Source organism: Leuresthes tenuis, unplaced genomic scaffold, assembly GCF_036924035.1.
Source record: "Leuresthes tenuis unplaced genomic scaffold, fLeuTen1.0.hap1 SCAF_4, whole genome shotgun sequence".
NCBI classification, from domain to species: domain Eukaryota; kingdom Metazoa; phylum Chordata; class Actinopteri; order Atheriniformes; family Atherinopsidae; genus Leuresthes; species Leuresthes tenuis.
This window is the reverse complement of record NW_027325358.1, coordinates 24539086-24827403: the sequence shown is the minus strand read 5'-3', so window position 1 is coordinate 24827403 and position 288318 is coordinate 24539086. Positions and strand designations below refer to the sequence as shown.

The following is a 288318-nucleotide window of genomic DNA, read 5'->3' as shown; positions in this document are numbered from 1 at the left end:
CTCATAGATGGAGCTCGATCTGAGTGGAACTGAGAGGTGTGGACGCCGGGTCAAAGCGTTGGGCTCTTCAGGCAGTTCCTGTGCAGTTTTTGTGCGTTGTCCTCATAGTTTGTTAGAACTGTTTACGGTTTCACGCATAATGACATAGTTTAAAATAAAAAATCATCTGGTCCTGAGCCAGTCTTAAAATGAGGTAAATACAACCGTAGGTGAATTGTCATTCTACACCATGTCATTATTCATTTGACACAACCTAAAGCAAAATGCAGAAGCAGTGTGTGAAAAACTAATTAAAACCTTACTGCTTCCATCGGGATTAAAAAGATAAGTTGAATACAGCTGCTGCCAATTAAATGCTCTGGGTTCATTGATCATCAGCAGGTGTTTTGGCAGTTTGCTGGTCTGGAGCGTTCATGCGTGTATTGACACAATGCCAAGGAAGAAAGAGTAGCAATGATCGTTGAAAAGCGACTGTTGCTGCCTATCAGTGTGTGAAGAGTATGAAGACCATTTCCAAACTATTCCAAACTATTATTCTATAAACTGGAAAACATTCAAGACACTTACCAGACTTTTCAAGAGTGGACATCTCAGCAAGTTCACCCTAAGGTCTATGGAACGGTTAGAGAAATTGCTTATAACTGAAGAGCGACATCTCACTGTCAGAATGTTAAAGTTCATGACAGTGCATTTAGAAAAAGAGGTAGTATGGCTTGTTTGGAAGGGCTGCCAGGTAGAAATCCTCTTATATCTAAAAAAAAACATGGCAGCGCAGCTGAGGTTTGAAAAGTTGTATCTGAACACAGCACAAGACTTTTGGACAGACAGAATTATACTGGAGATGTTTGGTTATATTTGGCTGTGGAGGGTCCTTAGGAGAACTGTGCACATACAAATGCCAGAAAACCACAAACGTCATGTTGTAAAGAAGGCTATCGGCCTAATAAGGTACTTTAGAGAAGGAGAAGGCAGGAGAATAAATAGGATGTTCTTCACTGAACAATCCAAAGTGTACCCTCAGAAGTAGGATAATAAGATGAGAATTGACTCACCCAGGACCAAGACTGAACAATACTGCAAAAGCAAATGGAGGAAAGAGGCATCATATAACACCAATACTCCATGGCAAGTGGATCTGAGAGCTGACTATAGTATCCCCCAGAAGCAGAACCAGTGGCCATCACTGTGACAGACATCAAATAAATAGTCTCTAGCTTTAAGAGTTAGACTGCACCAGCCACTGATATGTTTTAAAACCACTGGCAAAAGAAACTAACGTCACTCTATGAATGTCTAGCAGCACAAATTATCCTGTCAGTGGATGAGACCCACCCAAAGTGTGGGTGGGTGGGTCTCATCCCAAAGTGTGATATCTCTCAAGGCTGGAGAGACCAAATAATGAATTCCATTCAATTACCTGCCTCTACACAATATGAAAGCCACTGGCAGGGAGCATATAGAATAGAAATAGAATAGAAAAATACTTTATTCATCCCCCAGTGGGGGAAATTCAAATGTGTCAAGTAGCTCAAAAAATTCTAAAATAAATTATAAATATTTACAATGATTGTATATTAAAATGTATCATAAAGATATATGTCTGATACCCCTCTGTCAGATTGTCAAAAAAGTGGTTACTGATACTGGTTCCAAAGTGAAAAAACCTTAAGCCACCTCCTCTACCTGGATGACATTGTGCTATATGCCAGGTCTCAGTGAGATATTGTCTCAATAAATATGGTCTAAGGATATCAAACAGAAGCTAAATTATGACTATCTCGCGGTCCCTCGTGCAAATGGAAACCACGAAGAGGCTGCAAGGAAGTCAGACACGACCAAGTATCCAGAAAATGGGAGGCAGAGCTTGAAGAGCCAGTTGAATAGGAAGTTAACAGTCTAACTTGTCAATCATCAGATCACTGATATTATAATCTCACCAAAGGAAGAGATATAAGCTTTTGATATCAAGACAAGAAAGCTACCCTCACTAGATGGAGGGAACAGGTCAGGGACAAGTGAGCTTCAGAAGAAGAAAAGGAAAAAAGAAAACATAGATCAAGAAATACATCAGGAAGAAAGCTCCCTGTGATGAACAAGTACTCGAATGCCTTAGGGGATAAGAGGGATAAGCCTCTGCATGGCATGTTGCACACATATATTTAAAAAATGTCTGTGATCAAGAAGTCCTACTAAGGGGTTAGAAAAGGCCTTAAAGGCAGCACGGAGGCACTAATCATGGCAGTACAAAAACAGGAGCTGAGTACAAGACCAAATGAGGCCAGTGTCTACCAAACCTGACGGGATCCCAGGTGCAGGCTGAGGGAAGCACCTTTAAATGTGGTTGTAAATGAAAGATCTGAGATTGTGTGGGACTTCCAGGTGCAAACCAGTTACACTCATGATAGATAACCAACCCAACATTGTGGTGGCTAACAAACTACAGAAGAAGGTAGTAGTGATAGCTGTAGCAGACCCAAGCGACAACAACGTCCAGAAGAAGGAACAAAAGAGGCTTTAAAAAACCAAGCACTGAAAAAAGGAATGGAAAAGGGAAGTGAAAGAAACAGTTTTGCCAGTGGAAATCAGAGCACTGAGGGCTTTGACTTTCCAACTGGGAGAATGCCGACAGGAGATGAGAGGAAGAATAATGAAGATTTTGCACTTCCATTTGGATAAACAAGAACCACAACCAACAGCAATAGAATAGGACCATACATGGACCCAGTTAGACTGAATATCAATCAGATCAGGCCTGAATGAGGTCCCTGTTGGTTCCCAATTACATTAAACTAGAGATCATTGAATTACTCTTGTTTTAGTTATAAAAAGGAAAGAAAAATAACTGAGGTCATAATGGCCTTTAGTTTTGGCTGTAGTTCATTTCCTGTTTCCTTGTTCAAGAAGTTGTTTGTTTTATTTTTCGATTCTGTGAATCAGTTATTTTTTTCCTTTTTGTCTGTTTTTTTCAGATCTTTGGCTTTCTGTTGTGTGTTTTGCATTTAAATTGGCATTTTCTTTTTATGTTGCTTTTGATCCAAGCAACGTAATATGCTCTTTCACCAATCTACCTCCACTGCACGAGTGTGCATGCAGTACAAAAATTAATCAAGTCGATTTTGTACTATTGGTCAGGGCTGTGGCCCACAACCCCTGGAATAAGAATGATTTTTTCAGGGGTACACTCTTGTCACGAGTACCCCTCCCTCAAAAAAGCTTGGCTCCCACAGATTTTCATCCAAGGTACACCACTCCTCGCCCCCAGCATTCTCCACTATCAGGTCCCTACACCAAGTGCCCAACCACTGCTGTTGTTTCTGGGTGAGTCAGTGGCCTCTCTGCTATCTGGGTGGATTGATGGTCTCTCTGTCTCTGAAGTAGTTGCTGCTTCTTTGTATGTCTCAAAGCTCATTCCTTCAGCTCATCCACAAATAGTTGCATTTGGTCTTGTAGGACCTCTTGAGCTTCTGTGAAAATGCCACGGTTGAATGACGTCTCTTCAGTCTGTATGCTAGCTCTTCAGTTGACTAGTGCCTCTCTGGTTCCACATATTGTTCTCAGGTCAGTCGCACAACAGCTGTTCCTATGATGGCCAACATAAAGACTGCTTTAAATTGTTAAATAGATCATCTGTCTTTTTCCCAGCTCCAGAGACTCAGCTGACCTGCCTATCGCTCCAGTCTTTGAGTTAGCTTACGCTGGCATTTCTCAAAACCCAAAGGTTGTCTGTTCTGTTCAATACCCAGCTGGCTTGAGTCTTCATTAATCTCCGTGGAGCATCAGTCTGACCTCTGCTATGTTGCAGGTAAGATGTGTAGCCTTCTGTCAGGACTGCCTTCTGCCCTGTGCACTGAGAAACAGCTCACCCAACTCTGATGTTCTGCCTTGGTCATCTTCCTCCTGCCCACCTTCCTGAGAGGTTCTAGCTCCATTGTCAACCCCCAGAGCATCTTTTGCTACCAGCCTCTTGTGTAGGGGTTTCTGGTGAAGGCCAGCCTACCGCCTTCCCCTTCATCACTGGCTACCATGCGGTTTAGTAGAAATAGTAGTGGGCATTCCAGTAAAATTTTGACTCGTTGCTGTTACACTAGTCAGGTGCTTTAATATCAATTGCAGTAGTTAGTAACGTGGACTGAACAAGTAAACAAAATGCCAGCATTACTGCCTTTAGTAGTAGTCGTAATAGCAGGGGCAGTAGAAGAACTTGAATGAAAAGCAATGTCATTTATATTAAAATAACAGGAATCACAGGGCTGAAACTAAAATGTGAGGGATTTTTTTTTTTATGAAGGGTATGGAGCCCATTTGATACTGAAACAGCCCATCGGAATAATTTGTCACATAGCGATTTTGTTGGGGAAGTGCCCTCACCTCTCCCCAACTCTTTTAATGGATCGTTCCATGATAATGTCTGGGGTCAACACGAAATAATCCATGTGAGACAGACAGTGGTTACAAAATACCAAACAAATGGATAAAAGTCTGACAGAGAGAAAAGGTGGAGTGGAAAAAGTCAAAGATTGAAAGAAAATAATCTGGTGAAGGAAACCTAAAGCCTAAAGCATGTAACCCCTGAGCTCTCTGCTTTGATGTCCATATTACTTGTTTTAGGAAAAAGATGATATTCTCTGTTGATTTACCAGTGAGAACTGCGCCAGTCCATGTGAAAATTGCCAGGGCTGAATTTTGTAATTGTTAAATACGCCAATTCCTGCTTAGACATCAAAAGAAACTGCAGACTCATGGTCAATCTTTTCTTTCTTCTTTTTTTTTTTTAAATTAAAGATCCCTTGAATCAACCTTGTTTAAAATGAATCAACCAAACAAACAAACACTGTTATGCAAGTTGAAAATCTCATACATTACTCGACCTTTTATTCATGGTCGACATCTTGACTTGTCATAGCATTAAAAGATCAGTTGAAAGGAATGACATTAAGCTGAGTTCCTTTTAGAGCCCCTAAAAACCTTGATTGATCAGGATGTAAAACAGCTGTGCCAATCATTAATGCACCTGTGCATATCCTGCAGGACATACTAAAATGTCTGCTGTGAAAAACATATTTTGCTCCCCAGTTGAAGAACCCTGCTATTTATCAAAGGGAGTTAAGAATATTTAGTAAACGCTCTTGAGATGTAAAAATGCAATTAGCGATGCCTAAAAAAAGTTTATATTGATAATTAAATTCAACAATTAAAAATGTAAGACCGATGTATGTTTATCGGTCAATAAACTTGATAAAATTAGCCATTACAGACTGCAAACAATTTCACTCTTTCAAGAAATACTTTTGAATTACTTCGACATTTAATTAGCATTTTCTCTGAACCATGGAGAAAGGCTGAGATGTATTGTGGAGCTGATGACTGGAGGTGATTATAACTTAAGAAGGGGTAAGTGCACATTCATTTGTTTCTGTACAGGCATGAGTCTGTGCTACTGTGTGTCGAGAGAACTTTAACTGAGACTGCTGATCTGAGGATGACATGGCTATCGTTGGAGCATGTAACCTGCTTGTGCTTTTTACAAGCTAAAAAATGTTGGTTCCTAGAACGTCCTAGGAATGTTTTTTTTTTTTTTTTTTTTTGGTTGTTGTTGTGGAAATTACAATTTTGTTTTAGTTGTCTGATTGAGTTCTGCCTCAGATATGTTAGCTTTTAATTCCATTATTTGGTTTCCCTAATGCTGTGATGGACCGGCGACCTATCCGGGGTGTACCCTGCCTCCCGCCTACTGACAGCTGGGATAGGCTCCAGCCCCCCACGACCCTGAGTGGCAGGAGTATAGAAAATGGATGATTGGGGGAGCAGTTTCCCTAATGCTCCCCCAATATCTGTAATGTGAGAATATTTTGGCTACTTTTGCAGAATGTTTGCATTTGGTTCCATTAATGTTCCCCAAAAACTAGTTTTTGAGGGTTAGCACTTGGTTTTAGGGTTAAAATTCTGTTATGGTAAAGGTTAGGGTTCTGTTGTGTTGTTGTGGTATTTTGCTGTGGTGGTTAGGGTTAGGATAAGGTGCTGGATGCTCTGTGACAATCCCAAATGTCAATATAAACCAGACGTGTGTGTTTGTGTGTGTGTTAGTAGCAGCATTTAGGAGGCCTCCACGCCTTCATCCTCCATCCGACTGTTCGTTAGCTTAGTTAATTTGCAACAAAGACAAACAATTAATTAAGCTTAATGAATTATGCATAAAGGCCCTTGGGAATAATAAACAAAAAAAACATTCCTTAAGTGACTAATAGGTTTACAAAGCAACCACCACTCTTTGTTTAAAGGGAAATGCTTGGATTTTTCTCTCTATAATATCATATTGTGGGGATCTGTGTCTTGTGTTCAGAGATTACATGTGTTGTTATCAGGCTTAACATAGATTAAACTAAATAGAATTGTTGCCAACATTGATCACAGATAAACAACACGTTCAAATAGCAGCTGCTCAAATACATGGATGCACAGATTGAACCACAGTAACTGTATCCATCCGCGGCTACACCCACTGTAGCAGGAAGAGTGACGCAGTGCACACAACCAGCAGCTGGATACCATCAAATCAGCTTTGAAAGGAAGCAATCAACATGAGTCCTTTGTCACATCCTTTTTAGTTTAGTGTAGAGTTTTTCACTTTATTGTAAATGTACTTTAACTGGATTGGGCCAGCGAACCAGATGCTCGTGGATTAGAAGCAGTATAAGCATATTGGAAGGGAATCCAAATTTATGCTCCAATTTATTTTGATGTAAAACATTTTGCATAATCACGAATAATATCATGAAGTAATAAAAAATTCATCCTGGAACACAGCTCTTTACCTTAGAAGGGATTCATATGTTCAGAGGATTTTAACGAATTTAATAGACGAAACTCAAACCTCACCTGTAATTACACTTACTCATCAGAGTGTGGCACTATGACGAGCCAGTTTTATTTGGTTGAAAGTGTTATGTAACACTCTTATTTTGTCCAAATTTTTTCCAGCATTTTAAAAGGAAAAACGATCTTTGAACAAAGTTAAGCTGAATGTTCTGGAGACTACTTCAATTCCTATTACACGGGCGCTCTTGCAGGAGATTGGTGAGATTGGTTAATCAGGCAGTTCATCTGTCTAACACTTTAGTTCAAAGTAACATCAATGACCACAGACCAGACTTTAACAGACCTGTTGGTGACATTCATGGTACCTAAACAATGATTTTTACAACATTCGCTCTTGCACACTGTATCACTGAGACATCCAAATCCTACCACAAGATTTTTCTGAGAAGTAACAGGCAGAATAACAATTTCCACTGGATAAATGTGTTCTTCAAAGGATGAATTTCCCATTTGGTGACCCTCTAGAGTTTTTGTTGTATAGGGCCACCATTATGCATTTGTAATTTAAAGACATTAGGAAATTGCCATGATATTAGCAACTCCTTAAAAGAAGAACTCATTTAATTTTACAAACCTTTTTTTTTTTTTTCTAAATCCAGTCCCTTGAGTTAAAGAACAGAAGCAAACATTTTATATTTTGAGAAGTACAGGGTTGGACTCAGAAACTCTGGTCCCTTGGCAAACAGTCATACGTAGAACTTCAATTGCCAAAACCTCCATCCTCCGTGGACTTTTTCAACTGTTTAAAACAGTTACACACGGTTTCACAAACTTGAATCTTCCCAAAGCTGAGCATATAACCATGGCAAAGCTGTTTTTTTTTTTTATATATATATTTTTTTAAAACCCAATTCAACATAAAACTGTCTGTGAACATTTTTCGAGGTAAGTCTTGCTAAAATGCCCATCCTGCCTCAAGGTGACACTGGTCCAACAACATTTCTTCAAAGCTTTATATTCTGTCATTGTCAAATTCAATTTGAAAAAAATGTACAATCAACAGTCACTATAGAAAATGATGATATTACTGGAGATGTTTTACTCATGATGGAAACTACATTTAACAAAACTCTTAAAGCTACATCGAAGACATCATAACATGGAACAGGTGGGATGCATAGGCAACAGGTTATATTTATTTGATCCCTTAGAACAACCAATCTATTTTCTTACTTAGATATTTTTATCAGGCATTTGACAGGGTCACCTTTCAAAGGGTAGCATTTGAAAGTAATGATCTTACTGAGCTGTAATTCACTCACAGAACTTGTAAGGATAATTCTTGTCAGGTCGAGATTTTACATTCAAACCTTGTGCGAGCCAAGCTGTTAGTAACTGATTGTGGGTCTTATGTCTCACTTACTGATTTCCCCCAAAGCAGGGGAAGGCAACAATATGATAGAAATGTCCGCAGGTGTAACGTCACGATGTTTGAGACTGAAAATGAGCAGAAAGGAAGAAATTCTTTATAGCAAAAGACCTTTAGGATGTTTATAGGTGACACAGCATGGTTCCGATGGAGCGCTCCTGAATAAACGGCAGCGTGAGAGAGTCATTATAAGAGAGACGTTACCAATGACTTCTGAGTCTTAAAAGCAGCACATAGGTAGGCCTAATTTCTTTTTGAAATGAGGCCTTGATGTAAATGGATTGAATTCAAAGTGAACTTAATTTCTTTGATGAAGATCATCAAAGACATACTTGGAGAAGAATAGGGAGACATGAACCACCTGAAAACTGTAAAGCGTGAGCTGGAAATATTCTGCTTTTGAGTTGTGTTGTGGCCAGGTGTAAAGGAAGCCTTAAATTAGATCATTGATCTTCAACAAATATAAAAAATAAGACAACAGGATTTTACGAAGACCAGGAATAAGTTGAACTTCTTTTCCCCATTCTGGAAGGTGGTGGACTACGGATACCTGGGTGTTCACCTGGACCAGTGTTTCTCAATCTTTGTCCTCAAGGCACTCCGCCCTGAGGACCAGGACTGAGAAACACTGACCTGGACAACATATTGGACTGGACACGCAACACTGAAACTGTTTACGGGGAGGGACAGAACAGACTCTACCTCTTAGGAACCTTAGGTCTTTCAATGTTTGCAACAAGATGATGCATATCTTCAGTAAGTCTGTGGAGGATGATGCAATCGGCTTTGTGGCCATATGTTGGGGATGCATCATAAGAACAGATGACTCAAAGAAGCTAAGCAAACTGATGAAGAAAGCTGGCTGTGTGCTGGGGACTAATCTGAAAGCCCTAAAGCTGATTGTGCAAGGAAGAATGCTGCACAACATGCTAATAATGGACAACACTCTACACCCTCTACACATCTTGATTAGACAGCGGGACTGGTACAGATCATTCCTGCCCACAACAAAAGCCTTACAGCGACTTCTTATAAGGACAAGTTGTTCTTAATTGTATCCATGTCCATCATGATCTATTTCTTCTTCTTATTGCAACAATATAATAATCTTTGGCGATTACTGAAGTATTATTGAATTAAACTGAATTTAAAGATCCAATGTAGACTTCCAAATTCTGCCTTGAATTATAAGGCAGCATTTGACTAAACCTGCCTTGAGGAGACTGAGGGAATCTGTTGGAAAGGCCTTCACGGTACCCTAACCTGGACATCACTCAAAATCAGTGAAGAGTCTTAAAAGATCACACTCAGAATGCTAAATGGCTTTTGGCTGGCTAGCACAAGACGGAACATCTATTACATGGGACATTTGCTAACAGCTGACACAGTGAGGTGCCTAAATTTGTGCACAAAACAGACGATATTCATTTTCACGAAACAAAATGTAACAATGTGTTTCTAATGGAAGAGGAGTTCAGTCATAATGTCTGCTTACTGCAGTTTTTTCCTATTTTTTTTTTTTCTTCAAAAAATCAATAAAGTATGTGTTTGCTCCAGGGTGCCCAAACTTTTGCAGCTATAGGTCACTTTTAACGTTAATCATGTGCAGAAGGCCACCACGTGCACACTGATGGTTTCTGTGGGTTCCACCTGCAAGACATCCTTCAGATGGAAAAGTTTATTAACTGGTTCTTCATGACTGAGCTGTTCAAAGAACAGCTTGTGCTCTGCAGTCCCTGCTGAATGGAAAGGTAAGGACCATTGTAGATTTTTTATTTTTTATTAAATGTTTTACTGACTGACTGAGGGGGTGACAACCTGTTACAAGACAAACCTTAACCATAGCGAAATTATTCATCCATCTAAAAGATTTAATCAGCCTGGTGACAACCAGTTTTGAAAAACAGGATGCATCCTGTGAATTCGATATTAATAACACCGTGGCACATCACCCACGTTTTCCAAGTCAGTCTCTTATTTTAACTGTCATTTAATGTCTGGAATGCAAATAAATTAACTTTTTTTTTTTTTTTATCAATTTTTAAAAAATGTTGGCTCCTTGCCAAATGATATACAGACATGAAATGACCAAACACACACAGGATAGTTTTATTATTATTTTGGTGTTATCATCTATGATCTGGCCGTTTATGAGCAGTCTTGGTTTATGTGCTGGCTAACGGAGCCTGTGATCCTCATAGTCTTTCCTCAACATCAGAGCAGTGTTGCACTAGCAACTGAAAATGCTTTTCCCTGCCTCTTACTCATTTACTACCACGCTTTCATCGCAGAAGCACTGTGCTGCAGTTAAGCCCAGCTGGATTTATAAATGCATGCAGGTGACAAAAGTCACTTCTTCCTATTGAACAGCACTGCAGATCTTGTGTGGTCTGGTGTGCGTGTAGGAGAGAGGAGAGAGGCACCATGGAAGAGGAGAGCACAGCTACACGCTCCCACTTCTGATCACAGGGGTTTTGTTGTATGAGCTTGCAAGGAGACTAACCATGACATAGATTACAGTAGGTGCAAAGGTTTAAAGTACAATAGTTCTTGTGCAAATGGACAAACATCTTAACGCCTATCATCAGAATATCCCCATTGTTCTCCCTCTAGTGGCCTTCTATTGAACTACAGGTTCTTCATGCAGAAGTGAGTCAACAAAATGGCTGACCTGTGTAATGTCAGAGGACAGCAACAAACACCTGCAATTCATGAATGTGATTGATCTGAGTTTCTGAAGAATACATGTAATGAAGAACTTGTTCTTGTCTTCTTCTCAGCAATCAACAAATCCTGGTGTGAACAATCGGTATGGTCAGTGACTTGTGCTTTAAAAAGAATCCCTGTGCAGTTTACCTCATTTGCTGAGTAAGTATTATCCCTACATGTGAGTTTTGTTTTCTAATGTCCTCTGTACCACTGTTCTGTAAAACAAAACAAAAAAACTCAATTCAACAAAGCGCAACCCTCTCAACGGTCACACCAAAGTTGGGTACTTGACCACATGTGGGACCACTCAGACACACCAACATGAACACAATGCAGGAACAAATAACCCCTTAATATCACAAATGTTTTCTTCAGTTTACAGGCAGTTTGGGGGCTGTTGCTCACTTGACTCCTCCTCCTCGGTATAACCCCTCCCCCTCAGACCGGGTTTTTGTCTGTCGCGCACAAATCACACGCACCCCTCCCTCTTCAACCTAATGTGCAGCTCCACTGTTGTCTGTACTTGCCGCCGTCGGCTGTCTCAACCGTACCGCAGCGGGTTGCTCCAAGCTGAGGTGCTGCTGCTGCTGCTCTGAAAACGCTCATGTGAGTCCTGCCAGACCCTCCATACAAACAGACGTTCTGGAGCTGTGCATACGTACCTTGCCGGCTTTAGGTACCGACTTCAGCGCCGCCACCAGTGGAGAGACTTAAATACTGAGGGAAAGTAACATTGAGGTCGCGACTGCTGATCGGCGCGAGCGAGTTTTTTTGGCGTCTGCCTACCAACCCCCGCCGCCACTGACGGCTGACGTCACTGTAGCCGTTTTTTTTCGCCTTTTTTTTGTGTGTGTGTGTGTGTGTGCGCGAAAAGAGGAGGAGTCTATATTCGATCGAAGTCAACAATCGGTTGAATCCAACACCACAATACACATTTGTGGTACAACTCTCTGGTTTACCAGTGCATGTTAGAACCGGTGAGCTGCTGCTCACACACACTGAATCCTAAGTGCAAGAATACAACAGTGACCGGAAGAATTGGACAGTGGCAGGAGGAGGAGAGTCTGTAACGATCGGGGACTACAAATTGCGGGAGCATCGCTGGACAACGCAAACAGTCGGTGAGTTGAGGTACTGCATGTAGCATGCTAGCCAAGCAGTTACTACATTTTCTCTCTTAAAACAGATAGAATGCTAGTTCTTCTTCAGTCTACGCTGATCGTGAATGAATAGTGAATGTTGCCATGAACTGTACTGTTTTGTTTTTTTTCGATTTTGACTCTACAGTTGGGCTTGTAGCAGGCATAAGAAAATGCTGTTTGCTACCACTTGCAACACTAGCATAGAAAATAAAAGTAAAAATTCTGGCCAAATAATGACATATCTACTTTTTTGTTGTTGTTTTTACTATAATTTAGTTTTGTTTTTGTTTGTTTTTTTTCAAGCAGCATGCATAATGTCCACCGCTGTTTAGAATGTCTCTTTCATGGATTTGGTGAGAATTACTTGCGAATGCTGGAGACATTCTTGAAATTTAAAAAAAAAAAAATAAATAAAAAGTTCTACAAAAAACTATTAAAAATGTTAGCGCCTCTTTCTGAACTTTGAGGCGTGTTCTAAACAGGTTCTCATGTTTTGAACTTAAGCCCAGCTGGTGTCAAATTTGGGGCGGATCCTGAGATTGCAGCTACCAAATCTAGGCGTTTTTATGAAGCCGCGATTTGGCAGCGACAGTAGCTAGCTCTCTCCAGATTCTGTTACTTACGGGAACTTTGAGGTAGTACCATGCTTGCTGTGTGATGGGAACTATGATCTTATTTTGTATGCTGCAATATGGCTAGGCTGTTATTGACAGTTTTATGGTAATTTGGCAAAGTCTTTGAATATTTGTTATATTTGGCTGTACTTTCTGTTCCTTTTCTCTAATTTTAGATAAAGGACAGTTATTGCGGTGAAACTAGTTTATGTTTTTAAGCGTCAACCTTTAACCTTTTTCTAATGTTTTCTCGCCAATGGAAAATGCTTGTTGATATTCTTTATCAAATTTATTTGGTGTTTCAAGCGTTACACCAAGGAAACTTTGTCTTATGGCAGAAGCTATGTGTCTTTTTTTCTTTTTTTCTTTTCTTTCCCATAACTCAAAAAAATGCATACGGCTACTCTTCAAGTGTGTTGTTTTTTTGTGTCTCCAAGTCTTGGTAACCTCATTCACCATATATATTCATATCAACCAAAGGAAAAAAACCCATCACCCATGTTGATTCAAGAATGAAGTGTCCTTACATTGCTAATTGTATCCCCTCACACTGTGTCTTTCACATGTCATTTAATTACTCAACCGTTCAACATCTGAAAATACTCATTCCTGTGGGATGTATTTTCTGCCTCGTTTGAATGTTTAAATGTCTAATCTTTACAAGTCGGTACAGCGAGTGTCTTGTGATGGTGCTAAAACAAGCAGCTAGCTCAACCAGCACATTGCAGAGCTGAGAGTATGGGGGAGGGGCACGTGGGAGTACAGACTGTTGGGCTGTTGTCTGTCCTAGGGAAGGACATAGGTAGTAGAAGGATAAAAAGAAATTAACTGGATGTATATAAATTATCTTTGTCTCTTTCCTTATGTACACTTTGAAAGCTTTTATGAAGAATTTTTTTAATCTTTTTTTTCTTTTCATGTTTATAGACTTTATTGCTGCTTATTGGATAATGTCTCTAAACTGAAAATTCTATGTGCAGGCATAGATGAAGCAGAAAGGAGCTAAATTAAAGAGAAAACAACTGGATTCTTTACATTGTGCAGCTAAACCCCCTTCTTGGTCAGAAGTGGTACAGTCCAGTAATTTTCCATGAACCAGACTGTCCTAGAATGTGGGTGTGGCCTAATGACAGTGGCAAGGCAAGAGTTGAGCTGCTTTTCTAAATGTTATTTTGTTTGGTTATATGGTAGGACAAATACAAAAAGTAAGCCTTTATTGATTTACTTGAACAGATGTTCAAGATTAGTGACCAGGTGAGGAGTTGGTGAGCAACAGAGCCATAAACTATATGTCAGTCTTCAGACTTGAACTACATCATAATCGTGGTGTTTAAAAAAATAAATAAATAAATAAAATATTTGCTTTTAATTTCACACATACAAAGTCTGCTGTTTCAGGTTTGCTTCTACCTTTTTGGTAGATGGTACATCCCTGTTTCTGCTTTCACCTCCCCCACATCTCTCAGTTGCAGTGCTCACATGGTGCACTTGTAATTCATTGCACAGCCTTTTTTTTTTTTTCCCTGCAGAGGAGGAAGCAGCCTTTTAAGGCACCGCCCACATTTTCAATGGTCTTCGTGTAGATGTTAGGAGTAGGGATTTTTTAAAATTTTTTACTCTTCCTGAATTAGTTAATTTCTCATGAAATGTTATACAGCTGAATTCACTAACAACTGAACAACATGCTTTAGGAGGTAGCTGCTTTAAAATAAATACTAAATGAAAACATAATAAAGTTCTTCTTAGTTACGAGTTAACAGACACATACAGATGTTCTTCATGTGGGGAAAAGAGGAGTTTGTGTGGCTAGCTGTGGCATGTCTCTCAGTGCTGGATTGTACAGCTTTATTGTCAAATGCAAGTCAGTGCTGTGCAGCTGTTGGTCCATCACAGCCATTTGTCTGCGGCCACAGTCTTTTCCTTGGCTTTACTTTGAAGAAAGTGAATCATGCCACATGGTGAGATGCATCTGACTATTAAAATGTTGTATAATTACGACAAAAACGGGGTATTGAACATTTGATTTCAGCCAGGGTGCCTTTCTGTCATAGTAAGTTACGTGTATTATTAGACATTGTATTATTACCTTGCAGGATGTTCTGCAAACTCAAACATTTGACATTTAAGAAGCAACAACAACAAAAATAACTCCCAACATTATACTAAAAGATCACACAACATGTAATGTACTAGGCATAGTGACAAAGGGCATCTGGAACCTGAATGCTACATATTAAGTACTAATTTGCTTTAAGCTGAAATTGAGATGGATAAGAAAAACTATGATCTTTTCAGACTTGTAATGCTTATTGTAAACTTGATGTTAATTATCTTGCCCCATACCTGGCCTGTCCATGTCACGATGGTAGTTTTGAGAGGTTGTATCCAGTAACCTTTACAGATCACTTTAAGTACAACTCACTTTTAGCGAGACTCATGTTTGAAATGAAGTTGGCTTAAAGTAAAAGCCAGAGAGAAAATAAGCATGTTTTGCTATTTTGTTACTTGTTGAAAGCTCCATATAATTTCTATTCAACAGGTTAGGACTTACTAAGCAAAAAAAAAACATACCAAACTGGAAAACATTTTTATTGATTATTATTATTGTATATAAATAGAATATTATGTTAAACATATTCTTGAAGTCATATTAATGGCTTAATTGAATACAATTTTACCCTTAATTACCCTTACCCTTAATAATGATCTGCAATGAATGAAAGTGTAAAGTTGGCCTCATCTCTCGTCAATAGCACTGCGTCTGTCTGTAAACATCCTTCACCTTTTTACTTTTGTTTAATTAGATCAATAAATCATCAAATAAGAGCTTTTCAAGACAAACAAAAATTATTTGGAAAGTTTGGCTTCCATTTAAGACATCCAGAACCCCTCTACAGATTTCAGTTATGCTATACCAGTGGGAAAAAAAAAATTTTTTTTTGTAATCCACTGCTGTTCCTCTGTGATTCGCAAATGTGAGCAGAGGTCAGTTCCACATCAATGTGTGCTTTAATGCTAGTGTCACGCAATCAACAGTGTGGCTGGTTAGAGCGCAATGATAATGGCTTACCCTTACCCACTTCCTTTTTAAAATCTGTGAATACCTCGCTTGCTGGTGCAGTACTGGATCAACTTCAATGCTGCTTTTATACTTTCACACATGACGCCAATGTACGACAAAGCACATAAGTCCTGGCTTGAAAGCCCTTTGTAAAAAAGCCTAAAAAAGATACTTTCAAAAAAGGAACAGACTATTTCAAGAAACAAGACCATGACAAGGATAGGCCTATAGAGTTATTACAAAAAAAGGCAAATGCACCTATTATTGGGTGCAGTCCATAAGGTTTTCTCACAGCATTGCCTTGGGGGCACACTCTTTAGATGTCTAAAGGCCAAGGATAACTTAATCTTGAGCAGACAATTTTTGACACTTAACCCTGTCTCAACGTATAGCTAAATGTAATCGCACACATACAGCCAAGGTGTCTGTATCAACTGACCAGAGATGTCTCCAAGTGGCAGGCTTCCATGGCAGACTTTCTACAAAGAAACAAATTTTACACCCCCAGAACAAGAATAAAGCGGGCCAAAGGCTATCTACATTGAATGTAGATGGTTGCTTTTACCTTTTTGCATATAGTTAGACAAGTCAAAGTTGGGTACAAACTGCCTAATTTATGTTCTTCATCAAATAAATCGTTTGGGTATATTTGTAATAGGTGAGTGTACCATTTAGACTTTTATAATGACAGTTTCTCATGCTGAGCAATCACTGGCCGTACTTTCCATTGGTAGTGTTGACTTGAAAAGTTGTATAAAGTTCTTTTAACAAATGTAGCCAACTTTTGTATCCTTTTAGTTCCTCTTCTATACACTTCACACATTCCACCCTTGTGTTGTCCAAATAAATGATAGATCAGACTGTTCACCTTCTTTTATTGCTATATGGTCCAGTTGTGGTGCTCAAGTGCCCATTTACACCTTTGTCAGTTGACGGGTCACCTTTAGCACAATTAATGTGCTCAAGTAGCTCTTCCAAGGGCATTGCTCCAGACTTTGCTCTACATGCCCATTAGTAAACCTTAACTTCCTTAGACCTTCTCAACATTTTGCTTGTTATCTTGCTTTGACCCACTTTTGTTTGATACCAAGAACTACACACTGAAAGACCTGCAAATTTTTTTTGGGTTCACTCTGACCCACTTGGGTATCCGTCACAATTTGATTGGTGTCATAGTTGCTCTTGTCCTCACACCTTACAAAGCCATATTTTACACATTCAAATGAAGCAACTTTCTGAAACTATTTACCCGCTGTCCAATATATCCCACTCTGCCATTGTAATGCAGTGGTTTGAATTATGTGGCCATACATCTTTCTCTAATATTGCTTTCAATACTTCATAATTTGCACAACTGTGGTATACCTTTAGTCATCCTTGCTTGTCTACAAGGGTACACAGGGTTCCTGAATGGCCAACCACATGCAGGCAAAGTACTTGTGACTACACTAACTGAATGTGGTAATTATGTATGTGCCTGAATTAATATTCCCTCCAAAAAGATCAAACACAGAAAATGAGAAGCAGAAGAACAACTTGGACTCCTGTTTTGAAGTTAGAAGAATTGCCATTAGCCACATCTCTGTTATGTGTTTTACATCAATTACTTGAGCAAGTGTCTGAATAGCTGACCCAGATGGTAGTATGTGTAAAACTGTTTGCGACTCTGCGCAATCCCAACTGGTATGCACTGACAGAGATGGGAACCTTGACTTCTTATTGTTTGGAGTTGTCTGCCAGCTTGAGCCATCTAAATAAATTATTTTCTAAGATATCTTACTTTGTATTGATGCTAGTGGTACAAGAATTACAGAAACCTTTGAGAAAGTGGTTGCATTCTTGTAAAGATTCTTTAGTGGTCGTTGCTCGTCTTGCTTCCTGTAGAAAACAGAGAATCAAAGATTTGACGATTAAGCACAGCAGTTCTATAATTGATTTATGTAATGTACGGTTCAATCAGTCGGCAAATATTCGTGTTTGAAGAACAATGATTTAAATTATTTGTTGTTGGTTGCTAGTGAAGACTTGGCAGTTCATGTGTTCAAAGCCCAACAAGATCTCAAGGTAATCGCTAGCTGTGAAAAGGGCTAAGACTTTTCTAGGGAGCATTTTAAGCATGGTAGGCTTTTAAGGGGATAATGACCAAAGTTGAATTACTTAGGTATTTACTTTTCAAAGGCGCAGTCTCCTAAAGCGTAGTTTATGCTTCTCCCTCGCATCGACGGTGTAGACGAGACGCCGTCTTTGAGCATTCGAAGTTCTGCGTCGAGGGAACGCGTTGCTCTGTAATCCATGTCGCTAGGGGAGTGTTGCTGTGTTTTTGTGGTTTCAGGGGTTGTAGCCGACTCCTTGCTTTTTCTTCCGGTCACACTTAACAACAGTAAACGATGGCAACCGAGGTGGAGCAGCTGTATTTGCAGTTGGAGCTGATCAATATTAAAGAATGAATGCTTATTTTGTAAATGTTGAAGCGCAGGCGACAGAGAAGACATTTGCGGAGGTGATCTGTATGACCGGTCGAGGCTGGGAACGGGTGAATTTACAACACTGTTTCACCCTCTAAGGGACCTGGATGAACAAATGCACTTTGTACATTTTCAAATGTCGATGCCGATTTGACGAGCTTCTTCGCTGTGTACAGCCATTAAGACCAGAAAAAGCAACTGCCGGAAATTACGTTCTGAGCGGACCGCCCTTGCGCAACGTGTAGTTAAAATTTTTTGGAAGTACACGTCAGGCTACAGCGTAGGGCTCCACGTCAACGTAGCTACGCCATCAAAATGACTGAGAAGCATAAACTACGCTTAAGTTATGGATGGCATTTCATACATTGAGAATGAGTTTGATCAGCACTACCTCTTAAAGGCCGCCTTCTTAGATAACATTACATGTTTATCAAATGCTGATTAGCCAAAAATTAACTTGACCCTAGAGGGGCTGACATCAACAAATTTCATAATAAAGAAGAAGATGAATGAAAAAATAAATAATTTGCAAAGATGAAAACCACAGACAACTGGACAGTTGTTATTATTTAATACTTAAGTTCACTCCACCACAAAGCCCTTTTTGCACTTTGACTTCTGTCTCCCACAGCGGAGAAAAGCTAATGAACCAAAACAACGCAAACACAACCAAAAGTAGCCCTCAGCTCAGATTGCTCCACAGATTTCTTATACTGCCCCCATGTGGTAGCAAAACACTATAACATGTAGACGTGCATTTGCAAAACCCCAATGCAGATAGCCCACTGGGGTATGTTCAGACCCTAAAGGACTATTTATACCCCTATGTCAGCGCCATATCAGCTGCCGCCGTCATGAGCATTTATACATCTACGTTGTGTCCTGACGTCAGTCCACAGTTGCACTGTCATAACGCTATGTGGCAGTAAAGCTAATATGTCTGATCGCAGGTTTTAAAAAGAATGAATTTGCATCCTCTTGGCATTTACTGTTTACAACACCAATGGCTACCTGTGAGTGCATTGAGTTGAAAAAAAAATCGACACTGACAAGAAAAAGGTTCTGTTGCAATATCTGAAATATAATTAATAACACGAGTAGCTGGCGTCAGAAGGTTGAATGTTGGAATGTTTGACGTGTCTACAGTTGAAGAGAAATAAACAACGTCAACCGCTGTGGTCTATCGACAATTTGAGGAAGTGGACATCAGGCTAGGGGTGAGAGTGGTGCGTATTTGACGCAGAATTAGTTATCACAAGAAAGCAAGTTTGTGTATATGCAAACAATAAGTGCCAAAAAGAGGTAACAGCAGACTATCATCAGCATATTAGTGATTGTAGGTATGAGTGTTTCAAATGGGAAGTCACAGTGGTCAAATGAAACTGCTGGTTAACGTTAAGTGTTCTGTGACACTGGAACAAACCATTACCACAAAAACTTTGGTGAAATGTCACCCATATTTAGAGAAGTTTTTAACGTTAACCTGTAAACGAAAACCTTAACAAAAAAAGACTCCACCACAAAGCAACATCGAAGCTCAGGATTATAAAACCTGTGTTCCACTGAGGAACTGTGACTTGGTACCGGTTCAGGTTGTTGTTGTGCTGTTTTATGAGTAGTGTAAAAGATAACAAATTGGTGACATTGTGACAAAATTCTGTGGATAACTCAAGATGTACAAAGAGTTTGATATTGTAAATGATGTCATCAAACCTTCACCAAATATTGTGCTTAGAATAAATCTTCGAAAATATGTTATTTCTTCATATGAAACTGCTGAGTCCTCAAAAAAATTGGAAGAATATCAGCAATTTTAATAAACGGCTGGCTATTACATTAGAGGAACAAGGAAAAGGCATAATTGGGCATGGGCTTTTGTAGTTGCCATAAGATGGATTGTTTCAGCTGCTGCAGCAGCCATTTTGTGCTGTTTTCACTACAAGCAGTCTATCAAAGCGAGAAGTGGGGGATGGGGGAAGTGTCCAGTAGGCTAGCCTGTTAACTGTGTCTAGTCAGGAAGTGTTAGCTGTGTGTTGGCTTTTCTTTTGTGTTTTTTTTTTTTTTTTTTTTTCCCCAGAAAATAACCTGTACATTTTTCATGGCTTCTCTCTGTCGATGCTTCAATGTGTGTTTTAAGCAGAGTGGCAGAAAGCAGCTTGTTCAGATCATTTCATCCTTCCATAAAGATATTTTTCCATCTAACAAACCTCAGAGAAATGTAATGTTTAGACACAAAAATAGACAAGTTATTGCTACAGCGGCAGGTTAAGATTTGTTCTAACAGCTCAAGGAGAATGAGCTGCCATTTTGAGACCTGGAATGGAATGTCTACCGATTTAGGACAACTAGAATTTACTCGAAATATTTTACAATTTTACATGGGCATGTTCATTCTTATTCTTAATAAATAATGAACAAGGGTCAGAAGCATTTATAAAACTTCAGATTTGTCATTCGATACAGCTTATTGGTCAGAACACCCTTCTGCTGCAATGGTTTAGTCCATGCTTGGCTGTAAAACTCCAGTGGGGAACAGACTGCAGGTGTGGGGGAGGGGTGTTGACGCTCTGTGTCTGGCTCTGGACTTAGGCCCTGACTGTGTAGTGCTAGCTTTAGGTAGATCAAGCTGTCTTTTTTTTTTTTTTTTTTTTTTTTTTTACTGTTGACTCCCTAGTGATTGCCTAGGGTTAAGGTTCTACCAGAGAAAGAAGAGAAGCTGCATGAGGACATTAGTTAAGCGATTAACCAAATGTCTCTGTCACAATGCCCTTAGGGAACCAAGGTTAATTTTGCATTCAGATTATTTATTCTCTATTGTGTAGGTCAACATTTATGGTCTTTTCCTGTGGCTATGATTCAAGCTTTTTCTTCAGCAGCGCATGGCGAAAGAATGATCACCATGTGCTTGCTTGATTCACATCGAAACTCCTGGTTCTGCCCACCCCGACCCCCTCCTATTTTTCTTCCCTTTTTTCCTTCTAGCCTGCTCTTGCTGGTCTCCACTTTTGTGAAACCTAAGAAAAGCAAATCCCACGTACGATACTTGGGTAATGCTTGGCTACAAGGCAGTGCTTTTGAACTGTTGCTGAACAGTAGAATCACGTTTGGAGAACAGATTTCTTTTCTTTTACTAAATCATTGAAATGCTGCAATTGGTCAAGCGTGGGATCTTTATTTCTTTCCAACAGTCTAAAATCTATTCATGATCATCACATGAAACAGTGATCTGAGGTGTAGTCTACAGGTGAACATGTATATGTGTTGTATTGTAGACTGCCGTTAATTGGAGGTACATTTTTCTAATTCAAAGCAGACAATCTTTCAGCTGTTTTGGGTTTGAAAACTCCCCTCCTGACTGGATGGAAAATGTGACACAAGTAAGATATACATACAGGAATGTTGCAGGAAGGATAAAAAAAAATCTGCTGCTCCTTGGAGTAAGTCAGTTTTAGCTCCAGCAAGCATCCAGCTATTCAGGTAGGAGCAAACCTAAAATGTCTGGTCATATGGGAAAGCATAAGAAAAGAACGGTGGTCAGTTTATTGCATGCTGTGGCTGAGCTCAAACTAGACATTTACTACAATGTCACACAAGTCAGAGCACATTTCTAATGTCCTGTTTTTAAAACTTCTGTGGTACACACCGGAAGATTACCTACATTTTGAAGACATTTTTCCTTGCATATGAGTTGTACCTTCAATGCAAAATCCTTAATAACTGTAGTAGTATTTAGATAGTATAGCTTGCTTATGTTTTTCTGAACTGTTTTAAAGCAGAAGTAATGATTATGGGTGTCCCATGTGGTACATCCAACAAGTGTTTCCCAAACCTTTCATACAGTTCAGGTTCTTGAGAGTGTTGAGTCTGTAGTGGGCTAAGATTAACCCCCACCCCCCACCCTACTTGGACAGGTTGTCAGTCTTTGACAAAGCTAATATCCAGACAACCGCAGCTTCACTCACCTTCACAGCCCTGCGCTATAGAGATTATCTGGTTGTTTTAACTTGCATTTTCTTGCATTGCGATTGGGGAAGAGCTTCAAGATTAAACCCATAAACAGGAAGAACGTGCAAACTCTGCAGAGAAGGCCACAGTTTGATTAATTTAGGTGTTGATCATCCAGTGACGGCTTGGAACGAGGAGGTTTTTGGTGACATCCGCTTGCAAGGGAATGTCAGTCGAGACTAACCATAATGTTTTTCATTATGCTCTTAGAAATCCTTTGTATATTTAAGTGAAATTAGTTGGTTGAATTACAGGTATTTGGGGTTTAAAAAAATGAATTCAGCTAAATGTTTTAGTACAGCTATATAGCAGGCAAATCTTCTGATAAGTGCTTCAGCTGTTTGCAAACATAGAAATATCTGTGGGCCTGACACGTTACAGTCACAGAAACAACCTGCTTTATGGTTATTGTGCGCATAAAAATTCATTTTTACATTGCTAAATATTCTTGTTGTTCCATTCATCTGAAATGAAACATCTCTGTAAGAGTTATTATACACATGGGAATTGTTTTTCAGGGGTGCTGAAAGGGAATACCTTTTGCAAGATGTAGCTGTTAAGATTTCAGTGTGGCTGCGCAAGCAGACCAGGTGGCCATTTTGAGTTTCAGTGAATCCAGATGCAGGCAGCCGGGGTGGGGGAAGGGAAGAGTGCGCACTGTGCGCAGTATTGTTGGAATGCAGGGTCTGCCCTCACTAGCTGACATATTTTTTTCCCACTCGGCATTTAGCCTCCACAGAAAATGTTTTGGGTGACCATTTCACTTTTACAGTTTGGTTAATCAGAAATTTAGACCAACAACAACCAGCCTCTTCTCTGTGTCTGACAGTCCCGAACAGTTGAGTGTCAGGTTTACTGTTTGGCACACAGGTTTAAGCACTTGCAGCTACCTGAATGAGAAACGCGCATTAGATCTGTGCCCAGTTATGTAGTCCCAGGTTCCAGAGGGACTTAGCACAGCTCTAAATCAATTGAGGTGAAAAAATGAAAGGGCTCATTTTCTTCAGTTGTGACTGACTGTGTTGCTGAACAGAGAGCTCTCTCCTTGTAACAATAAATGGCAAACAAGGATTTGGAGTTGATTTCTACAACGTGCAGAGATAACATTTTGTTTTTTGTGGGCGGAGCTTGCAACATGATCTGCTCCTGCCTGAGCTCAGCATGCCGTTCACAGCAACACTGGTGGCCATTTTGTGTTTCTGCAGGGGCAGAAAGGTAGGGGGGGTTGTGCAAGGACTGCACAGTAAGTTGCAACAGGGATTTTGCTGAAGACCTGAAGGTTGCTAACTAATAACAATTTTTTATTTTAAAAAAAATTAATTAAATGACCAGGCTGCTCATTTCTCATCTGTATATTTGTGTGTTAAGTTTGAGATGTCGCATCAGGACATGAGTGGAAAATCCAGGTTCACAAGTTAGACTGCACCAGTTATATTTTTCAGTAAAAATTTACTTTAAGTGGCTGTTCTTTTTTCCCTCATTGAGCAAAAGAACCCCCCACGTGTTGGAATGGTTCAGTCGGTGTGACGGCAGCCCTCCCTCGGGGAGAGGCTGGGCGCTTTGAGGCTGCTTAGTGTGTCAAGCTGTGCTCTCATTTTTTTAATTGATTTATTTTTGCTTTAAGCAGCTAGCTTGAGACTGTGGCACAAAAAGTCATGTCTTGCTTGTAAAAATAAAATAAAAAAACGGCTAAGAAAAGTGTTGCATTGAGAAATATTGCCTAAATAAAGTTGGTGGCGATATTTTCCATCCAGTGTGAAACCAGAAGAAAATAAGTTTCTGTTGTCCTGAAGCAATTCTATGAGCACAGTTTGTTTTTTGGGTGTTTTTTTTTTAACCTCATGTCCTTTTATGCCTTTTGTTTTTGACGCCCCACCCCCACTCTTCCCCCCCAAGAGTGGTTCAGTCCATGTTTGAGCAGGAGAGGCTGTTCCAGAGGCAGATAGAAAGAGTGTGTGTGTGTGTGTGAGAGACAGGGAGGGAGAGAGAGAAAGACAGACGGTGGGGGCAGCTATCTCTAGGTTCAGGGTTTTGTGGGTGTGCAATCTAGCGCTGGCTGTGCGCCGCTAGCTAGGCTCTGACTAAAGTGCATGTTGCGTTGCTTTGCCTTGTTGAAAGTGACTTCTTTTTTTTTTTTTCTCTCTGCTGTTGGAGGGTTTTTTCCTTTTTTTTCCATTGGCACATTTAATAAAAAATTAAATCCTCAAGGTTTGTTTTAAGTTTGATTAAACTATCTGAACCAAGCTCTTCTTTTTGTTTACCTATGACCTTTTGTCAGGCTTTTTGGTTTTGATAAGCTCAACCAATATATTATATATATTGGCGCAGTACAGACTTCTCAAGTCCCCTTGTTAAAGACGTTTATCATTTTAAACATTGAGAGATTTCTTTTTCCCTAATTATTTGTTCCCATTGAAACCTGCTGGACAAGGTTTGGAAAGGGAGCTTCAACTCTTAACACTGTGGAGGTGAAGCGGAAGATATTTGAGCAGAAACTGGGGTGTGTTTTTGGAATTGGCTTGAAATGTTTTTCAGTTCGGATGTAAAACCATCAGCGTCGATGTTCCTCGTGACATAGCCAAGTGAAACTTAAGTTGCTACAGCAACATTTTCACAACTTTTGAGGGTGGTAGACATATTCAACACGCAAAGGTGGATACATTTTCACACCTTTTCTTCAAAGAACTATTGCTTTATGTGTGAAAAACATACCTTTTAAGTTTAAATGTACTGTCAGAGGATACTTCTGTCACATAAAGCATTTGGACCCCCCTTGCCCTCTTTGATTTGTATTTTAATTAATCTTTGCATTCCACCTAACAGCCCATTCACTTTTGCATGATCTGTAAGAGACCCATGAGATCAAATTACAATCTGACTGAGGTCCTCCATAGTCCACTTTAGCCAAGTCATTAAGGTGATACAATAAGGCTGAGGCTAACGTGGTCGGAGCTCAGCTCAGCTCAGATAATGCTCAGTTCATAGCACATAATACCCCAAGTGATCTTAGTGTAATCAAGCAGCTCAGATCTGTCAGTGAGTCCATAGAGAGGCTAAACAATTTTCACTGAAAAGGGTTCCTTTACATTTTTAATTGCATGGAACAAAATAGAGTGGAACACAGCATAATATCTTCAGCTCATTAGAGGGGACTCCTGAACATATAAAGAACTACAGCAATGATCAGGCATGTACTAACAGTATATATTTGTGCTATCATGGAACCTCTTTAGCCTGCAATGTTTATTGAAAAAGAAAAGAAAGAACAGACCCCTCCTGCCCTTTGTCAGAATGGTATGGTCCATGCTGGCTGTAGTTTTCCATACTGTGGACTAGATTGTGCTAGAGTTGGGGGATGGGTGTTGCTTAGCAACAGTCTGCAGTGTACTTCCCCTCTGTCTGTGCGCTACTAGCTAGAGTTTTAAGTTGTCTTCACCACTCTGCACTTAAAACTGCAGCTGACAAAAGGTTTGACTAGTGAGCATTTAAGATAACTGCCAACACATGATTTGCTTTACTAGAAAGGAAAAAGTGGAATTTAATTTTCAAAGCATTTGGTTCCGCAACATGGCACTGAAGCTTTGACCTGGCTTCTGTTTTAAAGGCTTTAAGTAATACCTAATATATATCCACTTTGGTTACACACCTTTTTTTTTTTTAGAGCACACCTCTGTAAGAAAACAGCATGGACTCTTCCTAACTGAGCTCCTCCTCCTTTCTTTTATATTATGGAGCCAGCCTCTTAGCTGTTCCCTGCTCCCACAAACAACAATATGGAAGGCCCAGTCCCACACATCCTGCTAAAGGTTGACATTCCTTTTTCCAAGCATGCTTCATGTTTATGTCCCTGAAATTGAGCTGTTGTACATGTTGTTGCTTCTCATTCAAGCTCTGCTACTTATGTTTTCCTCTATTAGCGATGCCAGTTGAAGAGGATAGGGCTCTGGGTAATTGCTAAGGTTTGTTGTTTGTTTGAATTAAATTTAGGCATTCAGGGACTTTACTGTAAACTGTTGCTAACTAGCTTGTCATCATAGTTCTTTTATTACCTGAAAGACTGCATGTTGTCAGTGTTATGCAAGCTTTAAAATGATTGTTTGTTCCTGGTGACGCGCAACCTTTGGTGCAGTAAATTAAGGTACATGGACTGACTAGACCTGACCTGGAACATGTCTGCTTGTGTCATTTTTTACACATTTTCGTTGGCTGGTCTGAATATCACACAGACATATAGTATATGGCTCATTTTTTCCTCCCTTTTTATTAGTAACCTTCCCAGCACTGTCTGGCTGCAAATGAAACGCATGGTGTTGCATATGGTGCCGTGTAAAGGTGAGATCCTTGGAGTGGGGAGTGTCAGATGAAAACTTTTCATGTTACAGAATATTTTACGCAGTTTGCAAGCGAACACATGTAGCCACTAGTAAACGCTAATCGTTAGCGTTTGAATTGTCGAGTTAGTTGATGTACGTCCCGAAGAGGAGCCGTCCCCATTTTCATCCTGTGGATTTCCATCGCAGTTGTTGTTGACGTTTGTTTCCAGTGAATACAGCTACTTCCTCTACTTAATTACCACCACAGCAACATAACCTATGCCCCGCAGTCTGGTGACTCTTCGCAGCCTCGTTCATTTGTTTAAAACCAATTCTTGGAAACGTGCCATGCTGAAAGTCTTTGCTGCTTTTCAAAGATTGCTTCTGATTTGGTTTGCTAGTGAACTGAAATCCAGTAAACTGTCCAGGGTCCTTTTGTTAAAAATAAGGCGCATAGGATCCACGCCAAGTACATTCTTTCCGTCCCAGCATTGAAACCTGAATACGTCGGATTGTTCTCTTTACTTTTTGACTAAATGAAAGATTTGACTATGAAAACGCAAGAATAATGATTCTTTTAATGCATTTCTCTGAGTCAAGTCCCACAGACAGCTAATTGATCTGACTGCAGATATCTATGAAGACTGCCATTCAGACTGAGTTTTCATTTCTATCACGTTATTGTTACAGTCAGTGTTTCTCTCATTGAATTACAATTGAATTAGGACTTCTAATTAGCCGACCATAGAAGAGTTGACAAGTCAGACAAATGGTTTTAAAATCAAATTCTAAACTGTTGTCTGAGTTTTAATTTGGCTCGGTTGAGGTCTTTCTGATATATTCTACCTTTTTGCTTACTGTACCAGCTTGCTGAAGCCTCAAGCTAAACAGAGAATCCCCATTGTGCAGGGTGGTGCTGCAACCTGATACATCTGACAGGGAGTCCTTTTCAGCTAGCTACAGAGGTCTCAGCCTGGCAGCGAACAGCAGAGCTGACCGCCATTTTGAGTTTCTGCACTAAACCCAGGCGCAGTAATTGAGGCCGTAGGATGGGGGAGGGGATATTATGCTCTGCGCAGTGTGCAATAACATTGGAATGTGAAGTGGAGCAGTGATCGTGCTTGCCATTCACACTGCTCCACTTCTTTGTGGTGACTTCTTATGGTGCTGCTTTTTTTTTGGGGTGAGGTTTATCTTACCCCTTTTTACAGCAAGAGGTATGCTTGCTGATGAGAGAACGGAGCAGGAATGGCTTACAGAGCAGAGCGTGTGCGCCAGCATCTCAGTGTGGTGCTTTACAGTGTAAAGTATGCGCTCTGTCTCGATCAGTCTTTGTATTTTTCCACATATAAATGGCAACTTGCTAAGTAGCAAAAAAAAAAAAGAATCAAGACTAAATGAAACATTGTTTGGCCGAAGCGGTTTCACGTGGCTCCATCTGCTGCAGTCCTACAGGGCAGCAATGCAGTAGCTAACCGACTTAAAACTGAAGCAGCTCGGCCTTTTAAGGGTTCCTTAAATGATGACTGGCCTTGTTCCCTCTGTGAAACCAACACACAAATTTAACTACGTTATTCCATGTGAATGTATCTCTTGACTGCATCTGTTTGAATGCCTGTTAACATAAAAGAAGACAGATTGGTCTCACAAATGAAACCTCCATGTTAGCAGCTGCACATTTTTAAACTCGCATTCACAAAAATATGGGTCTGTTAACTGATTTGTATGAAATCTTTTTTTCCTTCAGTTTGACACTCCCCTCTAATCTCCATTGTTCTGGCAGGCAACTTCCCCTTTAAACGGGTCTTTTTCTTCACACGTCGTGTGTTCTTTGGTTTTTGTTTCTCGTTTTTTTTCATTGGGTCATCTTAGGTCACTCTTAACTTAAAACATCTGACGAGTAAGTCGATATCTTAAATCCCATTGTATTGTTTCGATTTTAAATCAAGATTTGTCCTCATAAGAAAGGACGTCGGTGTAAAACGTCGTGTCTCAAAGTCCAAAATATGTCAGAGAAAGGCACTGTCACATTTTCTCACAAAATGAAGAGAAAGGCGGGTCAATACTCCAATAATTTTACAGAGCAGAAAGAGACAAAAAAAGAAAAGCATCATAATGGAAAACTTCCCAATGATTCTGTGGTAGTATTTAAATGGGGCTGTTTGGAAGCGCTTCAAACAGTTTGATGCTACTAGCGTTTCCAGCTTGTATCCCCACCAACCCCGAGGAGAAAGAAAAGATCTCACTCTGAGGCCCATTAGAGATGGAGATGGACTTCTTAATTCACTTTAGATAAATTTGGGGTTACTCTACAATTTGCATGATCTTTTTATTATTATCTAATCCACTAAAAATGTCTCTTTCTTCGCTTGCAGATTGCCGACAGGTTGTTGTAACTCCATGAACAGGAACCCTCTGACTTAAAAGGTGAGTTACACTTAAATGGTCGACACACTAATTGTTACATGATATAATTGCATCTTCTTTGTTTGTTACTGATTGAATGGCGAGAATTTTTCTGCAGCATAACAGTCTCCAGCAACACAGCTTTAATGCATTTCCAATAAGGTGTGATTCCCATAAATGCAAATTGAAATCACCACATAGATGTATGTACACAAGAGAGGACTATTTATATTTTTAAAAAGTAACAACTAGCCTCAACACTACAATGTTCTAACCGTGTACGGAAAGTCCTTTATGTTTTGCATAACCTCTTTGCTGCTGCCAGCACTGCCTCAGTTAGTCCGTTCTGATTCGCTGAGGACCCAACCAATGGTTAAGTGGGGGGATGGGAGGAAGGTTAGGTTACTGCTGTTGTTAACTCAGTGTCCTTTCCTCTGTTCTCTGGATTGTAGCTAAGGTTACCAGGGAATCCATAGGTTTATCACAAAATGAAGGTAAAAGGAGAACACCAGAGCATTTTTAGACTTTTCTGACACCATGAAAGAGAGGTTTACTGAGGTGCTCCTTGTCTATTGTCAGTGTGGGACAGTCGGAGCAGTGTGGAATCAGATAGTAAGGCTCTGACTGATTTATCTTGATTACTGAGACACATGGAGCAAAGAAGTGGGCAGTTGAGGAACCGATCGGCTTGGTATGAAATCATCTGTGAAAGAACCTTCTAGAGGAGAACAAACAAAGCAGAAGAGCTCTACGGTGACCTCTAGTGTTTTATGTGAGGCTGTGCAGCCAATATTTCCCCATGCAGTGCGTAATGATCATGAAAGGCTCATAGGCGGAACATTGTGCTGTTTATTTTTGCAGCTCTAGAGCTCGTCGACACTCGTCCTGCCCGTTCCACCTAATCAGTCCTTGTCACCCAACAGGAAGCAATGGAAGTTGTTGTGACAGAGGAGAAGAAGAAAATTTTCCGTGCAAGGAAAACCATGAAGATCAGTGATCGACTGCAACTGGAGAGCCTTCACAGCACTTTGCTGACAGCGACTCCGGATTTGTCCAACCCATCTCCACCACCTCTAGTGAATGGCACGCATAAAGAGGATGGACAAAAGGTGGGTGACAAAGAGCAAAACAACATCTCTGACTCAAACTCCCCTCACGCGGCGTCACCTGCCTCGGCGACCTCTCTGAGTTCTCCTGCACCTTTCCTGTCCCTTAATTTGTCACCGTCCCCTGCCTCCTCACAAAGTCCCAAAGCACAGGAAGAAACCTCTTCTCCCACTTCACCTTTCCAGTCTGTGTTCTTTGATCTGAAAAAGATGGAGGACGACGAAAAGAAAGGTTCTTCACCATCCTCGTCGAATGAGACTGTTCCGCCGGCATCAGCTGAATGTAAGGACCAGTCGAATAAAGACAATGATGCGACATCAGTAGCGGAAAAGAAGGAGGTAAATGCTTAGAAACATTGCGGATACTTGCACATATTTTAGTCATTGTAGAAAGTATCATCGGTTTACTCTGGATTGTACAACATTGACCTAAACTTTATGGTAATGTTGAAAAAAAGTACAAAATATGTATCTTTAATCGTGTGTAATCTCTTCATCAGGAGAAACCGACCGCAACAGAGGACCCGGCGGTGGATTTGACAAAAGACTCTGTGAAGGGTCTGGTTTCATGTTCGCCTGTGCCACCCGTGGCATCTGAATCTGAATCTGAGCGCACAGAACCAATGGATGCAGACAGTAACACTAAACAGACCATCGACCCGGAGGCCTCCACATCTAAAACGAAAGGTAGAAAGCCTTCTTTGCCCAAGGATGCTGCTTCCGATTCTTCTGCAAGCCCTTCAACGTCTCATTCGACTATGACTGAAAAGCAAACGATGGAAATCAAAGAGGATGACATTAAAGCGGATGAGGATGACAAGGTCGACGTGGGGAAAGCCTCAACAAAAGAGGATAAGATGGAAGTGGACTCAGGAAAAGTGGGAAGTGGACTCAAAAAGGAGAAAAGTGAACGTGGACAAACAACTAAGCTAACCCGACCATCGTCCACGCCACCTGCTAATACAGGTATGACATAGAGGATCAAAGGCGACAGGATGGTTGCTAGTAAAAAAAAACAACTGAGGTTAAATACAAAAATTAAAAAAAGTTGTTATGGGCTATATTAACTCGTAATACGATAAATGAACATACAGCTTTTTATTAATCATGAAAACAGACAGTTTAAAACATATGAACAAAAACCAAAACGTCAAAACTGGCTTCTGCTCCCGTGCGTGTTGGCAGTTTCACGGTTGGAAGGTTACACAGTTGGCAGCTGAATAACTCGGTCGAGCTGTGACTCGTTTAACTCAGCCGTGCATGTAACCGTGCCGAGTGTTTTGTTTTTCTTTGATTCACGTGCAGCTCAAGCCGACAAGAGCTCGACCTCGGGACTGAAGCGCACTTTATCAGAGGGAGAGAAAGATGGACTGACTGTGAAAAGGGAAGGAAAGAGGCCCAAGGTGGAACACGAGGAGCTGGAGGCCCAACTGGAACTTAAAATCACTGCAAAAGCTGGCAGTCACCATAAACTTGAAAAGGTTTGCACAGCAAAGCTACAGTTTTTCTTACTTTTTTTGCTCCAGGTTTTCTTACATCTGTGCCAACTGAACTTAAATACTGAATATTTCTTCAGTAAGTTACTTAACTTTTTGTCCCTTTACTTGATGGCCTTCCTCAGATTGTGCAGCAGCTTGTGGATGAACGGTTGAAGAGCTTGGAGTTGTCCATTTTTGACAAACATTTCCAAGAGTTGAAGGACAGAGTAGACAAAATCAACTGTGCCACTAAACACCAAACTGCCATTACCACACTCCAAGTAAGTACAGTTTTCCACATATTCATCATTTTAAGGTGCTCTCCCCACAGTTAGCAAAGCCACATTAAATCCGCCGCCTGTTTATTTTAGAGCAAGATATCCCGACTAGCCAAAAAGTTTGGAGAGGCGAATCAGGCGTCCGAAAACAAAAGGAAACAGGAGGTAATGCATGGGCTTATTTGTCTTAAACTCGTACTATTTAAAAGCTTTGCTCTCAGCATGCTAATGAGATTGCCAGACGACGCTCTGAAAGCCTGCTGTTTGATTTCCGCAGGCACTCGCTGCTGTTGCCGCCGCCGCCGCCACCAAGACTGTGACTGTTACAAGCAACCCTCAAACTCAGCGGTGAGTGTGTCCACGCAGACGAAAATTTCCTGTCCAGATCGTTGCCACTGTTCTTTACATGTGAATGAGTTTTCCAAGATTTAGCGAGGTGATTGTTTTTAAAAAAAAAATATCATTTTAACTGCAGGCTCACATTTTTCTTTTGTATGAACGTGACAATACCGGACTGATGCTAGAACTACACACGAGACCGTTCACAGCGTCAAGTGATGACATTGTCCCGGGTTGCTAACTGTAATTACTAGAAACTTGAATTTAAAACTAATGGACAGAATAAAGAATCTGTGCATCCTCCAAATCCAAACTCTTGTTCTATGTCCCTTGTTCGGTTTGTCAGCATCAGCTTTTTGAAACTTTGAATTTCAGTCCAAATATTCCTAAAGACTTGTTTGGAATAAACAAACACATGCCCCAGGGTTTTGTACCTGCAAAGTAACCCCCGCGTGGGTCCTTGTCCTGAGTCTTGTGACGTTCTACAATATGAAGCCTGAGCGTTTCCTCAGGCAGTGCAGAGTGTAGTTAAAACTGCACCTCTCCTCCCAACAGCGTGCTCCGTCGGCAGACAGTAGAGCCGGAGCCTGAGGTGCCCAGAGAGGAGGTGGCGCCCTCTCTTTGTAAGACTCCTGCACTGCCTGTCAAGAAGGAGAAGGAAGAGGAGGAAATGGGGGAGGACAAGGAGACAGATATGTCACGCCATATTGCTATGGCAACAAAGCTGGCAGAATACAGTGAAGGAAAATGCAGAGCTGATGTTAAACTACGCTCAATTTCTTCCCACTTGGAGAGCGTGCTGTTCCACAACTGCAAGCGAAGCTCTGGGAATCCCAGGCCTGACCGCTATGCATCTTACATATTCCGCTACTTAGTCCCATATGACGTCTACTGTGACTGGGTGGCAAAGGTCAATTATGTCGGATTAATGGGGAAGGAGGCACTCCCCACAAACTTGAGGAAGACAATGAGGATGTACATCGAGCGTCGATTTCCTCTGCTGTCCACTGACAAGTGGAGAGAGATTCGTGATGTTATAAATGAAATACTCCGAGTAAAAAGACGGCCGGAATTTTTCAGAGAATACAATGGAAGGAACACGGTGTCATTTTAACAGTGTGATGTTGCAGGAGGAGAAGCATTCTGGGACAATTGTCATTAATCCTGATAGAGGACAGCAGAATATTTAGACAAAATCTCACTCTTCAATCATAACCATTAATAACACGTTGAAAAGGACACTGATTATTGACTGGACACCATGCTTGAAAACAATAAACAATTTAAATTGGATGCTATAATGTAACCTTGGACTTGCATTTTGATTGTGGGTTGGAATCTTCCTGCAAGATGTTAAACGATGACTGTATGAAATGGAATAAAATCTAATGTCTGCACCTTACCCGTACTCAGTCGTCATCCTGTCATGGACATGAACAGCTTCTCATGTCAACAACTCTAAGTATAAGCAATCTTTCTGAACAGGCCGAGCCGGACTTCTATTGAAGTAAAGCAGACTCCAGTTGTTTCTTCGTCCAGCACAACTGGTGAGTAACAGGACCTTTTTTTTCCCCAAACTGGTTGTGTTGGCTGATCATAATTAATGGAATAACCATCGGCACAATAGCTGGCTAAATCACTTCCCAACAACAAAGTTGGGGGTTTGAATCTTTGTCCTGGTCCTTTCTGTGTTTGGGAGCTCCTTTCACAGTGCTAAGAAGTGTTTTAAAACCAGCTTAACTGCTCCTTAATGTTGGAGTAGTTGGTTTATGAAAAAATTAAAATGAAAAAAAGACAGCCCTGCTGCTGTTTAGATGATTAAAGAGTTTTTAAAAAGGTATGCTTTCACTTTGGATGGATAAGTTTTGGAAGGAGTGCCTGATGAAATCAGAAGGAGCGCAAATGTAGACGTTGTTGCATTGTCGAGTTTGGTCTTGTTGGTGTACGGAAGTCTGAAATAGCATTTCTCTGTACACACAAGAAGCTCAATGTGTTTACATGTCTTTGGACCCATTGCATGCTGGGATAGGTGTTTAGCAGAGAGTGCACAAAACTTCAAGTTATCACAGCGACGCCTACTGTTCCAGGCTGAATCAAGTTTTTTTTTGTTTTTCACAGTAGTTCCAGTCCCGGTCTCTCTGTCAGCTTCTGTTGCAGCGGCAGCGCCAACTTCCACCTCCACTGCCATGGTTACGCAGGGCTCTATCCTCCAGCTCATCACGTCCACCTCTAATGCTGCCTCCTCGCTGGCCACCGGCATCACCACTCAGAGTCAGCCGGGCACTCTGGTGCTGAAAACGGCTCCTGGGAGCAGCATGATGGCGACAGGCCAGCCGCTCGTCATTCAGCTGCCTCTGTCAGTGAATGGCCAGACAGGGACGCTGGTCAACTTCCCTGTCTCCTCTTTGTCTGCAGCCAGCTCACTGAACAAGGCCAAAACTACACCCACCACCACCACATTTATACTCAAGTCTCCTCCTGCAACTAACACAGCAACAGCCTCCACCGCAGCTGCTGCCACTCTCCCAGCTCTTCAGGCCTCCACTGGTCAGATGCCCTCCACCCAGATCTCTCTGGCCCGCGCTGTGTACCAAGGAGGTGCTGGAGGAATAACCACCCCCAATGCCGGTGTTTCTATGACCACAGCAAGGACGCCGGCTCAGTCTGTCTCAGTTGTTGGCGCTTTGTCTTCTGTCTCCACACCTGCAACCTCTGGGCCAGCAGCAACAGGTTCCACTGCTCCCGGACCCCCACAAGGGACGTCTTTAACATCAAAGACAGGTGAGAAAGAAGTAACACCACTGAGATGCCACTAGCTTGTTCTTCCCTTCAATGCATCTCTTAAACAACATCTGTGTTTCTTAGACAACCAAGCTTCTGGAAATACTCCATCCAAAGCAGCTGTGCCCGTCGCACGACCCAAAGGCTCCGTTATTGATCTCACTGAGGATGACGATGATGTACAAGGTAGGATTGAGCTGCAAATCTTTTCTTTTCCCCATGCATAAAAAGAGATTTTCCTTCTCTTTATTTGTTATTGAATCGTGCAGCATTGAAATGGAACCTTTTAGGCTAATTATGTTGGACTTTGTTCTTCAGTGACAGGAGTGAAGAATGCCACAGCTGCAACTCCCTCACCTGCCCCACGCATTAACCCAGTCATCAGCATTCCTAACAGTAAGAACACCAAGTTACACTTGGGGCATGAATGGGTTTTGTTTTGTAACAAATGAATGAACCGATGCTTTACACTTGCTGGTGACAACACTCACCAAAATGTATAATTAACACTGGAACGGCCAAGGCGGTCATCGATTTACTTTGGCAAATAAAAACGTAAAGCCTCGCTGGTCCTTTACCTTTCCCAAAACAGTGTAAAATTTGATTCAAATGAGTTTTTATATTTTTCGTATGTAAAGCACAGAGGAAATGAGATATTTCGGCCACAGGCAGCCATTTTCACCGCACGGGATTTTGCGCTAGTCTCGTTTGAGTTTCCCGCTAAAGGTAGAAATAGAACACCATAGCTCACACCTGTTGATTACCATTTATTACAAACATTTAAGCTATACGCAAATTGGTGTTTAGATTTTGTTTCTGTGATAAATGAGGCTACAATTGTTGTTTTATAGTATATAAGTAGTAAGATTTCTAAGATGAATGAATTGACAAAAATTGCTCTCGTGAATATGTTAAACTAGTTTGTTTTCAAGATGTTCGTTATGCAAAATAGTCTGATTTGCTTTTTATTTTGTTTTGTTAAACATTATTTAGCTAATTAAATCTAATAGTATCTTAGCTGTATACTTATAAGGGGAATTAATTGAGGTTTAAATGTAGCAAAAATGACCACTCAAGGCAGTTCCAGCAGTGACAGAATAGTGGCCGTTCGTGTGTTAAAGAATATATATAATATGGAAGTGTGTACATATTGCATGTTGAAATTACACTCTAATTTACACTTGTAATGTAATACCCGTGTCTGTAGGTGTGTCTGCAGGTGTAGGAGCAAGATCATCTCCAAAAATCAATCAGAACTCCCCCAGCAATCCTCAGATAACGGTGCATCATCGCCCCCCACTGGTAAGGATTTAAAAATGCAGTTACAGATATTACTCACATGTACTGCACCTCTGCAGCTCCACAACTTCTTTAAGTTTGAGGTAAATGTTTGCCTATGATGTGAAATCTGTGGATTCATTTGTGGAGCTTCAGCTCCTGGAATGTGGAAGAATTGATTTGCAGCATGAAAAATAATTTTGGACTGTTGGGGTGCTATTTTTAAAAAAAAAAAAAAAAAGAAAGAAAAAAAAAGAAAAAAAGACCAATAAATGACACAAATGTTCTCTTTTGTAGGACTCTCCACTGAAATCCCGCACTGTAACCACTACAACACCCGCTCGGGGCTCCGGCGTGGCACTCCCCCCTCTCCCTGCTGCACCTGCACCGCCGCGCTTACCCCCAGAGGCTGAGCGAACCTCTCCTCCTCAGCAACTTCAGCTGAAGCTGGTGCCAGGTCAGACTGGAATAGTGTTGTCCTGGAGTGTGGCAGAAACGGATCGGACCTGTGCTGCTGTAGATAGCTATCACCTTTATGCCTTCCATCAAGACAACTCGAGCAGCAATGCAGCTCAGCAGCACTGGAAGAAGATTGGGGAGGTGAATGCCCTCCCCTTACCTATGGCCTGTACGCTGACCCAATTCCAGTCCGGCTCCACGTACCATTTTGCTGTCCGAGCCAAAGACATTTATGGGCGCTTTGGCTCCTTCTGTGAACCTCAGTGCACAAATGTTATCAGTTCCAGCTCTAGCTAAAGTATTAAGGAACAAAGACTTTTTTCTTTTTTTTTTGCCTTAAAAAGTTTATGACTCCTTTTTACTTTTTTCCTGTTAGGAACTCAAATATTGTATGCTGAACACATGCAGTACCTGTAAATATATCTACACATGAAAACTGGACTACTGTCTGACTTGGATAACTGAAGCAGCAAACAGCTGGTTTTGTCTGGTTCATTGTTTGTGATGTACTCTTTTGTGACTTAAACTGTTGTGTATATCACTGAATTATTTTGCCCCTCTGCCAAGTCAGATATTTATGTTCACTCTTGCTAGTCAGACTCGGATCGGTTTCCTTTTTTTTTGTGTTAGTTTTTTGTTTTTTTGAGGACAAGTGATGGGATTATTCATGTAAACTCAATTGCACAAAAATGTATACTTGTGTGGTAGAAACAGAATAACTTTTGTAAGTTCTGTCTGGCAACCAGACTTTGACAAGCATAATAAAATGTTTTACTAAAGTCTAGGCTTAACTTAAGTTTTAATACTCTTCTCACGTAGAGCATAACTCGTCACTGCAATTACAAATGCCACCAGTCTACTGCCAAAATCAACAGTGATGCCCTACAGATGACGGCACTCTAGTAATAGGATGCACACCCATCTGTGACGGCCAAGTTCCAAGTTTTACCAGGACAAATGGATATGGATTACTGTACCCAACGCACTGAATGTTTGTGGTGCAAGAGCAACAACGCTGTGACCAGATTTCAGTATTTCGATGTCCTCCTGAACTAAACAAAGAAAACTTTGTTGCATTGGTCAATATCTTAAAAAATATCAACATTTCAAATTTGATGCTAGCAGTGCTGAGTTAATAGAATAGACATAGCAGCGTTCTGGAAGATTCTATTAACAGACTCGTTGGCAATGTGTGAGGGTGTCAGGATTGGATATTAAAGGAATATTTGCCAAAGGCTTGTGCTGGCTTCACACTAAGAGCAAGGTGTGTGCGGGTTATTTTAACTTAAGTGATCAGAACGCTGCAACAGAGACCTCAGTGGAGTTGATACACTATGCAGCTGGGATGCTCACACTGTTCCTGGTGAAAAGCTGGCCTTAGTTTATCCAACTTACAACTTGTGCCAAACTCAATCAGTGAATCATAAATTACTTGCAAAAAAACCCAACAACTGGTCTTTCAATATATAGAGAGCATTATATTGTGAAAACATTGCATCGGGGATGGAAACTGCTGTTGGAAACGCATGACCTTCAAACGTGATTTCATGAAAAACCATCATGCCACCAAGATAAATAAGGCCTTATGGGCTCAGGATTAATTTGGGAAGCTTAAATTCAACAGAGTCTGTTGTTTCATTCAGAAATGTCACCTGAGACTGTATTACAAAAGGAAGAAGCCGTATACAAACTTTGCTCATCTCACATAGAGAGAAAGATAATGGACATGTATTCTATGAGATGAGTCCACATGGTTTTAGTGGGGGAAAAAATGTCGTATTGGTCAATAAAAAGGAAAAAATTTGTTCGAAGCAAAAAGTTGCAAAAGCCAAAATTTTTTATGTTATCTTGCACTGATCCGAGGTTGAGTTGCAGAAGCAACATGAGGAAACTTTGCATGTCCTTCTCCCTGCTGACACTCACCAGTTCCTTCTGGGGGATCCCCAACTGTGCCCAGGCCAAAAGGGATATATAGTCCCTCCGGTGTGTTCCGGGAGGGCTTTTTCTTCTCTATCGGATTGTGTCCAAAAATTATTTTTTTAAATCATCACAGCAAAGCAATTTTGGGGCATCCTAATCGGATGCCCGAGCCACCTCAGCTGACTCATTTAACTGGACTCTGAACTCCCTCCCATTGGTCGAGCTCCTTTCTTATGAAGAGCCCAGCGGCTGTAGCTCAGGAGGAAGACCACCAATCGGAAGGTCGGTGGTTCAACTCTGGGCTACATGTCGAAGCATCCTTGGGCAAGACACTGAACCCCACGTTGCCTCCCAATGTATCATTGGGGTATGAATGTGTGTATGAATGATTAGAAAAGCACGTAGTTATGAATCTTAAGACGTGCTGTATGAGTGTGAGTGGGGTGAATGCAGCATGTAGTGAAGCGCTTTGAGTGGTCAGTTAGACTAGAAAAGCACTATACAAGTACAAGTCCATTTACCCTATGAAGGCTTCCTATGAAGCTGCTTGTATTCACAGCGTTGGATATTATTGGAACAAAGATGGACAGTAAATCAAATCCCTCTTCACAACAAAAGACCAGCATGGCACCCTCATTACTGCAAAGAAAGCCCCAATCCATTTGTTGACCTCACTCCAAATTGCCATTACTCATAAGTAATTTACTCAAGATGCTTAAATTCCTCCGCTTGAGGCAGAAACTCAAAAAACTCCCCCTCCCCAAACCCGGAGGGAGCACCCCAATTTTTTCCAGTTGAGAATCATGGCCTCAGATGTGGGTTTACTTTAATCTCATCCACTTCACAGCCAGCTGCAAACTGCTCCAGTGCATGCTAAAAGTCATGGCTTGAATAGGCCAACAGAACTAGTATCATATACAAACCCACCCTGAGGTTCTCAATTCAAACACCCTGCTCTCCCTAACTACTCGTCAAGATCTTGTCCATGAAAACCACAAACAGGATATGTGAGAAGGGCAACCCTGGCAGAGTCCAACAAGCACAATAAACAAGCTCAACTTTGTGCCAAGAATGTGGACACAACTCTTACGTTGGCTATACAGGGACAGAGCAGCCGACAAAGGTGTCTCCGATACTCCCAACACAATCCCTCTAGGGCCATGGTCTTAAGTCTTCTATAAGTCAACAAAACATATGTCGACTGGAAGGTCAATTTAATAACTCTGTGAGGGTGACAATCTGGTCCACTGTTCCATTCCCTGAGCAAAAACTGCTCCTTGGATCCGAGGTTTCAACAATAGAGCAGAGCCTTCTTTCCAACACTCTGGAGTTAACTTTCCCAGTGAGGTTGAGTAGCGTGATCTCCTATAGCTGGAACATACTCTCTGGTCCCCCTACTTAAAAATGGGAACCACCACCCTGTCTGCCACCCCACAGGTGTTGTCCCAGACCTCTGTACAACATTGAGGAAGTGTGTCAGCCAAGACAGCCCAACAATGTCCAGAGACTTCAGCATCTCAGGATGAGTCTCGTCCATCCCTGGCACCCTGTCAGTGGGAAGCTTTTTAACTACTTCTGCCACATTATCTAAAGTAATGGGTGCTTGTCCTCAGACTCACCCTCCTTAATGGAAAAGAAGTGGGTCAGATCAAGGACATCCTCAAAGTGCTCCTTCCACTGCTTGATGATATCCCCAGTTCAGGTGAGTACATCTCTACCCAGGCCAAGCAAAACCTCAGATGGGCCCTGCTTTTCCCTTTCTGAGTCACAAAATGGTTTGCCAGGGCATCCTTGAGGCCAACTGAAAGGCCTTCTCCGTGGCCTTGTGTAATTCCTTCCACACCAGAGTTGCAGTGATCTTTTCCCTTGGTCTCTTTCACACCTGTCTCTACTCAATCAATCAAAGCTGCAGTCACTTAAGGGCCCAGTATGGTCGCCGCGATGGCTCCCGCGAGCGGTGTTGATGATGTCATGGTGTTGTGCCGGCCATATATAGCAGCGCGAGTCGATGCACCAGTAGTTGCAATCTTTGCTGTCACAGAGGTGTTGCTGCTACGTGAAGGTTACCGCTAACTACAATGACGAAAGTGGAGAAGAAAACAATGCCCCCGTCAAGAGCAGGAGGAGTAGCACTGCCATCAATGATCAGCATTCTCACCTCTGCTTACATAATAGCTGATGAGCCTAAAGAAGTTCAAATTTCAATTGGCATGATGATGCTCATCTCACCTCCAAATTCCTGAGCATTCTCACCCATTACTTACATAACAGCTGATGAGCCCGCAGAAGCTGAAATTTTAATAGGTGTGTTATCACCATTATAGTCTGATATAGTACTTGGAATATTGTTATAGGACTGTTTGTTTGTTATGAAATTGTGTGTTTCAATGGACACACTTGGGAATCATTATTGAATTTCAGGCTTTTACGTATCTGTCCTGTAGCTTCTTCCACGCACTCTTACAGAACTCTCTCTCTTTCCCCAAAGTTCTATCAATCTCCGGCCACAAGTTATGGGAGTTGACGTGGTCCTTATGCTGTGTCGTACAGGTGCCGGTACAGACGCACTTCCTCACTGAGCCTGTTTTCGAATTGGTCCATCCGGTTTGTCATTCTCGCGCCAAGTTACAAATTTTGACTGGTGCACAACTACGCGCCAGATGGAAATATGTCATTTTGACGTCACACGCCGCTAGTGACACGTCAACTATAAAACAAACTTTAATCTTTATTTCCCCTCAGTATGCTTCTATGTGAAACTCTGTCTTTGTCAGAATCTCACCATTACTCTCACCAATTGGTCTCCGTGTTTATTTTCCTCTCTCGTCTGGTTATCTCCCTGTCAGGTTGTTTCTTTATTTAGTCATTTGTTTTCAAAGTTTAGTTTTACCAGCTTAGCCGCATTTTTTTGGTTTCTTTGAATAAAGTCTTTAGTAACCATCTGTTCGCCCCGAAACTGCTGTTTCCCGTATTTGGGTCCTTCATAACTTTTCTGCACCGACAACACAATACCAACAATCCTCTGGCCACAGCTCCACTTGGACTTATCAGGTATGTCTGACAGTCTTCTCCGCCAACGGTCAGGTGACAGCTCTGCCCATCTCTTCACCCAAGTATCTAAGACATATGGCTGAAGGTCTGATTGTAAGACTACAAAGTTGACCTAAGGTGGCCTGGTACCAAGTAGATTTATAAACCACCTTATGCTCGACCATGGTGTTTGTAATTGACAATGGATGACAAGCACAGCTCGGGTTCAGATCAGGGAGGCCTCCCAGTCATGCCCCTCCAGGTGACTCCATTATTGCCGACATGGGCATTTAAGTCCCATAGGAGAACAATGGAATCCCTAATTGGCACCCCCTCTAGAACACCACAAAAATACTCCAAGAGGGCCGGATAATCTGAGTTGCTGTTTAGTGCATATGTACAAACCACAGTCAGATTCTTCCCTCCTGCAACTAGCAACTGAAATAAGGCAACCCTCTCACTCACTGGGCAAAACTCCAATACTGAGGCGCTCAGCCAGGGAGTTCTTCTGGGTTCAGAGCCCAGTCTAAGTGTGGCAATAAGCCAAAATATAACTAGTTGGTACCACTATACTTCACACTCCAGCTTAGTGTTTTCCTATGTTCTGGTTTTCCTTTTTGTTCTTGTCTCGTTATTTTTTATTTATTTATTTTTTGTTAGCTTCTGTTAGTTTTACAGTTTCCTTGTCACACTTGCTCTCCGTAACTGACTGCCTTACCTGCCATTGATATTGATATCACTCCCTCAGTATATCTCCTCCTGATTATCCTTTCCTCTTCACCAGTTCATCAATGTCTTCCAACTTCATTGCCAACATCTTAATTTCCTGTCCTGGGTTGGCTGCGCCTTTTGTTTGATTAGAATAAAGTCTTTGTCATTTTATTGTATGTCTTTACCACTTATCTCTGTAAGTCCTGCAGTTTTGGACCTCAGTAAAAACTCAAATCCTGACAGAAAGAACTGGCCCAGCGGACTATCTGCTCCTCCTGCAGGACTTAGTGGAGTACAGGTTTGTTTTAGGCTGAATTGCCTCAGCCATCTCAGGTTCTGCAGGCATTAAGCACTGTCTCTTTGCCTATTCCCTTCTGGAAATCATCTTACGGTCCAGACTAAGACTTTTGCGGCTGCCTGAGATGGCAAGGAATTTAGAGCTAATTTCTGCCCTGAGAGAGGCTTACAATCCAACCCAGAGCAAGTGCCACCACCAGTGCCAGCATCCACACCCAACCCAAAGCCAGTGTCCACACCTTAGCCACAGTCTTCGCCAGAGACAGTTTTTGGCAGAAGTCTCTCCAGTGCCACCGTTGAAGGCTGACACGGTGGGGAGATGGATAACCATTTTGTGTTTAGTGTTTTTCTGTGGCTGGCAGCCAAGACAGAAGAACCAGCTTCTCAGATCTCAGCAGGAACTGGTCCCAGCACAGCCAGAGGGGAGACATTCCAGAAGGATTGGACTGGATAGTGTAGTGGTACGATTGCCACCTTCCACGTGGGAGACCTGAGTTCAAATCCCCTCCTACTGGAGGTAGTACCTTACCCTACATGCCTACCTGTAAGTCGCTTTGGATAAAAGATTTTTTGCTAAATGCATAAGGAGGTGAGGTTACGCCAGAGTCTTCACCAGAGCCTGCATCAGAGCCCCAACCTCCACAGCTTCAGTCTTCAGTGGTCCAGTCTCCAGTGCTCCAACCTTCAGAGCCTCTATCCCAGCCCTGGTCCACACTGCCTGCATCCCATCCCCGCTGTAACTGGGTTACCCGCAGAACGAAGGGGGTCCGTGGGTGGGGCTCTCACCTGTCTGCTCCTGTATCCGAGGGGGCCTGGGTGGGCTTTCCTCAGTTCCTGCTCCTGTATCCGAGGGGGTCCTGCTCCACCTGATATCTGGTCACCCTCCTTACTGTCTGCCAGGTCATCCACCACAAAGAATCCTGCCCCTTCATTGCTGGATATGTGGTTGTCTGCATGGCCATTGGCCAGAGAGGTCCCTTTTCCTTTGTTGCTGAATCTCCGCCTGGCCGTCCGCCTATGTTCTGGTTTTCTTTTTGGTTCATGCCTTGTTTCTTTGTTGTTGTTTTTTAGTAGGTCCTGTTTTTTTTTGTTAATTTCTGTTAGTTTTATAGCTTCCTTGTCTAACCTGGTATCAATTGCTGATTGTCTCACCAGCCATTCATTTACAGTATATATCAACCTTATTTTTCTTTTTCCCCTCACTAGTTCATTGATGTTTTCGGCCTTCGTATCTGTCAGTTAGTATGGTCCGTCCATCTTTTAGTCACCAGTTCGCTTTGTTGGTGAGTTCTTTTGCTTTAATTTTTTGGTTTTCTGTCCTGCCTTATTAGTGCCTTTTGTTTGTTAAAATAAAGCCTTGGTCATTTTACTGCCATTTTACTCGTCTCCTCCCTTTAGAAGTCTTGCACTTTGGGTCAAAAACCTCAGTAAAAACTGTAATCGTGACACTTTTCGTGGCTCTTTTCTCACTACCAAGGATATGTTCTACATCCGTAGGGCTAGTTTGCAACACAAGGAATCTGTTCATTGAGGCCCCCACGTCCGCCTGCTGCTTACACTGCACCCAATCTAGAATTTTCTCCCTACAGTTGGTGAGCCCACTTGAAGATGGCATCCCATGGTGTCTTCGTACTTAGCCTGACTGAGCCCCTGGAGCCAAGGCTTTGCCACTTTGCACTCGCCAGAAAGGTTTCCAGGCAGGCCTGGCTCCAGGGGGGTGCCCCTGTTTTCCTACTCCAGGCAAGTTGACTTTATACGTTTGGTGCTACTCCGAGATTTTTGAATGATTCCTGATCTTACTTCCACTCTGAGGACAATTTGCCCTGGGACACCCTACGCCTCTGACATCAAAGCTGTCAAGATAATGGGAATACTCAAACCCCTTTACCACGTGATGGTGGTAATTTTAAAGAGCTGCCAAATAATTAAACAGTGTAATTAACAGGAAGGGTGATGTAACACAATGGTCAACATGTCACTATCACAACTTTTTTTTAATACGTTGATTAAATCAAACTCTAGATCTGCCCCACAAGAAACAACAGTGTGATTGACTTACTGTATACCAATGTAAAGGAAGCATACAGAGTCACCACCCTTCCCCCACAGGGCAAGTCTGACCACAACCTGGTTTACATACAGCTGTAGTACATACTCCTGGTCCAAAGGCAGTCTGTCACCACATACTCCATCAGGAGATAGACTCCTTAAGTGAAAGAGACCCTAAGAGACTGCTACGACACCACGGACAGGGATGCATGGTCTACATGGTGAGGACATAGAGGGGCTAACTCACTGTTTAACAGATTATCTCAATTTCTGTGTGGACGTGGTCACCCCCGCTGAGACTGTACGGTGTTACCCTAATAATAAACTGTGGTGCTGTCCTCAACAGGAGGAATGTGGCCTTCGGGATCAAAGACAAGGAGGAGATAAAATCACAGTGGTAGGTGAACCCTCATTGCAGCACCATCCCCCCAGCCAGACCCAACCCCACTTCCACCATTCCACAAAAGCTGAATAGCCCCTACTGCCTCCCCCCTTCTAGCACTTCTCCACCAGACAAACGAGCACAAGCTCTAATAAAAAGCTTAGCAACTACAAGGGCTGCACTGTATTAGTAAAACATGCAACATCATCAATACTCAGATGAGAATATGACTGGCAATATATAAATTTATAGAATAGCTTGTCGCACTATTTCAAGTCAAAATGTCTGCTATCTTTTATTGCAGTTTGTGCAGTCTTTTGTTGTATTGACACCGTGTGTATATTGAGATGACCACAAACATTTTAGATATCGTTCAGCCCAAGTTAATACTAACAAAACTATATTACAAACATATAAACACATCCACTTAGATAATATGAGAAAGGACTGTACATTTAGTCAACTCAAGAAAGTCTCTTGGGACTATTTTGAAATAATAACACATTGCAGATAGTTCTTCATGTAGACTGGAGTAAGACCCTAACAATGGAAGAAGACATCAGCAAAGGCCTTTCAGGTTTGGTTGGACAGTGTTCACCTAAAGAGACAACTATTATAAGCCAGGATTAAATAAACTGTTGTGGGAGTTAAACTGAAATTCAGTCTGGCATTAGCAAATTGTCAGATAACTTCTAATGGATAAATATGGATTTTGACTTCGCCTTTTTAAATCTGGAATTGCTGATATTCAAAGAATATCAGATAAAGAAGCTTGATGATTCTGTGTTTATGGTAAGATATAAAAATATATAAATCTGTGTCATAAGACGCTAATTTCTTTGCAGTCAACTGTTAGGACAGTGGTATTAGAACCATTATCCAAAATAATCTGAACCAGATGATACAGAAGGTTGGCTCTGTGCAGGTAACTGCTCTGGAGCCACTTGAGTTAATTGTATACATATATATATATGGCTTTCTTTTACTCGTATAATCATACGTTGGTTTGTTGGTTCAGCTTTGTGTATGCTGTCGCCTAGTGGCTGTTTGTGGTAACTGTCGGTATAGACTCGTTTTCGTTCGGTTTTCGTTAGACAATAACGGCAGTTGAGCACATGTCTGAAACCCCCAGTGGTTACGTATGCCTTTAACACTATTACAAGTACATTTGTTGCAGATAGTTTTCACTGAAGGGTTTAGGTCTATTGTTGAATTTGGTTGCCACATATTATGATTTATGTACCGTGTTATAAAATTATAATAAAAGATGACCTACTGAGTAAGTTCAAAATAATAATCAAGCGTTGTGGATTTTTTGAGACAGCATCGTCGCTGATTTTTCACATCTGTTCAGTGTATAAGAGCTCTATGCCATAAAAGGGGACTCCTCCTTTTCTTAAACGATAATACTGCAACAAAATAATCACCCTTTGTGGATTATTCTTTACTCACAGTAGATCATGTTGGCGCGTGGAATAAATTTCAGAACCAAGCTTACACGCCTTCAATAGGGGGCTCGAACTTGGAAGACTCATGGGATTTACGCAGGTAAGAATCCTTAGGTACCGCGGACACGCCACCCTCACTCCATCCTGTCGCTTTTGTACTATCATCACTTGAAAATCTATACTATTTTATATGTATGAAAGTATGAAAGCGGTGCTAATGACTTTGTGGCGCAATCGAGAAATCGTTATGAACTCAATAATCCATACTGATAGAGCCGCTAAAGAATATAATGTTGAGGGTTATTAGCAAACTTTACCGGAAATAGGGAAGCTAAGACTACTAGTATTTAAGTAGATATGGATTCTGAGTGTCTGCATATTTATAGTATATAATGCGCTTCTATCATAGCTTGCATATAGTTCATTTCTGGATATGCTGCTGTCCGTGTTACTGCAGCCAGCCACATTGTTATGCATTTAATTCCAAAATGCTGCAGTAGAATTGTAAGACCTGTGGCTGGGGAATGTCTCCTCATAACAATCTGATTGAATTATTTTATAACATTTTGAAAATCAATTAATATAGGAGAGGTTCCTAGTTTGAATCCCGGCTGGGACCTTTCCTGCTTCCTCCCACCGCACATGCATTCTAGGTTAAATGGGAAAGCCAAATTCATGGTTGTTTGTTGGCCCTGTGATGGACTGGAAACTTTTCCAAGGTGTGCCCTGCCTCTCGCTAGATGATGGCTGGGCTAGGCTTTAGAAAATATAAATTTTCAAGTGGCAGCCTAGAATGTGGACAGCCTGACTGTGGGCTTTAGATCGAAGTCACTATGGTTGTCAGGACACTACGACAGCAATGTTTGCCTTCAGCTATTGAGGGATCTTTAAGCTTAAGTACTGTTTTCATACTTCAGAGTCTCATTGAAACTCGAGGTCTTTCAAATAGGATAAAGTAACATAGAAAATAGGGAAATGTCGTGTACGGTCGATGTGAACTGTTTACTGGAGTTTGCTATCAAGGAGAGCTAGATAACACATTCAAAAATGTCATCTTATTTATTGGAAATAATGTTACAAAGAAACATTTGTGGTTACACACAAACTGTTGTGAAAAACAAAAGTTACATGCTTGTTGCACCAACTTCGATCCTGTTTCCACTTGCGACTTGCGCAAAGGATTGTGGGTGTTTTGTGATCATCTAAGTTACACCGAAGTTTGCCCTGAAAGTTCACTGAACTAAGTACTTGAAACATCCATGACATCAGAACAGTCCTTAACAGAGAGGTGGTAACAGTCCAGATTTTAAATTGTTATTACTTTTTTGTTTTTTGTCATATCGTGTCCTAGAATTGTAGCTTTTAGGAGTCCCTCCTTGACTTTGAGAGGCATCTATGGGGCATGGACTCAGAGACAGAGGTTGAACGTCATTAACTTTGTGCCCCCACCCCATAGCTTGTGATTTTCTTCCTTCTCCTCACTCTCCGTATCTTTCCACAGGTAGCATGTACCTTGCTCTAAAACAGCTAATTTCCCATCTGTGGTTTCTAATAAGACAAAACTGCCCAGAGTTTGTGGTTATACTTCTAGCTCTATGCTGGTCCTCTCTTCTCACACACCAAAGGCAGGAATCTTTCTTTAGACCAAAATTAACTTTGAAAGACAATCAGGAAGTTAGGAGAACCATTGCTGTGGACCACTTTAAAAGACCAGAGGAAAGTCTGGCTCTTTGGCAGCAGAATGTAAAGAAATGAGGGTTGGCCCTAGACTTTTGTCACAGTAATGTAATATTTTATGACTATCCTAACAACCTGCAGAAGCAGTTATGCCTTTTAATGTATTTTTGCCAGTAATTCTGATGTGGGTGTTTTACTTGCAATGTGGTATTGTTTCACTACTTTCTTCTTGGCACCACTGCCAAGTAATAAATCTCCAATTAAACCCCACAGCTGCCCACTTTTTTAATCTCTAAGCATTCTGCATCAACAGAGGGAGCCATTGCTTTCTTTGAAAATAATTTTAAAAAATCAATTTTTTTGTTTTGCTCGTTTTGTTTCAGCAAACTCTCTTTACTGTAGCCTCTCTCTGAATGTCTATCCTACAGAGGGACCCACCTCCATATCTCTTTCTCCCACCCTCTGTGTGTCTCTTGCTCTCTCTCCCTCTCTAGAGGAGAAGGAGGAGAGCAAGAGAGTGCAGTTTGAGCTGTGCTCTGCACGCCACACCAGCCAGAAGTGTGTTTCGGTTCCACACTCTGTATCTCTGCATAGCAGCACCCAGCCATGCAGCCAGCCTGAGTGCCATGTCTAACAGCTGTGTTGGCAAAGGGTTACGGCTCATCTGAGGGGAAGGTAGCATCTTGCTTTAAGGAGGACAGAAGATAAAAGAAGACCAGTTGCAGAGAGAGAGAGAGAGGGAGAGAGAGGGGGATATAATTGAAACTCCCCCCTCGCCTCACTTAACAGAGCAAAAACGGAAGGCTTTGGAGTATTCAATTTTTTCTTTCGTTTTATATTTTTCTTATTCCTCATCGCGGTGCTGGGAGGTGCTTCATCATTTCATATAGTTTCTCTCTCTGTCATTTGCCTCCTCATCTACTTCTCCATCTATGTGGTTTATAATTTCTTATATTTATGACTGAGAGAAAGGAGAAAGAAGAGAGGAGTTTTTTTGTTTTAATTTTTGTCCTTTTGCTTTCCCTCTTCACTCTTCCCTCCCTTTCACCAACCCATATCATTCCTGTCGGTCCCTTCTTGCCATTTCATGTCTAACTGCCACTTATCAGTTCATTATCTCCATCTTACACCTCTGTCTCTAAAGTCTGATGATATATGAACTTGGATGAATTTTCTTCAAAGACAACTCAAAAACTCCTCCTGAATGACATTTTTTTTCCCTTTTCCTTCTCTTTTCGTCCCTCCACACCCATTTTCTTTGCATTATACTCTTGCGGGACTCTTAAATGTTACTCTAGGTAGGTTAATTATTGTTTAGTGTCTGTCTATCTGTCTGTCTGTGTGTATTTGTGTGTGCTTTACGTATACATAAAACACACATTAACACACACATGCACTCGCACACTAAACTATGCCTAAAAAAAGAGTAATCAGTGTGTTGATTATGCTCTGGTCTCGCACCATGTTCACATACTTCTCACCTGCCCTCATCATGGTAAAGTTCACACATTTTTGATTGTTGTCTTTGAATATTTTTCTTTGTCCATAAGTCATGCCACCTTTTACATTTAATTAATATATTTTTGCAACGTGTTGTTTAAAAAAAGAGCTCTGAATTACAGTTTTTAGTTTCTAGATTTTTTGGAGACTTCTACATTTTTTTGGGCAAAAATGTATTTAGTCTGAAGTAAATATTAGTTATTTACTGAGCTGCATTCAGAGTGTTGAATTAATGACTATCTCAGTCATTAAAAGTTTATCCCATTTTAAGCTTCATTTGTGCTTATTTTCGTTCATCAGCAGCCATTGGTTCTGTTGCTGCTTCTGCCCCTTCCCATCCTACACACCTCATAATCCTAAATATTTTTTCAAGAACTGAATTGTTCTGCTTCTGCATCTTTACCCCCACTTTTACTCACATCCAAACCCCATTTTCCTTTAAATTCCTGAGGTTTTTCTCCATTTTCATGTTTTCACTCTCAACCTCTATCGTGTAAAAGAGAGACCGGGTGCCTATAGGTGGTTGTTGATCTGTGGATTTAGCAGGTAAAGCCTTGCTGTGGATTTGAGGTGTAATAGAAAGCATGTGCAGGTTCTAGATAGACAGACTGATAGACACATAGAAATAGATAGAACTTGACATCCCATTTCATCACTACCTTTCTCTTCTCCTCTGGTATTTTCCTCCTCTTTATATTTTGTTTGATGCTTCTCACTGCCACACCTTTTTGTGAGAGCTATTTTAAAGCTTTACCACTGCCGGCCTGTTATCTGTTGGCTTATATTTATGTGAAATTGCCTGTTCAATCAACCTGAAGGTAGACCAGTAGCTTAGGCCCACACCAGCTACTTTAGTCTCCACGCCCACCCCCTTCTTATGGACTGCTAAAGGGGCTTAATAAATCCATCTTTCTTGATTGTTCTAAGAGGAGGGATGTCGTCATGAAGGAACATGAAGGACCACTCGTTTTGCTCTGTCTTTGCTTTTGTGTCTCAACTCTGCTCCTCTGTAAACCATCTCCACAACAGTCTATAAATTATGTGTTACAGAAAAGAGTTAATTAGGTGAGTAGTGAATTGATACAGCACCCACTACTTTTTCGCAAGTGAGTGTATGCACATGCATGAGCAGAGAGTGTGCGCGCCCTGAATGCACGCATTTATGCAAGAGTACAGCTGATCTCGGAGAGGCGTGCATGCGTCTGCATGACGGGAATGTATTCTGCATGGACCTCCATCAGCAGGTCTTCTGTGAGGGTTATTTTTATATTTTCCACCACATTTGCTTGCACGGTTAAATCTGTCTTCACTCTACTGTGACTAACTGTTTATCGGACCGTGCCTCTGATCTCTATCCATTCTTTGAATATATTTACCATTGTAACTCTATGAATTTCACACCTCTTTCAGTTATCACTTTGCTCAATGGTGTTTGTGAGTGAGAGAGACTTCTCACTGAGCCACTATTTATAATTCATGGCAGAAACCAGCTTCAGCTACTCTGAATTTGGTAAAATCTCTCCCCATCAGCTTATATCAATTGACTCACACAGTTAGTATAGTGCTGTGTGCAGGTGCATGCTTTTACAACATTTCATTTTAGTCCTTCTCCCCTCCTTATTGTGCATATGAGCAGGGTTTTTTTTTTTTTGACCAATGCCACATTGATTTCTTTCTCAGCCTCCATCACATTTCTTCTTATTATTTTTGGCACTTGGATCTGCAGCAAATCTCTGAAAAAAGTATGAAACTTTCTGTAAATAAACCACAGATCTGATGTGACTCATACCCAGCTTTGCTGTACTTAACTCTCCTGCATGACCTTAATGAGTACACTGTGAACATAATAGGCTGTGTCTCAGAGGGCATCGTATTATTGCCAGAGTAATCCAATGCTATGTTCACCTGTCTGCAGTCAGAGGTGGAACTTTGAAGTACCATTTTGAATTAAGTAGCTAAAATGAATGACTAACAGTGGCATAATTATGCTAAGGAGGATTCCAAGGCACCATGAGACAGAATGAGAGGATAGCTATCACCCATCATGTTTTACCTTAAAAGACATATATATATATTTTTTTTTCTAGGCATTGGTGCAATTTATGTCATGACAGTGGTCTTACTGTAGATTCCTCATTTAAAAAAAAAAAAGAAAGAAAAGTTCCATTAGCAGAGTGAAAGAAGTGCAGTCCTTCCTTAAAAGTTTCAAGTTGATTTTCACTGAACATCTCCAAGCTCAAACTGTCAAAATGATTTAGGACATCTTTCAAAAGAATAGTGAGAAGTTGCCATGCTGTGAGCCCAGAGTTGTTTTAAAAGGGCATGAGACCTCTTGAGTTTCAGTATAATGAAGGATTTATGCTCAAAAGAGAAATCATTTAAGACTTCAGTAAAAGAAAAATAGAATGAAATGCCGTTTGTATTAAAAAAAAATAAAAAAAAACACTGCTGCCATGAAGAAAAAGCCATTCTTTTACCCCCTCTTCTAAAGAAAGGAAGTGACGCGTTTGTATTTTCAACGTGTCCATGAAATATCTTTCTGTAGTTGCATCAGGAAACGATAAACAGCTGTTGGTTCATAGTCGTGGAACTAAACAAACCTTATTGTTGTTTTTATGCAAAGATACTCTGTATTTCTGCACGATTCAAGCCACCGGTATCATGCTAATACTGGTTTGAAATTTAGAGATAATTAGACTATGAAGGAGTCGGAGCAACAGATGGATTTTTATAAATAAATTTTGTTGAATGAATAATTAATTTCAATGCCAGATAGAATTAAAATTCTACACATGCCAGGGCTTAGCTGTGCATACCTGCATATGCGACCTGAAATTCCCTGTACAGAGGTACGTGTGGATATGACACCTTCTTTCTCGTGTTAAAGACTTCACAGATAAAAATTGGATGACACATGGACACATTTTCATTGCTGTCATCATTGGTTAGTCTGCTGTTTATTAGTTGTTGCTAATATTTATTAGTCGGCCCTGTAAACCAGATTACAAAGTGACCCTGTTAAATGTATTGTTTCCTCCATCCAACAGTCCAAAATCAGCAGATATTCTAAAGCTTTCTGAACGATAGTATTTTTGGGTAATTTTTAACCTGTTTATACTAACTACATTCATTAAACTGAGCAATGATACTTGGGAAAAATCAGATCATAAGTAAACCAACTCAAATTCTCCTTTTTTAAAATTTTTATTTTTTAAATTTTTCACTGGCAAAATTTGCTGGTGAGAAAACGAAAGCTAAGCTAAAGCTAATTAGGTTTCTAGGTAGGAATGTACAAATTTGACCACTATCACGAACATTCTCGCTGCCTTCTAATTAAGGCTAAATTCAAACGCTGTATTCTTTAATTTATGCAGTTGATTGGGTATGTGGCATTTAGGCTTTTTGTTTATTCACACTTAAAATGACAAATAGCTAAAAAGATTTCCAGTGCTCTGAAAATAAATTATTCACAATTCTCCAATAATGTGTATGTTTTCAGTGATATATGTCAAATCCACGTTGTAAGGTCCATTCACGAAGACTGCCAAGAGGCACTTGAACCTCCTGCATCTACACAGTGCTCAGATGGGTTTCACTTTTTCAGATAAATGTTTCATGTCTCTAACAGCCTACTTTTACCTGTCCCCAGTATTTTCAGAAGTAAGCAGGGAAAGCAAAACAATGCATCTGCATGACTGCATCCAACTGTAGCCTTTGTAACGTACGACTTAGAAGCTCTGCATATACAGTATGTTTTAGCTTTTATACCATATGCTGTCTGAATATGATGGCCAGATGTTCTGGGCCAAGCTGTCTTACTTGTAGTTTCTCCACAAAAGATTTGATAGAATTCTGAGGACTCTTTGGTCTCCACGTTCGTCTTTGCAATTATGACGAATGTCAGTGTACTACTTCTCACCGATCTTGCACGTAGCAGTGGAATAAATACCCTTGTGGGTACTGATGCTTTAAATGTATGTGGCCACATGCATACATTTATTTTCTAATTGGCTCCTCTGCTGTACTGACAGAGCTGTTTAGAGACATGGAACAATAATGGATAGATATTGCATATGTTACCTGTTATTTGGGATTTTGCACAGTAGAAGCAAAAACAGTTTACTTTAAAAAGGCTTATTTAAAATAATTAAAGATTTTCTGCTTTTACAGCTACTGTTTTATGTATGGCACATGGCAGCACTTTCAGCCCAGCGAGCGTTAAACATCAGTATGGGTTATGATCAGTTATTACACCTTTCTTATCTTCCTGATTGGGTTGAAGTAATGACATCAGGGTGTTTGAAAACGTCATTATGGTTAATGCTGAAATGCATTCATTCACTACCCTCATGGAAGCGTTTTTTTCAATTTACATTGTTTTTGGGTAAAATCAAAAGAGGTAAACTGACTAGACAAGAATTCTCATTGTTAGCATTTTAACTCTCAGAAACATCACAGTATCACATATAATCAGCAACTTGAAAAAAGACAATCAGGCGAATAAATCATAAAGCAGTGCTGCTTGTTGAACTTCAACAAGTGCCTGAGACATGTTAAATTAGATGCCTTGATGCTACAGCAAAATCTCGTTTGACTAATGTGTATATTCTCAAATCCTGTCCTTTGGATTTACATATCAGTTTGGGTTTGGACTCATAGCCTGAGAAACCATAGACCAAAACAAGTAAAAACAAGAGCACTGGTTGCATCTCCTCTGAAAATAAAAAAACTGTACCAATATTCATGTTCAGATTGCAGTGAAAGAGACGTGTAGACACAGCAGCACAAGTGAGTTAAGCCTTGACCTCAGAGGCAATTGACTTGTGTACACCGGGGCATTCAGCCTTCACCAAAAGTACTTTCATCCGCAGCCGCACTCTGCCAACTGACTCTGTCCTTTTTTCTCCCGTTCAGACTGAGAGGAGCAGAGCGTAGAGCGGGTCGGCAAGCTGACGATCATGACTGGCTAAATTAAGCAAAGGCACACAGTGACAGAAAGCCAAAGAAGGAGAGAAGAAGAGGAGTACATATACGCACATTGCTGCTCATCTGCTCATCTCCACGGCAACAGTGCTCACACACTTCCAGATTTCTGGAGGAAGGCCTCTGCGAGCTGTTTCACCAGCTTTGGAGGGAGGGGAAAGACAATTGGATGGAAAGAGGCAAATGAAAGGACTTCCACTGACCCTCTCCATCTGTCAAGTTCCAGTTTCATTAAGTTTACGCACATTGCTGACATTTTGAGTTTATGGTCAGTTTTTTGATTCTCTAAAATCCTAGTCAAAAGCATATTTCAACCAGCTGTGATTCGGTTCTTGGCAGCGCCACCTCCCTTCACTTATAAAGTTCCCCCAACCCTCCCCGCCCCCCTTCTCTGCCTTCATTCAACCCAAATCTGCTCCTCCCGCAACCCTCTAGACCTCTCTTCAGTCTTCTCTGCGCGCCTTCATCTGTCTCCATCCCTTCATCCGAGGCTATGAGAGGAGGAGTCGAATCCCAGACCGCTCCATCATGCCAGTTCTGAAGAGCAGAGAGGAGATCCGGGCTGGCAATGTTCAAGGTAGGCCATGGATTTCTGTGACTGGGCTTGATTTCCTCACGCTACCCTAATCAACCACTCACTGTTCATTTGCTAACGTCAATTAGAGCTTGACGTTTGAGGCAAACTTTCTGTGTGAAAACTGTCCCTAACTTGGTCTGAAACTTCTAAATTTGATCCATGAGTCTATCGTTTAGTCAGCTAATTTCTCTGAAAATGGCGAGGAATGCCAGCCCAGCATCACCACAGACATCAACAATGCCATTATTAGATTAAGACTAATATTCATTCTCACAATTGACATAATTGAATTGACTTATCACCTCAATTTGAGTCCCAAATATAAAATAATCTTTTTTGTACTCATCGCCAGTTCATCAAAGGTGGATATTCAACAACCATGAGTGTTTCCTGTGTTCATTTGTCCAAGTTCCATGAATCGTGCTCATTCATTCATCATTTCACATGGTGAAAAGTATGAGTTGAGGTGGTAATTATAGCTCTGATCATAGTAATGGCAATAATATTGTTTTTGTTTGTGATGAAGCATCGTGTCATCAACTATCTGCTTTTTGGTTTGTTGTGGTCAAATCATTGGGCTTTCTATTTTCTGTAAAGTAGCGAAGCAGTTCACTGGAATTTGCTGTTTTTTGTGACCGAAATCACTTGATTAGAATATATCCTAGAAATTGGCTCAGAACAAAAAGAGGCTGCAATCCATGTAGACCAAATGCTTTTTAAGTATGGTTTAAATGGCAAGTAAAATTTGGGTTTAAATGTATGCTGTCATGCTTGACAAATAAGGCCCATTATATGCTCATAACCACTGTTTGAGAGGCTGTGGCCATGCTAGTATGAAGAGGACAGAGAAGGATGAGGGAACAACAGAAAAGCATTCATTTAGCAAAAGAATAAAGGACAAACTGGCGCTTCTCTCCTGGTGCCATGTGAGGCAGCCTGGTGTTGAGATAAGGGATAACGAGGCACTGGCTTCAATAAGCCCATCAAAACGAAGAGTTGCACTGCTCCACAAGGGAAAACAGGTCTAGACAATATTAACAGTGCAAAGAAACAGCATGTGGAAGCTGCAGCCTGTTTTATTGCTGAGCTTGAGCTCTTTTTGGCAGCTGCTAAGGAGTTTGACTGATAAAATGCAACATATTTAAAAGTTAGAGGAGCGTGTAAAAAGATAAGAAAAATAATTTTCTTAGAGGCATTGTGAAAAAAACTATGAGAGAGGAGATGTAGGTAAAATCAGCTCCAAAAGAGACTTGTCTTGACATCTATGAGTCCAATTGAAAGTGTCTGATTTATCCTCGTGTGAGTGAACAGTTTTGAAACAGAAAATGAGCAAAATCCTTCATTCTGTCACAGTGTCCAGCTCTTGCCAGTGGAGCAGCTCCAGGATTTGTCTCTTGGTGGCATCACGGATTTAGATTGTTGGCTGAACTATTTGTAGCCTTAGAGTAAGACTAGTTTATGCTCGCAAATCTAAACCGAGCTTTTCCCCACACGTCGAATCACAAGATCTGACGTAACCGTCTAATTGTGGTTTGGTCTTTGTCAAAGCGTGACTGAGAGGAGGTGTGACAGCTGCCGCGTCCCTCCCGCACAACATAACAGCCTCAACAATGAACAGGCTTACTTTATTAACATATGCAGCTCAGAGACTGCGCTCTGCAGATCCCAGATTCTACACTAAATTTTACAGTCTCTGTAGTTGGGCAAGTTTAAAAGAACTGCGGGTGAGTTGTTTGTGGGGCAGGTTTACCGTCTAAAGATGAAAAGTGAGAGATGATGACAGAGAGAGCGAGCAAGGGGTTAAGGTGTGGCAGAAAGAAAGACGATAAAGAGACACAGGCAAAGACCCAGGCACAGGCGGTAAATCCTGAGGGAGCTTCACTGTCAGTGGATGAAGGAGTCAGCTTTGTAGACAGATGTAGCTGTGAGTGAATAAGCAACAAGACCTAGAAGGGGTGTGCTGTTGCTGCGTCGTGATGCTGCATGGTTTTAGAGAGTGGGCTGGGTGGAGGGGATTACTGGATCTGACTCTCTTGACAGGCAGGAAGCATGGCCTCCTTTTTGATCGGTAGACCATGAACAGCGTGGCAGCAGTGAATTGCCATGAATATAAGGGCGTCGAGATGATGATGCTGGAACTCACAGACAGCCGGCTGAGTCAGTTTTGGATACATGCCTTGTGTGGCCAGCTTTACAAATGTTGATTGAGTCGTCAGAGGATTACAGGTGCTGAGCAGCCTGGTGTTTATTGTTTACTCAGAGTCAGAGACGGAGGGAGAAGTAAGTTACAGAATGCCTCCGAAATTCCTCTGACATCCATGACTTTTTGAGTTTTTCAAAAGATCACGAGCCTTGCACAGTGGGGAAAAAAAACTGTAATTTCTTTACTGAAACTAAACTAGCAGTTTAAAAAAAAAAGCCCTTGGGGGTGTTGTTGGTCTCTTTTTCATGACTAAGTGCGATGCTTTTTCATTTCCCTGACAGTTTTGATACTGCTTCCTGACAGGCGGAAAGTGTTAGCAACGAGCTTCTTATTTATCCCCTATTCTAAAAAAGTTGGGACACTGTGTAAAATGTAAATAGAAACAGAATGCAATCATTTGCAGGTCATATAAACCAATGTTTTATTCACTGTTCAATGTGAGACATTTTACTATTTCATGAAAAATTTGTCTCAAAAAGTTGGGACAGGACAACAAAAGGCTGGAAAAGTAAGTGGTGCTGAAACTACAGGAACATGTTGCAACTAATTAGTTTATTGACAACAGCCAACTAAGATTATTGAGCATAAAAAGAGCACCTTAGAGAGTCTCCCAGAAGTAAAGATAAAGCCATATAATACTGGTTCATGAAATTTGCAGAAATGTGCAGATTATGATGATTGTCTGTTTTATCCACATTTTACACAGGGTCCCAGTTTTTTTTTATTTTAAATTTTTTTGCCCATCCAATTTACTTTATTCATCCCATCTAGAAAGGAAGATTCATAGTTGAATTGTTGTATTACTCGACAAGTCTGTCAAGTTTGAACGATTTATTAAAGGAAAGTAAATTAAAAACATGAATACATGAGTGGAAAACACCAACAAATGCACAAAATGGTGCAGCTAAGCAGTAGGTATCCAATTATCCTCTGCAGCATGAATAAACACACAGGGCAGGCCCATTTGATTCTGATTTTCATCAAGATTTCAAAAGTTCAGAGTAGGGATGACAGGAGCCTCAGTCAAAAAGAGACCTCAACTGGCAAGTGTTTAAGCTAGAACAACGACTGAAATAACATCACTGTACACTTTCAGATGTTGTGGTCAATGGTGTTCCTTTGATTACCTCGATGCTCATGCATCGGTGTGATATGCTCAGACTAACAGGAGTAACTCTTTCTCGTGTGACTGAAAATGGTGATGAAGGATGTGATCAGAGCATTTTGGGAGGAGAAATCCACCAACAATTACATCAAGTTTTTACAGTAGGGTTGCAGTCCATAAATCCTTAATTTCAAAGATGAATACACACTTTTAGTTGTCAGTGGTGTCCCAACCATTAACACTTTAACCATTACATTGCTGTGGAAATATGAAAATAAGAGATATGATCAGACTGGCCAGTCCAAGTTCAGTGCAAGGGTGCAGGCATGGCTTAACTCTACAGAATGTTGAAGGCCTGAACCTTGGACCTATACAGTGAGAACATCCAGTGGGTCTGGTAAATTATGGGAGCATTTTGATGGCCAGGTTTGAGCCCATGTAGCCCCTCAAATGGAAAGCTTTCTGCAAATGAATACAAAGTTGTTATAAGGGATCACCTTTATCCTATGATAAAGGATTTCTACCCTGGTGACGGTGGTCTCTGCCAGGATGACCCCATCTTTGGGCATTGGGGCTCACTGAGTGGTTTGATGAATATGAAAATGATGTGAATCATATGCCAGGGCCTTTCCAACTTGGAGCCAAATTGCGCCAGTGACATTCTCAAAATCACAGTTTCAAACAGATTTCAAAACTAGTCGACGTACAAAAACAACCCTGTCAACTTGTAGGAGGGAGCTTAATTTTTAGAGTCTGTGACTGGGGATTGAGGGTATCTGCCTGTAGCATTCAGCAACATATTTTGTGCTAATGTAGAGAAGAAAGCTCATATATTGTATGTGTATATTTGTCTCCCTTTGACTTGGTGCGAGAGTCCAGGCAACTGCTTTGTTCCTCTCATAAATGGTCTTCTCTCCTTTATTTGTGCGTATGTGGCACTGAGCTCATAAACTGCAGGTTCAGGGGGTGACTCAATGCCAGAGGTGTGTGCCAGCATCTTATCAGTTTGAATTAGTCTGAATGTAGCCCACATGTCCAATGACTGTGACATCAGCAGCTTAACGTTCACAGTGAGTCCACAGAGAGACTGATGAGCGTTTTTTTTTTTTTGGTTACACATTTGTTACACAACTGTTGCATATGTGAACACTATGGCGCAACACAAGAAATGTCTTCCAAGAAATACTGTCCCATTGCATATACTGTTGTTCCTGCCTCCCTCTCTCAGCCATAGTCAGATTTTCACTTACATATGAGGCCCTGACATGGTTTTACGTGGTTGTTTTGTGGCCCAGTTTAGGTTGCACTCATTATGTTTCTCTTTCTTTTTTCTCACCTCATTGTGGATATTTTACTTTCTTCTTTCTTCTTCTTTGTAGACATTCTGTATCCCTTTGTAATAGACTCGCATCTAGTTTAGCTTGTTTTGTGTCATTTTTGTCCTGCATCTCTTTGTATTCATTCTATGTAGCACTCATGTGTCTCTTTGTGTTTGTTATTCTGCTCATTTCACTAATGATCAAAAATGCCCCCGTGTCTTTGGGATTAGTTTGAGTGTATTTGTGTTTGCAGTTCTCCCAATTCTGTATTTTTTTTTTTTATTTTGATCATAGTACATCAGTTAGGCCAGGTCATTTTAGTTTAATTTGATATGTTTAGTGTCCTTGCTATTTTTCAAAAATCAGACTTTGTCTCATTTTCATACATTTGTGTCTCTTTGTGGTAATATTTGCATCCCTTTTGTCCTTTGCCTGTAATTTAGGTAATTCTGCATCCTGCATTTGTCCTTTCATTTTACATTTCTTCATTTAATGTTGCTGTGCTTACGTATCCTCTGCGTCTCATTCTGGTTGCTTTTATCTGGGATATAAATTGTATTTCTTGTTGAAGACAAGGGCTTCTCTGACTTCTATGTGACTACTGACAGATGTTATTTAGTTAAACTAGCAAATGAATATACAAAGACTCAAACTCAAGAAGCCTCTTCTACCTCTCCTCTTCAATACCTAGTCATGTGTAACTGTGAAAGCAGGAGGAAGAGCTAAGAATAGAGAAAATGGGGGCCAGCTTTGTGATGCCGCCTCTACCCACGATGCTCATCGTCTTGGTGTGCTGTTCAGCACTCTACCAGTTTTAGCAGATTTCTTTAGGAAGGTTCTACTACAACTGGTTACAGTACAAACTTCTAATATTGCTACATTAATGTTTTCTATCTTTCATTGAGGTATCAGATGCAGAAATGCCGCTACAGATGGTTATTTTATCCTGCATGTATTCAGTAATAACATAAGTAGAAAGTCACATGCAGGGATTTCATCAGAAACTGTCACTTTTCATTTCATGCCAAAGGGAGACCGTTTGAAGCTCTTTCTCTGACAGTCAGGGAACAGACTGAGAGGATTTTTTAAGTATAATTGTGTCACAGATAGAAGAGACTGATGGGACAAAAGGCAAGATCTGTGATCTGAGAAGGGGGTCAAGGTTTGGAGATGAAAAGGACTTATGGAGGGCTTGGTAGCTGAATAAGTAGCATTTGATGATACTGTTCTCAAAAGGTCCACAAGGAATGGGCACTTGCTCTTGCAAGAAATCTTGTCATGCGTTGACTTTGCGAAGAGTGGACGACAAGCTGACAATTTTCATAGAGGGAGATGAAACTTATGTAAGGAAAGAACAAAGTCAGAAAGAAAAAAATAGTTTCTTTGATTTACATCCACATATCAGAAAATTTACTTTCACTTTTATTGAATTGCAGACGGGTCGAACCCAAGACATTCTTTGTTTCATCTAATCAGCTGCCTTTCATTTTAAACCTGCGACACTTCATAAAAAATAGTTTTTACAATTTTAGGGATATTAGAAAAAAGACATTAGTAAGATATTAGTAACATAATGTTGACAGTGAGCAGTATCCACAAATATCTGAGTCTTTGAGAAGCAAAGATTGGTTTTGTGTCAGCTAATGTATGTGAAAATGACTGAAATGGTTAAAAACAATATTCCTCAAAGAAAGACTGGAAGGGACAAACTTCTCCCTCTGCAGTGCATAATGTTTTAACAATTCAAGGAATCTAGAGGAATTTTAGTGTGTAAAGAGCACAAGCCGAAGCTTGACACAGGCGATCTCTGATCTTTAGACATCACTGTATCAACAAGGTTACTAGCAGACGATATAAATATGTGTGCTGAGGATTATTACAAGAAAGGTTTGTAAAGCACTACAATACTGAGTTACTTTCACATACGTTAAATGTCACTAAAAGCTGTACATCCAATACAGAAGCCTCATGTTAACGTTATCCAGAGGCAGCGTCAACTTCTTTGGACTCGGAGGCATCTGGGACTGACCATCTCACAGTGGAAACAGACCAATCAGTATTTTAGGACTTTTTTTGGAGGAAATGGTTGTCAAATGCTCAGATCTGAAAATGTAAAGGTCCATCCAGACCGTTATCAGCAACAAGTCCGCAAGAAAGTCTTTGTGATGGTATTAAGCTGTGTCAGTGCTCTTGGTAAAAGTCTATTATATTTTTGTGATGGCAGCATTAAAGCAGAATATTACACTGAGTAATGTGAACATCATATACTGCTTTTTAAAACATCTTCTCCAGCGATGTCCATCCAACAAGACACCACCTTCTGCACACATTACAAAGACATGGCTGTGGAAAAAGAAGGAATGGGTAATGGACTGGCTCACCTGCAGTTCCACATAGAGTTCCACCTATCTTCCACATAGAGACGGTTCGGAGAATTTACATACTGTCATTTCTTCTTAATTTTCATAGATTATTAGCAGTTCTATTGGCAAGTGGTTTCTATTGGACACCTTCGGGGCCTATTTTTGCTAAATCGGTTTAAAGTGTCAGTAAATACGTCTCCATTTGATCCTCAGTCTGGGAAACTTGTCAATTAATTAGCTGTGACTTAAGACTGAGAGTGGGTTTGCAGAGCAGACAGCTGTAGAGTGATAAGAAGGAAATCGCCTCTCGTAGTGTACAAATCAAGGGATAACAGAAGCTCAGTTGGGAAGAGAAGCAGTTGACAGTAATTTTGATCAAGGACACCAAAGCAAGGCTGAGAGAAACTGCAAACCTTTCGGTGAGGTTAAATTGGAGGAAAGAGAAAAGAGAAGATGTAGCCAAGTGTCTGTTGGCCGATTTCTGCATTTAGACCAATAAATGAAGAGAATGAATGAATCGAGTAAGAAATTACTGCAGGGTGCAGAACTTTACATCGCCTCAGTGTATTAAAAAAAAAAATACAGATTAGCCCCCTTCCCCTGATATTCAGTAAAAGAAAAAGTAAAAGGTTGGCAAAAAAAGTTTATTGAACTCCTTCGGTTTCATATCAGAATACAACAGCAATTCTTTATGTGGCTTTGATACACTCACAGATGAACACAGCTAAAGCATATTTCTGTGACATCACCAGTCTCTTTCGCACAGGGTTCTGCCTTACAGGTGAAAAAAAGACACCTTTGTCAACCCTCTGTTCCTCCTCATAATTCACACTTGCCAAACAGAGGCAGCTCAGCCCCAAATTGCTGTGTCCTTCCACACATCAAGCCGGAATTGCTTTATCAGCTAAGTGAGGACAGCACCATTCGTTAGAGTGGGGAGTTCTGTGTTGCTGGTTTGATGTGTGTTTGCACATAAGACAAGATCATTTCACCTTTATTACTACGTCCCTTGCCGATGTATCAGTGGCCAATCGACTTCCAATCCCCTTACGTCTCCGTACTTTCACACAAAAATAAGGTGCAACAAAGGCACATCAGTCCTGGCTCGAAGAGGCATATGTGAAAGAGGCTACTGACCAGTACAATAACTATTTTTTTTACTTAGTCAGTTATAATTTTAAAGTAGCATCTGTAGTTATCACAGTATTATTATTAATATGAACTGGTAGTTTGAACAAAGAAACAATATGAATTAAAGAAATGAAAATGATTATTGCCCTTTTGTTGGGTGAACCCATCTAACCCACTTATGAGTACTTCAAAGCGTGCCTTGTTATTGTAAAATGTCAACTTTGGACATAAATGGGGCACGATATAGCTCAACTGGTTAAGCGTGCGCCCTATGGACAGAGGCTATTGTTCTTTGATGCAGCTGGCCTGGGTTCAAGTGCTGGCCTGGGGCCCTTTGCTGCATGTGTTCCCCTCCTCTCTCTGCTCCCCCTTCCTGTCTACTCACTGTCAAATAAAGGCCACAAGTGCCCAAAAAAAACTTTTTTTTTTGTTGACATAAATAAAACAAGTTAGACTGACTTGTTTTTGAATTATAGGTGTGGGATATTTTATAGTAAATACACTACACATTAAGGAACCCACAATTTGCATTTATTACAGAAAAATAATTGCTGTCCACTGACAACAGGCTAAGTCTGTCTGTATTGGATCCAATTATAATAGTGTCCTTTACATAATGACATATGGTTTTCCTGACAGTTAAACTTTGGGGCAGTATAGTATTTATTCTTCACATGCTTTCACACTTCAGTTCATGAAATTTTCATATGAAATTTATGACGTTGCAATCTATTAGCTAAGGGGCCGGATTTACTAAACTGGGCAAACGTGAATGTGGTTGCAAATTCTAAACATCACCATTGGGTGTGACCAATGCAGTCTACCATGAGCATCACAATGTAGCTCATAGATGCAAACAATCAGATCTGTTGATACTCAGGAACCAGAAACTTAACACAGATGTAGCTTATATTTTGTTTTAAGACAGGTTATGACCACAAACCTGATCACCTGCACTGTTGAAATATTTAGATGGCTTAGATAAAAAATCCCTGTTTATCGGGTCTACTCTGGTTAGTAAACTCCTCCATGAGTGCTGAGGTGTGCCATCGTCATTTGGTAACGTTATTCCTGTTCACTTGGGGACATTGCAGTTGAAAAAGTGGAAGATGAGGAAGAGAGACGAAGATGGAGATGAGAGTGTGGTGTAATCTTTGTAACGAAACAAATCACCAAACTCCAATTAGCTTAAAAATAAAACCTGAAAAGCTACTTTCAGTGAAGCAGGAACTGCAAGGCTCTTTACAGATTGACGTTCATCTTAGATTTCCCACAGTCAGTTAAAAAAAACGTGGCTTGACAGTTGTTCTGATAATGTCTTCTTCTGTCATTCTTGATGAATTTACATACATTCTCTCCTTCCACCACTGTTCAGCAGCATCTGTGCCTCCTTGCAGGAACTATCAGCGACATCAAGCTTAAGACATGCTTTTTTTTGCGGTAACAGCACAGTTGGTAGGGAGCTCCAAAGCTTTGTAAATTACGCGGTATGATTCTTATAACTGCCCATTTCACTGAATTTTGCAATCTAAAAGATCCCCGTGTCCAGGTGCTAAACTATCATTGGTCTCCTCAGTTAGATATTTCAACACCAAAACTGGGTTTTCACCAGGAGCAAAACAATAGTAAATCTGGACCCAAGTCTAGTTGCCATTGTTCATTTATTACCACAGATGTCTGGAACACTCCCAGTGTTGCCAGAGAAGTAGTGGACAGCAAAATTGCTTGGACTGTTGATGGATAACTCCCCAATCTTCAGACAATTTTCAGACTGAAAGGAACCCAGAAGGGAAATACATATTCAACTGTGGCTGAAAAGAGGGTCAGACTGGCTATTTATGGAGTGGGCTGAGGGTGAAGCACAACGCCAGAGTGATACTATTCCAATACTGCATTTACATTCAGGACACTGATGTGCAATGACACCACATTAGTCCTGCTATGTTCAGTTTTTTTCTCATTCAGTGTTAAGATCATATTTTGGATAGAAATAAACTTATTCTCAACCCTGCATGTTTTCCCCTGTCCAGCCTTTGGTCCATATGCATTCGGTCACAACAGTGTTGGTCCAGACCCTGTAAAGCGCTTTCGCCGCCAGAATTGCTCAAGAGAGGGACATGTCAGATTGTTGCAGAATATTAGATTGAATTCCGAATGGTTTCATTGAGGTAACAAAGTCCCCAAGGAGCAGATGGCTCCGGCTTCAACCCTGTGCTATTCACTGTGTATATTTTGTTGTGCATATGTGTGTCTATGTGTTGCATTGGTGTGCTCGTGAACTTGCGTGTTCATGCAGGCTCAGTTTATTTCTGTCTAATGAAGAAACCATATAATGTTGAGGAAGTCTCATGGTGACATCAATTAGCAGAGAGAGGATTCTTGACCAGACAAAACTGCACTTAATGAAACATCAAAGACCCACTCGAGTATTGATTTTTTTTCTTTTTTTTCCCCCCAACCTGCTAGCCTTTACAGCTCCCACCAATAAAATATGTATTTCTATCTAGAAATATTTAGAAAAACTGTTGAATCCTATTGCTTCAGGAAATTGTTTTGCCCTTTAAAAAAAAATAAAGAAAATGTATGTTTGTGACCCAGTTTGACAGTTTTTACATTAATTTTAGTTGACAGTGACGGTAGATCGGTCGTATATTTAGAAGAAAACATTTCCCCCATGTGCATAGATAGCTCTGTGAGAGTGAATTGAAAAATTAGAGAGATTAGATTTGTTGGCTTCAAGCACTCATTATAACTGCAGTCATTAGAGCTGCAGGATGTCTGATTACCTTACTGAGCTCAGCAGTGATACACACCTGTCACTGATGGATCAAAAGTCTTTTTTTTTGTACTTTGTCTTTCAACCACATTTTAGTGTTTAGTTTGGAAGATATATGCTTCTGACAAACATTTATATTATTTTCTCATTAAGAGTAACAGAGTATGTGTGGAGAAGATACACTGGCCTTGCCGTGTTTGAAAATGATGCTGCCGAGAGCAAGAGAGTTACAGCAAACTGAGAGACACAAAAACGTCCTAACTGGCTTCATATTACTCACTTAAACCTATACAAGATAAACATACCTTTGCACTATGGTATCTGCAGCAATCTCCAAGCTGAGTAAAAATAACTGATTTGTTATTAGGAGGTTCGGAAGTGTGAGCAATGGAGCTAAGTCAAGCTCAATTACAGTTATGTGAAAAGTTCTGTCAAAATACAGAAGCATCATGTAAAACACAGAGTCCTCCCTTACTGCGTCTAAAAGAATTAAGAGTGTCAGTAGCAGGTGCTGCTGATCAAATGCACTTGATTAACTGCTCATCAGTAGGTATGAGCTCCTCTATGAAAGCAGAACCTTCGGACCAGAAAACTGGCATGGAGCATTCAGGTGTTTGTTAAAATGTTAGAAGAAAAGATGATTGTTCATCATGCACAGCAGCATGTTTGGAGAAAATCAAAGATAGCATGTCAGCACAAACACCTCATACCAATTATCAAGCATGGTGGTGGAGGTTTCCTCTGTATACCAAAGTATTCTAGAGTCAAAAGTGAGACCATCTGTTGGATTGATAAAGCTGCAATTTGGTCATGAAAAAGGACACTGATCCCAAACACAGCTGCAAATCTACAACAGAAGTCTGAAAAAGAAAATCAAGGTGTTGTAATGGTCCAGTCAAACGCTAGGCTGTGATGGGACCTGAAGAGAGCTGCGCCTAAACAAATGCTGCAAAATCTCAATGAACTGATGCAAAGTTGTAAAGACAATTGGGCCAAAATTCCTCCAAAATTGTGCGAAAGTCTGATAATATGCAATAGAATATTTTTTAAAGTTATTGCTGCTAAAGGTGGTTCTACAAGCTAGACATTGGCATTTGGCCTTAGTTTTTGTTAAATAAATAATGACCAAATACAAAAACATTTAACTGAAAGAGGCTGTACCTTATTTTTCAGCTGACTGTGTGTATGAAATGTGAGACACTGCTCTGTCAAAAGGTTGGTTCTGTTGTGAAAAGTGACCAACTCAGTGGTGCTGCTTCTACCATGTGACAAGGGCTTCTTCTGAACTGTGACAAAGCTGAGCCGAATTGTGGCTTGAGGACTTATCAGTCCAAAACTACAAAGGCAAAAGTGGTTATCGCACTTCTTTTCCACGCTTTACCCATGTTCCACATTAATATCCCAGTAAGTGCAGGCAAGATAGTGCAATGTTCTGCATGCTGTCACACACTATGTGCTTCAGGAAACACCACACATAAAGCTGTCTGTTGCCTTCTTTTTAAAAAAACTAAATTTATGCTTGTCATAATGCCACCCCAGATAATATTCTTGGATTTACTCGTCAAAACTGAAAACACTGTAATAATCCACTTGTCATTCAGAAAGAAATCATAAATCTCTAAAGAAAACTATAAATGGATTTCACTGACTAATTCTAGATTCATTCTGAGCAACTGTGCAATGATTTTACTGTGGAAACCATGAATCTGTGCAAAGCTCAGCTGTTTGCTGTGCTGGACGGCATTTTGCTTTGCTGTACATGATTACAATGACATGTCAGAAGATGTGAATAATTAATAAAATTACCGTGGCTCTGCCACCTGCGTAAAGAGTGCATATTCCCTCTCCCAGTTTGGGGACAGCTGCTGCTGCGGTGCTACAGCTGTTTAATATAGTCGAAAAAAAGAAGGCAACTTTCTACAATGGTTTGTTCAGAGAGGCACAGAGTCTAAAAGCAGGTTTCATTATCTCCAAGCAGATCTTACTGTACATCTGGTTTCACAGCAGAGAGCAGGCTAAATAAATTTCAGAACAACTTGCTTAAGGCCAGCAGATGAATATCAGCTCAAACAAAGAAAAGTCTTGTGAGAAGAAATATAGAAAAACATGGATATCTCATATTATGTCTGATGTTTAAAGCAAAGTTACTGTAGCATGGAAAGTAACAGGAAAGAATGCTTCTGTGTTTTATTACCCACTGAATAGGTAAGTGAAAATGGGGACAGTACCACTCTGCCATTGCAACCCACCCTGGATATACTGAACACTAGAAGATGCAACATTGATTGATGCCGTTCATTAGGGGGACGCATTAACATGGTTGACATTTCAGGGGTAAGCCCTGCCCCCTCATGCATGAATGTAATGTAATGTATGGTAATTTCCTGAATTTAAAGTCGTCTTTTTTTTTTTTTTAATTCAAATGCCAGACATGTTAGCAACATATAACAGGACTTTTCACAGCTTATGTTAAAGCATTGCTTGAAAAGTTTGTGACTCTTAAAGTTATGTGCGTCTGACTCATTTTGAAGTACCCCAACCTTTGTTATGCACATTTAATATGTGATCTCTGAAACTGCCCTGGAGCACCTGGAAGCTGAGGTATCACAGTTTGCGTTGGTTGCGGCATCACAAAATTTTGCTTTACAGTAGGATGTCACACACAAGCAATTAGATAACACACTTCCACCTTGATATCTAGTTAAATAATTACTGTCTGGTCGGGGGTGGGGGGATGTACTGTCATTACGTCGCATTTCAGATAAAGTCTGGAAAACAATTAAACACGACAAGGATAAACATCTGATTGGATATTACTCCTGAAGAGAGCTAAGAGAAAAAAACAGGTTGACAGACAGATGTAGAGTTAGCTTCATTTTTGCTATCAGCAAGTTTGAACTGATTGGCTCTCTTGTTCTGTCATGTTTGCTTTACTTGGCTCTGTTGCTAAAGTTAGTGATGTGGGGGCTTTATAGCCATTATGCGATCATCATGCGATCGTTTCTCCCTTCACTCTGTGCAGGTTGTAAATTCAAAGAAAACTGAAGCTGTGGTTGATTCCTATAATTAAATTCAATTAGGTTTTTTTTTTTAATATAGCCCCAAATCACAACAAATGTCATCTCAAGACACTAGTCCTATACTATAGTCCAATTCAAGCCAATTACAAATTAATTTCATTGTAATCTAATCATAATCCAATCAAATCCAATTCATTCAATTTCAAATTAGTCCAATTCATTTAGAGAGAATAAAAATGTTTTTCTTTTTGAAGTTCCCTCGCTAAGGAAAACACAAGTTGCACCTCTTTGATCCAATCCTCCATCCTGAGCATGCACAAGGCAATGGTGGAAAGAAAAAACTCCATTTTAACAAGAAGTAACCTCTGACAGAACCAGACTCAGGAAAAACACCATAACAGCAGGCCAGATATACCTGCTGAGAAAGAGAAACAAGTCAACGACAACCATAATTGAGAGTTAAGAGAGCAGAATGAGGAGAGTTGCATCGTGGGAGCTCCTCCAGCAGCGTAGGTCTATAGCAGCATAACTGGGAAGTTTCAGGGCCACCTGAACCATCCCGAACTATAAGCTTTATCAAAAAGGAAAGTTAAGACTAATCTTGAAATTAGAGAGGGTGTCTGCTGTCTGGACATATACTGGCAGCTGGTTCCACAACAGAGGGGCCTGATAACTGAAGGCTCTGCCTCCCATTCTACTTTTAGAAACTCAAGGAACCACAATTAAATCGTAGACTGAGAAGAAGTACTCTGTTGGCAAAATATTGCACAATGAGATCTTTAAGATATGATGGAGCTTGGAAGAGCTTTATATGTGAGGAGCAGAATTTTAAAATATATTATGGATTTAACAGGGAGCCAATGAAGAGAAGCTAAAACTGAAGAGATATGAGCTCTCCTGTTATATCTCATCAGAACTCTGGCTGCAGCATTTTGGATCAGCTGGAGGCTTTTTAGAGTATTTTTGGTACAGCCCAATAATGAAGAATTACAGTAGTCCAATTATGACGTAAAAAGTGCATGGAGCAGTTTTTTTACATCCCTCTGAGACAGGATGTTCTTGATTTTGGCAATATCACAAAGGTGAAAGAAAGCTGTCCTAGAAACCTGTTTTACATGTGAGTCAAAGGACAGATACTGTCTCCAAGGTTCCTCACTGTAGTACTAGAAACTAAGGAGGTGCCATCTAGAGTAACTATATAGCTAGACAGTTTCTTTCTATAGTGCTCAGGTTCAAAGTTTGGACTAAATTTAGAAGCAGAAAATTCAAAGATATCCAGCTCTTTATGTCTTTAAGACATGATTGTAGTCTAACCAACTGATTGGTTTCATCTGGTTTTGCAGATAAATGTAGCTGAGTCTCATCAGCGTTGCAATGGAAATTTATTATGAAATTAATATTACCAAATGGAAGTATGTTTAAAATGAAAAGAATTGGTCCAAGCACAGAACCATGCGGAACTCAACGATTTACTCTGGTGTGTGAGGAAGGTGAAAAAACTGGAATCTATCAGATGATTATGACTTAAACCAACCACTGAATGCAGATCCTTTAATTCCAATAACATGTTCAAGCATCTGTAGTGTTGATACAATACATCAAATACATCACTGAGATCCAACAGTGATTATCTTCTTTAATTAAATCTAACACTTAATCTAAATTAAGTGTTGCTTTGGTGTAGGTATATGAGCCAATAAACTTCACAAGTTAATAAAGTTTGATTGAGAATTGTTGATGACATTTTAAAATTTTGACAATAAACAGAAATGTCAGACATCAGTCATTTCACCACCTGCTCGCCATTTTTATACCCTCCCCTTCCTTTTACCCTTACCCTAAGGTCACAGGACCTCGCTGTTCCTCCTCTGCAGGAGCTATCTAGACATTTAAATGAAAGAAAAACACAGAACTCTAAAAAGACACTTTACTCATTTTAGGGGGTTGATGGGTTATACTGACTGAAGCTATATGATTAATTAAAACACTTAATTTAGTATGATTTATTATTTTTCATAATTTATGTCTTGTGCAGTGTGCACTTCAGTGGAGCTGACAACAGCACCACTCACCACTAAATGGACTCCTTAACAGACATGCCTGTCTCTAGGGATGTAGTAGAGCCTGATAATGATGGCATACATATGTTTTCCTGTGATTCAGTTTTTAATCTCAGGCTATTGCTTGCAGTCTCTGTACTATGTGCACTTTTCTCTCATCTACCATTTTTGTCCAAATGTGTTTGTTAGCGTGAGAACAAGTTGATTTAGGCGTATGTTTCATGGCTTGACTGCTCACTTGGGACCCATTTTGGCATACTGATGTGATTCTGTCTGTTGTCTGTGCCATTAAAAGAGTTCTATGATCAATGCTCTATGCAAATGCTCTATGCACGATCAGGCTTAAACCAGATGGGGCTGTATATTTATTTTCATGGGTTATTATTATGTGTTTACTGTTGTTGCTGCTACATGTGATGGTTTCTACAGTAAGGAAATGTTGGTTCGAAGATGTTGGTTGAGAGAGTGTTTACCTGTTTTCTTAGTTGTTGGACTTTGTCTCTTATTGAGGCATGGGGTAGTAGTACAACTTCTACTTCACATGCTTCTTAATCAGCTGATTGCTCTAAAGCTGTCTGCCCATCAGCCAGAGCAATCGATATCCCAGAAAGCATGCAAAGATGGAATGAACAAAGAAGAATAGGGCTGAATTGAGACAAGAGAGGCTTATGGAGAGAAGAAGATGCAAGCCGTGTCTCCCTTCACTCATCATTCATCATGAGGAACGTGAAGTCCCTGGCAAACAAGATGGATGAACAAACAGTGCTCGCCTGAAGTCAGAGGGAGTAATGCCAATGTAGTTAAAGATGCTTTAAAGAGACATGGCTGAACTGGGATATTGGATGATAATACTTCCACCAAAGGCTACAAGCCTATTTGTGGTGACAGAGACTACACCACAGGTGGTGAGTGGAAAGGAGGCGGGGGGTATTTCCATACCAAATAAAAAACAATGGTCTAAACCTGCTTATATTAACATCAAATAGTGTATTTCTTACCTGGACATTAAACTGTGGATATTTTTTTTTCATATTTCCTATTATATTTCTATCTTTCTATCTGTATATTTCAAGAGGGCTCAGGTGTCTGATTGCATGGAAAACAGTTTCCGACTTGCAGCGCACACATTTGAACTGCTACCTCTGTGTGCATGCATATGTGTCATTATCTGTTAGATGGCTTGTTATACCTGCAGTAAATCACCGGATGTAAGAAATACACACTTGGGTGTGTATTATGTTGCCACTTACTGCCACTCATCCAGGTTCTCTTTCTGCTGCATATGTTGTTGTAATTGCTGTTTAAGTGCAGTAATGGCCACACAAGAGCACAGACATTCATACGGTAACTTGGATTAATTTAATTCTATTATGTTGTGAGTAAATAATCCACTCTTGACACTTATAATTTAAATGTTATTAAGTGGGGGCTGTCAATAACAGTGGAGATGCTGTGTGAAGGTCTCCTGCTCAGTTCGCTGACTGGCTGCTTTCTCCATTGTGTTACTTCTCTTTGTTTGCCTGTGGCTGTTTTGGAGATTCATTTTTAATGTGAGGCATGCTAAAAGGCAACACACTGCATCTCTATCCACAGAAGTGCATCAGCTTATCTCACATGTGTGTACATGGGTGTGCATACCCATATCTGTGCGAAGGCCCCATGCTTTTTGTTTTAAGTTACAAGCCGGTGCCACATTATGCAGCAGCAGATAAAAGTAAATTGTGTATCATGAGGAGAGGGCACGTAGTGAACTGCATGAACTGATGTGAATTGTGTGTATCTTCCTGTCCATCAGGGTGTTATGTAGAGTCATATTTGAAGTGTTACTATGGAAACCGAGCACTGCTGTTTTACAGAAAAAAAACAAGAAAAAAAATAAGTCTTTCTCTGCTCCCTCTACTACTGTCACACTTTTTGCGTGATTTTAAAAGATTTTTTTTTCTGATAGTTTCCCTCTGCTGCCCTCTCTGAGTGTATTCATCAGCCCTTCCTTAATCAACAACACTGAGGATTAGGCCCTTTTTCTTTTCTTGGTATTCCTCTTCCTTTTTAACCCCCTCCCCACTCTTTGCTCTTCTTTTATCCTTTTGCGCTAATCATGTCTTCTTTCATCTTTTCAACTTCAGCTGCGTTTCCACTCCACACCTCCTTCCTTCATTCTCTCCCTCCCTCCTCTGGGTTTCTTATTGCCATTCCTTCCTCCACCTCCAACTCTTTTGTGTATGTCTCTATTTATTCTTCCCTCTCCCCACTCTTCTCTCTCCTCTTCTCTTCTCTCTGCTGCCTTCCTCCCACTCGCTTCCTCCTCCTTCACTCTTTTTCTCGGCTTTGCCATCTTCATGGAGAATCTAGCTCATTTACAATTAGCATGTGCACCTGCAATTAAGCCTGACAAACCACTAGTAATTAGACCTTTCAGACCTCTTTTTTTTATGTATGTGGAGATTGAGTTTCGTTCACACTGCTCAGCCTCTTGCCTCTCTGCTTGCCCCATTTCCTAGATTGCCTTGCTTTATCCATTTTCCACACAACTTTCAGTTTTGTTTTTCTTAGGATTTTGTATTTTGGTGACTGGCTCACTGGATTAGCTCCACAACCCACAGGCTACTGATAATGTAAATAAAAGATTAGAATAGAAAGTATTGTGTGAGGGATGAAGAAAAACAATAGTTTTATTCTGCCCTTTATTTATCCATCTATCAAAGTGTTCCTCTGTGCTTCATTTATAATATGAGCATGAACGTATTCTCATTTAGATTCTTCAGCTACATCGTTGCAGGAAATATGCCCAAATTTGCACTCTGTTAACTTTTCACAGCGGGCGATGACTAATTGCCTTTTTCCCAGCCTGTCACCTCCCTCTGCTTGCATCTTTCCCTCTCATGTTCTTTCTCTATCATTTCCCCTTCACACTCTTCTTCACTACTCTTTGTATGTTTTGTATAGAACAGCTGTTCGTACCTGCAAACACAGGTCAGGAATTGACTACAAGGAACAGCAAAGGGATCTCAGAGGGTTGAAGGGAGCTACTAGAGTCATGTGATAAATAAGAAGAACCCAAAGGAAGAACCAGTTTTTAGAGATGAACATGTAATCCTCTTTGAAGTTATACTTATACTTACCTCCCACCAGGAAAGTTATTTTCAGTCATTTATTGAATGAAAATATCAATATATATTAAGTTTTACATTTGTTTGTTTAAAATGGAGGAAACAAGCACACTTTTAACCTCAGACACCACTATTAAACCCCCTTTAACAGAAATAACTTATTGTAGGTATTTTGCAAAAAGTCTAATGTGCTGGTTGAATAGCACACAGAAAACCTCCTATTTTATTTAAATTATTGAGGGATTCTACAGTCTGTTCTACTGTGCTGTGGACCATCTATGTACTATCTTCAAGCACTCATCGATATGATGCAGAAGTTGCGGTTAAATCAGTGACTGCCAGCTGCACAGTCCCGAGGACACAGAATCAGCCCCAAACAGTTTCCCCACCACGCTGTCCAGTTTCACATTGGAAAAGCAGTTATTTTTTTTATTCAACTGTCCACAGCTCCTTCTCAGACAACAGTGGATTTTTCCTGGAATGTCTTCCAATGTGCAAATGAAATGCATGTGTTGTCCTTACAGTTTTAGACATCTACACTTTGACAAATACAGTTGTAAGAGTTACAGTACCTGTAAGTGTTGGGGTTCTTGGAGACTTTTTGAAATAGATGTTTGAAATGTAATCTTTTGTACTTTGTTATTATTCAGTTTAAATTCATTTTAGATACTTTTAAACCTCTTGTTTAAAAAGCTCACATGTATCAACATTTTTTTTTACCTGAGCTCTTTAGATCTTAGCATGTTGACACCACAGCTTTCAGAAAAGAAGACCAGGTCTTACATATCACAGGTATCACCTTTCTATAGACATTGAAATCTTTGGCACTTGCAACCCGGAACCCCTCATTCTAATCTTAAAGGATCCTTTGTTCTAACAAGCTGAAACAATTTCCTGAGGTCCTAATGAAATGTTTGACACGGTTTGCTCAAAATGATACAGGGACAGTACAATTCAGTAGAGATAATACAGGAGCTCCTTTTTCATTTACACCTCTATTTCATTGGATCATTTAGGGGGCGTGGAATGACCCACTCTACTCTACTCCACACCTCTTTTCCTCAGGGTCTGCCTCTTTTGAGATTTGTAGTACCCGATTACCCTTTGAGGACATTATCATGGTATTGGAGAGCATACAGTAAAAGAGCTCAGATCACACACAAAGCTAAAAATAACTTCACTGGCAATTTTATTCTCAAATATTCACATTTCCCTCCTCTGTAATTTAACCAAGGGCAGCTGGTAGGGTCCCTCCAGCCGATCCCTCTTTTAGGTATAGTCTTGTTGCAAGTCATGCAGTGAATTGGCCCAAGTTGTCAAAACAGGCACCACACAACGTAACGGCTTGCTGAACAGTAGATAACACCATTGAGAACTAATGTTGTAATTCCTCTGACACGTATCAGCTCCAAAAACTCTGGATTTTTCTGTCACTCTATTCCTTTGTGTTTCTTAAGTTTTAAAGCTCTGACATTAATAACTGTTTCTTATATAGTTAGTGTTTCACTCCTTACTGTGTTGATGGCGCATTCAAAAAGGACAAATAGGAAAGTGGAATTTCCTACTTCCAATTGGTAAAAAAATGAAAGAATCTAATAATCTAAAGTGAGCTATATAACTAATGATGAGATGTAAGGTTAACAGCAAAACAAAAAGCAAGAGCAAAAGAGTTTTAACTTTCCACTCCTGAGGTGCAGCGAATGATACATCAAGCAGAGGAGGCTGGACAACGTTAAAGAGGGATGCAAGCTGATCCTGCAAATCTGAGCAGCTAACAGAATGCTCATCCAGAACAGACACACTTTCAGTATTAGTGAGCACATAATAGTATTCAGGGGGTTGTTGTTTTCTTTTTCTAGTGTTTGAGTTGTTAGTGACTTCAGACAGCCAAATATATGCTGTTCAGGATATATTTCATATAAAGTATGTACATTTTAATATAATGTATTTTTATTGTATTAATGTATCTTGTATACATTTGACATAATATTTCACCTTAAATTCATTTTTGAAAAAGTGAGGAGTGTGTTATATTTATTTATCTATGAAATCATTAAATCTAAATGACAGAAATTACTACATAATTCCACTTTTTTTCCGGAAGTGTGTCCCCTTTATTAGTACGGCTTTTTCAAATATCTTAAAATCATCTTACATGGGGTGAACAGTTTTGTCTTTTCTTAACTGTAAAAAAGCTGGCTTGGAGGATAGAATGAAAAGCAGCGAAAGTGGTGTGTAAGTCAGAGAGAGAGGGGGAAACAAAAAGGGGAGAGAAACTCAGTGCAGCTCTGTTGGAGTGTCTAATGGTCACTTAGCCTGGCAGTGAGTCGATGACGCTCTGAGGTTGTCAATCTGTCAAAATACACCCAGTGTTATCCTGACTCCCTCAAAACCCACACAGATGTCCACATACACACAAAACTCACTATATAGTGGCTGCTCTGTCTCTGATGTTTGCCACCGGGTTCCTCTCAGGGAGTCAACACACAGCATAATGGATTTGGTGTTGTCACTTGATGCTCTATGAGAAAAGATCTCTCTCAGTGTGTGTTTCATACCCTATATGAGTAATGAATTTTCTTTCACAATTAAAGGGTTGGCTTATCTGAGTCATTAAATCCTAATCAATACTGGATTTTATTGCTATTATTCATTATATCAAGCCAAGAGAAAACGCATAATTACACATGCATATATATATATATATATATATATATATATATATATATATATATATATCTTTTTTTACTTTTGACTGTAATTTCCAAATGATCATATCCTAACATACTCATATACCATGTTTCAGTATTGCTTTAAGGTACTACTTTACTCCTACTACTACTACTTTTTTTATTAAAAACTTCCATTACCCTCTGATGTCCTAAAAAAACAATATGTGCTTGGGTCTCATTTCAGGTGTTTACGCCTCACGAGAAATTATTGTTTTTGTCTTCTTTCTTTAATATTCACAGAGCCTAATCTCTGCAGAAAATGTTTAATAGATATCTTTGTCTGCATGTCCAAAAATTAGTATTGTCACAATTCATGTATGTATATTATGAGATGGCATTGTATATTTAAGGACTTTCAAGAATTTTATAAATGTCTAACCAAGACTGGTCTCCTCTCAAACATGACCCAAGAGGCATTTGCTCATTCTGGCCAATATAACCTATTAATACATTTGTAGAACTGCAAGTGAAGAGTAAAAATCATGTATTTTAGCTCCACTCGTGATTGTTTTTAAACCTAATCAAACAGTTTTGATTTCTGACTACAAGTGATGCTACTACTTAAACACATCCAGGAAGTGATGAAAGCGTTTTAGTGAAATGTTGTCCTTTTATCCAATAAACATAACTCAGAAGTAAATAGTAAATGGACTGTACTTGTACTTGTGTGGTGCTTTTCTAGTCTAGCTGACCACTCGCTTTCACACCAGATGCAACATTCAACCATTCACTCATACAGCAAGTTCATATAGGCCCACACACTTCTTCTAAGCATTCAAACACATTCATACACCAATGGACGCATCGGTAGTTAACGAAGGCTTCAGTGTCTTGCTAACCACCGACCTTCCGATTGGCAGGCGACTTCTCTTCCTCCTGAGCTACATGTGCTTTCATTCGCCAACCATTTGCAACTGAGCGCAGTAGAATATAACGAAATAGTGAGTGGAAGTTGAAAAATGCAAAAAAAAAAAAAGTGTTGTTCAGGACTTATTCTAAGTTTAAAACTAGAAGTCTCTTACATGAAGGTCTCTGGATTTTCTATTTCTGCAATCTCCTCCTTCCTGCATAGAGGTTTAATTTAATTGTATCCCAGGAAGACATGAAAATTAGAGGCTGCAACTTAGAAACATTTATGAAGACAGAGCTTGTTGACATGCTGACAGCTTAAAATTCTGTTTACACTGGTACATACTGAAGAAAATGTAAGATCATTTTTAGTTTCCCCCTGATTCTTAAGTTGGATAAGTTGGAGTTTGCTTGCAGGACCTTTAAGACCCAATCCCTGTCCTACCTTCAATTGTCTTTTATGGATCAAGGAGTGGAGGTAATCTGGTTGTTCAAGGAGCATTTGGATGCCTAGATGACAACTGCTCCTTGATCCCCAATAGAAAAGGGAACCATATCCCAGTCGGGCCAATTTGTATGGCCAGTTGGTTGAATTGGGATTGGATCCAACTTGTAAAGGAGTAGTTTTATTTTTCTGTATTTGTTCATTTACTAAATTAGTGTATGTGGATCACTGTTATCCACTCTGCCAAATAAAGTATGGATTCAACGCTTCTCAAAGTGTGCCATGGTATATGGCAATAGTCCAATATATTTTTCTTTGTTGTCAGTACCCTCTGATCATGTCTTCAGCTGTCTTCAAATGATGGTTTTTACCATTAACAGCTGCCAACATGGAACACCCTGCAATCCTCGCTGTCTTTGAGATTTTCTGTTGCAGTCAGCTGTCAAAGTTGCTCAGGTCTTTAAACTGCTCAGTTCCTCCTCATCCACAGCGGTGACTATGAGATCTGACCGTTATCTGATTGATATTTCCCAGACCTTCCCAAGTGCAATTGTTATTCAGTTCACCTGAGAGTCGTCATAATGTTTTGCTTTATCACTGTAGTATATTCGTTTTAAAATTAATTAGTCTACTTCATTTTGTAGGTGTGTTGCACTTATTGTCCCTCTGTGTCTCTCCTCTCTTCCTCTTCAGGGTTGGCATTTACACTCCTCCACAATGCTTGTCAGCCTCCACCCTTCTCCCTCCCATCTTCAGGACAAGTGCTTGGTGGCCCCCTCCTCCTCCTCTCACCCTCCTCCTTCAGACCAGTCCTCCCATCATCCTCATCCTCGGCTGAATCTGCCCTTCCTCTCCTATTCCTTTTCTCTGCTCCTCCTCTCCATACTCCTCTTGCCTGCCTGCGAGTCCCGGAGGGGGGGAGGTCCAGGAACAGGGCCTGGAGGTGCCCCAGGAGGACAAGGTGGCCAGAGGGGAGGTGGCAATCAGAGGGGCGTTGTCATCCCTCCACAGTACTCTCCCGGTTCACCGGCGCTACCCCCTATCAGTCCTAAATTGATAAGCTCACTCAGCATTGCTGTCATTCTGGTGGGCAACTCAAGTGAAGTAACTTTGGGGGCCGGACTTGAGAAAGAGGACTTCCTCCACATCCCTTATCCTCCCAAAGTTGAGGTGGTCACTATGAACGAGACCGACCCGAAGAGCATTATTAATCGGATCTGCACGCAGATGACCAGGAACTCGCTGCAAGGTGTAGTGTTTGGTGATGACACGGATCAGGAGGCCATCGCCCAGATCCTGGACTTCATCTCTGCTCAGACACATATTCCTATCCTGGGCATTAGAGGAGGGTCCTCCATGGTCATGGCTGCCAAGGTAGGAAACTGAACAGTCTTTAGCTTCTTGAATAAAAATAATGTATTTTTTTCTGAATTATTTCAAATGGGAATAGAAGTCTTGATCGTATTAATAAATTTATCACCCTCAAGCAATTGTGAAGTCAAATTACATTTTGAAAATACAACATTTAAAAACTATCAATATTAAACCTAGAGTCTCGCAAAAGCAAATAAAACAAAAATGCAACAGCAAGTCAGCCAGCACAAGAACATTTCATGAAACAATATTTCATAAAACATACTATTTTTTTGAATGGCATATTGTAGGAAGTCTCTAATCTCATTTAAGAAGAATGTGCATAGATTTACTACATTTGACTCAAATAACGACAGAAAAGCACGATGTCACAAGCAAGTTAGGTTGTTCTGCTTCATACGTTCACACATGCGATGATGTGTGAGTTTGGGAAAAACACTACATTAAAGATAATTTGATGCTTAGGTTTTAAGTGAATTTTAGAGATGAAATCTCCTTCCCAGAGATTACTTGGCTTTTTCTACTGAAGCCTTTATTCTGCTTCTGCTGCACATGTTCGTCAGTCATACACTCACACATAGAGAATGAGGGGGTGAATGCAATGAGTAGTGTTGGCATGGCAACCACTCACTTGCTTATATATTTCTCTCTACATACAGCATGAAACCAGCTACAGAGGGACAGAGGGAGAATAAATCATTATTTTTTATTTAGAAAGAAGCAATGGCAGAAGAGAAAAGGTCATGGTTGTGGAGGGGCGAGGTTTTCAGTAGATGAATGAACAGATTTAAGCTCAATAACAGGGACAGACACAGGAAAAAGCGATTACAAATAGGAAGGGGAAAAAGTGAGGAGGCTATTGATGGGTGAATTGCTCCTCACTGCAGCAAATGAGTGAATTTTTTTATAGCCATTGGAGCTGTTGCTTGGTTATTTATAGCATTTGAGTCACACAACCCGATGAATTCCTAAGAAAAAAAACATTGTGCAACACTAGAAAAGAAAACAGTTTTACTTCAGTTTCAAAACTGTATCCACAAATAAACAGCATGCTGCTCAGATCAGTTAAGTCAGGATACACGATGTGCTAAACATTGATTCTTTATCCCTTTATTTTTGCTGTTGTGTTTTCCTTACAAAGAAAAGATTGCTTAAAAAAGATCTGTTAGGATCTCTTAATTTTTTTTAACTGAAACATTTTCACACAAAAAACATGTACAAATGGTTTGGCATCAAGCTAATTTTTTAATAGACACAAATAACCAAATCATTTGTTCTTTGATGTTCACTTTAAATTGGGGTTAGCACACATGATTTATTGTTTTGGCAGGCCGTACACTATTTGTAGCAGTTCAGGTCATACGATCCGATTTCCCACAAAACTGCTGTCAAACAATCCATGTTTTGCTGTTTTTGTTTTATTAAAGTTATATTGTAGATGTGAATATTGTATTATCAACACAATAAAGGAGACACCGGTGTAAAAAAAAAAAAAGGTGACGCCAACTGAGGTAGAGCTGCGTGGGTGAGGTGGGACATGAGACCGATTGACCCTACACGTCTCAGCGTGCCTCCTGTGTACACCACAGGTGGTTTGTGTTACATGTAACAACTGACTGCTGCTGCTTTGTTTTAACACAATTCTGACTAGTTTATGATAGAATGTGTAAAGGATGAGCAGAGTTAAAGTTTTAAACTAGAAGAATTAATGATGAGGTTTTTTTCAGCTAAAAGGGATATTTTTTTAATAGTTTTTTTGTTTTTATTTAGTGCTGAAGTTTTGTTAAATTCAGACAGTAGACTGTCTTACTCCCAGCAGACAGCAGTCAGAGCTCTTCTCAGTTTAGATAGTCAGAAATTAATCTTGGCCAGAGAGCCAAGCTAAAAGCTGTACAAAACACAGCTATAAAGGAGCACATTTTTAGCCATCTCAAACAGCTCAAACTTAAAAAGAAATTCCATTTCGGTTCAAATGAGAGTTATATTGTGTATTTTTACACTTTACATTTGTTTACTTTGTCAAGCGACAGTTAGAGTTCCACTGGGCCATTTAATTGTTTACTGGGTCCATCTATATCCCAGTATACATGCAAGGAAGCTAAATTAAAATCATTGTGACGCTTTGGACTGTGTGAAAAAATGCTTTTCTGTTGCTTCCAACTTTCTCTTTGGGAGATCATCACACATGTAAGTATAGCTGATGTCACAGCACAGAGATTTTTAAGTTGCTTGAATGATGACTGTGTCAGATGATGATATGGTTGATGTGGATAATTGCTCATTGCCACAATCAGGATTTCATTTGAGCAACACAGCAGTCTGGGAATGCCTTTAACGTGTAAATTCAACAGTGAGTTTAAGGCATTGATGGGCTGTCTTCATGGGTCCTAATGGACTGATTTCTAATCACAATTTTTGTTGAGATTAGCTGTCTGCAAAAAGAAATAGAGAAATATGTGAATAAGAGCAGCTTTATTGGGAACTTGGCTATATTGATATACAATTATGCTTTATTGCTTTTTACAAAAAGATGGAAATTTTGAGCATAAGCTTAGCTCCTAGACCCATTGAGTTGAGTGTATACATGCAGCAATAGTTTGATTCTCTACCACAGTATTATTTATACAGTTTTGGTTGGACTATGATATTTACATGCATTTTTAAAGTCAGATTTTTGTTAGACTGACTTAATGAATATTTTTCCAGTGTCATGTAAATACACTCACTGACAACCTATATGTGACACAACCCCAGTACAAAAAATGTTAATCCAATTCCCTTAATGTAATCAGTCCACTCGTTCTCTTTTCACTTCTATTTTGTTGTTCCTCCTGAGGTCTTTATTTCTGATGCAATTTCATGACGTCTGGCCAATGAATATTAAAATCCATTTCTATTCCACACGCAACATTGAACATGCATGAACTTTTGATAGCACTTGATCATTTAAACCACATTGTTCCATGTGCTCAGTGGAGATGATGTGGCCAAATTGACCTGATTCGTAGCTTTTTTCACTCTCCAGCACCTCTTTGTATTAAGTGTGACACATGAGGTTGGTCCATTATGCACCAAGCAATTTGCACGGTTCCATTTAGCCATTAATTCACATCGTACCATGTGTTGGTATTGGCATAATAGGACGACAGAGTTGGCCCTGGCCCGCACTAAACTATGGCTCTGGAGACTAATGAGGTCTTTCAGATCTATTGTTGAGACTTAAGCTGTGTGTGTCTGTGCATGTGTGCAGACCAGAGCAGCATGCTGGTGTACAATGATAATCACCTCTTTGCCTGTGTTTGGGGAGATTACAGCAGTTGTTTTCACCACAAACAAGGTACCTAGAGGCACACAGCACCCTGATATCATTTTTCATAAATGGTTCACTCTCCTTAAATGGGACTTTTTTTGCTCAGGATTTTGTTGCTTTATTCAATACTGCCTACTAGCTTGCACGCACCGGGCTACCAGCTTACAGCTTTTACTTCTTTAATATAGGTCTGTCTTATGTGAAAAACTGTCTATCAGGTGGTCAGTAATAAAACTTAGGGATGAATGAGCTGCTGTGTTGTGGCTCCCTCGTGGTATGATTTTTCATGGATAAAAAGAAAAAAAATCCTTTTCTGTGCACAAATAGCTCTCCCTGTCACCAAAAACTGATTCACTGCTCTTTGATTGATCACCACAATTATACACCCTCTCTATCTTAAAATAGGCATCCTTTCAGAGAGGTGTGTGTGGACCTCTTGTCAGACATGATCTGGGAAGTAAATTATCTCACAGACCTGTTTAGCCACTTGGATCTGACATGTGTCGGGTGATAAGTAGGTTCTTACCAATCTATTGCTACCAATGATTATTTTAGCCAAGGGGTGCTCTCTCTTTTTTCACTCTATTGTTCTCATTTCCAATTGGTGATTTTATGAGTCCCTTCCTTTCATTATCCAAACGCTGTGTACTCAATTGTGCAAGTTTGTTGTACATGAAGGGATAATGGATGAAGTGTGTACTGCCCTCTTTTGCAATTAGTTACAATCCCAAAAGACAAGGGTATTAGGAAACAAATTACAATGATTAGCTCAACATAGTTTTGCAACCCTTTCTTAAATGCAATAAAAACTTGTATGTGTGATCTGTTAATTGGCTCAAACATTTATTAAACAGATGCAAGTATAGAGAAATACATTTTTAGTTTCTTCTTTGACCAAATTCATTGTATTTTCAAAATATAAACACATTTCAAATTTGAGCCCAGCAGCACACACAAAAAGGCTGTCAGAGATTCAAAGAAAAACAGAAAACATTTTAGAATATACCGGTAACACCATTCTGGAATATTCTTCAACCAGCAGACTGGTGACAGATGAGGATGTCAGGATTAGGTATAAAAGGAGCATCCACCAAAAGCTGCACATGAACACCACAAGAGTCTCTGGACATGTGATCTCTGGTCCATGTTTCAGCTGTTTTTGGGAAAAAAATATTTTTGGTTCCGCATGCCAATGATTAGAGAGACCATCCAGGCTGTTCTATGCAAAAGGTGCAAAAAGCTGCATCTGGGATTTTATGAGGCTCCATCAGCGTCCAGGGCATGGATGACAGCATATGTGTGAGGGTACCATTGATGGAGAAGCATGTAGTGTAATTTTAGAAAGACATATGCAACAATCAAAGTGACATCTTTTTCCAGAGGCTGCGAGTCGTGCAGATCTTGTTTTGCACAACTTACAACAGCGTGGTGTTATTAGATTCCTCCTGCAAAAAGGAATGGTGATGTTACACAGTTGTAAACATGCCTCTTTCTCAACTTGTTTTGAGTGTTGTTGGCATGAAATTGAAATATCTGGAAAAAGATATTTCTAATTGCAATGATTTTGGTCAGTGTGCATGCTAAAAATGAGTTCTTTGGACTTCTGTTTGTTCAATAAAAGTTTTCAATAAAATCAGCAAATTACAGATTTAAGTTGAGTTTTAATTGCATTCATATACATTTCCTGTCGTTTGGGGTCTGTACATTTTTTTTTAACTTTTTAACTTAAAGCACCTGCACATCAGACATGATTTCTTTACAGGACAATGTACAGCATGCAGTTGTTTACACAGGCCATCTGTAATATGGCTACACAGTTTGCACTGGAGATGTCAGTGATCAGTTTCAGACCTGAGTTTCTGCTCCCTTTGGGTGGTGACACTGCAACAAAAATGCTCCATTGTCAAATGTAACTTCCACAGTTGTTGCTGATTGTTTTAGCAATAATAGAATTTGTTTACGAGAGCAAATAAAAGTTTGAACTGGTGCTCCACTCCCGGTATAGACATCAGATTTGATGTATGAAGGGCTACTTTTTAAAATATACGTATTGTGCATGTAAGGATTACTTTGCAGGCGTGTGCAATGAAGAACGTCTGACTGACTAGGTTTGAATGAGGTAATAACAACAGAGATGCTCTAGCAATGATTGCTGTACCTATCCCCTCTCTGTAAATCTAATTCTATGCTACTAGAGCTTTAAACAAACTTTCTTTCTCTTGCACTCACTCTGTCCTCACGGGATGCCGTGGCAGTCTTCATTTGATTGATGTTCTCTTTTTCCTGGCTTTTAACCCTTTAACAGTCCAACAGATGGAGCCTGTGATAGGAAATAAATCTGCTCAGAGGTAATCCTGTTTGCCATCCCTGCTGTCTTTGACAGCCAGCTGTAGGAAGTGAAAGAGGGCACGAATGTTTGACTCTCACAGCTAAAATCAAAAGAGCTCAGTCTAATCTGAGATGTCATCAAACAACAAAGCCTGAAGCTGCTTGGTAGAGAAAAAAAAAAGTGACAGGTGAAGTCAGTGGTATGGTTCAGGTAGTTAAAAAGCCCATGACCGAACCTCAATTTTCACACTTTTCTCATTTAAAGTCTTTAAAGTTCCAGGAGATAACATGTTTTAAGTGAAACGTCGCTCATCTTCTGCAAATGTTTCTAGTTGTGAGGCAGATAATGAATCATCTGTAAAATGTTCACTGTCAATTTATTTTAGACGTTTTCAGTAAAATATCCATCTTCCGAATATCCGAGGTTGCGTTGCGGAGAAAACAAGTCCAACAGAGAAACCCAGAAATTTCTCTCTTCAGTGACAGTCTCCAACTCTTCCTGGTGTTCCCAGGCCAGAAGGGATATATGATCCCTCCGGTGACTTCTGGGTCTACCTTGGCGTTTCTTCCCTGTTGGTTAAAAAAACTACTAAATGGAGGCGACCTGGAGGTGTCCTACTCAGATTCCTGAACCAGCTCAGGTGACTTCTTTTGATGCAGCGGCTCTACTCCAAGCTCCACCAGACTCTCCTTGAAACTCTTTGCATTATCTCTCAGACTGAGCCAAGCCACCCTCTGAAGGAAACTTGTTTTAGCCGCTTGTATACACAATCTTATCCATTTGGTACAAACCAAAGGTTTGAATGTAAATGGACCACTAAATCGAAGGCTTCCTCCTACACCGCCATTCCTTCACCACCGTTTTTAAAGTTCTTGTGGACTGGAAGGTAAACAATGGACCACCATCACAAACGTACAGACCACCTCTGCAAATGTCTTCTCTGTCGTCTGCGCTTCAACATTTGCAATATAAGCATTTGTTCTTCAATATTGATGAGCTCCAACTGCAAATACAGCTGCTCCACCTCAGTTGCCCTTGTTTACTGTTAACTGTGACCGGTAGAAAAAGCAAGGATTCGGCTATAACCTCTGAAACCACACAAACACACAGCCACACACCACTAGCGGCATGGTGATTTGCAGAAAACTTCGAATGCTCAATGACGGCGTCATGGTATGCCGTCGACGTGACGCAGAAGCATAAACTAGGCTTAACACCTTCATTACTGCTGACGAAGCTCTAATCTGCTTGTCCATCTCTTGCTCCATTCTACCATCACTTTTGAACAAGATCCCAAGATACTTAAACTCTCATTCTTGCGGCACATGGTTACTGCTAGAGAGAGATGGTAGTCTTGATGAAGCATTTTGAAGTTGTTCTTTAGCAGGTACATAGTGTTCACAATTTAGTTTTACATGCTAGCTTGCTAATTGCCACAGTATAGCTGATGGGAAGGAAGTTAGCGTTACAGGCATTTGATCATCAAGCAAACTACACTGCATGCACAGTTATTTGGAAAATAAAATGCTCTTGTCAATTGTGAGTATTTGAACATCAACCTGGAAAAATTAGGCAACTCTCAGTCCAAAGAATATTGAGGCAACTATAATTAAAAAAATGTTTCCTCCCAATTACTTATTCTCAATTTTGAGAGAAAGAGTAATTTTCAGTGTAGGAGTAAATAAATAACATAAAATGGCAATCCTATAATGGTTTTACACTTTCGGGTATATTTAGTGACTAATCCAGCCGCCCATTTTGTCATTAGCTGCAATAAGCCTTCTATTCGTGGCGTCTGTCAGATTTCTTGCTCTGTTTAGAATTGACTTTCACTGAAGCAGCAACGACAGTATCCCAAATGTTTTTCAAAGATATGTACTGTTTTGTCTCATATAGTATGTTTGAGAAGGGCCTACTGTCCCTCAGAAGGATTTATGTCTACTGGCCTTTGCTGGCTAGCTAAGCAGTGACGTTTTAGACGGACGTGACTTCTTCCTGCATCACTGCTTGTAAAAAGTATCTCCCAGAAACAGGCAATAATTGCATTGCATTGAATTCAGTGATACTTTATCACTTTCCAAAGGGAAAATAGATTGTATAGTATACATTATTAAGGAAAGAAAAATGCAGTTCTACGCATCCTAAGTTTTTAGCAGTTGACAAACTGTTGGTAAATTGGAAGTGCAGTGATTAAAATCTCTAGATATCCCCATGAATTCTTTGAGACCATTATGAAACTTCCATTTGCCTCTGATCCTGTATATTTTTTCCCGCTTTATGAAGAATTGCTTTGGTTCAGTCTGGTTCAAGATGTATGGCCAAATATATTCATTTTTTCTTCACTGAGCTTTGTTGAACACATAGTCAAACATTGTGTGTATAAAGTTGTAGCAGAATCTTACCAATATTGGTCATCGCTTAGCAGAGATGGGGAAGGCTGGTGTCAGCTGCTGATGCGTGGCTATGTAGGTGGGGACAGATTTACGTATTCATAGATCCCAGTGCTTCAGTTTTGTTGCGTTTGAACTTGGTTGTGGCTTTAAAGGTTTGCATGGCTGAGAACAGTGTTGCAATTGAATAAATATTTGGCAACCATGAAGGTTCTGTGAGAAACAATGAGAGTCAGTGTGTGGGGATATACTTGTGGCCAGCTTTCTGATTTACTGTAGAACACAAAGATTTGAGTTAAAGCAAGAATAATGTTGCTGCATATTGTGACTGAAAGCAGCTTTTAGTTTATGTAAATTCTATTACTGTAAAAGTAAATTTACCTACAGTGGCATGTGGAAAGGAAGTTAGATATACTAATATCGTGAGTTTTAGTTATAATCTAGTTACATCAAGCTCATGGATTGTATTGTATGTAATGAAAACAATATATAACATTTTAAAGGCTTGTTGTTTATATTAAAGCAGTTTTAAACCATATCCATAGATCAATTAATTGTTATTATATGTATAATCATCCTCTAGAGAATATTAAAAAGCTTCATAATAAACAACATCATATGTCAAATTAAAGCTAAAAACTGTATTTCAGTTACAAAAAATTACTCTTTTTAGTCTTTTTCTGTCAACCCAGCAGCTGGAATATGATCTTGTCTTTAATTTTTTCTTTTCAGAAATTGACATATTTGTTGACATATTCAGTAAGCCATTTGTTCTCTGTCATCAATGCTGCCTCCCTTCTTGTGTACTCATTTGCTACACTGACCTGTGCTCCCAGGATTAGACACACTCTTTTCTTGTTCTCTTTTCTCTAGTGTGTACACACACACACACACACACACACACACGCACACACACACACACACACACACACACACACACACACACACACACACACACACACACACACCAAGCAATCAAAGAAGTCAGGAACAGTTGAGGTCAAAGACTCAGAACAGTGTATTTTCTCTATTCCGTTATGTCCTTTTCTCATCCTTCTTCTATAATCTTTTACTGTGTTAGTTTCTCAAATGATACTCTCACCAGTTTATGTATGTGGACCCACTCTCCCTGTCTCTCCCTGTCTCATGAATTCAGGCTGAACTCACACAGTGAGCTTTTTCTCTCCTGTAATTTTTTTTCTGAACAGATCCTAAATTTTAATTGTGTCCATTAAATGAGCCGCAGAGCCTCTTCTTAGCCTTTTTCTTGCATTTTCTTTCACTTCCTCCTTGTCTTTCTCTCCTTATAATGAGTTCTTTTTATCAGCCGCTGTACAGTTCGTGGACGGGATGAATAATTTTGGAGATCACAGGAGACTTCCCCGCATTGCACTCAGTTACAACAGGTTGTCAGAAGGCTTTGGGAGCCTCACTTGGCTTTCTCATTTGCCAGCAGTAACTATCTTGGTTTTTAACATTCCAATTTATGAGGCTTAATTACCCAGCTAATCTTATTAAGTAAGACAAAGATGGAATATGATTTAAATGGAAGTGGATTAGCCTTTCATGACACCATATCATACTCAGCTAGTGCACTTCCGATTCCTCATCATCTTATTAATCTCAACTTTGACATGAAGATGATGTCACCTAAACTTGCTTTCAACAATTTATTTTCATTGACCCAAGAAACAATTTTTGTATGTTGTTTTGAACTACAAACATCAATTGATTCCTAACCATAAAAACCGTGGGCTTTCTTAACAAAAATCATAATATATCTCTAGTTTCTACCAAGTTATTGCTTTGCAATGCAAAAAAGAATCATACACCAGTGTGAATAGACGTTTTTACCCTTTTTCCCTTTTTTTTCACCAAGTTACTCTATTAACATAAGACAAACCTTTCATCACTTCTTAAGCTTAAGTGCTGAAAAAATATCTGCACTAATTTTTGTTTGTGTCAACCAGGTGAATTTATGTCCAGTATTTACCCACTTGTTGGCACTGTTTTAATCTCCACCAACACCAGAGAACATATTCAGCTCTTTAGCTTATAGATATTTCAACAGATTGACCAAATAGATGCCAACTTTGTGTATTTTCTGTTGCTTTGTTGTTATTATGCACAGTTTTGTAATTAAAAAAATATTGCTGCTGCAGATGTATTGATTAAGTTATGACCTGTAAAACGTCACTACAAGCAACATTTTTGGCACTGTACATACCATTATCGTTTGGTAAACAGTCATTCATTCCTTAGTGACTATAGAAACTTAAGTTTGACTAAGGAATCGTCAGATGATTACTGCTTTGTTCATGAGTACACAATAACTCTCATCAACGACTAAATGATAGATGGTTATATACGCAAGAACGAAGTGAGATAGTATATTAAGTGGATCATTAGTTAATAAATAATCAGACTGTGGGGTAATATGTCACTGGACTGTATATGCATGGCCTTGCACACTGTGGATCAATTTTGTGAAGAGCCAGGTGCACAGCACAGAGGTTCAATGACTATACACCTACTCAGAGAACAGAAGTGTCAAGAGTAACTAAGGTCAGTGGACACTCAGTGGATCGATTTCGTGTACAGCCACGGTGATAGAGTTAAGGATAACTACTAACACAAGCTTCACTTTTCACCTGGTAGTTGCATTTACTCAAACAAACTTTTACTCGAGACAGCTGGGATTAACGGACACACTGATACACTGCTGTGACTGCCCGGCTGAGTCCTTTCCTCCCCGGCTGGCATACTCATGCTGTGCTGGTTCATGAACCGGCTCAAATGAATCAGCATGTTCAGCGGATATGCCCCGAGCCTCTGAGCATAGAGAGCACCGACCATGTGATGAAATCAGAATGTAAAATTGTTTTATGCTTTACTTGGACTTCAAAGCATTAAGTTTGGTAGTAAATCCTCCCGACTATGTTTTGTTTTAACATGCTATTGCTGCAGCAAATTCCTAAGCTTGAGATCAGAATTTTTACCTGTTTTGTTGCATTTTGTGGATGTTTTCTAATAGTTTGAGGATATTCTTATCTTATAAAACAGAAAAATGCATTAAAGGAGGACACAAAGGAAGTTTATGGAGAAAACCTTCAAGAAACAAGCCAGGATTCACAGCATTATCAGCCTGACTCGACTACCGGTTTCAGGTAAAAAAATTAAAAATCTCATGGTACATGAGAGACTATAATGTGGATTAATTGAAAGTCATGGCTCCCCTCTCTGGTTCCAGACCAAAGGGGTTTGTTTCATTACTAAATACAGCTGGTGAGAAAACTTTATTCTCTTTTCACCTGAAACTCTTAAAATTTCTTTACTTCGGCCAGTAAGTATCTTCTTAATATTCTACCACCCTCACACGCAGACACCACCACACTGTCAGCTTTACACGTTCTGACCATCAAGCACCTCATAAACATCAACATAAAGTGACTGCTGGCAAAGTCCTGCAAGTCCTCTCTAATATAGAAAAAACCTTGACTGAGGTGAATGATTTTGCTTGTTTCTTGTGGGTTTTTTTTCTGCTCAATGCCCACTTCATCTTACACCCTGTTTATTCAAGCCATGTATAATGTAGCCTATATTGCTACCTCAGACTGCACTACACAGCCTAATGAAAGTGCTTCAAATCAAGTAATGTTTTTTTTTTTCAAGTAAAACTCCGATTGTAATATGGTGTGCTGAGCCAATCATTAAGACTGCACTGCCAAGCCTCAAGGATATCTAACTCTATACATGATGCTGACGGTTCAATGCAAAATGGATCATTGCAGACACATTTCAACCAAGCCGGAGTCTTCCAGATTCTGCATTCAGGCAGATGCATCGACTACCACATGGTCAGAACTGACAGGCTTGGAGGAGGAGTAAACATAAGTTTTCCCACTTATACATTCTGAGCTCTGATTAACAGTGGTCGCCTGTCATTGCCGCTCTCTTCTGTTTGGAATTATTCAACCATAAAGACTTCAGCTTCCACTATTCTATGGCACATTATTACATTTGCTGTCTTTCTACTTTACTGCATTTGCTTTCTATGTCCATTTATTCTGGTTACTGCAGCTGCATTACATATTTTGATTAATTATTCCTACTTCTAATATTTTAATCCATCGTGAAGTGTATATATATATACATATATATATATATATATATATATATACATATACGATATATGCATAACATTTTCCTCTCTTCTAAGCAGCTGTTTTCCACCAAACCAACATGACACTATTAATCCAAACAATTGTCGACATGACAAATAAAGATAGAATACTAAAGAAGACGTTTGAATCTAACAAATCAGAAGGTTACTTCTTTTGTAAATCAGTGCTGGGAGATGCATCAGATAATGAAGTACAGAGATATGTTGTTTTTGGGAAGGCAAGGACGTGCAGCATATTTTGTCAAGTTTAGAGGACTTGCTGTGATCACTAAGTGACAAGGAATGTGTTTCCATGACCTTTAAGAAAAAACAAGCATTGATAAAACTGACTGTTGTTCTGCATTCCGTGAAATTCTGTCTATGTGCCAATCACAGCAGGTGACTGCTTGGTTTAAAATAACAGCATAAAGTGGTTGCCGGTGGGACACAAAGATAGAATAAATGTTAATAAATTCAAACAAATGCCTCAGTTCTGGCATGTAATCACTGAAACCTGAGCACACCACATCAATACAGTGGTATACTAAAGTGTTATTAAAACGCTGAATACTGTGTCTGACACATAATATACTACATGCATTTGTAAAAAAAGAAAGTACGTCTGTCTTTCAGTTCTAAGGTTTTATCTATCAGGACCATAAAAAGAAAAAGAAAAAAGATCTTTATCTGGTCTTAAGATTAGATAAATACAACCTCATAAGGAACAACAATGCAATACATATGGCAGTGTCATTATTTATTTAGCAAAAACTACACTAATACACTCCATGATTCAACAGCTTGTTGCATTTAGCTGCAATAACTTTTGTTATTATCAGTCTCTCATATTGTTGTGGAAGAATTTTGACCCATTCTTCTTTATGTTGCTTCAGTTAATGTATGTTTATGTTTATGCATTTAGCAGACGCTTTTATCCAAAGCGACTTACAAATGAAGATATAACAAGCTATATAAAAAAAGCTAACAATAAACTACATAGAAGGAACCCACTAGTCAGACTCTGTCAGAGGTGACAGAGTAGAAATAGAGTGCAGGCATAGAGGAAAGTACAGAAAGATAAAGTGCAGAGATAGAGGGGGTAGGGAAGTACAAGGTAAGTGCTAGGATAGGAGATGCTCTCTGAAGAGCTGGGTTTTGGAGAGTTTCTTGAAGATAGACAGGGACGCCCCTGTTTTGGTAGCGCTCGGTGGGTCATTCCACCATCGTGGAACAACACATGAAAAGAGTTTGGATTGTCTTAAGCGTGGTGTAGGCAGTGCTAGACGACAATCCTGCGACGAACGGAGGGACTGAGTTGTGACATAAGCCTTTGCAAGAGCATTCAAATAGATGGGAGCCGTTCCATTAAGCACTTTGTAGGCTAACATCAGTGACTTGAATTTGATGCGGGCGGCTAAGGGTAGCCACTGGAGTTCAATGAACAGAGGGGTGACGTGAGTGCTTTTAGGCTGATCTAAGACCAGAGGCACTGCCGCATTCTGGACCATCTGGTCTGGTTTCACAGCACAGGCTGGGCGACCAGTTAGGACAACATTGCAGTTGTCAAGGTGGGAGATGACCATGGCCTGCACCAGGAGCTGGGTGTCATGTTGGGTTAGGTATGGTCTGATCTTTCTTATGTTTAGCAATGCAAAGGGGCATGAATGAGCAACAGAGGTAATGTGATCTTTAAAGGTTAGTTGGTCATCAATCATGACACCCAAGTTTCTAGCTAGAGATAGGGATTCGGTTTGGATACAGATGCTGTGGTGTATGGTTGGTTTGTCTTGGAAGACAAGCAGTTCAATTTTTGGGAGGTTAAGTTGGAGGTGATGGGCTTTCATCCATGTTGATATGTCAGAGAGACAGTCTGAGATTTGTGCTGAGACCGTGTGGTCATCAGGTGGGAATGACAGATAGAGCTGGGTATCATCAGCATAACATTGGCATGAGAATGCAGGTTTACATATTCATCTATACACAGCTCTCTTAAGGTCCCACCACAGCATTTCAATCAGGTCAAGTTCTGAACTTTGAATGGGTCATTGCAACACCTTGATTCTTTTCTTTTTTAAAACATTCTTTTGTAGATTTGCTGCTGTGTTTGACACCACCGTCCTGTTGTTTGAGCCAAGCTTTAGCTGTTGGACAGATGGCCTCATATTTGACTATGGAATACTTTGGTATATAGAGGAGTTTTTTGTTTGTTTTTTTTACCTTGAGGCAGTGCTTATGTCTGCTGCCTGAAAATATCTCAGATGTCCTATATATTTTTCTGGAACTGCACTTATTTTTTAAAAAGATTATTAGAAGGAGCTCCACTGCGAGTGTTCATCAAACTGACCTTCATTGTGATTGTGTTTGTTATGGTTAGAGAAACACACACAGGGGAAAAAAAGTCAGTGAGAGATGAAAGATAGACAGAGCTAGCACTGAATCTCACATAATGTGGTGGTTTTCTTGGTGTGGCATCAGGGTGAGGTAAGGCTCTTAAATACATATATAACTGGCTGATTTGTGGTATTTAATCCTAAACAGACAGAAAGGTTTATTTTGCTTAAATTGCATGGAGCAGGTGACTGCAGTCATTTACATTCATCAGTGAGCCTTCACTTGTTGGGACTGAGACAAAGAAAGAGGGAGCACAGTACTGGAAGTGGCAGAGGAAAGAGAAAATTTGGTGCAGATTGAAGTTTTGTTCTGTTTTCAACCAAATCCCACAACATCTGCTCTCCAAAATCAACTGTATCCTGCCACCACTCATTATTTGCCAATTTTTCTATGAATTTTGTTTGATATAATAGTGAGTAATTGGACATTATGCTGTTCATTATGTAAGAATATGTTCATTTACTGTGGGTGGATCAACAGTAACAGACTTTCTCAACAGCCATAGCTTTATATGGGCTTAGCGCTTTTGATGATATATTTCTATCATAAAATCATTATGATTCAGCCTTTGTAGAACAGGGGCATTTTGGTAAACTAAATTTACATAAGCCCACTCTTACTGTCCTATTTTGATTAGGGTCCTTACTGAATGCCACTCATCAAGGTATCACAATAGAAGCTGATAGCCTAGAGGGTACATGTATTGTACATTTGGTTTGCTGTTTAACCTTTTTCAAGAGCAATTTTAGGTTGAGTGCCTTCCTCGGGAATACTCGAATATGTAGATGCAAACAATTTTTGATCAAATAACCAATCCGGCATTAAATGGCGGATCCATTCTTTCACCTAATCAACTAATAATTATATAACAAGTTCAAGTTCAAGTACACTGCTCAAAAAAATAAAGTGAACACCTAAACAACACAATGTAACTCCAAGTCAGTCACACTTCTGTGAAATCAACCTGTCCAGTTAGGAAGCAACACTGATTGTGAATCAATTTCCCCTGCTGTTGTGCAAATGGAACAAACAACAGGTGGAAATGAGAGGCAATTAGCAAGACAACACTTATAAAGGAGATGTTCTGCAGGTGGTGACCACAGACATTTCTCTGTTTTCATCCTTTCTGGCTGATGTTTTGGTCACTTTTTGCATTTTGTCAGCGCTCTCATCCATAGAGGTAGCATGAGGCGGTGTCTACAACCCACAGAAGTTGCTCATGTAGTGCTGCTCATCCAGGATGGCACTGCAATGCGAGCTGTGTCTCTCAGCACAGTGTCCAGAGCATGGAGGAGATACCAGGAGACGTGGAGCGGGCCGTAGGAGGGCGACAACCCAGCAGCAGGACCGCTACCACCTCCTTTGTACAGGGAGGAACAGGAGGAGCACTGCCAGAACCCTGCAAAACAACCTCCAGCAGGCCACTAATATGCATGTTTCTGCTCAAACTGTCAGAAACAGACTCCATGAGGGTGATATCATGAGGGTGATATCATGAGGGTGATATCATGAGGGTGATGTCATGAGGGTGATATCAGGGGCTTGTGCTTACAGCCCAACACCGTACAGGATGATTGGCATTTGCCAGAGAACACCAAGATTGGATTCACCATTGGTGCCCTGTGCTCTTCACGGATGAGAGCAGGTTCACACTGAGCACATGTGACAGAGTCTGGAGACGCTGTGGAGAACGTTCTGCTGACTGCAACATCCTCCAGCATAACCAGTTTAGCGGTGGGTCATTTGGGGAGGCATTTTTTCAGAGGGCCGCACAGCCCTCCATGTGCTAGCCAGAGGTACCCTGACTGGCATTAGATACAGGGATGAGATAATCTGACCCATTGTGAGCCCATATGCTGGTGCAGTGAGCCCTGGGTTCCTTCTGCTGCATGGCAATGCTTGGCCTCTTGCTGCTGAAGTGTGTCATCAGTTCCTGCATGATGATGCTATGGACTTGTTTTGTTCCATCCACCAACGCCACGTTGCACCACAGACTGTCCAGGAGATGGTTTAATCCAGGTCTGGGAGGAGGTCCCTCAGGAAAACATCCACCGCCTCCTCAGGAGCATGCCCAGGTGTTGTAGGGAAGTCATACAGGCACGTGGAGGCCACACACACTACTGAGCCTCATTTTGACTTGTCTTGAGGAATTTCCACCGAAGTTGGATCAGCCTGTAATGTGGTTTTCCACTTTTATTTTGAGTATGATTCAAAATCCAGATCATTTTAATTTTACATTGATCATTTTTATGTTATTTTGTTCCCAATGCAATCCACTATGTAATGAATAACTGAATAAGAATTTTCAACTGGAATATTTCATTCATTGAGATCTAAGAAGTGTTATTTTAGTGTTCCCTTTATTTTATTTTTTTTTGAGCAGTCTCATTCAAGCAAGTTGGTGACACCAATTCTCATTTAATGCTGCTGAAATTTTACTGTGAGCTTGTTCTGTTTTATCATAATTTGTGTGTGAATGTGTATAGGAGCATGTCACGTGCACTGCATATGTGTTTTGTTTGAATGGCCCGGTCTGAGTGTGTCAGTGAAGGAGAACAGATGGAAATATGTATTGGTGACAGCTGGCTAGTCTCTCCAATAGCAGGCACTGACTCATCCGCCCCTGTGGTCTTTAACTATCGTGAGAAGGACTCTCAGTGAGTGGCACCATCTCTGGCACTTGTTCATTCACCCCCAGCTCTTCCCTAATCAGTCCGGCCTGATTCTTAACATTTCCATTACGCTGCATTCGGGCCACCTGCTCTGGTTTACAGCGCCTGCAATGAGTGGGCACTTGAAGCTTCCCTTGACTAAATTCCTCTTGGGTAGAAAACAAATGTGTTTGTTATGTAGTTGCTTTCCATAGTGTCATCAAACTGTCACTGTGCAGATAATCAGGTCTATTGCTGAGACAGCACTCTACCTCTACCTCGTAAAACTCAAAAATACTAAATAGCTGCAGTTCTCAGCGCTAGCAGCTAGTTACTATATTTAGTTCAAGGGATTTGAGAGACAACAACACAGAGAACCTGAATTACAGTGTCAGCAATGCTAGAGGTTTTAGGAGAGAATGTTTGGATGTAATGAGGAAGGAACCTGATGTGTTTTTTCAGGCCTAAGATATATCGTATCACACCACTTTTTAGAGGGAGCTGTAGTTGTCAAGTCAGGTTTGCTTGTTGAGTGTGTGTTTCTTGCTGAGGTTGATGATAAGGGGGTGAAGGCAAGAAGTGGCTCTGCTGCTGTTAAACCCTGCAGTGTTATCACACACGGGCGCGGAGTGCCAAACCCCCAAAATATTCAGCATTATGAGCTGCCTCCTTCTGAGTTTCTCTTTCTTCCCGTCTTTCTCTTGTCTCTGTCTTCCTCCTTCACCCTCTTTTTTTCGTATCTTTATTCCACATCTTCCTTTCTCGTTTCTTCCCTCTAATCTTCCTCTCTCCCTTTTTTTTTCTCCCTTTTTCTGTTCTGCATCAAAGTAAGCCAGCGCTCTCTGGCAAGCACCAGCTCAAAGCTTACATTCTCACCCTTCAAAGCCACTGCTTGGGTATAACTGAAGGAAATTCAACATGTTTTGCATTTTTGACATGCAGAGGAAAAATGCAAGTGTGAATGGTAATATAAAACATAATTTATCATTCACACACTATTTGTCAGCTCAGAGAGATAACTACTTACATTTTTATTGTTTCTTTGTGAACAATGACAGGTAAGTGTTCAATCTGTGCTTGAGGCACAGGGTAAAACAAAACTAAATAACTTAAAATCTCAAAAATTAGACCCAATTTTCTCTTATTTTTAAAGTAAATGTGATAATTGTCATTGTTTTTCAAATGTCAGGATTTAACGTTGTTCCTTCTCTTACTTGATAAATTCATAGAATTTAAAAACAATCCTCTCGTATTCATGAGGATAATTGAAAAGGCAAAGCAAGGCAAGATAATGTAAAACATTTCATACACAATGGCAGCTTAGAGTGCTTTGCATAATGAATTAAGATGTAAAGGTTCATTTTGATTTCGGGAAAACTCAGTAAACTTGTCCCTGAGGGTTCTGAATGGTTCATATCAAGAAAATCTGAGATTCTTTTTTTGATCCAAGACCATTTAATGTGTTAACTTTGCAAGATTTTAAAATGATCCATTGTGCTGGTAACACAATAAGGTTGTGCCATTTCTTACAAGAATTAACATCTGTTCGAATGTTGGAAAATAAATGTTGAATCTCAGCAGATATGTTCAAATACAATTATAAAACTGCTTTTTAATTTTAAACAAGTCTGTACATCATTTATGGAAAAAGTGAGCCCCAGAGCACAAGACCATTGTACAGTCAGCATAGCCTGACCAAAGACCACAGTACTTCCTGTTCTTCTAGGTAAAAGTCTATTGTACCTTTCCCAGAATGTCACTGAACTCGGTTTTGCATGTGGACAAGCGGTTGTCACATTCTGGTAAATTGCCTGGCAATATTTAGGCCAGCCTCAAGCAGACCAGTAATTCTGTGGACCTCTTGGTTTTGTCCATTACATGGTATGGTATAGTCCTTTTTTTTTTTTTTTTAAACAGAAAATACTCCTTAAATGTGTGGGGGATCAGCGGCTTATCATCAATTATCAATTATCATCATTATTCATGCATGCAATATGGGATCTGTGCACCCAAATTTGATATCTGTGATTTATGTTAAATTTGAAGCTGGACTTTCAAAAAACAAGAAAGCATGTCAGAGTGTGCCCTGCTTCAGAGATGTTGTCTGCACCCGCAAGTGATGATCCTCTGGTCTGCAGTGTTTGCACCTCACCATATTGACTTGGCTTGCTTGGAACCTCAAAAGTAGCAGTATCAGTTATGTGGTACTATCTACAATAGAAAAAACAAAAAACATACCCACATACACACATTCCCGTGTCATAACCATGTATCGGAAAAGTGCCATCTGTGTTAGTTTCTTCTATTGCACTTGACCACACAATCTTCAGGAGTGGTTTGTCAGCTGGCTCATGGAGTGACCACTACGGTAAAGTCTGTGATAAAATCATGACTGTTTTCTGTTGAAAGTGTTATCCTGGAGAAATTACCTTTCTATTTCTCTACTGGCAGTGTAATCAGGTAAACACGGTGAGGTGAACCATTATTCTATCAATTAGAAAGAGTGCTGCATCACAAATATGTATAAATATTTGACAAACAGGTTGATAATAAAAAAGAAAAAGATCATGTGCAGCCCATCATAGAAGAGTATTGAGCCTCAGGGGACAGTGTTGTGGCATTTTATGATATCTCGCTGTGCAGACATCAACATTAACTACTTCTACTATTGAGTATGCAGTTCATTAAAGGCACCCACCCTCCCCCAAGTACAGGATACTTGTATGTATAGATGAGTGAGTGGCCCTCGTCTCGGCAGACTGTTATGATCAATGAAACAGTTAAAAAAGAAATTAGGCCCTTGCAGTCTCTTCTAAAGGGAAGTAATATTTAGGAGAGAGCCCCAATAAAACGCAGCACTAACACCACAAGTACAACTAATAATATTAGCTGGACAATTAGTCTCTTCTTCCGCTTTCCAAAGGGTCAAGCCTATAATTTACCTAGAAACCTAAGTGGTGTTTAATTCAGCTATTGCTACTGAGTTGACCTCAGGTGTGTATGCAAGAAGACTTAACACATGAGTACTGATATGTTCCTATGGTTATGTGCATACAGTGCAGCTGAGTGTAAGTGGATATTTTTTCACATTAATGGCATCTTTAGCAAGGCCGTTTCTATGGAAACCGAGTTGCCAGGGAAACACTGCATGTCTCTTTGAATTAGAAATGTCTTTTTCTATCCCTAACGCCTCCTTTCTGCGTGTCTCTTCTTCATTTTTCGCTTCCTGGTCCTCTTCTTCTCCATCTTTGACAGGCCAGCTGCTGCCAGTCAAAAAGTCTTGCACTGTTGTAGGAGACGTGCAACAGAGAGAATGCAAGGAAGATGGTTTGACGTCTGTGCTTTCCACTAAAAGAAAAAAAACCCTGGGATGTGAGGCATCTTTTTTGGGGGTGAGGGAAATAGTAGCATATTGAAATCGGAAGGAAATGATGAACGACATAGAAGCGATAATGATGATGAGGAACGGAAGGACTGAAAGAGGAAGGGAGGGCTATAGAGACAAAGAGAGAGAGAGATAGCTGATGAAGGTGAAGTGATTGAGCTTTTGCTCTCTGATGCCTCTGTGTAACAATGTTGCTTTACTTAACCGGCCTATCTGATTTAACTGTGTGTGTGATCAAGGGAATAGAGAGATATGTGGACACAGAAAAAGAGGAAAAAGTGCAACAGGTCAAGAGAAGCACAGTGACAGGGGAGCTCTTGGGATAATTGCCCAAATAAAAAAAAGTAGATAAGATCTCCAGGTGCTGATTAATGTTTAAAAGTGAAGGAGAAATAAGAGGAGGGTTGAGAGAGTGAGGAGACACAGCGAGAGAAATGGAGTCAAGACATGCTACGGAAAAGCATGTCATGACAAGGTTCTGAACTGCATGTCTCTCATTGCACGCTGTGCTTGACTCCAGCCTGCACTCTCACCCTGTGTGCTTGTTAGAGAGGAAAGGAGAATTGAAAAGGCACAGCGCATGGATGTAGGGAAGATAGATGGACATGGGAGGGAGAAGCAGAGGGAAGAGAGCAAACTTGACATAGTTAAAGGCTCAAATAAAAGCTTACCAACTGTAGATCAGCTGAGAAACATCTACTAATGTTCTGCAGTGTAGCAGGTGGTCACAGTGTGAACTGTTTGACCCTATTTCAGTTTTACTCTCCAAACATGCACTTAATTCTGATGGTCCTCATCGCATCAATGATGGCATCTTTGGCCACAACACTCTTTCTAATATATTTTAAGATTAATTAATATTCTTCACTGCACAGAGAACCAGACCATTGTTAAAAAAGATAAAGCTTCTACAGATTTTTCTGTTTTCAATATGTTTCATCTCTCAACTCATTTCTAATTTATGTTGTCCCCAGTACACACTTAAGAATTTGTCTACGTTTACCTGAGTTTTATTAATCCTGCAGGGTAAGAAAAACTGCAAAATCTTTGTGTTGAAATCTATGAAATCTATCTTGTGAGCTAAACAATCATGGCAGTTAATAATCATTTAAAGTGCGGATGGAGTTTTTTTTTTTACTTAGCAAGGCATTTAGCCTCTTGTGAGATTAATATGTATGTATTTGTGGCTAAGGTGCAGTTTTTCAGCCCAATCTGTAAACTATAATAGCATCTATGGGTAGGTTGTGACTGTGTGTGTGTGTGTGTGTGTGTGTGATGGTGGTAAACATGATGGTTGGTAATTGAATTTTTAAACAGGGGACTAGCATGTTTTTCAAATGTTTCTCATTCTGCAGGCATTTGGTTGATTGGGTATTTCTTCTTTAGATATAGTATAGTATCGTATCCTCACTTTGTTATGGAAAAGATGGCTTCAGCCAGTCTTGTTAAGTTTGCACAGTTGTAGGACTAGGATTGTGTGTGTGTGATGTTGGATTTATAGTCACATATTGGTGTTTGTTTGCTCTAAACCCAAGCATGGTAAAGGATTTTCATAATTCAACCAAAGCAGAGGGTACAGAGATGTTGCTGAATGAAACCTCCGAACAAGCAAAAACTTTATCTAGATGTGAAATGCTGATTGGTTGAAAGTTGGCTTGATCTGGAAAAATGTCAACTGGTGCAGAGTAACTTCAAATAAGTAGAAAGAATGACTCTTAAAACCCTCTACCTGACCTTTAGACTACACAGACAGACAAAAGGCCTTTTCACACATGCCTTTCAAGCCGAAACTGATATACCTTCATTGTACATCGGTGTCATGTGTGAAAGTATAGAGGTGGTGTGGGAGGTTGAAGTTGACCCGCAGTTGTTGTGCCTCTGAGCTGTCAAGGGAGGGAGTAACAGAGGTAAAATGGGCTGTTTTTGTAAGGGCCAGCATAATAATGTGCGTCACTCTCACTCACCTGATTCCACGATGCCAGTTTGATGTTTGTAAGCACTCACTGATGCAGGGCTGATCTGCTTTTATCTGGCATGTGCGAATTATCAAGAAGGAACAGCAGCATGTTAATGAGGAGGTCTTTTCTTCTTTTTTTTTTGTAATTGGCTTTTTTTTCACTGACAAACCGCAACCGATCAGTGAAAAGGGCTAACGAGAGCAGACAGAGATGTAACAGTAAAGAAGGAATGATTTAAAGGCTTTTAAAAAAAACAGATGGCTATATCTCTGAGAAGAAGTGTCTCTGCACCCTGTTGAAATGCTGGCTGTGCATTTTTGTTCATGTTGCCTACTGAGAGAGTGCACCTGTGTTGCTTATGGATGCTAAGTTGTTGCCAGGCTACAAAAACAGCACTCAAATCCATTCATGGCTGAAGATTTTAGGCATACCTCTCCCTCTCTCTTTCTGCTATACCTCAACTTTATAAAAGTTTGTCAACTGGTTATTATGTTATTTCTCTTCTATTTAATTGTGTTATGTATTTATAATTATAATTCTTGCTGAAGCAATATAATTTCCCTGTGGAGAAGATTAGATTATGATTGAATTGAATGTAATTGAATAAATAAGTCTGGATCACTTGAAGGAGAAATGCATCTGATTGAGACCTGCTTATTGTGTTGACAACACTTGTATGTGCAACTGCAGTACGTGTCAAACATGTCTCCTGTCAGACTTTTTTTTTTTCTTTTACCAGAGAACCATCAAAAAGAAAATAACTTGTGCATTGTAAACCCGGGGAGAGTGATATTTCCGTCTCTGTTGTGTCACAACAGCATTTGTTTGTGAGGCAGTGTAATGTAATTGAATTGTGTGAAATGAACATGTTCACTCTAAAAGTGAAAATATTTTTTTCCTATATCTAATTGTATCTGCACTTGGAGATCCCTACCCCATTTTTTCTGTATATTAATTGATCACATACATGCACATATAGAGGCACAAATACAGATATTGCTGTGGCGCACCAGTTGGTTAGCTGGGTCATGTGGCAGCCAGCCGGGGTCAGGTCTAATTATGTCTCGTGCTCATTTGAATCGGTGGGATCTGGCCAAATCAGCATGCAAGCTGGTGTGTGTCAGTGATTAATTACCTGTGTTCTCTGCTGTGCTAATGAGCTTAATCAACTCCTCATGCAGGAGCTCTACATTTAGCTCGCTGGGCTGAAATCGAAGCTAAATTTTACCCCCTTTCATTATTGTTCCTGACAAATTTCCTTAAGTTAGTTTTTCACTTCGTGATTTGTGCGCAGCTAGTTCTAGCACATTCCCATGCTCTGTGGATTTTATCTGTTGCCATCGCTGCCACTCTGTGTTAGGACCAGGCTTTGGGCTTGACTGACTTAATGCGAGTGCTGCTGGAGCACCAAATATAACAGTGGGATACTGAATCAGACAATTAATTGTATCTTCCTTGTGGTGCAGAAAGTGGCGACAGCAATGCAGTGGTCGAGATTGCTCGAGGCAAACACTAGTTTCTTGTGATTTCAGATGTCTTAATGTGTTTTTGTATATGTGTGTGGCAAATGTGGTTTGCTGGGTACATCTTTTGGTGTATGTGGTTGTCTTTATGAGAGTGAATGCGTTTGTGTCTAAAACAGATTCATTTATTCAAATAAGGCATTCAGTTGATGATTATGTCAGTGGCACAGAATTGAATATGGGCTGTCTTGATAAACTGTCTTATGGCTTGATTTAGATTTAGTTTGTAAAGTGCTGGTTGTGACATAATCAAAGCGGATTTACAGTAAGAGAACAGATCAAAATTTGAAAAAATGAAATAAAAAATAGCTTGTGCCATATCTCACATTGGAGTTTGTTGACCACCAGGCATGTACACAAGTGGATTGACTGCATTAAAGGAGACATATTACGCCCTTTTTTCACAAGCAGACGCAATTTCCTGAGGTCTCTCTGAAATGTCTTGTGACATGCTTTGGTCTAAATGCCACAGAGACATAGTACAACAACACCTTTTGAACCATGAATTTACACCTCTGTTCAGATCGCTGTGGAGGGACCAGCTCGACTCCACTCTACCCTTGTCTTCCGAAGGGTCTGCCTCTTTTCTGATCAGTAGAAATCAATAACCCCTTAAGCACTTTATTACCATTATATGGCAGAGCATTCAGTAAATAGCCTTAACATCAGTTATGCTTTCTTGACCTTCATTCATTTGTCATACTGCAGTTTGTGGTGTGTTATCAGATGGCACAGACACAACTGTACCTCAGTCATTGCATATGATTTGTGTCACTTGCCCTAAATCCAAAATATTTCCAAACAGATGATGATATGCTTTGAGAGACAAGCTCTTCACCCTCAGATGTGCCAGGCATTTGGTTTTTGTTTTGACAGTCTGCTATCTGTTCTTGTTGTCTGTCCTTATGTTGTCACTCCTCTTAACTTCATCCAGGAAGCTTCTAGCTGCACAGAGCCAGAAACAGCTGCGTATGGTTTTGCTATGTGTGGCATTGGTGGAGCACACATTTTAAACATTGGACGATCGATTCTATAGATTCTATTGATTATAGAAAGTCAAAATCGAGATTAAGATTTGATTAATTGTGTAGCCCTGGAGTAATGTAGTACTTATAAATGGTCAGTTTTTTTACCTCCTGTAGACAACTATTAGAGTTCTTTCTGTTCAGAGGCTCAGAAGTTATTTCTACGTGCAAGCTAAATAAAAAAAGGATTAAGAATGGAGCCAACAAAATGTTTCATCTGGTTAGTTCAGTTAGTTTTTAAGTAAAGTCTGTAACTGCTGATAAGAAATAATACTACAAAATTAAGTCTACTCTGAGCTAGGAGATAGACAGACATCCACTATCAATCTGAAAAGCTCACTGAATACTAAGATACGTTCAAACCACGGCGGTCCCAAACAACAAGATTGTGCTCAGGATTTTTGAGTTTGTTATGAAATCAGACACTCACATTCATGCTACCAAGCACAAAAAAGTGCTTTTTATTTTTATTTTTGAAGTGCCTTGAGGTGACTTTTGGCACTATATAAATAAAATTGATTTGAATTGCTGAAATATAAATACCGACCATTTAAGTCAAGGGCAACATGGTTGTGTAATTCCCTGAGTGATGTCTGAATGTATGTGCTTCTTCTGAATCCGTCTAACTCGCTGAAACTCTCACAAAAAGTTTTGATATATCACACCAGTTCTGTAGTAACTCCACAGACTCACAATACATTCAAGATTGGATCTTTTTTGGAATGTTTTATTACTCACCAAAGTACCAAATGGTTGCAGACCACCTCATGTGGCTGACTTGGTCCAGCCTGATATGCCATCTCATCTTCTGTGATCACAGATGGTACGATTCCTCTCCTCCCTACTATACATTAGTCATATGCAGGTTTAAGAGCTTTTTCTTTTGCTGCACCTTTCTCATGGAACAATTTGTATGTATATTTGTGAATATGTGATGAAGGCATTTTTCATTGTAGAGCGTATTAAGACTGATGTCATTTTGGGATATATAGATACATTTGAATTGACTTGAGAAATAGATACAATAATGTGGCCTCTTAGTTAATCGTAATATATCTAGACAGATGACCTGTTCCTGTATTTAGAGGAGCTAAATAATATAATGATAAATGATTAAGTAGAAGATTAAAATTGGACAAATTTGGCCTCTTGATAACATGGGTGCACTCAAATTCAATCTATGATGAAAAAAATTTTAATCTTTGTGTCATTGAGTTAAAAGCTCGACTGGATCATTAAAATCAAGGCAAGTGTCAGAGGATAGACTGGTAATTATTCTCATAATTTAAGTGTGCTGCAAAGGAAACAAAAAGGGTTCACTGAGACTTGACCTCATTTCTGGTGCTGAATGTTACTGAGGCTGGTTGAAGGATTTTTAACCCAGATGCTGGATTATGCCATAGTGCTGTCAGCTGTCCACCTGCAGATGGGCTGTGCGAAGCACAGGTTTTATTTCTCCATGCGTAAATGTGACATTTTTATATCAGAAATGGTGAATGTAAGACATTAAAAGTCAAACTGTTAAGTTAAGAGTGTAGTGGCTCAGCGGGTGCTCCGAGGAGTGAGTGTTTGCGTCTGTTTCTCACTTTTCTAGGAAAGGGTTATTGGCAAAAAAACTGATCAAAGAAATTATTTTCAATGGTTTGTAGAATTTTATGTAAAATCACAGAAACGATTATCTTAACATATTGGCAGTATCTTTAGGCAGAAACATATTGTTTCTTAACAGCTTTCTGTAGGGAACTAATGTTTTGAGTCTGTCACCAGCAGACACTGTAGGACATTGAGTAATTTGCATCATGGAAGAGAGAACCTCAGTCACGACTGAGAGAATCAACATATAATTATTTTTCTATTCCCTGTTCTTTAAAGGTCTACATTTGTATGCACCTTCTTTGAAATGGTTGTAAGTAAAGGTTTCAATACAGGAGGTATCTTTAGAAATCAAAGTTCATGTTGACTTCTTTTCAAGATTTAGATCTGAAAAACAGTCTGACATTTTGATGCTCCTTGAAATGTGACATTGATCAGAGCCTTGAATGAATGTTAGACCAGTTTTAGTGACCGTTAGGTCACATAAAATATCACCACAGTATGTTCATATTTTCTTTATATTAATCAGTATTGCTAATTATTGCCATATAGAGTGTATTTTACACCATAAGGTGGACATGTGGAGGGGGAGACTGAACCTGCCAACCTGCAACTGGTATAAATTCACTGCTACCACCTGAGCAGCAGCCGCCCACCAGTAATGACCAAACAGGCATACATAGTCATCTGCTGCTGGAGGTTGAACTGATATTATTACCATATGGAGCTCGCTTGTGAGCTTTGGTGTTAATTTTAGCAGACTGGGAATGCAGATTTAGGTGGTTTTCTTCATATTCAGAACAATGTCAATTTGAAATCAATGTCATTTTGAAATAATGCAAACGTTTGTGTCTCTGTCTTGATTGTATGTATTCAGACCTGACTGTGTTTCATCATACTTCTAGATTTGAAGCAACGGTACAGTGTACAGTAGAACAGTGCAAACAATTCCTTGATTCAAAACACCAGACTTGAAATGAAAAAAACAAATGTTTAATGTCATGCTAATGGACAAATGCAAAATGTTGTATTTGGACTGACTGAATGATATGACTGTAGCCTCTAAGAATGACATTGACACCAAGTTTACTTATGAGCTGTTGCTGAATGTTAGACTTACACAAGCTAATTTAGTTTTTGTTAACACTGCGTTATGAGCATTTGCAATAACAGGAAAAAAAAACCAAGTCTTTACCTGGAAGCTGAAAGGGCAGCCCCAAACAGCAGGCTCTAAACACCTTACTTATTTTCTGTCATTATAGGTAATGTGAATGTACTTCACTCTGTCCTGCATGTAGGGATGTGAGTTTCATCTTTTAAGGAACACTCTTTTGTCTGCTCTTTTGCCACTGTTGCTGCCTGGTTGTGTCTTTTTTGGCTAAAAATAATGTGCTGCAGAAGGAAAGAGATGGAGAATAAAAATAAGAGAAATAAATGCATTTCATTGAGAGAAACTGAATCACACAGAGATTTAGTCAACCAGATGCACTATCTCCGCTCACACAACCTGATGTCATGACAGAGTGTGTCACAGAAATGTTGGTCCATAGTGCAAAGAATTGTAATCATTTTACAATAAAGCCTCCAAAATTGTGCAAATACTGTTTTTCCTTGAAGTGTAACGAGTAGAAAGCAAGATACGTTAAATACAAAGTAAAGCAGATAATAGCAATTTTCGTTGACGGTTGAAAGTGAAATAATATTGCACACACAGTTAAAAGATTGCACATCTTATAAAACATGATGTAATATAGAAGTATATTGCACATGATAATGGAAGATAATATTGCACATGAAATATGGAACGACATGACCTTAAAGTGCACATTCGATGGAACATAATGTTGGTGTTGCTATTCTCATTCAGGTGTGTCAGTTTTCCTTCCTGCAGAAAGGGGAGGAGTTATAAAGTTTGATGGCCACAGGTAGAGAGGTGTTGACCATGATACTGAGCAGTTTCCTCAGCATCCTCCTCTCTGACACCTCCACAAAAGACTCAAGTTCTACTCCCAAGACAGAGCTTATTGAGTCTGTTAGTGTGAGCTGCCTTCAGCCTGCTGCCCCAGCACACTACAGCGTAGAACAACCTTTCTCAAAGTGGGTGCCGCGACACTCTGGGGTGCCTCCAAAAAATGACCTATTCTGACATTTAATTAAAAAAAATAAATAAATAAAAATCTGACATTTCATATATAAATATATTTGAATACATAAATACATTATTTTACATATAAATGGATTGATACAATTGTAAATTAATTTTAAATGAATAAAAATATAAAATTACCTATAGAAATCTGTCTCACGTAGACCTACCCATTGTCAATAACATGTCACAATGTCAATGGCCCACCGGGGTCAGCGTGACTGCGCAGTACATTGTTTTATCATTTAACCACGAAAATCAATTTGATTTCACAAAGAGCAAGGAGCAAGCAACAGCATCATGGATGGTTTTCTTAAAAGAAGCAGCTCCACAAGAACCGGACATGATTGACTGTGAAATGGAGCCTCAGGCTACTTCATGCGAGCCTTCGTCCACCAGCTCTGAGTCTGCACCAAAGGTCGCAATGGTAGATGGTAACAGTAGGGCTAAAAAAAGAACATACAATGACAATTACCTCAAATTGAGCTTCATCAGCTCATCTGTTCATTACTGTCCCATCTAAATAAACAGGACATTTGCATTTACATTTAGGCTACGCAGTGTCGTTTTTAATCATATTTTACACTGGGGTGCCTTGAGATTTTATGCACTTTTGAAAGGTGCTCTGACTGAAAAAAGTTTGAGAAAGGCTGGCATAGAAGATGACGCTGGACACCACCGAGGGATAAAACATCTGCAGCATAGTTCTGTCAGGGATGTTGTGGGAAGGGAGGATTCAGATGCAGAACTTCAAAAAGACAAGGTTTATTCCAAAAAACAAGGCAAGAAGAGAAAACGCTGCTGAGCTGGATATAAAAAAACTTGTGGAAAAACAAAACAAGACTGTTGCTATGAAACAAAGACAAGACTATGAAAAAACCAAGAAGCAAAACCTGACCTGACAAACAAGACTTGGACATGAAAGGTAAGGTGAGGATTCTGCTATGACATGAGGGAACCTGGAACTAAGTACTGTGGGGAGGTGATTAGTGATGAGGTGCAGCTGTGGAACAGAAACAGCTGACTTGAGTGAAACTTAACGTGACAGGGGAAAAAACATGACAGAAATAAACCAAGAAACCTGAAAACAAGACAAAACATAATCAAAGCGTGACAGGTTCTGCAGATGTTGAAGGATCTGAGTCTTCTGAGGAAATACAGGCAGCTCTGACCTTTCTTAAATACGGCTTCTGTGTTTTTAGTCCAGTTCAGTTTGTTGTCTATGTGGACGCCCAGGTACCTCTGTTCCATTGATCGAGAGAGAGTTCGGACGGGTCCTCTGTTTACTAAAGTCCACCACCAACTCCTTTGTCTTTGTGACGTTGAGTTGCAGGTGGTTTAGTCCACCAAACTCCTTACTCAGCCTCCTGGCCTCCGCCGAGTCATCCGAGAACTTCTGCAGGTGGCAGGACTGTGAGCAGAAACTGAAGTCTGAGGTGTAGAGTGTGAACAGGAAGGTGCCCCTGTGCAGCTTATAATAGTGTCACAATAAACAGTGGGGTTACATGAGTGCCATCGGATCGGATTAATGGCTAAATTACAATAAGATTGAGTTATTCAGTTCATGTAGACACCTTAATCTGACAAAATTCAGATCGGATTGGGTTACTCGTGATCAGATTAAGACCCCGAGATAACTTGATCCAAATGTACACTAAACGTGCATGTAGACGGCAGAAGCATGTAGTGGATTGGATTGAGCGTTCTGCGTATGCTCGAGATTTTTCTCGAAGGAGACAATTACTGTTGCTGTCGCCGTCGTTGGAAAGAAATAAACAACGCGATGGAGAATGCGCCGTTGTGCATCGCGTTTGTGCCATAAGCATGCTCATCACAAACTAAATGTAGAGGGACGTAGCTTCATCTAGCTCTTCGTTCGCCATCCTTCTCGAATACCTGAGTTTGTTGTTGTTGGTGGTGGTGAAGATGTTAACCGGAAGTGGCTCTATTAGCGATAGTTGAAATGGATACAGCGCCACCTATTGTACCGGGGTATGACATGCTTTGTGCCAGTGATTCGATTCATTCACCGCCATATATCCAAGGATAATTACCCTTCCTCAGATAAGAAGCATAACCCAACTATAGCTATGATCGAGTTAATCTCATCATGTAAACCCAATGAGTGTCACATAGTCACAAATGACTACATTGTTCCTCCAATTTTGTTATGTACATCATCATGTTCATTTAATTTTACACAAGCTTAGGAGTTAAATTCTCATGGTTATGTTTAAATTCAGATGTCACAAAAATCATAGTTTGTGGTAGAAAAACACATATTTACAGCCAGACCTGTTGCAAGGGTGCTGTGAGGCCCAATCTCATGGTTTTGCCGTTCATCAAATCAGCTCAGCTGCTTTATTTTGACATGCTGAATGACAGACTATTACTTATATTTTATGTGTATAACTTGGATCACGTTTTAGATTAGTCATCACACATGCCTTGCAGTTAGATTTATATCTACAAAGCAGTACTGGAATAACTGCAAGCTGTGCAATGTGCAAGAACCGAGGTTGGTGAGAAAGTGCTGATTTGTCTACGCTCTGCTCTGTACTGTAAGGCTGTCCGCACCAAGAACTATGACCATAACTTTTAAAAGATGGTTGTAAATAATTCTCCAGTACTGGTGAATGGCAGAGTCCAGACCAGAGCTATAAATATTATGATGGTGGCAAACAACATTGCTGGGATCCCTGCTGGAGCAATTTGATAAACCATTAAAAGAACCGAGGATGCAGCCAGGATCACATCCTCTCTTCTCTGTGCTTCTAAAAATGTCAGTCTTTCTGATTTTAACTCACTAAAAATATGAATGAAATGTGTCCTCAAGATATGAATTCTCATAAAATTGAGGTAGATTCTACATTTTCAAAATCCATATCAGGGTGTGGGTCTAACAGGAGCGTTTCAGCGAGCTGGGCATCACTGTTTACAGAACACTCAGCCACGTGGACACTCACGTGATCCTTGTTGTGTGAACTGCTATGGTGTAGACCGTCTACACCACTTAGTCCAACACTGCATGCATTTAGTGAAAGTCTCAGTGTCTTGTATTGGACACAAAACTCTGCTAAATTCTTGTATTTGAATGAATAAACAAAGCGCCTGAAGCTGCAGTTTCTCTCTTTGGAAAAAGCTTCTCCTTGTGAAGAATGTGTGGTGCGTTCTTGTCCAGACGTTCCCCAACTGCGAGGCCCCACGAACCGGTCCATGTGCAGTGGTACACTTCACACAACCAATGCAACGATTCGGGTGACACAGCTTACATGTTTTGGTCATGGTGGGTTGCGATTCCGTTCATGTCAGGTGGACTCTTTATATTACCATTTCACAGTTCACAACTGTGGATAGTTTCCTGGTGAGACTGCGCTGGCTCCATCTCTGTTCATTGTGAACTGTGTGATATGAACTTGTATTGGGCAGATTACCTCAATCCATAGAAAAGGATTGAGACCTGGTTTGAGCGTAGGTCTACTGTATGGGTCTAGGAACCCATTCTTGAAGGTTAGTCCCAGCACATTAAAGACAGCTTCTGTGCAAGTTGGATCATTACATTATGTGTGTAACCAAAACTCTGCCTAAATAAGTAATACTTTGTTAAAATGAATGTATTGTAATAATTCAAGCTCCAGTAATGAAAGACAAATCAAAGAACATCAGAAATAGTTAGACTGCAAGAAGGAAACCACAGACTAAACACTGTCATTCCTGGGTTAAATTAATCTATTATCTTTGCTCACATGTAATTGCACACATAATGGTAGTTAATTAAAAAGTTAGTTCTGCACACCAGCAGCACTTAATAAACGCACTTAATAAGATTTTTATTGCAAGTCCTTGTATTCAATTATTCCATCTAAAATGATCATGAATGAATAATTACTCTTTTTATTTAGTCTCTGTAGGTTTTATGTTTCATATTTTATGTTCTGAAATGCATTCTCGTATCTGAATTATGAGTCTGTGTAAAAAAGCAGTACCATCATCCTCGCTCCGCTGCCTGCTGTGGGAGTGAATCCTATTTCAGAGCTGAAATTATTTACTCGACAAAAATAGCAAGAGTAATTCAATCAGGACATTGTGGAATCTTTAAAACAGTGTATTGAATGAAGTCGGGGGAAAAGATGTTTAAAAATTGACAGTGAAACATGTGAATATGGGAATAATTAACACACTGTGTTGATTAGAAATGTGATGATGAAGCAGGTTGGGCTCCAGCAGAGGAGGATTGACAGCAGCAACGGCGCTCAGACTGTGAGGAGGAGAGATAGAGAGGGAGGAAGATGAAAGGTGGTGAAAGACGAGTGTGATGAAGTGGAAAAAGCTGAGTGTTGGAGGGAACGATGTGTGCACTGCCACTTGTATGTGTGTTTTTATGTGTGTGTTTGTGAGCCCCTGTCTCCGCGAGCTCGGAGGGTTTGCCTGTTTTCTCAAGCGCGACTCCAGTCTGTCTCAGCCTCAACAGCTACCCCTCTTTCACTCTACCCTCCAATCCTCTTCCACCAGGGCTTGTTGAGCTGTGGGCTGATATGTCGCTCTTCCTCTGCAAATCTAATTGGAGACAGGCTTTCGTTGGCATGACATGGAGATGTGTTGCCAAATCCTTTCAGCCCTCCCCGCTTGAGGATGGCTCCGCGCAGCTCTCGCACAGAGCTGCTGCTCACAGCCGCCGCAGCTGTGGCTGCAGAGGCAGACTCAGCTCCCACCACGTGTCCTGAGAGGTGTCTGTGACAATCTGAGCAAAATCTCACTGAGTTGGATGGGCTTAAATCATGCAGCAACCCCTGACACTTCACTGGCACTCATCTCAATTTAATGCATAATGCTGAGAGGCAGAGACGTCAGCACTATGGGGATCATCTGTGGAAGAAAAAAAAACAACAACTTTGTATTTTATTTACACAGATGAATGTGTGCATTAACATGTGGTTATTTCTGCCACCAACTGGATCTCCAGTGAGTTCAGTGAGAGTGCGGCGTCACCCTTGTAACTGCAGGCAGGTTAGACTCACACTTTAGGCAGCAGTGCAGCACCCTAGGGAGCAGAATGACACACAGAGGTTTGTTTTACTTAGCAAGCTCTCGTGCCTTATCTGCACAAAGGTTGGATAATGGCCCTCAACTGCGTCACTCTACAACCAGCTCTTCTTTTTTTTTTGAAGAGGATGGAAGCTATTTCACAAATATGTTGCAGGATTTTGTACAACAACACAGAGAGTATTTTTAAAATTTCTGCATGCAAGCCGAAACATAAAAGCAACATTTGATGCGTCTCTGGATAAGAAAGAAACGGTGAGAAAATGTAAAAGGAAGTGTGTGATCAGTGGTATAAAGAAGAAACATGAAAATAATGCATTAATTGGTCCTGACTTGCCACAGATACAGAAAAGTGCTTTTGAAGTACATCTATGGAATTTGACTCAGTTAAACCTTTGTGATCAGTTAACAAGGTTTGTGTGTGTGTGTGTGTGTGATTTGTTCTACAACTCTTTGTGGAATGTACATGCACTCTGCATTCTGTATATAATAAACACCACAAAGCAAAAAAATAAAAGGCCTGTCCAGCAGGACCCACTAGCCCACAATTTTCCAAGCTATTTGTCTGATTTAATTCAGCTCAAAGCATGATGGAAATTTAAACATCTTCAGTCCCTGAAACTTTCACATTGTATAAGACGTCCTTGGGAGAAATAGCAATATCTGGTGTTGTTTCCGCTTTTCTGGGGAACACTTACTACCACTTAATATCTTGAGGTTCAGGATTTGGGTAGCAGATTACAGAGGATCATACTATCAGTGCCTGTCACACACACAGAGTATGCTACTCATGTCTGATGCTGACTGATGCAATCACACTCAGCAGCCTGGTCTTTAAGCATCATTAACTAATTAGATTAGTCTTTGAGTCATTGAAACAACCACCAACATCAACTCCCCACTGTGGAAGCTGGCTCAGAGTGACGTCAGAGTTTATGGCAACATTAACGGCCTCATAGTACTTCTTGATTAGTTTTCCCAACACAGAGCTAATCTTTGAGGGGTTTCTCTGATACAGTTTGTGATTTCAAACTCTACGTATCAGCTGAGTCAACCCAAGCACACAGGGTTATGTTAGAATGGCATATTAACAAAACTTTACAATTTTCCTTATTAAGCTCCTTGGCAGTAGGCACTGCACCACATAATATAAAGGAGCATCATGCAGAAGGAAAAATTAGAATTTCAAATTTTGAAAAATCATTCATTAAAATGTTTTTGTAACCTCTTACACAGCTTGTATAGCTCATATATGCATAGTGATAAAAGATCAGAAAGTGAGCGGTATGATGAAACCAATGACAACTATCTTGGTTTTGATTTCGCCTCTCTTTTGTTTTTATTAGCTGTTTTGCATGCAGGGCGCCTAATAGCTTTTACCTCTTTATTTTGATGCTAATGACGTTTCAAGGAGGTTGTGCTCTGATTTGACACCTGCCAAGACTGGCTTGTTTCCACATTAGATGGTGCTCTGTGTCACCTATAGAAAAGACGACCACTTGAGACATGTCCATGTCTGTCCTGCCTGCTGTCATTTTCTTCACATTTTCCTTTAAAGTGATAGAGAAAGAGACAGAAAAGAGAACCTGAAAATTATGTGGCAAGACTTTTTCTTTGGCTCTTGATGGAGTAGAATGTGATGCAAAGCAACAGGCAGAAAAGCAAGCAGGTCGTGAGGCAGGCAGCGTCGGTAAGGCCAAAAGCGATCACTTCACACCTTTGTGATATGTACTAATGGAGCCGCAGGCCGTTATGTAAAAATGGGAAATGGAAAGGAAACGACAGGGCGAGGCTGGGGGAGTCAAGAGGAAGAGGAGAAAAAGCTCCCACCTTTGCCATGTGGGTGTGTGAAAGACATAAATGAAATTGGGGTGATTAGGACATGAAAGAGAAAGTAAAATGAGATGATGATTAGCTGTAATTTTAGTTGGGACGAACGGACGAAGTAGAGCCCTCATGCTTTGTCCAAATGGCAAGTTTTGTTTCACAAGTGATTGCACCAGAACACCCCCCCTTCACTTAGAAAGAAATGATAAATGAAAAATAAGATGCCAAGATGGAACATGAGGACAGGATGTTGAAGGGCAAAAGAATCCTGTGTAAGTGAGAGGAATTTGAAAAGGATGATCCATAACATCAAAAAAATAAAGTAAATAAATGTGACTAAAAGTTTCTGTTTAGGGAAGATGACTCATATAAGATCATTACATAAGGAAAAAAATAAGTTAGACAGATAAACAGATAGACAGATAGACATATAGATAGATAGATAAACATAAGTTAGAATACAGTGACGTGGGAAACCCCAAAACAAGCAAATCTAATCACAGTTTTAAAAATGAAGGATACACCCCGTTATTAGCTCCTGCTAACAATAAAGAAAGCAAACGATATAACCAGCCTCATCCTCTGAAAGCATGATAGACATTTCAGTGGGGCTGACAGGTGGAAGTACAGATAGGGAACGTGGTTAAAGACAGATGGAATAATAATGTCAGAGTAAATTACATGTAACTCTCATCCTCACAGTTCATTTAAACCCGCTTTGTTGAAGCTGAAAGGCTCAAACAATTATAAGTTTTAATGAAGACATGGGCTTAGAGGTGAGTGTTGCATTGGCTGTCAATCATGTGTGAGAAAACTGTCATTACCTTCCTAAACAGAGTGGAGTGTGCATTTTGTCAGTTTGGGTAATGCGTCAGGGCTCAGCCTGCGCACACACACTCCTTACCCAATCATTCCCAACACTGCCAGTCACTCTACTATCCCTTACTTCTCCAATGCTATTACCAGATCATTATATGAGTATGTATAGGAGTAGCATACATGGTCCGTTTACATTTGGCTTTTGTTAACTCCATTAAATCGAGAGCAGGCATTAAACATTTTCATATGCATTAAGAGTGTTTTCTTTACCTGGTCGATGGCGGCAAGGTAAGTTATACCTTGCTGGAGCCTATCCCAGCAATCGGGCAAAAAGCGGGGGTCGCCAGTCCATCACAGGGCCACATAGAGACAAACGAGACAAACAACCACACACGCTCACACTAAGGACAATTTAGAGTAACCAATTAACCTAACATGTTTTTGGATGGTGGGAGGAAGCCGGAGAGAACCCACACATACACGGGGAGACCATGCAAACTCCCCACAGAAGGGCCCCAGGTAGGGATTGAGACTGGAACCCTCTTGCTGACATGCATGTCATTAATTTAAACTGACCATAGGAGTAAGTTTTAGCATGCATGGTTGTTTGTCTGTTGCTGACGCTAAGACCCTGGATTAGTGGCCTGTCCGAAAGCTATTGGGCACCCTAAACTCTAAATAGGATGAGGCAGACACGGAAAATTAAGGAATGAATAACATCTGTGTTTAGTCTGAGAACTGATCGATCTCTCTTAGACTGGGATTAGCCACACAAGTGAAGAGCAGAGAGGAAACAACAGACATAAGCAGAAAATCAAGCCATGCAGTACTTTCCCAGAAGTGTTTTTTTTTTGTTCTTTAGAATTTAACCACAGCGAAGCGTTCAGTAAATAGTGTTTCAATTGTCAGTTTTTCCTGATAATTGCATCTTTTCTCTTTACAAATTCTAACTGACTACTGTTGCAAATTATACCTTTGAGCAGTTGGCAGTGTTTAAGCATGACTCAACACCTCCAATCATCTCAGCCTGCTCTGAATACTATGTCTCTATTATGAGCAAACTGAAGACCACTGACATGACGGTGCTCTCATTACAGCCCCACCGCCATGTCGCCTTCAGTTTTTTTCAGTTGTAAATAATCCGTCTTGACTTTTAGGTCCCCATGACTTGTTTAGCTGTTTTACATGACTGACTGACCTGCCCTTGACCATCTTTCTGCAACAAACAAGCTCCTGAAGCGACAGGGGAGCTTCCTCTTTAAACTCCCCTTCCCTTTACTTTGAAAAAAATGTTTTGACAAAGATTTATGTCTGCATATTTAATGCCCGACAATAAGTATACTGCACCAGGTGTCCATTTACATATCGAGCTCTACATAGCAAACTACAGTATATACACCCCTCGATAGTAACATTTTTACAATTTGACTATTTGTTCCATTTGTCTGTCTATTTATAATGATTATACAATGATCAAATTTCCCTTTGGGGACTGATGAAACATTTTTGAACTGGAAGTGAAATGTCACCCTGACTGTTTGAATCTTTATTCATTTCTTTTTTTTTTTGTGGCATAATAGGAAGTAAAGGATTATGAATACATTGTTGCATCTTCTGTATAGCATAAACAGGGAATAGACAACTGAGACATAAACAACTCTATATTTGGTCCTGAAGTTTTCAGGAGCTGGACAGTCTCCATAATCATCTGTGCCCTACCTTCCAGTTGTCTCTCATACTGAATGACTCATGACCTTGTTTCCTGATTAGCTCTGTGTCTCTGGTTTCCAGGACGACCACTCCATGTTCTTCCAGTTCGGCCCATCCATCGAGCAGCAGGCCTCTGTCATGTTGAACATTATGGAGGAGTATGACTGGTACATCTTTTCTATAGTCACCACTTACTACCCCGGTTACGAGGACTTTGTCAACAAGGTAAATAAAGAACGTTTTGATTGAAGACATAAGTTTAATGCACATATTAATATATTATAAAAATATATGTGATGTATTTTTTTATTGGAAGGTGACCTTGGGTGACTTGAAAGGCACCTCAAAATAGAATGTGTTATTATTATTATTAGTAGTAGTAGTATTATCATTATTATTATTATTATTATTATTATTATTATTATTATTATTGTTATTATTATATCACAAACTATAGTATATTGTATCTACATTGTGTCAGCTACATATTAGTTAGCATACCTGTTTGAAAAGCATTAAGGCCAAAAATATGAGGAGAATGTTATTCACAATTATATACATATTCCTATCATATGAACTGACTCCAGAAGTAGCAGCATTTTTACATATAAAGCTAACAGTCATCTACTCATTCAACCATAGATTTAAATTATAGATGATCCCATTAATTCCACTTGTTTTAATTTTTTGTTAGAGGTTTGACAAAATGTAGCTCCTTTGATAAGATTTATGTCTTATATTAGATTATTTTATGTTACGTTAAGTGTAGGTACAAGAAATCCTCCAGTCGTATAAGTTGTTTGCTCATATCCTTTAATGCGACCCATTATGGTGTCCTGTAAAGCATGGCCACCCACAGCAGCAATAGGTTTTTCACCTCTGACTTGTGCTCAGTTCATAACACAACAACACTTTACTAAAACACTTTAGTCACTTCCTGAATGGGTTTGGGAGATAAAATGAGTTGGTTTGTTAAAAATATCCTTCTTTTTACAGCGTGACCATTATACTCATGGATGCCATTTTGCTGGTTGCCGTGGTTACATGTAAACCAAACACCTTTCAACTAAACTTTATCACATACTGGTTGGGTTTAGCCAATAACTTTACTGGTTAAAAACTTCTTGGTTAAGGTTGAAGAACATCACTATTAGGATTAAAATATATCATGTTTTACATTGCGGCTGTTACATTCCATGATGCTATTTTTACAGTTCAAACGAAGCTGCTCTCACTAGTTGGTTACATATTCTTCAAATGCAATTATAAACACATGAACAGAGTCTGGTAAGGACTATGTATGCGAGTTGGTGAAATGATCCAAACAAATGTTACTCTTTCTGAGAATAAAGCTGCCTCGTTTTAAGCCATGATTTCAAGCGTTTAAAAATTATAAGGTTTGTCAGAGTCTGATGTCAGTGGACAGTTTGTTCCATTTCATTTTCTGACTGCTTTAAAGGAGAAGGTAAAGGAGATTGGCCGAACATGTCAGCCTGCTTATCTCCAGGGCAGAGAAAAGACTCTTAAAAGTGGACGGCATGAGATCCTGAATAACTTTGAACATCAGACATACATCTGAGAGGGAGAAAGTTATTGAAAGTCAGCTAATCATATTTCATGATAATATTGCCACAGTGACTGTGTCTTTGCCTTGAACAAAGTTAAAGAAACAATCTAGTTTAAAAAAAAAAAGAAACATAAATGTGGAAGAAGATACTTAGTGGCCGTACTCCTTTGAGGAGCTTTTCACAGTAGTCAGATTTACTTTATATCAACTGACTAATACGGGGTCAAGCAAAAGTTTGGTCAAAATTTCTGTTACCGTGACAAGTAAAAGATGAATTAATCTCCAAAAGGTATCAAGTTAAAGATGACACATTTCTCCAACATTTTGAACAAGATTTTTAATAACATACAAAGAAAAACAAACAAAAAGAAAACCCTGCATGGTCAGAACTTTGCAGCAACCAGTATCACAGCTTCGAGCACTCTTTGTTATGGTGGTACATTGTGGATTTTGAGGTGTGTTGAGGATCATTTGCCATCTTCTTTTCATCCTCAACTTAATTACAGTTTGATGTTTGCCTCCTGAATCTGAGTCTTTCTTGACGATGGCTGTAAATAAGCCTAACTAATCCGAAACCATTTATCTGAAACCTTTGCATGGTGTATCTTCTCTTTTTTTCCTTTTCAACAAAACTGCACACCGACTTTGTTTAAGTAATTGAAAGGAAAGTGTAATCTGAGATCAGGTCATGTTCTACTCACTTAATCATCTACAACACCAGAAATTTTGGGAGGTCCAAACTTTCAGTTGCGACGGTATTTTTGAACACAAACAAAGCCCCACTGACCCCTGCAAATAAAGCTTAAACCTGTTTGTGTCTGTGTGGAGACGCATTACTAGAATCCTAATTTCTGCCATCCCTTTGTCCTTTACTCTTTCAATACAACAGAAAATGATGCAGTAATGGGCAAACAAACTTTGAGCAATTTGTTGCTTATCATATGACTTGCACAACTCCTTTATGTATTGATTTATTCAAGGAACAGTCATTATTTTTTTGTCATCTAAATGCCGTGTAAAAGTAGGAGATTCACAAAAATAAATGTGGAGAGGAGACAGTCCTAAAATGACTTTTTGTCTTGCTGCTCATTTATCTGTGTGTGGCTCTGTGTTATTGGTTTCCAACACTGTGTGTGGAAATAGCCTCAAGATTAGTAATTATCAAATCTCACTCTTGTTGTGTTAAAAAAATAAACTCGACCACTGCTTCCAACTCTCAGGAGATGTGTAAAGACAAACTGGCAATCTGGGAGCCGCAGGAGGAGGAGGATAAGACATCTCAGTCAGTTTTGTTCCAGTATCTCTCCTTCACAGCTCCACTGAATGTGAGCAGCCTAAACTTTTTCAAGCCTTCTCTTCTTTTTCTCAAACAAGATCCGCAGCACCATTGAGAACAGCTTTGTGGGCTGGGAGCTAGAAGAAGTTCTCCTGCTGGACATGTCAGTGGATGATGGAGACTCCAAGATCCAGAACCAGATGAAGAAACTGCAGAGTCCCGTCATTCTTCTCTACTGCACAAAGGAGGAGGCTACCACGATTTTTGAGGTGGCCCATTCTGTGGGCCTCACGGGTTACGGCTACACTTGGATCGTGCCCTCACTGGTGGCTGGTGATGCAGACCATGTTCCCACTGTCTTCCCTATAGGTACACCACATATCATTCGTTTATATCAGTAACATCATTTAAACCTAAGAATGCAGTATAACGTAGTAGAACTTCAGTGAGGAATGGCTGAAATAGAATCAGTATCCCAATAACTGATCCCAATTTTATGCTTAGAGGGACCAGGATGAACCAGAAACTTGCTTTTTAGAAAGGCTAAATTATACTAGATAGTATTGCTCCATAGTAAGTAAGGTCTCAGAAAACTTTGTTGCGGGGTACAGGCATGAGGAACAGATGGGCCTGTTTGCATATGCAAATGTCCTCTTAGTGGATTTGCAGTACACTGACAGCCTCTGGTAGGATGTACTGGTACTCATTTCTGTTATCCTCAACGAGATTGGCTTATATTTTGTTTAGTTTAGTAATGAACTTTTTCATGTCTGAATTTTACAAAGTCATTTTAATCCAGAAACTCTTTCAAATGTTAGACATGTGTGGCCTTCCAAGCATCACAGTTTTTTTGTTTGTTTTTTGTCATAGACTGTCATCTAAATAAAGTTTCAGTTCGGATTTCACTGAAAACCTTGATAAACAGAATTCCCAGATGTCGTGTTGAAAATATTTCTCCTGGACATCAGCCTATTTATCAGTGTTTTTTTTTTTGTGAACCCATCCAGTCACTAAGCATTTTTGAAGCTGTTTATCAAAACTGCAGAACGTTTTGCTCCTATTTGTTCCACTTGCTTGAGTTGCTAAAAAAACTAAAAAACTAACTGGTGTTTTTTGAAGCTGAAAGAAACACAGATGCTGGCTGAAATGCAGATTTACCTTCATCAACTTAATCCAACCAGCCGTGGAAAATTACCTAAAATGCAGTTGTTTGCGCGTAAGAAATGGATGCTGACATGGGATAGGCAGCCATTTCTCATGCTTGAAAAGTCAAGTGAAATAAAATTAGCAGAGGGGGGACCAAAGTTTAGACTGATGCTCTAATTTTTTTCCAAAGATTTAACCTTTAGGAGCATTTCTAAAGTGAATAGTGACATTTCACATAGAGTGAGTATTGTAGGTTAATGTAGTGTGGGATTAATTGTACTCTTAATTTAGCTTCTAGAATGCTTTCATTTTTCTATCACCCTTTTCACCTCTGGACATTTTTTTCTCACACTGTTCTGTCTCTCTCCCCTCTTTTTCTTCCTATATCCCTGTCTCTCACCTAATTTCTCTCTCTCTCGCTCTCTCTCTCAGGGCTTATCTCTGTGTCATATGATGAATGGGACTACAACATCGAGGCCAGGGTACGTGACGCAGTGGCTGTCATTGCCACAGCAACCTCCACCATGATGTTGGACCGAGGGCCACACACCCTGCTGAAGTCGAGCTGCCTCGGGACACCTGACAAAAAGGGCTCCAACACTGGTCACTCCAAAGAAATCTTGAAGTGAGTCAATACTCACTGGATGGTAGCAGCAGGCTTTAAATACAATTTCTGCCAATTAAGACTGACAATGTTTGGGTACAACAACACCACCCTAACTGTTCTCAGTCATAGTTTAACAGATGTAACTGGCCTCAGCAGAGCTGCCATGGTGTGGATTTTTGGATAGCTGAAGTGGTGTGCATGGATCGGGGCTGTAGTTAAAGGGATTGTAGAGCAGTGTCGATTTTTTTTAACTTTCACAAAATCAGACATTGATTGAACTGTGTGTTAATCCCAACCAGATCACGTGTTGACATCCACTTTCTATGTCTTGCTGCTGTTTACCTTGTCACAAATGCTAATTTTTAACCAAGAGATTGCTGGATTGAGACTCGCCCTGTAAGTTTTTTCAACAATCTTTTCTACTTCACACTTGTGATTCCTAATTACTTTTCGACTGTACTTTCAAAAGTATGTTGTTTGGGTTAGAAATAATGTACCTGCTTAGGTCTGTATGTTACAAAGTCCATGCTGAGACAGTTACCAAAAGCCACATGGTGACAGTTTCCACATTTATACTAATGCATTGTGATTCCCATCAAGTCACAAAACACTGCCCAACAACAAACAGCAGCCTGTGATGACGTTACCATCTCACACTTTACGATTTACATTACGATTTACATTACATTGCTGTGTGGGGTTTTCTTTTAGTTAAAGAGACGTTGTTTGGGAGATATTCAAATTTGGTACGTTAAAGACGTCTTTAGCCAAGTCTCTTAGGATACTGATAAATGCGCACCAATAGAATGAGACCATTAGACCCATTTATTTAGATAAAACAAGATGGAACCTCAAACATAACTAGACCTGGGGCCTCATGTACAAAGACTTGCGTGGATTTCCTACTGAAACATGGCGTACACTCAAACCAAAATGCCCTTCAATGTACAAAAATATCCGGATGTATCAATTTTGTTTGTACATCCCAATCAACGTGGAATTGAGCGCACATGTCAAAGTACCCGACTCCACCCTGTCCACGCCCCTACTTAGATATGCAAATCATATTTAAATGAGCCCTGCACCTGCAATTCCTCTCTCTGCACAATCAGAAAATAAAGAAAAAAGAATGAGTAAGACGGAAAAAAGAATAACTTAACAGAAAGCAAGATGGAGGCGCTACTTTCTGAAGTGGAGGCCCGCAAAAATGTGCTCTTTGGCACGCTGTCCTACGACATAAGCAGCAAACGTAAGAGGAGTAGGTGGGAGAGCGTGAGCAAGGCCTTTAATGCTGTGGGGTCTGAGAAGCGCACACAAGCAGAGGTGAAAAAGAAGTGGTCCGATATTAAGGTGGATGTGAAGCGGAGACTGGCTGCCCACCGCCGAAGTGTGGCCAAAACAGGCGGGGGAGGCTGTTTGAACAGAGAGTCGGCACAACTATGGGTGACACTGCTCTCTCAGGGTTGGTGGGTGTGGGAGTGTGGGTGACTCTGATTACCCCCAAGGTAAATACCTATATTTGTGTTACTCACAACAAACTTGTTCATTCAGTAACCTAGTGCAGAAGTGCGCCGGGGAAAAGGTAAGGCTGATTAAGACATTTCACACTTTATGCACAGGGTTATTAACATTTGCACACAGAGACGATCAGGGGCTTGTTAGAAAGATCTTAAGCTGTTGTTTAACCAGCAAAAAACAGCAAGTTACTAACTTTAACCACCAACTATGATGCTGTGAAGACGGGATAGAAATTGGGGACGCACATGCTCAATGCACGTCACAGGGAATAATATTAGGACAATTACACGAATAAAGTTATTCACCAAGAAGCCACCAATCCCGCACAGTGCCAGCATGTAGTCTGTTCCCGACAATTCTGTTACTGAATGTATGAATCGTGCGTTGAACCAGGCCACCCCCACAAAGTATTTGCGCATCACATACGATCTGTACATTGATGGAATGAAAATGTTTCCTGTTGATATACAAATTCATCACGTGATGGCGCTTTTATATCACTATGTGTGCAGTCGATAGCTCTGATTACATTAGGAAAACCGGCTCTCGCTTCAGATTGTGCTTCAGTGTTGGCCTGTTTAACTGCATTGTGGGAATTTGATATACCTGGCTGAGATGCAGATAATTCCATCCCACTCGGCTGGCATGGTTCGGCTCAGGGTCGACTGGCACAGTCCCAATCGGTTGGCCAGCTCCCTCTGGAAAGCCCCGGTTACTTAAACCCCAGTGTGCACATCACCTGTGGCACAAGCGCTCCGCAGCTCTGTACACAGTTCCAGGAGGATTGCCCTCAAAACGACTGATGAGCCAGTTGTCATCATGTGCCAGCAAATCCTCTCAGTCTCTTAACACGCACTCTCTTCCAATCGCTAAAGCAGTTTTTAATGGTATGCATTGCAACACTTTGTGCATGCTTTTATATCCACTCATGTAATTGCAGACACATGGGTGTGTTAATTGTTCACGTGTCTCAAATGTCACTCACTCATTCTGAGGACAAATTGTGTTCACATTTATTTATTATAACAGTTTCCCAACATCAGCTCTAAGTGTCGCCAAAGACTCAACAGCTGTAGAAAAGTGCGTACGACAACCCTGAAGTTGACGTGAGGCACCGCACATTTCCACGGTCATTTCACTGTTGATACATCTGATCGTTGACGTGAAAAAGTGTGTACGCAACTTTTTTGTGCTTTTTTGTACATGAGGCCCCTGGTGTTTTACTTTGCCCTCATCATAGCATTGAGATCCAGGTTTTCTAGCTCAAACTCGGATTATTTCAGTTCTTTCTTGCTTTTTAATGCAGCCTGAAGCCAGTTTCACTTTACCGCCTCAGTGAATGCTTCTTTCCTTTATCACAACCTCTGCTAAGAAGATTACTGAACAAGTTGTTTCAGTTTGTTGTTTGTTCTTTTGTTTATTTGCACAATTACTCAAAACTTCCTGAAAGAATTTACATAAAAAATAGCCAGAGGTGTGGCATGACCCAGATTAGAAGTGATTAACTTTTGATGTTGATCTGGATTTTTTGATTCAGCCTCGGTGGAACCTCACACTGCTCTTATTTCCAATGTGGTGCCGATCATTTTGTACCCTGTGTTGTTGGTGGTTGATATTGGCCTGAGTAAAAGTAAAAGCAACAGCAAAAAAAAACTGTTGTAGCAGCTTTCAACCACTGCTTCTCAAACTGTGACAAAAGGAAAATGAAAAGGCAATGAGTAAGATCATTTGCAGGGCTCAGTTAACCATATTATCCATGTTTTTTAACTCAAATTTGAGCTAAATGAATGGATCACTAAAAGAAGATTAGAACATTTTTGTTTGGTTTCAGTAAGTGAATCACATAGATCTATACACACATTCACTTTAACATTGCAGACACAATCCCCAGGGAGAGCCCAAATTTGTGTAAGCAGTCAATAAAAGCTAAAACACAAACTGAGCATAGACGCTTATTTAGCTCTCAGACTAATAACAAGATCTCCTTATATCTCTATCTTGACCCACAGCCATCTTTAAATGAAAACATCCCTCTTTTCCTCTTCCTCTGAACCGGCTTATTCTGCTTTGTTGGCACATAGCAGAGTAATAATTAATCCTCATTTAACTTCATAGGGCATGCTTTTACTGTTCACATTGATCAGAGATTCCACAGCTAATTAAATGCCTGGGGATGTCTGGATTTTTTTTGGACGGGGGGGGGTTCCACAAACACATGCTTGTGCATTGGGTTGACATAGTATTTAAGTAGTTTTTTCTGAGTTTTATAAAATTTTAGACATACAGATATCATCCTCCATTATAAATACCATTTCTTAGTCTGTATCTTGCTTCTTGTTGTTCTTGTTTTTCATCATACTAAATATTTTGATTATTTTTATCTACATTGTCACGTTAAATTTGATGAATGTTTGGAGAAAGGGAAATATTATGCAATATTATTAATATCCAGGTGGAGGTTTATTTTTGGTCTTGTTTCTGTGTTTAATATCAGGACCACTTATGCGTGCCATTTAGGATTCAGCCACCAACAGCAGATAACAATAAGACTACAGCCATGAATATTTCAGTCCCCAATGGACACCACCAGACACAGGGTTAGCTCTCAATCATCCCTCAGGCACACACCTAGGATGCTACTGTGGGGTGCGAGTGTGTGCATGTGCATGTGTCGAGAGTGCTCTGTAGGAATATGTGTTCTCTAACCAGCCATTCCATTTTTCTCCATTCCACTGAGTAAAACATTTGGATCGCTGGATCTTGATGGTGACTCCAGGGTCTTGAGAGAGCCAAACAAACACAAATACACTAGCTGCACACACTTAATTCCTCCTATTCCATCCTCTCATTCCCCACGAGACAAAAGCAATAATAAGGCCATATGTCTCTGCGTGGTCCTGAATGGCTACAGGCCACTGTGGGCTGCATGCCTGCTGCATTAGCATTGCATCCTGTCAGCGCTGATGGACAGAGATGAGACACCATTGTGAGTCACTCTCTTAAATATGTTTAGGGGCTGCTGACCTTATGAGGGCACTTATACACACACACAAACATGCATACATAAATACATGCAAACACTCTCCAGCGTTGATACCAACACACATAAGCAAAATGAACAAGGAGCTCGTGGAGCCAGCCATTGTTTCCTGTGTGACAGAGAGGGCAGGGACACGTGGTAATGAGAAAATGGGCTCTGAGTGGTTTCGGATTAAACTCTAAGGGGCCTATTTGTGTGTGTGTGTGTGTATATGTAGGAAGTTGCTCTCCCCAGAGCAACTTTTTATTATCGCTGCTATTGTTTGTTGTTGAGTGTGTGTATTCAGATTCTCTTTCAAATCCCTGTGCTGATATATAAATATGTCACTGGTAGATATGATGTAAGAGATAACTGCATTGTGTTTGCTTTCATGTGATAAGATGAGACTTCTTTTTTTTTTTCTTCGTGTCTGTGGGCTGGTTGTGGGCTTCTTTCTTCGGTTGAGTTTCAGTAGAAAACCTTCTCCAAAGACTGCTAAACATTCTTGCTGCTTCTCACGCACACAAGGCAAGCGTGCTGCTCCCATTTTATGTCATCCTTAAAGTAGTTTCTTCAAGCAGCAGGAGAGCAGCTTTATTGCATTTCCTAATGGGCACAATAAAAGTGTCTGTCTTACAAATCCTGTGTCTATTAGGATGCAAGTTGGTCGTTCTATTGTGCTTCTGGGTATCTAAAGCACAAATGACCATCACTTCTCTCAGCATCTTCCTTGCAAGTGAAGCGTATCTGACTATCAATAGATGCAGTTGTGTTGCCTGCCTGTTGTAACACTCTGTTTCAATTTTCCTCCTCTCATGTCTTTCTTTCTTTTGTTTACAGTTCTTTTTACTTTTCCATCTCCCTCTCTGTAATACTCAGACATCAGTCTATTTTCCATGAAAAGGTCTTTCATGAAGCTAAAATGGAAAGTCAGTATGTAATGGTCCCTCTCCTTCACACCCCGACCCTGTTTTTCTTTTTCTTTTCCTCATTCAATACATTTTCTAGTAATTTTCTATGTATAAATCCTATAAATGAAAGGAAAGAAGAAGGATTAGTGCAGTTCTGAGAAAAATTACTTATATACAGTGTAAATTGATTTTCTGTCCTCTGCCTGTTTATGACTGATCACTACAAAGGACTTATTTTTACTTCAACAGAAATAACCAGTCAATATGTCGAATTAACTTTTTACTTATTGAAATGTTCTTATTGGATCATTGTTTACATCTCTAGTTCTGTATCTGCTGCTCACTGTGTTTTCAGTACCATATGTGAGAGCTGACCATTGGATTTTTGATTTTTTTTTTAAATATTTTGTAGGAATATACAGTACATTTTACTCATAAGCTATAATGAGCTATCAAGGATTTTCACACATATCAATGTTGAGAGGGAAAGGGATCACATGACAGTATGTTGGAATAATCTTAGAAACCAAAGTCACATATTCAAATTGTCTTTTTTGACTGAGCAAAAGTCTAAAGATTCAGATTACAGTAAAACAAATCATCAAGTCCTCCATTTGAGAAAATGGAAAACATGTGAGTGTCTTGAGGCTACATTGCACTGCTCTAAGGGTAAAGATATTCATATATTTTACATCAATAATGCCCCCCACCCACCACCACCACCATATCCTGCCAAGTTAGGAACATTCTCTACGTTCTCTGGACTGATTAAACCAAGATCAACCTGAACCACAGCGATGAAACGAAAGAAAATCTAAAGAAGAGTAAGTACACAACATTGTGTGTAAAACATATAAACTAACACTGGAGTCCCTCACCTGATATCAAACTGACTGAGCTGCATTTCACATGTAAAAGATCAAACTAAAAGAAGAAAAAGCTGGACAAAACCTCACAAGCCAAATGCACTTCATCCAATTACTGAAACAAAAAAATCTTGATTAAAGAAATTTTGTTTCCAAGCCCTCTTTGTAAAAAAATGTCTTTAAGAAGCAAAAATAATCAGCTGATTACATAAATAAGGGATGAAATATGGAAGCCAGTAAAAAACATAAATGCTTCAGTTATAGAACCATTGACACACTGTGTAAATCAGACTTTAATCAACTTTCAGACAAGCATTAATTAGGGGAGAAGCAACTGTCAGACTTGAAGTATTCCAGCATGCATCAGCTGGTTAGTGAAGGGATCATCAGAAACATTTTAGGAAAACTTTCTCAACCATTAAGTTCTAAATTAGCTGTTTATCTTTATTAAGAACACAATATTCATGTTATGAATGACAGCAAAATCCAATTACAGAAAGTGTTTCTTCTTCTTCTTCAACAGAAATTGAGATTTTTTGACCATGGAAGGTCATTGTCCACAGCATTACACCCTTGTTCATATCTAATATGAGAGACTGCTCTCGCTGAAACGTGCTCTCTGTATTAAGACTCCACTGGTCTGATGTCTCCTGCTCCACAGACGCCCTAATGAGTGTGTTTACACCATCTGATTTGTGCCACCAGCAATAAATGAGCAATGGAATTATGCTGGGGTTTTGAATTTGCATATACAACCTTTTAAAATCATTATCAATTACAAGAAGACATATTTTTAAAATTATTCTTACCCACAACGATGGTGGAGCTGGTATTGTTTTCTCCATATGACTTTGTGTGTCTGTGTATGATCACAGCAAATTGGGCTCTTGTTGACAGCTAATACTGTAGGAACTACCACAAGGGAGGTTTTAAGAACTTTGCTAGGTGTTTATGCATTTGTCTATCTGTGCTCTGCAGCTTTGCAAGATATAGTCATTGGACATTGCATGTGTGTGGTTGAAATCAAAATAATGCTGTTGTCTGACAATGGACCAACTGACTCATGGTTACATGCAGGCCTTACTGCTGGAACAAGAGACCCATTACTTCTTTCCCGCTTTTAGCCCGTTATAAATGATCTCTTTGCCTGTTATCCGTGTCTGCAGCGTAAACATATGATATTTTCCACTATGTGGGTTCCCCAAGACGTCATTTGTGCTGCGAGATGGTCTTTATAAAACATGCTAACGTGACGATCAGGTACTTTATATTTAAAGGATGCAGATTTATAATAATCATTACACGTGATGAGGCAACAATAATGCTAATCAAGTTTGTTTTGAGTAAAAACTAGAATTAATGTAGAGTAAAAGCAGTAGTATTAAAGCAGAATAAAGTGTATGCATATAAATATATATATATATATATATATATATATATATATATGCATTATATTATATAATGTGTTTTGAAATGTAGATCAAGCATACACATGGCTACTTTTTAAAAATGGGAGTGAGACAGTTATCTAAAGTGCTTCAGTGCTGCAGCTTTGGTCTGGCTGACCTGCTTTTTTTCTTTAGTAATGAAAGTCAGTACTAGAAACCAAGGCTCAGCTTACTCAACATTTTTTATTTGTACAGTTGAGAGATAGCTTTATCTGCAATAATGACACAATAGTATGCCATACTTACAATTTTCTACATCAGAAATCTAAGCTTTTGTTGTCAGATTTGCTTAGATGAAACAGGCCGATCAGTTTGTCAATGGGGCGCTGTATTGGTTAGAAGCTGGACATTTAATTTGATCAACTTCTGATGCTGGCAAATTATATGATCCAACACATTTCTGTTGTTCGCAAAGTACTTGACTTTCATTTAGCAAACCTTGCATATTAAATGACTCCTTCTATCATGATACTGCACTCTGGAAAGAAGAGTTATTGGAGTTCTTTCCAGTGATTAACCAAATTCTGTTCAGTTTGCTGAGCAGAAGTTACTTAACATAAGATAGTCCTTTATTAGTCCCACAGTGGGGAAATTCACATGCTCTCCTTTAGGTTTGTTGAATATTTAGTTTCCTTTTCTGGTTTTACCCCGTCATGTGCTCTGAATCCATCTCTTGCGCTCTCATGTTCCTCTTTTACTAAATCCTCCCCTGCCAACTGCCTCAGAGTACCAAGAAAGCTAGAAATTCGATTGAAGTCTGTGACATCTCCCTGAGCCTCACAAATCACATCTTCGTAGCATTCATGCGTAACAATTGATGACCACTAATCAAATTTTGATTTACGACTGATCTGCAGTATATCTGTGCGACCTCAATAATGTGATGTGAAATCTGGGCTTAAAATCGTGTGAACTTGGCCCTGAGATCCTCGATACACTAATTGCCTCAGAAACCAGGAGTTTATAGCTAACTACCAAACTAAACTAACTACTACAGCTGCTACCAAAACTGCAACTTGCTCATCATCATTATTAGAAAATTATTAGTATGGAAACCCAGAGATTAAATTTTGCCAAAAAGAAAATATGTTTTTAAATCATTAACTTTTGAATTCAATTCTGAATATGAGATATCCCAAGAATCCCAATTCTTATGTGAGTCCCCACCACCAAGTACCAGCAGAGCAGCCAAAGATCTATCTGTAACAAATATACAAAACCAACAGCCTCAGCTTGTGAAGATGTTCTTCTCTACAGTCTGTTGGATCATGTTGTCAAAGCAAAGGCTCATGTTACATTTTTTTCTGTTACCATTCTGATAGATCTTCTTATATGTAGCCCTGTACAGTCTGCTATTCAGAACCATCTGAAACTTGCTGTGACACAGCAAATAGTCATTTTTACTGTTTGTGTTCAGGTGATGGCTTGTCATAAGCAAGGGTTTGACATAAAGCCTGGGGTTAATTTATATATTAGTTGATCCATGAATAATGAATTAGTCCAGTGGTGTAGCGCTTCGAGGGCATAAACTATTCATTTTTCATTTAAAGAAAACACCTCTAAATTTGTCATTTTGATTCTTCATTGAGTCTCTATCCAGCTCCTGTTGGACAGGACATGTAACATGTAGCACGCATTTTCTCTGTAGCTGCTGTCTCTTCAGAGGCAGGTCTTCTGCAAATTATGAGTCATCCACCCAAAGCTGATACAGTATGTCAGTGTGTGTATACGTGCACACACTTTTCTTGCCGAAACATGCAGCAGAGACGTACAGTATATTTTTACATTGCTGCATTGCAGCGACACAGAATTTGTGACTGTTCGGCTCCACTCGAGATTAAAGATAGAATTCACGAGGAGTCATATCAGAAGGCTCTGAAATAAACAGATTAAAGAAAACATATGAAGAGAAATTGTGTTCATGCTATTGATGATTCATATAGACTGTAACTAAAAAAATAAAATTCCCTCATAGTCAGTGATTAGTTGGGGAGCAGTTTGAGAGCGAGGCACACACAGGCTCTGTATATTGCTGTGATGAAGCCGCATGAGATTCTATTAGTGGCTCGTCCCAGTTGTTTTTATTTTTTCTCTTTTTCCGCCAGAGTCAGAGGGGAGCTCTGACATGAGGAGGGATCAAACGATACATAAAAGCTCCATCAATAGTACAGGGCTACAAAATGATAAACAGAGTCTCCTCTGCTGTAAATTCACAGCATGCATCGGTCTTTGTAACGGCACAGGTTAATGCACACCCAAATGAGTCATATTGATGTGTGATTCGACGTGCTGCTCAGAGGTTAGACGGTGAGATTGATCTGAAAGTGAAAGACAGCATGAGGGGAAGTGGGTAAACACTCAGGTTTAGTCTAAAAAAATACTCCTTTCGCTTTCTTTCTGTCTTGCTTTCAGACGGCCTCTCCTGGGTGAGATTACTGTTCCCATAGCAACACAACTGATTGCATGAAAATTACTGTGGTTGTGGGTGCCATGGCAACACATTACATGACATTATACCGTGTTGAGAGCCTCCCTATATCCTTATGTTGGGGTTTTGCTCATACTTACACGGACTCACTCTGTCATGACGACACATGCGCTCACAGGGCAACTATTGGTCCCGCGGGTTGTCATGGCATCAGGATGGCAACAAGTTGGACCTCCGGAGCCTCCGCCCACACCGCCTTGATCTTTTTTGTTGCCTATTCAAACTGAGATTATTCCTTGGGGGCTAATCCCATGTTACACCCGCATTACAGCACTTGCTGTGTGCTAGCCAGCCTGTATGCTGCAATAGGCATTTCATGGAGGCTTGAGTCATATTATTGACTTGCTCAAAGCATTTACCCCCGCTATGTGTGTGTAAGAGAGAGAGAAAAAGAGAGCCAGTTAGGCTATAAATATAGTTGAAGACGTTACAGATAAAGATGCTGAATGTTCTAGCGGGAGGTACTTGCGATAAAATCCTGGGTACTTTTCAGGCTCATCTGTTGTCTGAATTTTTATTTACTTGTGAATAGACTTATTGTCTTTTTTGTCACACTGTTGACTTTGTCAGACATGATGGATAAAACGAGTTTGGTACCTTCTTTAAAGGTCCACACACACACACACACACTGCTCCTTTCTGCTTGCATTCAAGATATTTATTTCTCTGGTGGATTGTTTCAGAGGCAGAGCGTCTCCATGGTGATGGCAGCCCACAGATCAGTATAAGGAAGAGGGAAGGAGAGAGGCGGCTGAAAAAGAAAGCAACGATTCCACCTTATCTGCCACTGCTTTACACTTGTTGACACTTATACAGTATACACTGATATGGATTTACCAGGCAGTTGATACACTCGCTTCATCCTCCCAGCTCTCCTTCTGCTTCTTAGTCTATCAGGTGCTATATATTTCAAACTGGGTCACCTTTGTTGTGGTTCTGGTCCTGTGCCTCAAGCACATACATATTGAAGGTTACTACTACTACCAATGACGACGATAACAAGAAGAAAGAGAGGAAATGAGCAAAAACAATAATAGAATTACCGCATATACACTGATATAAAATCTTGAATCCTCCCCTTAGATGTGAAAATGCTCTTTTAAAGGTATTAGACAGTCAAGTGATAAATGCATAAAAAAACAATAACATTTTGAATAGAATAAGAGCTAAAAAAAAAGCTGTGTTTAAAAGGATAATCCATGAGCTATACTGCCTTTATCCTGTATATCAGGTCCAAATCCGGTCCTCGAGGGCCACTGTCCTGCAGGTTTTAGATGTTTCCCTCCTTCAACACACCTGATTCAAATCAATGCATCATTAACTGGCTTGTGCAGAACTTAACAATATTTTGAAGGGATCTATTTAATCTGAATCAGGTGTGTTGAAGCTGGGAAACATCTAAAACCTGCAGAACAGCAGCCCTCGAGGACCGGATTTGAACATCCCTGCAGTATATGGTCGCTGTGGTGGGAAGTCCATCCAGGCTGACATTGGGTGAGAGGCAGGTGAACACCCTGGACAGGGCAAAAACTGAGAGTGACACAGCTCACAGTCAGGATTAGAATCACAATTCAGACTGTGGGAGGAAACTGGCACACTTAAAAAAAACAAAAAACAAAGAGATTGCCTAGCATGTGACAGCATCGTCTTTTGACATCTTTATAGTTGTTACTATCAGATCATACAGTGGTGTACTAATTCTACAATAAAAATTCTTGTTATATTAGCAACTGAAAGAATACATTTATGAGAAATTGAATGTGTTGCTGCAATGAACTTGCTAGTTTTGGCATCTATGAAGTCAGTTTTTGGGTAATTTATGGAGAATTTACAGTATTTTAGTGCCTAATATATCTCAGAGCTGTTGTTACAGCTCAAAACAGAGCTAAAAAGTGAGTGGATATTTGACACCTATGAGTAGATATTAATGTTTGTCTGATGGATGTGTAGTTTAGCAACTATTTGTTTATAAGCATTATAAACATATATGTTTATATTTGCTTACTAATAAGTAGACAGAGGGGAATGTCACTCAGGCTTGAATTCTCATTTTCAGGTACCTCATGAATGTGACATTCGAGGGTCGAAACCTGTCATTTAGTGAAAAAGGCCACCAGATGTTTCCCAAGCTGGTCATCATACTTCTGGACAAGGACAGACAATGGGACAGGGTAAATCTTTTCTCTTCTCTTCCTTTGATCCCGCTCTGTATATTTCTCCCTCCATGACATGTCTGTCACTTGTTTTTCCCACTTTGGAGTGTCTCCCTGCCACTCGAAGTAGTTTTTACAGTAGCCTGTATATCACACAGTTCTCCTCCCACTCACGCACGCAGGTTGGCAAGTGGGAGAGAGGCTCTTTGACGATGAGGTACCACGTGTGGCCTCGCTTTGAGCTGTACTCAGAAGCGAAGGAGCGGGAGGACCACCTGTCCATCGTGACTCTGGAGGAGGCCCCATTTGTCATTGTGGAGGACGTAGACCCACTCAGTGGGACCTGCATGAGGAACACTGTGCCATGCCGCAAACAGCTAAAACTTAGGTGAGAGTTTTCTTTGGAATTTATGTTGTGGCCGCATTGATTTATCCTTTTATAAGGCTGAGAGTGAATTTATTTGAATTGTTCTGTTATTCTATACAACCTTTAGCATGTAGGGGAGAGTGGGGTGAGATGAGCCAGTGGGTGAGTTGGCCCACCCCCTGTATCATGGCAATCATGCCCTTTTATTGTCATGTGACCATTCATTTTGGAAGCACCCATCATTTCTTTCAGACTGTAAAAAAAAAAGTTTTTTGCTTGTAAAAGACAAGTTTTGACCAGATGTAATGGCTGCTACATTAATACCAATTTTTCAAAAACTAAAAACATTTATGTTGCTCGTTGGTAATTTGTATAATTGGTCATTTTTAAAATAATTTAGCTAAATATCATCCTAAATTGGTAAGATATATATTTTTTTCCAAAATACCAGCTGTGGGGCAAAGTGAGCCAAAAGCTGTGGGGTAAACTGAGCCAGGTTTGAGGTTGGAAGAACTGCCATCTTGGGTGAAGAGATTGAGAAGAAAAATGATTTATTATTTATTATATTATTATTCAATGATATTGTATTTGTAAAAAATACACATATATTTCAACTTTTAAATTAGTTTTTAAAAGAGGCAAGTTATCTTTCAAATTTCTGATGGGTTTGATTCAGTTTGATGGTCAGTTTACCTCAAAATGGTACAACTTACCCCCTGACCCGGATCAACAGTTTCTTAGACAAGAAGAAATCTGCAGTTGGTGTATTTATTGATCTCAGAAAAGCATGTGACACAATAAATCATGAAATATTAATCAAGAAATTGGAGTGCTATGGTATCAGGGGAGTAGCCCTGCACTGGATGAAAAGCTATTTAAACAATAGGCAACAATTTGTGCAAATGGATGACTGCCATCTGTCATCTTGCTTGGACATTGTTTGTGGTGTCCCCCAGGGGTCAGTAATTGGACCAAAACTGTTAATTCTTTATATTAATGACATCAGTAAAGTTTCTAAAATACTTAATTTTGCTTTGTTTGCAGATGATTCTAATGATTTTTGTACAGGTGATCATTTGCAGCAGCTCTTGGCTGAAATCAACTTAGAGTTATGTCAACTCAATATATGGTTTGATATTAATAAATTATCATTCAATTTGGATAAGACTAAGTTATTGTTGTTTGGAAACTGCAAAAGCAAAACAAATTTGCAAATCCTAATAGATGATGTGTCGGTGGAGAGAGTTAATGAAGTCTTTGGGAGTGATGATAGACCCTAAGATTTGCTTGAAACTGCATATTAAATACATTCAGTCTAAAATATTCAGAAGTATTGCTGTTCCCAGAAAAGCTAAACATTTTCTAAATTAAGCTGCACTTCATATTCTATATTGTTCACTTATCTTGCCTTACTTGAGTTACTGTGTGGAAGTATGGGGCAACACCTACAAAACCTTGCTGCAACAGTTATGCACATTACAAAAAAGAGCCATCAGAATGGTTCATAAGGCAGGATTCCACAACCATGCTAACTTATTATTTATAGAGTCCTGCCTCCCCAAACTCCCAGATCTGGTAGAATTTCAAGCAGGTCAGCTGATGTATAAAGCTAGAAATAAACAATTACCAGATAATATTCAAAAACTGTTCACTGATAGAGTGGGGGGCTATGATTACAGGGAAAACCTTAACTTCAGAACCTTGAGGGTTCGAACCACTCTTGCGGATGGGTTTGGTGAGTTGGAGTGGGGCGTGGTGCTGGCATGGGTTTCTGGGTCTTCTGTATTGGTGCTGGGGACTTGGCGCGGGTGTCTTCCGCCCCTCTCGGCAGTTGCTGGGACGACTCAGCTCCTTGACTGGGGTTGGCTTGTCACAGGGGTCAGCTGGGTGGGCGTCCCCAGCCCGCTCCAGGGGTGGGTGGACTGCAGAAAGGGGTTTGGGGAGGATCTGTGGGTGTGAATGTGTATTTAGGTGTGATTGTCTCACAAGGGCCTATTGTGGGGTTGTTGTTATATAGGTTTGAATACAGTTTGGTATGTACATGTACATGTATGTATGTACATGTATGTGTATATAGATATTTTTTTGTGAATTTTGGATAAAAGCATAGAAATCAAACAGGAAGGTTACTATAAGGGCAATTAGAGGGAGAAGGGGTATGAATAAATAAGTTTTGCTTCTTCATACCCATTTTCAGACAATTTGCATTAATTAATGTCATATCTGAAGGTATTTATACTTACAAGTTTATTCAACTGGAAATTTAGTTTATGTTATAAGTTTCTATTTATGTTCAAATTTATATATGAATATATAATGCGATGTTGAGCTATTACTGGTGAATATGTATGGGTTGGTTGGGATTGTTCTTTTTGTAACTACTGTTTACGAATCACTTATGGTAATTGTCTGAAATAAATTCATAAAAGATATCTAATCTTACCCCATTCTCCCTTATATAAAGTCTTTTCTTTTCTGCGCCAATCAGTCTTGCGATTACCTTGAATTGTTTCACCTCTTCTAACTTGACTAGTGTCTCAGTTTCTGTCCCTATTTTCCTCCTCTTCACAATGACCCTCTTGCTATCCAGCTCTCAGGAGTGTATCATTGACTTTTCTTCAATGGGCTCCTTTTTTCTATCACTGACCTAGCTGATATCTCTCGAGATCGTTCTACATCTTCTAGCACAGCGTTTTTAAAAACAGATCTTTCACCCTCCTGCTACTTGTCTTTCTTCCCTCACAGTCTCACACACACCAGATCAGGGATATTTCATAAATATTTCACAAAATAATATGAAAGGATTTCTTTTCAGACAAAAATTCTCCATGTGCCAGATGCATAGAGGCGTGTGGAATTGTCTTTGTGCTCAAAGTAGGAGACATATGTGGGCACAGCATTAGTGCCAGAAAACTAAACTGCTGTGTTCGCTTTATTCCTTGATAGTACACTGCTTTTTATCATGAAAGTTGTTCACTTGCAACAGCCTGATTTCATAAACAAACAATAGGAATAAACAGTGTTTGACACCCTTGTGTGAACAGAAAAACACACAAAGACATTTGTCCTTGGCCTGGTAATAACAGCATGCTCTGTTTGTGCCCAAGCCGCCATTGTGTTGCACAGCTGCTACGCACCTGTAGCTGCTATGAGCCAAAACAGCATGATGACTGATGACGCACACTTTGGTTTAATATTTGTGACTCATTGTGTGTTATTCTTTGACCCTCATTACTGTATGATTTGGATTACAGTTTATCAACATGTTTATAAAAATTAAATTACCACTTTTAAGTAATGTTCATTCGCTTGCTTTTTTCAAAGGAAAAATCAAATCCCAAATATGGCACAAAACAGTTTGATTTAATGGATTAACTCTGTAGATTAGTTAAATGCCCCTCAAAAAGACTGAATAAAGTTGTTTTGATTAGTAGTATTAAATATTAGTTTGGTATTATTTTTTTTAGATCAAGTAGAGGAAAATATTGTGGAATCTAACCCCAAAACAAGGAAAAATAAATTGGCTGCAGCTCTTTCTATAGTTCTTTCCTTTGTTTCCATTGACAGCTTTCTTGTTAGAGCCACATGTCGTGTCCACGAGGAGCAACATCATCAAGTTCTGCAAACGCACTCTTTTAACGGCAAACTCATTTGCATATTTAGACTTATGCACATATTTGTTTTAGGAGAGGTAACTCCAGCTTTCTCTCCCTTACCTGATTGAAAAAAATTCATGAATCACGGCAGTCTTATTTATTCCTTTTTTTAGATATGTTTTACAAAACCAGAATGTTCAACTTTCAAATAAAATTGTTTTGTGTGATTTCCTCCAAGAGAGGTGATTCCATATTTTCGGGCCAACTAGGAGTAGTAAGCTATGATGTGGCTCATGATTTTATGTTTGAATACCAGACTGTCAGGAACGTTGGTGTGAAGGGAGGACCCAGATGCAGAACTTCAAAGAGACTTGATTTATTAACAAAAAGCACAAGGCAAGAACAAAAGCGCGGCTGAGCCGGATATCAATGAATTCTAAAACTGTGACATAAAACAAAACAAGACTAAGACTAATGAAAAAACAAGACTGAATAAACAAGACTGAAACGATGAGGCAAACCCTGACCTGACAAAACTGTGAACATACGTGACTTGACCATGGGATGTGAGGTGAGGATTCTGCTATGAGTGAGGGAAACCTGGAAACTAAATACTGTGGGGAGGTGATTAGTGATGGGGTGCAGCTGTGAAAGAAAACAGACTTGAGTGAAACTTAACGTGACAGGGGAAAAAACATGACAAGAAATTAACTAAGAACCTGAAAACATGACAAAACAAAACAAAGCTCAAAACGTGAACATGACACAGATCTTGTGTGGAAAGTGGTGTTGTCTAAAGGGAGTGGTCTGCCTATCACTCTCTTCAATAATTGTTTGGTCTGAAATAATTCAATTATCTTTCACCACCTGTTTAAATGTCTTCCTTATAAATGTGGTATAAATTACTAAAACTTTTTCTTCTTCTTGTTCTTCTCCCGCCTCCTGGCACTAACTACCAGCAATCAAACGGGTGATTCAGGGATTTACATCAAGCGCTGCTGTAAAGGTTTTTGTATTGACATCCTGAAGAAGATCGCCAAGACAGTGAAGTTCACATACGACCTGTATTTGGTCACTAACGGCAAACACGGCAAGAAGGTGAACGGAACATGGAACGGCATGGTGGGAGAGGTGAGGACAGTTACTTTTACTCGATACACTCTATATATTCTATGACTTTCGGTGGACAGAAAGTCCCTTACATAGAGAATAGTATTCAGAAGAAAAGTGTAAGACATTCTGACAAGTTTATTCCAACACTAGAGAGAAGCATCAGCTTTTCATCATTTGTAAGCAGCTTGAAAAGTACCAGCAGTGATGGTTCATGCAGACCTGCTCGCACACCAGCTGATTGTGGATTTGGCAGTTGGCAGAGCATTGCAGCGGAATGCTGTGGACATCACCACACAACTGTTACTGAACCATCAGTGTGACACAACAAGACATTTCAATGGGAATAAACAATTTTGTGCCTTTCTCAAATTTCCTTCAGAGCCAGTACATTAAAGCTATACAGTCACTGCTACTGCATGTCTGTTCTTTTTGCTCATCATGTGGATGATGTGTCACAGAAGACTTTGAGCTTTCCTACACATCCACTCTCTCTTTATAACATGCCACAGTCAATAATAACATAACTAACCCCAAATCCTGAAAAAACTCTTTCAGTTTCCTGGGATCGAATTTAACATCTGCTAATTTACAGAGCAACATAAGCTGTTGTTCCAGGTGTAACCTTTTAATTTAGCCTGAGGCAGATGTCTGAGGAACAGCTCAGATGTGAAAGTACTGTTTCTGTGACAGCGCAAGCACACATGCTGTTACAGATATGACTTAATTTAAATTAAACAGTTTAATATGTTTATTTATTGTTTTGCCTTTCTTTGCTTTTTTCTTATCACTTTGCTGCTCTTATTCTACCCACAGACGACACTGCTCTCTGCATTTTAAAACCAGATAAACCATCAAGTAACTGTCATAAGGTAGCTGATGCAGAAGCTACTACACCTAGCGAGTGCTGTCGGGCTCGTGTGAGATTTATTTTATTTATTTATTTATTTATGGCAGGGCTGATTATTCTGTCTCTGTCATGCCATCCAGTGATTGTCTCTCACAACTTGGCCTGAGGGGAAGCTGTGATCAGATCTGGAAAACCTCAGGAGGACTCACTGTGGTTCCTAATCAGAGATGGAGAAAGAATACAGAATACATAGAGAGAAAGAGAGAGATTGATTAGAGTGAGGATAGAAAGGCCTACTTTTCTCCTTCACACGTCACACATTTGACATCTAGCACGATTCAGCCCTCATGAATAGATATGATGTCCAACTTATCTGATTGAGACATATCTTAACAATATCTGAAAAATCTCTTGAGGTATGCATTCGGATAAATGCAATGCTCGGTAAATGTTTTGGTGCATCCTTGAATGTCTAAGTGGGAAGCTAATGATTTAAGCTGGTGTGCAGTCAGATACTGACCCAGTGTAGAAATGATCCTCTTTCCCTCCTGCTTCCACTCCATCACTTAGCTGAGACTGTACACGGTTTAAAAACTGCAGCGCTGAATCTGTTTTCACCACAGATGTGTGAGTATTCTCACCTCAGCTCACGTGTTTCCCTCCTGTCTCTGTGTGTCTGTCTGCTTGACCCTCAGGTGGTGTTAAAGAATGCCCTCATGGCAGTGGGTTCACTCACTATCAACGAGGAGAGGTCAGAGGTCATTGACTTCTCTGTGCCATTCATTGAGACGGGGATCAGTGTCATGGTCTCCCGTAGCAACGGAACCGTCTCCCCATCTGCCTTTCTAGGTGAGCAGAAACACACCTGGTGCTTCTGGCTGATGTACAACACAGTATGGGGAGCTATTAAATGCGCATACACGCACATTTCACTAGATGAATGCACAATCACAGACAGAGAAACAAGTAGAAGTAGTTCATCTGTGGTACACTGTAGCACAAAAGATACAGATTCAGTTTTGTTTTTCCTTCATGACACAAGGCTCCAGGGTCTGATTTAATATTGCACATGGAAGTCTTTGGTGGTCACACTTCACAAAAAAATCTCCTAAAACGTCATTGTGAGGCTGCTTTTTCGCAGCTCACTGCAGTTGCTCCCTCTTATTCTGTCAAGTCTCTGTAATATATCTAAAACTGTTTCACTTTCAAAAATTGACAGAAGGAGCGACTGTTGTTTTGTTGACTTACTTTTCATACCAATTGTGGTGAGCTGGAACGTTAGTGACACATGCATTTTGTTTCCTGTCACAGCTTCAGAGAAAAATCCTCCCCTATGTTTCAGTGTCAACACTTTTAATGTAGAAGAGTGACAATTAAATTGTTGTTAGCTGCCCTTTTTGTGACACCTCAGAGAGTGTGAAGGACACTAATTGATATCAGGACGGTGTGGTCATGAAACACTGCAGTGGTAGTGTGATGATATGGGACTGTGATGAGGGAAAAAGTTTTTGGGGGTATGACGTTTAAGATATTTGTGTATATGAGCAAAAATACTGGTTGACAAGTTGACTCCCAGAATCTATGAGCTTTGCAGACGAAGAGCATTCCCGCACAGAAACCATTAAACAAATTTTTTTTCAAAGATGAAGGGGATATTAAGAAAGAAAAGAAAATAAATAAAATCTATGAACTGGCCTTGAATCCACTGACCTGAATCTATCTTTGAGACGTTTTAAACAGAAAAGTAAAGACCTGCAACCCCTCCAGCAAAGTGCAGCTAAAAATATAAGTAAAGGAGTTGACTGAGTGGTGAACATATGCTGTACTTTAAAGAAAAAGAACATTAGTTGCTCTGAGTTCCAAGTTGTTGTTTTTTATTAAGAATAGTAAATCTCAATTGTTTTTTTGTTTTGTTTTTTATTTCATAAAAGGGCATATACATTACTGTTAAAATGTAAAGTAATATAATTTCATCATTTTGGATCATTTGGCTTCCATGTCATGCTGCACCAGGGTGTGCTCATGTTCTGGTGTGCTATATACAGCCACAATTTTTGTCTAAAATTTGTTTTATCTAAACTTCCATTTTGCAAAATGACTAGTGTTTGTCACAGAACATGTATTCACTCAAATTCAACCACCTTATTGAGTCTTTATAGAAAGCTATTCATCATCCTCTGTCACAGTAGATACAGGCATGGCCCCTATCTTATTTTCTATTTTTATAAATGAGTAAGGACAGGAACTAACCCCAACCAAGATACGGCAAGATAAGTTTATATGCTGATGACACAATTAGGTACCCACCTTTCTTTGCGTTAAACTGTAGAGCTGTGTATGCTGTATTCTTTCTGTGTGTGCTTTTGTAGGAAGCTTTTCAGTCACTGCAGCTCTCACTGTTTTAAATCAAAGTCCGAAATTGAAAAAATGAAAATAAGACCACGTTTGTGACATCCCTTGTTCCCACCTTAAGACAGCTGCTCCTTATGTTTTGATACTAGAAGGTAACACATTGTTAGGTAAATTACTTACTTGGCCTTAAATCATATTACATCAGCAATTATTATACTAGATCTACTTATAAAAGTATTTTAGATGTCCCTAATGTGTAAAACCGTATTCTTGATGCTCCTCGTACATAAAATCAGTTTCAAAACACCAACAGCTTACAAAGACTCCCCAATATGTGTTTTTAGATAGTTTTAACTGGAAAATAAATGTGTTAGATTTAGTTGGAGAGGCCCTGTCTTTTTATAAGGCCAAAAAAAGTTATAATAATACCATAAAAAAAGAATCTACCATACTGCATGTTAGACTACAAATAATCAAAGTTAATGCCAGAAGTTGTTTCTTTTTTAATATAATGCTGTTTCGTTTGATTTAATGAACTTCCTCTCTCTGTCTTCCCACCACTTACTGTCCCTTTTCACTTCCTCTGTTTCACTTTCCCATGTACACTCCCCTTCCCACGTCTCTGTTTCAGAACCCTTCAGTGCTGATGTCTGGGTCATGATGTTTGTGATGCTGCTGATGGTGTCTGCTGTGGCTGTTTTTGTTTTTGAGTACGTCAGCCCAGTGGGTTACAATCGCTGTTTGGCAGATGGACGAGGTGAGAGCACACACACATCCAGAAGCACACATGAATGCACACACGAGCGCCTGAACCCAGTTAATCTGGGCTGAGAAAAGGTGACAATGAGATAAGATGTCAGGCAATCTAATGTGCTAAAATGAAGACTTAATTCACAAGTTTTGTTACCTTAAATGCACCATTGAGTTAGAGCCCTCCAGGTGCTAAATTACTTTGACAATCCTGTCTGAATGAGTGTATCTGGAGTGCTGGACTTTCTACTTGATGTCTTTGAGCACTTAATCTACATCGACAGTCACTTAAGCTCTTCCACTGATGAAGAAGGTCTTTGACGAGATTCAGATAGGTGATCTTAAGTATTCTTAGCCTCGTTGTGTGAACAAAGACTCTTCTGTTCTTGCATTACAATGATTTCTTTATCTTGCTGTTCTCAAATATTACACTAGTGTTACACAGCCACAGTAAAATGAATGAATACACTTAAGGTGAGCTATTACCATACATTGAAAACATGTGTCAAGTTCAACTGTGTCTGACAGAATGGAACAATTGCTCTGTTAAATCAAATACAGTTCCAGCAGGTCCTTCAAATCAGTTTTCCTATCAGAGTCAATGGCTCAATTTCAATCTATTTTTCTCCTTGAGCTTGTGCACACACAGCTCAGCTTGATTCAGAGGATTGCGTTAGTCTGCTACAACAGCAGCCACTCAGGACAAATTCAGAAAAGTGTTATTCTGCTGCACACAGCCTTTTTTCTTTTATCAAGGATCAGAGGGGATGAAACCCTTTGGAGATATTCTACCAGCAGGGCTGTTTTCTTTATGTCTTACACACAACAACACTGCATGGGTTGTGTGGTTTAATCGCTGGGTTATGTAAGACAATCCTATACTGCTGCTCCAGCTGTAGCATAATTGTACCCTGTTGTGCATCCATCTGCCCCCTCCCCCCTTTATCCTCATCTCTGATGCCACAGAGCCACTGTAGGTAGTATTTGCTTCCTGACACCTTGTCATACAGCCATAGAGGTAGGTGGAACAGAGCTTGTGTGTAAAAGTAGGTTGTCACCACTGCAGCTGGAAGAGCAGATGTGCACTGCTCAGCACATCCTGCAATCACGGGCAAATTAAATGACAATATTAAATCTTTTTTCTTTTTTCATGCTGCCAGCCGTCAAATTGCTCTCACAATGATTGTCAAAAGTAAATGCAGATAAAAAAAAAGTTGCACCGCATATCTGTGAAACTAAACCCCCTCCCTCATCTCCCACTTCTCCCTCCCCTCCTGTCATTCTGTACCCCAGAGCCTGGCGGTCCCTCCTTTACCATCGGTAAGGCCGTCTGGCTGCTGTGGGGTCTGGTTTTCAACAACTCTGTCCCTGTGCAGAATCCCAAAGGTACCACCAGTAAGATCATGGTGTCAGTGTGGGCCTTCTTTGCTGTCATCTTCCTGGCCTCCTACACTGCCAATCTGGCTGCATTCATGATCCAGGAGGAGTATGTCGACCAGGTGTCGGGCTTGTCAGACAAAAAGGTGTGAATTCAACGCAGTGTTATGGATTGTAGGGTGGAGGAGCAGGTGTGTGAAAGTATGTGAGAATAAGTCAAGAGCCCTTTTCAGACATGGGATTTGTAACATTTCTGGTTTCCTCTTACTGTTGAAGCTACAGCATTGTGTCACTCAGGCGGACGTCACTTTTATATCAATATTCCTCATGGTTTTATTCAGACATACCTATAATAGTGACGGAGACAGCCATGATGTGCATTTCATATTTACCACCCACACTCAGTTCATCAAAAGAGCAGCTGAAAATATTGCTGTTCTACCCATTGAAGTATGTTGAACAGGTGATGTGACAGAGGATAGATTTTTACTTGTCAAGGTTTTGTTGCAGTTACAGTAATGAGTGTAGCTGTCAGAAATGATCTTTATCTTTGTTCTCTGTCGCCACTGTTTTCTCTTTTCTATCCATTGTGTGTCAGACAGAGAGGAGAGGCTGTAGCACAATAAAAAAATGACTCCAAAATCCAGTAGGGAAGGGAGCAATATTTTTCTTTTCATTAGAGACAGTCACTGAGAAGCTGCATCTAATGATGGTGGGAAAAACCATGAAGTTGCAAAGTTTGCACAGCACTGTTTCTTATTTATAAGTGGATGGGATCTGTTGGATCCCTCTGAAAAGTAAATTATATACCTAAGTAACGTGCCTACGAACTATAAATAATAGTACTGATAACTAGAATAGTTCCAACCTACAATGATCTTTATAGAGACAGTAAATGACGCCACGACATGAATGAAATCTTATAATTTATGGCTGCAATTAATGATGATTTTCATTTCATCTAACCTTTACAGGGTGTGTTGATTCAGCAAAAGTGTTGAAAGCTCTGGTAGTTTGCATAATTTAAACGCTTAGCACTTGAAGATGTTTTAACTTTTCTGCTCTTGTGTTAATTAATTAGTTTTCATGCCTTCTTCAGTCACAGCGTGTGATAAACAGAGGAGCTTCCTGAGCAATAAGCTTGTTGCAGCCGCTACTTCAATGTGACAATGAATTACTTTAAAATCAACCTCAGACTTATTTGTGGTGAACTCTGAGTGGTTATTGCCACACAAATATATGAAGAAATTGGAAGTCAGGCCAAACAAATTAACTTGGTCAGTCAGCTGATGTGATTCATCTGAGTTCATTTGCTGTTTGGGTCTCTCTTATGTGATCTGTAAGACTGTCAACATCATTTGGTGTGTTTTTGGTTTTTTGGTTGTTTTTTTCTTTTCCAGGCATTTGTTAGACCATGCAATCATTAAATTAGTGATCATATTAACATAAGCTGCTGCACCAATCGTTTCACTGCCTGTGACCTTCTTCATAACTTTATCTGGTGTACATATTTACCACAACCCTAATCAGTCCATTAATTTATAGCTTCTTGAAGTATAGCCATTCTACCTTACTTAACAATACATTAACAGCTACTCTATTTGATGCGACTCAGTGCCTTTTCCATTCTCACTTCTGTCATTTTTTATTCCCATCACAGTTCCAGAAGCCCAATGAATTCTCGCCACCATTCCGGTTTGGTACGGTGCCCAATGGGAGCACAGAGCGCAACATCCGCAACAACTACAGGGACATGCACGCCTACATGACCAGCTTCCACCAGAAGAATGTAGATGAGGCCTTGTACAGTCTGAAAACTGGGTGAGGAGGAGACAGACGGAGGGGAGGATAGAGAGATAGATGAGGATGTGAGGAAGGAGGGAGCTGAATGGGTGCCAGAAAGAGAAGAGGCACTGTTGAAGATCTGTGATGTCCTGTACTGATGCAAAACAGATTAAATATGATGAAATAATAAGCAGGGGGAGACAGAGGAAGAGGATGAATTCTGGGCAATGTGGGAGGTCAGCCAGCGGAAGTGTGCATCTGCCTTCCACTGGCATCCTGAATAGCAGAGTAGCTTGTGTTTGCTTGATAACTGAATTCTTACTTTCCTTGTCCCTCTTTCTCTCTCCCTGTCTTCAAACATTTTCATCAACCACTGCTGAGGAAATAAGAATGCAAAGCTGTGATGTTCCACTGATGTTGAATGGCCATAGAGGCCTGGAAAGCCCTGAGGCGTCTTTGATGGTAGCTGGAGAAGCTGGAGTCTGTCATATCAATTTATCAACTCACTCTGGGTTAATATGGATAGAATACAATGCAGGGTTTCCTTTGGGAATATTTTATCTGAGACACTGGGCCCTCAAGGAACTAACACACCATTCATGGTTAGTTGATTATTAGACATAAACCAGCTACAATTAGAGTCCACTTGCTGGGAGATGGAAGGGATTCTTCCTGGAGAGGTTTAGATTTTACACTAACTACACGAGGCAGGTCACATGATAGAATCTTAACCCGCTCCATGAAAACAACTTAGAAGCAACTTATAACAGAGGAGAATGAAATAAAGTAGCAAATGGTTGCATCCTAAATTCCTCCCGACCTGGTTTCCTGGGCTTGCTTTTATTTGAAGTTTCTCTGTGCCTTAAAAATTCAATAAATAGATAATCCACGGCCTGCACCCCAAAACCTTTACATTTTAAATCATGCTAACTTCTGAATGATAGCCCCTTCGTTTGCAAAGAATTCCTTCATTGGCTTCTTAAAAAAAGCTTTTTGATTTGTGATTAATTATTATTAAAATAGAGAGAATTTAATTGCTTCACATCCAATTGATTAATTACATTTCAGTGTCTTGCAAGCCCATCCCAGAGTGTTTCAATTAAGGCACAGCAGGTTATCTTCATATGAAAAATGTGAAAAGGCAAGCATATAAATCCAGATAGACAGTACAATTTACAAAAATAATGATTCTTGGTTTCTTTAGAGTGGTTCTTAAAGGAAAATCAGGTATTTTAAAAAAGATCCACACAAACTAACTAATATAACTGAACCATGTCTAAATTTGCTTTGTATTATGCAACAAATAAGCAAAGGATAGAAAAAGAACAGATAAAAACCCAATCAGAGGACAGGAAAAAATATGAAGAAGTTATAGTATCAAATAAACAAAAGGTGCAAACATGTTTAAGTCAGAACTTATGAAATAAGGACTGTAAAAGTGTCAAAACAGATTTAACTTGTGGGGGAAAAAGTTGTCTTTCAGGTGCTTTTAATCATAAGTCAGCAGGGATGGATCTATGATCCAAGGAAAGCTGATTTCATGTAACGAGCAACACAATAGCCAAAAGTCTCCTCACTGTGACTGGTTGAACTCTGGTCACCACAAGCTGACAGTTCCTGGAGATCTGAGAGAGCTACCAGACTTGTATTCAGTAAATGTACCTGTTACATACAATTTTGACATAGACCATTGACAATACGTAAGAATGGGAGTAATGTGTTCCTTTAGTGTTCTGGCAGTAACTTTTAATCAGCTGCTGATGTCTAATGGTATTATTCAGGAGGCCATTAAGGAGTGCATTAGTCTACTCAACAACATATGAAAGCATGGGAAGTTTGTTGCATTCTCTTATTTTTTCATAGTAATGGCACAGACGTGGATGGTTTCATTCACACATACTGCACAGCACTTTTTATATATATTTTTATATATTAAGTAAATGTATTATATTTACTTTTTATATTTAAGTATTGTGTGAGAATCGGTGAATGAGAAGCACATCGTAAAGTGCTTTGTAGATTAAGTTAAAATCTATAAGTGTGGACCACTTACCATCTAAAACAACAAATATAGTTTCTCTGTCTAAGGCAAATATTATGCTAAGTGTAAAATGCCCTAAAATGGGAACACTAAATCTTTGAAAAATGGGCTGGTTTTGAACACCATCCCTACAATGCATCTTCTATTCTACATGTGGCTCCACGCTTCCAAAACATCTTCCATTTTTGTCATGCTCCACAGCAAATTGGATGCCTTCATCTACGACGCTGCAGTGTTAAACTACATGGCCGGAAGAGATGAAGGCTGTAAGCTGGTGACCATCGGGAGCGGCAAAGTGTTCGCCTCCACGGGCTACGGCATCGCCATCCAGAAAGACTCAGGCTGGAAGCGAGCAGTGGATCTGGCTATCCTCATGCTGTTTGGAGATGGTAAGGACGTAAATGTGTATACTCAAATGGAGAGGCATAATGAATGGGATGGTATCCAAGAAAGGACTAATATCACATAGGAAATAAAATGTTGTGACAGCCACATTACAAACTGAATATTTTAAGAAACGACTATCCAAGTTTAGAATCACAAAATGAGGTCTCATTGGGGTTGTAAGGTTGGCGTCATCATGGCTGCTGTATAGGAGCTGTGACTCAGAAGGTGGCCAGTGGTTATTGTTGTGAGAACTCAAGAAGGACGTTGGAAAGGCAGAAACAAGAAATGTGGAGCTCAGATTAAATTAGTTAAAAGGAGCACTTTGTTGGATCGGTGTAATTTACTTTTTTTGCCAATATGGATTTAAGGAACAGTGTCCATGGATTGGCAGCTGGATGAGATGGAACATATATACACTCACCAACCACTTTATTAGGTACACCTGTTCAATTGCTTGTTAGCACAAATAGCTAATCAGCCAATCGCATGGCCACAACTCAACACATTTAATCATGTAGAGGTGGTCAAGACAACTTGCTAAAGTTCAAACTGAGCATCAGAATGAGGAAGAAAGGGGATTTAAGCGACTTTGAACGTGGCATGGTTGTTGGTGCCAGACGGGCTGGTGCCAGAAACTGCTGATCTACTCGGATTTTAATGCACAACCATCTCTAGGATTTACAGAGAATAGTTCAAAAAAGAGAAAATATCCAGTGAGCATCAGTTGTGTGGACGAAAATGCTTTGATGTGAGAGGTCAGAGGAGAATGGGCAGACTGGTTTGAGATGATAGGAAGGCAACAGTAACTCAAATAACCACTCGTTACAACCCAGGAATGCAAAATATCAACTCAGAATAACAACACGTCGAACCTTGAAGAAGATGGATTAAAGCAGCAGAAGACCACACCGGGTGCCACTCCTGTCAGCTAAGAACAGGAAACTGAGACTACAATTCGCACAGGATCATCAAAATGGGACAATAGAAGATTGGAAAAACGCTGCCTGGTCTGACGAGTCTCGATTTCAGCTGCAACATTCAGATGGTGGGGTCAGAATTTGGCATAAACAACATGAAAGCATGGATCCATCCTGCCATGTATCAACGGTTCAGGCTGGTGGTGTAATGGTGAGGGGGGTCTTTTTGGCACACTTTGGGCCCTTTAGTACCAACTGAGCATCGTTTAACTGCCGCAGCCTGCCTGAGTATTGCTGCCATCCCAGCATGTCCATCCCTTTATGACCACAGTGTACCCATCTTCTGATGGCTTCTTCCAGCAGGATAATGCACCATGTCACAAAGCTCACACCTTCTCAAACTGGTGTCTTGAACATGACAATGAGTTCACTGTACTCCACTGCCACCAGATCTCAATCCAACAGAGCACCTTTGGGATGTGGTGGAACTGGAGATTCGCATCATAGATGTGCAGCTGACAAATCTGCAGCAATTGCATGATGCTATCATGTCAATATGGATCAAAATCTCTGAGGAATGTTTCCAACACCTTGTTGAAAGTATGTCTAGAACTAAGAATTCTAGGCAGCCATAGAATTAAGGCTGTTCTGAAAGCAAAAGGGGTTCCAAGCTTTTACTAGCAAGGTGTACCTAATAAAGTGGCCGGTGAGTTTATATCTATATATATACTGACTCAAGGGATGACCCAGTGTTGTGTCTTCACATAACAGACAACTTAGCAAAGAACCAATTTGAAATTGCATTTTTAGGCACTTTGTTTCGAGCAGCCTGTGCTAAAGACACATAATTTTTTCTAATTTCTTTAGTTGCGTCCATGAAAAATGCCAAAGTTTACACAGTTTAACAGAAGAAAATAATATTTTCACACTAAAAACGTGATTCCCCAAAAGCAGAAAAACTTCTCTGTAAAGAAGCCTAGAGAACTATTCCCGAAAACTACTTTAGGAAATTAGAAGAAAGTTAATCTTAGAGGGTTCAAGCTGTGTTGAAGAATAAAATGGACTTTTAAGCATGTTAGAATTGTACAAACTCTTTTTATATACTGTTTTTCCATATATGTTTGCACGCATTTCCATATATTCCTGCATCAATTTAATGTTTTTCAGACAATTCATAAAGAAATTAGGGCGAGCACAAGACTTTTGTACAGTGCTGTATATACATATATATAAATATATGTTTACATTTATTAGAGAAGTCTGTCATTCCATAAAGCCAGTGAAAAGCTTTCTGACAGAGATCTAAAACCTGTAATGCTGTAATTTATAATTTAAACAATACTCACATTTTTCAGACCCTTTATCACCTCCACTGGCCAATGAGTGATGTGCAAGGAGTACAGGAGTAGGCTGCTGTGTGTGCTCATGTTCATCCAGCACATTTATCTCTGTATAAATTATAGTTTTAGCACCACCTCATATATTATAGTGGCACTGCTACTTGAGATCATACCATGTGAATATTTACATTGGAAGCAGGTTGAATCCTGGATGTGTCTCCTATGAATGTACAACTAGTGAGTAACGATGACTAAGGGTGACTAACGGTGACTAACGGTGATGACACAATCTGCAAATTAAGCTGCTGTACGTATCACAGAGTAATATGCTCCCAACTGTAGATTTAGTTTAGTCCACACGTTGCTACCAGGACTTAAGGAATGTTTATACAGTGGCCAACAAGAGGTAAAATTATTCTAATGCCATTATTATTTTAATATAATCATGTTTTAGCATGCTAATCTGATTGTAAACATGCAGTGAATTATTGTTGAGACAATGGAGGCCTCTTAAGGGGTTTAGCCTGCAGAGTAAGTAGCTGTTAATATATATAAAAAATCTTTTCCAGGTTTATCACAACTTTTGTATTTAAGATATTCATTAAGATCATTATGTATTATGTATTCATTTACATATTCACTGCACCGTAACTTTTGTTAAAACTTGCTACAATATGTTGTTTAAGTTCAAACATAAATCCACTCTCATTTCATGAAAAGAAACTAGATTATTATTCTTAATCTAACATTATCCTTCTCAGTATTTGGAAATTAAAACATGGATCTCTTGATTCTACAGTATGTCCTGATTTGGAGTGTGCTTGCAATGTATCCTGAGATTTCTTATCTGTGAAATGCTTAGAAAAATAAAAAATAATGCAATATTCATTCATTAAGCCCATAAATATGTGGCATGAAAAGAAAATGCAGCAAACTGTATTTTCCACAGTCCCCTCTTAGCACATTTCTTATTATGTGTTTTGTCACAAACATTTTGTCCTGAGGAACTGGCAGTTGGATGGAAGGCGGGGCTTATTGTTGCTTTGGCTGTTGTGCTCTTTGCAGTAGTGACAGTTAGAGAACAGCTTCGCTTTTCTGGTGCTGCCTCTTCACATCGAGCAGAATGAGCCAATTAGAGTGGTTTTGGCACATGGCAAAGATGCAATCTCTGCACATCTTTACAGCTGAGATCTGGCACAAAACACCTGGCAGGAGTTTTTGACTTTTGGGTCACTTTTCTGCGGTGGACATGCTTAAATACTGCGCAGCTATTTACAGCTGGCCCGAGTTACAATACAGAAAAAAGCATATTCACCTATTCTATCCTATTTTATGTAGGGCTGTCCCAATGTGAGATTTTCACTACACGGTTATTGCGGTCAAATTCATTATAACGAAAAATTTCTGTAAAAATCATTTAAAAAATAACTTTTTTGTATGTTTTTTTCTTTTTGTATGGCACACAAAGTAAACAAATCCTGCTTCATGGAGAATTAAAAGTCAAATAAATCATCCACAAGGTTCAGTCATCAAGACAATGTAAACTGAAGCTCTAATACTTGTGTAGGGCTTATTTAAGAGCTACTCTACAACTCTAAAGTACATAATATCCTCAGCTACAAAGTGGGCCAATGATTTATTGATGGTTTCATTCTGACACGCACTATTCGTGTCTGCTTTTCCTTTCATTTTTTACTATTGCAAACACTGTTAAGTGACCTGAATCCCAGGCCCTCTTTTACTCCTTTGACACTGCCAAATGAAAACCACAGGAGAGAAATTACTGTGAATTCTACATGTCCAATATATTTGGCTTTAACAGCACAGCACTTTAATGTAGTAGTTCCTGTTTCAGGATGAAGTCACCACAACCTTTTCTCTGTTCTATCGCAAAAATCTACAAAATCTATTGTTTCCACATTTGGCACTTAATGTTGATTGGCACACTGTGTTGAAGTCATTTCTTTTTGGGTGCCGGAAGAGTCTAACTTGTGCCTGTTGTCCCCTTTTTGCAACATGTTCAACATCACTTCACATAGGTCAGGTCAGGACTGTTGTTCCTTCACTGCTCTTTGCTAACCCTAACCCAGACTTTGAGCTGGAAGCCGTGGTAATCAGAGTCAAATGTATAAAGATGGTTCAGCTCAGCTCTTCCTGACTCTGCTTGCATTTTTTTTCCCATTCATTTGTAGATGATAGCCGGTACCTGATGCTTTTTTTTGTTTGTTTTTAGAACCACCTCAGTCGAGGTTCCTAGCCATTTGAGCAGGTAATAAAAAATGACGTGAAAAAAAACCCAGCAGACCTCCAGTGAGAGGCATCTCTGCAGAAGAGGAGAACTCCATTGCACACCATTATCTCTTGTTCGTTCGTCATTTCCATACCTGCCTCATTTTGTTTTTGGACTCTGGGAGGAAGCCGGAGTACCTGGAGAGATTCCACATAGGGACATAGGGAGAACATGCAACTTTTACACAGAAAATAAGTGTTCCCAAAAAAAAGAAGCTTTTTTGAAAATCTATATCACTGACACAAAGACCATCCAGAATTATGCTATAAATTCATAAATATGATGCATCAGTGTATATGGTGCGCAAAACCAAGAGTTTACAAATTGATGGTAAGGATTTAGATACAGCCTTTTTTTCTTTGCTAATCTCAGTTGCTCTCTGTAGCACAAAGTTGTTGTATTTGTTTCCAATATATATTTACAGATGTTATGTGACCTGTTTGTTTTTCATGGTGCTGCTATGATTATCAGCAGATTCTGTCCACATTGAGAAATGAGGGAGAATACCTGGTCGTAAAAGTGAGTAGAGTCAAGTTGAGCCGAACCACAGAATGGAGTCATGACAACTGATGCTGATGTGTTTCGCATCACACCTCTGATTCCACAATGCCGACATGCTAATTGAAAACCCACTCTGGGACGGCGCCACAACAGCTCTGTCTGGTTCAGTATGAATGAGTAACAGCAGCATAATGGAGTCTTTCTTCAGGCAATCGCTCTATGTAAAGGACCACGGCACCCATCCTGCCTATTCTGTTAAAAATGTCAACTGTGAGTGTGAGGTGGACCACTCATGGTAATATTCATTCTTTGGTATTTCTTCTCTAATGTCTGCTTACACGAACCACAACAAATTGACAAAATGTCAATTTTCAAGACCTGACGTATGACGAAAGTAGTTCAAAACAGTCAAATGACCTTGAACATGCACAGTAGACACCTGTCTAAAACCAGTGCAGTGGTTCTGCAATAAATCCTCCTTGAATAAAGATTTGAAAATAGGAGCTGATTCGGAAGGCTTAATAAGGTGGTATCATTATTTTGTGGTGAGATATAGGAAGGATTGCTGTTAGTTAAGTGGACCTAATAATGTAGCAACTTGGTGTGTGTTTCAAAGTGAAAATTAACACGGTGGTGAAGAAAAGAATGTGAAGTTTGAGTGTATCAGAACACTCGATCATCAGTCACAGCTGTTGCTTTGCTGCATATCTTTTCCTGTAATTATTTTTTGTATGCATGAAAGCAAATCTGCCTGCTTCATTTGTTGTAAGTGAACAAAATAATCTGAGCTTTGGTAGCTGTAAACCCAGCCGTGGTACTTTAATTATTTGGAAGAGTTATATGTAAAAGCATCAAAGGTTTCTTCTGTGAACTTTTGCCCTCTGAGAATACACCTACAGTAACTGTCCACATCCTCTATTCTGTTTACTTCCTGCCACATCATATACCATGCAGCACGCTGACACATAACACACACACACGCAGATGGTGGCCTTCAAGGTGCTATCATTTTCCATTGTGGCCTGCGTGATGGATAAACAGGTCGGTACAGAAAGAACATTCACCTTGGATCAGATCTTCAGGAGTCAGATTGACTCAGACCTCTACATACAGTCTTGCGTGTGTACATGGAATGTTTTGTGACATGTGGCTATGTACATACTGGAGTGTGTGCTTCCCAGGAAATGGGCACGTGTGCGCATATTTGTTCGAAATGGCAGATCTTATCACTCTGTCTGCTGTGTATGTGAGGCCAACGCATGAAACATAACCTCATTACTTTACAAGGATTGCTTGGCTGTCAGCACACATACAATAGACCAAGTTAAGAGATCAGACTCATTGATGTTCGCTCACATCTGTTATGTTCTGTTAGAGTCAGAGCAAAAGAATGACGGTCTGTCCACAGCGGGAGAATTTCTGTAACAGCCTCACAAGAGCAAAATGAGCACTTGTACATTCAGAATAATCAGGACAGATGCACATTCAGAACAAAAAGGGAAGGAATATATAAAAGGGGAGAAGGAGAAAGATGGGAGTGATGATGCAATGGAAGGAGGAATAGAAAGAGAATAATGAGATGAATTTCATTTCTGACAGATTTTGCTTATTGATGTGGTTTTTAGTCGATTCCTTTCGGTTTGGTTCACATCAGTGGGTCTAAAACAACTGTGTACTGTTCAGATATAATACCAGTGGGCGTTCAATGAGAAGGACTTACACACAAACAAGAATCAGCCGTGGTAAATCTGACCACGACAGAGCCCATTCTGACTGGTTTTAAAGAGAGCTTGCAAAACCCCCTTTTTTTCTCATTTAAAAAATATTTAGTATTTCTGGAAAAATCTTGCATCACTGTTGTCATGTTCTAATTTTTAAAATCATTAATACAAAGACTAATTATTCTTTTATGTACTGTTTATTGGAAATGAAAAAGTCAGTTATGGCAGCAAACATTTTGACTTGTCATACGGTACTAATGGGATGGGTCTTCTTCTGTAAAGGTGAGATTTTATTATTCAATTTGGTGTTTGCGGATTGCAGCACGTGTTAAAAGAAGGCTTCTGTGTTTTTGAAGGAACAGGCTTCAGATGTTTTATCATTTTGTACCTGTGTGTTTACAATATACAGCCCCAGTTCCAAAGACGTTTGGATAATTTGTCAATAAAAAGAAAATGCAACAATTTGCAATTATTATCATAAATCAATATTTGATTAACAATAGAACATAGTAATCATATTAAATGTTGAAAAAAAAAAAAAGGGAATATAAAGTTGGTAAAGTAAGTGCTACCTCAAAGAAATAACTGGAGAAACATGTGTCAACTAATTAGGTTTATTGGGAAAAGCTCAATGACATGATTGGGTACAAAAAGAGGACTTTAGTGTGGCAGAGTCTCTCAGAAGTAAAGACTTTAGATGTTCCATCATCACCATTACGCAATGTCATGAAAAGACTCAGAAAGTCAGGAGATATGTCTGCACAAGGTTGAAAATCTTTACTGAATTCCCATGATTTTAAGCCCCTCAGGCAGCACTGTATTAACAACAGTCATGGGAATCACTCCATGGGCTCAGGAACGCTTCCAGAAATCACTGTTTCTAAACACAGTTCATCATGCCATTCCAAAAATGCAGGTTAAAGCTCTATCATGCGAAGAAGCAGGCATATGTGAACATAATCCAGAAATATTGCCGTTTTCTCTGACTCAAAGCTTATATAACATGGGCTGAGGCAAACAGTAAAGAGACTTTCTTTTTGGAAATCATAAACTCCACATCCTCTGGACTAAAGAGGAGAGGTACTGTTCAGCTTGTTATGAGCACTCGATTCAAAGCCTGCATCTCTGATGGTATGGGGATGCATTAATGTCTATGGAACTGACAACTCGCACATCTGGACCACCAGCACTGAAAGGTACGAACAAGTTTTAGAGCCACTTAAACGTCCATCCAGATGATGTCTTGTGCAGGAAAGGCTTTGCATATTTCAACAAAACAATACTAAACAGCATAGTACATCTATTACAAATCCCTGCCTACAGTCCAAACCTCAACATTGAAAGCATTTGGTGCATCATGAAATTCAAAATACAACGAAGTCACAGAACTGTTGTATCAGACAAGAATCAACCAACATTTCTCCCAAGGAAATTTGAAACCAAAAACTGGTCTCCTCGGTTCCCAGATGTTTAGAGGAAGAGGGGGTGCTACACAGTGGTAAACATGGACCTGTTACTGTCAGGTTTGGTCGTACCCCCCTCATGGATGGATCCCAGACATCCCAAAGACAGGGTGGGAGGGAGGGGCTCTGAAGGAGGGACCTAGAGTCGGTCTGGCGGATGGCCAGACAACCAGCGACGTGGGACCTCTCCAGGGACGTGCCAGACTCCCTCTGGAGCAGGGATGTGCCATAGCCCCCACCCTCAAGGGATGGATCCCAGACATCCCAAAGCCTGGGTGAGAGGGAGGGGCTCGGCACCGAGGAGGCTGTGACGACTGTGGCCCTGGAGACGATCTGGCGGCTGGCCAGACCATGAGTGCAGGTGTCGGAGATGGTCTGGCGGAAGGCCAGAACTCTAGCGAAATGGGGCCTGGAGCCGGGAACGATCTGGCGGACGGCTAGAACTCCGGCAACGAGGGACCTGGAAGATGCAATTGCTTTGGCGGATGGTCAGACAAAGTGGAACCTGGAGCTGCCGAGAGTCTGGCAGGCAGTCTGACATCCAGCGACGTGGGCAACCTTTAGTCTTTTCAGAGGGTTGGTTTTTCTCTCCTTGCAGGTTCAAAGGGCTCCAACCAACTGTAGACCGCTGGGTCCATGCTGGAGAAATCCTTCTGTTAGGTTTGCTGGTTGTGGTGTAGTTAGAACCCAGATGCAGATATTTAAAGTGAAGCTTGATTTATTAAAACAAAAGGAACACAAGGCACAGCTGAGTCAGATTACAAAAAATATATATAACTTAAGGGGAACTCAGTGTTTTTTTTTGTTGTTTTTATTTTTTAAACCTGGCATGAAATACATTGATCTACTCACCGAGAACAGTTTGGTGAAAGCCGGCGTCCTTCGACAGCATGGCTGCAGCACAGCTCATTCATTCCCTTAAGAATGTCCATCGTACTCAAAGTCGTCGTTCACATTGTCAACAATTGTTAAATATCCTGCCATGTTTCACAAAACTAGCAGTAGCAAACTCCATGTGAAGTTACCCGACTGTCACAGAAAAAGGAGTAAATAAACTGTGTTCCAGGGGGGCATGTGGATGAAGTGGTCCCAGTAGAGTGCCTGTGTAGAACTCCCTCCGTTAACTCTCCTATAGCCGCAAGTAGCCACATAACAGCACCTATGAGCTAACAGAGCTATAGTACACGTTCGTTCATTCAGTTGTCTTAAAGTATTGGTGAAATAAAGACAGATAATGCCTTATTTAGAGGCTGCATCGTCCCTGCCCTGTTCACTCCATGATATGGATATACGCCGATCGCAAGTTATATAAATAGCTTCTGATGGACGCCGACTTTCGCCAAACTGTTCTTAGTGAGTAGATAAACGTATTTCATGCCAGAAATAAGGTCTAGGTTTAAAAATACCAGAGTTCCCCTTTACCTTTGACTAAGAAAACAAACTTGACTATGAACATGATTTATTAACAAGACCAACCTGAACACATGAATGACAGTGACATCAATGATGGAGAGAATTTCAAAATAACATGATGGAACCTGGAAACTAAATACTGTGGGGAGGTGATTGGTGATGGAGTGCAGCTGTGAACAAAGACAGGTGACATGAATGAACCTAATGACGTGCAAGAGTGAGTGGGGAAATACAATGGTAAAACTAATGACTTAACAGAAACCTAAAACATGAAAAACCTAAAGTCATAACAGAAAAACCAAGAACTAAAAACGTGACAAAACCAACAGACGTGACAGTAACAGCTTTTTAAGACTCTTTGCTGCCAATAATTCAAGACAAGTTAATGTTTTGCACCTCCAAATCCGAGACTATGGTTCTCAGCCGGAAAAGGGTGGAATGCTCTCTCCGGGTCGGGAATGAGATCCTTCCCCAAGTGGAGGAGTTCAAGTATCTCGGGGTCTTGTTCACGAGTGAGGGACGAATGGAGCGGGAGATTGATGGGCAGATCGGTGCGGCGTCTGCAGTGTTGCGGGCTCTGCACCGACCCGTCGTTGGGAAGAAGGAGCTGAGCCAGAAGGCGAAGCTCTCTACTTACTGGTCAATCTACGTTCCCATCCTCACCTATGGTCACGAGTTGTGGGTAGTGACCGAAAGAACGAGATCGCGAATACAAGCGGCCGAAATGGGTTTCCTCCGCAGGGTGTCTGGGCTCTCCCTTAGAGATAGGGTGAGAAGCTCAGTCATCCGGGAGGGGCTCGGAGTAGAACCGCTGCTCCTCCGCATTGAGAGGAGTCAGATGAGGTGGCTCGGGCATCTGGTTAGGATGCCCCCTGGGCACCTCCCTGGTGAGGTGTTCCGGGCACGTCCCACTGGGAGGAGACCCCGGGGAAGACCCAGGACACGCTGGAGAGACTATGTCTCTCGGCTGGCCTGGGAACGCCTCGGGGTCCCCCCGGAAGAGCTGGAGGAAGTGGCCGGGGAAAGGAACATCTGGGTTTCTCTGCTCAAGCTGCTGCCCCCGCGACCCGACCCCCGGATAAGCGGCAGATGATGGATGGATGGATGGAAGTTAATGTTTTTCATTAGACATTTGATGTTTTCTTTGTTCTATTGTAAATAAAATATTTGTTTTGTTTTGTTTATTTTTACATTTAACACAGCATCACAACTTTTTGGGGGAATTGGGGTTGTAATGTATCTGTGGGTTGCGAAAGTGTTAGCAGGTGTAATCAGAGTCAGGTGTTTTCAGTCAGTTGGAAGACACTCAGGCTTGAATGGGCACTTAGATCTATCAAAATGTGGTTGACCAGCAAACATCACCCCTAAGAGTAAGGTGTGCAACTGTTGATGAGGTCACAAGAGAACCCAAAAAAAGGAAGAAAAAAAAAAAGGAAGATGCTGCAAAATAACCATATCCTATCTGTGAGTCATGGTGGTGCTAATATCATGGTTTGGGCTAATTGTGCTGCATCTGGGCCAGGATGGCTTGATAATATTAGTAGCACAATTGATGTGTTATTCATCATACAAGTGAATTCTAAAGGGAAAGTTAGGACATCTATCCACAAGTTGAATCTCAAGAGAAACCAATTCATGCAGTAAAACCATTGAGAATGCGAGTCATTTTACAAAGGAAAGAAGAATAAAGTTAATTAATATTGTAAAATAGGAACACCAAAGTCCTGACCTTAATCCAACAGAGATTTTGTAGTTGAATCTGAAGCAAACTGTTCATGTAAGGAAACTAACCAACAGCCCAGAGTTTCTCCAAGTTTCAAGTTCATTTTGAAATGTAAGAGGTCACATAAGATACCCATTTTTCTTAATTGATAGACTACTAATAAGATGCACAGTGGTGTGATGGTTAGCACCAGAACCTCACATCAAGAGGGTTCCTGATTGGAATCCCAGCTGGGGCCTTTGTGGAGTTTGCATGTTGTCCCCATGCATGGATGGGTTCTCTCCGGGTACTCTGGCTTCCTCCCACCATCCAAACCATGCATGTCAGGTTAACTGATGCCTCTTAGTTGATCCAAAGAGTGAGTGTGAGCCTGTATGGTTGTAAGTGTGTGTATCGTTTGTCTCTGTGTGGCCCTGTGATGGACTAGTGACCTGTCCAAGGTGTACCCTGCCTCTCGCCCAATGACAGCTGGGATGGGCTCCACCCCCCTCACATCCCTGAATTGGATTAACCGGATATAAAAAATGGATGGATGGATGGATGGATGGATAAACTACTAATTATGATATGATTTTCTATTTAGTTTAATTGGTCAGCACCAGCTGTAGTATTACATTGAATAGAGCTAAATTGAAATGGGCTTCCCCCTGCTTCCTGCTTCTATCACAAGCTGTGCTTATTGTTGTCTGTATCCAACTGTGTTCTTGATATGATAGATAGATAATGTGGTACTGCGGTAAGAGACAGTTTTGCATAACAGTGAACTATTCCTTTTATTACAATAAAAAAAAAACTAACCTGAAACTGCCGCCTACCAACCATACTTGATGTAATGACTTTCTGTGTGTTGCTTATTAGCATGAGAACAACGCATGACCAACACCTTAAGACTGCCAGATAAGTAAGTGTGCTTTTCTTCTCTCACTGAGGCTCATTTAGGTACAAATATTTAAGTTTAAACCAGTCAAAAGCTGTCTGACACAAACATGATGTTATGCAAGAAGTGAGAACATGTATTCACACAAAAAGACCGTTGATGCAGTGCAAACAAATCTGTCTGGATGTGTCCTTCCCTCTTTAGAAGCTTCTCTTGGGATGTGGGACAGAGAGGAATGCATTTCGGGGTGGAAACGCTTATCACATGACCGCACACACTTCCTCTCTAAGGACTGTCAAGTCCCAGCAGGCAGTTGAGTGTCATCCCAAAACAAAGAAGGGATTTCCCTGCATAAGCAGTCCTTAATGAGGAAGACCCTCTGGGCAGCGTTCATAGTAATGCATCATGACATTTGTTGCATGTACATTAAACCTGAGCTGTTTTTGGCATCAGCACGCCATCAAAAAAAGAAAGAAGTGCCCTCCATTTTTTTTCTCTCTCACTTGATATGTTCAGACATCTACAGGCAAACTCAGTGAAGTGTGCAGGTCGTACCTGACCGTCACATTAATGCAGTAATCTGTGTGTATGTGTGTCCAGGTGAGATGGAGGAGTTGGAGGCCTTGTGGCTGACAGGCATCTGCCACAATGAGAAGAATGAGGTGATGAGCAGCCAGCTGGATGTGGACAACATGGCGGGAGTCTTCTATATGCTTGGGGCCGCCATGATTCTGTCACTCCTCACCTTCATCTGTGAACATTGGTTCTACTGGCAGCTGCGCTTCTGCTTCATGGGCGTGTGCTCAGGAAAGCCTGGAGTCACCTTCTCCATCAGCAGAGTGAGTGTCCTTAAGTTTTATTTCAGATCTGACCTTTGTTCTCTCAACAGAAAGAAATCACATGAGCGGCTGTTTTCAAACCCTTGGCCATGGCTGAACTGTATCGAATCAGTCAGGGGACAGTTATCACTCGTCCAGCTTACCTGTGGCTTTTAGAGCTCAAACTACACGTCAAAGAGGACCCCATGCTTGAGATAAGAATCTTAACCTCCAGAAGCATTTTAAGTTAATTAACACAATGCTAAAATAAGTCATTAGTATTAATTTCAAATCAAATTGCTTCAAGTCCACTGAGTCCATTCCATTAAAAGCATTTATATGCCTTTTATTGGTTCAAAACATTGTATTGGACATCATCTTTTAAAGAATAAGCATGTCTATATGAAGAAATGTTTCATGATGACAATAATTCTAATTCAAGATCTCTGGTGGATTATTTCTTAATGGTTTGGATTTGGCTTGAAAAAGTTAGCCATGAAATGTATTTCACACAGGTCATTCCAGGAGAAAGTTGCAACTCTGGGTACTCAACATCCTCACAAAGTAATGATTAAATAGCATGGTTTAGTACCTAAACACATAGGTACAAAAACTATGTTGTAATCATACAATCAAATCATTACACATGTAATCATACAAAAAAAAAAGATGAAAAAAAACATTTAACAAAACTCAGAAACAAAACAAAGCAACGGATGTACTAAGACAAAAAAAAGAAACAAAAAATGTTCAGTCAAATGTTGTGTTTTTCGCTGTGTGCTTTGGTGTTGTAAAATTTAAACTTTGCTTTGTTGTGTTTCACAGTTATTCATTTTGTTGTGTTTTGATCCTAAGGGAACCATAAAGAACTGATTAAACTGTTTTCTCAAATCAAACCTCTTAGTTTTCTCAAAACAAACTGGTCATCTGACCATGTTTGCCCTTTTCCCATGGTTGCATGCGGAAGTTGGTTCTTGTGCAGTGTACATGATGTAAATATCATCATCAAAGAGCACGCAGAAGAACCAGCGATTCATTGGGACTATGAGAACTTATCCCTTGACTTGATTTATTAAATGTTTGTGCGTCATACATCCATCCGACATAAGGGACAAGAATCATTCAAATGTGGATATACATTATACTGCCATTCTTAATCCATAGGGTTTAATATGACGTTGGCCCACCCTTTGCAGCTATAACAGTGGCTAGAACTCTTCTGGGCAAGCTTTCCATAAGGTCTAGGAGAGTGTTTATGGGAATCTTTGACCATTCTTCCAGAAGCCCATTTGTGAGGTCAGACATTGATGTTGGATGAGAAGGCCTGGCTCACCGTCTCCGCTCTAATTCATCCCAAAGGTGTTCTATCAGGTTGAGGTCAGGACTCTGTGCAGGCCAGCCAAGTTCTTCCACACCAAACTCACTCATCCATATCTTTATGGACCTTGCTTTGTGCACTGGTGCGCAGTCATGTTGGAACAGGAAGGGGCCTTCCCCAAACTGTTTCCACAAAGTTGGGAACATGAAATTGTCCAAAATCTCTTGGTATGCTGAAGCATTCCAAGTTCATTTCACTGGAACTAAGGGGCCAAGCCCAGCTCCTGAAAAACAACCCCACACCATATTCCACCAAACTTTACACTTGGCACAATGCAGTCTGACATGTACCGTAGTGGAGCTAATCTGTAGGCCACATGAAGTTTGGAGGTCTGTAGAGATTAACTCTGCAGAAAGTTGGCGACCTCTGCGCACTGTGAGCCTCAGCATCCGCTGACCCTGCACTGTCATTTAACGTGGCCTACCACTTCGTAGCTGAGATGCTGTTGTTCCCAATCGCTTCCACTTTGTTACAATACCACTGACAGTTGACTGTGGAATATTTAGTAGCGAAGAAATTTCACGACTGGACTGGACAGGTGGCATCCTATCACGGTACCACGCTGGAATTCACAGAGCTCCTGAGAGCGACCCATTCTTTCACAAATCTTTGTAGCAGCAGTCTGGGCAGCCTAGGTGCTTGAATTTATAGACCTGCGGTCAAGGAAGTGATTGGAACACCTGAATTTAATTATTTGGATGGGTGAGTGAATACTTTTGGAAGTACAGTGTATTTATTTAGTTTTCTCTTGGAAGCTGTGTTGCACTTGTTTATAATGACCAAAAGTGACAGAGGGCTAAAAAGAAAGAAAAAAATAACTTAAAAGGAATCCTAAACCTATTTTCTTCCTCACCTTTACACCAAATAAATTGGGTTAGGGTTAGGGCTAAATAGTAAACAGTCACTTGAGATGTAATCACGCTACCTTTTAAGAAGCAGGTAGCTGCTGTTTACAAAATCACTTATTATTTGTCTGAGAAAAGGACACCAATGTTTTTGTGTTAAGGATGAAAGCTATAATTGTCACCTCATTTGGTTTAGACCCACACATACTAACCTGAAGCACATTTAACGAGAGAAAGGGCACATGTGAGAGATTATTTTCTGTTGTGTTGAAATGGCATCCATCTCCCACTGTCTTCTTTTTTCCCATGTTGTAATATGCCTGATTTTACTTGTTGAATTGCATTCCTCTTAAGTGAAGACATATTTCAGATGTAGCTCTTTTAACTCAACAGTTATTCTAAAGGCAGGAGACTTTCCTACATTAGTTAAAGACTGCAGCTATAGTGGGAGACTATATGGGAGTTGGAGAAAATATTCAAAGCAAGGAAGCAATCAAAATAATTTCAGTTTATATACAAGTAACAGAAAATGACGATGATGATGGGCAAGTAATGAAACTGCAAAAGGCTAATAAGATACAGAAAGAGAACTGGTAGCGGGAAAAAGGAGGAGCAGAGACGTGAAGACACTGCCATATGCTAGTAACCTCTGTTCTATTACCTTTCACAGCAGCCCTAGCATTAGTAGATGTATAGAGATAAAAACACGCATTCCCATTGGAGCAGCTGTCGCTCACGAAAGCACCCGGAAACTGAGATAAAACAGACACAAAGAGAGAATGGCACCATAAGAGAAAAGAGAGGTGACGAGTCACATTCGTGAACGAAACTCGGCGACAGGGAAAGTGAGTAAGAGACAGACAGAAACTGTTTCTGACAAGCTGACGCCTTTGAGAAAAGTTGGCCTGCGCACTGGCTGGTGCGGAATGTGTCCTCGACCTTTCGGATTTGGCTGTCGCCTTGACCAGATTCCCTCAGCTTCTATTTAAACTTGCTTGTTTCACTCCACTCACAAAAGAGAAAGACAAAAATCCGGCTGTATCGTCAGACTGAAACAAACATACATTCCAATGGATGATGACATTTTAAGGAGATTTATGTTCTTGCTTCTGATATTTGAAACATGTTAAAAAATGTTCTAAAGTGAATCATTTTTTTATTTCATTTTAAGTGTCTTTTAAAGAAAAGAAGTACATCACTCATGATGACAGTAGCATAGCAGCAGTGTTGGTTAAATTCAGATGACATTGATTAAGCCTATTGATTCGGGGTCAAAATCATGAGCTCAGCACTCTCCTTGCCTTATTAATCGAGACTCTGATCTGCACTGTCCATTCTCTGTCTGCTCTCTGTGTCTGAGTGGCAAGCTGCTGCTGTGAGGGTCCACACTGTTCCCGAGAGAAATGAGTTGAGACCCTATTACTGTTTGATAATGTGTAAACAAGAAGGTGGTCATAAAGAACATGGTAATGCATTAACATCTCTGCATGTTTCTGTTTGCCTCTCTCTGTCCACAAGTCTGATATTTGGCTCTATCTCTCCAACATTAAAACCCCTCTGGTTTTTTACTGTTGCGCTCCATATATTACCATTCTACCTTTCTTCCTCCCATTCCCTGCCTCACTCTCACTTTCTCTCTTTACCTCCCTTCTCATTTTCACACTCCAGGGTATCTACAGCTGCATCCATGGGGTACAGATTGAGGAAAACAAGTCAACCATAGACTCACCCTCTTCCACAATAAAGAAGAACATGAACAACACCCACTCCAACATCCTACGGTTGCTCCGCACTGCCAAGGACATGACCGCAGTACCGGGCATAAACGGCTCACCACACGCAGCCCTTGAGTACAGCCACAGTGGCCGTGAGTCGACTATTTATGATATCCAGGAGCACCGGCGCAGTCTTGTGGGTCACCCTGTAGACTGCAAGTCTGCGCCACCTTACTTGCCAGAGGACAACATGTTCAGTGATTACATCAGCGAGGTGGAGAGGACTTTTGGCAACTTGCCTCTGAAGGACAGCAACCTGTACCAGGACCATTACCGACACCACCACCCGGCCTCAGCTCTGGGTATGTCCGGCCCCCTGCCTAATAGGCCGCGCAGCTTAGGCAGTGCTAGCTCGTTGGAAGGGGGCATGTTCGATTGCGACAGTTTAGGGGGAGGGGTAGCACCCATCTTCACCACCCAACCCCGCCCCTCTATGACTCATAGGAATACAAGTAAATTTGACCTGATTGCTGGCCACACCCCTGCAGATTCAAATCAGGGTGGGTTCAAGGGAAGCAATGTGTACGGCAGGTTTTCTTTCAAAGAAGGCGCATCCAGCACGGGTTTCATCGGTGGGCACGACAGGTACTGTGGTGGGGGAGGGGGAGGCTCAGGGGGTGACGATGGGAACATTCGCTCTGATGTCTCGGATATCTCCACACATACTGTTACCTATGGCAACCTGGAGGGCAACGCCAAGAGACGTAAGCAGTACAGGGACAGCCTGAAAAAGAGACCGGCCTCTGCCAAGTGCAGACGGGAGCAGGATGAGATAGAGCTGAATGCCTTCAGGAGGAGACCCCACCACCACACCGTCCATCACCACTTCCCCCACAGGCCTCTGACACACCGTCCGGTCTCACCTCCCCTGGAGCGGAAGAGGGGAGGAGGAGCGGGTAATTCTTCACCTTTCTTATTCCGCAAAGACAAAGACAACCTAAGGGATTTCTATGTGGATCAGTTCCGCTCCAAGGAGGGCAAGGCCAAGTGGGAACAAGAGGGTGGAAGTGGAGGAAGCGGTGTGGGTGGTGGTAGCAGTGGTGGTATCTGTAAAAGCTTAGTACCCGTGGAAGACTTCCTCAAAGGTAAAGGAAAAAAAACAGAGTGTAAAGGTGGGCTTGGAGCTATGTCAGCTGGGCAGCAAGCCCACACCTGCTGGGAAAAGGGGGTTTCAGGGCTAGGAGGAGGAGGCATAGCAGGGGGAGACTGGGAGTGTCGTAACTGCCACAGTGTGTGTCATCACAGCGGAGGAGGATCCAGCGCATGCCCATCTAGCGGAGTTGGGGGGAGTAGCAGTCGCCCCAGCTCTGCTACATGCAAACGCTGTGACTCCTGTAAGATACAGCCAAGCAACCTTTATAACATCAGTGAAGATAATATGATGTTCACAGGAGGGAAGAGCAGCGCAGTACCAGGCCAAACACAAACTCAGGCCCAACGCAGGAAGCTAGGACCAGGTGGGAAGGTGTTAAGGAGGCAGCACTCTTATGACACATTTGTGGATCTGCAGAGAGAGGGAGCAGGCCGCATGGGAGGGGCTGGCGGGGGCACAGGTGGTCAGTTTCCTCAGCCCCGAAGTGTGAGCTTAAAAGACAAAGACCGCTTTATGGAGGGTCCCAGCCCCTATGCTCACATGTTTGAGAGGTATGCAGGTGACCGAGAGTCTCCCATGTTTGGAGGAATAGGTGGAGATAGGGCAAAAGGAGGTTCCTCCTTCAGTTTGTTCCGTGGAGGCGAAGGTGGGTTGCATCGGCGTTCGGTGGGGGAGAGAGACCTGAGGGACAGAGATAGAGCTATGATGGGAGGTGGGGGCTGTGGTGGTGGTGGTGGTAGCAGAGGGGCCGGGACTTACTCCTTGTCTAAATCTCTCTACCCAGATAAGGTGAACCAGAATCCCTTCATCCCAACCTTCGGCGATGACCAGTGTCTATTACACGGTGCCAAACCGTACTACATCAAAAAGCCACAGACGCAGCAGCAGCAGCAACAACTTCTCAACAACAGCCGAGGAGGAGGGGACTTCCACGGCTCCATGGGAGCAACTTCCTATTTACCCGCATCTGCCACAGCTGGGGTGATGTCCAATGTGGCCACAAGGTACCCCAAAGAGCTGTGCCTGGGCGGGGTGGGAGGGGGCATGGGGAACCACCACGGGGCCAACAAACTGCTGCCAATAGGCAGGGACACGTTAGGTTTGGGGCAGGGACAGAGACCCTTCAATGGTGCCAGCAATGGACACGTTTACGAAAAGCTCTCCAGCATTGAGTCAGACGTCTGAAGGTGAAGACAGAGGAAGAAAGAGAGAGAAGATGAAGAGGGTGAAGATAATGACGGGAAGAGGAAAAAGAGAAACAGCACAGGCTGATGACTTCTCCAAATGAAGATAATGAGGATACACAACAGTGCATGTTGTTCTCACTCCACTCAAAGGAGAGAACGACAAAACACACAGTGCCCGCTGCCGCATAAAGTTCGAAGTTCAGAGGGAGACAGGTTTTTAATTACAAGAGAGAATTCTGGTGCTGCTCCAACACTCAGAAAGAGATCTGAAGGGAGGGAGCGACAGAGGGAGGGAAGTAGGGAGTGGGGAAAAGGTGAGATCGATTCTCCAGTCTCTTCTCTCGTCACATGCTCATTGTTTTACCCTCCCTCCTGCAGTTCCTCAACACCAAAACTAACATTTTGTTTAGCAACAGAAATACAATCAAGAATGAGAAATCTACACTTCTGCTGAAGTTACAGGGTAAAACTAACAATAATTGTATTGACAATGTTGATGATATTATTGAATATTATTCCAGTGTTTAATGATAATCAGTTTGGATTGTTTTTGAATTTTATTTATTTGAATAGTTCATGTTACATATTTGTATGATGTTAATTCTTTCTCAACTCACAAACATTACAGGAGACTGGTGGACCAATACAGTAGAGATCTTTTTTTGGGTTCCTGTATTTTGGACTCTTCTTTGCTATAAATTCTTCATGTTTGATTTTTCTTTGTTTTAACTTTTTTTTTTTTTTACTTTTCTTACTACTTGATTGCTGTGAAGTGTATGTAAGAGGCATGACTTGCAGAGAACAATGTATGTACTTTTAAATTTGTAAAGTTCTTTTTTTTTAAAGCTGCAGAACAAACATCATCATACTGATTTGCTGTTTTAGTTACTTTCTGCTCGGCGGTACCAAAAGGGTCTCACATTTTGAGCTGGATGTGCCTTAAAGGGACTAACACTAATTTTCTCTCTATCTTCTGTTAGTAGACAGATCCATCTGCAAATAATCAGTGAATTTGTTAGAGACTAAAGATACAAGTAAACTTTTCGGATATGAGGGTAAAATTTCAGGTATTAATCTGAAGCGGTGATACAAAGCTAAACAGAGAGACTGCTGCAGTTGTGGATGCTTACATTTCTTTATTGATGCCAAACCAGTAGAAGAGACCACTGGCAGGTGTATAAGCACTAAAATACTGAAGCTTCTTCTTGTACTATTAACCCTGAGGTTAATCTAACTACAAGTCAATTCCTTTAATTCATGTACCAATCATTTTTATCACTCCTCAGCTCCTAATAATAGATGACCCAGAAACTATAATTTACATTCAACGTTCTCATCCTGTGGCGTTTCATTGAGTCTCACTCAATTGGCTGTAACCATTTTGCCATTTCGGACAGGGACATAATGGACTGTCAGAGAGCGGCCTCTGTTGCTGAGATAGGCTATTATTTCTTTCACGATTGCTGCTACAAGCCCTTCCTCCCATATTAGGTAGTCACAATTAAGCAATTTTAGTACAAAATGTGCATATCTATTATTCTATCATTCTACTACATGGCCCCAAAACTCTACAAAAGTATTTCAAGCTAAATATTATGTAAAAGGCACGCGACCTATCATGTCCCATTGCAACTTAAAAGAGTAGTTTGCCATTTTGACATCTCGCAGACAGTTTAGTGAGAACACTGGTAACTCATGTGAAGCTACTGGTTTGCTTAGTTAAACATTAAGACTGGAAACGCTATGGAAACACCCACCTGGCTGTCAGAAAATTGCATAATACTCCAACCACCTTTGAAGCTCCCTAAAATGTTTTCCACACATGTGCTGGAGTCCTGAAATGTTCTAGAGATGTTTCACATGGGTGGTATATGCCAATGCAACTATCCCACAACATCTGCATTAGATCTTTCCACCCAGCTTATCTGGTAAAATCTCCAGGGAATGACAAATATCACAATGTGTGAACATAGACGCAAATATTCCAGAGCATGTACTGCCACTGAACAAGTTAAGTGAGTGTGTATGCTGGTAACAGTTGTTGGTAACTCTCCTATCTGCCAACCTTTTTACTGCATGCCCCTCATTCCTCACTATGACATGTACGCTCAGATACATGCATGTAATGATATGAACATAATAATGGTCATCAAGGAGTCTCACAGCTATTTTTGACCAATTAGAAAAAAAGACATTTCCTCAGTGTACGTTTTGCATCACATTTTGTCAAATCTGTGCCCTAGATCAAGACTTCTCTGCAGCCCCTCTCGATTTTCAAACAGTGAGAGCTCATCTCGGAAAGTCTCATGCTGTAAAGTGCTTGTGTGAACAGCAACAGTGGAAAAAGACTGAACCAAATTTACAACACATTCACCTGAACATCTCCAGTGTTCATGTGTGAAAAAGGCTTAATACGGACATTTGGGCTTATCTGTTTAATTTAAGCATTGAAGTAAAAACAACACTGGTTTTAAAAGACCAAACAAAAATCCATCCATCCATTTTTTATACCCGCTTAATCCGTCGGTCGGGTCGCGGGGGGCTGGAGCCTGTCCCAGCGATCATCGGGCGAGAGGCGGGGTACACCCTGGACAGGTCGCCCAGTCCATCACAGCCAAACAAAAATGGACAAAAATTTACTTTTTTTCTGAGGTCTTATTGGGGTGTATGAGACAGACTTTGCCAAAATACCAGTTGGTTTAAGCACATGTCATGTCTCAGGCCTGTCTTCACAGCTTTCTGGAAACGGATTGTTTGGAGGAGAGAAGACTTAGGGAGGGCTCAATCACACCCACACTCTGCCGATCTGGTGAGGTCATGAGCTACTGAGTATCAGTTGAGCGATTTAATGCAGTAAACACAAACGCAATTAAGGTATTCCTCCAGTCATACCAAAAACACTCTAGCGCTATAGATACATATTTTCTCTGTTGATCCCAGAGGTAAAAAGTTTAGCAGATTAACTGTAGGTTAGCAACAAATGCTAGTAAATAATGCTTTCTCATCAACGGTAATAAACGGAGCCGGAGATGTAAACAATCTTTTTAATGACATTATTTGTCATTAATTACTGCATTTAGACATTTTACATTATTGTCATGAAACCTTCTCATCAACGGTAATAGACGAAGCCGGAGATGTAAACAATCTTTTTAATTACATTATTAGTCATTAATTACTGTATTTAGACATTTTACATTATTGTCATGAAACAATTCTACTTGGAGACCTACATCTTTTTCAGAAGCATGCTGATAATGTAACGTTAACACATCCTTAGTGACACACAGTGTTCAGCATAGAGTGAGGACTGGTGTTGTTTTGAAAACACATCTTATCCAGATATATGCAGGTGTCCGAATTACAGAACATAACCCTTCAATTAGAAAGCATTCAATTAGCAAAGTAATGTCATAACAATATTGTTTATCTTTCAAAATGTTACAGCAATAACTCCTTAGAAGTTGGTGCACGTCATCGTCATTACTTTATAGGCGTTAGCATGACCTACTGTTAAATTAAAAAATAAATATATAAACTAATTACTTCTCAGAAACTTACATTTCCCTCGTTACTGATCCCTCTTTGTGGCTCAGTCTCTTCAGTCCAGCATTAAACTTGATCAAGTTGTTAAAACACTCCCATGACAAGGGGTTGCTGCATTTACTGTCTTTAGCTAACTTCAGCTGGAACATTACTTTCAAATATAGTTTTGACAGGGTGGATGAGAGTGGGCAGGGCTCAGAGGTCAAGGCCTAGCAGAGGAGGTGGCGTCCACGAGAGGAATTAAGTTATTGTTATGCCAGAGTTGTGTTTTGGGGGACTTTTACACTTGCTGATGATTTCAGAAACCCTCATAAATGCTCCCAAAAACAGAAAAAAGTGATTTTTCCATAATTTGTCAGCTTTGACTATACATGCAAACATATTAAATATGGGCAGTTGTTGCTCAGAAAGAAGAGCTGTCGTCCGCCATTCAGAAGGTCAGTGGTTCGATCTCCAGCTTCCACAGACCACACGTCAAGGTGTCCTTGGTCAAGACATTCAACCCCACTTTTCCTCCCAAGCATTCATCAGCATGTTAGTGTGTTTGATAGAGAAAACGGTTAGTTTGCATGTTAGGTTTCGATGGGCTATTTTAAATTGTCCTTAAATGTCAGTGTGTACAGCTGTCTATCTTTTTATTAAAGCATGAAAATTCTTTTAAAATAAAAATACAACTTAAACTGCGATTTTACAAAAAACACAAGATATCAGAACCCAAATATTGTGTCTATATGCCAAGGTTTGTGACCTGTTTAAAGGTTGAATGAAGGTTTCATTAAAAAGCAAGCTGGATTTAAAGGAATTCAAATTTCCACATCTCATTGCAATTTCAAATTGAGAAAAGTCATGGCAACACATTTTTAAACTGAAGACATAGATTAAACTGAAGGCACTGCTTGCTCATTGTTATTATAAAGAATGTTTTACACTGGTCAAAGAATCCATTAACATCTGCTGAATTCAGTAGGAGAAAATTTGTACTCAGTCTTAGTGTTAATTTAAAAGTTTTTTTATCCGCTCCAGCACGACTTAGCATTGACAAAAACACAAGACGCAGATGCACATGCTAATATTTAGTGAGGATACAATGGTCAGGGCAACAGCAGGGGGCACAGCTCACATTTCTTTTAAAGAAGCACATGTTTACCAGTTGTAGTGTCTTGCATGGGGGGTTTGAAACCGACAGCAACAACTCTGAGACAAAAAGAAATTAGATCGATCCATCTTTTACCTTATCTGCAAGACAATAATCAGATCTCTGTCTTGCTGTGTTGTGATGACGTCCATAGTAAAATCAAATTAAAAAGATAGCCTTATTGGAAAGTCACCATTTTCAGCAACTGGTCCAACACAGCCAGTTTTATACATTCATCTGGTGCGTATGTATTTGGTGTTGTTGTGTGACATGCCTTTCCCCGGAAGGAAGAGGACTAAGCATAAATTTGGTACTACTGCTAATGGGGAAGGGTATATTCAGCTTGATTAAGTGGATGTGCCCATGTTTAAAAGACACATTTTAAATACGCTACTTTTGGTGTAAAAATGGTATAAAATAGATTGCTAATAAAACCATTTTGTTACCATTATACATAGCCTGGCTAGCTGTTTCCTACTGTTTACAGTCTTTATGCTAAGCTAACTAGCTTCATAGTTAACAGGATTTGAAAGCAATGGTGATTTCTCACCAAAAGGATGCTTCCCAAAAAAGTTGAGTTAAGTTATTGATTCCAGTAAACAAAAGTTATTGTCTAAATGGACAGAGTATAAATACTTGTGTGTGCACTTAATGTTCTCAGTTCTTGTTGTTCAAACTCACATTTTCACCAACCAGAAAATTTTTAAAAATGTCATTAGCTTTGTATTCTCCCTCCACTCCATCATAATCTGTTTCACATGCTGAGATTTTAATAAATAAAAGAATTTGCCCTCAAGCCCAAGGTCTTATGTGAATCGTGTCAACTGCAGACCTTTGGGGGGGGGGATAAAATAGAATAAACAGAAGAAAGAAAACCTTGTAAAAAGCCTTTTGTACTTTGATCAACAGACAGCTCCCAAATTCAGAATCAAATTCCAAGCAAGATGTGTGTAGGTCACCTCTGCTCTGATATGCTCTAAAATAGCTTTTTGTTGAATAAATAAAGTCAGCCAAAACACTAGTTTAATACAAGTTCAGTTATTCACAGTCCAATTCAGTCCTGTTTAATGTAATCCAATTCATTCTAAGTGTATTCATGCTGAAAAATGCCAATTTTTAGAAAGGAGCCTGGCTAAGGAAACCAACAGACTGCATCAAACGAACAACTCTCTGCTATTCCAATTTTATAATTCACTAAATAAGACTGCATTTTCAGCCACTTGCTTTCACTTAAACTTGACTTTTAGTCATTTTACCCAACCAAAATTTTATACTTAAGCGTAATGCAACTGAATGGATCTTGTATTTAGTTTGCTGTACATCCCAGTAAAAACCTTCATAGACTTTTCTTCTCTTGGTTGACAAGTCAGTATGTATGATACTATGTGTCTATAAGTGTTTTTTAAGGACTTGCATGTATGCAGTTAGCTTTTTTAAAATTTAGTTTTTGTTTTATCTTATCCTTTAGCCCAAAAGTAAAGTGTATTTTTAAAAATATTTGGAATTTTATCACTTTCAGTGGTACTGATGATCCATGTAGTACAGTAGGTGTGTGTGTGTTTGATTTTTGTGCAAGGGAAATACCACCAAGAGAAGACGCATATCTAAAACTCAAAATTTAGGTTATATTAAAAAGAAATGTGGCAAAATCTATCAAAATAGTACACCAAGATAAAAAAGCATTTTGTTTGTGTTAGTCTTATTCAAACATCAGCTCGTTTTATTACTTACTTCTACTCTTCCTTTTTCCCACATTTGAATAGATCTCATTATTTGTTCATGTATGTGCCTGAATGCATATGCTTGATTACCTCTGTGTGTGCTCATTTGGAAGAGAGACAGAGTGTGAGTGATAACTGTTTATTGTACATGTACTATAAAGCTAAATGTAAATACTTTACCTCACACTCATGGACTTTTGATAAAAACTGTATAAAAAAAAATAGCAGAGTACATCTATTTGGGATAAATCTTAGATTCGTATATGTCCCTTCGGAAAAAAAATGCTTTTATAATGACTTCAGGCCAGGATATGTGCAATCCTTTATCATTACACAGAAAGTGAACACACTTAATGAGCAACGGTCTGGTTTTTTTTGTTTGTTTTTTTTTTTTTTCAATTTTGTTTTTCATCTGGTCAAAGACCAACTAAAATGGTTGTTTTTCTCAACAAAAAGAACTAAACATTTAAAGCACCTTCATGAATAGATAACCAGAAAGCACAAGACACTGCGTTTTTACAGAGGTAGTCTTTTCCCCCCTCTTTGTCTACAGTCTTCTGTTTTTGTGTTCTGCCACAGAAGACTGAACTCCATCCCTGAGCTGTACAGATTGTGAAAAATGTACATACGACAAAACTCTAGTTCGCCCTTGCATTTTTTTTGTATGGAGAGATATTACTTGTGTGAAGAGAGTATTTCAAATTTGATTGAATATTTAGTCATATTGAAATGAGATTAAACACAGTCAATGTCAAAATAAGTGCTGAGAAATATTATTCTTCTGTCTCTTTGGAATAAAAGTGTTGGGTATTAATAAAAAACAAGAAATATCAACTGGTCTGCTTTTTTATTTTCTGCAGCTGTATAACTATTTTTTCCGCTGATTGCCATCGAGCACAAGTACATCTTTCATGTTTCTTGTTAAATCTTAAATATTTCTGTTTTCAAAAATGTTGGAGTGGTGTCTAAATTGTAAATGAAAACAGAAAGCAATGTCTTGCTCACCTTGAAACTAAATCTCTCTTCCTAAACTAAAAAAACCCCCCACAAAGACTGAAACTGAGAACTTTATTTATTTCTAAAATTTAATTAAATGTTAGCAAATTTTCTCGTCTCACCTTGTTTTACCAACAGTATGTAAGCAATTTGGGAACTGAGGAGACCGACTGCCATGGTTTTAAAAGCAAAATGTTTTCAGTTCATGCTCGGTAGAGGATTTCAACTGCTCTATGGGTTGTATTTATTTTGTTTTATAATTCATCAAACCTTTTCAGTGGGTGAAATGGTTCAGCTACAGGGAGGACAAGTCTTGCTGATGATGTATATTATTAGTGTGCTTTGACATTGAACCAAGTTTCCATTGTGTTATTTTATGTGAATTTAGATTTATTAATAAAAGGTGAAAGGAAACAAACGTATATTGAAAACCACTTAAGTGCAAAAAGTTTTTTTTTTCCAGGTGTTTTTGATCCATTTTGAAGAAGACTTGATGCACATATGGACACAGAAACAACTTTATCGCATTAGACCTGACAAAGATTCACCTGTTTTTTCTGCTCTGGGTTGGCAAACAAACTCATGTGACAGACCAAATGTCTTCCCAAATGTCTTCCCAGACATAACATCCCAAATATTCCCAGAAATTAAAATAACTTATTTCCCTGATATTCACTGCAGGTATTGATGTTGTCCTCAACTTGAGAGCTGTAGTTTCTTGATGGAACAACTACTTCTTCTCTTGAGTTACAACCACGAGCAACATGACCTATACTGCCACCTTCTGGTGACATCAAACGGCCGAGCTGATTGGTTTTCAAGCTTGTCATGTACATACAGTGATTTGTCTCTGAATCTTTTAGCATTCTTTTTTTGTAAATTCGTTTATGAAATTGGAACTTACACATCTTTGCTTCTGGGGAACTCATCCCTTGTGTTATGCTGTTTCTATAGACAACTATTCTTGTAACCTATTGCTGATTACCCATTTGAGTCAGAGGCATCAAATTTAAAAAGAGTATATATTTTCTTTTCAGTAAACATCAGCATTTCTCAGTTTAAGTATGTGTTGCCATTGCATCATTTTCAGTTAAGTGCAGGGTTTAAATGATTTTCTGTCTTCTAACAGGCAGCGTTCTCATCATATAACAACTCTACAACACTGGACAAAGGTGTTTATATACCAATGGAGGAGGTTTTGAGAGAAAAAAAAATTATGAGAGATGTATTGAGAGAAAGGGGAAGTGATGCAAACTGAACCAAGCAGCACAGATCAAAGCCCCCAAAACCTTGCTCCCCCTCACACCTCTATCTGTGAAAGTGCTGTCCAGCAACAGGAGTTATTTAAAGAAACCAGCAGGTTTGAAAAAGTACCAGTGTCTCATGTACAGATTTGGTGGGAGAGTTCTTAACATCTGCAGTCCTAGATGCTGACACAAAACACAATGAGGTGGTAGAAATAATCGTTTGATTATTGAGGTGATTTGAACTTTCCTGCTCTTTTTTTATTTTAAAGGAAACAAAGAAAGCAATGTTTATTCTGTTTAATTGTACAGTCCCTACACCAACCCAACAACCTCAGGATGCATTGCAACACATGTAACTACTTCTTGACAATTAACTGTTACCTAGCAACTGGCTCCTTTTCCTGAGATGGGAGGGAAGGAGGAGTAAAAGAAAGAGAGACAGGGAGAGAGATTTATACTGTATTCCCACAGCATCTTAACTGGATTGGATGCAACAATGCATTGACAATACAGTACCAAAATGGAAAGTACAGCCTGAGCTTAACGCCCACACAGAGAGGCAAAGAGAGGAGAGAGAAAGGGAAAGAAGGAGAGAAAAGAGAGGAGGAGGAAGAGGGGTGTGGTTGTTTGATGTACAGATTACAGTATGGGAAAAAGTGGGTGAAAGCCACGGAAACAGTGGAGAAACAAAAGAGGCATTAGGCTGCCACTGCAGGTTGAACATGAGATAAAGGAGGCACATTCCACCCAGCAGTACGTGGTGAGGGTGACAAGTTGTAGAAGAGGAGGAGGAAGAGACTGGTTGCTGTAGAAACACTTGGCAAAGTTTTAATGAAGGCGTAAAGTTCGATGTCTGTGCCCACAACACATACACACACACAGACACGCGCTATCACCAAAAAACAGTGGGCTATAATTATGTTAGCAGATAATAGGCACCCCCTGCTGGGCCAACAAGGACCGCTCCTGACTTCAGCTGAGCAAAAACAAAAGATCAGGCTTCCATGTATTAGTATAATGTCAAATCTGATTACAGGAGCAAGTGAGCACTGACACCCTGTGGCAAAAACAAGGCATCCTCTATTTGTTGATGTGCAGGTAGATGGAGGGCTGTCTTCCTCTGTAATGGTTCCAAATATTTTTATGGCAGCTTTCCAACATACTGACCCAACATATACGTCTGTGAAAGGAGGTTTTCAATCATGGTTATTAGAGAGGTCAGAGGCTTTATTGTGATTTAACGTGAAGTCCTAAATATTAATGTGAACGTGAATATCAGAACAAGCATTTTGGATTACTTTGCCACATGAGATATCTTCACTGGTGTAAGCAGGTAAGGACTTCCTTTTTTCCAGGAAGTACAATGTTGCCATGGATACAATTAGTGAGACTGCGCCACGCAACATATGCCCCATCTTTGAGCCTGTAATTGTTTTCACTTTGGAAAATTATATAAGCTGATGTAGATTCAGAAGTTACTTTTTTTTTCTTTGTGCCATTGCCAGTTCTGATTGGTGAGACAATTAAATTCTTAAGAAATCTGACAAACCAAACAAATTCTGATGCTTTTCTGTTCAGTTTTCTACTCAGAACAATGCCGCTCTGAAATGTAACCTTTGATTGGATTAATTCAGACAGCTGAGTTATCATAGTAATTCATACCACTTCCCTGAGGACCTCTTCATGGTCTGTTACATATGTGGGAAAAAATGTGACCTTACCCTTCAAAGACAGAGTTAAGGAAATGGTGTTGATAGGTGCGACTGGAACATAAGGTGTGAATTTAATGAGCACTGTCAGCCTGCAGATTATCACTCTATGGTCATTCACCCTTCATGACACTCAAACCCCATCCCATATTAATATTTGCACATTGTAATGTGTCTTTACATTTTTCTGCTTTGGCAAAAAAAAAAAAAAAGAAGCTGTAATACAGCTGTCAATAGCTGTAATGTTGCATTGCTGGGAGGTGAACACTTTTTAAAAGAGGAACATAATACTTGCTGGGATATTGATTTCATCCCTGTTTGTCCCACTATGTGGAGTTAGGCTTCTGTCCGCTCAGTGATCAATAGTAACGTGTCTAATTGTAGTAGGAAAAACTGACACAGATATGTCACATCAAAGTATTTGCCATGTGTGAAGTTTAATTTAAATTTTTTTTAAGTGCATCATGAGAATACACCAATTACCCCAAGACACTGTGTATCATTTCCTGGATTTGTGTCTGTTGAATACAGCTTCCAACAAATTACAAATTAGAATTTTTATTGCATTTTAGAAAACTTTTCAAACTTTTCAGGAAAAGGGGTTTGTCACCTGCTTCTTTGTCCTCAAAGCTTCTGTGCTCAAATTGTATTTTGAATACATGAATCATTTGATCTGAGGAAAATCACATATTTTTCAACGAGAAATCATCTGTGAAGTCGTGCTTGGTGCTCCTGGAACGTGATGTGTATTAAAGTTTCTCAAACAACAATTTAACAGCTGATCCTTGAAGCTCTGAAACAACACAAATTTAATAATGTGGTTCCAACCTTAAGGCTTGAAATGACCAAAGGAACTGACTGAAGTAGGAATACACATAGATGGGGTTAAAGAAGGAGGAAGTGTAATGACTTCAATCTGAAATGAACAGTTCCAACAATGAAATACTGAGAAAAGGGGAGTTTAATAAAGAAGACATCTTATTTTTAGGACTAATACACATCATAAGGCATCATTCATTATCCCAGGGTATTCAATGCATATTATTTCCTAAACAGAAACACTAGCCTATTTAATATAACTTTCTCTTAATTTCCCTTCTCCCCACTCGATCTATTTCTTCCTCACTCCCCCTGAACTTGCTTCCCTCCCTTGTTCTTAAGGATTCTCACCAGTCTCCTCCTGACCACCCGGCTGCCACTGGGCGTGCTTGCCCTCACTCTGCTCCTAGGGTCATACCGGGCAGCACGCACCACCTCCCCTTTAAGGCTCTTTGCCTTGCTGCCTCCCGCCTCTTCCATGTCTTCCTCACGGTAGCCGTGGCGACGGAGGAACGGTTCCAGCGTTGCTAGGCGATGAGAGAGCTCGGTGATGCGGTGGTGCAGAAGGGAGACTTCTCTGAAGAGGTCGTTGACGGACTCGGACAGAGGGCGAACCCTGCAGGAGGACCAGAGGAGGCTCAGCTTCATGTGTCGAAACATTTCGACTGTCTCTCATCAGACCACTCACATGATACGTGATGAATTCGGGTCTATCAGACGTGTCAAAGCTAAACATGAATCAGATGGGCAGCTTATTAATATGTCACATTGTCTTGCAATTGTTGTCTCCTCTGTATCAACAGCTTTCTTCAAAATAATTTTTGTTTTCTTACTCAAAATCTTCTGCTTTTTGTTCCTTTTATATCTAGTTCTTAAGTCTCTTATTTCTTTTAAAGCATTTCTCTTCAGCAGAAAACCATGTGCACTAACTTACTAGTTTGCCAATTAATCTATCTTTGTGTGGTATAAATAAACAGCTGATGAGGAGCATTTTAAGCCAGAGAGATTGGGATCTATTTATAGCCTGTACATGATGACATTTAAAGACAGACACCAACAGTTTACCATATTAGGAAATGGTTTAAGATTAGATTCAGGTTAAGATATGTGCTAACGTAATACAGTCAGAGGAGGAACTTTTAAATTTGCCTTCACTAAATTACTATGTAATGGTGACTGCCTCTATGAGTTTTGGTGCTATTTTTGTTGGAAAGTTGCTTGACTAGAAATGGGGACAGAGAGAGGGGATGACATACAGCTGGGGGCATAAGCTGGGACTTAAACCCGGCGTGGCCATGTTGAGGAGCTTCAGACTTTGTATATGGGGCACCTGCGCAACCAGTTGAGTTAACTGGTGGCCCACTTCTGGCACTACTTTACATAAATCCCCTTTCCTCTGACAATTTGAGTTATAGAGTAAAATAGCAAAAACAACTAAACAAATGTTGAAACAGAAAAACGTTGCTGTTTGCAAAATGCTGCTACAGAGACATGTTGCATCACCACTTCTTTTAACCACACTCTGTCAATACTTGGGAACAGGGAAGACCAGTTGCTGTAGTAACAAAGGTTTTATTTTCTAGCTCGATAGAGGATTTCAGCTCCGCAACAGTTTGTGGTCTCCTTTGCTGTATTTTTCATCACAAAAAGCATCAGATGCTGGAAACTTTTACTGTTGTAATGTGGTAAAAGAATGTGGTTAGACATTGTCTTGCTGAATATGCAAGGCATTCCCTGTAGGAGACATTGTCTGAATAGGAGCATGTTTCTCCAAAACTTGGACATATCATTCTGCATGTTGCCTTCGTAGATACACAGCAGGTTGTTGTTGCTCTGTTTTTAAAACAACTTCCATCATCTTTAAAATGAGCATGTCATTTTATGTGTTTTCGTTTACTTTTCATGAAATATCAGGTTTAAAATCATTATATTCTGTTTTTATATACAACTTTCCATCTTCTGTGAAACAAGGGTTGTAGATCCACACACTTCTATGTGTCAGGCTTCATCATTTAATTGCAGTTTTATGGACTTATTTTTATGCTTGGGAATGCAATTCTGTTAGAAAATACAAAAAGCCCTTTATTTACACCTTAATTTCAGGCATGTTGAAAAAATAGACAACACACTGTCATCTCAACTCCTCAAAAATGTTTGATCAAGAGTACAGCCCTTTTTTTTAAATAGATTTCCAATGCAGAGGGAGATGCTCTAAAGCTGAATACTGCTCGTTGTTTTTCTGCGGCACTGGAGGCTCCAATGGTCAGCCCTGACAGGAATGTGTCTGGTTTACAAGTCCCGTCCCCTGAGTTAAACATAAAATGTGCTGAACATGTGTCCTATTAAAATGCAGTACTTCGAAAGTCCTGCTAGATGGCACAAAAGAAATACAGATTTTGTCTTCATCAGCTCGAATTCATCATTTTTCTGTTAGACTGTTTCACGTTTTTCTCGTAAGAACGGGTTGTCGTATCGCAGTCCATAGTTGTAAATTGTGAGTACTTTTACATATTCCAAGACTTTTGTTTTCTGTTGGGCAGCCTTCAAATGGCATGGCAGGAGTTGCAGTGCGTAGAAACAAATATGTGTAAGTCTTAACCCTTTAATCACCTGCTCTACCATTTGATAGAGCACATTTTTCACCGACTTTACTCTGTCTTATCAATTAATGGATTAGTGGAAGTGAACCTACCTAAACCATCTCAGAAACTTGGATTAGGTATGTAATGCAAAAAGAAAGCATCTGTTACGACCTTATTTTTTCAAAATTCCATACTTTTATCATAAAGTGTCCCCACAACCATTTGTGAAAAAGGCATTAATTCTGATTATTATTGCTTCGAGGAAATGAAAAAATGCAAAGAAACAGTTATTTAGGCATATAAGTAGTAACATGAAGATCTAACCATTCATATTTAGTCTGATACTAACCATGTATTTTTAACAACTAAATGATTGCAAATATTTGCAGGTGAGAGCACAAGATAAGTTTAAGGTGTCATGAGTGGGTAAGCAGTAGAAAAGTGTGATGACCACTAAAAATATGCAGGATGAGTCTCAAACAAGGGAACTTGAATGAAGATATTCACTGTCGCATATGCCACTGGATTAGCACCCTCTGCCACCCTCAGCCTGTGTGTGTTTGTAGCCAAGTGAATGCTAGCAACACATATGGAGATGTAATGCGTCGATGTGCTGACTAAACTGAAATTGAAGCTGTATCTCTGTAACAGTCAGACAACAGAAAAAGTAGTAAATGTAAAATTTTGAGTGTTTATTGTGAAAATGCAAAGTTTTATCCGGTTGACCGGTTGTCCGCTTTTTTACATTATGGCACAAGATTAGGTTGGAACTATAAGTACTGGGTCATAGGTGTATGGTTTGTAAATTGAAATATAGACGAACATTTGGGTAATGGCTGACAGAGGAGACATTGTAAAAGGCAAATAAGAACTACTTATTTTCTAAAAAGTAAGAAGACATAAGTAAGACACCTTCTTCATGGGTGATATAAGTTACCTGGAGTAGTCGGGCAGCAGCGTGCTGGGCTGAGAGTGCAGCAAAGTCTTGATCTCACTGAAGATGCGTTTTCCCCAGGTGTCTAAAACTCTGGTCACACTGCGCACTGTAGCCACGTTCACACTGTCAGCTGAAACCAGAGCATGACACCATAAGCCTGAGGGAATCATGAGGTGTCCTCATTTTTCTCTGCACCAAGTAGTTGAAACTCATCTGTGCAGTTTTCTGCATTTCATTCAGCTGCTACAGTTCACAGGTTCAAACACTCAGTGATTTACAGGCCCCGTATCTTTGGACCATACGGCTAAGATCAAACACCGGCTGGCAAATTTATACCTCCCTCTCTGTAGTTCCAGTACCCATAATCCAGTTCATTCTCCTCGCTGGCTGCACGGGCCCCTGTTGCCATGGCAACCACCATCAGCTCCAACAACAGATACAGATATAGAGGGGCCATGAAGAGCAGATAGACACTTTCCTTATAAAAGAAGAACAAAAAGAAGAAAAGAAAACTTAATGTGTGCTCTGTTGAAAATGAACAGATAAAATCTATTTTTTATGAATACAGAAGGCAAATTAAAAAGGATAAAGAACAAATAAGAGAGAATACAAACACAAATATCATGTGCACAAGTGTAAAGTAGTGATAAAATACACAACTGTGGGATATGTATTTAGATTTCCTGAATGATGCTACTGCATTTCAAATATTTTATGTGGAAACACTGTATCTTCACTCTCCTGCATGTGTCTAAACCAAATGCCAAGCAGGGCATAATCACCATGGTAACTTCATCTAATCATGTCCAAAGCGTGGCTGTAAGCACTCATGGGAAAAGTTCATTTTTGAACAACATCAGCAGCCAAGATAGGTGTGGCTGTCAAGCTGTTTGATGCATTGTAGTGTCACAATCCATAATTATAAAGTGCAATATGTAGATGTACATTAATTCTAACACTAACACAAGTACTCTTAACGCCATAACCCAAACCATTCACTTGTGAGAACACTGGAAAAACAAATCACAATTGAAAGGGAAGTACAGAAGTACAATGACTGGGGGGAAAATTATGCAGGATAACTTTTGAACATGAGATCTCAATCATGAAGGTGTTCAGAGTGTCACAAAGGTCCATGGATGGTCACCATTCACTCCTTTTAAGTGTGTCTTGCCAACTCAGCACTAACAAGACATGGAAACTGGACAACATCACGTAGGAACACATAGGGAGCATTGACGTTCTGACCCACTGAGGAATCAAAACTTAAGTTGTATTTATGTAGGAAACAGAGTAAGACATTAGACAATAATGTTTTCTGTTTTGAAGGGAAGGCCGATGACCATGTTCTTCACGGTGTCCTCTGGGAGGTGCTTCAGGAGTATGAAGTATTGGGATTGAACAGGTTATTTGGCCTTCTTACAACCAGAGTGAAAGCTTGGTTTGCATTGCCAGTAGTTAGTCAGACTAGTAAGGGTCAGTTAGTCAGAATAGAGTTACTCTTCCACAATGAAGTTCACCAGTTGAGGTTATTTGAGTATCTAGCTAAGATGCCTTTTAGATGCCTCCCAGGACAAATGTTTTGGACATGTACCATGACTTTGGGTTAGACAGAGGACTGGGATATTGCCCCCGTGAACCAGTACTGCACGAGTGGCAGATGTAGCTAACTCCACATCCGCTGCTTGGATGAATAGATTGAATGCAAAGGGTGCTGAATGATGATTTGGACCATCTGTGACATAAAATAAGGATTAAAAAAAAATGTGATGTTACTTCCTGTTTGGCAGCTTCACCACTAATATCAATAGCTGCAAGTGAGCAATGCCTTAAGTTTTGATCATCTGTGCCCATTTTGGTAAGAACCTCGCAGAGTAGTAGTAGTTGATGTAATGCTTTGAGCACACCTTGGGCCAGCAGTATCTCATGTTTTGGTTTCAAACGTTAAATGTTCAAACTCATCTCAAACTTTGATAGTGCTTGTGATGCAGGCGTGAAAGTTTGTGGAAGCAATCTGGGGACTCAAGCTGTTTTCCAGATTTCACAACTTTTTGCTCCACATTTGAAGGGACTGCTATAAATGGCAAAGAGAAAGCGATGATGGAGAATAAATGGAAACACTTAAGGTGCCTCACACAGTTTTGCTGCTTGGCCCCAATAGAGACACAGATTACAGCACACCTACACTTGTTAATTGTGCTAGCTGTGTGAAAACAATTAAATAACGAGAATAAAGCAATGTTCCTCCAAGAGCTGGATGCCTGTGTCTTTTCTGAGAGGAGAATGACCTCAGCAGTACAGTCTGGCAAAGTAAAGCAGGGTTTCAAACTTCTTTTCTTTTCTTTGCTTTCCTCTGTCCACGTCTCACAGTGAAAAACACTGGTGCAGGCAAGCGACCCAGGAAAAGAGGACAACTAAAGCAAAAACAAAATGGATTAGATCCATATGACAAAGTCTGTGACTCCACACTGGACAGTAATGAGCCAATGACTCATTGTTTTGATCAGAATTGTTTTCATGGGATTTGGAAGCCGATTAAAGGCACAGTGAATCGGTCATGTCATAACCTCATGCAGCTTGTTTGAATTCCCCTAACACACATGGACACAAACCAGTCACTCTCCATTAACTGTGATCATATTCTGTGATCTCAAATTAGATTTTAAGCTTTTCAAACTTACGTTGCGGTTGTAGAAATCTGACTGGCTGGACACTGCTTTGGAAAAATGGACAAATACTCACAATCTGAAGTGATGATGAGAGTTCAAGATTTAGCAGAAAGTCCCTCTCTCCAGTCTGTCAGTGACACGGTCCTCTCTACTTATGTTTTCTCTAACGCTCTGTGCTACCTCGGCTCACAGCTGTGGTATGAGGACAGTGCTGCTGGTCCAGTTCTGAGCCCCTTTGAAGAAAGTCTTAATTTGTGGAGGTTCGAGAGTTGTGGTATCTTAACACCTCAATACACGCCCACCTCCCACTCTCCCTCTCTCACGCACATGCACTCTACAATCCAGCTACTGCCAGATGTGTGACACATCCTCTTCTTTCAGATAAGTCTTCTGATTTACCTTGTGTTGGTCTCTCCTTATATTCGTGGTCTCCTTTGAGGTACATGTATGTCAGAGGCTGTAATCTTGCACTGCTGCAGGATCGAGTTTTTGAATTTTTGTGCTATGCATTCCTCAAAACTTCTGTAAAAAATCTGATCCTTTGAATCTGTCTCTGCTTCCCTAAGTCAAGAAGGAACTGCTGATGGTATATACTGTGAGCACTTTTGTTCGGTATGTCTGATTTATGCTCTTTCAATATTGATCTCTGCGTTTTCTTGGTGAATTTCTGGGAAGACATTTCCTAAGTATGCTATTTGGCCACAGAATAGCAAGTAGTTTGCTCCTCCACCAGAGACATTGAAATCTCCATATGTCAGTCATCATTTTTCAAAAACATGTAAAACATCCACTGGTGATGGATGACATTCAGAACCTTTATTTACTGTGGGTGAAAGCAATACCCCACAATCACAAACTTAATTACTTAAAGTAAAAAGTACTTTAAGTGCATGTGCCTGAAGTATGCAGCTGCTGACAACAACATGTTACCTATATAGCATTTTCTAGATTTCTTTACACCTACATTAAAGTTTAAGTTCTTATACTTTTCAGCTTTACATTAGAGATTCAAATGATCAGAGAAATTACCATAAATTTGACTCTTTAGCAGGATATAAAGCTTTTAAAATCAGTATCATTTTTAACTGGTGCTGCATTAACATAGGTCTATAACCTAATCCATCAATAATTATAGTATAATGTAAACTAAGTTCTAGAAATGCATTGATTGTGAAATTATGGTCCAACAATGATACAAATGTCAAACACAGTAATTTGTCTGATGGCTGGTAGCTGATACAGATAGTTTCTGCCATTTATTTTCCTTTCATTGTCAGGGAAAAATTAAATAAGCTTTTTTTTTTTTAACTGAACAGTTTGTAGGTATTTCAGTCCTTCAGTACACTGTTTCTTATTGAGCACAGATTCTATCACATAAACTTAATTACAACTTTTCATGTTAAAAGATAGTTTGTATATATATGTTTGTATATATATATATATATATATATATATGTACAAAATTAAATGTGAGTACATTTAGTCAGGTTCAGAGCAAAGTCAATGCAATAAAATCAGTGCACATTAGACAAATATAGGACACTACTGGTTGACTTTTAGCTATTTGTTACTATTTGCTGATAGGCTGATTAGGGTCAACAAACTAAATCTTAGCCAATATATCTGCGCGTGCCTATTTAGAAGGTATGCACCGTTTATCCGATAGCCAATTGTTGATATCAACTGTTTTTGCCATTTGTCTTTTACTTTAATATCAGGGAAACAGCAAAACATACAATATGAAAAACAGCGAAACAGTAAGTATTTCAGCCTTTCATCACAGCATCGATCAACAAGCTGAATATCAACCGATGCTGATGTTAGGCTGATATATCTGTGCATCCCTGCTATCGAGTGCCACATACTCTTGGTAATGTAAGTATATTATAGTATATTTGAATGTTTACAAAAGAAACAATGAGAACTTTCTTTGGGAATGCTTTCAGAACATGTATTCCCATTTTTAAACTGATAGAAGTTCATTTGCAGGCCACACAGAGGTGTGGTAGTCAGCGCTATTGCCAAACAGTTGAGGTTCAAATCTAGGTTGGGTTCTTTTTGTCTGGAGTTTGCATGTTCTCCCTGTGCCTGTGTGGCTTTTCTACCGGCTACCTCCCACAGTCCAAGCAGATATATGTTAGGTTCATTTATGATCCAAAGTTGATTGGTATTAGACTAATCTAACTTGTCTTGTTTGTCTCTGTTGGCCATGTGATTTAGTGGCAACCTTACAAACTGCATCCTGCCTCTTGCCCTATGATAACTGGGCTTGGTTCCAGCCCCCATGTGACTCTGAAAAGGATGACATGGGCAAAGAAAATAGGTTGAACAAATGAAAGCTAATTTGCAAAAGCCTTTTTTTAAATGAAGTTTGCACCAGTTTGCAATCTCTTAAAAAGCGTGATTTAGAAAAATAAATCTAAACAGAAATCTAAACCTATCTGAGATAATGACTGAAACTGAAACATTCAATATGTCAGAGTGGAGTCAAAGATGCCACATTTTCCATATGAAACATTGCAAAGTCTACAGTCTGCATAAATTAGATGGTCATAAATAAATTGCTAAAAGATTCTTGCACAGTTGAGCAAAATTACTTTTGACCGCTTTATACTCAGGTTACAATCCCCAAAATATTCCCTCATTGGTATTAAAGATTTAAGAGAATTGTTATCAAAATATGCGTTTTGAATTGTGTCTCTTTCAACTTAAGAGCGAATCTCACCGTGTAAGTAAAAGATTTATAAACCTCACTTCCCGAGAAGGAGGGGAGACACAAAGTACAGGAATGAATTGTTCTTCATTGACTGGCATCCAGATGTTATTCCAGCTCTCAGTGTCTGTTTTCATGCTGAAGCAGAAGTGAGGTCAGAGTTGGCCTGATTGTATAGCCAGAGAGAAAATAGTGAAAACGTCAACTGGAGAGGAGGAGTGAAAAGAGAAAGAAAATAAGACAAACAAATGGAATTAAATAACAACAAGCACGGCATCTTAATATCTTTACGCCCCACTCAGCAAAGAGTTACCGCGTTGACGGCGTCACCCCTCTGTCGACAGCTGGTTCAAATTAACAACAGGCAATTTGTCACCTTCAGCTGAATTCCAACTAGACATGCACAGACACACACACACAACACAAGAGGATTTACGCGCTTGTGGCTGTTTTTTCTCCAACACTGTCTCACTGTGGAGGAAAGCCAACACTGCACTATGCTTCACCTCCAGAAGCTGATGAAACACCCACACAGCAGCCAAAAACACTCCTTTCCAACACGATACAGAGCAGGCTCAAGACCGTCCTCTGGTGGATGTGTCCCTGTGCTGTGTCCTGGCTTTCATGTTAGCAGTCAGAGTTGTAAATGTTCTGTCCATTTGTGTTGTGGCCCCTTTAATATCCTCCCTTGTGTCAGCTGCAAGGGAAAAAAGAAACAAAAAAAAAAGCGTTTTGAGGAAGTGTTGGTTTTGCTACATACAGGAAACTCATTGTTGCAGTTTGGTCACCATGACACAGTGAGCAGAAATATATAGAGGAACTTCAACAAAGTGGACTGCGTACACCTGAAACTAACACAAAATGGAAGCTCAACACTTCGGCCATCTTTCCCTAATGTTGACTTGGATACTTTTATTCGCGCTCCCCTCTGTGTGTACAGGAATGGGAACACCAGGTAAGCCATCCAAGCTATTCTCTAACTAGCATATATTTGACTGAGAAAACAAACGAGCTGTATGGTTTTTGTGGTCTCCGGTGGTCAAGTAACACCGACGTGTTTCTTTAGCATCACATTTACTGTAATCAGTGATTTTTTTTCCCATGATCATGAAATATTTGTCTTTGTCTTGCCCTTCGTAGATGTTTTTAGTTGATCTGTTTATCAGAACCATAACTGTCACAACTGTTTGTTATCAGTATGTGCTTAAAGACTTCAGAGTTTATGGTATTGATGATGCAAAGACTGAAAACCTCCACATCTGACATGTTGGCTCCAGCTCGTGTGGTAGTTTTACCTTGTTCTCACAGATTAATTTAATCTCTGTTTATTAACTTTTTTATTAATATTAATATGTAGCTCTAACATTAATGTCCATTGTGTCCCTTCGCAGTGATTACCCTGAAAAACAGAGTCTTTTTGGCCCTCCCAGGCGAAGATCTCAGAATTAACTGTACACTGGAGAAACCGGCAAACCAAACTCAGGACTACTTGAGTTGCTTCGGTCCCTCCCAAATACCTATATATAACGTTTCCATTGTCCCCACAACTCTTAAGCCGGTCAAAGAGAACCTGCTACTGCAGCTGAAGAACCTGAGCAGTTCAGGAAGATACTGCTGCAAATATAAAACTGCCAAGGTGTCCTGGTTTCTACGAGTGACAGGTGAGAACAAAAAGAGGAGGGCAATGATTCTGTAGTAAAGTGTTGTGACGTTTGAGAAAAACAGATTTATTGCAATTCTTACACTTCTCTTTTAAAAAAGTAGTAACTTGTCATTACTTTCAGTAAGAGTAATAACAATAACAATTTCCTGTAAAGGGCCTCATGTCTGTGAAAATAAGGAATTTGGCGATATCAGAGCAAGAAGAGTTCCTCCACATGTGACTTTGTCACAAAGGACAGTAATGGGTAAAATGAAACATTGTAGGGTTCACAAGTGAAGCACTACATGGTGAAAGGTCACTCAAATCTGAGTGCCTTTGGCCAAAATCCCCCTCTCAGCATGCAAAATCCCAATGATCAAACTTTGCTGGATGTCCGAAACCTCATAGTTCTGTATCATTCAACCTGTCCCACAATCAAAACAAGTATAAAGAGTGTTTGTTATTCCCCTTAAATTCAACCCATAATGACATCCTAGTACTGCTCCAACAAGCTGCAGGAGAGAAATCTCTCTCATACGAGCATTACCGCACGTGATAAGATTTCATTCTCAAGCATTTGGTTTAAGAAGGCATAAAGTGCAGGGCTTTCAATCACGTGCCTTAATTCAATGTGAGAATGACACCAATATATGACAGCTGTAACAAACTTTATTTCTGACACTAACATTGTTTGTTTCAAATCAAAACTATTTGGGTTAGAAAATAATCATATTGGGGCTAAAATGCATTCTTTTTTACAAAGACGAAAAATCATAATCATCCTTATGGATACCATTTTGCTGGTTATGACAAAACTTTGTCACGTCATGGTGGGATTTAGGCAATAACATCTCTTGGTTAGCGTTAGACATTAAAACTGCCTGGTTACAGCCACAAAAAGGAAGCTGGTTAGGTTTAAAAAACAAACAAACAAAAAAAAACATTCTTTTTACAATGTGATCTTCACCCTAATGGAGTGAATTGTTCTCTTCACATGCAGTAGCGCTCACAACCACAAGAGATCACATGTTTTACCTGCATGAATCTATGACTCTTCATTACTTCTTGTTGTTTTTCCTCTTTTTAATTTGTGCTTCCTTTTACTCTAACTTTTGTACAGGTACTCGCATTTCCCTTCCTTTCTTGTTTTATTTTCTTGAGGCTCACAAAGGCTTCCACATGCTAAGCTCTTTTTGAGTGATTGTCCATTTTGCCGTTGTAATGAATAGAGGTAATTATATAATATACCCACAGGCTTATTTATACATTTTCTTAACTGGGCTCATAATTTGAAAACTGCTGAGCTTCAAAACACTTTTTATCACATAGCAGATTAGTTTTAATTCAGAACTTATACAGCCATCGTCCTTTTTGCATTGATCACATTCAACAGGCATCTTTTATTGAGGCCTCCTTGTTGCCTTGCAGATTTTTTTAAGATCCTACTTTATGAAGTCAGCAAATTCCACAATATCCACGTTGTTTGCATTTCATACAGCACGTTTCAGCCTATTTATGACACTGTGATTAAGAGCAGGCGACTGCAGAATATCATTATATTTCCTCCTAAGAAGAAATTAAATAAGATTAAATGCGTGCTATAGCCATAAGGAAGCTCAGTCGATATTGACTTTTAAGTTTGTCGTGATTACTTTTGTCAATTAAATGCGTCACTGACATTAAATCCAGAATGATCAGATGTTTTTCACAACAATAACATTCGCAGTTTTAACGATTAACAATTTACAATTTAATTTGGCATGTTGTCTTTGTCCTGTTATTAAGTAGCCGCAGGGCTCAAATGATTTCTTGAATGCTTCAATTTTGCTTTACAGATTTCCGTTTTTGTCTTTATATTCTTCAAGAAATTTTGTGAACCTTTTCACCTCCAAAATTCATTCTTTGGTTCCTTAAACAAGTCTTCGGCCCCAGATTGAGAAACTTTTGGGATTTTTATTTTCCTGAATATTTTTCCCAGTGGAATAAATTCTTGACTGACAAGGAATCTGTCAGTCAGCCTCTGCATTCCAGCACAGACTGACATTTAATGTGTGTTTTCCAGGTAAAAGCAAGGAGGGGCTGGTGATGCTGGATTACCCAGAGATCATAGTGGCAGTCTTCACTGGTGTGCTTCTTGTCTTCAGTGTGGTCGGCTCGGTGTATGTCTTCAGAGGACATTGGGTAAGATGTGTCCCACACAGGAGTTAAGAAACAGCATGTTGAAAGATGTAACATTCACACAAAGTGTAACTGCATTTCTGAAGCTCCAGAGGAAGTTATGTTTTCTAGTACTTCAATGTAAAGGTCAAAAGATTAGTCAGAAGACAGAGCTTTTACAATTAGCCAACAATTGCCTAACAGCAGACAGTCTCCTATCAACCTGTAGTAATCAAGCCTCTTCTAAAACATCTATTTCTTAGAAAGAAAGGAACGCTGCGAGTGACACCGCTGACCAAGCACAGAAGCAAAAGACAGAAAGAAGGAGGGACACGGAGATTGAGAAAGAAAACATGGCTGTGACGACAGCTCAATCTACTTCTTTCTATGCTGTAAGCACCTTAATACTTAATACCTTAATACTTTAGAGAGACATATTTCACTTTAATTTAATGCTGCCATCACCTTTTTTTTTTCTTGAATTCACAAGTTCATTTTTGACATTTCTTGGACACTGACATGAGAAATTCTCTCAGAGCCTAGAGCCTCGACCCAGGTCCATCTATGATGTGTTGGAACCCTCAGCTGCCAGAACAGAGCCAGACCAGAATAAAGCAAATTCTAAGAAAAAGGAGCACCCAAAGATGGTTGGTAAACTTCTGATGTGTCGTCACAGCTGACTTTTCTGTGTAATGTCATAATAAAACATGCAACTGCTGAGCTGCCTTTAACTCTGCCCGTACAGGTGGTGCAACCCGCAGAAGACCAGGATGAAGGCGTATTTGAGTCTGTTTATGAAAACTTTTGAATCTTAAAAAAACTCATTATTAATATTGATATTTGGTATCGTCATCTGAGGATTTGCTTTTTTGTTGACATTCACGCCACTAAGAAAAAGCATTTGCAGTCTTTACTTCAAAGAAAGCAGTCAGACCACAACATTAATATAATCTGTTGTGAGTAAATGTCTTGAGTTCAAAATCTGTAAATATCAAATAAAAAACACACACACACAAAACAAACAAATTGAAGCATACAATTTACACATAAATGTGTTATACTGTTGTACAGAGAATAATTCTTAATAAATCATTAGCACAATAACATTATTTTAATAAAGTTATGGTTGATTATCCGTCATTTATACACTGTTTAGAGATTTAATTTATTGTTTAAAGATGTGTTGGACTAATGGTAGGTTTTAAATCTGCAATGAAACTACTTTCATGCTGTAAATAATGTATATATATGTGTGTGTGTGTGCTATTGTAATAATCATTGTAAATTGTTTTAATAAATGAGAAGAATAATTTGCCCGTGTTTTTTCTACGACATGAACCGTCCATGTACGTTAACCAATGAAATTTTGAGGTTTACTTTCTACTAGCCAATGCCAACGTTGCTGTCAGTGGAACTTCCTGGTTTGTTTTGCTGTGTTGATTATGGCTGCAGAGGGAGATTTTCTGGCGAGATACCGAGCCGTATCCAACAAACTGAAAAAGTAAGTAAGGCTTACACTATAAATATAATATTTCAAACAGTGCTAGGCATTAATATCAGGATTAGCGTAACTCCCTGAATGCTAAATTACGTTACAGCTAGCGCTAACAGATAAAGCTATCGCTAACTGTTTTCTCTTTAGGTGCTATTACTGTCATTGTCATAAACGTTTACGCATCCCGCAAGTGCACATATCCTGCAGTATATAATGCAGATAACATGTTGAGAGTTTTTATATTTTTAGTACAAGTCCGTTAAATATTAACAGCACCGTTATCATTTAATAAATGTTAGCCAATAGCTTACAAGAGCTCGCAATTATTTCTGCGTTCAGCAACTTTAAGGTTGAACAAGTTGGCTGCGATACACCAGGAATTAACAAGGTTTTGTTTTTCCATTGCAGACGCTTTCTCCGGAAGCCTAATGTGGCTGAGGCGAGTGAGCAGTTTGGTGAGTGGTTCTAATGAAATCGTTGCCTGTGCTAAGGAAGCAAATTGGCCACAAAGACTTCAATAAGACACTAAATGTGACACTAAATCAGAATGATTTACTTTCAACATCAGTACAACCTAAATGGGATGTACAATGTTTTCCACAGGTTTATATATCTATATATAGATATATATATATATATAGATATATATGAGAGAGAGACAGACACACACACACACACAAAACAACAACAACAAAAAATTGGTCACAAAACTACCTAAAAGACATTGGAAGGTAACTGAAGAGCTAATCAAAATTGGACAAAAACAGCTCCAGAGAGATGAAAAATGATCCCAAAGAGACACACAATTCCCAGAATGAGACAAATAACAACTACAAAGAGATGCAGTCTCACCACAAGAAAAAATGTATTTTAAGTCCCCAAAATGACAATGATCCAAATGAGACATACAATTTCAAGGAAAGGAAGCTAAATAGGAAAAAAAGAGTAGATGTGACACACAATCACTATTTATAATTGCATGGTTTGTGGTTGTTTTGTGTCCGCTTTCTTTTTTTCTTTTCTTTCAATTTAGGTGTCTTAAAGGGGAACTCCGGTATTTTTAAACCTTGATCTTATTTCTGGCATGAAATACATTGTGGCTACTTGTGGCTATAGGAGAGCTAACGGAGGGATTTCTACACCGGCACTCTACTGGGACCACTTCATCCACATGCCCCCCTGGAGCACAGTTTATTTACTCCTTTCTCTGTGACAGTCGGCTAACTTCACGCAGAGTTTGCTACTGCTACTTTTGTGCTACATAGCAGGATATTTATCAGATTTTGGCAACGTGAACGACAACTTTGAGTAAGATGGACGTTCTTACCGGAGTGAATGAGCTGTGTTGCAGCCATGCGTGTCGATGAAGTCCTCCCAGTAGAGGTGTGTGTAGAATTTCCTCCGTTAGCTCTCCTGTTGCTGCAAGTAGCCACATAACAGTAGCTATGTGCTAACAGAGCTATAGTACACGTTCGTTCTTTCATTCTTCTTAAAGTATTGGTGAAATAAAGACAGATAATGTCTTATTTAGAGGCTGCATCGTCCCTGCCCCGTTCACTCCGTTATATGGATATACACCTATTGTGAGTTGTCTAAATAGCTTCTGATGGACGCCGACTTTCGCCAAACTGTTCTCGGTGAGTACATAAACGTATTTAATGCCAGTAATAAGGTCTAGGTTTAAAAATACCGGAGTTCCCCTTTAATCTCTGGAAGAGTGAGTGTTGCTCTTTTCACAAATCTGTCTCAAGTTGTGCATTGTTTCACACTTTCTAATGCAGTGTTGTGTCCTGATACGTGTAAAACATACAGCAAGCATGACATGATGCCGCTCCAGTCTTCACCCAGTTTCTCCACCATGATAATGAAGAGCAGATGCCATCAGAATTTTTTCCCTGTTCACTTTTGTTTTTCATGTTCTTCACCATGTTCACTTGTGCTTCCAGGTCAGTTGGCAAAGGAGCTGAAGCAGCAGGACTGCCTTCAGTATGCTGCCTTCTGTAACCTGGCCATAGCTCGGTGAGTGAACACTTATAAGAGCCAACGTTTATCTTATCTCATCACGTTGCATGCTGTAAACCAGCGTTACTGTATGGTACATATTGAATGATATTGATGGCCTGACTAGAATTACAATAAAAATGGAACACGTCTTACAGAAAACTGGTAAGTTGGGAAAGCAAATATTGGACTTGGCACATGAAAGTTGAGAATGTATAGTGTTTCCACGTGTGTACTCCAGTCCTGAAATCCACCAAAGATGTTCCGAAGGGGTAAACGCTGATAATGCAAATGTTCACAGCATCGCTCTGAGCTTCCTGCGGAGATTTCCACCCAGCTCCCTCGTAAAATTTCCAGAAAATAACGGAGAGAGATGAAGTGTGAATGCAGCAGTTTGTTGGCCGTCTTCTGTTTTTTTTTTTTTTTTTGTTCCCAGCATACAAGCTGACTGGAAGTGGCTAGATGGGAGTATTTCTCTTGAATGAAAGGGGGGAACTGTTTGTCAGCAGATGAATGATCAAGGTTTATTATGCCCTTAATTAATGATGAAGTAAATGTGCTACAAAGGGGGGAAAAAAGACCAGCGATCACTCGCTTGTTCACACTTAGCCTGGAATCGAATGGAATTTTTTGAGATGGTGTGTTTCCGAGTTTTTGTGGAGGAAATTGAGACCAATGTGCCTGACTTCATAGTTGTTTTTTTGGCGGACTACGAGCAAATCCCAGAGGCCTTGTTCTAAATTTAAGACTCTGTGGAAAGTTTTGACAATAGTGGAGAAACCAGTTGTCCATGTGGTTTAGATTCATCCCTTCGCATCATACGATATTTCTGTGAATCTTTGCCTGTTTATGAGAACCGGACTTTAGAAAATGTTTGAATTTTTAACTTAACCCATTAAGGTCTGAGACGCTCTGAACGCGAGAGCAGCAAAAGATGGAGAAAAACTGCATTTGAATGATTGAGAACCATTCACCTAAATGATCTCTGATCAAAAGTATAGTCCAGGGGTTGTCCTTATTGCTCCAGAGTTTACCTGGGACTTTATAGTTCTAACAGTGATCCACATGCTGTCGCACGTTCCCAATGTCTTGGCTGCAGGTGTGAGCAGACTCTCTTCAATGCTCCTGGAGAAGCTCTGGCGCTAACCGATGCCGCCCGACTCTTTCTCTCGTCTGAGAAGGAGAACAGAGCCCTGCAGGCCCCGGGCTTTGATGAGCACCTTCAAGCTGCACTCAACTGCTACAGTTTTGCCATCAAGGTACATAACAATCTCAGCTTGGTGACGACAGCACAGTACATTCTGGAATGCCTGCACAGACACGGTCTGCAGAATAGATCCTTCACTGCATTCCTGTTTTGTGACTGAATGCTGATGTGGAAATGGATTACAGGTGTATATTGAGATGAACCAGCCCGTGATGGCAGCCAGCCTGTGTTTGGAACTTGGCAACGCACTCAAGGTTGGATCATAGCTTGAAGCTGTCTCATAAGATAAATGAGGCAGATTTTTGATTTGATATTTTTGCTCATATGTAATCCAAATGGTATCTTAATTAATTAAAGCTCTATACATCAATAGGAAATGAACAGACCAGGCGAGGCCATCGTCCACTTTCAGAGGGCTGCAGAGTTACAGACGCAGACGCCAGTTGAAGCTCTGCTGTCGATGGGAGAAATGGCCACCTGTAAAATCCTCACTCGTGAGTTCAGACAGGCTGTGCTCTTTGTGCTGCGTATTGGATGATTTGACCCATGTTGTCTGACTCTACCTCTTGCTTCTTTGCAGGGGACTACGACGGTGCTTTGTCGGTGTTCACAGAGATGCAGCTGATGTGTCAGGAGAGAGGACTGCAGCTCCCAGGCACCACCACCCCTGTCGGTGAGGCTCTTTGGAAAGTTTTATCTGCAGAATACTCTCACGTAGAGACGTAAAGGTTTATTTGATCCCCAGTGATCAAAGTTGTTGTAGAATGTTTCTCGATTACACTGACTTGTGACAGTGTGGAAAACTGACTAGTCATCATTTGTCCTAAAGGTGCATTTTTGGACATTGTGGCAAAATGTGAAATCTCCAGAGTACTACTGCTGATGTTGCTTGAGGTAAGTGTGTTGAAGATTCTTCCTCATTTCATTTATAAAGACAAACATTGTTTGACATAGTAAAATGGAGTAGAAAATAATTTGATCTTATGTATGAAACAAGCCTGTCATTATTAAATTCCTAATTATAAAGATGTATTTCGGAATTCTATTGGCAGTTGTGATGAAACACAAAGCATTTTTTCATCAATACAGCCAAAAACCCAAGAAGGCTACTCTCAGTATCACATTAGTCTGTTCTTTTGTCAGATGGCTGAATGCATCAGAATTGAATTGTGATTGAAAATCAGCCCATTCAGATTGTGTCACCGTGCAGTCACTTAAAGAGTTTCCAGACTGCCGCTCTGCTCTAATAAAATCCTGATTTTTTATAACCGCAGCGTCATCTGATAAAATCACCATTCAAGTAACTTAAAGACAAAGTCTGTGCATGATTTCGGCCGTACTTACATGCATGATGAGCTTCTTCTTTCCATAATGTCATTATGAGGCATTCTGTTAAAACTATAATTGTGAATAAAATAAAAGGACACAGTACATCCCATGTTGGCTTGTCGGTGCGGCGACACTTTAATGACCCAGCCTTGCTTTTCCTGTGTGCAGCCTCCGCCTCAGAAGTTGCTCCCAGAACACGCTCAGACCCTGGAGAGATACGCATGGGAGTCCTTTGACCCTCACAGTCAAGGTACACGCTCCTCAGTATTCAACTTTTCAGTTTTCCTTTTTTAAAATGGAAAAAAGTAAATGATTTCCGCTTGTCTCACTGAGAGTTCAGAACTTGTCTCATGAATCAAGTGAGCAACACTTCCTTGCACTGTTGTAAATGGGAATGTTTTCACTCCTTCAGTGACCTTCCTGCCTGAGAACGTCTTCCTGCTCCTGCAGTCTATTGTGGTGAGTTTCATGAGCCACACGCTTTTGTGCAGTTCACAGGGTTTTTATCACCCCTCCTTCCTCTGAAAATGCACAAAAAAAGATCATTTCCGAGCCTTCACACGACAGTGATGAATGTGTCTGAGTATCTTGTCTTTTGGCAGCAAAATAGTTTTTCCACGCTGCAATGTTTTTGTGGTGTCAGTGTTTGCAGACTTATCCCTGCGTATTTTTTTTAAATGAACCAAAAACACTCTGAATCCAACTTGAGAAAATAAGCGCTCGGAAGACTGAGACCTCCACAAGCTCGTCTGAATCTGCAGTCCCTTTTTTGTCAGTGTTGTGTGTAACGGGAGATGTGTTCTGCAGATGGCGTGTCAGGAGAAAGACACAGAGTCCCTCAAGTCTCTCCAGACTGAGCTGTGGTGAGCATGCACCATTTCCATCATGTGATGCCGATCGGGAAGCGTTTCATCTGTTTATTCATTTGCCGTACTGATCACGTTTCTGTGTGCTTTTTCTCCCTGCAGGCCGTTCCTGACAGCCGAGCAGAATCATCTCCTCCACCTGGTGGTTCAGGAGCGAATAACACCGTCTGGTCAAGGCATTTAGTACAGTCCAGCTCTTACTCACTTCTTCTGGGAACAATAATTTATATCATGGAACATTCCTGCTTCTGACTGGGTCTGTTGTAAGGCCTGAAGAAGGGTTGCTTTCAAGACTTGGGTGTTGTAACTTGCACGTAATGCAGAACTGTGCCCTCACCGAGTTGTGTAGAAAGCGATAAAAATCAAGCATAATTTTCCTAATGTTGTGTTTACTTGCTTACTAATTCAAGTGACGTGTATAAAACTGGATCGGATCGTGTGTTTATTGCGTAAAAGCCTTTCCACAATGACTGTATTTCCAGTGGTTTAATAGATGCAACCTGAACCCTCATGAGTTTTAATTTGTTTTATTAGTAAATGAAATGGCTTCAATTCCAATATTATTACAAACACTCCTTTTAATGCATATTTCTGTTGCGAGGCGGAATATAACACCACTGACGTCCATCCCTGGATCACTTAATGTTCACTTGTACAAAATGATAGCAGCCAACTACAGACACAAAATCAAACCTGGATTAAAAAAAACAAAAACACTCAATACAAAATGCTACAAAAATATTATGGTTACATTGTACATAGACTGAGAAGGGATACACTACACCTCAGTTGTAAAATAATGATAAATGAATTAAACTAATCGGTGTTGTGATGCAAGGTTTGAGTTTCCTGATTGTTCCGAGCACGGAAGCGGGTTCCATCTCCGTAGTAACCGTCTGCTTCACTACGTGTTACACCAGATGACAAGTACTTATTTTAGGCCAAAGTACCTCGCAAGGGCTGTCTCTGAAGGCATTCGTGATCTCACATCACTTTGTAAAAATAGAAAAAGAAAAAGAAAAATAGTAACATGTGGGAATGCGTTTGGTCACTTTTTTTTTTTTAAACAAAGCAGATGAGAGGATTGATGTCACCCTTTCGTCTGCCAAGTATGACACTGCACTCAGCAGCCTGTCAGCAGAGCATAAAGTGTTAGCATCAAGTCCCTGTTGAGTTTTCTTCTACCTCCTTTTCAAAAGAGTTGTGACAATCTTGCCATCTCTCAGCAAAACGGCAAGTTAGAGTATTTCTGGAAATGCTTAAAGCACGCCGTTAAAAACGCTGGCACGTTTGGGCTCAGTTCGCCGAACCTAATCCTAACTAGACAAAGAAAAAAAAGTTTACGGTTGCACCGCTGAGAGTAAGGGGAAGCACATTTTTCATCATGACTCTCTTAAACTCAATTCACTATATTGAAAATATCAAAATTGGCTCCTGTTAGCATTTGAACAAATTCACGTGTCCCAAACTGCAGATGGTTTCTGAACAGTCCTGAAGATGTCCACCTTACCCTTTTACCCACCCCCCCACCCCATTTACAGAGGAACGTGACCCCGCCCTCGTTCTTTTTTTCATCCTCTCACTCGCTCTTCTTCCGCAGGACAAGGTAGATGATCGTTAAGATGAAAGAGAGGACGAAAGAGATCCATGCCAGGATGTAGCAGTGCCCGTACCCTCCTGTTGTTTCATTGGTGTGAAGCTCAGCTGTGTAGATTGAGGCTGCTATCATTATACACAGGCCTGCAGGAGAGAGAGAGGGGGGGGGGTTACACCCAGACAAGGCAATTAGAAAGCCATTAGCTTCCCTCTTAGAAGATAAGCATCACGAACAAATGCAAGTACTTCCACAGCAGTCATGAGTCATGGGATGACAAACAAGGCGGCTTCACCTTTTCCATTTCTCTGGCGATATAAACTCATCACAACATGTCAAAAAGCTGTTGTACTGGGTGTAAGTTTGTTACGCCGCAGCGTCGTCTGTGATCGTCCATAATCGACCCACAGCGTGATTTGTTCAAAACTAAAAACATTTTCCTCCGCTGAGGAGAGAGGTGAGGCCTGGGTTTTCAAAGCAAAGAAATTGTCTTTTCTTTTTTTTTTCCCTAAGAGCAAGAACCTATTACACATAAAAAAACATCCTCTATTCATTACCTCTTGGTCGAAGCCTTCTTGTTGAGAGGCCATAGGGCTAACTACTGCTGTCAAAGTGCCCCACTGGTTCTGTCGACTGAGAGTATTTTATATATGTATGTACATATAAAACACATTTCTGATCAATTTACACAGTATTTGTGCATCTGAAGGTCCCACCAACTCAAAAACGCCCACAAACATTAGGCTTCCTTGGTCTGAAAATATATAATTAAGTGAGCAGTTAAAATTTGCATTGGATTTCTACATCCCACTCCCAGCTCAGAGTGCAAATATCCAGCCTCCTCATCTTTATTTACACCCAAATTCAAGTTTGAATCATAGTATATTCGTCGTGTCTCAGAAGAGGGAAATCAAAAATCTTTTCCTCTTGCTTTTTGCTTTGCAATTAGAAGCAAATTGCCATCAGCAGTTATATAAATCATTTAAGAAAAGAATTACTGGGCCTAGTGATGCTTGGAAGTTTCAAATTCCACATTCCATTTGTCCCTGAAGGCACCGGTATTACAACAACAAACTTTTGTTAAAAGCAGCAAAAGTTCTTCAGATTACCCCCAAAAAAACGCAACCAAAAACACGGAGGCCTGGTGTGACAGAGAAGCCCGAGGTTCATCGAGCTGATATCTAACGGAGCGTTACAACGTCACTTTGAGCAGCCAGCTGGACGATGTGTTGCTTCAACCTTCTTTCCTCAGGCTTTCTGCGGTGTGGTGTTTTAATAAAGGGCCGCAGGAAGGTGTGGTGTTCAGCACTGTCGCCTCACAGCAAGAGTCAATGAATCTTGGCGTCTCTGTGATGAGTTTGGATGATCTCCCCGTGCACGTGTGGGTTCTCTCTGGGTACCCTGGCTTCCTCTCACCATCCAAAACATGCACCTTAGCTAACTCGATTGACTGCATGAGTGGGCGTGAGCGCATGGGTGTTTTATCTGGTTTGTCTCTGTGATAACAGCGTGGACACCGCCTCTCACCCATTGGCAGCTGGCATAAGCTCCAGCCCCCCTGCAACTCTGAATTCGATAAAGCGGGTATAATAGAAAATAATGGATGGATGGATGGTGTTTTAATAACCTGGGCCAACTCAACATATGACTCGTGACAACTCATGACAAGATTGTGCCTCTAATAAGGAGCGAGGCGAGCTGTCCTCGACTGAACTGCAGGCGAGGGAAATGTACATATTCAAGAAGAAACTTGCTAGTCAAGAGGCTTTCATTCAGTCTGAGATCTGTGTGTTGTGTGTGCCTGTGTGAGCTTTTAAGCAAATATGCTTTCTCAAAGGGTAACCGTATACTTCGTCTTATTGCGTGTAATCGTTTTCTGTCCAAATTTCCTTTAGGATGGAAGTTTGAGGCTGAAGGACAGATCTTAGAATACACCCCATAGATATGAGGAGTGGAGTTGAGCTACTAAGTCAAATTCTAACGTGTTCAAATGCCAGTTAAGCAACAAAATGTGCATTATAAACATTCAGTGCACAGTTTCTAGCCCTGTATCACACTATCTCTGAATGAGCAGAAATTCCTTCAGATGAAAAAGGTCTTTCGTGTGTAGAAAGCGTGACTGTTACATCCGTGCATCCCTACTGATTTCAGAACTGTAAATCAAAAATGGCTCACATTTGCAGAGTTCAGCCTCTCAAATGTGAGGATTAGATACTTTGTTGTTGTACAAGATAGTAAACTGAAATCTGAACATTAGCAGCTGTTGACTTCAGCTGTGAGAACATTTAGTTGCTGTTGTTCTAACTGAAGCAGCATGCTTTGGGAATGTTTTCTCCCGGCAGACTGACAGACAAAAGCTTTTGAAACCTAAACACAAAGGCAAGTTAAATCATGACGACTGAAGTCAAACTTGAAGGCTGTCAAACATTTAGAAGTAAGGTACTAACCGTTTGTTTTCACACTATTATATGCATGAACCAGTTTGGAAAGCAAACATGCCCACAGCAGTGATAGGAATCACACGCAGTTTGAACCACAAAAGTAAAACAAGAGCCACCATTTTCTGCCTCTCCGTCTTAGTTCATTTATTTTGGAAGCAGCCGCCAAGTTTTAAGTTCAAAGCTATCAGACTAAATGATTCAGCTGCAGAGAAATATGAGTCTTAAACTGTTCCGCCCTTTTACATCACCACTGGTCTCACAGTGACAGTGCAAGGGTTTATGGGTGGTGCATTCTCTTAATTCAGGATAAAAGACAAGCCTGGTGACTCCCCCCACCCACCCATCACCCAGATATAAACTTTTCTTTCTTTCTTTCTTTCTTTTAAAAGCCACATAAAAAGCCTACTTTTCTTTACGCTTTGTATTCAATCGCCACTTTATGTTGCAGGCTGGGTGGTAACCAAAAAAACACTGAGGTTTTATTGTGCTGTTAATCTCAGTCAGTCAAGCATTTAAAAAAAAAAACATCCTTTATAAGTATATACAGCTTTCAGGAGTAAGTAAATTGATTATTTCCTGTGGCCGCACATCACATCTGACCCCGGGTTACTTACAGGCGAACAGCTGTAAAATGCCAGTGAAGGTGAACCTCTGGCCTTTGGGCAGGGTGAACAGCTGAGCCAGAAACACAAACAGGGCCAGGATGGCAAAAACACAGGCCAGCACCGATGTGGCCTGCACCGACTGGAGGAACTCTGCAGCGGCAGCACAACAGAGGAGACACACAGTGAGTCAGGGTTCAACAGTAACAGATACAAGAAAATGTTAACCTTTCAGCCACGTTTACTTTGAATTTTACACCATTACTGCCACTTATTGATCCATTAATAGCATCAATGTTTCCGTTAGAGACACTTATTGCATGGTCCTGGATAAAGCTTCCCAAACATCCTTTATGTTGCTTCTATCTTTGCAAATGATGTAGCCTTTCAAACCTGCTTGGAGTTTACCTTCTGGGGAGTCCCTCTGGTTAAAGTAATGCCAGTCTGAGTTTGTCAACTCCCACTTGCCCCACAGGTCTGTTGACACTGTATCAGTGATCCACCAGGCCTGAGGAGAAGAATAAATGCAGATTGAAAGAGCAGAATAAAAAAAAGAAACATTTGTTCACTGAAATGATCATTTGGGATTTGTTTTTGCAGATTTTAATATCAGCAGTTTTCACACACATGAGCTCATTTATGATTTTATGAGTACCATTGAACCTGTTCTTATGGAGGTGTTAAAGATTTGCAACACTGACTGTCAAAAACATGCAGTGACATTCCTCTCCTGGCTACTTCCTCGTGGTTTAAATGCCTGGCTGGGGTGTTTGATTTGTTTTTGTTTGCAGTGAAACTGTGAAGGAGCTTTTGGTTGATGTCTGTGAACCCAGAAAAACCCCCAAAAGTATAACAGAGCTTTCTTACATTGTCAATCGTGGCCACCAGAAGCATGATGATGGTTGTGATGTGCAGAGCAACGATTCCCACCAGCACCAACATTGCGGCCCCTAGAAACTGATAAGAAGAATGCGGATGAGCGCGTATCACAATTTCATTTCCAAGCGCAGGCTTATGTAACACAGGCGTTCACGGGAGGACACATCAAAACTTTAAATTAGGAGAGAGGATCCGTTGCTTGCAAGTCCAAACTCGCCCCACGCTTCTTACGGTTAGACTTTTGAAAAACGCACATCTGGAGTCAGACACGTCACAGGTCCCTGCTCAATACAGTCGATGGTTTTTACGCCCGAAAAACGTTTCTCTTTATAACGTGTTCTGTTGAGCCAGACAGCTCGGGTGAATTCGCATCCACCCACAAAATCGCCTCCGTTTGCTTATCGGCTCATTTTTCCACAGCTTTCTCCCGTTTCCGTCGACGAGAAAGGCGCGTTTGTGCGGGCATTCCCAAATGGATGCCTCCTCTGTGGCCCCACACAAGTCAACAACTTTGAAAAGAGCGCGAGAAAGCGGTGACAGAAAACAACACGGGGAAATTCTTAACTTTACAAATATCCACAGTACTGTTCAGAACTGTAGACTTTTCAGCACTACAGTCATTTATATATAAATAAATAAAAAACGTGCAGTGACGCGTCCATTTGATACTTTTTGCGTTTACAGTGGTTGGCATGTTATACTATAGTTACATAGTAAATCATTCAAATATACTTATTTAAGTTAACTTTTTAACGTAAATAAAACAAATCAGCCGTAAGATAGTTTCACAGACAATGGTCCGAATAACAGAAGTCAATCAACAGTGAACAAGCTGAACAAACGTTACCTGAAAGAGCTTTAACACGGCGCGGGAGTTATTTGGGAATGTTTAACTGTGTAGACCCACCCAGCCTCTAATTCTCAACACACACATCTCCCTGTTTTCTCACTCCCTTCCCTCTCTTTCCTCTCAGTAAGCCCCACCCAAAAAGTTTCAAATGTTTTTCCTCACTCAATGAGGAAACGGCTTCATGTTGGGAGTCCAAAATGCGCGTAAAGAGGTCTGAGACTTTTAACTCGGGCTGCTTCAGATGTGTAACTGCCTTTGTTCCTTTAGATGGACAGCTCACCTGAGGGATGGGTTTTCACATTTAAACCATTCTCCACATGGTTACAAACCAGAACCTTGGACACACTGAAATGCCCTGGAGTCAAACCGTATCTTTTATTTTCACACACTTGCCGTTTCATTATGCACATACAGGAGCTTCTCCAAAGATGTGACATTAAGACGTGATGTTGACTGTAGTGCAGCTCAATCTGGGCCGGGGGGATCTGTCTCCTGTTCAGCAGCAATTAAGCTCTGATGGTGACATTTCATACAAGGGGTGAAAAAAGTGGAGAGAAATGTTGGCCTCTGACAACGCAGTTTGAACCGATACAAGAGATCAAATTGAACAGAAATCCAAATAAAAGGTTTGAACAGTTTATTTGTTCTTTGCTCTCATGCAGTAATAACGCATGCCCAGTCTGCTGTGCAGGAATATGAGAGGACCTTTCATGAAGTTCTTACTGTTCAACATGTCACATTTCAGCAACACAACCTGGGTTATTTCTCTTCAAAGACGTTTCAGTACAAGTTTTACAAGACATACCGACCATCACAGTCCTTGCCTTTCGGTGGGCTGGCATTCTCATTGTTTTGGAAAACTGTCTATCCCATACGCACCCAGCCAGTTTTTTTACGGTCTGAAACAAAATGTTTATGTACTTCACAGGCCTAATGTGGACATGCTTTAACTGTAAAACCACGTCGAGCTACTGTCGTGCATGAAATGTTTACGCACGGTCGACATAAAGATCAGCTGCTTGCTTCACATGTAAAGAAGAAGAAATAATCCTAAAACAATAAAGAAGAAATCCGAAAAAAGAGTTACTGTGGTCTGCGGAGCCATAAACATTTGAACTTGCATTTACACACTTTAATAAATAAAGTGTAGATATGTGCATACAGTCTGGTAAAACAGAAAGTGGCAGATTGTTAAAGGAATTCTGTAGTCCAACAAACGCACGGACAATAAACCAGATTCTCTTGATTCATTGATCCGCAGCTCGTGGGATCACCTCTATCCCTGTAAAAGCAGATGTTTTTTGCAGTTTGCTGATCTGCTGCTGTCAACTGTGTGTTAACACAATGCTAAGGAGGAAAGACATCAGCAATCATTTTAGAGAAGCAACTGTTGCCGCTCCTCAATCTGGAAAGGGTTATAAGGCCATTTCCAAACAGTTTGGAGTCCAACATTCTACAGTGAGTGAAATTGCTTACAAGTGGAAAACATTCAAGACAGGTGCTAGTCTTTCCAGGAGTGTTCCAACAAATTCACAACAAGATTAGACTGTGCAATGCTCAGAAAAACGTTTTTTTTTTTAAAAAAAAAAACAAGAACTACAGGTCTACAGGTCTCAGTTAGCTTGTTAAATGTTAAATTCCATGACAGTACATTTATAAAAAGACTGAACAGGTTTGGAAGGGTTTTAGTTGAAAGCATCTTCTCTCTAACAATGGCAGCACAGCTCAGGTTTTCAAAGTTGCATCTGAACAAACTGCAAAACCTCTGGAACAATGTCCTTTAGACAGATGTGATAAAAGTGGAGATGTTTGGTCTTAATTCACAGCACCGTGTTTGGTAAAAAAAAAACAAAAAAAAACAAACACAGCATATCAGCAGAAATAATCTCATACTATACTGCCCAGCATGGTGGTGGAGGGGTGATAATTTGGGCTTGTTTTGAAGCTACAGAACTGCACCTTTCAGTCAATATGCCTTTTGTGTTTGCCTTTTAAGACAGGACAGATGCACCTTTGTTGTGTAATGTCGAAGTGTGAAAGTACAGAGGTAGCACTGCCGGTCAAAGTTGATCCACTGCTGATACGTCTCTGAGCCAGGGGTGAAATGAGCTATGTGGGCAAGGCGGCATCGCTGAACATGCCGCTCAAACCATCAATGCTGTCATAACTCACCCGATTCCATTACGCTGGCATAATGTTTGTAAGCACACACCAATACAGGGCTGAGACACCTGTCTGACATGTGTGAATTACTAAGGACTAGCTGCAGGTTAACAAGGACGTCTTTTTTGTGCCGATAAGCTTCAATCAACGTATTAAAAGGGATACTGCTGATCATGCCCTCCTCTTTATACCAAAGTACAGTGAAGTCAAATGTGAGGCAAGCGGTCTAACAGCTAAGGCTTGGCCCAAATCAGATTAGGCAGCTGGACATTGAAGCACACCATCAAATATACAACAGAAAGGCTGAAAAGGAAAAGAATCAAGGTGTTGCACTGGCCCAGTCAAAGTCCAGAACACAACCCCATTAGAATAATGTGGTGGGACTTTAAGAAAGCTTTGCATATATGAATGCCCACAAACTATTAATAATGTGAAGCAACACTGGAAAGAAAAGTGGACCAAAACTATGTGAGAGACTGGTAGTGTCATACAGCAAATCATTTTTATTGTTTTGACTTTTTTTACTGCTGAAGTTGGTTCTACAAACTACTGGATCATGGGTTGTACTTTGTTTGTGTCGTGTACCTTTTTCACATGGTTGTATAAATCTTGCCACAGTTTTCTGGACTCTAAACTGTCCAGTTCTATCAATTATTTCTTGGTTTTTAATGTTATCTTTTGTGTATTTTCAAAAATTGACACATACCCTAGCCTGAGCCTACAAAGTAAATGTAACTGCAGTATTCTGTCTTTAATTAACTCATAAAATGTTTTTCCCCCTTCCTCTACCAGCTTTTGTGACATAGGGAAAAGTAGGTAACAGAAAAATAAATGCCAGTGATGAATGTTACTGACAGCGATGAAAAACAGGAAGGCGTCTACTAGGATCTTCAGTTAAACTTTCATATTACAACCATAAACTGTCCCATTTTAAATGGATATTGTCAGGCAGCAATCACCATTAGCTGGGCCAAATAACACCATGTTATTAGGGGATTACAGTGCACATCTGTTGAAGCTTTTCATCACCTGTCTCGATTGAAAGAGAGTAAAAGTGGTTATGGGTTTTTTCTCATTTCAACAGAGCAACTTCAGAGGTGAGCTTACAGTATATATCCACCAGCCTGTGGTCTAAGTAGATCCTGAGCTGACCGCTACAATGGGCGCTTCATCCTGCAGGAGTTGGAGTGTCGAACAGTCTTGTTTTTCATAGGAACTTTCCTAATGTAGTGGACCTAAGAGTTGTGTAATGTAACTCAGGTAACCACCTCTTTAGCTCCTCCCCATGTTGTGTGGGCTCCATTCAGAAAATGGCTCCATTCAGCCTCTTGCTGAGCTGGTCCGGTTACCTGATCAAGGTGGTGAGTAGGGTCCCCATCCTGTGTGTGTGTGAGATGAAATCTGGCTTCTCACTAACATGTTTTGTCTTTTAGGTTTACTTGCTGCTGTGCTGTTTTGTTAGTTGGTTTTGTGCAGTTCTGTTATACAGTTTTGGTTTGTTTCACTTTGTTTTGTTTAGCTCTTTGTTTATTCAGTTTGGTTAGTTTAAGTATATTTTTGTCCCATTTACATTTGTAATATTGTTTGATTATGGATTAAGTTGCCGGTTTTGTTAACCCTCTTTGTTTGCTGTTTATTTTTGAGTTTCAGTGTGGCCTGATTGTCATCAGGTGGGAGGCCAGGCACCGTGGTGAGGACCTCACTTCTCATTTTAGATGCAAGTAGACACTGGGGCACTTCTTGTGTGGTTGTAGTGGTTTCTTGTGTTTGCAGTGTTGCATCCCAGGTTAAGGAGGGACACACACACCCAGTAGTATGCTTCCCACTGAGGCTCCAGCCCACTGATTTTAGTTTTCTGTTATTTGGATTTTAGCATTGTTACAGTCGACCTTTTAGCCTTTTTTTGTTAATAAAAATACTTTTCTAAACGTATCTTGTGTTTAACCTTTTTCTTTCTTTCTCTGCAGCAGCAATTTTACTGTTGCTTTATTGATAAACATTTTTCAATAAACTGATTTGTTTTATTCACTCTACTGTCTCTGCCTCCTCAGTCACGACCTTATGTCCTTATAAGTATCTGTACTCCGGTTGTTATATCTTGGGGTGCAAGTCCCCAGGTGGCGTTGTTGGCCCTACAATTCCTTATACTACTCCGCTCCTTGCCACACTAACTTAGTGAAAAAACCTGGAAGTAGTTGAGTAGCCGACAAGTTACAGTGAGAGCTGTTAACATTTTTCAGATGCAAAGGACAGGAGCTCCGATGCTTCCTTAATGATCTCCTTTAGCATAGAATACCCTGAACAATCCTTTATGAGAGAAAGGAAATAATTCTGTCCCATAATTCCTTGCTGCCACAACTTTTATAGCAACACTCGATTATTTTCTTACTAACTGTGATTCATGTGTAGCCTAACACAAAATTTAATTTTTCTTTTCTTTTTAGATTAAGTACTTGAATGATAAAGCCATTTTCCAGATGACCTCTAATATGATATATATAGCAACATTTTTATGTGATCATTTGATAAGACCGCAATAGACAAAGTATCTAAAGCACATTTTGTAAAATGCTTTTTTCAGTGCTGCAGAAGTGTGATCGAATTCTCAATGCTGCGTGGTTGTCTTTTTCTATGTCCTTAAGAATTTTCCAACCATCTTCCCCTAACCTCATGTTTTCCACAAGGTCAAGGAAAAAAGCTTTGGAAAAAAAATTGTTTTTTCTTTTTGTAATCTTTTTGACCATTTGACCGGACCCTTTAATTGCCTCCTTTACTCTTTCAGCGACCCACACAATTCAGATTCACTTAGCCTGAGTAGACTAAATACCCAGTGGGCACAGCTCATGTCTAACTTAGAGGATGTAAGAGATCGTGTTCCCCAAAACATTCCCATGGGTCATCTGTACTTGCATGCCAGTGTACCTAGAACTGCATTCAAGGAATATTAACCGAACGTGTGAATAGCATCCATATGGGTGACTTGCATTGTAAAAAGAATATATGTAGCCTTACCATAACTGTTTTCTAATGCCAAACAAGTACGGTAATGTTATTGCGTAAATCTAACCATTGTGGTGTAAAAGACTGAACATATTCAGTCGTGAACAAAGGTTGGTCAGTCATGAAATGATCTTGCGCTCATGCCCCATAAAGGCACATAGCTCAAGGCGCTGGGCACAAGACAAGATTCTCAGTCACATAATGCTTTAACGTTCGATAGCAGGCAGAGCTGATGGCTGGCACTGTAGCAACAGTTGGTCACAAGATCAGACAAGAGTCAAACTCTCCTCCTTTGTGGGAAGCTTACTGCGTTCTCTTGTACAACTTGTACGGTTCAATAAACATGCCTGATGTCTCATAAATGCTTTGACCCTTATGACTAGGTCACCTTCAACCAAGTTTCTAGGACTGTGCATGATGTCCAAGAAGTATCTAGTCATGACCAGGCTCATGAGCCATGACAAAAAGGGAGAACACACACTTCTTAAGTAACTTTAAACTGAAAATGTATTTAGAAGTACAACCCAAAACAACACAATAAAGTCTGTAATCTGTAAAGTCAGTAATGTATGCAAGGTTGTCCGTAAGTGAGGTGTGGTTATGATAAAACAAAGAAACACAAACCCAAACAAGCCAAAAATGGTCAGAGATAGAGAGAGAGAGAGAGAGAGAGCAATCGTGAATGAGGAGCCAGCTAAATAACCTGGGCCCAGACTGCCCAGGTGGATGTCATCAGGTCCTCAGCTCCACCCATCAACCTGAAATGAGCCTGTAACAAAAAAACAAAGGACAACCAGAAGAGAGGGTGGGGTCGTCACAATCTTCATTTGAAGGATGTCTTAAATCAGTCCATAGGTATCCCTTCACCATAGACCTAATTTCTGACATTTAGTCCCCACTAAAGTTAGTAGCAATGGAAAAATGTATTAAGCTACTGACAATGGGTATAATCCCTCTGTCCTTGCTTGCAGTTGTTCTTTGTGGATACTTTGTCCTTGCATCTCACACCTCCCGCCCATTTTTGAATTGCTGGAAGGTGCCATTGTTTTCATCCTTTAGGAATACATTTATGTTTGTGCACCTGGTTGACATCCTTATCTTCTTCAAGTCTGTTCTGGCAAACGTGGGCCGTGTGAGCAGACTTCTGCAGGGGCTCTGGGTGAATTTGGTCCAAATCAGGATTAAAACAGATGTTTTACTATCCAGAGTTCAATGTGAATACAAGAAACCTGTGCTAAAGAAAAAAATGGACCAGACTCAGTGAATAATTCCCTATAATCCATATATAGACCAGTGAGCAGTGCTGGCCAACATTGGGGTCATCAGGTGGGAATATTTGGTTTTGGTTTCAAAATTTGGTTTAATCCTCTTTGAGCACAGCAATCCAATGTTACATTTCAATCCTAGATTGTGAATAAAAGAACAAGAGAGTGGTTTTAACGTCACCCACTGGATTGTGAATTGCTGCTTTGAGGTTCATTTTAAATATATATATATATATATATAAACTGATTACAGTAGACTGAATTTCTACTAGTTAGGGCTGGTAATCAAATCAAATGTAGCAATTTGAGTATCACCTTATTGTTGCTGATGTTGTTTCAATTTGACATTTTGTGCACAATTCCATTAAGTGATTAGATTAACTGACGAGACCATGATTGCCAGATTGGCAATGAAAATAATCATGAATAAAAAGTCTACGGTGCGCCCTGTAGAACACTGAATACAAATGTTTCCTATGGTGTGAATACACTTCCGACAAACTCCGTGTGACTGAGCAATGCTGACTGGGTGCTGATAGAGCAATTAGTGTAAGTCTCTGTTTTTACTGAAGTGGCGCTGAGATGAAAATCATTTGAGAGCTGCGTTATTGTCAGAGGGTGTGGGAACTAGAGGAGGCGTTTTCTCCTGGCAGCAATTCAAAGCCATTACGCCTGACCCCTGATGGTTTCTCATATCACAGCGAATAGTGAGTGGATGCTGAGCAGCGCTGGCTCCCCTTGTGTGTCACTAGCGAGTCTGTGGAGTTTTCTATTCCAGTCACAACATGAGGGCCTCTGCGGAACACACAGTCTAATATCCATTTTCCAGTGGGTGTCCAGGGGAGAAACATTATACAGGACCCGATTTAAAATTGTCACATCTTTTAGGAATAAATGCTGACTACTTTGTGTCTCGCTTCCAGCGCTGTGCTTGGACTTTAAAAGTTAGAACCCCAGCCTTTTGAAAATGGGGCTGCAAATAAAGATTATTCTAATTATTGATTCATTTCTCAGTGATCTCTGTGATGAATCTATCCATCATTTGGCCTTACAAGTGTCTGAAAACGACGAAAAATGACAGTTTACCAAAAAGGGGGGAAAAAAAAGATCAGAGCACGTCACATGATTATCCAGTTTACAGTTATAAAAAGGATCACTTTTTCCTCCCGCCAAAGCATAGAAAAAACAATATACTGTCTTTACAGATGAAATATCTACAACTGTTGTGGACCTCACTCCTGAGTTCCCAGCTCTGCTTCATTTCTACAAGGATAACAAAATGTGGCACACAAGACTGAGGGAGGGAGCCATCTCACTACATACTGTGCGCTCTTTTATGGTTTTCAATTTTTTCAAGGATGCATGCTTTCTTTTTCCCTCCCTTTTTTGTTGATTTAAATGCGGCATGAGTAAACCCCGCTCATGTGAATGGATAACACCCTTCCTGTTCAACTGGCCACCTCACAGCCATCTGGACTGCAGCCTCGGGCTGTTCTGTATGGAGTTAGCATGTCCTCCATGTGTATGGGTTGGCTCTCTCTGGATATTCTGGTTTCCTCCCATTGTCCGAAAACATGCATGTTAGATTAACTGGCGATTCTAAACTGACGAAAGGGAAATTCCCCATCAGTGAAGGGGGCAGGTGGGTGGGATTTTACACCTGGTTTTTGGGCTATTAAGGTGTGTCTCAGCCTGTTTGGACTGATCTGCCTCTCTATTTAGAGCGAGCGTGACCCTGACTGCAGCGCCGTTGGGGTCTCTGGGTGTCAGACAGAATTAGAAATGACCTCTTTGTCCGATGACTGAGCTCTAAGAAAACCAATAAACTGTATACTCTTCATTTTTGTTTACACCCTTTTAAAAGAGAACTCTTTCCATTTAAAAACTCCCTGACATTACAACAAGAAGAAATATATTACCACACATGGCTGTGCAGGACTTTGGTTCAAGAGGTTGTCAGATTAATAGCTCCAGGGACCCTGACTAGCAATCCTGAGGCATCAACACGATAACCAAAAAACACTCACCTGTCTCTCCTTCTGATGCTCCTCATTGCCTCAAACCTGAGAAATTGTCCTTTCACCCGTCACTGTCTCGTCTCACAAACTAGTGGTCTATAACTGCAATATCTGACCAAAATGTTTGGCATCCAAAGTATAATTTACTGTAAATCAGTGTTTTTTGCAGCTTCATCCTGACGATACTCATGGGACTTGCAGGATAAAAAATGTTATTCTCAAAAGTATAGTACATTACACTGATGTCCACTAACAGAAAATAAAGCAAAGTAAAAAAAGAATGCAACAGGATACCTTTTGAAGGTTGTGGAGCTACAGGAAAAATAACCAGCAACCATTCACACATTCAGTTGATCACCTGATTAACTTCTTCTGCATACAGGTCAAATGACAATCTTTAAATTGACAAAAATGACGTCATTTGGTGATAGAAGAACAATTCTGAGGCTTTCTTTCAAGTAAAAGAGAAGCTCAGCTCCCAAAGTAAGAGCTATGCAATCTGGTTTTCATTTGATTCATTCTTTAAAATTTAAAATAAATAATTCAACAAATATCTCCAGTCAAACGTTTGAACACAGGGTCTGTCATTCACTGGAGCCAAATGTTTACATATCCGTTTGATTAGAACTCTCAGTATGTTCTGTTTTCATCTGCTAATCCTTTTCTCTAATGACGCCTTATTTTTGTTTTACAGTGATCCACAAAGTAGTCTCAAAGTGACACCATTACATAGCTTTATCCCGGTCAACAAACAGCTCAAACAGTTAGGCTACACGGTAACTGTGGTGAGAGGAAAAGCAGCTGTATCGCACGTTTGAAACGAAATGGTGGCATCTTACATTCTAAATATATTTATATATATATCAAACGGCTGAACGGCAATGAAACAAGCATTTCAGAGCTGCTTTTTTTTTGCGGAGTATTCAAACTACTGCTATAGAAATGAAAAGTTATAGGAAAACTCGACTAGAGATAGCTGCGTTTCACCCTGTAGGCTACTACCTGCAGACTGTCAGGGAGCAACATGACTAGTAATAAAACGGAAAATGTAGGCAGACGAATGCCGTATTTTTAAAATTTCCTGTTTTTGTTCCATTTTCGTTTCCCTCCATTTGGGCACTTGTGCTTTTTAATTGGCTCATTCTCAATGACTCTTAATTAATGGAGTCAAGTTCAGGTGGACCTGTCTGTGCTCGCTGTGGCGAAAAAGCGTAAACTAAACGTCGATGTCTTTCAAGCTTTAAACAGCCATGCGTTTATTTTTATTAGTGACAACCGCTCATTTTCTTTCATTTCAGATTTGTAGTTCAATAAGTGTAAGACCACGGTCGTTTGAACAGGTTAGTAGTGGCCCTTTTACACGGAAATCCACTCAATTAGGTCCCCTCGAGCTTCGGTCTGACACCGCTTCTACCCCCGGAGAGAAAGTCCCACATATCAGTGAATTAAACTTAAAAGCTGGCATCAACTATAAGCTCAACGGCTCGTTTTGGACCATTGGTAATGTGAACTTGGCCAGAGGGTCTCCGGCACCAGCCTCTGAAGATGGATATCAAGCGGATTTTACAGGTTAACTGGGGGAACGCTACATACGCCATTTTGTTTTCTTTGTTGGTTTTTCACAGGTGTTGACATGTCATCTTCTTGAAATGTTTAGTGCTAATGTTTTGGGTTTTTTTCCCCCTCATAAATTGTCTGAAATCATGTTAGGTGAACATTAATTGCATTAAGGTTGAAATATGAATCCAGTCTGGATAATGAAGGCATTTATATATATATGTATATAATATTCCCTCGGGTGATAAACATAAAGCAGTCAATGTTCACATTGTTTTTTCTCCTTTAGGTTATCCTGAAGTTCAGGGGAACGTTGTGGCCAGATCATCTCACCCTGGTCCACGTTTCTCTGCACTGAAGGCTTTGCAGCCTTTGGTGAAGTGCGGTGAGAATGTCATGACCTTCACTGCTTCTGGCCAAGGATTGGCACACCTGCAGGTGGACAGAGGTAAGGTTAATGGATGCCTATCTTGGAAGTGGAATTGGTGTTTGGACCGGTAATGTTAGGATGTAGTTCAACACCCACAAATGGAATGTGCAAATTCTAGATCGGCTCTTCTTGCAGGAAAAAAGTCTGAATCTTGTATTCTTTCACCTCTTACCAGAAAAGATGCAGGAGATATCTGCTGGCGGCTTGTTTTGTGTATTTGGAATTTAACCAACATTTTGTCTCGACAGAGGGAGCCTTTCCCATCTCCGTTCTCCAGTTACCTCGACACTGTGGTTACTCAGTGAAGGCAACGTGGAGTAACCTGGAGATGAAAGTGCCATATGACGGCTGCTTCATAACCCAGGAGGTACCAGCTGCATCTTTGCTATCATTTCACTCCTTTATAATGTCACTCCTGTGCCCATCAGCCCCAACTTGTTTAATTGTTTTTCTCTGTCAGAATGGCAGGTATGTGCTGCATATGCATTGGTTGGGCAGCCCTTTGAAGATGTCCTGCCCTATGATGGCCACAGCTTCTCCTTTGTCGCACCTGTCTTCACCTTCAGTCTTCTGCTCCCCCTACGGCATGGCGGTGCAGATGCGTGTTCAGAAGCACGATGTACCAGTGCTGGGAGTCTTCGGTATGTCGGCTTCACTGGCAGCTCAGCATCTGTGCTTTTGGCTGTATACGCTGCACCTAATGCTGACATGTAACACATTCCACATACGCTACAGTGTGAATGTACAAAATAATTATATTTTTACATACAAAAAGTCACGAGTTAAGTTAAACTCGTATAGCCATTATTGAGGGCATGCAGGTTATTTGCTCAGAGATAGTTTGAAGTTACTGTTACAATTAAAAGTTTTAATTTGAAACTCATTGCAGTGCCTGTTATGAAATGAAAAGAAAAGCTTCATTCATCTCTAAGGAAAGTTTATATACAGACCTGGATTATCACGACTACTTTCATTCTTGCAAAATGAGGAAAAGATAAATTTTTTGTTCACCTGATATGCATTTCTCACATCACAAAGAGGGCTTTAAGACTTTTTGACAAATGAATCGGCTATAATTGCTGTTAGTGGGGAATTTAGCTTTTTTGCATAAAGAAGACACAAACGCTCTGACAGTTCTTTAAACCGGAGGTGTGTTTGAGTTGAGCTGTTGCTGAGTTTCAGAGGAGTTCACTACATACAGGAAACCTCTCCGTAAGTTAACAGGTAAAATCAGGTGAATATTTACCCTTTAGTAATATAATTTATTCATGTGTCAGTGAATAAATTGTTTTTTCCAAGTTGAAGCTCTTTCAAAGAGATTGTTTTGAAGTTCAAATGCAAATTTGATGTCTGAACTTTAAACTCATTCCTTGTAATTGGTCTGATTACGGATCTTTTGAGTAAAATCCCAAAAGATGTTGTGAACTCGAAAGATCGTTGTCAGTAGTTTAGAACTGAAGAGGTCTTTATGATTAGAGGTGAAACTTTTTCAAGGACAAAGAAAATGAATTCCAGCTGCCCTTATCCACGCTCTGGGGATTGGAAGATTGTTGGATTAAAATGTGATTTAGTTCAGATGGACTGAGGCGTGAATATTTTACATCATTGGGTTAATGTTTCAATTTTCTAGTCCAGCTGGGTTGTGACCAAACGAATGAGGTCGTGGATATAAGTGGTTGACATGAGTTTTCTTCAGAGGGTGGCTGAGCTCAGCCTTAGAGATTGGGTGAGGACCTCGACCATCCGGGAGGAGCTTGGAGTAGAGCCGCAGCTCCTCCGCATGGAAAGAAGTCCGCTGAAGTGCATCGGGCATTTGTTAACATTGAACTAAAGGGGATTCTGGACCTTTGCTGATGATTCTTAGAACATCTTGGCTTTGTTCTATGGCAACATTCTAGAATGTTGAGCCAAAACTCCTTGTACACTTTCTCCTTTGATGCATGAAATATCTCTATGGGCTGTGTCTAAAATCATTCCCTAACCACTATATAGTGACCACGCCATTTTGTAGTGGTGTTCGAATGTTTAGTAATTAGTAATGTTCACTATTTAGTGCACTGAATGTATCCCTCAATTCACCGCGAAAGGTAGTGAACATCCGATGGTCACTAACCGGAGCAAGATATCCCATCATGCAATGTTTCGCCTCCGCAGCCGGTTGGGAGCGAGTAAAAGTTGTTTTGTTTTTTTTCGGTGAATTGCTCGTAGTTAGCTGTTGGATGACAGAGAATAATTCATGGGTTGTAGTGCAGTATAAACGAAGCCAGTTTATTCCATTGTTTATTTTATTACTCGTTTCAAAACAAGGCGATTTAAATGGCTTCCTACTTTCATTTTGAAAAAAAAAAAAGTGTAAAACGAACAGCATATAATTAAACTTTCCAGTAGGTTACACTGTAACTTGCTGTTACTAAAGAGCCAGGAGAATAAAATATGCTTAAATGGTAAATAAAATACGAAATAAAAATTACAGGACAGTAATCAATAGCCTCTTAACACAAATACAGTAGTAAACGGACAAGTTTACTGCTGTTTATTGTGTGAGACGACATTAATGTGGTACGTTTTAATTGTGCGACAGCAATTAATTAATTACCGGTGCCAAGAGTAGTGCCCGAAAGATTTTTCTGTTGAGCTCACTATATAGTCCACTACATTTATTGCCCTATATAGAGAGTAGGGAATGGGTGAGTGATTTCGGACACAACCTATATTTGTGTTGTTCCTGGAGCAGTTCCAGAGCTCACTGGAGGGATCGCATGTCCCATCTGGCCTGGGAACACCTCAGGATCCCCCAGAAGGAGTTAGAAAGGGTCGCTGGGGAGAGGGCTGTGCGGGTTTGCCTCCTGGACCTGCTGCGTCCGCCACCTGACTTTGGTTAAGCGGACAACAATGGATGAATGGATGTTCCATTATTTCAGACTTGTACTCCACTATCATTGGAGATTAGGCGGAACGATGCCTCTAACGTTAGAAAGGTCAGTGTCACTGCTGAGAGAAACGGGAGTTCTGTTGTGGTTGTAACTGAAGCAACAAGAAAGCTGGAGAATAAGAAAGCACATCTTTGATGCTGAAGGTCTACCCATGCTGTTTCCTTCCCACAACACAAAGTTAATGAAGTAATGGTTCTAAACCCGAGTGAGACTGGTATCAGCAGCTTTGTGGACCTCCTCTTCTGTAGTTCACGGGGGATTAAGGAGCTACATACAGGATTATATTCCAGTTAAAAGTCAGTCATTCCTCCTTTAGATTTTAACTCCATAAACTCTGGGCTCCACTGTCGGTCCATTCCTCTGTTTTGTTTTGTTTTGTTTTTTTAAACCTTTTAGGTGGTCATGTTGAGAACTGTCCCTGTTAACAAGTATATTTTAGTATAGGGAGAGCTGCTGAGTGTTCAGTAACTTCAGCTACTTAAATATATGCTCTGAATCATGTTTTTTCTCTCTCTCTCCTTATAGTCCCCTTTAACATTTCATTAACAATAAAAAAGAAAAACCTCAAGATGACTGTCGATCGACTACATAAGAATGACAGAAGTTTTTAATGTCTGTTTTACAGTGAATGGAGCTTTGAGACCGTTTGTGTCTGAACTGTGTGCGTTCCAGGTTGAGTCCCAACCTCAGAACCATACCTTCATCATTTCCCACAGTGCTCCTTGTATCACTGGTGATGTAAGTTGTCTAATGTAGAAGGGTCATTGTAACAGGTGGTTTGTGACAACACCAACTTTTTTTTTCTTTTTTTTTTTCTTACAGAATGGTCCTCAACTCAAGATTATTCTTGATAATAAAGAATATGTTCTCTCCTGCCCAGTCGTTCCTCAGTTTACCCACACCCGCTCTCCACCTGGGGATCCTCCTTCGTCTCCTGGTGTCCTTCAGCTTCCCCTCAATACAGATCCTGCCAGAACTGTACCCACTTCCCCCCTTTCTCCCCCATCTCAAACTAAAAATCAGAAGCAGGTCACCCAACTTCCAGACTATCACTACTACCCTAACCGTGGCCTCCAGTATCACCAACTGCCCCAGGTCAACCCCTCTGCCCCACAATCCTTCCATCCACTTCAGCCCACCATCAGCACCCCTCCAGGGTCCCAGCAGCAGAAGTTCCAGTACCCTTCAGGACCTGGCATGTCGTCTTACGCTTTTAGCAGGCACCTGCAGCAGCATCCTCCTCCTTACAATTTTTTAGTGTGGGATCAAGTTCCTAAATTATCAAATGGTCCCTCACCATATAACCCCTATCTTCCATACCATTACATAGTACCCACTCCTCTCCCTTCTCCCGCTCAATTAAAACAGCCAACCAGTCCACCTAATCCACAGTTTCTTTACTATCCTCAGTGGCCAGTTTTCCACCCTGCTTCACATCCTTCTGCTCCAGCCAGTAATCCCACAGCCAGTACCAGTGGCAGTTCCAGCCAGTTTAAAATCCAAAGTCCCTCTGACTTTCCACTGCCTACACATCTACCACCTGCCAAAGAGAAGCCTCAGAAACCAGAGGCGCCACAAGACATGTGCCTGTGGTCTAGTGATCCCTCTTGTAGCTATTATTCTTATCCTTATTATATTTTCCACCAACAACACTACGACCAATCCTATCCCTCATTGCCCAGCTATCCAAAGAGGCAACCTCCAGTGACGAAAATTCCTTCCACAACCATTCCTTGGCTCAGTCCACAGACTCGCTATCTCCAGTGTCTAAAGGGGAAGCTGGTCGCCTTCCTCCCTTTTGCCGACCCAGATTCCATCCAGGTCAGAGGTGAGTACTTGTGCAACTACAAAAAACTCTCTTCCTTAGTTAGAAGTATAGCTACATGACGTTTAACATATATAATGTTAAAGATTGACCTTTTAGTCTTCTCAGTTATGCCATTTTCTTTCTTTTATGGTTTAAAAAAAAAAAAGTAGGCATCTCAAGCAAACCTATTGGAATCATGAATAATCAGTTTTAAAGTAATTGAAGTTTTAAGTATTTAAAACTTCCCTTTTTTTGTCCATTCAGCTGGTGACTGAACAAGCAAAACCCCAACAACTCAATTGTGAAATCCCTTAACTTGCAAATGGTTTTTTTGTTATTTTTTAGGTGATGACATATAAAACATGTTGAGTGTACTTCCCATTGCAATATCTCTGCTTATTGCCAATTTGGTGCACAACACTGTCGTAATCTGAGTTTCAATGTTTTATTTCGTGGGGATTTTCTTTCTGCATATTTATATTGAAGGAGCGTTTTTTTGGAAACTAGGGTTTTCTGTTTCCTCTGAGGTCTTAAATCCTGCAACAATGTGGCAGATTACTCCTCCGAAGTGTGAGAAATCTACATCTCTTCTCTGTCGGAGCTGCAGGGCTAAGAACTGAGCACAGAAAGTGGGACGTGCGCTTCAGCAGTATTCACACCTTCTTAAAGGATTGTGCTAAAGTTTGGCATTTGTACTTAAGAACGTAACCCCTCTCTCCACATTCTGTTCCACAAGCGCAACCAAAAGTACCAAGCACTCAAAAAGTAGTACCCATACACCATTGGTTCTCAGTCTTTTGGGGTTTTGTAGCCCTTGTTTCTCCATAGCTAAATGGATGGTTTCAGTGGATTGATTCCTGCATTTCTGTAACGATGGATATTGTTTTTTTGACTTGTTGACTTTGCCTGATGAGTCTTGGCGGGCCTCACAAGTTTCTAGGAGTGCCCTTGAGCATCTTTTCAGAGACTGATGTTCCTCTTTTTATGGAGGAAAACTTACACATTAGTCATAGCTGAGTATTTTCATTTTGAAGCTGTTTCATTTGAAATATTATGCCCTCCAGAAATCAGTTTATCTTCTGCTCATTGAAACTTTCCCATTAGCAGAAGTTTAGATTCTTTTTTTTTTTAAGTCACTTTATATGGCAACTTGCTTGAGGACACTCTTTCTGAAGAACTTATGATTTTAAAATGTGTAGATTTTGATACTGCTGTCAAAGATGTAACAAGCACAGTTTGTTTCAGACCACCTAAACACATGGCTGCTCCTGTCCAGCGTGTCTCGGCTTTGTGGGTACATGCTGCAGATGGCTGCTGACCATGGAGTAATCCTCCACTCGCCTCTGCCTGCCTGCCACAGCCAGTTACAAGTGAGACTCCCCTCGACTCTTTTCTGTTCACTGCCTGCCTGTTTACATAGATTCTTTATTTCTGCCTTTTTGTGTGTGTGTGTGTGTGTAGTTACACTAATGTTTACATTCCTGACTCCCAGGACCACTCTTCACTTTAATCCTTATAACAGTACCCATGATGGCAATGCAGAGCAACTCTTTATTTAATAATGCAACTTGTAATAACTGCACTTTATAAATGGAAAGAAGTGCAGAATTGTATCGATATTTAATTTGTTAGATTTTGGTTTAAGTTCTGTAGTTTGTGTTGTGATTTGAATACAATTTGATTATTTATTTTTTTTTTAATTTTTAGCTATCCCGAGTAAACAAAATGCTGGATGCAATATCTTTGCATATAATGTCCAACACCATATGAAGCAAATACATTTTGGGCTGCTGAGGCTGGCAGTTTGTACAGCTGGGTGTGTGACTACAGCACTTTACACCAGAAGTCTCCCTTATTTATAGAAAACACTGACTAGCACTTTTCCTTTTAGGATGGATCCCATTAAGAATAAGGGGTATTTGTGCAGCTTTCATCAGTGCAGGGTGGATTTTTTAAAATCTTTTTTTTCTGTTTGTGCAGCCCAGCTGATGAGAACACAATGTTTTTGTGACATGAGCTCAATTTAGACTTTATTTTAAATGCGGTAGCAAAAGAGAAACGTGTGGTTGCTCTTACTTAATTATTGATTTTTCTTCCTTGCTTTAGCCTCCAGCGAACATCTCCTTACCCATAAGGTATTGGGACCTCTCCATTTGGCAGAATAAGACCTGGGACCTGCAATGCCCTTATCAAAGTCTAGCTGAAACTCCTGCATCAGCCGTTCCGTCCATTTCTCTGCCGCCACCAAGCACCACCAAACACACGATCAGCCCGTTTGTCACAAGGACCGAAGTCTTCTGCTCCCCCCAGCAGATGAATGTACTGCTTCCCCCCGGTCCCGTTTCAGAAATAGCAGTTAAAGGTGTGTGCCTACTGGTCTGCGGTGGTTTATGTGTTCCAGGTGCATATGGTTGCCATCAGTTCTGCATGAGTTCAGATGGCTCAGCGACTCTGATGTGCTGTGGGACGAGGTGGAAGTGAGCTTGGGTTTTCATTGACAGCAGAATTTCTTTCTGTGTTTTAAAAGCTGTGATTGTGTGCTTTCAAGTCTTTCAAAAACAATTTTTGAAATTGAACATCTGCATTTTATTAGACATCAAGGGGAACCAGGTGAACTTCCTTGAAGCCCCAAAAGACTGTGGGTATCATGCAGATGTTGGTAAAGATGGCAAAATCCATTTGATTCTCCAGTTACACTCAAACTGTGGTATGAGTGTGCAGGCAAGTATTGACTCCAAATTTCACACTGAGCACATGACCTTTTTGTTTTATGTACCTTTTAACGCTTCCATCGATGTTTTCCTCATAAGGACGCCAAATACGTCATCACTGTCATCTACATGACAGCCAGTGGAAGAAAGGAGGCTCATGTATCCTGTCCAGTTGTGATCCCGAGGTCTGAGAATGGTAGATGCTTTTTTGTTTGTTTACTCCTCTGAAAGGCTGTTCAATTTGCCAAAGGCTGTTTTCTCAAGTTCAGTTATTTTAACTGTATGTCTGACATTTGTCATGCTGCCCCTTAGAGTGCAACCTTCATAGCGAATACCGTCTCCCCTGTGGATCCAGCTCTGTATCCCAGACACAGTGCCTCTCCATGGGCTGCTGCTTCAACAAGCACCCCCCTGCCTGCTACTACCCCATGGATGGTGAGCAGCACTCCATGTCCCTACTGGCATTTTCACGCCACTTAGTTAAATACAGTTGAGCTGTTTTGAGTGCAGAAATGTACTACAGAACTACAGCTGCTGGATGTGTGAAGAAGCATATTCGGGGCCAGCACAGCGAGATTGGAGCTGGCAGTGACGCAGAATGTGAAAAGGCTATAAGAAACCTTGGGTCTCATTATCAATTGCCTCCTGAGATTTCTGACCTTTTGTTCATCTGACCTTTTCATAATTGTGCATGTGTATCTGTTTGTGCCCCCCTCCAGAGTGCACTATTGACCGCCGCATGATCTTCTACGTGCCCGCCTCCCTCACAGACCCCCCTCTTTCCCCTGCTCAGCTTGTTGCTGCCAACAACTCCACCTGCAAACCTCAGAAAGCAACCTCTGAGTACGCATTGTTCAATATCCCAATGGATGGCTGTGGGACACGCCGAATGGTGAGACTGACCTCAGGATTTACCTGTGTCATGAAAACAGGACACAAAATACTGAGATATTGAATAGGACCATATACAATGTTCTTTTGTTCTGTTGGATGTTTGCATTACTTCGTCCTACTGATACACCAAGACTCTTGCTTCAAACCTCGCTCTTTAAATCAAACGTGTTTTTTTTTTTTTTTTAAAAGACTTGGAAATCTAAATTTTTCCTATTTTCATTGATGCATTAAATCCCACCAATGCAAAGAGGCAGCAAAGCAGCGCCACAGCATGAATGCTGCTACCTTGTTTCACTGTACCAAGGTGTTCTTTTCTTCTTGACTTCATGTCTTTGTCTATAAACAGGCTGGATTGGCTCCATTGCATTCTCAAAATGCTCTAATTTTATTTCCTCTGTCCATAAACCATAATCGCAGAACTCAAGTTTAACTATCTGTCAGTTTCCTTGCAGAGTTAAACAGAACTACAGTCAAAGCTGAAGTACAGTCCTTGCCCCAGTATACAAGCACTGAAGGTAGAATAATGTATTGACCAAAGCATGTCCAGCTCCCCTACAACAGGTGACACACGCTGCCCTTTAACTTGTTAATAACAGGCTTTCTTCGGGCCCATTGCATCACACTGAAATGAAATCAGCATCTAAGTCTGGAATGACCTGAATGCTCATGTGTTAGTGTGGTTAAAGCAGGAAAATCAGAAGAGCAGCTCTTTTTAATGTGACTGAGAATGTTGATGCAGGGCGCCATCACACCAATGGTAGGAAAAATCTCTCATCTGCTACATGGATGTATGACGGTAGGGTAGCAGTGCATCAACTCCTCATTACAGAGATGAATACACATTTAAGTGTCCAGTGGTGCACAAACCATGAAGCCTGGTCAGCACAGAGTCAGAGGCATAGTGGGATTGTACAAGCTGAGGAAATCCAGGGCTTGTGTTATGTTGGGGTTAACCTGGAGGGAGCAATCACTTCCAATCAGTACAAAGTTGTGTTGAGTGATAACCTTAAACTTTTGATTAAGCATTTCTACTGCGTTGAGAGTGGTCTCTACCAAGATGATGATGACCCTGTCCATATGCCAGGAAAGCTCATTAGTCAGGTCTTCGTTGCCCCTTTTTTAAATTTCCCTTACTCAGGCGTCAAGGTGAATGGAAATGTGGTCTTTGTCTGTTTCAAGTAAGATTAGATGAGCGTTTGGGGGATTCTAAACGAAGAATAACATTAGCTGTTTCTGGACAAAATCAGCACAGTAAACTTGTGTAACTGACCAGCGTCTTCTGAGATGGTGTGTATATATATATATATAGTATATTCCCAAAGATGAACATTATTCTGAAAGAGCTCTCTTCATTTTCCTGCTGTGGTTGTCTGCGGGTTGAGGATTTCCTCCTTGAGGTTAGTTTCTGGTTAGGACAACCTCTTCTACTGAATTACCACCACTAGCACCGTAGCCTACACCGCCTGCATCTGGTGACTCAAGTTTAGTAGCTTCAAAACCCAGCTCAACACCTAATTTGACACCTGTGTTGATGGGCATCATGATCATCAGAAATGTTGTTTTTGGAGTTTTTTTTTTTTTGTAACCCATTTGTATGTTCTATTAATCATTGACTCTTTGGTTCTTCAGATACTCTTTTGTCATGATCCGCATCTCCACGATCGTCAGAAACGTATAGAATACCTCCTCTTTTAACCCCTGTAAACAAACAGTCTTGTATTCGGTCGTGTCTACATACAGAGTTACATGTCTGCTTCTGTCTTAACAGGTGGTGGCGAAGACTGTTGTCTATATGGTGGAGATTACCAACATGATACAAGCAGTCAACCTCAACTATGGCACCATCACAAGGGATTCTCCTGTCAGGTCAGCTCATGTTCCTGCCTGTTAAGTTGCCCACAGTGTTCACAGCAAGCGCCTGCACTGTGTCACAGCTCCATCAGAGCTGCCAGAGGTAATCAGCCTCTGTTGGACCTGATGTGGGTGTTCCCTCTTTGCTCTTTGAATTGCACATTCCCAGCTGTAGTCTGCGGTTCTGTTTTTGCTGTGTAGGTTTTTACATCTTTGTTTTAGATATGCTGAGTTAACTAGAGATCCTGATGAAGTTGATTTGCTGCAGAAAGCTCCTTTTTTTTTTTTTATGCTCTCTACACCATCTGACGAACCAAAATAGAGGTTAATGCCAGTAACTGTACTGTCTGTTGAAATTATGGGTACAAATTGACGGTAGAAAGGGTTGAAATCTTCAGTCACAAACATCTGTTCGGTGAAACATGAACACTGCTGGCAAAACAAATGGGAACTCTGAATGAAGCTGCTCACAGCAGATGCTTCCCCTGAACTATTTCCAGTGCACACTGAGGGAGTGTTAGAAAGTAGATGTTTGGTTCATTTAAACAATGAGTGGGAGCTGAAGTGAAAGGCATGATGGAGGAAAATCTGTCGCAAGTCGAGCTCTGTTTTTACAGACGGACAACAAATAAGGGCAGAAATTACAATGAACTAAATTCTAAAGTGGCTGGAGTTTTTTTTTATTGTTGTGTCATTTTCAGGCTGCTGGTGGAGTGCAGGTATGTGCCAGGAACTGCTCTGAGTGTGAGCTATGTGGTTAAAACTCCCACCTTGGGTCCAGAAATTCACACTCAAGGTGTGTTTGGAGTCCAGCTCAGGATTGCCGAAGGTAGATTACATTATTATATAGAAATTAATTTAGATTTGTTTCTGAGACAACATTTTGCTGGTTGGGAGGTTGGGCTAGCAAACCAAATAAAGGTCAAATTCTTTATCGGCATCTGGTTATTAAGCACTTTTTTGTGAAATGTAATTGAACAAAACTTGTTTTTCTCTTCTGATACACCCATCTCGTATTAGATGCTCACTACAACAGCTACTACCCACAGTATCACCAGCCTCTGCACATGTTGCTGGGGAAACCTCTCCATCTTGAAGTGCGGCTCCTCAACTCCCCAGATCCCAGTTTGGTGCTGCTGGTGCACTTCTGTGTTGCCTACCCTCGCTCTGGAACAGCTGTGTGGGTGCTTCTCTACAACGGGTATGTCAGAACATCCTGAAGTGGGCAGGGGTGGCTGCAGAAGGCACTAAACTGCCACTGTTCTGTATGCACATTAATTTTCACACATGAATGTGACATGAAGGTGAATTTGATATTATTCTGTAGGTGTCCGAACCCCTTGGACCCGGAACCACCAAAGACGGTGCTGTCTCTCAATAAACCAGCACCTTCTCCTCAGAGTCAGACACGCCGCTTCACCATCAGCACCTTCCAGTTCCTGCCTGATGGGGAGTTCCAGGACATGGATGAAGAGGTAAGGCTGGGCAGCGACATTTGAGGTTGATCAGTAATGTTTTGGAAATACTTTGTTTATATGCTTTTATTGTTTTTCTTATCTTTTGGTTCTTTTGATTGATGTCCTCTCTAGTCTGCAGGGCCTCGATTAGAGGTCCGGTGGAACTGTTTATGACCTAAGGATGAGTTTTAGAAATGCTGTCTGACTCAAAGCTTATCTGCTCTAAATCTTTTTATCTTTCTGCCTTCAAAGAACATAGAAACAGTAAATTAAGCAAAGTATTTGAGAGATTACACCTTCAGCTTTGCTCCCATGGTTACCATTATAAAAAATATTGTATGGCTTAGGTTGTTGATGCAGCAGGTTGAAAAGTGACAGCACTCTTTTGTGGCTTCAGAGCTGAACCTTTATTTAAAATAACTCTTCAGTGAGCTTTTAAACAGATCTTTTGTTAATTTTAAGTGGGTTTGTGTGAACTATGTTCTAACATTTTGCAACCCTGATCGCATCACAATGGACTTTGAGGTTTAAGTTTTTACTGCAGGGAAGACACTGACTACTCAGTACTTCACACTGGAATATGGCAGCTTATTCAGCAGAAAACGTGCTGTCTTGGGGGAAAATATCTACTTTTTATTGAGATCTAATACTTCACATTATTGATGAGATTTGTGAAGAGACCATTTTGTAAGCTACAGATTTGGACTAGTACCCTGCAGCTGTTGTCATAGTACACTTCACACTCTACACTGCATAAATTCCTGCTTTACTTGTTCCTCTCTCTCAGGTCTACTTCATGTGTTCAACTGAAATCTGCTCGCCCCACGATGGGCCTTGTGTTGAAGGATGCTTTGGCCACTGACGGTAAGGAAACTGAGTTATCTGTCAGATTATTCTCAACACCATCATGACGCCTGGTAGAAGTCATAAAAACCCTCACTAATGATTCTCATTACCACCCTCCTACTCACTAAAAACTGCCTGAGAGTCGGTCGTAGCTACAGTTCCATATGACAGCAGGAGAATGTTTAAGTAATGAGAGGTCTGAATAATTTATTAAGACTGATCCATTTCCTGTTTTCTCAGTTGCAACATGGAGGATGCTTTAAGTTGATCAAGATGATTTGGTAAGTCGATTAAATGTGTTTAACTTCTGCGTATACGTTACAGAATGATGTTTTTATTCTCATCATATCTTATCTCTTTTCCTGGCTTCAGATCACTCATTTAACCACCAATAAAAACTTTTAAATAACACTGATAGGGTTTTTGTTTTTTGTTCCTCACCTGAGAGCCATTAGGGTTTGTTTTTTTGTTTTTTGTAAAAGACATGGACATATGGCTAATGTGGAATAAACTGAACAAGTCTGTTTTTTGTTTGTTTCTTTTTCCTTTCTGTGGAACACACATGGGTTCACACCATTTTAAACATACTTATTTGAGCAAGGGATGTGGAGACTTTGGTTGTCAGTTTTTGCCGAGTGAGGTAAAATGCATCCATGTGGACGCTGCACCAGGAAAAAAATTAAATTCTGAATATTTTCTCCCCAGCTTGATAATGGAGACGGTTAACTAACTAACTTGGTGGTGACGGGGTTAAAATGAGCTGTCTGACCAATTTGTGTGTCCTTGGTTGGAATGCTATACAGCCCCAGCTTTACTTTGTAGTAATTAAACACAATAAATTCTGCACCTTAGGCCAATATTTTATGAAATTTGCCTATAAAGACAGGACTTCGACATCCATGCAACAGATTTATTTATTTTTTTTTGCAACAAAACTAGCCAATCAAAATCTACAACTTGTGTCTGTGGTGTGATGTCACTGATTCTGCATTGACTGAGTACAATATGGAGGACAGCTGTGAGCAGCTGTTGTCTGCCATGTGTGATCACACAAACTGATGGTCTGGTTGAAAGTAGCAATAGAACTCTCCACATTGAGCAGGATTTCTTCTTCTTTGGTTTAAGTGGAAGACAACAAAACCCAACATTACAGGTACATGCCCTTATTGGAGTGTGTTGCATCTGATCCGTTTGGCTGCAAAAGTGATGTTAAACTGTTAGTCGCGATGCCATAGGTGTTGTTTCATCAACATTGTTTAATGCATACCTGGCTCAATTTTGCAAAAATATTTATGCCAACTTGATCTTTATTTTTTTTAGAAAGAGTTGGGGCACACAGAGGGAGCTGGGAATAGCAGTTAGCAGCATATGTAATGCAGGCTATGCCACGACCTTCTGATGATACGACACGCTCTAGTTTATTTGCTCCAAGCCAGATAATGGAAATGTACCAGATTTACATGCTTGGTCAGGCAAACGTTTAAGACGTCACAAAGTATGCATACGCAAACATGGTTTGTGGTGTCAAAATATAGCCTTCGGTGCAATCCTGACTGTTAAAATGCTTTTCATGGTCAAAATGCAGTGAGCGATGTGGGCCTTGTGATTGCTCTGGGGTACTTTAATGTGTCATTAGAAACATCCGTCAAAGATTAATCTTGAGAGACTTTAGTGGTTTTAAAACAGAATATTTAACATCGCAGGCAGTTTAGTTCAGGTTTATGAATCTTATCCACATACTTTAAATCAGCAGTCGGCCCTGACTCTCTCATGGGACTGGCTTGTACTTGTCCCTTCTGCATTAGAAGCGCTGGTTAGCTTTAGGTATGAGGCATAGAGATAGTTTTGAGTTGGAATAAGCCAGTCAGGAAATGTTTTGCCCCATTCTGAATGGCAAAGATGATGCAAACTACTCAAAAATTGGAAAAAAAATAAAATTGCTTCAGAATAACAAACGACCTCTGCTCCAAGAGACAGTTTACAAAAGAGACTCTTGGCTCCCAGAGGTGTGAGGTGAGAGTCCACGTATGTGTAAGTAGACAATAGACTGCAAGAAATGAGGACTTCGCTCAAAATTCATGAAGATGTAATTGTCTCACCCTGTAATTTTGGGCAGCAGATGTTCGGCGATAATGTGCAGATACCGCTGTGACATTTTTGTTTGAGCTAAATATGGCACAGTAATTGCTGTTTATAATTCTTGACTGGACGGGCCACAAGAAAGCGGGGATATCCATTTATCAAGGCACTTCCGCACCTTTGCTGCTGCACAAAGGCTGTTGGCATTTAGTTTACAGTAGCAACAAACACCTTCATTACAGCTTAACCTCACAATAAATATGTACACTTTGTTTTCTTTTTATTTAACCATAAACACCAAGGATGATTATGACCAATTCCATGCATAAAGTCCACCCAGTTGTGGACTTAATCTTAGGCCTTTTCTAAGAGCTTAGGACATACAGCAATGTGTTTTAAGTACAGTCCTTCTGGGGTGCTGTCACCTGCCTTTTGAATGCAAATAAGCATTTTCTCCAAAAAGCTGCATTGTGAATATATATATATATAAAAGAATAATAAAATAAATATAATAATAAAAAGAACAAAAAAGAATAAAAAAATAAATATAAAAGAATAAAAATAAAAAATAAAGCCTCGCCAGGGTAATTAGAAGCAATTACACCTTATGCGCCTAGCAAATAGCCACTTTAACTATCCTTCTTACGGTACCCTTTGACCACTGGGTGTCATCCAAGCAATAAAAATGCCAGCGGAACATGAGGCGCTTCATGCTGCATGACTCACAGCTGGGCTTGTGTGAAGACCTTGGCCTGGGCATTGGTTGTGTAATGAGTGAGGCATGAAATCTTGCAGAGGAGCCCACCCCTTTAATATTGAGCCATGTAATGTGACACCATTGAACGGCAGGGAGATCCATATGAACTGGGACTCTATGCTGGAGAACTGCGCACACGTAGAAATGTGAGGAGGAAAATGGGCATTTGGTTTAAAGGTTTGGGGTGGGGGGGGTTGACTGTAAGGAGCATGGCAGTCTCTCTGGGCTTCCCCCTCTTCCTCTTGCAAACACACGCGCACACAGTGTTCACACACCTCCCCTCGGTGAAATGTATGGAAGCACTGCGGCACACTGCGTGTATTTGCAGGCTGCATGGCTGCCTGGCTCAGCGTTCAAAGGCAGAGCGGAAGATAGGAGGAGGGGAATGACTACAGCAAGAGAGTGGGAGGAGGAGGGAGGGAGGACAGTTTCCTTTCTGTAACACACACGCTACATGAACACACCGCCGGGAAAACGGAGAGAGGGAAGAAAATAATAACCGAGAGAGGGAGAAGGAAACACCGCAGCCCCTCAGTCCGTCCGTCCGTACGTCCGTCCTTTCCCATGTTTTTTTTTTCTTTTTTTCAGGGGGGGAGAGCGTTTTTTTTCCTTTAAACGCAGACTTGCGGACTAACATGGGAAGAAAGAGCTCCTGAGGAGGATTGACTTTCAGTGAACCTCTTCTCTGTGGTGCAAGCCTGTGGCTAACAGGGAGGGAAAAAGGCGACAGGGAAGACATGTTGAGGGGGTTTTCGTCTTGAGGTTGCGGTAGGGTTTGGATGTTGCGCTTTTAAAACACTCGGCTCTCGCAGTGGGGGGAAAAAAAACAGGGCAAATGGAAACTGAGTGGTAGACTGAGCTCAGGAGCCATTGTTAGGATCGGTGTTTGTCCAATTGGTTTTGTTATGATCAGAAATAACGTAGGCCTCGAAGGCAACCCCGCAGTAAATACATATACGGTCAACAGACAGGGGGCTACTTCGCTTTAAATTAACCTGACAATAGTGTTGCTGTTCTCTGGGACTGTGTTTTGAAGTCAAAGGAAAGCGGCGTTTATGAGCTAATTGTTGTTGACGGAAATTTCTAAACCAAGGAGCGAAAACATTTACAGATAGACCAACTCTTTAGGGGGGGTGGGGGGCTATACAAAGGCCCAGTAAAAACAGTGAAGGCAACTTGGCATATTAAGACCTTTTCTAAAATCCTCCACCGACTGGCTTTAAGCACAGAGGTGCAGGAGATTACCCCCATTTTTAGCTAATAAAAAGGGAACAAAAGAAGATTTTTAAATGTTAATGTCGACCGACGTTGCGTCCATCATGCTGCCCGTGTCCCGGGCTCTCTTAGACCGGGATAGAGAGCTGGAAACCATGGCCGGGGTGCATCCCAACCCGGGTGGCGCCCCAGCTGCTGTCCGGGGCATGAAGCGCGGAGACCCGGAGCCCGACGGACAGACAGCGGCCGCGCTCGTGGACTCCACCGGGGCAGAGTGCAAGCGACCCCGCATCGACGGCTCCGGAGGAATCGGCGAGGTTGGCCAGGTGAGGAGGGCAGTCTTTGTTCAAATACAGCAAAGCAGACGCGATTCAACTCAAGCGTGGTGGTCTTAGAAGTGCATTCCGGCTCTTTTACAGTCATTCCATGTTTGTGTTTTAGTTACATTTGTTTATTTGTCCAAGTGATTGTGGTCGACACTGTAGCTGTTGTCCTGGCTGCAGCAGAAGGCCTCCATGTACCCTGCTCTGCCCAAACAGCTGTGCAGTAAATACCAACACATTTCACAGCTGCAAATGACTACACACGAGTTGACTTTCAAGATGGAGCTGGAGTAGTAACAATGTATTAGTCAGCTTCCATTCTGCAGCTCAAACGGTTACTGTAAGGGCCCGGTTTTAGTATTCCTGTTTGTGTTAACGTGCTTCACTGTGTTCTAAAGTCATTGTTACTTTAAAAACTGCCCAAAAGCATCTGCCGGCTGATTGATATCATACACAAAGCTCCAGCACAGGGGAGAATGTAAACAAACCTGACCTTTCATTGCATAGGCCTGTGCTGAATGACGTTCAGTTTGTAGGTTTGCAATCAGAACACATGTCAGTGTTTGTCTATCTGATTTTAAAAGGAGAGAGGGCAGGCTGCACTGGTGTATTTGTGGAAAACCAAAGACCTCCGGCTTAATTCGGGTTCTTGTCAGACCTTAACTTGACTAATCAGTCTAATTATATTGATCCTTAGGCCCCTGTTTTAATCAAAGTTACAGGCTATTGTTCTGAATTACCATCTCTTCCTTTTCGATAAATATGTTGTTCTTTCCCCTTAGTGGTTGAAAAAATGGTCATATCTTCTTGTTAATAGAGCATCTCATGAGGACAGGGGGATACTCAGGATATCATTAGAGTGGATTATGTGGGGTGAAGCACTCCGCTGGAAGACAGAAAGCCATTTCTCCATCGCTGAAAGAGCCAGTAATGGAGCTGAAGTGGCCTGTTTGCTCCTGTTTGGGAAACTAAATGGCCGGCTTTACTTTGTCATGCTGTCTGGGAGTGCTGACAGACAGACTCAGAAACGTAATGCACTTAAAAACACATGTGAATGGAAGAGTGTTTGTGTGGGAGAGAGACGCTCGGATCAATTGCTTCACCCTCTAAAACGTATTGAACCGACTGGACGGGCCGGAAATGAGAGTGGGGAAAGATGCCCCAACCAGTCCCAATCTCTCAGCGCAGGAACAGATTTGCCCTATCACTGGCAGTAAAGAGGCTTTGTTTCCAGCTTATGGGATCACCTCTCAAACTGGCGGGAGGGAAGGGGGTGGGTGGGCATTAGAACCACCCTGATCTGAGATTCTTATTTAAGTCAAAAGGCTTATGGGACATACCTACATACACAGATGATAACATTTTGAGATGAGCTGATGGAAGGTTGATTATCAATGACTGAAGCAGACATGACAACAGTGCAGATTAAAAACCAAAATACGTGTCAATTGTTTGAATGAGCTGTTGTTTTTCGAAAGGCTCAACTTTGAAATGGGATGAGCGTTTTTTTTCCTGACTTCTGACGTTTTATACACTAAAAGATTAATCAGTCCATCAATTAAGGATGAGAATGGGTGTCAGTTCAAGCCTGACACTCCAGAATAACTCCCCCAAAATAGATTGTTGTTTTTTTTTTTTCCGCTGTGGTCTGCGCCTCACAGAACATTCCCCATGCAATGCCACTGTGTGCAGAAAAAGAAAGAGAAACACTGGTGGATTTTTTTAGTTCTTTCACACCGTCAATGTTCTGGAGGCAAATTTGAGTGGAGTGATATCCAGTTTTCCAACTCTTTTTGAATGACTTTCCAAGAAACGTCTAGGAAATTGCAGACAAGTTTGTCTGTGAAACTAACCGTAAGAGGTTGGAAAATGTTACCGCAGTCAGTACCCTGACTCTCAGAAGGCACAGAGTCTCCCTTCCTTAATCCCGTCCGTCCTTGATTGAACGAAGGAAAACGCTGTTGCTGACAACACGGCAAGAGTTGAACTGTGACCTGCATGCGAGGGCAGCGCAGTGGGGTGTGGTTGTGGAAGAGAGTAATCCATTTGCACCACCGCAGCCTAATAATGGCATCCTTTCCCATTTGGTTATCGACACTGCTGTTTTTCTCATTATGGTGTGATGTCATCACAGTGCAGGGGAGGAAACGCTCTGTTGAGTCAGATCTGCCAAGTTTTAGCAGGGCAACAAAGCCTTGGTAAATCAGTGCAGCATGTAGGAGAGGACTGAATGCAGGCGAATAAAGCCGGTGGAAGAAAAAAGGCTGAGTGCTTTCAGTCGTTTGGTGCTGCTGACGCTGCGCTTATAATCCAACATTATGGATTTTATATTAATATTCTGCTCACACCACCAACTTCACAGCACACGATCAATCTGCTCTGTATTCCTGTGAAGTATCGGGGGAAGTCCTGTTTTCTTTTTCCCTTTCTTTCAGGAAGACGGGGTTTTTATAACAGCACCCCACGTCTTCACGTCCTCAGCTCCAGTCAGATTAAGGAGGAATGTTGAGAGGAGGTTGTCTGCTTTATTAACCATCTGGCCTGCTGCTGAGCGGCGCGTGTTTTGTTGTCACTCCACGTAGGAACCGGGGCTCTCTCCAACCTAATAAGGGCCTTGCTGGGCTGACAGTGCTCAGGACAAATGACTTTACTAGGACATTAATGGAGGTGGATCACCCCTGAGAGCTTTCATCCCCACCCCAGCACTGAAATAGTATGAAAATGTCAGCAAGAAAAATGTACTCGTACAGCCATGCTGAGAACATTTGTGGTTTTTTTTTGGTTTTTTTTGCATTTTTTCTGTGATAAATTGCCACTAGGAATCTTTTGACTGATGTGTATTTGAGAAGGCCCAGCAGTGTTTTAGGATACTGTGTTTTAGTGTGGATAGTGTTTTAGGGAAGCACTGATATGCTTGGAATGCAGTTCTCCTGACATATTAACTGCAGTTCAGTTCTGCTACTGCTGCACGGTAGTTTATTGATTCTCACTCATCCAAAAGTACGACATCAGCCTCAGCATTTCTGAGCCAAAATAATTGTTTGTATTATTTAGAATAATTATCATCATAGTTTTTAATTTGCTGCATGTCAGTACGTGACCCATATATATTTGTTAATGTGCTGGACAATAATCATCGGGCATGGTTAGGGCAAAACTGGCCAGTTCAGTGGCTGCAAATGAGGCAAACATTTGAAATGTTTTTCAAGCAGAAATATATAAATCTGTTGCCCTTTTCTTTCCAATATCAAGATTATCATCTACACCAGTATATCGCAGCACCCATAGTTCAATAATTGTTACCATATATAGATATGAGCCGGTGGATTTGGTTACACATTAACCACTGAGGTTTTCTACATTATGGACCTACTTCCTGTTTTTCTTCCCTGTGCGGATTTGTTCTCCCAATAGCTGACAATGTTTGGTTGGTAGAAGATTTAAATATGGTACATATTTGGCTGTGGAAATAAAAAAATGGATCAATTTTGCGTTAATACTTGCACTTTCTATAATCTTGCAATTTTCAGAACAATACACTGTCCAGCTGCCTCACAAGCTCTTTTTTTCACCCTGTAAGTTTTTCTGTGTTTTCGTGTAAAAGAAGTCGACCTCTTCCTTTATCCAAGTGCTGCCACAGCTTTTCTTTTCTGTTCTCACTACAGCGAACTGCAACTCACTGTAACTGACCAGAAGGCGTGAACGGTCAAGTGTTTTCACTCTCAAAATTAATTGTTCACAATACCTGCAGCACTTTCTGCAGTGCCGATCGTAGCTGAGCAGACGGCGGACAAACGGTTTCCTCCCTGTTAGTTGCAAATCGGAAAAGAGCTAGTTGACCTACGTAGTAATATTGTCATTCCCTTAAGAATCTGTATCTGCTTTGTCCCCCAAAATCCAGTATCGGTCTGGCGTTAGTTGCTGCTTTTAACATGAACGTGCCTGGGATCATGCATTGCCACATAACAGTTTTTTTTTTTTTTTTTAACTTGGATGTTCTGCACACTGTTTGCAGATTCCCAATCACACCCGTACAATGGCACAGAGACATGTTCTGTCAACAGGGCGTGTTGCAAAGAATTTGCCGTGTTCAGTTCCCCCCCAAACTAAGAAATATCTCTAAAAATGACTTGGACACTGCATGTGCTTAGATGTTTCCACCAGGTCCACAAATGAGCTTAAACAGTATACAGACAAGCAGAAAAGATTACAAAGAAGAAGTAAATGCCATGAGAACACGCTTCTTACTTACCTGTGCCATTGACTTGTGAGTTCAGTTGGATATTATTACCCACGCTGATCACTAGGGGGCTGGCAGGCTGCAGTCTGGCCCGGCTGATTCAGATATTTACGTTCTGACACATGCTGTCGTTGCTACAGATGATATCTCAGAGCTGCATTGTACATGTGAAAAGAGCTCAAATTGTTTTTTGTAGTACTCTTCTTTCACCAGCCTGTGCACTGTATGTTCTTCACCTTTTCCTAAACAAATTGAACTAATCCCTCCTGAGCATCGGCCACGATGTTCTTCCAAATACAGGAATCAACTTTAGCCCCAGGAGCCCAGTATCAGTCCTCAGTTTCTCTGGAGTTATGTCGCAAAGACGTCACGATGTAACCAAATGGGCAGTTATGTTGTGCACTTAATAACTACAAGCGAATGCTAGTCCTGTCTTATCAGATCAGGAACGAATTGGTGGGAAAAAGAAAATCACTGTTTTATTTTAAGATCAGCGCAGTGGACCGTGGGCTCATTATGCAGCACGTGATTTGGCAGCCGGTGCCGATGATTATCTTTCTTCCAGAACTGTCAAGCCCGCTTCCAAAATCCACTTTGACTCGAGCCAACATCCCCTCGAGGAAGCACGTGTAGGTTTGCTGTGGAGAGTCGGTGGAATGTGAGGTATATCGAGAGAAAATAAACTTGGGATCGTCTCGCTGACTGTTTGGAGGCTTAGCACATAAGTGCTCTGTGGAAGAAGTGGATTCACATCCTCTTGAGTGTATCGAGTGCCCTGCTTTTCAGTTAGGTTGGATGACTCTCAGAGCGGTGTGGTTCCTCTACTCCTCCTCCTTAGAAGAGCAGCTGTCCCAAGGCACGATAGGAATAGACACAAGTCTTGTGACCAAATTAGACATCACACACACACCTGCTGTGACCTGTAGTGTTTGGGAAGGAGTTGTGAGGTTCATAAGCACAATAGATTGCCCCCCCCTCTCCCCCCAGGAGCTTGTGCCATCTCCCCCTCCTCCCCTCCTTGCCATCTGTTGACTTCATGTCATTTTGTTACTTTCTCCTGACTGCCCAGCCGGTCTTTCCCCGCTGTTTCCACTGTTGTTTTAGCCACCCAACCCCCACCCCCAAAACCAGCGCCATCACCACCACCAGACAGGCCTCGAACTACTTCGTTTGTCACCATCAACAAATAAAGGCCAACTACAAACTACGAGTACGTGAAAACAGGATCTTTTTGTTTCTCGTGTACTGTGCCAGTGATGTGGGAGTGAGACGCACTCATCTTGTGCAGCCTGTGTGCCGCCCTCCCCACTCATCCCTCCCAGTTCCTTAAGGAAATTAAGCACATGACTCCACTCATGTATGAGTCATTGTCTTTGCTCCTTCCAACTCTTTTTCCTTTTTTTTTGCAGCGCTGTCCATGTCCCACTGTATTACCAGCTCCTCATCCCATCTCGTATGAATTCCAGATGTTTCCAGTGGTGTCTTCTGTATGGCTTTTGATACCCCACCCCAACCCCCACTTTGACGCAGCGCACTGCTTCATAAATCTTTTTTTTGTCTCCTCTCTTTTTTGAGTGTGTGTGTGTTTGTTTTGCCTCTCCATACCAGCAGTATATCACATTTAGAGTTTGCCCTCGTTGCAAAAGAAGGTTTATACTTTATTCATGTTATTCAAGCCTCTAAAAGGTGATTCATTATTTAGAGCTTCTACCTCCCAAAGCCAGTTCACTAAGTACATTTTTGGCTCTGAGATAGACTCGCACAAGCTGTATTTTTCGATCAGGAAGGCGCTTCCTGCTCCCTCTTCTTCTTCTTCTTCTTCTACTGTGCCTCTTTAGATTTGGACGTGTTGTGCTCAGTTTTACTGAAATGGGCTCATGGGGGTCCAGAGTGAGATGGCTACAGTATTAATCAGGCGAACTCAAGCTGCGAAGCGCACAGAGCAAAGTGGTTCCCCCTGGGGACAGAGCCGACGAGGGACATTGGTTCCAGATGAAAGGGAGATCACAGGAAAAAGACAGAGAGAAGAGGGAGGAGCCGAGTTGTTTTCTAATCTTGTGATATGAAGTCGGAGACAGGCAAATCTGTTTTCGCCTATCAAAGTGTGTCATAATTTCTGTGAAGAGAGCCTTTTTTAATGGGATGCATTAGCATAAAAGCCGGAACACAGGGTTATGAGCACAAATAAAGTTCGTTATAAATTATTTTAGGAGGTAGAGGCAAGATTTCTGTTTAATATCTGACTCCACACAAAATGAGCTTATTTCTCTGCATCTTCTTTCAATGTAATTACTCACCGGTTGTTTGACGAACCCGTCTTTGCTTTGCACAGCCAGAACATTCAGAGGAATGCGTCGGAGATTGCATCAGGGCTCATGATCGCATTTCACACCAATGGGCTTCATGCTCGCTGACACTCCTGACCTATTTATGATTTAAGAGCCACGGTGACACTCGTTCTTTCATTCCTGTCTTTCATCCACCTCTCGCATGAGCTCACTCGTCCCCGTTATCAGGTCTTAACAAGCAGACAAAAGATCCGCTGGGTGGAAAACTCAAGAGGAGGCTGACTTGGGAGATAGCCGGAGTTGTGTCACCAACGGAGCTAATTTGATAAGGAGTCAGAAACGCCACGAAACTGTAAAGTCAAATATAGAAAGGAGCGGCATTCCTGAGTAATGAAAATACGAAGTGACTTGTCCGTGTCTTTTACAAATTACTGTCCATGTTTACAAAATCTGCTCCTCTCTTTCAGAACAATGATCCTCTGACCCTCGGTTACCATGGATACCCCACTCACGGTCAGGTAAGGGCAGCTGAACACCTGCAAAAAATTTGTCTTATAACATTCCACATTCCAATATTTCTTTTTAATCTGAATGCAGTGTACAGCTCTCTAAACCACAAGGTGGGGGTGCAGATTTTAATTTGATGCTTGTATAGAAGAAGGCATGCCTCCACACTTGCATCCCTATCCTCCGCCTACTTCCCTCTCTGCTCTCAATAATAGTAATCATCTTTTAGCTCGCGGAACGCACTTATTTCATCTACAAGCCTTTAAAGACAGCCATATTCTAGTTTTTCTGCCCACAAACAAACTTGCATGAAAAAAAATGATTGGCCGCATCACATGTTTAGTATGAACTTGTCTGGGTGTAAGTATACAATCTGTTTGCTCGCCTTTGTATTAGCTGCCTGATTGTGTTATTAGACTGCTCAGTTCATGTGGCTAATCCTTAGATCATCCTCTGTTCATCCACTCATCCTGTCATGCTCTGCCCATAATCCCCTCATCCCTCGCTCTCTGTGATGCTCAGCAGCCTTATCTTTGGAGATCTGTCTGAGGTTTTGACTCGTACGCTTTTATTTGATGCAGCGAGAGGCTGTTTTATATACTATTTTTGATACTGCTGAGTGGAGGCTGTGGATGCCAGGAAGTCAATCAGACCATTTCCATTTAATTGGAAAACGATACAGCTTTGAATTTTCTTCGTCCAAATAATGTTTGAAGGGCACTCGTGAAACTTCATTTTGTGCGAAACATTCTCTGGTTGGAATGGAAAGAAGTCAGTGGAAGGCTTCTTTGGGGGCTTGGAGGTGTGAACAGACCCGAGGAGAGAGGAGAAGAAAAAAAAAAAAAGGCAGAGAGGAAGAAAACAATGCCGGGCAGTGGAGGCTTCCACAACACAGAGGTGCTAAACTGTCAACAGCAGTGTGAGAATGATGTGATCAAAGGATCCTGGGGAGGAAGAGCCTGGAGAGTTGCAGGAACTGTGAGTGAAGCAAGACACGGGCCCTTTGCAGATGGAATATGTAACCTGGTGGATTTGGCCATCTGCAGGAGTAATTTGTTGTGTTTGGGGGGGGGGCTTTTTGTACAATACCATTTAAAAGTTTGGACTCTTATCTTCATTCAAAGTAAATGGGTCGGAGTGCCCAAACACTTGACTGGTACTGTGTATATAGTTTGGTCATTAGTCTATAGCTTTATTCGAGCATTACTGAGTGTAGGGAAAGAGCCTCAATGTTCAGTGTTTGTCATCTGGTGGGTGAGAGGTAATGGTGGTACTATTACGAAACAGCCATGTGAAAGAAATTAGGAAAACCAATTTTTTTTTTTTTTATTATTTGAAGAACTTATTACCAAAATTACCAATTACTTTATCGTGCCCATGAGACTTTTATAGCACATGTGACATGCCTATTTGAATGGAAAGCTGTATTTCAGATGGAGCTACCTTCCCATGGTTTCCATGTAAATGCAAACTGTAGTCGGGTTTTCATCACTGAATAAAATGTGATACGTTTTTTCCATAGTCTTATTAAACCTTGTTTTTCACTATGCAATTTTTTTTCATTCATAGCCAACACCTTTGCTTGAATATTAAGACACATAAAGTAAATAACAGGTTGCATTAGTAGTAATAAAATGGAACAATAGAAAATTATTTCTTTATTTAAACTCAGTTTGCTTGACACAATGCAAACCTTTAAACATGCAAACAAGCTGCAGTCCTCCACAGATGTCTAGTCCTCCAGATGTCCAGTGTTATTCAATAACTGGATGTGAGTCTTGTTGGTTTTATGTGAAATAGTTATCTCACCTCGTACATGGCGGACTGACTTGGTCACTGTTGTTAAACCCCTGATGGAAACAGCAGCTTGGCTGCAACTGATGTCCACAGTTTTTGCTGCCCCAACTTTATCAATGCTGAAAAACAGTTAATATTTACTGCCACAGCTAAAATATTGCCTGAAACAGTAAAATGTTCCACCTGGGCATGCAACCAGATCATACAGTAAATCTATATCTTATACTTGTACATATCTTGTATTCTGTTGGATTGATTTAAAAAAAAAAAATTTTGATTACTAAGTACTTTGTTACCCCTAGAGTGAGAGCAAACGTTAGCTGAAAGAAGCTAAATTGCTTTGCGCAGCTGAGGGGAACTGTAGTTGGTCATTTTGTGAGCAACCACTAACGGGAGCAAATTTTAATTGAAAAACTGTAAACCAAAATTACGTCTCTGTTTGCCTTTTTGGCTTTACAAACAGATTAGATGCGGTGTAAATAGTAGTTTTCATATAAACTTAATTTGGCAGAATATTCACACTCCGTTGACATCATGTAATGTCATTATTTTACAACCCTGGTGCTACTTAGTCTGATTTCAATGCACCAGGTTCATACAGTGAAACAATTTTCATGGCATTATATGATGAGCTGGATTAAGAAACCCCTGATTTTGGTTTTTCCTAAATCTAACGTAGTAGTTTTAATACATAAACCTAACCAAGTAGCTGTGAGTCCTAAACATAGCCACACAGAGTGAAACAGCTTGTAAAGTTCAAAATAAACTGCAGATGAATGAAAACATAATGGTGAAAAATAATAATCCAAAAGCAGTCTTGCGGTTCAGTCTAAGCTTAAAATTCACTTGCTGTTAGCTACGCACATACGAGTTTATCACGACTCCATCGAATATCCTGCGTTCCTTTGGTGCGTTGGTTGTGCACGTCCTCAGAAATCAACACTCTGTGTACGAATGTTGCAATATGCAGTTGAGCGGTAGGAGGTGTGTATGGCTTACTTTTGACATTTTGTCTCGCCAATTACTCGCACCGTGCTTGGTTTAGGGGCCTCACATACTATCTACGATACCACCGCTGTCAGAGGCCATATTTCCATTATCCAAATAAAAAAAAAATCTCCACCTGTGCCGATAAAACACAATCAGATCTCAAATGTTGGAAAACGATGTGTAAGTGGAAAAAGCTCTATTTTGTTTCTGTCAGTTTCATCCAGTTATTTTTACGCACATGAATTGGACGTCTTCTAGCAGTTGTGCAAAAATGATTATGGTTGTGCCAATATGTAATAAGGCCTTTGTAACGGGCATAATTGTCTTTCAGTTATAATGAAAACACTGATTAGTGCAGCCTTAAGGATTCTTGTTACTATAATGGTATTTGGGCTGTAGCTGTGGTATGATTGCAGTCACGACAAAACAAAACAAAAAATTACTTCAAACATTGATCAAACTCACAAAATTACCAGCACATCTGCGTAACAAGGTGCGTGTCTGAAAGGGAGAATAGACAGAAGTGAGGAAAGTCTTCTCTTCCTCTCCCAGTGGTGCCAGCAGCCCCAGTTAGCTCACCTACATGGAAAAAGAGAACAGAAGAAGAGAGAGAAAGAGGAGGGGAGGACTGCGACATGTGAGGGAAGCAGAGGGGAGGGGAAAGTTTGCAGGTGTGACAGAGGCAGAGAAGTAGGAGGAGGGAGGCGTCAGGCTATCTGGGCGAGAGAGGAGGAGGAGGACCGAGGAAGAGACAGAAGAGATGAGCAGGCAAGGGCACAGCAGCAAAACATAAGGCTGGGGTAGAGGGAAAGCAAGGAGCGAGTGGGAGAAGGAAAGAAAAGAGTGAGTGGGAGACGGAGAGAGAGGGAGAGGGGGGTGAAAAAGAAGAAGGCAAGCGAGCGAGGGAGAGTGACAGGGACAGAGGCCAGCAGAGGAGGAGGAGGAGGAGGAGGTGGCGGTGGTGGTGGAGGAGGAGGAGGGGATTGGCAGGGCAGACAGAGCGAGCGGGGGCAGAGAGAGGGAGATTTTGAATCTGTGAGACAGACAAGAGAGACGGAGCTGGTGAGGTGACACAGGCTCGGAGAGGGAGAGAAGGCGAGGCAGCGCGAGAAGAGGAGCGGCGACAGTTTGAGTTGTTGCACAGAATACGATGATGGGACTGTACTATCCTAACGTGTTGTCGGTGAGTGTTTCTCTTGATATCTTTCCATATCTGTGTGCACGTCTTCTGCGTCTCGTCGCCAAGGCTCAGGCTTCGCTGTCCATGAAACGGCATCAGAGCGGTCGGCACTGTCACTGAGCATTAAATGTTAATTAACTACGAACAGATGAGGACTCTACTTGACCCGTTTACTACAGCGGTCCACGCAGGACATTTCTGACTCTTGTTAGGACTCTGCGGACAGTTGCTGTGACGGATCTAAACAGTCAAACTAGTGTAGTAGGCGTAGATGACAGCGAGATACAGGCTGGAGATTGTATTGCTGCAATTATGATTCGCTATGGTGAGATGCATGAGCAGCGATGTATTATTGTACGCCGTTGTTGTGGCATCTGTTCTCCTGCCCAGAGCGAGAAGTGTGCACGCAATCTGAACAGCAAGAGCTGCCACTGCCAGAAACTGTGCTCTGTCATGTATTATGTATGCTCAGAAGAATCTATGTGAGCACACCGCGTACAGCTGGCTGTAGCTGCTCGGTACACCGCTTCTGCCATCAACTCTTTAGACATTTCTCAGGAAAAAGAGTGGAAACAGAGAAGCAATAAGGGGGAGGAGAGGTAAGTGAACAAGTCTTTCTCCTTTATTGTCCCTGCAGCTGTCTCCGTACGTCGCTCAAGCCCGTGAGCGAAAGGGACAGGTGTCCACAGAACAGTTGCCCCTCTCTTTTTTTTTTCTTTTCTTTCTTTTTTTCCCCATTAGTCGTTCTTACTTTCTCTTGCTCTCCTCTGCATCTCTTGTATTCAGCTTACAACACCTCCTCACTGTAATTTCTTGGTCACACATTTCACAAACACACAGAAGCTGAAGCACACAGTGGGCTGCAAAGTTGGTGCATGAAGTGTCATATTCATATTATGTTTCAATTGGTTCGAGTCAGGACGAGTGTGCGTGCGTTTCTTCCCGTCTTTGCTGGCATGTGTGTACCTCTTTTTCAGCTGTACCTTTGGATTCCTGCTCTCTTTACTGTTTGACCTCTTTTCTCCCTTCTCTTGCTCTCCCTGGGGCCCTGGCAGCTGTTATCTCAATGTTTTCCTTTAAGAGCCCCTGGAAGAGAGGGGGATGGGCCGGGAAAGGGATAGAGAACGGGAGCATGAGAGCAGGAAATAGATTTTTAAGGTGATGGGACACCCTCGGACAGTCACCGCGTAAGCCCGCGGGTGAGGAGGCTTGATGCAGAAAAGGACAAATGAGGTGAAAGACATGGAGAGCAACACAGAAATGGGACAATACTGTAGGTCAGCTGGAGAGGGCTAGTTTGCTCAGTGAAGCTCTTTCACTCCACAGAGCTGACTTTGCAGTTGGTGTGTTTAAGTGTGCAGAGTATGATGGGGATAATTTTCTAGCTCTGTAATAGCGCTACTTGTAATAAGGTTAGCCTGTGCTAGAAGAGTTAAAGCAGCAGGTCGGGTACAAAAGACTGAAATATTTTCTCAAGCCCCACCTTAGTGTGTGCCCTAAGGCAAGGGAGAGACGCCTACCTGCTGCCAAAGCTAAGCACATACTGCCACGCTTGCATAAACTGTAAACGGGTCGTGAGGATTCAAACCTCCCCCTTCTTGCCCCCCCCCCCCCGTTTCTCTGCATTCTCCCACCCGGCTGCCTCCACCTCCCAAATCTTGTTATTGATTCTTTGCCGGATTTACAATGATGGTTGTTAAATGATCCCAATGAGCCACGTTGCCGTGGCAACCTGCATGAGTCACTCATTTTGTGCTGATTGTTAGATGGTTCGAGGCATGAGGAAAATGTTGATGGGAGAGCTGTGAGAGGTTAAGCACCTTTTGGACTAAGCTTGTGGAAGAATAGTTCTGAAATTGCTTCATTGTTGAGCTGCCGTGACAGTTTTGGCTCCTTCGCAGCCATTTGCCTCTCTAACTGCTCTGGAAGTTCTCCCTGTGAGGCTTTTAAAAAAACAACTGCCTTTGAAACAGATAGGGGGTTGCCCTCGCCGGCTCTTCGCAGGGGGCTGTTGACAGTGACAACAGTGTCCTGCTGCTGGCTGGAGTTCATCTTGAGAGTTTGCTGGACTACATGACATGTGTTGTATTATTACAGAGCCCTTCCTAAACAAGACAAACTGGTTTCATGGTCATGCCTAATGTATTGGAGGAGGCATTTGCACATTGGGCGAATACATATCTGTCAATTAGTTTGTGTGCTCACCTGCTCATGTGTTTGTCTGGGGCCATCCTCCCTTTTGTTTTGGATTGTTTGTCTTTCATAAACTGCCGCAGTGGTGCCGAACAGACCAGCGACAGAGCCAGCAAGGAGATGACAGGAGGTTGTGTGTGTGTGAGTTCCTGTGCTCATGTATGAGGAAGGGGAGACCCTACAAGGCAAAGGATGGGGAATGGTATGGGAGGGGTTTGTTTGACAAGCAGATGTGTTCCCCTATAAGGAGATGGAGAAGAGCATGGTGGGAGGAGCTTGGACGCCGTTGGTATCCTGTTGCTATGAGGCAAATGGCCTTGATTGACATGTGAGGGGGCGGGACGCATGCAAGGGTCCCGTCTGGATTTTATGAAGCGTAAAGAAGTGAAGCACACAGCAGAGAGAGTGGGAGGAAAGGGAGAACAGCAGCTAGAGGAGCAGAGAGGAAGACCAAGAAGGGGAGGAGGCAGGGCGATGGAGGGGGAGGAAGAGGGGGTTGACGTAGGATGGAATAATTTAACAAGAGGGTGTCTCCTGGCTCATCAGTATGCCAGAGACACATCGTAAACGTTTCTCCAGCTGTGTGCAGCGTGGGTATCAACAGCACAGGCGCAAAAGCCAGAATGCGAACTGAACACTGAACTTCCCCAGTTAATCTGATTATTGAGCCAAAGTGTGAGCTGCTGCTAACAACATGAATCACGCTTTCCATAGCCGAGTTAGCTGAATTGGCCTATACACCAGTGCTGGCGGCCGGAGGAAGTAAGATCCTGAAATGTCATTATTCATGTGAAATGACCCAGTGATGGCCTAGTTAGCTGTTAGCCATGATTCTTCTCCTCTCCTCCTTGTTTGCGCTCATCTCCTCTTGTGTCTTCGTGCAGCATGGCGAAGCTGCCCGTGGACGAGCACACTTCATAACATACATCCTCAGAAGCACTTGGTGCTGCTAACTGACCCGAAAAGAAGCCAGCCACAGCTACCACTCTGAGTCACTGGCTTTGCCCGGCCAACACATACACTTACACAACCCCTTAACGTCCTAACACCAGGGGAGTGCACACACAAAGAACGTACACTTAAACAGGACTTACACAAACCTGAGTGCTGACACAAATGCTCACCACATTGAGTTTGCTTTCTTCCAATTGACCAAGGATGCCCTCCCTCTGTGTCTTTGTGTTCCACCTCTTATCCCGCTATCTGTGCGCATTTATTCAGTAGATGCTTTTATCCTGATGCGATACACAAAGGCCACTCGCAGTCAGCAAAAGGCCCAAAGCTTGACGGGTTGAGCGAGCAGAGGGTAAAAAGTGCCACACACGCACATACCGTTTGTGTATATACCAGGCTATTGACACAGTGCATCAGGTAGAGAGAGGACTGTTGAGATGCGGCCAAAATGGGTCTCCTCTGAAAAGGCCAATCGTGCAACACAAATACAAGGTTGTTTTTGGCATGTATTCCCGCTTCTATTTCTGTCTGGCAGAAGGAGCTGTAACAGCCGGGGTAGTCCATTCTCCTACTGGCTGTAGTCTGTTTGAGCATTAGCAACAACAGTAAGCGGACGAGAGTGACTGACAGAGATAGGATCAGATCAGTGCTTTAATACTATGGAAGTTACAGCGTATCAGCCAAAATCTCTAAACCAAGTTCAAGATATCAAGCCCCAAGAGTGCGGTGTTAAAATCCAAATCACTATCTCGCTTCCCAGTTCCATCATAACTTGTCAAGTCCAAGACTGACTCATCTGTAGTCGAGTGAAATGTGTCATGAGTCACCAATGTTGGGACTCAAGAACGACAACACAGGAGCTGCAATGAACATTTAACTGCACGGCAGGAGGGAAGTTTTCCCAACAAATGGGTCAAAAGGTACACTCAGTGTCTCCTACTCACTAATATTCTCAAAGCAAACCGCTGCATCAGGCAGGTACATGGATATAGTTTCCCCAAGCATTTTATTTGCTTTGATTTTGCTTTATTACTTCAGTTCAGGACTTATTGTATAGCAGAGAGACATTTATTTTGCAGCAAGCAGTCACTTAGTACAAAAGATATCCTTGGATATTTCACAAATGTAAGGCTGCTTATATATTTTATAATAAATACTCTTTACACAGTTAATAAATGCCTTGGAACACAAACATTTGAGACTGCAGATTATGGTGACGCTTCACTGTGAGACACACAGATTGATCAGCTGGTGATCAGAATGGAATCTACAGGCACACGCTTACATGTTGTCGACATGGAGATCCTCCATGTCGACAAACAACTCCTTTTCTAGAGTTTGAAGTGTGCTGCACCACAGAAGCTTGATTCTGTGGAAGTCGAAACTGCGAAAATAAAGCTTCCTCAAAATAAATGTTAGCACTCACTTTAGGTGTTTTCTGCTTGTTTAAATAAAAAGAGAGACTTGATGCACGTGAGGACAGATGGAATCTCCTAATAAGACTTGGGTCTAATGTAGGGGGATATGTTACTCTTGACTGTTCACACAAACAATCAGCTGCCTTCAGGAGAACAAACACCAGCAGATGAAACTGCAGGGCTGAAAAAATAAAAACAACATGTACAGCTGATAATAATTTCTGAAGTCCCCTCTTTATTTTTCTTTGATATGTATAGTCAAGGAAACCAGTTTGCTTGGCCATTTATGAAAGAAAGTAGCCTGCTTTCCAGTTTTAGAATGAAAAACTGAATTATAGAGTGGTGCCAATATAGTGCCTTTTGAGTATATTTTTCAGATTTTTCTCCCCCAAAAAAACTGATTTTTCAAAACATTTTCTGGTCTGCCAGTGGCAGAGTTGTTTACATTCGGAAGTAACTGATTGAGCTTTCTGATGCCAAAGAGGATTGATCTCATGGATGCAAGGAAGAAAAATGGAGAGAAAGGAGAAGGAAGATTAAGCCATTTCTTTCTTGATCGTCATGGGGAATGTGGTACGTCTGGCATATAAAATGAAAGAGTCCTGAGTGCAAACAAGGGCATAAAGGAAGTATCAGGAATGTTGTATTCTGTTTCACTGAGACGTGTATGTAGGAACATCCTCTTGGTTTTCAGACAATACAGACAGACAGAGACTGCAGACAAAGCGGAAAGAGTGAAGGAGGAGGGAATGCAGCGGCTGCTAAAAACAGATGCTGTAATCCAGGATGTGTTACTAAGTAGTGTCTTGGCACCCCATATATAAAAATGTTGATTGTGAGTTTCTGTCCATGCCATCTACAAAGAAAATTCACCTGTCTTATGCTCTGATGCTGCATGTGATGTCATCAGCTCGCCTGTTACTCCAGTGCATTCATGGTGGTCTCAGATTTCAGCCACACACCTCTCTCTCTCTCTCTCTCTCTGCAACACTTTCACCTTTCCGAGAGTTTGTCAACTGATTTTATTTGATTGATTTATTTTTCATATATAATTCTCCTTTTTGGGATTGATAGTATCATTCAAAACTCCAAATTTGTAGAGTTATTTAATACTCAGGTGGCTGAACTAGTTAAGTTGTACACGGGCTGAAGATCCTAGTCACACAAAGCCTGGGTTAGAGTGTCGATCCCTGGCCTTTTACTCCATATCGTGCTCGTCTCTCCCCACATTCAGTTCCATTTAAATTTGTCTGAACTGATAATGGTAGATGAAAATTTGAAGGCTCGCCTTAGGTTTTCTTAACCCTTTCGGGTGTCGATGAATATGCTATGACATTTTAGTGGTGGATAAGAACCACTCTCCTGTGGATAGGCCACTGTTGTGATCCATAGGAAAATGAAACAAAGTAAAAATTTTCCAATCATCTGTTTGTTTTGAACCTCTTTCAGACTGTATCCACATGCTTACAGAAAAGTTTCCTTCATTGCTGAAAAATGCTGGCAACGCATCACCCCTTCCTTCTTTTCCCATTTCGCCACTTCACCCGAAGTGGGTGATCAACTTTCCCTTTCTGGCTCTACAGGAGCAGCTCTAGTTTCTTTATTCCTGTTTGTTATCCAGGTTAGCTCCTTCCTGGAGACCCAGAATGACTTTCTCCACCCACTATCTTTTTCATGTCTGTGAATGAATTTAATCTAAGCTGGGCTGATGCAAGGTGACGTCACCCCGTGTTCCATTTAGGTTACTATGATTTTTCTTCTTTTTTTTTTTTTTCTCATCATGCAGTTAAAAGCCTCATCTAAACTGACAAATTTCCTGTTTCTGTGTCTGTGAGCCAAGCAAATGTAATGAATTCAGTCTCATCAGAGGATTGCAGCTCATGTTCACATTATTACCATCAGTTATGTAACAGATTGAATTTCTTTATACAACAAGGAGAAAATTCCTCACATATTAATGATGTTCTGGTCTATTTATAAGCTTTCATTCATTCATTAGAGCATAGAATTATAGCAAGAAAAACACCTCGAGGGCAGCGTGTCTTTGTGCTGGAAACTCGCAAATGACTGAGATTCTACATATTGGTTTGAGCATCTTGAATTCTCAGAAGCCATAATAGCCACTGCAACAGTTCAGGCAAACAATAAGCATCTGTTGGCAAGGTACAAGGTGGTTGTGTTGCTGCAGGACAGGGAGGCAAGGATGTGAGGGATGTTATCACTCAGCAGAATCTTAATTTGGATGCTTGTGGGCAAGATTGGAAGAGGTTCATACAGCTGCGGGGTTTAGATGAGCGGACACAGCTGCTATCTGAACATGTGAATGAAGTTAAACTTGGACACTGCGGTCAGTAATCTGGTGGCTGTATGGCTTGAGTGCCGGGCACTGAGGACGGAGAACATGGTTTCTGTTCTGAGACGCATCACCTGGCAGGCGAGTACAAGGAGCAGTTCTGGTATTTCTGTATGAAAAGAGGATGTGTGCATTGAGTAGTTTGGCAGCCCAGCGTGGTACCAGGCTTACAGCGTTGAGATTAATGACACACATAAATTTACTGCTTGTTATCGAGGAGAAGGGGAGGGGGGGCAAGATAACAGGATTTCTGGTTGTGATTACGCTGCTGAAATCACAAGAGGCAGACCAGTGCTGCAGTCATTAAAGGTTAGTTTCAAGGCATTTCTCTTGAAACGCTGATACCGTCTGCTTTCGCTTTGCATCAGCAGGAAAAAGAGGCACAGCTGCCAAGGGAAGACGTTTCTGCTTCTTGTAGTGGTCGAAATGACTGAATGTTTCTGAAGGAAAAAAAGACTCTTTATTTATTATGCTTTACTGCTGGTGATAACCAGCCCCCCCCCGCTGTCTGCTGGGTGCTGCTCTCCTGAAGCTGCTCTTATGTCACAATATTGATGTGATCCATGTCGACCGCATGCATCCCCTGGTTTGTTACCGAGTCGCGGGGCCGGACCACAGCGTTCACAGGTGCGACTCTGAGAAAGGTCAGAAGTTGGGAGACAGATGGCATACACACTTTTAACTCTCCCAAAGGGACAGCGATCTGTTGTGCAGCTCTGATGGGCATCACTGCACTCACTCACGCACACACATACAGATGCACATGCACGATAACCACACAGATGTCTTTTGATAAAAGGGACATCAACTATCATTGTTGCCAATAAATCATTTTGATCACCGTCTTCTTTTTGTGCCGCGCCATTACTGCTATTATAACTAACGATAGTTAGAATAGTGAAAGATTTATAATGTTGATAACAACCTGTAGTACAGGAGAGATCAAGACTTGGGAGGGAAAAAGGACAAAAAACGGCTGCTAGATTGTATTTATAGTCTCATATGTTTTTGCTTTGCCTGACAGGAATTTCTATTTTTAAGTGTGTTTGATGTTTTTTTTTTTATTGATTTGTTCATTCATATGAATCATTTGTCAGTTTTTAATACACAGTGTCTCTGTGTCAGAACCAGTCTGTCTCTAGAACAGTGATGCAAAAGTCCAAAGAGCTAATGGTTCTTTCTCTGGCAGAAATTCAGACTTTTTTTTTCAGGTTTTTCCATTTTTGTTAGCAAAGCCTCTGATATCACTAATGGCAGGTAAGAGTAAGAGGCAGCCGGTGGTTGTTCCACCCTGAAATATCTGAAAAAAGTGCTGCATTTTCATGCTCCCCAGTAGATGAATCCTGTTGATTTCTTACATTGACTATAAGGGAAAAAGAAACATTTGATGAAATTTCAAAGATTTGCATGCTAATCTAACTGAATGAGATGGTGGTAACCTGATAAACATCAGTGTGTCAACAATGTTTTATGTAATTTGGTTTAAACATTTATGCTAGCCATTGTGGCACACAAAAAAAACCCCAAAAAAACATGTGACATCACTACTGCACGGCAATGCAGGAACATAGGGATTCCAAAATGGCGCCGATCTTGTGGACAACTGGGAAAAGCTGACAAGTTCTGCTGAAAGCTGTAAAAACATCCCTGACTGCTAATACTTATTGTACATCACCTCGTATCACCTCAAACTGTTTGTATTCCAAAATTGTATTTATCTGAGGCTTCATTAAGTGGGCATTGAGACAGCCATTTAGTGTGCTGACTTGAGCATTTACCTGAAAGTACAACTGCATCGAAGCCTAATAAACTACAACCAAAATATTCCCTCAGTTTGTTAGTCAGATTTATAAATAGATCTGAAAGACTGTGACGGATGGATTATCTGTGCAGCTATGGATCAGAGGCAGTCCATGCCTCTTCTATCAGTCACCACCTTTTATCGTTCATCCCCCCTTTCCTCTCCCTTCCCTGCTCTCTCCCTTCACTCTCTTAACTATTACCATTTAGGGTATCCATGCCACACTGCCAGTAGCAAGGAATGTGCACACGGGCGTGTGTATGTGTGTATTTTTGCGGACGCCTGTATTGTTCTCCGCCATGCAGTTAAATGTTGGTAACTTAAACAATTATGTTGTGGGGTAACCGTGTGCAAAATACTCGGACGGGCTTCCACACTAACAGTTGGTCTTTGTGTGAGCGTTTAGGTGTGTGGGTGTTTGCAAGTCAAAGGTGATCTGTGTGCAGAGGCGTTTGTTAGTGTGTGTGCAGGCATTAGACGCTCATCGTTTTACAACACACAGAGCATGGAGGCATCTGACCCTCAATAATAGATGTGGCTGCAGTGAATATTTAATGGGGGGGGGGGGTAGATACATGCACACTTTTACACATATGGGTAATTTTAGTACCCGTGCCTGTTTGAGTTTTAGGCTGAAGCTTCAGGGAAACTGGTCTCTATTTATTTGGGTGACGCTCACAAATAATGTAAAGTTATGCTAGCTGGCTACTTTAGCTTAAGCAGCCCCCTCAGTCTTCTGTCTTTCTTTCGACAGGGCTCTCAGGATAGTGCTGGCGGTCAGGAGGGACTTGTGCCCCCACCTTTCTCTGCGTTCCCACCTCCTCCACCACCGCCCCCCCAGAACGGCCTGGCCCTGGATTACGGGGGCAGCCTGTATGCAGCAGGGGCCGTGCAGGGCCCCGTGGAAGCCGGTGGAGCAGGGAGCAGCGCAGCCAACGCCGCCAACAGCCTCAGTGCCCAAGTGAGTTCCAGCCTCTTCCTCAGTGTGCGGCCCACATCAGGTTTTTTCCTTCAGAGGGTGCAGAGGGCAACTGTGTGGATGCATGGGACAGCTTGATAAGATAGTTGTAAATATGCAAAGTGCTAATGCTGATGCCAATAATTGGACTACTCAGTGATACAGATTACAGGTTCTACATCCCTGGCCTTCTTTCCCCTCATAATTCCTATGAACCTCTGGTGCTTAAAGTAAAAGTGTCACAATTACTGGTCAATTTGGAGATGGCAACCATCTCAAATGCCACCCACCAATTATCTGGCAACAAATCACATCTATATTGATTCATTAGCCGTTACTTGTTCTTGAATTAGGTAAGAGTATGTAAGTATGATCCTCTAATTCTTAAATCTATACTCTCAAACCTTTCACAAAAGGAATTCATACAGCTGCATGACCCTTTTTTTTATATATATAACTCTGCCAATCCAATGGTGAGTAAGAATAATCTTAAACTGCCAAAATACTCCAGTAGAAACTCAAATCTGAGAAATTTAGTTCTGATTCATGAACTTTAATTTACTTTAACATCTAAACTGAGATGGTTCAATTAAATACACCTACTGCTAGAATCCATCGTTGTGTGTTAATGTCAAATACTACGCAAACAGACTGTTTGACTCATTTTTAAAAAGCAACAAAAGCTTAAGAAAGTCCAAAATGTTTTTTTAGTGTTGTGGAGAGGGGAAGGAAATGCCATCAATGACTCTTGAAAACCTTATGATGCTCTTTCTGTTTAGAGGAGTAGTTTGACATCCACTGCATGCTGGCCAAGAAAATGTCCATTGCATAACCCACACAATGCCCATTTACTAGAAGTTTTAGGAAAATACACTCAGGAATGATTCATCTCTGAACTACTTCTTGTATTTTGATTATATTTGTTGGATGTGAATTTTATTTCAGATGTTTATTCATTTAACACAATCTAAGCCAAAATACAGAAGCAGTGTGTGGGGTCTAACATAAGTACAGTCTTACTGCTAGCATAGAAATGAAAAAGGGTAAGTAGCAGCCAGGTGCTGCTAACCAAATCCGTTTGATTATTTGATCGTCAGCAGGTGTCAGCACCTCTACAGAAGCATTATAAAAGAGAAGAATGTGCTAATGCATTATGGACAATGTTAGATACAGGCCCACTAAGACCTCTACATGAGGCTAGAAATCTATAACAGATGCTACTCAGTTTATCGTGTCATGGTGGGTTATAACAAGGCATCTTTATTTCTTCCTCTGTGTTTTCTATCGTGTCCTTTTGTGTCTGCTTGGCTCCGCAGGCGGATGGGTCCTCCCAGATTGACGGTCAGTCTGGAGTTGGCTCGGGAGGCGGGGGTGGTGGTGGGGGCCCTGGAGACGATTCAGATGCCAAGGGGACCCCGAAACGCCTCCACGTATCGAACATCCCATTCCGCTTCCGAGACCCTGACCTCCGACAGATGTTTGGGGTATGAAGACCAAAATATATCTCTTTTTCACTCCGCCTCATCATGTAACAACTGTATCTTCAGATCCAAAGGATACGGTTCGAAATATTTTATCTGTTGGAGTCACTGAATTTCTTATTATCGTCTAGTGACTTTACAATAAATGAATAAAACATCATTTTCGGTCATGTCTGTTTATGCGAAGGCAAATCAATAAAACAGGAATCTAGTTATTATTCAGAATTTCAAGCTGTCAGCAGGTTGTTTGAGACCAGATGTTATGATTAGGCCTTAAGCTCGGCTGTTTTGTAAGAGGAATGCCTTTAAAATGCATCCTGAGAAAAGAGCAGAGAGCAGGAAGATGTGGGAGAAGACCAGAGCTGGCTCAGCTCCAGCTCATCATCACTGAACAGTGCTGACCCCCTGTGGCGAGCGTGCGATGCTTCTTCAGCCTCCTTATTTCTCCTTATCTTCTTTGTTGTTTCAGCAATTTGGCAAAATCCTTGATGTGGAGATCATTTTCAACGAGAGGGGCTCCAAGGTAGGAAACTGGGGAAAAAAAAAATCAGTATTTATGAACAAAAATGAGCTCAGCAAGAGCTTAACTGGCATTTTCGTCCGTCTCTCCCTCTGCCGCTGCTTTTCTTTCTCCATATCCCCCCCTCTCCTCCGCTTGCAGGGCTTTGGTTTTGTAACATTTGAGTCGAGTGCAGACGCAGAGAGGGCCAGAGAGAAGCTTCACGGTACGCTGGTTGAAGGACGTAAAATCGAGGTAAGTCAGCACCCTCAAAAACGGTGGCCATTTTCTCCTCTGTCTCCCCTCCATTTCTAACAGTGACAGTGAGTATATAATGGCTGTTTCTGCCCCAGAGAAGGTTTCCGGATGGCTGTTTTGTGTTCAGCTCTACCCCCTCTGGCTTCACTATAGCATGGTGCAGTGGTGCCGCACGCGCAGGCGTCTCTTTAGACGGCACTTCCTGTTGATGTTGTCATTGTTGATGTTATTGTTGATGTTGTGGGCTGTCCATTGCACCTTGATCTTTAAGCTGTGTGGTTTGCAAAGCTTGCTGGGTGGAGTGGCTACACAACAGGCATGGCTGGTGAGACGTCCCTACGACACGATTGCTGACAATTTCCGCTTCCTGTCACAGCATGTAGGATCTTTTTTCTATTTTTTTTTCTCTGTTTCCTGCACCTTTTCCATCCTCATCATCACTTCTTCCATGATCATGACGAGTGGCTGTTTTTGGTTTATGGTTGTTTTATGACTGGACGGGCAGTTAAAAGCCTCTGTTGTTTTCCTCTGGAAAAAAATAAAAGTGCCTGCTGGTGTCTGTGAGAGGCTACTGTATGTTGCATGGTCGGAACATAAGGTCAGATGTTGCCAAGGAGTTTTTTTTTTTTTCACTCTTTCACTTAACATTATGCGGCTTCCTCTGGGGTCACAGTTTTTGATGTTTGCCGTGTTCAGAGATTGATGCATGACGGGAGCATTTTCAGGGCGAGGAGGGGAGGGGGGTGCAGTTGGGGAGGAATGAGACTGCTGTGAGAAGTGTGGTGTCATTTCAGATTTTTTTTTCCAAACCCTCCCCCCCCCCAAAAAAAAGTTAAATTTCAGATATGCAAGATGGATGGTAAAAATAAAAGAAGCCCTTATTGTTTACGCACACACTTGCATCCACCACTCTTGGAAAAAGAACACCAGATCTCATGGAAGTGCATTTTGTTGTGACAACTTTTCTTTTAATTTGTCAGCATGAGCTCAGACTTCAGTTGCAAATGGCCTTGGAGATCAAACACACCATGCTTTCGCCATTTGCTCTGGCTCTTGATCTTAAATCCCGCTTTTGTTTTTTTTTTTTTGGTTTTCTTTCTTGCTGCTGAAGCTCTTCTGCATGGTCTTTTTGAATGTCCTGCACTCTTCTCTGTGTCTGTGTGTTGGTGTGTGGAAATAAAAAAAATGGAGGGCGGAGAAAGAAGTGATCAGAATGGCGGAGATAGCTGTCGTTTCCTCTCCTTTTTTCTTTTTTTTTTCTTTTAACCGGTTATACTCCATCTCTTTCCTCTTTTTCACCAGGCCAGTCTGTCTGTCTGTCTGTCTCTCCCAGTTTGTGTCTACATTTCTGCTGTACACCCCCCCACCCACCCCCCCTCCCCATATTTCTGTCCATTTCCCTGTTCTGGGTTGTAGTCGGGTAGCATAAACATTGGAGAGTGGGGTTATGTTTGAGATTTTGAGTGATTTTCTTTTTTTTTTTTTTGTCTGTTATTTGATTACAACCTGGCTAATGATAGTCTGTAGTGTCGCTAGATGTAATTTTTCTCTCCATTTGAACGCTCCCTTTCCAAAACCTTTCTGATCTGTGTTCGTAGTGGGTTTGTAGAGTCTAGGTTGTTGTGACGTGGCTGCTACTTGTAGGTGACTGTTACATCACTTCCTCTCTACCACAGGGTGGGGGTTGCTTTTCATTACCTCGTTTTGTTTGTTCTTTTTTCTTTCTTTTTTTTGGGTTCATCATTTCTTTCTTACATATATTTTCTCTATTTCCCTGATGATTTTTGTATGTTGTTGTTGTTGTCAGTCTCCACGGTAACTGCTCGCGTGTCCTCACGCCGTTTCCCTGGCAACGGTAAGTCGTGTACACATGGCATCATCTTTGAATGACCCCTCCCCCCCACCCCCCACCCCCATCCGTCCAAACAAAAATAAAAATGCACCCAACACCCAAATGAAGGACTCCTTTGCTGAAGGGAGCCTGATTGACTGATTGATAGAACCTGATTGGCTAATCCTGTGGTTGATTGATTGATTGGGGAGGTGGTGAATGAAACTATTATGAGATTAGCCATTGACCGCATGGCATTATAATTAGGCCACTTATGTAACTGAATGTACTGCATCTATCTGCAAGTGCAACAACTATGACTACCACTTCTTATGCATTCATTCCAATCACCTCTCTAACTGCATTCAGCATTTAATTCCAGGGCTGTATCCTGCATGGTTTACTCTCTTTCTAGTCATCTGTATGACGTCATATAGTACTATATCATCTCTCTGTGTCATGTGTTAGCCAATAGCTGCATTTTTGCACCTTAGTGGGACAGCATGCTGAAGCATGAGTGCTATGTTAGCTTTACTGGAGAGGGGATAATAGCTGTCTGTTTATCAAGGCGTGCTGCAGTACTCGATTATTACTTCCTGTACCAATGTGTAGACCGCTGTGAAGGTACAGCTGTGCAGACTTAACATTCAAATTGAATACATGTATGTGGAAGAGTATTTGGTTACCCAAAATGGGCTGCAAGCATACAGAAATTGAAAGCAAATCTATGTCTGTTACACGAGACAAAAAGCTGCCCTGAGATAATTCTTCGCGGACTTGAATGTTCCCAGCAGTGACAGCCTTTCCTTGTCACTGTTCTGATTTCTGTGAGGAGGTGTCTTTGATTTACTTTTTGATCTGTTTGGTTCTGGATGGTGTGTGTTGGTGGTTGTGTGCTACAGGGTGTTTCTGGTGTGCAACACTGATCTGAAATGCCTGGCAGTGTTTCACAGCCATGGTTCCATTTGGTATTTTAATTTATTTTACCTTTTTTTGAGGAATGATATTTGCATCCCCCATCCTCTGTCTCTTATCTTAGCCTCTCCTCTCTCTGTATTCGTTCTAGCACCATTCATTCTTTCGCCATTATTGCCCATGTATAGTTAGATCCAATGCAGGCAAACGCTCAGATGTGTGTGTGTGTGTGTGTGTGTGTGTCGCATCTTATTGTTTGTTCCGTCCTTAGAAGGACTGCATCTTTGGATGGATTGTTCACTCTCTCTGCCTCTCTCTTCTCCACCACATGTCTGTATTTTTCTGTCTTTTCACGTGGACTGGCATCTCCTTCTGCATCCCTCTATTTCTGTCTTTTCTCTGTTCTCTCTTCCTCCTCTCCCTCCTCTTTCTTCTGTATGATGTGTATTCGATTGGGAGGGCGTCCAACCTCTTTTTGATTGGTCTCTTGCTGCATTCGATGCTTGCTGATTGGCTAGTTTTGCTCACCTCTGGACATGTGATGCGCTCCTGATTGGCTGTATGTAATTTGTGTACAAACTCTTCGATCTTTGTGGGTTTTTTCTTTCTTTTTTTTTTCTTTTGCATTGCGTTCAACTGATGAATCTGCTGCTTAATTCACCTTCTTTCCCCCTCCTTCATTTAGCAGCAATAAAATGGGCTTGGATTTCCTTTTGAATGCTTTTGCTCTGAAATGTTTTTGCTGTTTTCTTTGTTCTCTGTGCCAATGGTTGCATTGTTTTGTGCGCAAAACTGCCTGACTACTCACCAGGATCCTCGTTTTCTGTGTCTTTCTCCTTCAAAAGAAGCGCATGCATCAAATACCATTACTGCTCATCAACAGAATTAACCCTGTCATGAGTAAAGAACTGTTAGCAGAGTAAATGACACCTCACACGAAAAAGCAGACATTTACTATGAAGGCCCCAGTCTTCACTCTCTTTGGGCCAGATTTGATTATGCAACACTTCTTTAGCTTTTCAATACCTTTGACTCGAGTAAAATGTGTTCAATTTGGGCTCTGAACCTTTCTGTTTGGCGTCCAGGTCAATAATGCCACAGCCAGAGTGATGACAAACAAGAAGATGACCACACCGTACTCTAACGGAGAGGGCCTCGCCGCACTACCATACGGTAATGCATTTTGCTCGGTTAGACCTGTGACAGATAGATTTCTCTCCACTTTGACTTCATGTCGCAATGTGTCACATTTTCATAGAAGCCTGTGAAAATGACTCGTATTTATTTTAATGCAGGGAATTGAATTTAGTTGACCTCAGAGGGTATGAGCATAGTTTCATGCTGGGGGCGTGTCCACTGAGGACATATATTGGCGGATCTCAGATCAGAGTAAACCGATCTGAATGTGTTTAAACCAGACTGCTTTGATGTAAAATGACACGATGTAAACTCCCACGACAAATATTCACACAATAAATATTGTCATCACCTTCCAGCATTTATTCTCATGGCAGGTATGTACTGCTGAGGATTGAGCAAAGATCAGCACAACATGCGCACAGGGGTGGGGTGGGGGGGTGACTCCATTACCAGTTGAACATTGACAAGGTCGACTTTTGCTCGCATTAAATCAGAGAGCCACTCCGTCATGGATCAGTGACTTTAGACTCGCCTTAAAAGTCCTGAACAGAAAATCAATAAACCATTTAACAGTTCGACTTCACCATTCAGTTAAAAACCTAGTTTCAGCCTGTTGTCCAACACATATATCGTATTTCTATGCAGAGCTCTGCATAGAAGTTGATGCTGTAATCTTTGTTTATTACAGCTGGATGGAAGTTGAGTCCGATGGTTGGAGCCATGTACAGTCCTGAGCTCTACACAGGTAAGATACCAAGAACTATCCTTTTGCTTTTTGTTGCTTCTCAAACAGAACCTTATAGAACTTTTTAGAGAGCAAAAATGTTCCCGTTTACAGTTGTAATCAAAGGTTATGATCAGGCTTTTTTGTCAAATGTGAAGACGTAATGCCTGTCATCGTCAAAGCGATACAGGAGCGGATATCTTTTTTCAATCCTACACTATACTCCTATCCTATGATAAATTATGCAGGCATTTGCTACCCTCTTTTCAGCTCAAATGATGAATTGAGTGAATAATCTGCAAATGAATTGATACATGTTCATCTCCATTGTTATTATTTGAAATAAAAGTGGAAGCTACTGGTTCAAACTCAACCCATTTGCTCATCTGTGACTCTCTGTGCCAGTACCAGGGTTTCCGTACCAAGCGGCAGCGGCTGCCGCCTCCACTGCTGCAACCTTTCGGGGCGCTCATCTCCGCGGCCGCGCTCGGCCCGTCTACAGTGCAGTCAGGGCAGCTGTCCCGCAGGCTGCCATCCCTACATACCCTGGGTAAACATCACTCAGAAGGACATTTTAAAAGAAAAGAAATTATGAATAATGAAAAGTAGTCAGCTGCCTTCTTTGAAAGCATGGCTTCACTTGTTATCAAGTTAGTTTTTCATAATGATGCATGCTGTGTGTTTGAAGAGATTTTTATTGAGGTACTGACTTTGATAGTTTGCTGAGCTGAAATACCATTTCCTTGTACCTATAAATTGGTGCTGAGATGATCCCTTAGAGTAATTGAATTGAATGATTTCTTTTTGGTGAATTTGTTCTCCCACCGGCTGAAGTAGCAGTAGTATCACTTAAAAGTCTGAGCATCTGTATACAAAGAGGTGGTATTTTGTCTTGCATGTTGCACGGTGTGTAATAATCTCACCCTTCTTTCTCTTCTCTCTCTCACAATCTGTTTGGCACCGTTTTCTCACCTCTCCCCCTCCCCTCCATCGTCACCCTCGTTTGTTTTTCTCTGCACTGCCCACACGGTGGCGCATCACACCATTTTTTTAAATATTTTTTTCATTTTGTTTTGTTTTGACATTCCACCACCGCTCCTGTGTACTCTCTACCTTTCCTTCCTTTCCCCCTTTTGTCATCTGTCTCCTTCTCAGTGTGATGGCCTATCAGGATGGTTTTTACGGTGCAGCTGATCTCTACGTAAGTATTCCTGTCTCTCCTCCAGTGCCTCACTCGTCACCTGTGTTTCCCTCCTCTTTGCCTGTGGGTTTTCAAGTGTGAAATAGCACAGCTCAAACCCATAGAGGCGTGTACTTCTGGGTGTTTTGATTCATCCCCACTCCACATTTCATGTTATGACTGAATCTATGATTATGATTTTGGATTACAGTTACATTTTACACTTCTCTGAAAGCACACAATGTACACTCTCATGTGGAATGTTCCATTAGTGATGTACAGAATTTCACTGCAGAAATATGATCGCTCCCCAGTGCAGGACACACTTAAATCACACGCTCATTCACGAGTAGACTCTTCTAGGGTTTGTTTCTGTGCATTTGTGAGTAAGTTTTGTACCAATGTGATTATGAGTGTGTGCCTGTGTGTAATAGTGTGCGTGTGTGTGACCAGGTTGACAATAGCTGTTTCTGTTCTCTCTGTAGACTAGTGTTTCAGGACATTAGTGGCAGATTGCCCCAGGTAGGGTTTACACACTCTGTGTGAGAGCCAGTGTGCATCCTCCTCGTCTCCAATGATTGCGTGCTGCTAGACATTATTGACCATCTGAGATTGAAATGCCTTCTGTCTTCTTCTACTAACTCACTGGATTCTGACATGGGTGGAGTTACGGAAGGGGGAGAAAAGAATTCAGCTCAAATCTGATTTGATAAAGAATGCAATATTCCTCCAAGTGATGTGGACGTGCATTTTTATTTTTTTTTAAGGGAAGTAACTCCAGTGTAATGCAACTGAGATTTCAGGATATAATTTAGTAAGATTTAGGGAAACTAAATCTAATCAGATCCATGTTATACATCCAGCCAAAGTTGAAGTTGCATTTACGTAAAAAAGATGGATAAAAATGGTACATTGCAAAGAACTTGAGCCGGCCCTTATTTCTTTACATTTTGCTTCCAAGCAGCCAGACTTTCTTGTAATCTTTTGAGATGGTCTTGAGCTTTCTGGAAATCTTTGGACATTGGCTGCTTTCTCGCTAAATTTCAGTCCAGTCCTTCAGTCCAGTCCATTTTCATAAGAATGTGTTTTTTTTAAAAATGTTTTATTTGTTTGTTTGTTAAACCACTTAACACTGATTTATGGATTATTCAAGCATAAAAAGGGCACCCAACTTAACCCATGAAGCATTATTGTCTACGCTGATCAGAATACTTGGCAAAGAACCAATTCAATAATTGTAGCTTTAGGCACTTTTTTACTAGCAGATGTCACAAGGACACATCATTCGTTCACATTTCTTAAGCTGCATTTACAAAAAACCTCAGTTAACAGTTTTACTGACATTAAAAAAGCATTTTTCACCTTCCCACCTTTCAACTTCATTCCCAAAGAGATATTAGCCACAATCTTGACATAAATGGTAATCCTGAGTGTAAAAATGTTACGCAACGCTCAGTTTGTGTAAATAGCGTACAACAAAATTAATGAATGAAAACTGTGCTGGTAAAAATACTAGATGACTAAATATGTGTAATTTAGTCATCTGGTAATTCTGTGTGCTGATAATATTCCCCTGAGGACGATAAAACTCATCTTTCCTTTGTTCAACGTTGACGTTTTAGGTCTAATAACATTTTCCTTTGACCTCAGAGCCTGGTCCGGTTCAGAAGTTAAATTGCCTAATAATTACTCGGCCTCGCTATGGATGGATAACTAAAAGGATGCATTTACATTATAAAGAAAGACAAGACTATATGACAAGAGATCTGATGTAGCACAATGGTACACTGGGTGTACGCTGGCAGGCAAAGGATATACTGTAGGACAGTAATATTCATCCAATCTGCAGTTAATTCAGACCCCTTCCAGGAATCTCCCTATCTGTTTCACCTGTGGCATGCTAACTGAATCAGTGTCAGCATGCGGACGTACTTACAAGGCTGACCCCTCCCCCACCCTCTCCTACTTCCTCCCACCTTTTTCCATTTAAAAAAAAAAAAAAAAAAACTTTTCATGTTTTTTTTCTTCCTTTTCTCCGTCTTCTCCTTCCTTCATTTGTAAGGTAGCTTTACTCTTCATCACCTCGCTCTGGTAATTTTCCTTTCCTCATATATTTTATCATTATTCTCTCTTTCAGTCCCATGTTAAGTTTATCAGACTCTTCTACCTTTCTGCCATTTTACAACACCACCCCCATCTCCTCTTCCCCTCCTTCCCAGTCCAGCCTTCCTCCCATAGCAGCAACTGTGTGGTCCTGAATGCAGGGACTTGGTCGTGACTGATTCTTTAGGGTAGAATGCAGTGGTGTGCGTTGTTTGTTTTTATTTTTTTAAAGGGTTTTATGATCTAATACATGTTCTGAGTTTGGGAAAGCATGCTGTGTCTGTCAGTGATTGGTTGCTGGCCACGTGAGAGTGAGCGTGTTTGCCCCTTTTTGTTTTTTATCCAACTGGCTGACTGTCTTCTTACACCTGTAGTATTCTTTTATTTTTCTTCAGTGCGTCCGTTCATCAGCTGTTCATCCAAACATAAATAATGACACAATCATCCTGCCACCCCTTCCCCTTTCTCTAACTGTGTGTTTTTGGAAGGGAACGGGGGTGGGACACGGATATGGCTATGAGCTCTCTCTCCCTCTCTGTCGAACTCACAGCAGGGAAGATGAAGCACTCGAGTGCTGCAAACAGTAAAAAGCACCGTGTACGATTCAGGCTATTTTTGCTGAGTTAGTCATGGAGTGAGAGAGCCACACAGAGCCTAAGCTACATTCTTGTGAATGCCGTACTGCACCAGATTATCCAGTTTTGCTGACTGTCTGCTTGTTAATCTTCGCTCTTCTCTGCAGTTTTCTCTCACAATGTAACCCTTTAGATTCACTATTAGTTCTATTCTGCAGAAGTAATGGCAGACATTGAACAGGAGTCTCATCTTCTTTCTGTCCCTTTCCGCCTATCCCTTCATTTCCTCTCTCTTTCGCTTTCCTCCACCTCCCTCCTCTTCATCGCCTCCTCACAGGGTGGTTATGCAGCATATCGTTACGCCCAACCGGCTGCTGTAGCGACTCCTGCAGCCGCAGCTGCTGCAGCTGCTGCTTACAGTGACAGGTGAGTCAACATCTCAATTCCCTTCTCTTTAAGACCAAAATTTCAAGTTGCAAGTGGGAGTAGTTACCCGTAAGGGGGGGGGGGGGGGGGGGGTCAAGCCGTATGAACCAGTGCATTATTCACAATAGTATGTATCAAATGTTTTGATGTTTCATGAAAAGTATTAGCTCAACCTGGGACAGAGACAGCAAAAGGTTGGAGAAGTAAATGTTGCCAATAAGAGTCAACTTGAGGTTGCAACTAATTAGGTTCATGTAACATGACTGGGTATTAAAAGAGTACCTTAGAGAGGTTGAGTCTCTCAGAAGTAAAAATGGGCAGAGGGATAATTTCAGAACAATGTTCCTTAACTAAAAACTTTGACGTTGAATATTCCGTTATCTACAGTACATGATGTCATCAGAAGAGTCAGAGTGTCTGGACACATGGTAGAGAATCGGTGTAGGATGCCTGTGATCTTCAGGCACAATTCTGTCATAGAAATCACTGCATGGGCTCAGGAACACTTCCAGAAATGACTATATCTGAACTTAGTTTGCTGTGCCATCCACAAATGCAGGTTAAAGTGTGATCATGCAAAGAAGAAGCCATACATGAACACATTCCACAAACTCCAAAATATCATTTAAAGTTGACTGAGACAGAGTTCGGTGTTCGGTGGTCAGACTAATAGAATTTTGATTTTCTGTTTTGGAAATCATGGGCTGGATCCTCCAGACTAAAGAGGAGAGGAACCATCCAGCTTGGTATCAGTGCTCAGTTCAAAATCCTGCATCCGGACTGGCGCATCAGTCCAGTCCAGACATTTCACCTGTTGAAAACATTCAGTGCATCATGAAATGCAAAATATGACAAGCAGTTAAAATCCTTTGTCAGACAAGAATGAGGCATAGTTCCTCTCCTGAGGGTGCAGCAGCTGGTCTCCTCGGTTCCCAGGTGTTTGCAGGGTAGTGATAAACACATTTCAACATTTGACATGTTTTCTGTGTTCGATTGTGAACAGAATATTGGTTTATGGGATTTTGAGATTGTGCTCTGTTTTATTCATATCGACACAGTGTCCCATCTCTTTTGGGACTGAGTTTGAACATTAAACAAAACGCGTGACTAACTTTGTCCAGATTATGAAGAGAGAAGATTTAAAGTAGTTTGGGTTTTCCCACCAAACAGAGAAACATTCCTTTCTCTGGCAGTGTTTTGAATCTGATTTTCCTTTTCTTTTTTCCCTCGAAAACATTCTGTGATGTTTCTTACAGCTATGGACGAGTTTACACGGCAGACCCCTACCATGCTGCACTTGCTCCAGCTGCCTATGGTGTTGGAGCTATGGTAAGTCGATGTAAATTACACCATACACAGAAGGTTTCTGGATTTCAAAGAGTAGTCAATTGGCCAATGATCCCACTCAAAATAAAAACTACTTCTTAGTTCCTTCACTCATAAATGAGCATTAGGACCAACTGCAGCCAACATCTCACCATCATACCACTTTGGTCTCTTTGAAGTGGAGTTGTATAAATAGTTCAGCCATGAGCACATACTATGCACTTAGCTTCAGAGCATACCAACACCACAGGTGTTTACTTTGTCTTTTACACAGCACCATTAGTCTACTTCCACTATCTAAAGCCTCTGGTAATCAAATCAGACTTACTGGGCTCAGCAGAAAACGCAGCAAACAGGAAGCCCGATGATGAACATGACATTGTTTTCTGCAGGCAGGTCTTAACACATTGGAAGGATCGATTTGTTGTTGGGTTTGTTTTCATGATTTATTGAAAACTGAAATGAAAATGTGTTGTAAATCACTGGGTGCACCCTAAGATGAGAGCAAGTATTCTTAATGTCTGTTTCCTCTCTTGTTTTTTAGGCCACGCTGTACCGGGGAGGCTACAGTAGATTCGCCCCTTACTAAAGACACTACATTTCCCAGGAGCTCCTCTCTTCCATTGAATTACTCTGAAAGAGCTCCCCCTGTTGTTGTGGAGGTGGACTGCACCCCGTTTTAAGTGTGGAGTTGACCACAACAAAGAAATTTCAGATCCCACCCCCAGAGCAGTCTCTACGTTTTCTTATATACGCTACTACAGAAATAGAGGAATGCTGTATTAAAGACTGAAGGATGGCCTTTATGTTAAAAAAGAAGAAAAAATTAAGACTGAAAATGGCCACCTTCCCTATTGCACGGCTGTATTATAGTCCCCCCCCTCCTCCCCTCTTATTCCCTCGGCACTCAGCAGCACAAGATTTGGGGGCGGAGCCCAGATGTTCTTCCAAAGGCTGTATGTGGATACTTGACATTTCAACAGCTGTCATTAATGTATGAGAAAGCTGAGAGCTGTGTGGCATGCTCACACTTAAGGATTTAAGGAAAAAAAGAGAGGGAAAGGAGCAATCGAGGTGTCAACAAAACATCAGGGTGGTAGAGGGAAAGAAGTAAGGTGCCCCGAGAGAAAGAGAGAAAGAGAAAGAGAGAGCACCTGAAAACATTTTGACCCAGAATGAACGAGTCACTAATATGATAAAGCACCCACGGGTGGATTTTAGTTTTATTTTCCCTCCTGAACGTGGGCGGATAGTAAAGACGAGAGTTTCACCCCTGCTGCGTTCTGCTTTGAAGGGGACCAGACACGGCAGTTCGGAGGGATTATGGAAAGCTGAAGGAGGGAGGGTCTATTAGAGCGGTTCCTTACCTCAAGTTTTCTTAGTATGTGGAAATGGTAAACCTTTAAACTTAAAATTGTTATGATATGCAAAGAAATTAGTTTAGAGAAAAAAAAAAGTTACCAAATTATAATTATTATTATTATTACTGTTGTAATTATTCTCATTATTATGAAAGCATTGTTTAGGTTTTTTTGTTTGTTTGTGGGTTTTTTTTTTTGACCCGGCTACATAGCAGTCGCTGCTGTGATGGAGGTTCAGCAGTTGAACCATGGGGTTGAAATCAGAAAATCACCATCGATATTACAAATACTCCACCTTTCGACTATATAACACAACTATGTCTCACATCTTCCTGGTACACATTTCTCTATATGGACGACCTTCACTTAACACTACAAGAAGTGCGACACTACACTGCAAACATCTTCTTGTTGAGTTTACATCCAAATTAGATAATCTAGCTGCAGCCCTGGGGTTCAGGTATCTGTTGAGCCTGTAATGATCCTTTTAATGTAGAGATGTAATATTTGGACCCCCCCCCCCCACCCCCCTCGTGCTCCATCTTTTATAGAGTCAAAGCACCGGACGAGTCTTCCTGAAACATACTTTTAGTGGGTAATTGCGATTTTAAGATGCTGCCAACAGCAATTACTGAGCAAAAGAGAGATTCAGTTAGAATTCATAGTGAATATTTAAATGCAAAACACATTATTATTGTGCATATTTCTATACTGTTGTACCCTATATTTCCAAAACGTGGCTTTATTGGCTTTTGTTTTTGTTCCAAAGATTTGTAGAAAGCACATTTTTCTGCCGTATGTATAAATATATTATCTGTGTTATTGTTATCATAATCCTATAGCTGTCTTTATTTACCTTCTTTTCATTGTTTTCTTATTTTTTAATATATATATCTATATATATAGATATACATATATATATATATAAGTGTTGTTCCTTCTTTAGTAAGGTGCACATTTCAAGTTACTTGTTTTTTTTTTTGCTTTGGATTAAAGTTCCTGAGCTATGAGCAGACCCAAGTTGTGACAGTTAAAGATATGCAGGTAACTTTTAAAAAAAATATTCAATCAGTCCATTTTAATTTTTTTTTTTTTTTTTTTGCTGCCGTTGTTGTTTATTTTAGTTTTTATTGATTTTTGATTGATCATAGGAACCAGCCAGCATGACCACCTTCAGTTATATTTCACAATATACAAGAACAGCCGTTTTTTTCTTTTCTTCGTGTGTGTGTGTGTGTGTGTGTGTGTGTGTGTGTGTGTGTGTGTGTTGCCATATTTTGCTGGTGAGACATTTGGAACGAATGAGGGTAGGTCTGTGGCGTTTTGTTTCAAATCAACTGTGTTCCTTTCTTTTAACATTTGATAGTCTTTTTTTGTTGGTGGTTTCAAAGCAGATTCCTTACATTTCAGTGGCTAAATCTGTCGGCTTTGTCCAGGTTTGTTTGAAGGTAAAATTTCCGAAAGTGTTATCACATACATATGCAGGTTGATATTCCAGCCCGGTGAGAAGCTCAACATCAGTGTGGGATGTGCTCTATGGAGCTGTGTAAAGTGGGAATGTTATTTAAACTCATTTCAGCGCTAACTCTGTGGGTTTTTTTCTCTTCTCTTCTCGGAAAAACATGCAGGACAGTCGTGTTTTTACTCGTGGCATGAATTACTTTTCTTTTTTTCTTTCATTTTGAAAAATGTCTTCATATTAAGGTAGTTTATGCTCTGGACAAAATTTAAAAAGAGAAAAAGAAGGCGCCAGCCAAAGACGTTAACAGTCCCCAGCATGTTCTGGTTCCCAACTTAAAAATTGCTACAAAAAAAAAAGATTAAAAAAAAAAAACGCAGAAAAATGGACTTTTGGAGCCACTGATGGCATGGACAGACCAGCATGAGCGATACTTGTCAAGTTTTAAAAAAAGGAAAGAAAAAAAAAAGTTTTGCATGAATTTTGTGTCTTTTTCATATTTTCCTCCTTAGCAGCAGTGCCCAGCTGCTTATTTTTTTCTTTACCACTAAAGTTGTTGACAGGCAGCTGGCGGTTTGACGCCGGTTAACACGACAAAGAGCACAGCGCTATTTGGCAAAAAAGGCCTGCTGACAAACAAAATGGCTGCTGCGAAAATAACATGTTGCAGCTTCATTTTCCTGTCACGGTTTTCTTGCTGCTGTATAATAGAAAACTATGTGGTCATTCTTCATAGTAGCTTTGGTTTCTCAATGAACAGTCCTCTCCCTCTGTCCTGTCTGTATCCCCTTTGACTGCCATTAGGGGTTTCTTTTTTTTTTTTTTTCTTCGTTTTTTGTTATTGAATGTCCATATAAAATGTTTTATATAAAATGTTATGTTGTGAATGAGCTTCCTGTGTGTTTTTACTATTTTATTTATTTATATATGTATATATATATATATATATATACATTATTAATTTACTCAAGAGAATTAGCAATATTGTATAATTCAGCATGCAGGAAAGGCTAAGCCAGAAGCCGATTAATCTCCATATTAAGACGCTAATACTGCCGCTTAGAGGCAGTCGCTGACCTTTTTTCGACTTGGAGGCAGTAGAAACATTTTCATAGCAGTAAACATAAAGCTAGACCTCGCCTCCTAAAAGAAAATATTAGCTCCCACAGTCATTTTCAATGGGTATAAAGATTTCCCTATGGATCAGATCCCATTTTTAGGTTCTTAATGTTACACTAACGATACACTGACCCCTGGTCCAATTCCACAAACTAAAGTCAGCTGTATAAAGTTTTGTGCTGAACTTGCTCAGCATCGGTTGCTGTGTTTCAGTTCAAACCTGAAGCTTTTATTTCCCTTTTGAAAAGCAAACATAAAAGGGCCATGTCCAGAAAAACAGCAGCGAGTCAGGTGAGTGTATTGTTTGGTGAGCTCATTTTCATCTTTGCCAGCTCAGATGGGATTCGCAGTCGTTTCCGTTCCTCCTAATGTGCATCAAGTCAGACTCATAACAAGCTCACGTGTTGTTGCTCGCGATTTGAAAACACAAGCGTTTTAAACAACGCTATCATAGTTTGCAGTGGCCCTTTAAAATCATAATTTTAGGGAAAATAAAATGTTCACCGACAGCATCTGTAGAGTATCAGTCATTGGGTGAAAAATCTGCAGAACCTGCTGATGCTGGCACAAGCAGGAACAGCATGAGAGACACAAAGATATTTTCCATTCACAACTTAACAAAGTCCAAGGAAATTTCAACACCTGTTGGCTGATTTATTGCTAAAAATGTATGAGCTTACTGTGGTTGTGATGACGGCTTTTGATCAGGATGAGACATACATTAGAGCCGAGGTGGAAGACATCAGCTAAACGGTATTTCACCAACAGATGTGTGCCACACTATTAATCTAATCTCACTAAAGTTATCAAAGGCAGAAGAACAGATACTGTGCCTCTCACAGCGCCGCAGTTCTCTGGTCTTTTATCAAATATGTCTCTTTATATATAACTAACCAATGTCACATGTATAGAAATGGCTTGTTTTCATTTAGATTGGAGCATAAACACATCTGTTTCACTCAGATTTTTAAAAATTCATCAGATCACACTGACTGGTTGTGAGAGTGATGAATTCATCGTCCCTGAATCTTATCGTATCCTCAGATACGTATCGGACAGCTTTTTAAGAGAGCAGTACTCACCCCTGTTATTTACAGTGATATTCAATCCCACGAGGAAGCCATTCTGATCTTTTTGTTTATCCCTTCACACACTAAGCCACTCGGTCGCTCTGTCCTGCCTCTTCTCCCACTGCCCAACTAGATGCTGCTTTTCATTAGTTGCTTTCAACCTTTTGGTCAAAGGTTTTGTTTCAAGTTTTTAAGGCAGTTTCTGTTCTTGAAAGAAATCAGTCCTATGATTGGTAATTCAGTTCATTACATTTGCTTTGAGTGCGTCATTATTGTCTCACTTTGCTGAGTTTTTTTTAAAACAATTTTTATACATTTGTTTATACATTTAAAAAAAGGAGCCATGTTTCAAACAAGTACCATGCTAAAAACTGGAAGAGCCAGCCTGTGAAAGGCAGCGGAGCAAACCGGGAGGCACAGATGGCCAAAGATTTATCGTTTTCCTCATTGAGCCAGCAGAGATAGACTATGACATAATTCTGAATTCCAAAATTCTGCTGGCGTAATTTTCAACCATCACTTGACACTGGGAACAAAGAGTCTTCAATCTTCAAAAAGGAAGGTTTTGAATCCACATTTTATGTCATTCTCCAAAAAGGCAGCTCATGCAAGACAGCATAACTTCTTTCTTTGTTTTTGTTTTTTTAAATATTAGACTTTACACCTGGGCAGCACAGTGGTGTGGCGGTTAGCACCGTCACCTCCCAGCAGGAGGGTTCCAGGTTCAATTCCCAGCTGAGGCCTATCCGTGTGGGGTTTGCATGTTCTCACTGTGTATGTGTGGGTTCTTTCTGGGTAATCATTCCACATTCCAAAAACACAAGTCAGGTTAACTGATGACTCTTGTATCTCATTTGTTTCTGTGTAGAAATGCTGCAAAGCAAACTATGAGGCCGTCATGATTTGCCCATCAAAGGTCAAAGAGGTCATTCTCAATTCCCAGTTTGCCTCCAGAGAATTTGGAATTACTTTTGATAAAAGCTCTAAAGGAAACGCTTGGTAAATCAAACTGTTGCCTTTGTACCACACAATCATGACTTAGTCTACAATCATGTCAGCGACTCCTGGAGCACTTAAGAACAGCGATAGTTTGACCTACTTACATACCCATACTGATAATCAGAACCTCATCCTTTGTGACTATATTTGGACTGTTAAAATTGCAATATGTATCCATTCACAGCACAGCTGAGGCTGATCATTTTTGCCATCATTTTGCGGGAGTTTGCTAAACTTTTAGCAAGTTTTAGCAGCTAAATGATGAAGGTTCATCAAAAATCAAACCAGCCAGCTGACCAGATTTCTAAATGGATGACAACATATTTCGATCAAAAGTCATACGATTGGTGATGCTAAAGGAAAACTCTCCAGGGAGTCTGTGTTGTACCAAGCCAATGATCGGATGTTGAGTCATTTTTACCAGATAGATGAAAACTTTTCCAGTGATGCAGCAAATGAAAAGTGTAGGAGATCACCAAAGTCAACAAAGTTCAACCTAGAGGATCACAGTGTTGTGTATAGAATTTAATGGTTGAATTATTTCAACGAGATGGAGAGACTGCTCAACATAACCATCCCTCAAGACATTAGCATGGCTAATTACAGCAGCTTTAATGATGCATAATTGTACATTACATCATCTAGAATTAGTTACAATTTTTCTTACAGTACTGTCTTCAGGATCAGATATGAATTGCCTGAGAGTTTTACTTTATCACTCCGTGTGAGTTTGGGTTTGAGACGAGACCTAATTTCTCGGGGAAAATATTTCGGGCATATTCCTGTACTCGTATTCACACTGATAATTCATAAAAATAAAAATATATATCTTTCATAAACAGCTGTACAATAAGAAATAGCTCCAAAGAGGGGGAGAGAGATGGAGACAGAAAGGCAGAAGAGAGGAGTGAAAAGGTAAAGAAAGATGAGTAAAGTTACAGCACTGATCAGTCTTGATATGTCTGACGACAGTCTCTCAAAGAAGCATCAGTGGAGTGCAAAATACTGGGGAAGGAAGCCTGGGGCTACCGCTTGAAGCGTGGAAACCTCAGTGAAGCACATATAAATAAATAATCACAATATACATATATATATCTTTTGCAGACTGTATTACTATTTTGACACATCTCTGAGACAGCTCTGGGTTTGATTTTTGTGCATTACAACAGACATGAAGTCAGGTAACTCAGGAGGCGAAGGAGAACAGGGTCAGATGGGTGTAGCAAGAATATTGCAGGTGGGTAACACGGGAATGTTTCTAGACAATTCCATATTTCGCCAGGTCACTGAGCTCCATGTCCCCGAAGGCTTCCCATGGGCAAACCACTGTGATGTCTGTGCCAAGGCCCTCCATGCCGGGGATGTCGTCTCCGAATCTGCAACGAAAAAACACGTCTTAATTCCCTCGAATCTTTTCCATTGTTGTGTGACTTTTAAAGGAAGAACGAGCTCTTGTGTGTTGTTATCATTATCTCTCTTTTTTTTTAAGTTAAAACACTGTTTCGGGTAAAAGCAAAATAATTCAAAAGCATCAAAGTCTTTCTAAATTAAATTACTAATAGGTGTGAGAGGAATCTAAAGTTTGTAGATCACAAAAGGTCTTTCGTTCAATCTGAGGTAGCCACGAAACAGTCTCGCCTCACAAAACTTCTTCCATATTTTGGACTTTTCTATGTTATCACTGATGATGTTGTTTCAATGTTGTTCTAATGTTTCTTACCCCTTCTGGCCTGGTTTAGGGGCCTTGCTCTTGAAGGTACGAGCAGTCCTCTGCTTGAACTTGGGAGGTGCCTTCTTGTCGGCGGGTGTTGCAACGGCTGCGTCTGCCATCTTTTATGCTCTGAGATAGACAGAAGTAACAGTTTGTTAGTTAATCTTGATCTTTAACAGCTTTTCCCCTTCATCCTTATCCTCTAAATCCCAACTCCCCCGCCCCTTGATGACGTAACTCTTTCAGGGGAGGTGAAAATATATGCTGTGGCTGTCATAGCGCCTTAAGACCCTGTTACACAAAGAGCTTTGTCTATTTTCTACAACTTATAGCTTTTAAGATTATTCTTGGCATAGTTATAGATCAGAATATCACCTATTTCCAAAGCAAGACTTAAGTCAATACACTTGCTGTGCGTCAATAAACCCTATGATCCTATAAGAAGATTTTCCACTTAACAACTAATTTTCAATCTACTTTAATCTGTCAAACAAGCACATCTTGAGGGAAAGCTCAGAAGTGCTCTGCATTTGACCTCAGATGTGCTTCGACTCATAGTAAATTAAATCTGGATTTCACACCATAATTTATTTTTTTCACTCTTCTCAGTGAGGTTCAAGCTTAAAATTTGAATTGTTCTTACACTTTTATTTGACCAGGATATATTGTTATTGATTTAGATCTCTTTTTCTGGTGAGTCCTGGCAATTATGGCAGCACATCTTATTTATAACAGGAAACCGAGCAGATTCAACCCTCACGAACGGTGGAAGAGCATAACAAAGGATGGTGATCAAACATGGTGCAATTTCAAAAAAATTTACAAAATGTGATTTTTACAGATGTGTCCTCTGTGTTTTAGCATTTCGCCACTTTTTTTTTATGTATGCCTAAATTATCTTTTTTGTGGCTTTTCACTTTTGTTAGTAAAGCTTTTAAAAATGTTACTTTTCCAGAGAACATTTAAGATTCTGTTTACTGGAATATGAAATGTCCTGTAACATTAAAAACACTTTACTAAATGTTTAAAGGATGAAAGTCCACATTTTAGATGAAATGGTGTTTATCATTTATATTTGCCAAATATATCTTTAATATCCCTGACATAGGGTGAGAGATATTTCTGTAGGATGCCTACCCATGGCTGAATGTTCAAACAGATTTAAATGCAAAGATAACCTCTTCAGTTTTTGATTAAATCTAATCAAGTGATGTTTCAGTTAAATCTAGGCTTCTGAGTCGACTTGCGTCCTTTTCTGTTGTTAAAGTAGTCTGTGGCAAAACACGTGTATCTTCAAGGTGAAGAATAAAAAAAGTGTATTTGATAAGACTTCAGCTCCCTGACTGTTCCCAAATTTCACAGAGCACAAAAAAGTTATCACATCAACTACTGTAATACCTCTCAACAATTTCTGATGAAACATTAAATAAATTTTTTTTTTAAGTATGTGAGGTCGGTATCTGAGACTAACACCGCTTTCCCTGCACAACTGAAACAGCATTGTAAGAGTTGGAGTGTCAGTCTTACCTTTTCTTGCAGTTGTACTGTTGACTTCTTGTTGATGTTGCTCTGGTCAGCTTCAATCTGTCTGGGTTCTCTCTTGTCCTCCCTTTATATGCCTATACTCCCTCCCCCTTTTCTCTAATCCCCTGCCTTAATGCGCCTTGCCATGTGAAGATGACTGCCACCTTACATAATGAGGCATCACTGTGAAAAGTAAATTGGGCCTCATCAGCATAATTGTATTTCCCACCATAGAAATACAATTATGTGAATACTTTTTTTAAGGTAAATATTGTGTATTGTTGTCATTTTCAGCCCCATTCAAAATAGTGGATTTGATCTTGAAAACACGAAAAATGAATAGAAACTCCTTTCAGTCGCATTATAAATAAGATAAAATGTGTGAACGCTCTAGAGAAGCAATGATGAAGCCTTTCAATGAAGAATTACCCAAAATAAAATTCAAAGATGTTTGGATAAGGGGGAAAAGTGTGTGTCATACAAATAGCATTATTAATATTTCACCGTCTCCTGAGTTTTTGTGACATGGATAATTGGTCATTTAAGGATCCACTTACAGTCTCAGCATTGATCTTTAACCTCAAGCCATGACATGAGGGGACAGCTTAAGAGCTGAATAGTTAAGTATTCTTTATCTGTCTCCATTTGGCTGATCCCCTGAGAAGGGTTCAAGATGCTTCTTCTCTTATATCACATGCTCCAAATCTATATGCAGGTGATATTAGGACACGTTTGTTTACAAATACAGTCGAAATGTATCCCTATCTTTAGTATTTCGTTATTTCTGCTGATTTCGTAAAGTTTTTCTGTCGTTTATAAGCACTCAAACCTCTCTGGATTTAGATGCTTTTATGTAACATTTTGATATAAATGTCACAATATAAAAGAATGAGATCCATCAATTAATCAGACTTTTTATATATCACTTTTTTATACAAAGTGAGAATACTCTACACAGTTCAAATGTATAATGTATAAATAAACACACACAAACATAAAAATCTAAAGTAGAAGTTATAAAAAGAGCTTTAAAATCAATACCTTTCAACCTCCCGATCCCATGATACCCAAGTTCCAAATCCACCCCCGTCCAAAGGACCAAAGGCCTCTGATAATTGTTAAATTCGAAAATCCTAAAAAGTGCACTATTGAAGCATAAATCTCAATAAACAGAACTAAATTTAAAGAAATGCATTTAACTCTTGAGATACAAAAGGGATAAACAGATATGCCATTTAATAAAACATTCACCCATCCATCCTTCCATTTTCTAAAAAGCTTAATCGAATTCAGGGAGTGAACAAAACAATAGAATTCAAAGGAAAGATATAGTAAATAAAGTTCAATTAGAGACCAGACTAAACGCAAATATCATAAGTAAAACTGGCAAAATGTTATGAATGCATAGTCAAATAAAAAACTAGAATTCAGTTAGAAGCCAGACTGAAGAAGTGGGTTTTAGATTTCCTTTTAAAGCATCAACACTATGCTGCCCTCAGGTCTTCAGGACGGCTGTTCCACAGTTGAACTAAAAGGCCACTTCCAGAAGACCTGGAGGCTCTGGAAGGTTTGAATGACAAAAGCAAATCCAATTAATGGGCAGCACAACGTACTTAGGAGTTTTGTACCTTAAACCTTAAACAATACTAAAGCAGACGCTGGGCTAATTCAAAGATTTTAAAATCCGTGTGACATGAGCTCTCTTTCTGGTTTTAAACAACTTTCATGCCGCTGAATTTTGAAGAACCATTACACCAATCAAACCTGAAGGTAGCTAAAGCGTCTTGTGTCATGTTTGGCCACCGTTTCATCCACAGTTTCTCCAGCTGCAAGATGTTTGAGGCATTCCTTGATTTATTTTCTGGCGTCCTTGGGGTCATTATATTTAGTTAACTTCCAGTTACACTTCAGTTTTCAGACAGATGGCTTGACATTTTCCATGGGCACTCTTTGATCTGATGCAAGATTCAGAGTTGAATCAGAGACTGCAAGCTGAGTAGAAGTGAAGCAACCCGAATCCATAACAATTCCATCACCATGCTTCACAGGTGGTTTGAAGTTGTTCTTGTTAAAAGATCTACGTCAACACTTCAACTGTTACTGTGTCCTAAAAGCGCCCAACATCCATCCATCCATCATCTGCCGCTTATCCGGGGGTCGGGTCGCGGGGGCAGCAGCTTGAGCAGAGAAACCCAGACGTCCCTGTCCCCGGCCACTTCCTCCAGCTCTTCCAGGGGTACCCCGAGGCGTTCCCAGGCCAGCCGAGAGACATAGTCTCTCCAACGTGTCCTGGGTCTTCCCCGGGGTCTCCTCCCAGTGGGACGTGCCCGGAACACCTCCCCAGGGAGGCGTCCAGGGGGCATCCTAACCAGATGCCCGAGCCACCTCATCTGACTCCTCTCAATGCGGAGGAGCAGCGGTTCTACTCCGAGCCCTTCTCGGATGACTGAGCTTCTCACCCTATCTCTAAGGGAGAGCCCAGACACCCTGCGGAGGAAACCCATTTCGGCCGCTTGTATTCGCGATCTCGTTCTTTCGGACACTACCCACAACTCGTGACCATAGGTGAGGATGGGAACGTAGATTGACCAGTAAATAGAGAGCTTCGCCTTCTGGCTCAGCTCCTTCTTCACAACGACGGGTCGTGCAGAGCCCGTAACACTGCAGACACCGCACCGATCCGCCCGTCAATCTCCCGCTCCATTCGTCCCTCACTCGTGAACAAGACCCCGAGATACTTGAACTCCTCCACTTGGGGAAGGATCTCATTCCCGACCCGGAGAGAGCATTCCACCCTTTTCCGGCTGAGAACCATAGTCTCGGATTTGGAGGCGCTGATTCTCATCCCAGCCGCTTCACACTCGGCTGCGAATCGCTCCAGTGAGAGCTGAAGGTCACGGCCTGACGACGCTAACAGAACCACATCATCCGCAAAAAGCAAAGACCCGATTCTGAGGTCGCCAAATCGGACACCCTCAACGCCCTGGCTCCGCCTAGAAATTCTGTCCATAAAAGTTAGGAACAGACCCTCCGGTCCCCCTTTTTAAAGAGGGGGACCACCACCCCAATCTGCCAGTCCAGAGGCACTGTCCCCGATGTCCACGCGATGCTGCAGAGGTGTGTCAGCCAAGACAGCCCTACAACATCCAGAGCCTTGAGAAACTCAGGACGGACCTCATCCACCCCCGGGGCCTTGCCACCGAGGAGCTTTTTGACCACCTCGGCAACCTCAGCCCCAGAAATGGGAGGCCCCGTCTCCGAGCTCTCTGACTCTGCCTCTTCCGAGCACGTGTTGGTAGGATTGAGGAGTTCCTCGAAGTACTCCCCCCACCGACTCACAACATCCCTAGTTGAGGTCAGCAAAGCCCCGTCCCCACTGTACACAGTGTTGACTGTGAGCCGCTTCCCCCCCCTGAGACGCCGGATGGTGGACCAGAATCTCTTCGAGGCCGTCCGGAAATCGTTCTCCTCCCAGGCCCGAGTTTTTGCCTCAGCAACCGCCGAAGCCGCAGCCCGTCTGGCCTGCCTATCAGCTGCTTCCAGGGTCCCACTGGCCAAAATGGCCCGATAGGACTCCTTCTTCAGCTTGACGGCTTCCCTCACCACTGGTGTCCACCAGCAGGTTTGAGGGTTGCCGCCACGACAGGCACCGACCACCTTACGGCCACAACTCCGATCAGCTGCCCCGGCAATGGAGTCACGGAACATGGCCCATTCGGACTCAATGTCCCCCACCTCCCCCGGGATATGGTTGAAGCTCTGCCGGAGGTGGGAGTTAAAGCTCCTTCTGATGGGGGATTCTGACAAACGCTCCCAGCAGACCCTCACAATACGTTTGGGCCTGCCAGGTCTGATCGGCATCCTCCCCCACCAGCGGAGCCAACTCACCACCAGGTGGTGATCAGTTGACAGCCCCTCTCTTCACCCAATTGTCCAGGACATACGGTCGCAAGTCCGATGATACAACCACAAAGTCGATCATCGAACTGCAGCCAAGGGTGTCCTGGTGCCAAGTGCACATATGGACACCCTTATGCCTGAACATGGTGTTCGTTATGGACAGTCCATGACTGGCACAGAAGTCCAACAACATAACACCTCTCTGATTCAGATCGGGGGGGCGTTCCTCCCAATCACACCCCTCCAGGTCTCACTGTCATTGCCTACGTGAGCATTGAAGTCCCCCAGCAGAACGAGGGAGTCTCCGGTAGGAGCATTCTCCAGTGCCTCCCCCAGAGACTCCAAAAAGGGTGGGTACTCTGAACTGCCGTTTGGCGCATAGGCACAAACAACAGTCAGGACCCGTTCCCCCACCCGAAGGCGGAGGGAGGCTACCCTCTCGTTCACTGGGGTAAACCCCAATGTACTGGCACACAGCCGGGGGGCAATAAGTATGCCCACACCTGCTCTGCGCCTCTCACCACGGGCAACTCCAGAGTGGAAGAGAGTCCAACCCCTCTCAAGAGGACTGGTTCCAGAGCCCAAGCCGTGCGTCGAGGTGAGTCCGACTATATCTAGCCGGAACCGCTCAGCCTCGCGCACCAGCTCCGGCTCCTTCCCCATCAGAGAGGTGACATTCCACGTCCCAAGAGCTAGCTTCAGTAGCCGAGGATCAGACCGCCAAGGCCTCCGCCTTCGGCTGCTACCCAGCTCACATAGCACCCGACCCCCTTGGCCCCTCCCACGGGTGGTGAGCCCGTCGGAAGGGGGACCCACGTCATGATTTCGGGCTATGCCCGACCGAGCCCCATGGGCACAGGCCCGGCCACCAGGCGCCCGCTGCCAGGCCCCACCCCAGGGCCTGGCTCCGGGGGGAGGCCCCGGTGTCCCATATCTGGGCAAGGGATCACGAGGTCCAAATTTCTTATTCATCATAAGGAGTCTTTTGAGCTGTTCTTTGTCTGGTCCCTCATCTAGGATCTGTTTGCCTTGGGTGACCCTACCAGGGGCTTGAAGCCCCGGGCAACATAGCTCCCAGACTCATTGGGGCACACAAACTCCCCCACCACGATAAGATGACAGCTCAGGGGGGCGCCCAACATGTTCATGCTAAATCACTGGATCAGTGACTTCACGTTTTCACAATCCATCACTTTTCCCAAAGAAATAAAAAAGACATTTTCATTCTCAGCTCCTCAAACCTTTGTTCAAATGCTACAAAAATGCTCTCAGACATTCTTTGGATCCTAAATGTAAAAGGTCTTCAATGGTGTCCAGATATGTCAAACAATGAGTCCTAGATGACATCTGTCCTCTAAGTGTAATTAATACATTCAAAATCTCGATATTCAATAAAAAACTCATATTTTACTCTCAAAACATATCAAAAGTTGAAAGTGAGACGTTTTATTATTTTGTGACTCACCAGTCCTGGGTCTGTTTCATGAAGCTCCAAATGTTTTCAGTTTTCATGACAGTATCATGTCAGTTTTTAATGAGGTGCCACGTGAGGTGCCTGAAGATCTCAAGAATCCAACATTGATTTGTGGTCGGGTCCCTTGTGCACAGAGATGTCTCCAGATTCCAGAATCTATTTATGATATTATGTACTGTAGATTATGAAATGTTCAGAGTCATTGAGGAACATTATTGCTCTATAATTTGCAGGTGCATTTGTTTTGGGGTTTTTTTGCATATTCCTAAACCCCTGCCCAACTTTATCTCAGAGAGACTCTGCCTCACTAAGGTGTTCTTTTTATATCCAATCATTCTACTCCACTGTTGCCAGTTAACCTGATTAGTTGTGACATGTCCCTCCAGCTGTTTCTTTTAAGTACCATTACTTTTACAGCCTTTCGTTTCAACGTTCCAACTCTTGCGATGTGTTGGTGCCATCAAATACAAGTAAATATGAAAAGCTTCACTTTTAACGTTGTGAATACAATATTGGCTTATGTGATTTGCGAATAATTTTTATTCTGTTTTTATTTACATTTTCCACAACATTGCAACTTTTTGATGTTGTAATTTATGACCAGCATTTGGCGTTTTACAGAATGTTTGATGACACTTCACCAAAGTTCATGTCAGCACAAGCACAACTGTCTGATTTATGTTACTTTGCAGCGTTGTATTAATAGAATCCACTTTAACGGTTTACTGCTGTTACCCTTTTAAGTTACCTCGTTACCTCAGTTGGGCACATGTGATGTTATTGCCTCATTGTGAAAGAAGATAAGAATGAAAACGTGTTTTCATCTGACAACTTAGGTCCGTGCTATGATTCAAATGCTTCCAATCTGCTTTGGTCCCTTTCTTTGCTGCTTGTGGCCATATTGGTTTTATCTAGATTTATTCTTAATAACTAATATTCTGCTGCTTAGGGTGAATACTCTAGGTATGCACAATTTCTGATGAACTGGCCATTTGAGGTTTCTTCTATTACTGATTTACTGATATTATTCTTCTGATTACTTTCTTTACAGTGGAAGCTTTTATTCAAGTTTTAAAGGACTTTTTTTTTAGGATTTTCTAATTCAATTTATGTAGAGGTGCATATTCTTTTGTTTCCCATGAGACTGATCAGTTGTGTTTTTTGGACTGATCCAGATTTTGAGTGGCTCACCTTCATTAACAGGCACAGTTTCAATGGTTTGCTTGTTCATGCATTGCAAAAGTGAACAGTTTACATTTGGTGTACATATTTCTTTACGTGTATATAAAACTGTAAAAACCCTAAGCTGTTGAGCTTCTCTTTAATCATCTCATGGTCACTTTAATCACTGTCACTGACTGCTGCCAGTAAATGACACCTTCTTCACTTTGCTTGAATTTGCACGTTTTACACGTGTGTCCAGCTTGAAATACACTTTGTTTATATAAAGCTGTCCTTTATCTCACCTATTTGTGGCTTAGCTGCTGCAAAGGAGGGCTGAGTAGAGCTGTCACATGAAAGATTGACAGAATGAACATTTGAGCGGATTAGCAGCTTGGGAGGACTTTAAAAGGAGGCCTCGGACCGACAGAGGAGCACCACAAGTGAGAAACCGACAGCTCAACACACAGCTTCAGACAAACGCTGAACAAAAGGTGAGATGAAACTGCAATTTTGTCAGCTCTTGTACGAGGAGCTTTAACTGTTTTTACAATGCGCATCGTCCTGGGATGTTTAACTAGCTTCTAAGGACTTTGTATTGCATCAGATTTATTTCTGCTTTTCATTTGTTTCCTTATAGAACAGAATACAGTTTATTTGCTTGATTATCACAACTGAAACGGAGCCCAGATTGGATGCTTTATGAGTAGTTTTGTGTGCTGACCTTTTTGTTGGTACTTCTCAGCTCCCTCGCTCTATTGTTTGTCAGAGTTCTTTGGATTTAGACAAACACAGATATGTTCAGAGAACTGTTTGTGCATTTTATTTTCGGTTAGTGCATTTCTGTCTTGCTGACTGGTGTGAATGTTTCCAAGCCTACTGAAGAGGCTGAGAAGTTGAGAATGCTCAAACCTTTTGATAACTGACAAAATAGAAAAGTTTAATGCCTGTGTTTATAAACAGTGCAATTTAATGGGAACTTATATACTTTGCTCTTGCTTCTTCTACACTTTCAGCTACCCAGCAAAATGGCAGATGTTGCAACTCCCGCTGACAAGAAGGCACCTCCCAAGTTCAAGCAGAGGACTGCTCGCACCTTCAAGAGCAAGGCCCCTAAACCAGGCCAGAAAGGGTAAGGTTTAGATATTTCTATGATCACACTCGCAAAATAAACATTTTCAGGAAATCTTTCCTCCTTCAATCAACAACTCCCACATCTGTATCGCAGTTTTTTCATCAAATCTTCTCGTATCTTTGATTCAGATTTGGAGACGACATCCCCGGCATGGAGGGCCTTGGCACAGACATCACAGTGGTTTGCCCATGGGAAGCCTTCGGGGACATGGAGCTCAGCGACCTGGCGAAATATGGAATTGTCTAGAAACATTCCCATGTCTTCACCCCACCCATTTTACCCACCTGCACTATTGTTCCTGCACCCATCTCGCCCTGTTCTCCTTCGCCTCCCAACCCACCTGACCTCTTGTCTGTTATAATGCACAAAAACCCCAGAGCTATCTCTGAAATGTGTCAAAATAGAGCCCTGTCCTCTGCCTTACCGCTTCACTTTTCCCTGCCTTTCCACTAAATCTCCATCATCACTTCCTCCCTACCTCTTCCACCTCTCCCTCTTAACCTTGCACAGAAGAAAAAACTAATGGAATATACTGTATATTTTGTTAATATATATGTTGATATCCTAGGGCTGTTTTCCTCCTCTCCTCTTCCACATCTTCTCCTCAAAGCTGCTGATTCATTGTGCACAGACGTCTGTTATTGTACTAGCGAAATGACCTTTTGTTTTTTATGAGAAGCCTGCAATACACTTCATGCTGTACCGAATAAGACCAGCTCTGTTCCTCAGTCGAGAGAAAGTTGCATGAAAAAAAGAACAATAAATGTGACAATTTTCCACAGAAACATCTCTTTGTGTTCTCATTATTGACAGAGAAATCTGCGCCGACAGTGAAATCACTGCAACATTTATGCATTCACACTGTAGAAATAAATCAAGGAGAGAGTGCCCTGAAACATAGAGGGCAGAGAATAAAAGCGAAGCCTCTGTTGCCATGGCTACCAGACCTGCTTATTCACATAAGTAGTGTTTTGCCTCCTTCTGTAAAGATGAAATTTTGACTGAGAACAACATTTCAAAAGTCAAGAACAATAGTGCAGCATTTGTTTATTTATCAAAATAATACCACAGACGCACCTAACATTTAAATAAGCAATGCAGAACTAATGTATAAAGGGATAAAACAGATGTAAACTTGCTGTCCTGCTCCTCTTGTCCTAATTCTGACTTTTTTGTACTTTTAACCAACTGACCTTTCTGAACTCTTTGCACGTTTATGTTGCTCGTTTATGTTTGCGTATTATGTTAATGATCAAAATGCGAAGGTACCGTTTCGCAATGGAGAGTATAGAGTTATATGGAAAAAGTTAGGCAGTAAAAGTAAAGAAAGACGACAATACTTACAAGATGAATAGATGTTATATATCAGTTCACCTTCTTATAAAGTGCAGTACATTTGATTTAGGAGCAAATCAATGTGGAAACAAGCAGCAACGACTTCAGTTTATGATTGAAAACATTCTACATCAATACAATAATTGACAACATCCTGCTGGTTTTGCATTTTGTTAAATATTTTGGAGAAAATCATTACAGGACTAATCGCAGCCAGACAACGGATGTCACTGCGGACTCACTGACATATCTGAACACCGCCGGACGTGCGATAGTTAGGATTCAAAGAATCAAGTTTTTGATTTTGCTAGAATTTGGCAGATGGTTTGTGGAAATCCATCCATCCACTGATAACCATGCATGCTCACAGTCACACCTACTGGCAGTTTACAATCCCCAGTTAACCCAACACACACGTCTTTGGCCTGTAGGAGGAAAGTGGAGCACCCAGAGAAAACTGAAGCAGGCAAAAGTGAGAACATGGCTGTGAAAATGTAGATATAAATCGACTTTTACATATTTTCTTTTAAAGTATACAGTGATGTACTTCTTCATTGATGAACCTGTGGTCAATTCAGTGATACATACAGGTCATTTGTTTGGGTTTGAGTGGAATTTAGGTATGTTTTAATTAGATTATATTACATTATGCCTTTTATATTAATATCACATTCTATGGATTGACTAAGTACTGATAACAATATGAATTTGTGCAAATCTATGTAAGAAATTTTGAGATAAAAGCCCTTCACATTCATTGGCCACATTTCACTACTTTGTATGTCCAGTGTATCATCTTTGCATTGATCCTCATAATCAAATGCGTCAAAGTTCTCCTGACATTTTGGTGAGAGCATGTAGTTCTCTCCAGGTAGTCCGGATTCCTCCCACCATCTAAAAACATGTATGTTAGGTTAATGGGTGACTCCAAATTGACCCTAGGAGTGAGTGTGAGCATGTGTGTGGTTGTTGTCTCATTTGTCTCTGTGTGGCCCTGTGATGGACTGGCGACCTGTCCAGGGTGTACCCCGCCTCTCACCAATGACAGCTGGAATAGACTCCAGACCCTCTGCGACCCTGAGGTGGTTTAAGCGGGTATAGAAGGTTGAAGGTAAAAATCTGTAGCTAAAACATTAATCTTTGTGCATTGCTTGGCATTGGACCTAAAGTTAACCCATTTGTAAAACACATGTAACCAATATCAGAATAAGTTCCCTCCATAGGTTGTTCTCTATATATCTGTCGATTTGACTGTTTTTCATAGAAATATTCTGTTGAGGAACCATTAAATCTTTCACATGGCCAAACATGAAAAAGTCTAAGAAACCTTAATGATTTTTTTGCTAGTTTTTTTTGTTTGTTTGTTTTTCTGCTAACAGACACAAAAATACAGTGTTACTGCATTGAATGAGTCACATAACGACGGTTGCATCACATTGTGGATGAAACAAAGTCCGCATTTGGAGGTCAGAGTGGTTGGGGGATGGTGCTCAATAAACAACTCTGAAGGCATAAAACCAAGTATGACTCAGGTCCTAAACACTTTTGCATTAAAGACTTCACACATATTACAAACTATTCAGATAAAGTTTAGGAAAACATCATGGCTAGAATGAAAACAGTCACTGTCATCATGGATGGCATCGAAATATCCCTTTCTTAATATATTGGCTGCCATGTCCCCATTTTCAAATCATGCATCAAAACTAATATGTCAGACTTACTATTAAACCTTTTAGTTACTAATGTCGCAGAATAATTGGAGATAATCTGTGCAGTTTAACCAGGAGAAAACCTGTTGCTGGGTGGCGTCTGTGTTGCTATGCTACAAGACCAAGTCGTCAAATCCAAATAAGCAGACATAGAAACAGCAAAATGGAAATGGTTAATTTCCTTAGAATCAGATTTACGCACAGTGTTGGGTGAGTATGACACCATACTTTCCCCCGTTGTTGTTGAACAAAGCATTGAGATAAGCTACTCAATGCAGCGTTGGGTAGAACTTGTAACATATCTTGTGGCTCTTGTGTTGGTTCTTGGTGCCAGAGACGGTGCGCTCGCGGCCTCTGGACAGCAGTGTGCATTTGTGTCACTGCATCTGATAGATGTTCAAACCTCTGAGCAGCGAGGACACAGACAAGACGTTGCCCTGTGCAATTTGGCATTGAAATAACAAAGAATATGCTGAAAAGTTTTGGCCAGTTCATTTACAGCAACCCGAGGCAGAGATATGGAAGGTTGAGAGGGAAAAGTGGAGGAAGTGTTACAGGTTCTGAGCGAGGGAGATATTCAAACACGGGGCTATTTCAGCAAAGTGCTGTGACAAAAGCAAAGGGATAAAAGTCTGCTGAGCACAGAGCAATCAGCAGTGGTTTTCAGACAGTTTTTTGTGACATTCATTATTGAAATGAAGCTATCTGAACAATTTGCAAAGTCCAGATCAATATGCCAATAATTCACATGAACATTTGCAGAAAATCTGAATAGATTACTGAGATGTCCAATTTTTTCTTTGTTCGTTTTCTTCATTTTTTGAGGGAATCAACTATTGATCATCAGATGAAATAATCCTATTGAATGTCTGCTCTGCACCCCTCACAGGTGGTTATCTATCCCAAAGGGAAATTATATAAATTCTAAGATTTTAAAAAACCTTCCAGTATTTTTTTTTAATCAAACACATGGTTTGATTTGGTGTTTTCGAAATTCAGCTACTCGTAAGTGTGTTTACAGATGGCCGGAGGAAAAATAACAACCACTGACTGCTTTGTCTTCCCTGGAATAGGATTAGACTGTGCAAAGTCACAGTTAGCACATGCACTGTAATCATTCAGGATTAATTACTTTGTGCACCTTACTTTGTGTCCTAATTGACTTTACAATCATTATTAACTCTGCATGGATTCATTTCTAGCAGGCATGGTCCATTTGAAAATCCCAGGGAAACTTAATGACTTGCATTCGTCCTAAAGCACAGACAAAGACCCCATATATTCAGTGAAACGGGTGAGTGTACAGAAATCTTCTGCATTACTTTCACAAATCCAAGCTATTCTACCTGCTGCAGTGGGTACACACAGTATTTCTGAATTGCAAATTGGGAAATCTAAGGTCTGAGTCATCAGCCTGCTACTCAAACTGCTGCCACAAACTGTATTTCTTCACATAAATGTCAAATGTGTTTATAAAATGAGCAGTAGTTCCTGAAAAGTCTTTAAGTAGGGAGTATTCCTCTAAGTATTTGTCTTCCAGTGTCACAATCAGAAATGTCCCTCTGTCCGAAGTCTGAATCAGAATCCAGTTTGAATGTTCCCATTTCTGCCAGAATTCCAAGCTACAGGAACAATTATGCAGCTTTTCAGATAATGAAACACCTTGCATTGCCTTGCTTTTTCAGATAATGCTGTTCCACCTCTTCCTGAGCTCTCGTCTTTTACCTGCGGGCACGGAGATGTCAGATCAGAAAGCAAAGTGACACCTCGTGAGAATTTCCTCTCTTAAATCACAGGTTAGAGTAACATTCAGTATTCAGA

General features: G+C 40.7%; 9 protein-coding genes across 19 annotated transcripts; 6 read left to right on the top strand and 3 right to left on the bottom strand.

Annotated features, from left to right (window-relative positions):
* The first annotated feature begins 11446 nt into the window (after positions 1 to 11446).
* On the top strand, positions 11447 to 37458 carry atf7ip (activating transcription factor 7 interacting protein). Of its 6 annotated transcripts, none has more exons than XM_072383369.1 (14): positions 11447 to 12071; positions 28930 to 28981; positions 29884 to 30405; positions 30567 to 31032; positions 31372 to 31547; positions 31688 to 31825; positions 31916 to 31987; positions 32100 to 32170; positions 33647 to 33708; positions 34280 to 34942; positions 35027 to 35128; positions 35261 to 35338; positions 36150 to 36244; positions 36518 to 37458. In XM_072383369.1, the coding sequence occupies exons 3-14, from the start codon at positions 29890 to 29892 to the stop codon at positions 36974 to 36976; spliced, it is 2898 nt and encodes a 965-aa protein (XP_072239470.1). In that variant the 5' UTR covers positions 11447 to 12071; positions 28930 to 28981; positions 29884 to 29889; the 3' UTR covers positions 36977 to 37458. The 6 variants fall into 6 exon arrangements, with proteins under 6 accessions (XP_072239470.1, XP_072239469.1, XP_072239467.1 ...); XM_072383368.1 differs by having other exon boundaries at positions 29822 to 30405; XM_072383366.1 differs by having other exon boundaries at positions 11447 to 12075.
* An 11301-nt stretch (positions 37459 to 48759) lies between these two features.
* On the top strand, positions 48760 to 172524 carry grin2bb (glutamate receptor, ionotropic, N-methyl D-aspartate 2B, genome duplicate b). Of its 2 annotated transcripts, XM_072383352.1 has the most exons (17): positions 48760 to 49491; positions 54608 to 55253; positions 79060 to 79740; positions 118084 to 118227; positions 120944 to 121214; positions 122424 to 122616; positions 134905 to 135019; positions 135184 to 135389; positions 139924 to 140095; positions 141620 to 141773; positions 143908 to 144033; positions 145320 to 145549; positions 147064 to 147224; positions 149431 to 149618; positions 162462 to 162700; positions 166571 to 167573; positions 168555 to 172524. In XM_072383352.1, exons 2-17 carry the CDS (start codon positions 55245 to 55247, stop codon positions 168953 to 168955), a joined length of 4293 nt encoding a protein of 1430 aa, XP_072239453.1. In that variant the 5' UTR covers positions 48760 to 49491; positions 54608 to 55244; the 3' UTR covers positions 168956 to 172524. The 2 variants fall into 2 exon arrangements, with proteins under 2 accessions (XP_072239453.1, XP_072239452.1); XM_072383351.1 differs by having other exon boundaries at positions 166571 to 172524.
* Positions 172525 to 180254: 7730 nt separating this feature from the next.
* LOC140305094 (uncharacterized) lies at positions 180255 to 186685 on the bottom strand. The gene is made up of 4 exons (XM_072383859.1): positions 186392 to 186685; positions 183986 to 184127; positions 183650 to 183779; positions 180255 to 180746 (listed from the first exon to the last, which is right to left on the bottom strand). Exons 2-4 carry the CDS (start codon positions 184104 to 184106, stop codon positions 180434 to 180436), a joined length of 564 nt encoding a protein of 187 aa, XP_072239960.1. The 5' UTR covers positions 184107 to 184127; positions 186392 to 186685; the 3' UTR covers positions 180255 to 180433.
* A 3096-nt stretch (positions 186686 to 189781) lies between these two features.
* nfam1 (NFAT activating protein with ITAM motif 1) lies at positions 189782 to 194060 on the top strand. The gene is made up of 6 exons (XM_072383858.1): positions 189782 to 189986; positions 190423 to 190692; positions 192736 to 192854; positions 193094 to 193222; positions 193367 to 193477; positions 193576 to 194060. Exons 1-6 carry the CDS (start codon positions 189893 to 189895, stop codon positions 193636 to 193638), a joined length of 786 nt encoding a protein of 261 aa, XP_072239959.1. The 5' UTR covers positions 189782 to 189892; the 3' UTR covers positions 193639 to 194060.
* Positions 194061 to 194235: 175 nt separating this feature from the next.
* f8a (coagulation factor VIII associated) lies at positions 194236 to 200239 on the top strand. The gene is made up of 12 exons (XM_072383350.1): positions 194236 to 194331; positions 194734 to 194780; positions 196272 to 196344; positions 197426 to 197585; positions 197719 to 197787; positions 197907 to 198027; positions 198114 to 198206; positions 198363 to 198427; positions 199031 to 199112; positions 199275 to 199321; positions 199670 to 199725; positions 199831 to 200239. The coding sequence occupies exons 1-12, from the start codon at positions 194273 to 194275 to the stop codon at positions 199910 to 199912; spliced, it is 954 nt and encodes a 317-aa protein (XP_072239451.1). The 5' UTR covers positions 194236 to 194272; the 3' UTR covers positions 199913 to 200239.
* Positions 200240 to 201272: 1033 nt separating this feature from the next.
* emp1 (epithelial membrane protein 1) lies at positions 201273 to 205322 on the bottom strand. Its single transcript, XM_072383857.1, has 4 exons — positions 205233 to 205322; positions 204774 to 204873; positions 204378 to 204518; positions 201273 to 201468 (listed from the first exon to the last, which is right to left on the bottom strand). The coding sequence occupies exons 1-4, from the start codon at positions 205305 to 205307 to the stop codon at positions 201308 to 201310; spliced, it is 477 nt and encodes a 158-aa protein (XP_072239958.1). The 5' UTR covers positions 205308 to 205322; the 3' UTR covers positions 201273 to 201307.
* A 26867-nt stretch (positions 205323 to 232189) lies between these two features.
* LOC140304639 (RNA binding protein fox-1 homolog 2-like) lies at positions 232190 to 270244 on the top strand. Of its 5 annotated transcripts, none has more exons than XM_072383358.1 (13): positions 232190 to 233403; positions 240396 to 240446; positions 253876 to 254082; positions 255396 to 255563; positions 256030 to 256083; positions 256222 to 256314; positions 260149 to 260236; positions 260892 to 260948; positions 261333 to 261477; positions 262593 to 262629; positions 265123 to 265211; positions 266468 to 266540; positions 267082 to 270244. In XM_072383358.1, the coding sequence occupies exons 1-13, from the start codon at positions 233152 to 233154 to the stop codon at positions 267124 to 267126; spliced, it is 1359 nt and encodes a 452-aa protein (XP_072239459.1). In that variant the 5' UTR covers positions 232190 to 233151; the 3' UTR covers positions 267127 to 270244. The 5 variants fall into 5 exon arrangements, with proteins under 5 accessions (XP_072239459.1, XP_072239460.1, XP_072239461.1 ...); XM_072383357.1 differs by lacking the exon at positions 262593 to 262629 and adding an exon at positions 262083 to 262128 and having other exon boundaries at positions 232193 to 233403; XM_072383359.1 differs by lacking the exons at positions 266468 to 266540; positions 267082 to 270244 and adding an exon at positions 262083 to 262128 and having other exon boundaries at positions 265123 to 265198.
* A 2885-nt stretch (positions 270245 to 273129) lies between these two features.
* LOC140305091 (retinal cone rhodopsin-sensitive cGMP 3',5'-cyclic phosphodiesterase subunit gamma-like) lies at positions 273130 to 274379 on the bottom strand. The gene is made up of 2 exons (XM_072383856.1): positions 274266 to 274379; positions 273130 to 273921 (listed from the first exon to the last, which is right to left on the bottom strand). The coding sequence occupies exons 1-2, from the start codon at positions 274373 to 274375 to the stop codon at positions 273804 to 273806; spliced, it is 228 nt and encodes a 75-aa protein (XP_072239957.1). The 5' UTR covers positions 274376 to 274379; the 3' UTR covers positions 273130 to 273803.
* Positions 274380 to 283343: 8964 nt separating this feature from the next.
* LOC140305090 (retinal cone rhodopsin-sensitive cGMP 3',5'-cyclic phosphodiesterase subunit gamma-like) lies at positions 283344 to 283883 on the top strand. The gene is made up of 2 exons (XM_072383855.1): positions 283344 to 283447; positions 283579 to 283883. The coding sequence occupies exons 1-2, from the start codon at positions 283344 to 283346 to the stop codon at positions 283694 to 283696; spliced, it is 222 nt and encodes a 73-aa protein (XP_072239956.1). The 3' UTR covers positions 283697 to 283883.
* The last annotated feature ends 4435 nt before the right edge of the window (positions 283884 to 288318 follow it).

Coding starts and splice junctions, on each gene's coding strand:
- f8a (XM_072383350.1), top strand. CDS start 194,273: ATGGCTGCAGAGGGAGATTTTCTGGCGAGATACCGAGCCGTATCCAAC. Junction 197,586..197,718: donor GCTACAGTTTTGCCATCAAG/GTACATAACAAT, acceptor AATGGATTACAG/GTGTATATTGAGATGAACCA. Junction 198,207..198,362: donor AGGCACCACCACCCCTGTCG/GTGAGGCTCTTT, acceptor TTTGTCCTAAAG/GTGCATTTTTGGACATTGTG.
- nfam1 (XM_072383858.1), top strand. CDS start 189,893: ATGGAAGCTCAACACTTCGGCCATCTTTCCCTAATGTTGACTTGGATA. Junction 192,855..193,093: donor ATGTCTTCAGAGGACATTGG/GTAAGATGTGTC, acceptor TCTATTTCTTAG/AAAGAAAGGAACGCTGCGAG. Junction 193,223..193,366: donor AATCTACTTCTTTCTATGCT/GTAAGCACCTTA, acceptor AAATTCTCTCAG/AGCCTAGAGCCTCGACCCAG.
- LOC140305091 (XM_072383856.1), bottom strand. CDS start 274,375: ATGGCAGACGCAGCCGTTGCAACACCCGCCGACAAGAAGGCACCTCCC. Junction 273,922..274,265: donor CCTAAACCAGGCCAGAAGGG/GTAAGAAACATT, acceptor TTTTCGTTGCAG/ATTCGGAGACGACATCCCCG.
- LOC140305094 (XM_072383859.1), bottom strand. CDS start 184,106: ATGGCCCCTCTATATCTGTATCTGTTGTTGGAGCTGATGGTGGTTGCC. Junction 183,780..183,985: donor CTGGAACTACAGAGAGGGAG/GTATAAATTTGC, acceptor CTCTGGTTTCAG/CTGACAGTGTGAACGTGGCT. Junction 180,747..183,649: donor CTGCTGCCCGACTACTCCAG/GTAACTTATATC, acceptor GTCCTCCTGCAG/GGTTCGCCCTCTGTCCGAGT.
- grin2bb (XM_072383351.1), top strand. Junction 147,225..149,430: donor TTGTACAGTCTGAAAACTGG/GTGAGGAGGAGA, acceptor CATGCTCCACAG/CAAATTGGATGCCTTCATCT. Junction 162,701..166,570: donor TCACCTTCTCCATCAGCAGA/GTGAGTGTCCTT, acceptor TTCACACTCCAG/GGTATCTACAGCTGCATCCA.
- LOC140304639 (XM_072383357.1), top strand. CDS start 233,152: ATGTTAATGTCGACCGACGTTGCGTCCATCATGCTGCCCGTGTCCCGG. Junction 233,404..240,395: donor GAATCGGCGAGGTTGGCCAG/GTGAGGAGGGCA, acceptor CCTCTCTTTCAG/AACAATGATCCTCTGACCCT. Junction 256,315..260,148: donor TTGAAGGACGTAAAATCGAG/GTAAGTCAGCAC, acceptor TTTGGCGTCCAG/GTCAATAATGCCACAGCCAG.
- LOC140305090 (XM_072383855.1), top strand. CDS start 283,344: ATGGCAGATGTTGCAACTCCCGCTGACAAGAAGGCACCTCCCAAGTTC. Junction 283,448..283,578: donor CCTAAACCAGGCCAGAAAGG/GTAAGGTTTAGA, acceptor TCTTTGATTCAG/ATTTGGAGACGACATCCCCG.
- atf7ip (XM_072383369.1), top strand. CDS start 29,890: ATGGAAGTTGTTGTGACAGAGGAGAAGAAGAAAATTTTCCGTGCAAGG. Junction 35,339..36,149: donor AGTCATCAGCATTCCTAACA/GTAAGAACACCA, acceptor CCGTGTCTGTAG/GTGTGTCTGCAGGTGTAGGA. Junction 36,245..36,517: donor TGCATCATCGCCCCCCACTG/GTAAGGATTTAA, acceptor TCTCTTTTGTAG/GACTCTCCACTGAAATCCCG.
- emp1 (XM_072383857.1), bottom strand. CDS start 205,307: ATGTTGGTGCTGGTGGGAATCGTTGCTCTGCACATCACAACCATCATC. Junction 204,874..205,232: donor TGGTGGCCACGATTGACAAT/GTAAGAAAGCTC, acceptor TCTTCTCCTCAG/GCCTGGTGGATCACTGATAC. Junction 204,519..204,773: donor CCAGAGGGACTCCCCAGAAG/GTAAACTCCAAG, acceptor CTGCCGCTGCAG/AGTTCCTCCAGTCGGTGCAG.